The sequence below is a fragment of the Phocoena sinus genome, chromosome 11, assembly GCF_008692025.1.
Source record: "Phocoena sinus isolate mPhoSin1 chromosome 11, mPhoSin1.pri, whole genome shotgun sequence".
Classification (NCBI taxonomy): domain Eukaryota; kingdom Metazoa; phylum Chordata; class Mammalia; order Artiodactyla; family Phocoenidae; genus Phocoena; species Phocoena sinus.
This window is the reverse complement of record NC_045773.1, coordinates 38,806,547-39,035,496: the sequence shown is the minus strand read 5'-3', so window position 1 is coordinate 39,035,496 and position 228,950 is coordinate 38,806,547. Positions and strand designations below refer to the sequence as shown.

General features: G+C 46.0%; 8 protein-coding genes, 1 non-coding gene and 2 pseudogenes across 31 annotated transcripts; 4 read left to right on the top strand and 7 right to left on the bottom strand.

Moving 5' to 3' along the window:
• Nucleotides 1-3,650: 3,650 nt before the first annotated feature.
• C11H3orf62 (chromosome 11 C3orf62 homolog) lies at nucleotides 3,651-7,983 on the bottom strand. Its single transcript, XM_032647747.1, has 3 exons — nucleotides 6,363-7,983; nucleotides 5,431-5,522; nucleotides 3,651-4,204 (listed from the first exon to the last, which is right to left on the bottom strand). The coding sequence occupies exons 1-3, from the start codon at nucleotides 7,049-7,051 to the stop codon at nucleotides 3,939-3,941; spliced, it is 1,047 nt and encodes a 348-aa protein (XP_032503638.1). The 5' UTR covers nucleotides 7,052-7,983; the 3' UTR covers nucleotides 3,651-3,938.
• Nucleotides 3,704-58,929, bottom strand: USP4 (ubiquitin specific peptidase 4). 10 transcript variants are annotated; one of them, XM_032647734.1, is made up of 24 exons: nucleotides 58,723-58,929; nucleotides 56,771-56,898; nucleotides 52,818-52,948; nucleotides 51,280-51,406; nucleotides 50,508-50,653; nucleotides 50,318-50,379; nucleotides 32,664-32,804; nucleotides 31,717-31,834; nucleotides 29,692-29,865; nucleotides 27,627-27,785; nucleotides 26,533-26,757; nucleotides 25,682-25,765; nucleotides 24,169-24,263; nucleotides 21,588-21,779; nucleotides 20,866-20,954; nucleotides 15,060-15,287; nucleotides 13,327-13,397; nucleotides 12,957-13,075; nucleotides 12,480-12,629; nucleotides 11,362-11,465; nucleotides 8,774-8,862; nucleotides 6,363-8,378; nucleotides 5,431-5,522; nucleotides 3,704-4,204 (listed from the first exon to the last, which is right to left on the bottom strand). In XM_032647734.1, exons 1-22 carry the CDS (start codon nucleotides 58,821-58,823, stop codon nucleotides 8,220-8,222), a joined length of 2,892 nt encoding a protein of 963 aa, XP_032503625.1. In that variant the 5' UTR covers nucleotides 58,824-58,929; the 3' UTR covers nucleotides 3,704-4,204; nucleotides 5,431-5,522; nucleotides 6,363-8,219. The 10 variants fall into 10 exon arrangements, with proteins under 10 accessions (XP_032503625.1, XP_032503626.1, XP_032503629.1 ...); XM_032647735.1 differs by lacking the exon at nucleotides 32,664-32,804 and having other exon boundaries at nucleotides 58,723-58,878; XM_032647738.1 differs by lacking the exons at nucleotides 3,704-4,204; nucleotides 5,431-5,522; nucleotides 6,363-8,378; ... (1 more) ...; nucleotides 11,362-11,465; nucleotides 12,480-12,629 and adding an exon at nucleotides 12,644-12,795 and having other exon boundaries at nucleotides 58,723-58,881.
• Nucleotides 58,930-65,523: 6,594 nt separating this feature from the next.
• TRNAG-UCC lies at nucleotides 65,524-65,596 on the bottom strand. Its single transcript has one exon. It is a non-coding gene; the product is annotated as a tRNA-Gly (tRNA).
• A 3,250-nt stretch (nucleotides 65,597-68,846) lies between these two features.
• Nucleotides 68,847-70,120, bottom strand: GPX1 (glutathione peroxidase 1). Its single transcript, XM_032650228.1, has 2 exons — nucleotides 69,687-70,120; nucleotides 68,847-69,410 (listed from the first exon to the last, which is right to left on the bottom strand). The coding sequence occupies exons 1-2, from the start codon at nucleotides 69,945-69,947 to the stop codon at nucleotides 69,051-69,053; spliced, it is 621 nt and encodes a 206-aa protein (XP_032506119.1). The 5' UTR covers nucleotides 69,948-70,120; the 3' UTR covers nucleotides 68,847-69,050.
• Nucleotides 70,121-71,135: 1,015 nt separating this feature from the next.
• Nucleotides 71,136-123,689, bottom strand: RHOA (ras homolog family member A). 6 transcript variants are annotated; one of them, XM_032650231.1, is made up of 7 exons: nucleotides 123,402-123,685; nucleotides 119,485-119,563; nucleotides 84,699-84,783; nucleotides 82,446-82,603; nucleotides 78,386-78,506; nucleotides 74,142-74,272; nucleotides 71,136-72,391 (listed from the first exon to the last, which is right to left on the bottom strand). In XM_032650231.1, the coding sequence occupies exons 4-7, from the start codon at nucleotides 82,599-82,601 to the stop codon at nucleotides 72,218-72,220; spliced, it is 582 nt and encodes a 193-aa protein (XP_032506122.1). In that variant the 5' UTR covers nucleotides 82,602-82,603; nucleotides 84,699-84,783; nucleotides 119,485-119,563; nucleotides 123,402-123,685; the 3' UTR covers nucleotides 71,136-72,217. The 6 variants fall into 6 exon arrangements, with proteins under 6 accessions (XP_032506122.1, XP_032506124.1, XP_032506123.1 ...); XM_032650233.1 differs by lacking the exon at nucleotides 84,699-84,783 and adding an exon at nucleotides 121,186-121,213 and having other exon boundaries at nucleotides 123,402-123,669; XM_032650232.1 differs by lacking the exon at nucleotides 84,699-84,783 and adding an exon at nucleotides 114,865-114,910 and having other exon boundaries at nucleotides 123,402-123,560.
• On the top strand, nucleotides 84,025-84,653 carry LOC116762805 (annotated as a pseudogene).
• A 101-nt stretch (nucleotides 123,690-123,790) lies between the features above and the next one.
• Nucleotides 123,791-127,392, top strand: TCTA (T cell leukemia translocation altered). Of its 5 annotated transcripts, none has more exons than XM_032650239.1 (4): nucleotides 123,791-124,225; nucleotides 124,530-124,632; nucleotides 126,073-126,152; nucleotides 127,186-127,392. In XM_032650239.1, the coding sequence occupies exons 1-3, from the start codon at nucleotides 124,003-124,005 to the stop codon at nucleotides 126,113-126,115; spliced, it is 369 nt and encodes a 122-aa protein (XP_032506130.1). In that variant the 5' UTR covers nucleotides 123,791-124,002; the 3' UTR covers nucleotides 126,116-126,152; nucleotides 127,186-127,392. The 5 variants fall into 5 exon arrangements, with proteins under 5 accessions (XP_032506130.1, XP_032506129.1, XP_032506128.1 ...); XM_032650238.1 differs by having other exon boundaries at nucleotides 126,586-127,392; XM_032650241.1 differs by having other exon boundaries at nucleotides 123,795-124,225; nucleotides 124,578-124,632.
• A 293-nt stretch (nucleotides 127,393-127,685) lies between these two features.
• On the bottom strand, nucleotides 127,686-139,843 carry AMT (aminomethyltransferase). Of its 2 annotated transcripts, XM_032649611.1 has the most exons (10): nucleotides 139,833-139,843; nucleotides 132,660-134,528; nucleotides 132,390-132,557; nucleotides 131,789-131,869; nucleotides 130,478-130,609; nucleotides 129,993-130,071; nucleotides 129,558-129,703; nucleotides 129,293-129,473; nucleotides 128,744-128,899; nucleotides 127,696-128,641 (listed from the first exon to the last, which is right to left on the bottom strand). In XM_032649611.1, exons 2-10 carry the CDS (start codon nucleotides 132,954-132,956, stop codon nucleotides 128,463-128,465), a joined length of 1,419 nt encoding a protein of 472 aa, XP_032505502.1. In that variant the 5' UTR covers nucleotides 132,957-134,528; nucleotides 139,833-139,843; the 3' UTR covers nucleotides 127,696-128,462. The 2 variants fall into 2 exon arrangements, with proteins under 2 accessions (XP_032505503.1, XP_032505502.1); XM_032649612.1 differs by lacking the exon at nucleotides 139,833-139,843 and having other exon boundaries at nucleotides 127,686-128,641; nucleotides 132,660-133,106.
• Nucleotides 133,256-137,638, bottom strand: NICN1 (nicolin 1). The gene is made up of 6 exons (XM_032649613.1): nucleotides 137,462-137,638; nucleotides 135,962-136,138; nucleotides 135,599-135,712; nucleotides 135,079-135,150; nucleotides 134,659-134,763; nucleotides 133,256-134,584 (listed from the first exon to the last, which is right to left on the bottom strand). Exons 1-6 carry the CDS (start codon nucleotides 137,591-137,593, stop codon nucleotides 134,543-134,545), a joined length of 642 nt encoding a protein of 213 aa, XP_032505504.1. The 5' UTR covers nucleotides 137,594-137,638; the 3' UTR covers nucleotides 133,256-134,542.
• A 5,392-nt stretch (nucleotides 139,844-145,235) lies between the features above and the next one.
• On the top strand, nucleotides 145,236-146,126 carry LOC116762785 (annotated as a pseudogene).
• A 16,618-nt stretch (nucleotides 146,127-162,744) lies between these two features.
• DAG1 (dystroglycan 1) lies at nucleotides 162,745-226,682 on the top strand. 4 transcript variants are annotated; one of them, XM_032648589.1, is made up of 3 exons: nucleotides 162,745-162,916; nucleotides 207,676-208,072; nucleotides 221,843-226,682. In XM_032648589.1, exons 2-3 carry the CDS (start codon nucleotides 207,788-207,790, stop codon nucleotides 224,243-224,245), a joined length of 2,688 nt encoding a protein of 895 aa, XP_032504480.1. In that variant the 5' UTR covers nucleotides 162,745-162,916; nucleotides 207,676-207,787; the 3' UTR covers nucleotides 224,246-226,682. The 4 variants fall into 4 exon arrangements, with proteins under 4 accessions (XP_032504480.1, XP_032504479.1, XP_032504481.1 ...); XM_032648588.1 differs by having other exon boundaries at nucleotides 162,755-163,229; XM_032648590.1 differs by lacking the exon at nucleotides 162,745-162,916 and adding an exon at nucleotides 162,926-163,086.
• Nucleotides 226,683-228,950: the final 2,268 nt, after the last annotated feature.

Sequence of the window (228,950 nt, the reverse complement as noted above, 5' to 3'; positions counted from 1 at the left end):
AGATGCCTCCCCCATTCCCCTGGTGAGGGGAGCAGTAGGTAGGGGGAGGGAACCCTGAGACTCAGAGATGAGAAGGTAGGCTTGCATGCCTGATTGTGCTGGCTGGAGCTACACAGAAGCAGGTGCTTACTGACCACAAGTGCCCCCAGAGCTTACCTGGCAAGAATTCAGACTCCAGTCTAGACCTGTGTTGCTAGACAGGAATGTGAGGAACATTGCAATCCAGATGGGGCTGAGGATAGGGTCACTGTTTCCAGCCCTTGGCCACCCTTGAATTGTCTTTTTTTTTTTTGCCACACTGCGTGGCATGTGGGACCTTAGATCCCTGACCAGGGATCAAACCCGCGCCCCCTGCAGTAGAAGCTCGGAGTCCCAACCACTGGACCACTGGGGAAATCCCTTGAATTGTCCTCTTGAAAGAACTGTTGCTGTACTCTCAGGCCTCAGCTGTGGCCTCTGCTCCTTGCTGGAACTTCACTCGGCATTCACTCATCTCTCCTTTTTCCTGTCCCTTCTTCCCCCCACTTTCCCTCCAGACCCCCAGCCTCTCCTAGCTTCTACAGACCAGCTCCTACATTAAGTATTGTTACAAGTCTACCAGTATGCAGACAGAGCTGGTTTCTAGTGACTTTGGCATTGACCCGGCAGCATGTAGCCAGGGGACATGGAAACCCCTCCTTATAGAACTGGATGGGCCCAGCTTCTCACATGCCTTGTGCTGTAGCTTGAACTGGCAGTTGGTGACTAGCAGGTTCCAAAGCTCCTATTTATTCTTGAAGCTGCCTTGTTTCTATTTTGATTCTGCTAATCCAAATTGCGGTTTGGTGTTTCCACGGAAACAATTCAGGGATTGTTTGGCTTTCCAAGATGAACTGTGGGGGAGAGAACCGAATGACGTAAAACATTTTTAGTTTCTCAAACATCAATGTCTCCCCAATAAATCTTTGGTCCCAAGTTTATTAAAATAAATGTTCTAGGCAAAAAATGTTCCAGGCTCCTTTTATTCCTCCAGCTAAATCCCTAGAGACTAACTCCTCAAACCCCTGCTCTGTGCAGAGGAGCACACATCTGCCCGCCACCCTGAAGCAGATGACAAAGGCAGGAAAGTGTCCTTTGGGCACCTTGGGGAGCCAGGGATGCAGAGACAAGAGTGGGTGTCACCAGGGAAATGACCACATGGCCACCCCAGCTACTCTGGGACTGGCATGCCAGAGGCTCAGGGCTCACCTGCTTTACTAAATAGCTGTGTTTCTACAGTGAGGAAAAGCTCCTCATTTAAGGATTCCAGGATGAATTAGCCCTTTTGGTAAATCTGAATTTTCACATAAAGGCTTTGCTAAAACAGAGGTATATTTGTCTATCCAGCCAGGGAAAACCTGACCCCTCCCTCCTACCCCACCTCTATCCCAGGCTCCGCCCTCATTCCCAAGGGCCACAGTCTCTGCTGCAGGCAGAAGAAAAATCTTCTCATTTCAGTCTTGCAGGGTTAGGGCTAGATCCCCATTCCCAGCACTGAGTGCTGAGAAACAGCTCTGTGAGACCCAGAGTTTCTGGCCCTGAGGGTCCAGCACCCGCAGGGAAGGGCGACCCCCTTGTCAGGGTCCTGCTGAGCGCCCACTGGCAGGCCCTGGACCTGCACCAGTTCCTGGAAACTGTGAAGGTCACCTCTGGGCAGGTTTCTGGTGAGGGATGCCCATGGCTGGTTGAAGATGAGGGTTTTAAAAAACAACTCTAATTTCTTTTTTCTACAGAAGTGACACATGTCAGCTGCAGATAAATTTTAAAATACAGACAAGAAAAAGACCTAAACCCTCCTTGTTCCTCCATAACAGTTTTCTGCATGTGTGTTCATACACACATTTCACAAACTTGGGATCAACTGCATTTTTAAAACAAATAAATACATCTTAAATTTTGCAATAAATTCAGATTTACAGGAAAGTTGCAAAGACAATAAGTTCAAATATATCCTTCACCCAGCTTCTCTTAATGTTAACATCTTGCATAACTGTGGCATACTTGTCAAAACTAAGAAACTAATAACCATATTAACTAAACTTGAGCCTGTATTTAGATTTGATCCGTTTTTCCATTAATGTCCTCTCTCTGTTCCAGGACACAATCCAGGACACCGCACTGCATTTAGTCATTGTGTCTCCTCGGTGTCCGCTGCTCTGTGACAGATTTTGAGTCTTTCCTTGTTTTTAATGACCTTGACAGTCTTGAGTACTGGCCAGGTATCCTGTAGAATATCCCCCAAACTGGGTTCATCTGATGTTTGTCTCACAATTAGATTGGGGCTGGGAGGTTTTGGTAGGAATACCATGGAAATGAAGCACCCTTCTCATCGTATCCTGTCAGGGGTGGGTGACATGCACAGGACAGACAGCACGGGTGGTGCTCATCTTCATCACTTGGTTAAGTGGTGTCTGCCAGGCTTCTCCATGTAATCTACTATCTTTCCCTTTCCCAGCTCTATTCCTTGGAAGCGAGTCACTAAGTTCAGCTCATCCTCAAGGGGTGGTGACAGGCAGGGGTTGGGGGAGATGAGGATTAAGCCCCACATCCTCTGTGGGAGAGTATCTACATCAAGGCATATTATTTGGAACTCACTGTTGGGAGACCTGGTTTTTTGAATATCAAGTAGCCTGACAACTCTCCCTCCAGATGGCCAGAAGCTGTGAGCATTTCTTCTTATTTGCTCCTGTCTCTCCTATTCAGGGAATAGAAAGTGAACCCCAATTCCATAATCTGTGATGTTTATTATCTGCTGCAGGGAGTGAGTGTACGGTGGCTTGGAAGGAGCCTCTGGTTAGCCCGTCCTGCCCTCTACCCCCCAGCGGAGGCCTGTCCCATGAAGTGGCCGGAGGCTAGTTCTCAGGGGCAGGCAAGTGCCCAGTCTCACACAGCTACGGAGTAGATGCAAGGTCTCTACCTGGGGGCCCAGAGGAATCTCCAGACCTGTAGTAAAGGGGTGATGCCAGCTCTGCAGCCTGCCCTATGCTGGATCACTAGCCTAAAATATGGACTGGTGGGGGGTCCTCGGCCCCTGGGACTTCCTCCCAGCTCCTTGGTTTGAGTTTTGGGTCTTATAACAGCTTTGTACCAGACTCCTTACCCCCATACTCCCCTATGCCTAGGAGGCGGGCACTTCCTAGACTCAGCTTCTGGGAGGCATGATACCTTGCCCAACAGCTTATTAGGTTTCCTGAAAGAACATCATGGTTTTGAGAGATCTGTCCAAATAATTTCTGATGATGTCCTTTCTCTCAAGCTGTGGTGGAGGGTTGGCTCCAGCCCAGGAAACCTAATAAGGGATGCTACCAGCCCCTCTGACACAAGTAGGAGGCCTTTGCAGAGGGCTTTGAGCTGGGCAGGGGCAAGGATGGAGGGATTGAGGGTCTGGACACGAAGAGGGCATGAGGCCCGTGCAGGGGACAGGCAGCCTTGTGTGCAAAGTGCGCAAATATGGCAGAGGGTCTGGGGCCAAGGTCCATCTTGACGCCAGTTCCTCCATACAGGCTGAGCTGGCCTGGGATGGGCTGGTCCCAGGGGTACAGAAAGTCCATGCTGGTTGTGGCCCCCGTACTTTATCAGGGGTCCATGGAAAAGAACATGAAGACACACAGCAGAGGCCCAAGACCTGCACCTGCCTTGGGTTCTGGGTATATTGAACATCAATCAATAAACCAGTCAAGATGTTAAAAAAAAAGGTGAAAAAAAAAAAGAAACACTTCAGAGCAACAGAATTAAACAAACAAACAAACTGGGCTCTCAGCTCAAGAAGGGACACAACTGGAAGTTAAAAAGATTGGGGTAATTCAGATTCTGCCAAGCCTCTGAAGAATGTGGCCCCTGATGACAACTGTGACTGCCCTGCACAGACGCCCTAACATCAGACTCCTGCTGTAAAGAATCAAAGCTGAAGTCAACTGTCCTTACTCAATTCGGTATTTAAAAGAGGTCAGCAAATTGTAGTCCTCTTCCAAGTCCAGAACAGTCTCCACGATATTGTGATCATAGAAAGCCTGCTTGAGGCCGCCAGGGTCTGCATCCGAGGCTTCCTGAGGGCTCTCGTCCACCAGCAGGGCCCAGGCTTCCGCCTTGAAGGGCGAATCTTCACAGCAACCACACACACGGTTCAACTCATTTTCAAATTCTAGTTTTCCAGCCAATTCTTCAATAGTTTGGATGCCTGTATGGTCTTAAAAATAAAAACATTCAGCATTACAATTCCAGTGAGAGATTTCTTAAGACATTTCAGGCACAAGTTAAAAACCACAAATGGGCGGCCATTTCCGAGGACTCTACAAAGCCGGTGTTCCTGTCCCCGGGGCTGGCAGGCTGCCACATTCTAACATGGGCTTGATGCCCCCCTTCCTAGCTCAGGTATTTATTGAGCCCCAACCATCTCCTTGGTTTCCAAGGAGGGTTTAAGTGGGAGGATACAGAGATGCATGTGTTTGTTCCAGCCCTCAAGAAACTACTACCTGACCTGTGGGCACAAGACACAGTGTGAGAAAAATGGGATCTTTTGGGTAATCAAAATGCTGCCTGCTGGGACTTCCCTGGCGGTCCAGAGGTTAAGACTCTGAGCTTCCAGTGCAGGGAGCACGGGTTCGATCCGTGATCGCGGAACTAAGATCCCACATGCTGTGCGGCGTGGCCAAAAAATGAGAAAAAAAAAAGCTAAAACTAAAATAGCTTTTAAAAAAACATAGTCCAGGGCTTCCCTGGTGGCGCAGTGGTTGAGAGTCCGCCTGCCGGTGCAGGGGACGCGGGTTCGTGCCCCGGTCTGGGAGGATCCCACGTGCCGCGGAGCGGCTGGGCCCGCGAGCCATGGCCGCTGGGCCTGCGCGTCCGGAGCCTGTCCTCCGCTACGGGAGGGGCCACGACAGTGAGAGGCCCGCGTAACCCATAAAAAAAAAAAAAAAAAAAAAAAAAAACATAGTCCACACACAGAATATACAGATGTGTGTGTAGAAAAAGTATCTATGACAGGGTATACAGCACTGTGTTAACAGTGGCTGCCTTTGTGGTGGATGGTGGAATTATAGGGGAGTTTTTGGCTTCTAACTTTTCTTCTAATCTTGTATTAATGCCCCCCCAGCTGGACTACTCTCCTCTACCCCTACCCCCATCTCTGCCTATGTCCTGTTTCCTTCACATCTAAGCTCATCCACCAACAGGGGCTGCTGTCCCTGGCCTCCAAGGATTCACTCTAACTGTACATTTATGAAATGACTTGACGGATGTGTAACTCCCCCAGGTTATCAGCTCCATGAAGGCTCTCTGCTGTGAGCAAAACAAATCTAACAAGCCAGTGGAAAAGAAATAAGAATTTTTTTTTATAAGATGCTTGCTGACTCAGGGGCCTGTGTGAAGAACCTATCCTTCCAGAGAGAGGATGGACCAGCCCTCTGTACTCACCGATCATGTCAAGCAAATCCTTTGTGACCTCTTGGCTAGAACTGCTGAGTGGCATGTTTGGCTTAACCTTCAAATCTTTCTCCATATCTTTCCTGCAGCCCCCAGGTGAAAAGAAAAAGGTGAGGGATTAGATCCTCTTTCAAGAAAATACTGGAGGGGAATGCAGTGTTAGATAATCTTAAAGACAAACACTTGTACTTTAAATTGTCATTTATGCTGTGATTAGAGGATGACTGGGAACCACTTAATCAGTGAAGTTGACTAAAAGCATCATAATGCCCATTAATGTTTGTGAATATGAGCACAAATATTTGTAGAACTGAAATGATTAAACGGCTTCTTCAGTCTCTGACTACAGAGCAACCAAGATGGTAGAACCTTGAAGTTTCAGCGCATATGGTCCTCCTTGCTTCAAATCAAGGTGCCTAGGATGAGGCAGTTTGCAGCTACCTGGGAGAAGAAAAGGTCTAGGGAAGACCTTATCCCAGGGAAAGCCTAAAAAGCTCTGGGGTGAGGAAGGGGAGCAGAAGCAAGGGTGAAGTCAGGGCCCAGCCATTGATCCGCCTCTCCCCAGTTTGGGGAAAAAAACACTGGAATTAAGATATGTGTTTCTGCAGTACAAAAAATAAGATGACTTTTAAAACTAGGTTCTTTAACATTTACTACCCCTTTTGGTACTGCAGAGTGGTTTCCATGACTGGTTAGACATCCAAGACCCCTCACCCCCTCAAACCAAACACACACACACACACACACACACACACACACACACACACTTTCTGAAGAACGTTTACAAACTTTCCAAATAAAGTCTTAGAGCTTCAGAGGGGAGGCAAGAGTAGTGTTATGGATTCAATTTAGGATTTTCAACAATTTTTTCAGATATGAGATAACCCTAATTATAGCTATTAAACTATTCAGATTGGAATCACCTTAGACTGTCTTTTCTCCAGTTCTCCCCATCTCCTGCCGCTCTCCAAAACTGTCTTTCAGGTGCCAAAATCGAGGAATGCATCGATATGTTTTCCTTGCTGGTCAGAGGTTTTCTTTTGGGGCATAGAGCACGTGTCTTTGCACTCACGGGTTCGTGGTTTGGTGCAAAGGCAGGGCTCTCATTCCCAGGAACAAACGGGACAGGAGAGAAAGGAGCCGCAGAGGAGCAGGCTGCCAGCGGGTGCCTCCTGCAGAGGAGCCTGTGCATGGGGAATGGGAAAGAAAGCGGCGCAGCGTCCGGCTCCTGCCTCTGCATGCCTGAGCACTCCTGGGAATGACTGAGCCCTTCAAAGGCCCGGTCAATGGCTGCAGTCAGCTCCTTTCTGCATCTTCTCAGTTTTTCAGACATCTCCCCTAAAAGCGACCATGTCTTTATTATACAATACACTGGAAATGCACACAGCAACGTGAAAATAATGTTACAGATGAGGTTGTAAACCACCCCCAAATGGAGTATTTGCCACAATTTCCTTAAGTTTGACCCACACCATGGGTCGGAGAGCGGGGAAACCCCCACTCCCGGCGCTTTTTCCTCCGTGGGGTCAGGTGCGGCCCGCGGTTCTCCGGGAGGGAGGAATCGGCAATGGAGCCGGAACCACCCCCCCTCCCCCGGCTCCGGGCCCCTCATCCCAGCCCGCAGCCCCTTCGGTCGCAGGCTCCAGCCCGGCCCCACCCAGCGGCCAGCTCCCGAGCGGAGACCTCACTGCCGGGTCCTCACCGAGCAGACGGCGCTCCCGCACCACCGCCCCTACCAACGGTCGTCGCGCACGTCCTCATCGATCGCGTGTGCCCGCGACTGACAGACCCAACCCCCACGGCTCAGGTTAAAGGTCAGACAAGAAAAGCCCAGATGACCTTGTTCTTTGAACCAACGCAAGGGGGAGCAAGGGCCCCACGCACGGAGGGGACAGTGGTCTCAGGCCTCCCCGCGACAAAGACAACGGCCCTGGGAGTGCGGCCGGGCAGGCATGCGGAGGCCAGACGGCCGAAAGAAAATCGTCTGGAGGGGCGGGGATCTCACTTCTAACCGAAGTCAGCAGCGAGAACGGGAGCCCTTCCCAAGCCCAGGAAGGTTCCCATTCTCGAGCCAACAAGGAGAGAAACGACTGGACGCGACCCCAGTACCCAGCGGTTTAGTGTACCAACTTCCAAGTGATATCTAATAAAAGTGCCAGAGGGGTATCAATTCATCAAGGATGCTGGGGGACATAACAGAACTGCTAGGTTCCACAGGAGACAGAGGGGCAGGAAACCCCAACACCAAGCATCTTCATTTCATTAGGGAGAAGAAAGCTGGATATTCCAAGATGACACAAAGGGAAACAGAAATGGGCTTTGGTGGCTAATTTTTAGGGTATTATAAACCCATCTCAGTGCACAGCAAGGGAGAAGGGGATGACATCATTTAGTCGAGGCTTCATTTACTGTGGGCAGACTACTGGGGGGAACAGTAATCATTCACCAGCCTGTGGCAGGTCTTCATGGCCACACCAAACTCAATGACAGTGTGTTCCTCTCCGTTCTCTGGAATCCATCAGACATACTCCATTATGTGCCCCACCCCCGACCCCTACTTTGCAGCTCCACGAGGTTTTACAGAAATTTCTCACCACCTGTATAAAAAGAAAAATAATTCAGCCTCCTAACATAACCCTTATAACCCTTTTTTTTTTTTTCCCCTCATAAAAGAATTTCCTCATCCGGTTTTTAGACGGAACACTAGCAAGTCTTCAGTGTCGAAGGTGTTCTCCTGAGGGACTGCACCGGTGCTGTGGTGCAGGGTCACTGAGGCAGCATCAGTTGGTGTCCATGCTGCAAGTCTCATCATCCCCCATGCCCTGATGTAAGCTGCCTGGTCTCGTCCCTCCATCAAAGGATCCAGGAAAACTGAGTGAAGTCGTCTTATACAACTCATCATCTCGCCGCTGGTAAAACAGCACATAAGCTGCTTTCGTCTAAAACACAAGAGGGGCAACATCCATTCACTGGTTGGAAAAATCACCCATTCCCCCACAGCTTTTCTCTCTGTTCAAAACACACCACTCTCAGGGATCCGCCGTCTTGCCCTGTGCAGCCACACACTGAAGTGACTGTGAAAACCCTTCTACCTGAGGCTGGCTCATGCTGACCCTCCCCAGGGAGTGGGGAAAGGCCTTGTGACAGACCCCGAGGAGAGCTGAGCATCTCATTTAGGAAAGGTCCCATAAGGAATGGCAGCCAACTCTTTCTCTACCACACCTTGCTTCCACTGTCCCAGCAGGATGACTAAATAACCAACTAGCCCGGAAGACTTTTCCCAGCTCTAATCCCTAAAGGTAAGAGTGGGAACCAGGTATTAGGGCCTACTCACCACTATTTGATCCTCGGAGGCCAGGGACACACTGCTATCATCAAAGTAATACCATTTCCCGTTCAGTTTGTTCTTCGCATACGCAGTGTCTGCCAAAGCAAGAGAATACTCTAGCCGGTCACCAAGAGAGCTAATGTGGCTAGCTCATTACAGTGGCACTCAACAGCAACACAATTCCAAAACATGAAACAAACAGAGTCTGAAATTAAAAGTAATTTATGGGTTGTGTCCTAACAACCAAAAGATAACTCATCCTTTAAAAAAAACTCTGTTCCTAGGAGGGTGGGAGGGAGGGAGGCGCAAGAGGGAAGAGATATGGGGATATATGTATATGTATAGCTGATTCACTTTGTTATAAAGCAGAAACTAACACACCATTGTAAAGCAATTATACACCAATAAAGATGTTAAAAAAAAAATCTGTTCCTTCTCAAAAAAGCACTAAAAGGGTAAAAATGGAGCTGCTGGGGACCAAGGCTTTAAACTGTAATTTTGGAAAACTAATCCAAAAAATAGAGGAATCCAGTGTCAATCTTCAGGGTGGCTATGAGCAATAACCCAGAGTCAGGGGATACTTAAAAGGAGCTGATACTTTAAGATTTAAACAAAACAACAGTTCTCAAAAACATGCCAAGTCACACTCCCCCACTTCATCCAGGCAGATGGTTGGCTACTACTGCCTCTCACTGCCTCTGGAGCCTGTGGGATAATCCCAGAGAGGGACACATTGGGTGTTTGGGTTTGCAAAGCTGGGATGTGAACAAGAAAACTTAAATATATCTGCCTTCGAAACTGTGAGTCAAGAATCTGCGGCTGGATAACAATTCCCCACACCGGGCAAGCATTTCCCACAGCCAACACTTCCAGTTTTGATTTTACACTATTTCGAAGCAGGATGTGTTTACAACAGGAATCCCAGCAGCAATACCCAATTCCTGCTCCACCCAGACTCTCAGAAACAACAGAATCTGATGGAGATTTGGTTTCCAGTCTCAACCTGCTGTGTGGCTTTGGCAAGCTGGTTTTTTTTAAGCTGTTTAACCATTACTCACTGCAGTGCCTACTGCACCAAGTGGTGGTGGACGACATGGGACAAAGTGACAGAGAAGGTGCTAAGGGCGTGTCCCCGCTGTCCATGCTTGGCATAACAATAGCAATGGTGGCTCTCAATCGTGGCGTTCCAACTGTGGACCCAATGTGGACCTGCACATAACCAGCCTAACCTGGATGATGAAACTGAAGCCTAACCTGGATGAGGAAACTGAAGCATAAAGAGGCTAAATAACCTGCCCTAGCAGTGTTTAGATGCTAAAATGGAAGTTAAAAATGAATACATGTGTCCAGTATGCATGAATATAGATAGTGAAATTACTTTGGGGAGAAAAAAGTTAGAGAAGAGTAAGTGCTGCAGAATATGATATGATCAGAGATTGCTAATAGCCACTCCAGTAGAGCCCCAATTTTCAAACAGGCACATTTTTATTTCCCATCCTCTCCTACAGCTAGATGGTAGCCCTGTGACCAAGTGATAGCCAATGAGATGTATGTAGAGGAGTTGAGGGGGACTTCTGGGAGATCTGCTTAAAAGGGAAGGTCATGCCCTTTTTTCCTCTTCTTCTAATGGCCTGGAATGTAGACCTGAGGGCTGGAGACTGAGCAGCCATCTAAAGGCAAGAGGTGATATGGTAAGAATGGAGAGGCAGGAGAACAGACTGTTGGGCCAACAGAAAAAGCTTATCAGTATAGAAGAGAAGACTGGGGTTTAGGGCAGTTCCATAATCCACTGTGAGTGTAAATGGAACTGACACCTCCCATGGTGTCATCTCTTGGGGTCCTGACACTGGGTGTAGTGGCAGTTATCATGGTGCAGATGCAATAGAAGAGAGAAGAGGAAACCCAGCTCCTCACTTCAACATCAATAAAACCTTTCCATAAACAAGTAACAAAATAAACTAGTAAAAGTATGAAAGTGAAGATAAACCTACACATTATAGAAATTTTGGAAAATAAAGTAGAACAAAGAAAAAATTAACATTTTGGTCTCTCTCCTCCTAGGCTTTCCCCACCTCCTATCATAGTTTCTCTGTCTTTTGTTTCAATGTAGTTGTGATACTACTTTCTGTAATGATGCAATTTTGTGTAGCCGTTTTCCCTTAACATACCATGGGTATTTCCCCATGTTATTATTAATTTTATTTTGCAATGACTGTGTACTCGTCCATGAAATCGATGGACAGAAGTGCCAACGGTTGATCACCAATGCTATTATTAATTTTCCACTATTATAAATAATACTAATTTTTCACTATTATAAGTAGGTGAATATCTTTGCACATGAAGCTTTTCCCCAAAGTCAAGTAATTTCCTTAGGTTTCCCAGAGGTGGATTATTGGATTAAAGAATATGAACCACCATCCTACCAGAAAAATTGAGGGGCAGCAATATGGAAAAAGCCCGCAACCTGAGGCCCGTGGAGCTGTGTAAGTTAAGTGCTTAGGGCAATGCCTGGCACACAGGGATAGGCTGGTGAAAGATGACTGGCCATGGGCATTTCAACATCTCAGAAGGAAGCAGATTCCAGTACTTACAGTGGCCAACCCCCATGGCTCCATAATGATTGGACACGGCAATGAGGTCGTACACATAAGGCCTTGCTGACAGGTCACAGACAAACTCAGACATGTTCAGAGCTCTGAGCAAAGAAAACAAAAATAACCCTTTAATACATTAAACTCAGAGAAAGAATTCGGAGCAACCCAGCAACCCCTTTCATGCAACAGGCTATAACACAGGGAGGCCCTCAGAAACTAAGTGCAGAAGGAACGAATGAACAGTCCAGACAGAAGGAGCCCTGGGGTCTTGTTCTGACCACTGACATGTTCAGACTGGAAAAGAGAAGCCTCAGCCGAGACCAAATGTCAAAGACGGCTCTGGGCAGACACGAGGGCTGCAGCAACTTTGTAAAAATGGCTGTTACTATCAGAATTACTAATTAGTGCCATAAAAATTTAAGCTAAATACCAAAATAGGCCCCCAAAAGCTTTTTTCCCTAATGTTTTATTTTGAAAATTTCAAACATACAGAAAAAAAGAATTTTACAACAAACATGTATACACCCACCACCTAGGTCCTCCCGTTGACATGTCTATACTTCATGTAACTATCTACCCATCCCCCATCCCCCAAAAAGCATTTTTAAATCTGCATATTGTGGGGGGACTCCTACCTTGTTGACTGACTTGCCTGTGTCACTTATACTCTGTACCCTGGGGCCTAAGAGGACACTAGTAGACAGCCAGTCTCAGTCCCTGCCCCAGGGACAGGACTGTGGTGGATCTGCACCCCCAAAAATCCAACTCTCCCCAGCAGATTACTCTCTGGTTCCTTGTGCCCCTGCATTAACGAGGTACAGCATGTCCTTGTGCTGCTCTACTGAGCCTGGGCTCCCTGGGACCAATGACAGATGGGAAGACCAGTTCAGTTAGGCTGCGTAAGGGACTCGAGAGAGGAAGTGCTTCTACTAGAGAGTCCTTTCCCTACAGACACGGAGGGGAAGTGAGCCAAAGTCTAACTTCTCAGAGCCTAGCAACACACACACCTTAACGCAGAAAAGTCTTTGGCAGCAAAACACTCTGCCAATCAGTGTCCAGATTGTCTGCCTGTTTTTTAATTTTCCCAAAAATAACAGTGCAGCCCAGGGACGCACCTGACTGGGAATTCCACAACTGTATCAAGTTTGTCCCTCCAGTATCTATTGTAGGAGAAGCGTTTGAGGTGGACCACCAGAATCTTCGGCAAGGACCACAGGTCAAACTTCTTTGTGGCCTGTTGATGCTTCTTACAGTTGGGACAGTACCTGAAAAGAGAAACCTCCACTTAGTGGGGAGGCAGGGGGCCAGTGCCGCCTGGGCTTTCAAGCATGGAGGCAATCCCATAACATCCTTTCTTGTACTCAGCATGACTGCTTCTGGGCAGGGAGGTCTCTAAGCCACCTTCTAAAAGAGGGTGATGGCTGTCCTAGTCTGGAAAACACAATTCACACAGAAAAACCTGTGTTGTAGGGTCAGCCATGTAAAAAAGTGACACATCCAAATACAAAGGGTTTTTGTGTACATAGATGGCCCCAGCAGATCTCAGTCCCAGGGTACCTGGGTGCCCCTGCCCAGAGGTGGGAGCTGCATACCAGGGGTCATGCTCCCCAAGGGTCTCCATGGTAGTGAAGAGCTCGATGCAGTCTCTCAGGGCCACTGCTGTCTTCTTTTTCTTCTGAGGCTGCAACATGCTGACGTGCTTCTCATAGGTCTGTGAGGAACAAAATGCTGAGGTCTGCTGAGGAAACAAAATCTTACCAGGCTCAGCCACAACCTCACGAGCTCTCACGCCTGGAATATAACGTACTTTCTGGAGCCTCTGAACATGTAATGACAAAATCTTTAAGTGCTTTTCATTCTCGGTCTAAAACATACCTTGCTACTGTTGGGGAACTGGTGAGAGAGACCCACCCGAAGCAGAAACCAGCACATACCCCTGACCAAGAATGCCGAGTGACCTACCTCAGATTCCTGCTCATCGTAATAACGGCTCCGGGTCTCACTATCCCAATCGATGGCTAGTGTGGATCGAGCTGTGGAGGAGGACCAAAGTGTCACTCACTACTGAATGGCCAGCAACAGTAGAGGCTCCTCAGGTGACAAGAGTGAGAAGGACCACACTCAGGCTACGCCATCAACACCTGCTCACCCATCAACAGCCATTGCCAAGAGTGATGCTCTGCCTTGAGCCAGCCAACTCTGAATCCCTGGGCCCCCAAATCCTTTGGCAAAGATTTCCTCAACGCTACACACTTTAAAGGCACTAACTACATAGAATTCTGAAAGGGCACAGGTCAAGATGGAGCAACAGTGGCCAGATTTCTCCTCTTGCCTTAAACCACAAGAAAACCTGACAAAATAGAGGAAACAACTGTTTTCAGACACTGAATATTAGGCAGAGCAAGAGTGAGATCCCTGAGAGAAGGCAAAAAATAAGGTGATGCCTACATGGCCCCAGCTTATCGCCTGGAGGCATTTTCTGGGCCATAGCATGGGGGGGCAGGGGAGGAGAACAAAAGACTGAGTTGAGGAGTCAAAGACCAGGGTTCAAGAATGGGGCTAGGGACTTCCCCTGGTGTCACAGTGGTTAAGAATCTGCCTGCCAATGCAGGGGACACGGGTTTGAGCCCTGGTCCGGGAAGATCCCACATGCTGTGGAGCTACTAAGCCTGTGTGCCATAACTACTGAGCCTGCACTCTAGGGCCTGTGAGCCACAACTACTGAGCCCTTGTGCCACAACTACTGGAGCCCGTGCTCTGCAACAAGAGAAGCCACTGCAATGAGAAGCCCACGCACCACAACGAAGAGTAGCCCCTGTTTGCTGCAACTAGAGAAAGCCCGCACACAGCAACGAAGACCCAAAGCAGCCAAAAATAAATAAATTCAAATAAATAAATCAAAAAAAAAAAAGGGAGCTAGAATTTGCAAGGCATTACACTAAAGACAAGAAGCCGCACGGAGGGAATGGAGCTGCAAAAAGGCAAGAGAGATCCAAAACCATCTCAATAAAGCTGTTTAAAAAACTCTTTTCAGGTAATTATTTAAAAAGGGAAGCAAGCTAGCAAACTAGAGGACATCTAGCAAATCTCTTCTCCAATGAAGGAAGCAAAAAGACACAAGAGATGCTTTTGCAGCTCCCCTCCCGACCCAGGGTAGGCATCTTCACTGTCCACATGTTGCTTTTCACGCACAACACACATCCCGTGTGGATGCCCCTTCCCATCTGTACAGCAGTCGCCATGACAGGCTCCAGGTAACAGCCTGTGAAATCCATGACCATTCTCTAGATGGGTCACATTTCATGAGTATTCTCATGGAACAAAAGAAATATGCATTTATTCTCATAAGTTTGGGGAAATGCTGCCACCTAGGAGGGCCACAAGAAGTGTTATCAACCAGAACAAAAGTCCTGAAGGATGGTGGGAGTGGAGGGAGAGCTCATTTCCTTCTGAAGTCATCAAGGAAGGAAGAGAAAAGCCTGACAAGAAGGCCAAGGGAAAGTGCGGAGGGGTGTCATGTCTCTGAAACAGTCTTTAGGGAGCTTTAAGCCAAGGATCACACAAGTGTCTGTTCCTGGAGCCACACTATGAGATGATGAAAGCTCAGTGCAGTCAGTGAGTGCTAAGTGCAAGGATTTTCCAATAGATCCTAAGTCCCCAAAAGCCCAGTTTGAAAGGTCAAAGAAAGTGCTTACAGTTGAGTTTAAGCAGTTTCCCATCAGCTGCAAGGGAATTTAGGTCGGCTGTGCCATAGGAGTTCACAAGGCAGAAGGTAAAAAGCCTTTTTGGGCAGGGCCGGCCTTTGAACTTCTTTTGGGTGGTCTCGCCATGGTCACTTCCCAGCTCATCCTCCCCACTGTCCTCTGTTTCTGAAAGCTGCTCTCTGCCTTCTTCCTGATGCTCCATTTCTTCTTCGTCTTCTCCTAGCATACAAATGAAAAATAACATGTATGTAATTTGCCACCATTTCAATGCTGCAATTTTTATTTCATACCTAACTGTGGTGCTTCCTTCCAGATTCAGTCCTGTGTGTGTCAAACTACATCCACCCCTTTGCATCTACAAGGCACTTAAATTCACATGTGACATCCCCACAACCTGGTAAGCAGGCAAGTGGGCACAGCTATTCCACGATGAGGACAGAGAGGCCCAGAGAGGTTCAAGGAGTCACCAGAAGGTAAAAGTGAGTCAGCAGTTCTGCCAGCCCTAAATTTGGGGCCCTCACCACTTGGTACTTTACTGGGCTTCATCCCACATAGTCTGACTCTTTCAACTTGATCATTAGGCACACAGAGAGAAAAGGACCAAAATTAAACCCATACTCAATACTCAAGAAGATCAGCTGGTAAGAAACAATTTAAAAGTAAAACTTTAAATATGATAATGAACACATATACTAAGTAAAGGTCTTCAGTTCCTCCACAAGAAACATGATGACTGTCCCTTCAACAAGTATTTACTGCATGTCTCTCAGGTGCAGGCACCATGATGGGCACCAAGGAACACAGCACACAGGATCCTCCCCTCCTTTTTTCTCTTTATTCATTTGAGATTGCTGAGTTTCAAGAGTTTGAAGAGGGGGGAGTTCCCTGGCAGTCCAGTGGTTAGGACTCAGCGCTTTCACTGCCATGGACCTGGCTTCAATCCCTGGCTGGGGAACTAAGATCCTGCAAGCCGCGCAATCAGGGGAAAAATAAAAAGTTTTAAGAGGCATTCTAGGGACTTCCCTGGTGGCACAGTGGTTAAGAATCCGCCTGCCAATGCAGGGGACACGGGTTTGATCCCTGGTCCGGGAAAATCCCACATGCCACGGAGCAACTAAGCCTGTGCACCACAACTACTGAGCCTGTGTGCCACAACTACTGAAGCCCGTGTGCCTAGAGCCCATGCTCCGCAACAAGAGAAGCCAGTGCAATGAGAAGCCTGTGCACTGCAACAAAGAGTAGCCCCCGCTCGCCGCAACTAGATAAAGCCTGCATGCAGCAGCAAAGACCCAATGCAGCCAAAAATAAATAAATAAAATAAATAAATTTATATTAAAAAAAGAAATTTAAAGAGGCATTCTAGAGACATATGGTGATGAGTAAATTTCCCAGGTGTTTCCAGAGAACTGGTTGGTATATGTGGCTGCAATAAAAAAATCCATGATCATGCTCATCATAATTTTTGTTGTTGGGCAGTCAAAGGGGAAAGTTAAGGTATCAAATAAGTAATTTCAACAAAGATGGGGACAACTCCAAAAGGTGATGTAAAAGTAACAGGGGAAGGGAATTCCCTGGCAGTCCAGTGGTCAGGACTTTGTGCTTCTACTGCCGGCGGCCCAGGTTCAATATCTGGTCAGGGAACTAAGATCCCACAAGGTGCACGGCGCAGCCAAAAAAAAAAAAAAAAAAAAGTAACGGGGGAAGATTCAAAATATGAAGTTTATATATTTGGGGAAATAGCAATAGAAATGGAAACTGAGGAAAGGAAGATGTATATTCTACATAAGAATCGTCTTTCAGGGACTTCCCTGGTGGCACAGTGGTTAAGAATACACCTGCCAATGCAAGGGACACAGGTTTGAGCCCTGGTCCGGGAAGATCCCACATGTCACGGAGCAACTAAGCTTGTGCGCCACAACTACTAAGCCTGCGCTCTAGAGCCTGTGCTCCGCAACAAGAGAAACCCACTGCAATGAAAAGCATGCACACTGCAACGAAGAGTAGCACCCGCTCTCTGCAACTAGAGAAAGCCCATGTGCAGCAACGAAGACCCAAAGCAGCCAAAAAATAAGTTTTAAAAAAAAAATCCTCTTTCAAAGACTGCGTCTCAGGAGTTGTCACGAGGAAGGACAAGTTGGGCCCAGGACAATGCAGCACAGTTTCCTGTCAGGCCACAGGAACATCACAGCCATGGATGACAGTGTGACATGAGTCCCCATGAGCAGGACTCTGAAACAGCCAGTGTGCATAAGACTGCCAGCCTCAGCTCTCACAGAGGTTCCTTTCTCAATTAGCTCACTTCACTCCTGAAGCAGTGGCACTGCCCCTTTTACGCCCAGGTAAGCCTGCTCTGCTCTCAGACTGACAAGTGAAACACTGCCCTGCCCAAGACACTCAGAGAATCAGCAGGAGACAGCCACCACAGGCCTAACAAGGAGCCATGGCAGTAAAGAGGTTAGAATTATTTCAACATTAAACAAGATTTGAAGTCTGCGCACCAAGGCTCACTTATGGAATTCAAAAGAAGGCAGTGAGAACAAGAGACTGAACAAGAGACTGACAGATGGAATGTCTAAGAAACTAGGCTAATTGTAACAATAGCAAATACTGACATGATGCTGTTATTAACTGAGCATCTATTATGTGCCAGATACTCTAACCACACTATCTCATTAAACAGTAACCTCAACTCTGTGAAGCCGTTATCATCATCCCATTTTGCAGATAGGTAAACCAAGGTTAAGAGAGATGAAGTGACTTTTTGAGGTCTGCCCCACACCTCAAGCTGGGAATCACAGTGCCTCAAGTTCCAGAGCACTAAGAACCCACAGGTCACCCAAGGTCTGCTCAGAGACTACCACTACAGCTCCAACATGTCTGCTTGTGGGACCTGTGCACAAAATACACTCCTGTTCATCCCTCGTGGGAGGAGAACATGATATTCTGGGCAAGAACAGGAGTACAACTATAATACTCAACCTAAAATACCAACAATTTGGAATATCCCTTCAGGACAGAGCCTTCTGGTCATTATTTATTTATTTATTTATTTTTTTGAGGTACGTGGGCCTCTCAGTGTTGTGGCCTCTCCCGTTGCGGAGCACAGGCTCAGCGGCCATGGCTCATGGGCCTAGCCGCTCGCGGAATGTGGGATCTTCCCGGACCAGGGCACGAACCCGTGTCCCCTGCATCGGCAGGCAGACTCTCAACCACTGTGCCACCAGGGAAGCCCCTGGTCATTATTTTTAATGTCAATTCTCACTTTCCAGGACCAGGCATGTCTTGCAGAAATCTGGGCATTTGAATTTTCTTTTTTTTTTTTAAACATCTTTATTGGGGTATAATTGCTTTACAATGGTGTGTTAGTTTCTGCTTTATAACAAAGTGAATCAGTTATACATATACATATGTTCCCATATGTCTTCCCTCTTGAGTCTCCCTCCCTCCCACCCTCCCTATCCCACCCCTCCAGGCGGTCACAAAGCACCGAGCTGATCTCCCTGTGCTATGTGGCTGCTTCCCACTAGCTATCTACCTTACTACGTTAGTGTGTATATGTCCACGACTCTCTCTCACCCTGTCAAAGCTCACCCTTCCCCCTCCCCATATCCTCAAGTCCGTTCTTCAGTAGGTCTGCGTCTTTATTACTGTCTTACCCCTAGGTTCTTCATGACATTTTTTTTCCCTTAAATTCCATATATATGTGTTAGCATACGGTATTTGTCTTTTTCTTTCTGACTTACTTCACTCTGAATGACAGACTCTAGGTCTATCCATCTCATTACAAATAGCTCAATTTCATTTCTTTTTAAGGCTGAGTAATATTCCATTGTATATACGTGCCACATCTTCTTTATCCATTCATCCGATGATGGGCGCTTAGGTTGTTTCCATCTCCGGGCTATTGTAAATAGAGCTGCAATGAACATTTTGGTACATGACTCTTGTGAATTTTGGTTTTCTCAGGGTATATGCCCAGTAGTGGGATTGCTGGGTCATATGGTAATTCTATTTGTAGTTTTTTAAGGAACCTCCATACTGTTCTCCATAGTGGTTGAACCAATTCACATTCCCACCAGCAGTGCAAGAGGGTTCCCTTTTCTCCACACCCTCTCCAGCATTTATTGTTTCTAGATTTTTTGATGATGGCCATTCTGACTGGTGTGAGATGATATCTCATTGTAGTTTTGATTTGCATTTCTCTAATGATTAATGATGTTGAGCATTCTTTCATGTGTTTGTTGGCATTCTGTATATCTTCTTTGGAGAAATGTCTATTTAGGTCTTCTGCCCATTTTTGGATTGGGTTGTTTGTTTTTTTGTTATTGAGCTGCATGAGCTGCTTGTAAATTTTGGAGATTAATCCTTTGTCAGTTGCTTCATCTGCAAATATTTTCTCCCATTCTGAGGGTTGTCTTTTGGTTTTGATTATGGTTTCCTTTGCTGTGCAAAAGCTTTGAAGTTTCATTAGGTCCCATTTGCTTATTTTTGTTTTTATTTCCATTACTCTAGGAGGTGGGTCAGAAAGGATCTTGCTGTGATTTATGTCATAGAGTGTTCTGCCTATGTTTTCCTCTAAGAGTTTGATAGTTTCTGGCCTTACATTTAGGTCTTTAATCCATTTTGAGCTTATTTTTGTGTATGGTGTTAGGGAGTGATCTAATCTCATACTTTTACATGTACCTGTCCAGTTTTCCCAGCACCATTCATTGAAGAGGATGTCCTTTCTCCACTGTACATTCCTGCCACCTTTATCAAAGATAAGGTGTCCATATGTGCGTGGGTTTATCTCTGGGCTTTCTATCCTGTTCCATTGATCTATCTTTCTGTTTTTGTGCCAGTACCATACTGTCTTGATTACTGTAGCTTTGTAGTATAGTCTGAAGTCAGGGAGCCTGATTCCTCCAGCTCCTTTTTTCGTTCTCAGGATTGCTTTGGCTATTCGGGGTCTTTTGTGTTTCCATACAAATTGCAAAATTTTTTGTTCTACTTCTGTGAAAAATTGGGCATTTGAATTTTCAACTGGGAATATATATTCAGCTATTCACAAAGCATAAGAACTGGAGGACATTCCTGGTTTTATAGGAATAAAGCCACCTAGTCAGTCACGCAGGCCCCCAAAAGAAGGATGACAGCCACAGTGCACGTTAGACACAGCTCCATAGTCACAGATGGGCTTGTGAGCACTAGGCCACAGAAGGATGGTGAGGGCTCTGGGTTTCTTGCAACAAGTCTATCCTACTGCTTTTCCAACTGTGGCTCCTCACTCCGACATCAGGAGCTGTCCAGAGCCAGCTACCACCTGTGGCTTCCTGGGTAGAAAGAAAGAAAGGCCAAGAGAACCAACCTGTCTCTGCCTTTTGACTGGCTGGGCAGGACATCTGTCCTCCCCAGGGGCGGCTGCTGGACCATGGTGATGGGTAAGGGCCAAGACAAAAGCTCTACAGACACAAGCCAGGTTGTGAAGGCAGCCAAGTGTACTCAGCAATCCCAACAGGTCAGAATCAAATCTTGACTCTGCTACATGACCTTGGGCAAGTCACTCAGTCCTATTATGCTTAGTCTCCCTGAGGTGAAACCCAGCTTCCATGCCTAAGATTACACAAGGTGTCAAAGTTGGACAATGGGCTCTGGCAGAGTGAAGTGGTGCAGACAGGGCTTCCAGGTCTGCTCTCTAGGCAGAGCCCCCAACCCCGCCTCAGAGCCTCCCTCACCCATGTATACAACACCTTTGGAAGAAGAGGGAAGTTGGGAGGGATTTGGTCAGTCACAGCCCCACGGTGTGGCGTACGCTCACCTTCATAGCTACCCCTGGAGCCACTGCAGGCCCCCAGCTCCAAGGGCGAGCTGCCAGACTCATCAGGCAAAGGTTGTTTTATATAGCGGCTTGAAAAGAAGAAAGAAATTGTTTGTTAGTTGTATCCTTTACCAATTTTTCTCCACTACTCAGCGTGAAGTAGTTCCTGATTTATATATTCAGCTATTCACAAAGCAATTTATGTAAATAAAAGGGCCTTAAAATTCATGTGATGGCTTAACACTTCAAGAAATTGAGAGGAACCTATGAGATAAGAAGTTTAACTACCAGGGCACTGAACAGACTCTGAGAAAGTCTGTTTCAAATCTCTGATAAACGATGCGTGGCACCATCATTTAAAAAAATATTTCCCAGTAATGTTAATTATCAGGTTCAGAATGATAGTGTAGTAGTTCAGAAATTACATTCAAATACAAAATGCCATCAAAGCACTATACACTCCCTCAAGCAGGTGACTGACAGGTGTGAAGACATGATTCCAGGAACTAGAAGAGGCTTAGGTGTTCGTTGTCATGGTGCTTCAGATGTGCCAGATGTTCTGTCCCGATAGCACCTGCCCTGGCCCTCCCAGGGGCCGACACAACTACATTTCTAACAGAAGTGAGCACACGGGGTCAACACTGGCACTCTGCAGGGGCAGTCACTCTTACTAGGCCCTATCTTATTTTAGATAACAAGCAAATCACATTCCTACCACCAACCTGATACGCTCACAAACAGCCTGGTACAAAGACTCGAGGGTGAGCTTGTACTTGGGGACAGAAACCAGCAGTGGCTGCCCATATAGCACTGCCCCAGTGGAAGTGCTCGACGGCCTGGATTTCCTTTCCCTGAAGTACACTGGAAGCGTGACACGTTCAGAGCCATCTGTGGAAGTGCTGCAGACCTCGTACCTGTGTCAATCACACAAGAGAGCAACTTCAGCGGCAGGTCTCTGTGAGAGACAGAGATCTGAGCTGCAGCTACATGGTGGCCAGGACTACGGTTACTAGGACAGAGCACACTTCAGTACAAAAGGTGGATAAACCATTTCCAAGACGATGCTAGAGGATGGGTCAGGAATCCCAAAGAGAGTCAACTGTTAACACAAAGTGAACCTACACAACCCAGGACCAGGGGCTAATGTGATCCTCCTTCCCCCAACCATGGCCTCAAACTCTGTGGTCCTTCAACTGGGACTCAACACAGATGACACCTATCATCCAGACCATCACTTCAGACACAAAGGCACACAGGGGGGGCCAAGCCACTAAGTTCACCTTTTGTCACCCATCAAGGAGCTTAACTTTTAGAAAAAGGCATTCTCAATGCCCTGCCCTTTAGTAAAACCAAATACTGTACAGCGACATATACCTAGAATAGAAGCCAAAGACTCTTTATTTCAAATGAGGAAGCAAATTTATAAAACTGTTCGCCATCTTTCTTCAAAAACATTGAAGTAAAAGAATATTAAATTTTTTTTAAAAATCAGAGATAACCAAAGAAACTGCTAAATACAAATCAATGATTTTGAAAAATGTGTCTTACTTAGTGGATACATGGGATTGAGGAGATTTATAGATGTTTTATCCCGGAACAGATGTTACCAAAATTGCTGGCAACCGACTGTAGTCTTTCCCTCTTCCTATAGGGGGAGACACAAACTTACTGATTCAATTTTTGAAAACTATAAACACACACACACACACACACACACACACACACACACACACACACTCTCTCTCTCTCTCTCTCTCTCTCTCCCCACATGCCTGGCAAACAGTCCTGACTATAGTATATGCAGAAAGAGTTCAAAGAAAAACTCACAAAAACGTCCAAGGTATGCTCTAGGGTAAGGACCCTGGTGTCCAGCATAATGGTCAAGAACCAAGCCTTGGAGTGAGGCTCGCCCAGGTTCCAGATCCATCATTGTCACTTTCTGGCTGCTGTAACCAGGTCAAGTGCCTTAATTTCTAAGTCTGTTTATCCAGTGGACAATGGGATCACCCACCTTCCAGTGTAGTGGTGAGGATTAAGTAACTCAGTAGCACAGTATGTCACATGCTCAAAAAGTATTAGATGCTACAATTGTGTTTTCATAAGACAATGATCAATTCATCATAAAACAATTTGCTTTCCAACTGGCTGGCCCTCAAGCCCTCTGAAGAATCCTCCGTTGGTGGTTTGCCAACCTCCCCACAAGGTGATGTCCCAGGTCTTCTCAGCGCAGGTATGTGCAAGCACTAGTTTCCAGAACTGAGGGAGACTGTGTTACGGTCTTAAGGTATAAAGTGGACAGTCCCAGCCCTGTGGCCCAGCATGAGCCTTGGCACCCTCCATTAGTAAAGTAAGGGAACATGGCTGCGAGTGGGGAGGCAGCCTATGCAAGTGTGAACAGAACTAGGATCTTGGGTGTGGTTAAGAATTCTTCCTTTTAGAGTGACCTAGAAGTCATTGGCCACAAAAATGTAAAGGGAAGGAAATGCCTCCTTTGTGTACTGCATTCCTCAGCCAAAACCAAAAACCAAAACAAAATCCTAAAAACTTTTCTCGGCAGAGGCAAGTTTCTGGCTGAGAGGGAATGAGGGAGGGACAACATGGATGTGCTCCACACGCAAGCCTCCCTGAGCAAGCGGCTGCTGGGAGCTCAGGCAAGCTCACACTCCACCCCCCCACCCCACCCCAACCTGGAAGAGGGACACACACACAATCACACAAAGCAGCCTTGAAGCAAGAGGATTTGGGAGGGGCCGAGGAGACGAGCTGCAGTTGGAGTGTACTGTCCCCACAGGGATGAGAAAACCGAGTCTCAGAGCTTGCAGATGTTAGTGCTGGAAAAGGCTGCTTAAATCAACCTTCCCTGTCATCTGGGATGGAACCTGCCTGAGAAGCCACTACCTGTGGCTGGGAGAAAGGACGAGACCCTCCCTGTACTGAGTCCCTTCTCCTGTCTTCCCGTGGCCCCTCACAAAGCTGTGACTCTTCTTGAGAAAAGCATTTCTGATAGCAGGACCATCTGCAGAACCACTGAACAGGTCTTCTTAACAGGCAGCAACTGTTGACAAAAGCCTTGTTCATGCTGAGGAGAGTTATCTGGAATGTCTAGCTCTGAAGTGCCAGTAGGCGCTTAGCACTGATGGCTACCCAAAATTCCCTGAACATCCACCTCTTGCACCCAGGGGTTGGGGCAAATCCACATGAGCACCAACTGCCAGATCTTCTGCTCTGGAGACACTGACAGACACTGGCAAAGTCTCTAGAATGTTTCCTTTGACCCTGCAGCAGAAACCACTGAGTACTCACACGAAAATGTCATCCCGAGGCATGATGTGGTTTAAACCTTCATCCATTTGGAAAATTTTGTGGAACCGGTGATTATACACATCTGTGACCACCATCTAAGAATCAACAATAACAGAAAGATTACAGGATGGATAAGAGTACACCCACCACATGCCGCAACTAAAGATCCCACGTGCCGCAACTAAAAGGATGCTGCGTGCTGCGACGAAGATCCCGCGTGCTGCAACTAAGACCCGGCGCAGCCAAATAAATAAATAAATATTTTTTAAAAAAGAGTACACCTACTTAATAACCCAGGCACAAATGAAAAAATAAGTGCTGCCCGCTGAGAGATCACGATGCAACCAGCCCCAGAGCTCAGGGGCCAAGGGCCAAAGGGGAGCAGCATGGCTGTCGCCACCAGAAAACAGGTTGTATCTGACCCAAGGTTTATGACAGGATTTGCCCTCCAGTGGCAGGAATGGTGGGGAGTGAGTGCTGACCAGAGACCAGCAGTAATCCAGAATCCTCTGGGGTGTTCCCTGGGGCCGGAATTCCCCAAGCCATCCTCAGCCCATAGCAGAAAAGACCAAACCCCAACCACCAAGACCTACCACCTGAAACCAGCAGGGGTGCAAAGGAAGTGGGGAGGAGAAGGGCACTGACCAGGACTGGGACAAGGGAGGGGCTGGGGGCATCCAGGAGGATGGATCCTCGGGCAGCAAGAGGTCTTCACTTTCCCCACCTTCACACAGCGCCAGGCTCGGCAGAAAGGCCAGCGTGAGCAATTGTTTTTATTTTTCTATTTTATTTTTATTTTTAAATAAATTTATTTATTTATTGACTGCGTTGGGGATTCGTTGCTGCGTGTGGGCTTTCTCTAGTTGTGGCGAGCGGGGGCTACTCTTCATTGTGGTGCACGTACTTCTCTTGTTGTGGAGCACCGGCTCTAGGTGCGGGCTTCAGTAGTGGCACGTGGGCTCTGTAGTTGTGGCTCGCCGGCTCTGGAGCGAAGGCTCAGTAGTTGTGGCACACAGGCTTAGTTGCTCCGCGGCATGTGGGATCTTCCTGGACCAGGGATTGAATCCATGTCCCCTGCATTGGCAGGTGGATTCTTAACCACTGTGCCACCAGGGAAGTCCCAGCAATTGTTTTTAAATAAAGATTTCTATCAAGTCACTCCACAGACTTACAGAGTTTGGGACAGGAAAGAACTTCCAGCTTCTCACATTACAGATGAGGTCAGGTAGGAAGGGGAGGCAAAGTGAGAGCAAATCCCCAGTCCTGGCCCTCTGACTATAGCTAGTGTGTCCTCAATGGAGGAAAGACAGTGTTCCCAGGGCTGTAAGGGACAGTCTCAGGCACAGTGTGCAAAATGAACAAGAGCCAGGAGGTCTGAGGCATTCAGATATAATCACACGTGTGCTGGCCGATAAGACCTACCCCACAAAAGTGGCTACGAGGTTGAAACTTAACTCCAAAGGACTATGAACTGCCCCCAATAGGCTGAATGCCACTGAACACCTCGCCTTACGTTTTCCGCAGCAATGCCAGACAGCCTGGAGAGAGCCTCACACAGGTCAGACACAGCCCCCATCAGCGGCACAATCACACGGTACTGCAAAGGAGAGATGGGAGGGGTGACAAGGGTGCTCTGGAAAGGGTGGGAGATGAGTTGGGAGGAGCAGACATCATGGAGGGCAGAGGTGCCCCACCAGAAACAGTGTGTGGTGAGCTCAGGGCCCAGATGAGTGGCCAGCTCAGCAAACAGGCAAGTCTTCTGCATCAACACCTGCCTCTCTATTCAGGTAGCACCACAGAAGCTGGACCATCTCTTTCCCTCCTACACATTGCTTTATTTTTTTCTTAACTTTTCAGAGCCATTCACTACTTCCTTTAAAGAAATGTTATAATTATACAAACTGCCAACCAGTCCTTGTCATAAAGCCAGAAGAAGCATGCAGTGAGCCATCAGCAGGGCTGGACACTAAGACCGGCCTGGCACACCTTTCATTTGGTCTTTTGTTCTGGCAAGGCTCTCCTAGCTGATTTAGGGGTGAACATAACCAAGGGAAGTACTGTTTCTAGTCCCCTAACATTCAGATTCAAGGATCTCTTAGCAGATCAGCCAGGTTCCTTTAGTCAAATGAATGGAACATAGGGGAAAAGGTGACAGAGAAGTCCAGAGAACCTTTACAATATGCCTGAATGACATGGGATTACACAAAGATCTGAGGGAGGACAAGGGCACACACTCAAGGCAAGTGCCAAGGGGTTTCAGAGGCAGCTGATGGAGCTGCTGCTGCAACAGATGGAAGCAGCCCCACTCTGGGTCTGGTAGCCACTCACAACGAGGGGTACCATGAGGGTGCCGATTTCTCTTACCTGGGTAGGTCTGCAGCGAGGGTCAGCGGGAACCAGGAAGATCTCCATAACTCGATCTTTCTTCAAGGGCAGTGGGAGAGTTAGATAGCAAAATGGATCAAAGGTCACAGAAACCTTAGCACATTCTGGGCAAACCAAGGTAGATTTGAAGAGGCCATGGAACGTGTCCACAATCACAGAGTCATTCCTCAACCTATGATTCTCCCAGGCTTCCTTTGCCACAACCTGGAAGAAAGAAAAGGGGATAAGTAAGACATTCTCAACATCCCCCAGTTCTTAGCCTCTGCATCCAGAATGATTCACAGCAAAATCTGAAATAGACTGTGAGGCAGTCTGTGCAGCCAAGAACTTGGTCCAGGCCAGTGAGGGCCAGGACTGCTCTTAGCATACCAAACTCATTCCACATGCCAGCTCCATGCCCAATCCTACACTTAACAAAGTGCTGATGCGGGATCTACGGGACAGAGACGAACTGAGAGCACTGTGGACACATGGACCTGACCGGGGAAGGACTGCCTCCTATAGGGCTTCCAATGATCCAAAGTCCCTTCAGTGAGCTTTTAATTTATGCTATCGTTCAGCTAGCTCATGGTTTTTCCTTTAAGATGTGAATGCTACTTTGAAGTATTCATATTGATCATCCCAATGTGATAGGTAGCTTAAATACTAAATTCCCTCTTCATAGATCTGAAAATCAAGGCGAAAAAATGTAAGTGCCCTAATAACATTAATAAAAATGATTTTAATCATCATGGATGGATTTTAATGGATTTCAATAATCCCAAGGGCCCACACTACAGGCACTTTACAGTTTTCAGGGTGCCCTAGTCTCTGGTTCACCAATGTAATTATACTAAACAAACTGACTCGAACTTGAAGAAGCCCAAGAGGGAGCATCAGGGGTAACTAGAGTTAGCCCCTTTGTAACGTGCAACACATTTCCATATTAGATCTCATGTCCACATCACAAACAACAGTGAGAGGCAACCAGAGCCCTGGCACCAATACTCCAAGACCAGAAGAATGCCCTTGCACCTCCCAATAGGAGGCAGCTTCTTTGGAATACTTTTCTTCAAAAGTCTTCAATATCATACCGCATCTGGCCGCCCATTGGCATCCTTCAGCTCCAGGTACGGTTTTTTCTTCACTCGGTTCAGATCTTCGTGCAATCCGTCTAGAAGAAAGGCTAACAGCTCCTGAGAGTCTTGTTGTTGGTAGCCAGAAAACTGAGGGGCAAAACGTCCCACCTGAGTCTACAACAAAAGCAACCACATCAGAAGGCGTAAGTTATAAAAAACCAGTGAAGTCAGATAGGAAATTGTCATCAAAAATAACTTTGGGCTTCCCTGGTGGCACAGTGGTTAAGAATCCGCCTGCCAATGCAGGAGACAGGGCTTCGAGCCCTGGTCCAGGCAGATCTCACATGCCGCGGAGCAACTAAGCCCGTGCGCCACAACTCCTGAGCCTGTGCTCTAGAGCCCGAGAGCCACAACTACTGAGCACATGTGCCACAACTACTGAAGCCCGTGCGCCTAGAGCCCATGCTCTGCAACAAGAGAAGCCACAGCAATAAGCCCACGCACCACAACGAAGAGTAGCCCCCGCTCGCCACAACTAGAGAAAGCCCGCGTGCAGCAACGAAGACTCAACACAGCCAAAAATAAATAAAATAACTAAATAAATTTATTTTTTAAATAAATAAATAAATAAATTTGCAGTCTGCTGGTACTGTAAGGGAGAACACCCTTGCTCCAGGTAGCCTGATTAACTCCTCAAGGGCCTAAAGGTCAGCAGTTCCTACCAGAGAGAAGAGAGCTAAGATCTGAAATCCAGGACAACTACAGACTTGGAACCCGGGCCACTACCCTAAGAGAGGAGTAAAGAGTGACTCCCTCAGTAGCCACATCTCCTAAGTACAGACACGAATCCCTCTCCAACCACCTTCTTTGGTTCAGAGTCTCCCTAAGAAGTTTACAAATGGTACCTGCATCAGCCAGAGGAATCCTCCTAGCCCTAAATAAGAGCACTGTACATAAGAGCCCTCCTAGCCCTAAGTAGGTGTCTGCCTTGTATTGCTCTACACTACTGATCCTCAGCGTGCAGTGCCCAACTAGTGGCATTAGCATCATCTGAGAGCTTGACAGAAATGCACCTTCTCAGGCCCCACCCTAGACCTTCAGAAACAGAAACTCTGGGAATAGTAATTTGCATATATTTCCCAGGGATTAATGTGACCATGGGAATGAAAAGAATTTGTATTCAATTTCAATAAACAATCTAAGATTTTAATTTTCTCATTGAGCTTAGGTGCTATATTTTTTTTCCTCTGTGAATCAGATGCTTCATGAAGGCTCCTTGAACCAAACAGGATTTCCAGATTTCAACACATGGAGGCAAGGCACTTCCCCCTCAGCAGCGAAAAACATTCAGGGCAATGGAAGGTTGAGGTGCTCCAAGTGCCCAATGCAGTTCACCCATCTTCCCATCTTCCTAGCTGAGGGACCCAAGTGAGAACTGTCCCTCATACCAACATCCGACAATGTCAGCCCAATTCCTAACTTAGGGGACCCAACTCAAACCACAGTTGGTATACGTTCCAGCCTCAGAGAACCTGGGAGCACCCTTCAGATGATACTGGAAATTTGACTGAATTTTTATGGTCTGGCTTAGGGTGTCAACCATTTAAAGAATGCCACTGTAGGGACTTCCCTGATGCTCCAGTGGTTAAGACTTCACCTTCCAGTGTAGGCGGTGTGGGTTCGATCCTGGTCAGGGAGCTAAGATCCCACATGCCTCGCAGCCAAAAAACCAAAACATAAAACAGAAGCAATATTGTAACAAATTCAGTAGACTTTGAACATGGTCCACATCAAAAAAACTTAAAGAAAAAAAAAAAAAAAGAATGCCACTGTAGAATACAGCATTCTGAACAAGCAGCTTACAATACAAATGATTATCTGAAGTATCCTCGGCCCAGAGGTGGGGGCTGAGTCACTTAAGTGTGTGCTAAATGACTGAACAGAAAAGAAGGATCTGATCACGTAGTGCTTTTAGTCTCGGAGCCCATCTTAATCCCAAAATGCAGTAAAGGAATGCTTCATTACAACACGAAACCACTCTCCCCAAAATAGGAAAAAGGAAGTATATACGTCAACCTACTTTGAACATGCGAGGTGCCACATGAGCATCCCTTCCAGACCACATCTGCTTAATGAGCTCTGCATAGGCCTCTGCAATTTCCCCTTTCATTCCCAGAGGGTTGTCCCTGTTGATTTCAGCCTCATACTCATCTTTGAGAAAGTAGTCGGTCAGTGGTGCAGTGTTGCTTAAGCACTGAAAGAGAACACGATCACAGCTTACACCACTTCTGGAGAGCACACAGAGACACAAGATAAACCCAGTTCTAAACGACCAGTGAGGGTCACGCCAACAAAATGAAGTGCTCAGCAGATTCTCTGAAGGGCTCATAACAGTAAGGCACAGCCTCCCAGCGGCTGGTGGCCACATTGTGACTAGCCTCCCAGGGACACTGTTTTGGAGGGAGCTCACACTTACTGCCTAAGAATTGTTTCTGAGACAAGCTCTCTGAGGGCAAAAGCTGTATATCCCAAATGCCTGACACACAGTAATTTTCTATTCAGTGGAAGATAATAATTTTAAGATGATATTTTTTTTCATTGGAAGTGACTGCGACATTACACTATTTCATGAGAAGACAAAATATAAGTAAGCCGAAGGCAAAATGCTTTACTAGAGCCAAAACACTCTGGGTGGGGAAAATCAGGATAATTAGAAAAAACAATAAATAATATTGTACCTGTGTATACTAATTTTAACTCCTTAAATTAAAAAATGAAGGTGCGTATTGGATTCTATCAAATGAGTTTTCCTACATCTACAGAGATGATCACATGGTTTTCTCCTTCATTCTGTTACTGTGTTAAAAGACTGATTAATTTTTCAGGTGTTAAACCAACCTGGTTTTCCTAGCACAAACCACACCTACTTGTTATGTGTTACCACTTTTATTTAGATATCATTGATTTTGATTTGCTAAAATTTTATCTACATTATTTGTGTCTACAGTTATGAGATACGATAGTCTAAAATTTTCTTTAGAAATTCCTTGTCATATTTTGGTATCAGAGTATCCTGCCTTGTAAAATGATCTGGGGTGCTGAAAGAAGATAGGCATGATTGGTATTTCTGCCTTAAATCTTTGAATACATTCACCAATTCACAAGAATTTTCTCTTTAACCACTGGGCAACCAATCAGTCATGCCATATAATAATGCCCCAATAAAAATTCTGGACACCAAAACTCAAGTGAGTTTTCATACCTGGCAATGCTGCATGCCTACTGTTACACATCAATGCCAAGAAAGTAAAGCATCCTGACTCCACTGGAAGAGGGCAACAGAAGCTCTGCACTGAGAACCCTCCTAGACTCTGCGCTACTCCCTTCTTAACCTTGCCTAATTTTAAATCTATATCCTTTCCCTATAACATACCATAACTGTGAGTATAATTACTTTTAAGTGAGTCTACAAGTCTTTCTAGCAAATTAACAAAACCGAGGGTGTAGGGAGCCCCAAATTTGCAGCTGGTGTCAGAAGTGAAGGCAGTACTAAGGACTGTGCCCTCCTAACTTTGTAGTTGGACCCTAACTCCAGCCCATGCCCAAAACAGTACCATCACATAGTATGTGCCCAAAAAATATTTGATGGATGAATAAATGAGGTTTCAAAGGGAGGATTTTAGGATTTTCTCCAAGCAGGGGCATGAGGTGAGATGGCTCACTGGTGAAAAGATGGTCAACTTCAAGCAGGAATAATTTGGCTTAGTACCAGCTGCTGTGAGTTCTCATCCCATTAGAGACCAACCAGGCAAGTATTCCAGTACTTTCTGAGATCATTCCCCAATGGTCAACAAAATTCAACATACTTTTACTGTAAAATCAAACCTAGAACTGATTAAGAAGACATTTTGAGGCCAGGAACACTGACGAGGCCATTCTGTACTACCCAGTGGGACGTACCTTGGCAGGGATTCCTGAAGTACTAACAAAGGGTCGTTAGGGACCCCTAGGAGAAGATCCTCCCAACACCTTAGAGGCCACTCCCACCTGAGCCTCAAGTACTGTGAAGACACAGTGCTATTGAGATGGCAGCTCTGCCCTCTACCTGCAAGGCGGAGTTCATGAAGCAGGTGTTTCCCAGGTTTCCAAGTCCACAGAGCCCAGGTTGTACATGAGTTGATGGGGACTCCTGACAATTATACGAAGCAGAGAAGCCAGATCCACTGGAAAACATAACCCACATCAGCAATAAAAGTGAGTGCTGTTCACATGCCCTCAGGATGCCTTTTGGGGCTCTGCCGGGGCCTCTAGAATTCTCACTTGATAATAACCCCGTGAGACAAGGTCTCTTTACTCCCCTCCCCAGCCCTCCAGCCCCCCCAACCCCCTGTCTTGATTTGACATGACAACGGGTGGTGAGCACATCCTTAAGGGGAGAAATGCTGTTTGAATCCTCTGCTCTCAGGCTTTGGCAAATGTTAATTTTATATCCCTCCAGAAGGCTAACTGCCAGGTGACTTCGGGGAAGAACACTGGTTACCAAGATCAAAGCTTGCACCTGCCGCCACCCACCAGGCCACACTCAGTCTTGACTGTGCCTGAGTGTGCAGGCACTCTCTCTCTCTCTCCTGACCTTCCTCTTCCACCCTGTCTGTGCTATATGGCAGGTGCTCCTGAAACTCTCGGAGAAAGGATCACAGCCATGCGGAGGGGAAACAGGCAGGGTCCTCCCACAGCCAACAATCATCCCCGCGTAGCTATTCTGCCAGACAACCAGCCCATTCCTTCACAGACAAATGCAGTGACCTCCATGACCACCAACTGACAGGCTGTGGGGAAAACACCAGCTCGCAGGAAGAAAAGCAATGTACATCAGAACTAGGAGGCACAATTTACTGTGGGTATGAAATGGAGCAAGAAACCACATGCAGCATGTTCCCATGGGGAGCCCTAATCCCACTATGCTTAGTGTAGCAGCAGAGGAGCTGTCCAGGTACGGCCTGGGAAAGGACTCAGCGGGAAAGGAAGCAAAGTGAAAGGACCTGCTCTTACCCCCTGCTGACACCGGAACTGTGCATCCCAGAGGTGTTAGTGCTATCACCATTTGAAATGGGAGAGGCAGATACTGAGGAATAGGGACTTGCTGATGATGTTTGAGAGGTAGTAAAATTTCTGCTAGGCGCAGTGCTTGATCTGGGAGAGAGAAGCAGAAACAATGCTACTGATATTTTGCAGAAAGCAAGCCCTACTTAATGCCTTAGGTCTCTTCTCAAGAAATAAATGTTCTCTGTATTCAGTTATTTAAAATTAATTGCAAAAAGCCCATTTTCATGCTAATTCAAGACAAATTTTATTTAAGTGAGAGTTAAGAAATTAATTGCTCTTCCTGTCTCATTCATCCACATGGTCATATACTGAATCTTTCAGTAGGATAAAACACAAGGTTGATCTTCAGGGCATCCTAGTTTGATTTACAAATGATAAGCTTCCCTAAATTTTAAGAGTTACCAGTGAAAGACAAAGAAAAATGGTAATAAGAGATGAATTTCCTCCAAAGTACTTGACCCAGATTAAACAGGTGGCTATAAGTATAACAGAATAGGAAAATGGCGATTTAGTTTCACTGTGCTATTTGAGGAAATTCCTTTTGTTTCCTTAAATTTACCAAATGTGAATAACCTCTGTTTCAAACTCATGTTTCAATATTTTTCACAGCATCTTATTTTAGATTTATTCCTACTTTCACACTAATTAATTCAAGGGCTAATTGGCCCAAATCTTAAATTGATATCAAACGGGACTTCCCTGTCGGTGCAGTGGTTAAGACCCCACGCTTCCACTGCAGGGGGCACGGGTTCGATCCCTGGTTGGGGAATTAAGATCCCACATGCCGCATGGTGCGGCTCCCCCCCAAAAAAACCTGATATCAATTTTATCAAATTTTCTACTAAAATTCATACAGGCACATGCAGAAGAAAGTGAGTTGTCTGCATTGTTTCAAATATGTACAACTGTGATTTTCCTTCTAGATTTGGGGTTATTTTTAGAATACAGAAAATAATTAAGATGCATTGTCCCTGCAGAGTGCCCAACCTCATGTGATCTGATGTCAACCAGGGTTCCCCTTGAGAAGACAGTGGGACGTGGCAACAAAGATGAGTGATCCTGTACCCACACTGTAGGCAGATGTCAGGGAACTATCCAGGGGCCTAAATGGGCGTCAGGAACTGAGTTCTGCTTCACATTCTGTGGTCACAGCAAGGGAGGGGGAAAGAGGGCTCCCCAGCCTCTTACCCACCCATAAGGAAACGCACCTTCTCCAATCCTGAAGAGCATCTGCTTCACTGAGCCTCATCTCGGCTGCAAAGGAGTCCAAGAACTCAGGCAGCTCCTTAAGTAAGGCTTGTCAGAGCCAAGGGCACTCTCTTCTGCCACACAGGTGACTTAAGCATACACTTGAGGCCTGTCCACTGTGATGCCGGTATGCCCAGCCTCCTATGCAGGCAGGAAAGTCACTACCCAAGACTGGTCTGATATGGCAGACCCAGTTATCTCAGGTCTGGAGATACTACAAGATAGTGAAATTAAATTTCTGACATACAGAACCTCAAGGCACATGGCTTAACACTCCCCTTATTAGTAGCTGTTCACTGGTAACTTATTTTAGTCCCTGAACTTAAAAGGGCAAAAAGCCATATAAAGCCAATACAAATATCTAAGACCTATCAACTTCTTAAACAGACAACATTCTGGTTGAAATGAAAGAGAACAGGGAATTCCCTGTGGCCCAATGGTTAGCACTCTGCACCTTCACTGCCAAGGGCATGGGTTTGATCCCTGGTCAGCAAACTGGGATCCTGCAGGCCGCATGGAGTGGCCAAAAAAATAAATTAATTTAAAAAAACAAAATAAAAAGAAAAATTTTATTTGACATTCGTTTAAAATGTTCTAGAAAATACTGCCAGTAGTTTAGAGTAAATTCGGTCAAAAAGAAATCCAACATTGATTACATAAGGATATTTTTTATATGCTTGAAAACTTATATAATACAAAGTTCTTGTTTGTTTTTTTACTCTACCTTTGACAGACAAATCAAAAAGCAAGACCTCTGTGCAGAAGTGACTTGTATCTGAGAAACGCTTGGGCATTGGTCACTTGTCACCAGGCAACTTCAGAGCACACCCTAGGGCACTGCAAGCCAGGAAGTAGGCAACGGTAGGAAACGCCTGACGTGAAGCAAGACCTCACTCTCAAATGTGACCGAGTCTCATGCAACAAACTTTCTGAAAACAGAGGCTACATCTCCAAATAAGGATCCCACTGCTCCTAAAAGATACTGTGGTTAAGCCTCTGGTCTCCTGGCACCTTTCTACTGAGATATTTCCTGATCCTAGGCATGTCCGGTCATTATCATCACAACGAAAACATGCCCTGACCTATGGCTGAGGCTCTGTAACATATTCATGCCTGCCCTCTTTGCTCCATTGCTCTCTGCTTGCCTCTCAGATGTTCTCCAGGCCAAATGCCACTCTGAGGATGAGTCTACTCTTTAACCCCACCCTCTGACCTCAGGTATTCAGAGGCCAGCATCTGGCATTATCATTAAGACAACAATCAACTCTTAGCCAGAATCCTCACTGCTTTCACAACATCCTAAGCTGTGATCTCCCCCTCCACCAACAGTGTTAACCCTCATATGCATGCAACTCAAATCTCTATTTCAGAAACACTGGCTTCTTCCAGCTCTGGGCAAGCAGCCTTTAAAGGGGACTGTGGTACAGAGTTAACTGGGCCTTATAGACATCAGGCAAGTAAAGTTAGAGAGAATTAAAGAGTTTTAGAGAGGGGCTTTCCTGGTGGCTCAGTGGTTGAGAATCCGCCTGCCAATGCAGGGGACGAGGGTTCGAGCCCTGGTCCAGGAAGATCTCACGTGCCATGGAGCAACTAAGCCCGTGCGCCACAAATACTGAGCCTGAGCTCTAGAGCTCCCGTGCCACAACTACTGAAGCCCACACGCCTAGAGCCCGTGCTCCACAACAAGGAAAGCCACCGCAATGCGAAGCTGGTGCACCACAACAAACAGTAGCCCCTGCACCGCAACAAAGAGTAGCCCCCACTCACCACAACTAGAGAAAGCCCGTGTGCAACAACGAAGACCCAACGAAGCCAAAATTAAATAAATAAAGTTATAAAATAAAATAAAATAAAGAGTTCGAGAAACAGAAAAAATGGGGCCAGATCGATACAAAACCTTGGAAGCACTAACACAGAGGTTGGAGCAATCCACAGGAAGGAAAAAAACATCTGAAAATGCTCAGAGTTTACCAGGTGGCTCTCACTAGTGAATAAAGGAGCTGAATGAAAACAATTTCATTATGCTGTTCTCCTGTCAGGATATATGTAAAATTGATTCTACAAGTGGATTAAAAAAAAAGGATTAAGCCAATCATTGTCTTTCCCTGGATGACATACTCACTTGATGTACTTTCCCATTCCCTCAATTTTATCCTGTGTCGTCTCTGACAGACAACGTACTACTGAACAGGTCTGGTTTAAAAAAAAAAAAAGTCTGATTTGAGAGCTTGTCTTTTTTTTTTTTTTTGCGGTATACGGGCCTCTCACTGTTGTGGCCTTCTCCCGTTGCGGAGCACAGGCTCCGGACGTGCAGGCTCAGCGTCCATGGCTCACGGGCCCAGCCGCTCCACGGCATGTAGGATCTTCCTGGACCGGGGCACGAACCCATGTCCCCTGCATCAGAAGGCGGACTCTCAACCACTGCGCCACCAGGGAAGCCCAAGAGAGCTTGTCTTTTTAACGAGTTGAACCCATCTACAGTTATTCTAATTACTGTTATAGCTGGACTTAATTCAATCTCCCTTGTTTACTAATAACCATATTTTTCAGTTGTTTTTTCCCTTCCTTCTTGCCTTCCACCTGAGTTTCCCTTTTTTATTTTATTTTATTCATGTATTTTATTTTTAATTTTTTGATTTATTTGCTTTTATTTTTGGCTGTGTTGGGTCTTTGTTGTAGCACAGAAGGAAAACCACCTTCACAGATAGACAAAATGAAAAGCCAGAGGACTCTGTACCAGATGAAGGAACAAGATAAAACCGTAGAAAAACAACTAAATGAAGTGGAGCTAGGCAACTTTCCAGAAAAAGAATTCAGAATAATGATAGTGAAGATGATCCAGAACCTTGGAAAAAGAACGGAGGCAAAGATCGAGAAGATGCAAGAAATGTTTAAGAAAGATCTAAAAGGATTAATGAACAAACCAACAGAGATGAACATTACAATAACTGAAATGAAAAATACACTAGAAGGAATCAACAGCAGAATAACTAAGGCAGAAGAACGGATAAGTGACCTGGAAGACAGAATGGTGGAATTCACTGCCACAGAACAGAATAAAGAAAAAAGAATGAAAAGAAATGAAGACAGCCTAAGAGACCTCTAGGACAACATTAAATGCAACAACATTCGCATTATAGGGGTCCAGGAAGAAGAAGAGAAAGAGAAAGGACCAGAGAAAATATTTGAAGAGATTATAGTCTAAAACTTCCCTAACATGGGAAAGGAAATAGCCACCCAAGTCCAGGAAGTGCAGAGAGTCCCAGGCAGGATAAACCCAAGGAGAAACACGCCAAGACACATAGTAATCAAATTGACAAAAATTAAAGAAAAATTACTGAAAGCAACAAGGGAAAAATGACAAATAACATACAAGGGAACTCCCATAAGGTTAACAGCTGATTCCTCAGCAGAAACTCTACAAGCCAGAAGGGAATGGCATGATATATTTAAAGTGATGAAAGGGAAGAACCTACAACCGATTACTCTACCCGGCAAGGATCTCATTCAGATTCGACGGAGAAATCAAAAGCTTTACAGACAAGCAAAAGCTAAGAGAATTCAGCACCACCAAACCAGCTCTACAACAAATGCTAAAGGAATTTCTCTAAGTGGGAAACACAAGAGAAGAAAAGGACCTACAAAAATAAGCCCATAAAAATTAAGAAAATGGTAAGGGGCTTCCCTGGTGGCACAGTGGTTAAGAATCCGCCTGCCAATGCAGGGGACACGGGTTCGAGCCCTGGTCCAGGAAGATCCCACATGCTGTGGAGCACCTGGGCCTGTGTGCCACAACTACTGAGCCTGTGCTCTAGAACCCGCAAGCCACAACTACTGAGCCCATGAGCCACAACTACAGAGCCTGTGAGCCACAACTACTGAGCCCACAAACCACAACTACTGAGCCCACACACCTAGAGCCCATGCTTTGCAACGAAGAGTAGTCCCTGCTTGCCGCAACTAGAGGAAGCCCGTGCGCCGCAACGAAGACCCAAAGTAGTCAAAAATAAATTAAATAAATAAAATACCATTTTTTTAAAAAAAGAAAGAAAATGGTAATAGGAACATATATATCAATAATTACCTTAAATGTGAATGGATTACATGCTACAACCAAAAGACACAGGCTTGCTGAATGCATACAAAAACAAGACCCATATATATGCTCTCTGCAAGAGACCCACTTCAGACCTAGGGACACATAAAGACTGAAAGCGAGGGGATGGAAAAAGATATTCCATGCAAATGTAAATCAAAAGAGAGCTGGAGCAGCAATACTCATATCAGATAAAATAGACTTTAAAATAAAGAATGTTACAAGAGACAAGGAAGAACACTACATAATGATCAAGGGATCAATCCAAGAAGAAGATATAACAATTATAAATATATATGCACCCAACATAGGAGCACTTCAATACATAAGGCAACTGCTAACAGCTATGAAAGATGAAATCAACAGTAACACAATAATAGTGGGGGACTTTAACACCTCACTTACACCAATGAACAGATCATCCACACATAAAATTAATAAGGAAACACAAGCTTTAAATGACACAATAGACCAGATAGATTTAATTGATATTTATAGGATATTCCATCCAAAAACAGCAGATTACACTTTTTTTTTAATTTCTTTAAGACTTTTCTTTTTTTTTAATAAATAAATTTAGTTATTTAGTTATTTAGTTATTTTTAGCTGTGTTGGGTTCTTCATTGCTCTGCATGGGCTTTCTCTAGTTGCAGTGAGCGGGGGCTTCTCATTGTGGGGGCTCCTCTTGTTGCGGAGTATGGGCTCCAGGTGCGCATGTTCATTAGTTGTGGCACATGGGCTCAGTAGCTCTGGCTCGTAAGCTCTAGAGCACAAGCTCAATAGCTGTGGTACACTGGTTTAGTTGCTCTGCAGCATGTGGGATCTTCCCAGACCAGAGCTCAAACCAGTGTCCTCTGTGTTAGCAGGCAGATTCTTAACCACTGCGCCACCAGGGAAGTCCTACACTTTCTTCTCAAGTGCGCACAGAACATTCTCCAGGATAGATCACATACTGGGTCACAAATCAAGCCTTGGTAAATTTAAGAAAACTAAAATCATATCAAGCATCTTTTCCGACCACACCGCTATGAGCTTAGAAACAAATTACAGGGATAAAAACATAAAAAACACAAAGACATGGAGGCTAAACAATACATTACTAAATAACCAAGAGATCACTGAAGAAATCAAAGAGGAAATTAAAAAATACCTAGAGACAAATGACAATGAAAACACAATGATCCAAAACCTATGGGATGCAGCAAAAGCAGTTCTAAGAGGGAAGTTTATAGCAATACAAGCCTACCTCAAGAAACAAGAAAAATCCCAAATAAACAATCTAAACTTACACCTAAAGGAACTAGAGAAAGAAGAACAAACAAAACCCAAAGTTAGTAAAACGAAAGAAATCATAAAGATCAGAGCAGAAATAAATGAAATAGAAACAAAGAAAACAATAGCAAAGATCAATAAAACTAAAAGCTGGTTCTTTGAGAAGATAAACAAAACTGATAAACCTTTAGCCAGACTCACTAAGAAAAAGAGGGAAAGGACTCAAACCAATAAAATTAGAAATGAAAAAGGAGAAGTTACAACAGACACCGCAGAAATACAAAGCATCCTAAGAGACTACTACAAGCTACTCCATGCCAATAAAATGGACAACCTGAAAGAAATGGACAAATTCTTAGAAAGGTATAACCTTCCAAGACTGAACCAGGAAGAAATAGAAAATATGAACAGACCAATCACAAGTAACGAAATTGAAACTGTGATTAACAATCTTCCAACAAACAAAAGTCCAGGACCAGATGGCTTCACAGGTGAATTCTATCAAACATTTAAAGAAGAGCTAACACCCATCCTTTCCAAACTTCTAAAAAATTGCAGAGGAAGGAACACTCTCAAACCCATTCTATGAGGTCACCATCACCCTGATACCAAAACCAGACAAAGATACTACAAAAAAAGGAAAATTACAGACCAGTATCACTGATGAATATAGATGCAAAAATCCTCAACAAAACATTAGCAAACAGAATCCAACAACACATTAAGAGGATCATAGGGCTTCCATGGTGGCACAGTGGTTGAGAGTCTGCCTGCCATTGCAGGGGACATGGGCTCATGCCCCGGTCCGGGAAGATCCCACATGCCACAGAGGGGCTAGGCCCGTGAGCTGTGGCCGCTGAGCCTGCGCGTCCGGAGCCTGTGCTCCGCAACGGGAGAGGCCACAACAGTGAGAGGCCCGTGTACCGCCAAAAAAAAAAAAAAAAAAAAGATCATACACCATGATCAAGTGGGATTTATCCCAGGGATGCCAGCATTCTTCAGTATACACAAATCAATCAATGTGATACACCATATTAACAAACTGAAGAATAAAAACCATATGATCATCTCAACAGATGCAGAAAAAGATTTTGACAAAATTCAACAACAATTTATGATAAAAACTCTCCAGAAAGTGGGCACAGAGGGAACCTACCTCAACATCATAAAGGCCATATACAACAAACCCACAGCAAACATCACTCTCAATGGTGAAAAAACTGAAAGCATTTCCTCTAAGATCAGGAACAAGACAAGGATGTCCACTCTCACCACTATTATTCAACATAGTTTTGGAAGTCCTAGCCACAGCAATCAGAGAAGAAAAAGAAATAAAAGGAATACAAACTGGAAAAGAAGAAGTAAAACTGTCACTGTTTGCAGATGACATGATACTATACACAGAAAACCCTAAAGATGCCACCAGAAAAATACTAGAGCTAATCAATGAATTTGGTAAAGTTTCAGGATACAAAATTAATGCACAGAAATCTCTTGCATTCCTATACACTAACAACGAAAGATCAGAAGGAGAAATTAAGGAAACAATCCCATTCAACACTGCGACAAAAAGAATAAAATACCTAGAAATAAACCTACCTAAGGAGGTAAAAGACCTGTACTCAGAAAACTAGAAGACACTGATGAAAGAAGTCAAAGATGACACAAACAGATGGAGAGATATACCGTATACTTGGACTGGAAGAATCAATATTATGAAAATGATCATATTACCCAAAGCAATCTACAGATTCAATGTGATCCCTATCAAATTACCAGTGGCATTTTTTACAGAACTAGAACAAAAAATATTAAAATTTGTATGGAGACACAAAAGATCCCAAATAGCCAAAGCAGTCTTGAGGGAAAAAAACGGAGCTGAAGGATCAGACTTCCTGACTTCAGACGATACTACAAAGCTACAGTAATCAAGACAATATGGTACTGGCACAAAAACGGAAATATAGATCAATGGAACAGCATAGAAAGCCCAGAGATAAACCCACGCACCTATGGTCAACTAATCTATGACAAAGGAGGCAAGGATATACAATGGAGACAAGACAGTCTCTCTTCAATAAGTGGTGCTGGGAAAACTGGACAGCTACATGTAAAAGAATGAAACTGAACACTCCCTAACACCATACACAAAAATAAACTCAAAATGGATTAGAGACCTAGATGTAAGACCGGACACTATAAAACTCTTAGAGGAAAACATAGGAAGAACATTCTTTGACATAAATCACAGCAAGATCTTTTTTGATCCATCTCCTAGAGTAATGGAAATAAAAACAAAAATAAACAAATGGGACCTAATGAAACTTAAAAGCTTTTGCAAAGCAAAGGAAACTACAAACAAGACGAAAAGACAACCCTCAGAATGGGAGAAAATATTTGCAAATGAATCAACCGACAAAGGATTAATCTCCAAAATATATAACAGTTCATGCAGCTCAACATTAAAAAAACAAACAAGCCAATCCAAAAATGGGCAGAAGACCTAAATAGACATTTCTCCAAAGAAGACTTATAGATGGCCAAGAAGCTCATGAAAAGCTGCCCAACATCACTAATTATTAAAGAAATGCAAGTCAAAACTACAATGAGGTATCACCTCACACAAGTCAGAATGGGCATCATCAGAAAATCTACAAACAACAAATGCTGGAGAGAGTGTGGAGAAAAGGGAACCCTCTTGCTCTGTTGGTGGGAATGTAAATTGATACAGCCACTATGGAGAACAGTATGGAGGTTCTTTAAAAAACTAAAAATAGAATTACCATATGACCCAGCAATCCCACTACTGGGCAAATACCCAGAGAAAGCCACAATTTAAAAAGACATACCCATGGGCTTCCCTGGTGGCGCAGTGGTTAAGAATCCACCTGCCAATGCAAGGGACACAGGTTCGAGCCCTGGTCCGGGAAGATTCCACATGCCACGGAGCAACTAAGCCCACGCGCCACAGCTACTAAGCCTGCGTTCTAGAGCCCGCAAGCCACAACTACTGAGCCCGAGTGCCACAACTACTGAAGCCCGCGCGCCTAGAGCCTGTGCTGTGCAATGAGAAGCCACCCAATGAGGAGCCCACACACCGCAAGGAAGAGTAGCTCCTGCTCGCCACAACTAGAGAAAAGCCTGCACGCAGAAACAAACACCCAACACAGCCAAAAATAAAAATAAAAATAAATAAGTAAGTAAGACACATGCACCCCAATGTTCACTGCAGCACTATTTACAATACCCAGGTCACGGAAGCAGCCTAAATGCCCATCGACAGACGAATGGATAAAGAAGACGTGGTACATATATACAATGGAATATTACTCAGCCATAAAAAGGAACAAAATTGGGTCATTTATAGAGACGTGCATGGATCTAGAGACTGTCATACAGAGTGAAGTAAGTCAGAAAGAGAAAAACAAGTATCATATATTAATGCATATATGTGGAAACTAGAAAAATGATATAGATGAACTGGTATGCAGGGCAGAAATAGACACACAGATGTAGAGAACAAACGTATGAACACCAAGGGGGGAAAGTGGCGGGGGTGGTGGTGGGGGTGGGATGAATTGGGAGATTGGGACTGACATGTATACACTAATATGTATAAAATAGATAACTAATAAGAACCTGCTACATAAAAAAATTAAATTAAAAAAATTTTTTAAAAAAGGAAAGTTTTTTTTTCCCTTTCACCTCCCCATGGCTATTCTTCTGTTCTTCTTTAGTTTACAAATCCCAAGTTTTAGTTAGAGCCCTTCTAACTGCTAAAAGGCATTTCCCAGCCTCCTTTGAAGCCAGGTGTGGTCATATAATTGGCCAGAGATGTAAAGGCAGATCTTCTATGTGATTTCTGGGAAATTTCTTTAAAAGGAAGGGGCAGGGCTTCCCTGGTGGCGCAGTGGTTGAGAGTCTGCCTGCCGATGCAGGGGACACGGGTTCATGCCCCAGTCTGGGAAGATCCCACATGCCACGGAGCGGCTGGGCCCATGAGCCATGGCCGCTGAGCCTGCGTGTCCGGAGCCTGTGCTCTGCAACGGGAGAGGCCACGGCAGTGAGAGGCCCACGTACCACAAAAAAACAAAAAAAAAAAAAAAAGGAAGGGGCATGTCCTTCTTCCCGATTCCTCCTCAGTTACTTGAATGCAGATATGATTGGTCCATCTCCAGCAGTCATCGTGGACCCTGAGTTGACCACCTTTAAAGTTGAAGCCATGCACAGTAGAGCAACATGACAAAACAGCTGGATTTCTAATAATAGCAGCATTGAACTGCCCACCTCAGAAATTCTTTTTGGAAAGATATAACCATCTACATTGCTCGACATGCTAACTTTCAGGTCTTTCTTCATTGCTACCAGAGCTTGCCTAATCAATACAACATATTATATAAAAGATGTAAATTCTATTTTTGTATTTCTGGTAGTTACTCCACTAACTTACTAGGATCTATAACTGTTTTTATTTTTCCCCATCAATTACTTCAACTTATTAACTACATTTCCCTGCAAAAGTAGTTCAGGACATTCTCATCTCTCTTTACTGCTTCCTGTCTCCTCAACTGTCTTCCATGTTGGGATTACCCAGTATTTACTTCTGGATTGTTACTGATAAAGGCTGCTTTCTTAAACCTTTCTTCTTACTATTACTAAACTTTTTTTAAACTTTTTATTGAAGTATATTATATAGAGAAATATATACATTATGAGAGTACAAAAATCAAGGCATTCCTGGGAATTCCCTGGTGATCCAGTGGTTAGCACTTGGCGATTTCATAGTCATGGCCTGGGTTCAATCCCTGGCTGGGGAACTAAAATCCCAAAAGAGGCATGGCACAGCCAAAAAAAAAATCAAGACATTCTCACCAAGCGAATACCCCTATATAAGCAGTACTCTCAGACCAAAGAACAGGACAGCACCACCCCCCAGGTGTCTTCCTCACGCTCCCTGCAGTCATGATTCTTCTCTAAGCTAATCTCCATCATGACCTTGACACCCATAGATCAGTTTTGTGGGTTCTTAAGCTTTATATCAAGGGACTCAAACAGTATGCCACGTTTTGTGTCTGGCTTCTCATTCACATGGTTTATGAGACTCAATGTTGCTGTGGCTGGAGAGAATTCTATTGCATGCATACACAATTTATCTATCCATTCTATTTTTGGTGGACATTTAGGTTAGCTCCAGTTTGTGACTATGACAAGCTGTGCTGTCATGAACATCTTTGAATGTATCTTTAAGTGAATGTGAGATATATTTCTGTATGCCTAAGAGTGGATTGCTGGGTTGTAGAATATGCACACAATTCGTCATTTAGTACTTGTTGCTAAACCTTCTAAAGTCACTATACCAGTTTATATGCCCCATCAGCAAGGTCCAACACCTCTACAACACTTGACACTATCTGTCTTTTTCATGTAACCATTCTGGGGGATGTGCAGAAGCATTGCATTATGGTTTTAATTTGCCATTTCTGGATGACTGCTGAGGTTGAGCACCTCTCCATATGGTCGCTAGCCACAAGGTAGCCTCTTTTTTTTTAAAAAAAATTTATTTATTTTTGGCTGTGTTCAGTCTTCGTTGCTGCACATGGGCTTTCTCTAGTTGCGGAGAGTGGGGGCTACCATTTGTTGCAGTGTGCAGCCTTCTCATTGCGGTGGCTTCTATTTTTGCAGAACATGGGCTCTAGGTGCACAGGTTTCAGTAGTTATGGCATGAGGGCTCAGTAGTTGTGGCTTGCCACTCTAGAGTGCAGGCTCAGTAGTTGTGGCGCACAGGCTCAGCTGCTCTGCAGCATGTGGGATCTTCCCGGACCAGGGCTCGAACCTGTGTCCCCTGCATTGGCTGGCAGATTCTTAACCACTGTGCCACCAGGGAAGTCCGGTAGCCTCTTCCTTAAAGTGACTGTTATAGGTTTTCTCGCCCTTTTTTCTAGAAGGGGTGTCTGACTTTTTCTTACTGACATTAAGGGGTTTCTTTGAAATTCTGGATATAAACAATCTGTCAGACATACGTACTGCAAATAGCTTTCTCACTCTGTGGCTTGCCTTTTCACTCTTTTAGAACAGTCCTGAATTTAAAAGTCATCCACTCGGGCTTCCCTGGTGGCGCAGTGGTTGAGAATCCACCTGCCTATGCAGGGTACACGGGTCGGAGCCCTCGTCCAGGAAGATCCCACATGCCGCAGAGCAACTAAGCCCGTGAGCCACAACTACTGAGCCTGTGCTCTAGAGCCCACGTGCCACAACTACTACAGCCCTCGCGCCTAGAGCCCTTGCTCCGCAACAAGAGAAGCCACTGCAATGAGAAGCCTGCGCACCACAACGAAGAGTAGTCCCCACTCACCACTAGAGAGAAGCCCGCACACAGCAACGAAGATCCAATGCAACCAAAAATAAAAATAAATAAATTTATTTAAAAAAAACAAAAACCTTAAGAAAAAAAAAGGTTATCCACTCTATCCATGTCCTCCTCTATGGTTTGTGGTGCTGTGTCTTGTGTAAAGAATCTTTGCTTACTCCAAAGTCATAAAGTCCTTGCATTTCTGGTCAACAGAACACTTCACTAGTTGCATACTCTCCCTTGCACCTTCTGGATTTTACTGCCTGCTCCTGGATGTTAACACTACTTCCCCCAAGAGGTTTTCAAAGAGGAGCTCTGTGTAGAAAACTTTCTAAAGTCATCTATGCCAGAGAAAATTATCTTTACATTCAGATAACAGTTTAGTAGGTTTTAAAATTCTAATTTTTGGGCTTCCCTGGTGGCGCAGTGGTTGAGAGTCCACCTGCCGATGCAGGGGACACGGGTTCGTGCCCCGGTCTGGGAAGATCCCACATGCCGCAGAGCGGCTGGGCCCGTGAGCCATGGCCGCTGAGCCTGCACGTCCAGAGCCTGTGCTCCGCAACAGGAGAGGCCACAACAGTGAGAGGCCTGAGTACCACAAAAAAAAAAAAAAAAAAAAAAAATTCTAGTTTTAAAGTTATCTTCCTTTGGGACTTCCTTGATGGTCCATTGAGCAAGACTCCACACTCCCAATGCAGGGGACCCGGGTCTGATCCCTGGCTGGGGAACTAAATCCCGCACACGTGCCGCAACTAAGAGCCGGCGTGCCGCAACTAAGAGCCACGTGCTGCAACTAAAGATCCTATGTGTTTGGGCTTCCCTGGTGGCACACTGGTTAAGAATCCACCTGCCAATGCAGGAGATATGGGTTTGAGCCTTGGTCCGGGAAGATCCCACATGCTGTGGAGCAACTGAGCCCATGCGCCACAACTACTGGACCCAGCGCACCCTAGAGCCCGTCCTCTGCAACTAGAGGCCACTGCAGTGAGAAGCCCGCACACAGCAAAGAAGAGTAGCCTCCAGTCGCCGCAACTAGCATGCAGCAATGAAGACCCAACACGGCCAAAAATAAATAAATAAATTTAAATAAACAAATAAATAATAAAGATCCCATGTGTCACAACTAAGACCTGGCACAGCCTAAATAAATATTTAAAGTTTTCTTACTTTGATACTGAAAAAGTATCTCCTAGGTCCATTGTGGCTCTTGGGAAGTTTGATATTAATCTGCTTCTCACTGTGACTTTCTCTTTCAAACAGATTTGACATTTTCCCTACATCTTTGTTGTTAAATTTCAATCTAATGTGTCTTGGTGTGGGCTTTGTTTTTTCTGTCATGTTTAGCATTCTTTACATTTAAGATGTATCCTCGGACTTCCCCGGTGGCACAGTGGTTGAGAGTCCGCCTGCCGATGCAGGGGACACGGGTTCGTGCCCCAGTCCAGGAAGATCCCACATGCCACGGAGCAGCTAGGCCCGTGAGCCATGGCCGCTGAGCCTGCACGTCCGGAGCCTGTGCTCCGCAACAGGAGAGGCCACAACAGTGAGAGGCCCGCATATTGCAAAAAAAAAAAAAAAAAAAAAAAGATGTATCCTCTTTCACGATTTCTGAGAAACTCTTGGTCATTATTTCTTCTAACATTTTCTTCCCCTGTCCGTCATTTCCTCTCTGCTTCTGAGATTCCTATTATCTGGACACTGGCATTTCTACTCCCATCCTCCACAGCACTTTTCTTCTATTATCTTCCACCTCCTTATCCCCTAGAATTCTTCAACCTGACCTTCCGACTTCTACACTCAAGTCTTGAGCTACATCCATTCTGCTACTCAACCCAGCCCCTGAATTCTCTGTTTCCACGTAGGTATCTCCTTGTTCCTCTTTCATGTATCCATTTGCTCTTTTTCTTTAGGATTTCCATTATGCTTCTTCCGTCCTCCTAAGCAGCTGGGAATATGAATTCTGCTCCAACTAGCACAACATGTCAATTTGTCACTTTCCTTTAATGACTATACTTGTCAGCTTCTCTTTGTGGCTCCCTGTGAGCCATTCACCAGGTGAGATCACCCTGCTCCTCACTCACCATACCCCTCAAATGAGCTCCCCACCTCATGGAAAGGCAAAGATGGAAGCTAGAGTCTCACAAGGATCACAGGCCAACCACCGCAGCATCTCTTGGGCCTTATCCCCTCAGCCCTCCTGTCATCCCTCCAAGCACCAGCCATAACAAACTCCTGCTGGCCTTCAACCAGGCCTGCTCTGCCTCAGGACTTCTCCATCTGCTGTCACCTCTGCCTCACAAAGCTGTTCTCCACACCACACTCACTGCTGATTCCCTCGCCTCCTTCATGACCATGTTCAAATGGTACCTCAGGGGGCCTCCCCATCGGCCTGTTTAAATATGCCCAAAGCCTTAGCACTTGCTTATTTTCTTCCCTGATTTTTTCCCACAGTACTTGTAAATCTTCAGACGTGTATTTTTTAAATTTATCTATTTTCTGCTCATTGAGGATAGAAACTTTGTTTTGTTTATTGCTGTATCCTTGGCATCTAGAACAGTGTCCGGCACTACTGAGGGAGGAGGGAGGCGAATGTGACTTAGGACTTCTGCTCTGAGCTCATTCACCATTGGACACCCTCTACCAGGAGACTCAAACCTTCAGGGCATTTCAATGAGGCACTCCTCTTTTCCAAAAGCTGTTTCCTTTCACTGGAATCTCTTAGGCCTGAGGGTGTGGAAGGGATGGGGAAAAGCATCAGTAGGAAGAGAAAAAGGCACAACTGAAAACAGTCTCCCTTGGCCAGTACACACAGGCTCTTCCACTCCAAGCTGTCAACCCTACCTCACAGACTAGAATCCAAGCACCTTCTCCCAAGGGGGTTGTCGCAGTTTTTATGTTATTTTCTCTTGGTTCTGTGGCATTTCCATTCCAAGAAGGGAGTCAGCAGGCTGGGCTAGTATATTTGTTTCCTATGGCTGCTGTAACAAATTACCACAAACTTAGTGGCTTAAACAACACAAAGTTATTATCTTACGGTTTTGAAGGTCCAAAGTCCAAAATTCTTCTCACTGAGCTAAATCAAGGTGTGGGCTGAGCTGTGTTCCTTGGTGGGGGCTCTAGGGATTTCTAGAGGCTGCCCACCTTCCCTGGCTCATGGCCAGTTGAGTCTTTCTCACGCTTCACCACTCTGACTCAGCTTCTGCCCTCACATCTGACTCTCCTGTCTCCCTCTTTCATTTTTAAGGACCCTCATGATTATACTGGGCCTACCCAGATAATCCAGGATAATCTCCCCATCTCAAGATCCTTAATCACATCAGCAAAGTCCCTTCTGCCATGTAACCTAACATATTTACAGGTTCTGGGGATTAGGACATGGACTCTGGGGAGGGACATGATCATTATTCTGCCTACCATAGCTATTTTGTCATCTTCTCAAGAACTGGTGACCAGAGTTTCTTAAACTGAAGTCCATGGCTAGGCTTCAGGGTGTCTGTAAAACCCTTGAGATTATTGGCAAAATGTTGTGTCTTCCTGCACGTTTCTTGAGAGAGAGCTCAGAGCTTTCATAATTTTCAAAAGAGCTAAGAGCCCATTACTACAAAACAGTCACTGTCCAGGGCCTGACTGAGGGAAGAAAGCAAAGACCAACACTGTCCCCATTAACTACTGGAACACAGATACAATTCCCCCATCTTATACCATAAGAAAAATTCAACACTTCTGTCCCCTTCTCAGAACATGCATTAACTTCACACCACACATGAACATCTCCTGAGACAGAGCTGCCTGGAGCCCCAGTTAAGGAGCAGAGTAATTCCCGCAGCGAATGACGAGGACAACAATGAGAACCAGGCCCCTGGGTAAAGATGGGATCCAACTATTACCTTTAAGTCATGCAAGACCCCATGCCTGAGCCCTCTTCTCTTCCATCAAAGCCTCTAACTGTAGGTGGAGAAAATAAATGCCCTTGACAGAGACAAAGCCACCTCTTGGCAGAGCAGATCCTGGCCCAGATCCTGGCCTCTTCTCTTCTCCTTTCATTCGCAACAAGCAGAGGCTCACTGCCTTGTTCACACACCTGACAGCTTCCCCTGAGATGGCTGCCCAGCATGCTGCTTACCAAAAGCCAGGATTATAGACTCTGGATACATAATTGAAAATGTTTTCATCTGATTTAGAATTTTTTCTTTTTTTTTTTAGATCAAAACATTTACTTTTTTGTGTTACAAAAACAAAAATAAATCCAAGGAGGTAATGAAATAAACATTTTTTAAGTGTCCCATCCTAGGTTCTCTGCTCTAGATTTTAGTAAACAGTTCAAGTTTAGGTTGCTTCAGCACTTCTGGATGCTATGATGTCTCCATCTTATAACCATGTTTCTCTAGTTCAGCTCGTAACTGATTGGAAAAGTCATCCTCTACACTGTCATCATCCCAATTATCCTCCCAGACATGTGCATCTTCATCTTCATCTAAACCAGCCCAGTCACAGCGGCCGCTGCCGTTGCAGCCTCCCAGGCCGGCTCTATCATAGAGACTAGAATTTTATTTTCTTAGTACAAGTAACTGCCTTAGGAAATAGTGTCTCTCTTACATCCATGTGCCCAGCTGCAGGGAGAAAAAGTCCACTTACTTTGACTGCAGGGTCTGCCTTGGCCAAGTGCCATCTTCGTTTTGGGGCTCAATTACTAGCACCTGAGTGAAAGGGGAAACCATATTAGGAATGTGCAAACCATCTCACTGTTGACATGCTCAGAACCAAGATACCTGTCCACACACCCTGGGCAGAGCTGTCTGCTGGGGCATGGTTTGGGCCCTCCTACCTGACCCTGGTACAGCCCAGCATCCTGCACAGTGTTGTCTAGCTTGCTCAACTGCTCGTAGGTGTTGCTCATGTATTTGTTCCACAGCCGTGTCTCACGGTCCACAGGGATGTTGAACAACTTCCGCATTTCCTTCTCAATGGTTGCTGGGGACAGGCAGAAACATCACTCAGGGCTTTCTCCAGAAGCAAGGCCAGCAACAGCCATGGCAAGCTAATGTTCATCCTCCGTCCTTTTCAGATGGTCACTGGATGCTCTGGATCAAAACTTCTGACCGACCTTAGCCCCTTGGTGACTCCTAAGGCAAACATCTTCCATGGCATCCTCTTACACTCATACAACCAAAAATTGTCCCTATGCTTCCCATTCTTTAATGATGTGGGTCCCCATTTTTAGCACAGAAGCAACATGGAAAAGTCAGAAAACTTACCTTTGGAGGTAAGATAGATTTGGTTTCAAATGCTAGCTCTGCCGTTTTCTCACTGAGATTTCTGCATTAAGTGACATTAATCTCTCTGAATCTGCATTTCTTCACCCTTCTTACCGTATGTTAAGTGGGCAGAGACCATGCCCAGTGTTTTATACAATATGATTCCCAGGCTTAGCTGTCCACAAGAATGCCCTGGGGAGCAGGCTCCCAGGTCAGGACTGGTAACCACAACCCGAGATTATTTGGGTAACAAGTCTGAAGAGGGTGCCCCAGCTTCCCTCTCATTAGCCACAATGCCCTGCACTCTCACTGGATACCTGGAACTCCAGCCCAGCTACTCACCGATGGTGTCTGACTTGCTGAAATGGCAACTCAGCACATTGGTGGGGTCACTGTTCTCACAAAGCTTCAATTCAAGCAAATACACCTCCACCTTGCAGTGCTTGACAAACAGGCCATGCTCTACAACCTGTAAACAAGAGGCACGGGTGAAGGAGCAGTGGTTCTACATCAGGGCAGTCTTGGAAGCAACATGTCTCATCAGTGGCAAAAGGCACAATCCACATGATAAGCAGTTTCCTTAAGTGATAGGGGGATCAGAAGTACAGATTTTTAAAGCCACTGGCATCTGTCCTAGTTTAAAAACCTTACTTCCACTGATTAGGACCAACCAAGAGCATCTGGATGGAACCAGAGCTGGCAACAACTGTGCACAACAGGAAAGTCATTGTTCATCTCTTAGTGGGTATCATGATGCTTCCCCTGCAGGGTCTGTGGAATTAAGAGGCCTAGAGAATACAGTTAAAGCCCTTGGCAGCACGCTCGCCACATGGCAGGACTATGGGCAGGTGCAGACATCTGTGGGAGGCTGGCATGCCCCTAACCATTTGATACCTAACCCCTCTTGGAGTCCCAGGTTTCAAGCTGGAGAAAGAAGGTAGTTCTGGCCCTGAAGAGCGACTCTTAGAAGCTTGGCCTCAGGACTGCAGCCTCTTCCTACTCTGCTAAGAAGGGAAACTAAACACCAGGCAGAGTAAGAAATTTACCCAATGCCTACGTATCAGGAGTCATGTGGACTCCTGTGATGTCCCTCTCCAGTGGGATAAGCAAACAACTGTGGGAATCAGGCTGGTGGTATTCTCACCAGTCCTGTCTACCAGAGAGGCTAACAATCTGGGTTTCTCTCCCAGGGCCTGCCTTCCAAGAGACTGTTCTCTTGGATATAAAACACCTGTTTTCCGAGGTACTCAACAGTGTGACCAGAGATTCTTAAGCACAGGGAGAGGGACTTCGCGGGTGGGGCAGTGGTTAAGAATCTGCCTGCCAATGCAAGGGATACAGGTTCGATCCCTGGTCCGGGAAGATCCCACATGCCGCAGAGCAACTAAGCCTGTACACCACAACTAATGAGCCCGCGAGCCACAACTACTGAAGCCCACACGCCTCAGAGCATGTGTTCCACAACCAGAGAAGCCACTACAATGAGAAGCCCGCGCACCTCAACGAAGAGTAGCCTCCGCTCACCGCAACTAGAGAAAAGCCCACACGCAGCAATGAAGACCCAACACAGCCAAAAATAAACAAAAACACCAAACAAACAAAAAAGCACAGGGGGAAAAGCAATATCAGAAAGGTTAAGTTAAACAAGAAGCAGTACATTACTGTATATCCATACGACCCCAAGTGAACTTTCTCTCACAGAACCTTCCAGAATGTGCTCTCACTGCACCGCTGGACATATCCCAAGCCACTGGGCAGCTGTGATGTCTGGAGGCCTCCATTCAACTTCTTACGTATGGCCAGTACCCCAGGAAACCAACACCAGTGTCAGGGAGCACTCACAGACACTGACCAGCAGGTGTAACAATTCATGTACTCACTTTTCTGACAATGGGCTGCTGGCCTTCTACACAGCCATACCAGTTTAGTAACTTATTCCAGGCCTCAGCTGGGACCAATACATAGTCCAATTCGTCAATTAAATGTTCTTTCAAGGTCTGACTCTCAGGATCTGAAAACGGAAAACAGCACATAGCTCACTGCTTTTCTCCCCAGAAATGTTTGTTTTACATGATTCTTATGTACTTTTCAGTAACATGAAAAGCATTTATAGGAACAAGTATAAAATTCCAAAATTCTGTCACTGGAGTCTTTTTTTTTTTTTTTTGTGGTACGCGGGTCTCTCACTGTTGTGGCCTCTCCTGTTGCGGAGCACAGGCTCCGGACGCGCAGGCTCAGTGGCCGTGGCTCACGGGCCCAGCCACTCCACAGCATGTGGGATCCTCCCGGACTGGGGCACAAACCCACGGCCCCTGCATCGGCAGGTGGACTCTCAACCACCGCGCCACCAGGGAAGCCCCAGACCTGGAGTCTTTAGCCATGCTTTCTGAACATTTTATGAGCAACTTGTATTTCTTCCATAGTTGGAGGGAGAAGGAAAAAGAAAAGAGAAAAACTCCAATTTACACTTTCAAAGTGCTTCCAGATTCCACAATTAAAATTGTTTACTATGAATATTTAATGTAATATTCTGCTTAGTGAAACTGCATTAAGGTCAGATATCATCTTCCTTTGAAAGATTTACTAAGAAAGCAAAGAAACAAATCATTGAAGTTAAATTTATTTTACCAAGAGTCATTTAGCATTCTTAGTTTTCAACACTCCAAGTGAAAACTCAGCTGGACATCGGCCATGTGGAGGGAGAACACCTTTAACACGTTAAGCATCCATCTTACACCCCACACGGAGGCAACATGACTGTGAGTCAGAAAAAGACATCCATGGTCTGAAACATACTCTCTCAATGGAGGACCAAGGGACTGGATCAAGGGAAGACTAATCATCTCCCATCAAGGAAGCCTCCCTGCTAAGCCTGTGCCCATCTACACCCACTCCTGCAGTAGTGGAAGCCACTGTTCTCCTCCAGACAAATGAAGCCATGAAGCCAGGGAAGCAAAAAGTACCCAAAATGGTGCAACTCATCTGTAATTCAAGGCAGACAATGTTAAAAACAAAAACAAACAAACAAACAAAAAACAACAAAACAAAACACCAAAAATGGCATGCACAAGGTGACCAGGGCTTCCTATCACCTCTCCCACCAGTTTACACCCTACCCCATGAGGTCTTCTGCCCTTCCTCAGGGTGAGTTTCAGATCTGATCCATCTCTGCCTTTTTCATTTCCAAGGAAAAGGGAAAGGAACTAAACAGGCTTGGAGAACAGGAATACCAAGGTGAGAAGGATGAACGGAAAAACAAAATGTGGTATATACACACAGTGGGATATCATTCAGCCTTTAAAAAAAAGAAATTCTGACATGCCGTTAACATGGATAAACCTTGTGGACTTTATGCTAGATGAAATAAGCCAGTCACAGAAAAACAAACACTGTATGATTCCACTTACATTAGGTACCTAGAATAGTCAGACTCAAGGGACAGAAAGTAGAATGGTGGTTGCCAGGGGCTTGGGGGGAAAGGAGATTGGAAATACTATTTAATGAGTATGGAGTTTCAGTTTTGTGAGATAAAAAAGTTCTGGAGATGGGTTGTGCAACAATGTGAATATACTTTACACTACTGAACACTTAAAAATATGCAGATGGTAAATTTTATGTGTATTTTACCATAATTTAAAAGAAAAAAAAAAGTGGCTCCTTCTCACTGATGAGCCAACCACATTCCACAGCAGCTCTGGCATGATTAATATTGACCGACCACCCCTTTTCTATTTAGCAACAGAAGGATGGCACAGGGCTAGTACTTATCAGTCTACCTGAAACAAGAGCTTCTGAAAAAAACTGACACCTAAACTCCAAGGTTTTCTCTGATTTGCAAATTAAAACTCATAAAGGTTATTCACTTGTCTTACTTGGAGACATACACCTTCATTTCTAACACTAAGCACTATGCAGATCTGGCCACGCAGCAGCCAGAAACCTTTAAAGGTGGGAAAGGAACCGAGAGCTTTTAGCATCATCAACCCCAAGTACATCAATTCTTACAAGGCTTTCTCCTCTGGGGCTCAGTGACAATTTTCTCAAAATGTCATTCTTATGACACTATAGGGCAAACACAGGAACTTAACTGGAATTTTCAATGCAGTTCACTATATTCACTTAAAACTGGATCAGTCCAAGGGCAGCATGCTAAAAATCACACATGAGTTTTACAAAAAGGATTTGGACTCTGCAAATTTCTCCAACAGAGGCAAATAAAGGCAAAAAAGGAGAGCACAGTTTGGTCTAAGCATTGGGACTCCAGATATACAGCAGGGACACAAATGGAAACAAGAGAGGGGTGCTCTGCAGACATTAGCAAGTTGCCCTTCCCCCTCCTTCCTACAAGTTCAAGAGCCCCTTCTAGGTCATTCCCATGACCCTAGGTGGAAGGCAGCCAGACTGGGACTGGCAGGTGCCTGGAGAGCCCAAGAACTAAGAGGGTGGCCCTCACTGGCCAGAAATAGACCATTCCCACACTGTCAATGTTCCAGGGTCTGAACAGAATGTACTTCTCACTTCCCAAGCACACAACAAATGTTTTGAGCCTAAGCCAGGTGACATCAAATTGGAAGACCGCAGAAGGAATGCTTGTCCTTAGCTGAAGGTCAGGCAAAATTACTTCAGAGGGTCCCTCCAGCTCTAGCATTCTCATCACCAATACTATTAAAAGCCTTAAGAATTCTCCTTTTCAAAAAAAAAGAGGGAAAAGGACAAAATGCAAACACAATGCAATGATCCTTTGGGGTAAATTCATGGTATACTGCCACCATCTGACTTACATCAGTAAACAAAGCCTATGACATTACTGTCATTCAGACCTCCCCTAAAACAAGGTACATGCTGAAGCACTGATCATTTTTAAAAACACTCAGGTAGTGTTATGTACTTGAATCAAGCCTCAAAAGCCTCATGCACTGTCTGCCTTCCTGCTGCCCTGATTGTGGGCCCAGGCAACAGATCACCTCTGTCGTGGTTGCAACGGAGTCTAAAGCCAGGCAGAACAAAGCCTAGGAAAGGCCAATTGCCATTTCTGTGCATCTAAAGGTGCAAGCCAAGCTCAGGTGTGTCATACATCACTTTTTCAGTCACTTCTTCCATTGGGAACTGACTGTGATCATAACTCTACTAACCTTCCACCTCCCCTTACACTACTTCTATGACAAGCACGGCCATCACAGGAATGCTTGATGAATGTTGACAGGTCTACAATTTATTTCACTGCAAAGGTAATACAGAAAATTCTGGTTCCCAAATTTCAGATTCCAGATGCCATTTCAAAATGATATCCTAGGGCTTCCCTGGTGGTGCAGTGGTTGAGAGTCCGCCTGCCGATGCAGGGGACATGGGTTCGTGCCCCGGTCCGGGAAGATCCCACATGCCGCAGAGCGGCTGGGCCCGTGAGCCATGGCCGCTGAGCCTGCGGGTCCAGAGCCTGTGCTCCGCAACAGGAGAGGCCATAACAGTGAGAGGCCCGCGTACCGCAAAAAAAAAAAAAAAAGATATCCTATTTCTTTCCATTGAATACACTAATCTAAAATCTGAAATCTCTAGCAGAACTAATTTGAAAAAAAGAGAAAGAGACAGGCAGACAGAAATTTAAAATGCTAGAAGCACACTCTTACCAAGAGCAGTTAATTTAGGGAAAAAAAGCAGCTTAACTTCTCCATGAGGGTCTGCATAGACTTCTGCTATAGACACAAGTCAAGGACACTTGTTTCTATCCCCTCACAGTAGCAAAGTCAGGTTCAAGATATCCATGTTACAGATAAACATGACCTCAGGCCACTACCCAGGTGGACATTTCAGTTAGATTAGCAACAGGATACTGCACCTGAAAAGAGTCCGGAGTTATCTATCGGGCCAGGAAACAGATTATGTTCACCCACACTGTACATATCCCAGCTGTCGAAGCCCACATACTTCTTCCACTGCTTGAACCACCGGCTGTCAATAAGATACCTAGAGAAAGACAAAAATTTACCATACCAGACAAGCTGAGCTTGTAAGTTCCTGCAGCTGCTCCCTCAATTTTTTTATGGTCCTTCCACTTGGGGAGCAAGCAACCCCCACTGAAAAACACACTTTGAAGAGCAGGAGCAGGACCAGGCCCTGCATGGCACAGTGAGCCTGGCCCAAGGCAGACATCCATTAAGTGAAATGATTGTTGAAAGAATCCATAAATGAAAGGAAGGGAATGACTGGCTTCAAAATGCTTGTTTAAATAAATTCTTTCTATGGGGAAAACCTTGTTTGCTAATGACCATGTCATTAATTTCATAATGATCTTTGTAGAGGTCCTTGTCCAGGCAGACAGTTTGGATACATTGCTTTGCTTGATATGAAGAGCAGTAAAACAATTTTCTTTCTAAAAATGAGGTAATAACATCACACACTTCCGTTTTCCTCTGAGGACCAAACAAGGTATCAAAAAATGTGTTTGCGTGTGTACATATATGTGTGTGTATACATACACACACACATACATGTACACATATATACACGTACATACATACATATAATATTGTCTTGGTGTGCTTATCTTGTCAAAAAAGCATTAAGTTGATCTGGTTATATTTTAGAAGTATCACCATGCTGTTTTAAAATTAAGACAGGAGGGGAAAACCTCTGTAGGGGAACAAAGCACAACAATTATATTGGTGAGTCCTTCAAATTTTACAACCAACACACTTCAGAGATCAGGCAGCTTCCCCAAGGCCACAAGGATCCATAAGTATATCCAAATCTCTAAAATGCTCTTTCCCCTCCAAACACTTTTAGTGTGTGATTTTAGTCTATGTGAAACTTCTCTGCTTCTGCTGAGTATTTTTCATGTGCCACCACTACTCAGGATATCATCTAAAAGTACTTCTGCCTGCCCTGCCTCTTTCACAGCCTGGCTAGCTCAAGAACACTGTAAAGACTGAATTCTTCCTAATCTCAATGCTTCTCTTTCCTGCTCAATTCCTCTGTCACTATAAGGGGCATTATGACCACTACCATAGTTTCCTAAAGAGGGTTGATCAATCATATTCAATGCAAAGACAAGCCCCAGTTTTCTGCTCCCACACAATAATACCACCCAGGAATCTCTTCACTAGTGTAAGTCCTGTCCCTTCTACTAGACAATTTATTAGGAAAAACTTCCTGACTCAGACTTGCTCTTCTAAATCCTGGTCTTTTAATCCTCTTTTTAGTTAGCCTCTAGGCTACCTGCCTCTCCCACTCTGAAATGCTGCCGCCACAATTATTTTTGACATCTGCTACCAAAATAACCTGGGGCTCTCAGACATTTGTTCAGCCTCTGACCTTGACGTCTGTTCGGCAGTTTACAAGTATCTACTTCGGATCTACGCCTCAACCAACTGAAGGCAGAGGCGCCAAATATCACTACCCTGGTTTTAATAGTAAGGAATCAGGGTCTGTGAGGTGTGGACGCCTTCGCCCAAAGTCACAAAGCGAGTCCTCAAAGGTAAAGACCTCTCCTCAACCTGAAGGTCCCCGTGAGCGTTCCGCTTCGGTCCATCCCGTAGCCCTAGCTTCCGCCGGATCCGCCCCGTGGGGCTCCGAATGGACCGGGACGACCCTCAGCTCCACCCACGCTTTCCCAGAGGTAATCTAGGGCTCCCTCCCCTAGAGGGAGGGGCGGGGTTCAAGCCACTCTCTCAGGGTCACTAACATCGCCCCCGCCTGGCCCCTGCCCAAGCCGGGAAAGAGGGGCCGGACCTGAGCGTCCGAGCGCCGGCCCCTGGCCCTGTGGGGCGGAAAGGCGGGCCCAGCGCTCACCACTGCGCCCCTCGTTGGAGCGTGGTCCTCATTAAGGCCCCGAGCTCGGATTTCTGGGTCTCCGCATCCGGTCGCTCACAACAGCCCCCGCCTTCCGCCATCTCGTCCGTGTCTCCGGCCCTACCGGCCCGGACATCCGCCTCGCGCACAGCGTGCTGTGGTCCGCGCCCACGCACGCACGCACGCACGCACGCACGCACACGCGCATGTGCGCGCGCCCAAGCCCCTCCCTTCGCCGCGGCCCGCAGCGCCTGCCAGCGTCTGCCTTTCCAACACCCACGACGCGCCGCCCCTCTCCCGCCAGTGCGCGGTGGAGCTGGGAGGGGGGCCGGAAGGGAGGCGGTGCGTAGATGAAGTCGGCGCTTCCTCCGCCTGGCAGGTCTCGCCGCCTGGTGGCCGTCCGGCACCCCTTTCCCTGTCCAACCCGGTGATCTCAACGAGTCAGACCGCAGGCCCCACGACCCTTCCGGCACCCCCTTCCGGCCTGCGGTGTTATCCTGGTCTTAAATAAACGCAGCGCCAGGTGCGAGAAGCCCTGGAACTAGATTTTCTTGTTTTCACTCCGGCCAGTCCACTTTAAGCAGAGACCTTAGGCAAGTCTTTAGCTGCCCAACGTGGGCTCCAGGTCCCTGTACGGGAGACCCTACAGGGATTTTGGAGAGTGCCAGGTGCACCAGCGCTTTGGGACCGGGACTCGACGGTGTGGCCTAGTCATTAGCAATACTGTCCGTCTGGACGCCAGAATCACTTGGCCCAGGCTGAATTCCGCAAGCCCTCCACTGAGCTAGCTGCTTACTTTGTCAGGGAGGCAGGCAGCCACAGAGGGGCGATAGCAACGGGGGTGGGAGGAGAGGACTAGGTGTATTCTCCCCATTAGATGTCCAGGCTGCTGATTTGTTGCTACAGCAAGGTACAGTGTCCTCAACACCGTATGTTTCCCACTCGACCTTGCATACAAAAAACACAGCCCTCCTCCTGGAGGGGGAAGTACACCCAGAGCAAGGAGGAGACCAGGCAGCTGGCTTAGGTGAGTCTACCATTTCCCGTCCTCAGAGAAAAATAAGACCCAGTACCTGCCTTGATATGATCTAATAGAGGAGAGGGGATCTTCCACAAATAGCCCCAGCGCCAAGAAGTGCGTGATAAGCACCGTTACAGGCTATGAACCAAAGACTAGACCCAGAGCTGTGAAAGGGAGACTTTGACTTAAGTATCTTTTGAGTGTGATTTCTTTTTTTTTTTTTTTTTTTTGGTCTACGTTGGGTCTTCATTGCTGTGTGCAGGCATTCTCTAGTTGCGGAGAGCGGGGGCTACTCTTCGTTGAGGTGCACGGGCTTCTCATTGCGGTGGCTTCTCTTGTTGCAGAGCACAGGCTCTAGCCACGTGAGCTTCAGTATTTGTGGCACGTAGGCTCAGTAGTTGTGGCCCACGGACTTAGTTCCTCTGCGGCATGTGGGATCTTCCCGGACCAGGGCTCGAACCCATGTACCCTGCATTGGCAGGCTGATTCTTAACCACTGTGCCACCAGGGAAGTCCCGAGTGTGATCTTGAAGAGAGCATAGAAATGACGGTGCATATTAAAGGAGAGGAGACTAGAGGGGTCAAAGAGAATTTCTGGAGCAAGCAAGGAAGAATTAAAGAGTGAAGATTAGGCCAGTTGAGCTGGGCACAGACTGAAAGGACCTGAGAGCTAAAGCTAGAAGGGAGGCCGGAGGGACCATATGTCCTGCCTTAAATGGCGCACAGATATTGTAGGAGGTTGAAGAGCAGAGAGAAATAGCTGAGGGTGCTTTATGCCTACAGTGGTGCAGCCCAGAGACCTACTAGGAACCTTTGGAAAGGTGCCTATGAGGGAGGAGAGGAGAAACAGATGAGCCATGTTCAGTGTTGGGGGTGGAAGAAAGAGCTGGCCTGGTGAAGCTGTGGTAGGTCATTTGAACAGATTTACTATTTTTATGTTGGGTTTTGGCTAATTGAAATTAATTTGCACTACTAGGACATCTATCACACACCATCTGGTAACAGAGGCCTTTTGGCCGTTGGGTAGATAGCAGGGGAAAGTAATTTGGAATTAAAACTGCCTGAATAACCACATAGCAGTTAATCCCCTGCAGGTAAGAGTTACCATCACGTGATAATTCTACATCTGGGAAGCCAACCCTGACACCCCAAGTGCCCTCCTGTGAAAGTTCTTTGAAATTGTTAAAAATGTTATCAAATGAGAAACACTGCCTTTAGTCCTATTTATAGAAGAAGAAAGTTGGGTTACTGACATGACTTCAGAACCTACATTACAATGTCTGCTTGCTTCTTTTTTTAGCAGTTTCTCCTATACCATATATGGCATGGGTCAGAGTCTTAAGGAAGTAGGACGGGTTGTCAGCACCACTAGAAAGAGGGACAAAACCTAATTATAAAAATGAAAACTTTGGAAAATCTTTTTAAGCCTGGATCTCTTCAGTGCTATTAAATAGCTGTAAAAATAGTACACTAATTATGGGTAGTCCCTAAAAATTTATATTAAAATTATCAAGTGCCAGTAGTTAAAATGCAAGGAATAATGTGAAACTTCATAATCAGATCACCATTATTTCCAGTTTTAAAACTTAGTGAGTTTGATTATATGTTAAAAACTGAGAACTAGAAACAATGAACATCTGCCTGTGTGTTCCTGGTGTTGTGAGAGTGACCCGCGGATTTGGGAGGAAAGGAGTTGAGTGATTCAACTCAGGAGACATCCTGGCCCCAGGACTGTGTCCTCTGTTGGGCCATTTCCCCTAGGGAGAGGTATGGGCCTAGTAGGCCCCTCTCTTGGCCCCGCAACCAAACCCCAGAACTGAACAACTCACCTGTTACCAAGGGAGCTTGGAGCACAACAACAGGAAGGAAAGCAGGAAGAGAGCTGGAGGCGACAGGTCTGGCTGATTGGTTACAGACTACGATCTTGGACTGTGATGATCTATCTAATTGAGGGTTTGTAATGTCTGGGTGTGTGAACTTTAAGTTTTATTTGGTTCCAAATCATAAAGTTCTTGCCTTGGCTGGTACTATGGCTTGCTCTAAACCTACCTGGAGTTGGCCCTCCCCAGTCACCCTTGGTCCACACTTGGCCGGCAATCACAGAGCATGTGTGGCTGTATTCACAAATACTGGGCACCTTTTTTTTCTTTTTTTTTCGGCTGCATTGGGTCTTTGTTGCTGCGTGTGGGCTTTCTCTAGTTGCGGTGAGCGGGGGCTACTCTTCGTTGCGGGGCGTGGGCTTCTCACTGCAGTGGCTTCTCATTGCAGAGCATGGGCACTAGGCGCATGGGCTTCAGTAGTTGCAGCACGTGGGCTCAGTAGTTGTGGCACGCGGACCCTAGAGAGTGCGGGCTTCAGTAGTTGTGGCATGCGGGCTCAGTAGTTTTGGCCCTCAGGCTTAGTTGCTCCGCGGCATGTGGGATCTTCCCAGACCAGGGATCGAACCCGTGTCCCCTGCATTGGCACGGGGATTCTTAACCACTGCACCACCAGGGAAGTCCCTTGGGCACCTTTTGATTAGAGGTGGCATCAGGAGAGAAATACTTTTTTTTCCTTCTTGCCTGTGCTTCCTTACCTTGCCCAGGGGACTGTGAAAAAGTGAAAGGCTCTAGAGGTACATTTTAGAAGAATTAAATGTCTTATCAGTGACACTTTCACCTCTGTTACATAAGCGTTGGGTTACTGGGGAAGGTGACAGAGGCAAAAAACTGAATGAATCCTACAGAAAGGACGTGGGATCATTTTTCCCAAGTTGGATATTCCATTCTGGTTATGCCACTGTCGGTAGCTAGCCCTGATTGGGTGGGGAAGGTGTTGTGTCCTGGGCCCATGTGTGGTCATGTCTCCTCTTCCTGCTCTAATTCTGTTACCATCAATGTCTTAACCTTAAATAAGCATTTAGATATTAATTGTATGTGTCATTTTCCCTTTGCACAGAGCAAATTCTCCATAAGCATTTCTTGGGTGAATGAATGAAAGAATTATCCAGAGAGTAGTCATTTTTTTCATTTGACTGATAATCTGTTATGTCCTCACAGTCCCTACCGTCCAGGGGTTCCCAGCCAGTGAGGTTGGGGAAGATGTTTTCACATGTAATTATAGTGTGTTGTGTGATAAAAGTGCTAGAGGAACATGGAGGGTGATGCTGTAGACACTTTGCTAGGAAGGAAACATAAGCAACTGGTGTAGGAAGCAGAGGTATGCTTAACATTAAAGATAAAAAAAAAAGATGAAAAAAAATTAAAGACAAAAAAAAAGGAAGGGATTTCCCTGGTGGTCCAGTAGTTAAGACTCTGCACTTCCAGTGCAGGGGGTGCGGGTTCGATCCCTAGTCGGGGAACTAAGATCCCACATGCTGCGCAGCGGTGAGGCCCCCAAAAAAAACCAAAACAGTATGCTTAACATCCCCCCTGACCTTTGAGGATGCATGATGAGTCTGCCAAGGAATCCTGAGGGGACCAGGGCTTCTTTAGATTCACACACATGTACACAGGTATAGCCACGTGCTGGGGACAGAGGAGGCTGGGGTAATAGGTGCTTCTTCTGCAGGGAGGCTCAGATTCCCTCCACTCGCCTCCCTGTGGAGTCAGGTAGCCTGCAGGACCGTAGGACCACCCAAGGTGGGCTGCCCCTGCCCCTGGATACTGCCCCAACTCTGGGCATTTGGATTAAGTGAGCCTGTTCTATGGTCTCCTACCTTGGCCTTGCTGGCCACGGCTACACTGAACCTGGGAGGGGTGCTGGGAGTGGGGTTTCTGTCTGCAGGATGAATGATAGAAGGGCTACTGGGCCTCTGCCCAGCACATCACTGTCATGTCCTGTCAGTTTCAATGCTTCTGGATGCAACTAACAGAATACCCACCAGCAAGTGGCCCACCTAGTTAGTGATTTTATTTTTGTTTTTTCACGTGACAAGTCTGGATTTGAGTTCTTGGGTAGGTCAAAGCTGAAGGATGTCAGATCTCAAGTTGGCTTCTCTGTTACCCACAGGGCCAGTGCCCATGAGCCCTCACTCCTTGGGCAAGAACTTCTCTCATCTGAGCTCCTGCTTCCCAATCCAGCAGTGCCTGATGCCCAGTAACTTATTGACCATCTCCAGCTGGGCTTTATTTTAGTGCCAGCCCAGGTGTGTCACACCTCTATGAAAGCATGCTTATCTAGCCTATTTGGTGATTGTAATAACAAAAACCTGCCAAATTCAGAGTACTCTGACAGGGATCCCTGCCCATTCTTTAAAAATCCATGCTGTGGGGCTTCCCTGGTGACACAGTAGTTGAGAGTCCGCCTGCCGATGCAGGGGTACACGGGTTTGTGCCCCGGTCCGGGAAGATCCCACATGCCGCGGAGCGGCTGGGCCCGTGAGCCATGGCCGCTGAGCCTGCGCGTCTGGAGCCTGTGCTCCGCAACGGGAGAGGCCACAACAGTGAGAGGCCCGAGTACAGAAAAAAAATTAAAAAAATAAATCCATGCTGTGGATGGATTTATTTCTGTTGTGGAAAGCTTTAGCAAGTATTTTTTACTCAATATTACCCCAAAGTTAAAACTTATGAGAAAAGGCTGATCAGGCCAGGAATGCCTCACTGAAAATAAGCTTATTTTAAATGTTGTTTGTGGAACTACATCGAGACAGAATGAGGAAGTCATGTGATAAAGAACTAATTGTGCAATAAGTGCCTGACCAAATGAATTTTATCAGATTCTTTTTCAGCTTTGTTGAGGTATAGTTGACAAATAAATTTTAGTGTGTACATTGTGATTTAATATACATATTTTATCAGATTTAATGTTTAAAAAAAAATTTTAAACCAGCATTTCTGGAAGAACTGCTAAAATAGTGGCTTCTGAACCTACTGGGTAACAGCACGACCCATCCTCTTCTCAGAAGACCTGCAGCCTAAATGCTGCTGCCTGCTCCCAGATCAGGCAGTGTCCCAGAGGCACTGCTACCAAAGGCCAGGACCTCAGGCAGGTTCACTGGGATTCCTTCACTTTTACTTGTTAATTTCAGCTGCTGATTCACAGTGGGGTGGAGGGGGTGCAGGTCAGAGCCAGTAGCAGTTGCATGGTTGAGTGAGAAAGAATGTGTGTGTGTTTTGGGGGAAGATGTCCAGTATCTTGGGGAGGAAGATGAAGTGTTAACTGGCTTTAGTCTGAGTGTTCCCAGAAAAAGAGAGAGTTGAAAAGGACAGTTAAAGGAGGCATGCAGATTCAAGTCTGAGGAGGAGTATTCACCAGCCAGTGTCAGCCACAATGGGGATCTCAGAATTTCCTTTCTCTTGCAGCCTAAGGCATAAACTGAAGAAGAAAAAAAAAAAAAAAGTGGGCAAGGAGGGGTGAGTCACCAGGTACCCAGAGGGGAAGAAATTGGAGTCAGTTTGGAAAGCCCTGGATTCCCATCCCAGAGCCTAACCAGAGTGTGGCCCGGGCCACACTGACCCTTTACAGGAAAGGGGAAGAGTTGGAGCAGGAAGTCTCTCCTCATGGGTTCAGCTGTAGGACATTGAATAGGACCCTAAATCCCCAGGCTATCCACATCAGCATCTCTGGAGGGGGGCCGTGGACATAGCTTTTAACAAGCACCCAGGTGATTTTTGGGCACTGTGTATTAGCTCCCAGAATAGGACCTGGTAGATCTCGGGCACTGGCTGGCTGGTTACAGCTCTAGCTCCCCCCAGGACTGCACTTGCTGAGGACCCCTCAGTTCACAAGCACTCATCCCAGCTAACTATTCTTTTTATTTTTTTTATTTTGGCCATGCTGTGAGGCATGCGGGATCTTAGTTCCCTGACCAGGGATTGAACCTGTGCCCTCTGCAGTGGAAGTGCAGAATCCTAACCACTGGACCACCAGGGAAGTCCCCCCAGCTAACAATTCTTTATGAAATGTCCCTTCCCTCAGCTCTTTGACTCCATCCATCACTGTTCCAGCTGTGCCTCTCTGCCATCTGACCCAGAAACACTGTGAATTCATAGGCCTCAAGTTTAGGCCACCTGATCTTCTTCTTGTCACTCTCCCCAGGTGAGACCGTATCCTCTCCAATGGCTACTTACTGACCCCTTGACTAGACCTTTGTCTCCAACCCAAATTCCTTTTCTGAGCCTCTTGTAAGCACCTGCTCCAGATATCTCCATCTGGATGTCTCATGCGCCAAATCTGAATCTAAACACTTTTCTTCTCCCCACACCTGCTCCTCCTTGTATTACCTGATTGCCAGTGATGCCACCTTTCCACCTCAGACCTTCACACACTGAACTCCCTGCCTGTCCACCTTCCACCAGCTTGTTCCTCAGCTAACTGCTCCTTAACCTCTCTTCAGCTTCACTGTCACTCCCTCCAAGAGACAAAAACGTGATCCTCCCCACTGGGCCAGGCCCTCTAATTTATTCTCAAAGTACCCCATACTACTCTCATAGAACTAAATATGCATTTAGTAATTATAGAGTCTTTCTGCTTTCCTGAGGACTGTATCCTGGCACCCAGCAGAGTATATGGCACAGGGCTGAATGATGAGTGTTGCAATAAAGGAGCAAAGGGCTTTTAGAGAAGAGATGTGGGGTTTAAGGAGGTCAAAGATGGCCTAGGTATACCCAGATATACCCAGGTGAACAGGTTGTTAGTTTCCATTCCAGCAGTCAGATTTGGAGTCTACAAATAATCCTCAAAAATCCCTGGGGCTTCCCTGGTTGCACAGTGGTTGAGAGTCCGCCTGCCGATGCAGGGAACATGGGTTCGTGCCCCGGTCCGGGAGGATCCCGCATGCCACGGAACGGCTGGGCCCGTGAGCCATGGCCGCTGAGTCTGCACGTCCGGAGCCTGTGCTCTGCAACGGGAGAGGCCATGGCAGGGAGAGGCCCGCGTACTGCAAAAAAAAAAAAAAGAAAAAGAAAAAAAAAATCCCTGACCCTGTTTTTTTGTTTGTTTTAAATTTTATTATTTTTTTTACTTTTGGCTGTCTTGGGTTTTCATTGTTGCACGCAGGCTTTCTCTAGTTGCGGAGAATGGGGGCTACTCTTCATTGTGGTGCGTGGGCTTCTCATTGCGGTGGCTTCTGTTGCAGAGCACAGGGTCTAGTTGTGCAGGCTTCAGTAGTTGCAGTGTGTGGGCTCAGTAGTTGCAGCATGCGGGCTCAGTAGTTGTGGCACACGGGCCTAGTTGCTCCATGGCATGTGGGATCTTCCCAGACCAAGGATCGAACCTGCGTCCCCTGCCTTGACAGGCGGATTCTTAACCACTGTGCCACCAGGGAAGTCCCCCTGACCCTGTTTTGAGTGGAAAGTTATTCTCTTTATATTAATTGACAAACACTGGCTGATTCATGCTATACACCAGGCCCTATGGACCCTGAGGAGATGACCAGCCCCTTTCCACCTCCCAGACTTTCACCCTTTGGGGAAGCAGACCAGTCACTCACAGATGTAATCAAGACTTTTGGTTCTGAGAGGAGCACAGATAGAGTGGGGTCTCAATGGGGAACAGAGCTCTGTCTTGTTACCTCAGAGGGGACTCAAAAGTGAGGTGGAGAGGCCTTACAGCCAGAGGGAGGTGGGCCTGTTTTGATGATGGAGAGAGAGGGAGCCAGAACAAATATAGCCCTTAATGACCTAAGGGCAGGCAGAGGGGGAGGGCAGCAGCAAAGATGTCTGCTTAGGGTTAGTAGAAAAGTTCTTGAGAGTTGGTTAAGACACAGAAGGGACTTGAGCCACCAATTTGAGCATAAACATTGGGACCCCAAAACCTCTGGACCTTGTTCTGGACTGATAACACATATCTGGGTGCTTGTCTGTCCCAACAGAAGCTTCATTGCATACAAGCCCTGCAGAGTCCCTTGTATTGTGATAGGAAGTGCCTCTAGGTCTGTCTCAAGAGATTACTGACAACAGGAACAAAAGATGGAGAAGTTGGACCTGAGCCATACCTGAGAAGCAGTGCTGGCCTCCAAGATCCACGCCTATCCTAAGCCTGACCATGCAATTGCAACTGCAAGGCATGGTCAGAACAACCAGTTGTATACTCTTCTGAGTACCTGAGAGGCAGCAGCCAGTAAGCGCAGCATCAGAGCAGATAGAAGCACTGGATAGCGCTATGCAAAGAAGATCTAGCAGAGTAATGGGGAAAGAGTTATGTTGCATAAGCTGCCAACTGTGTAAAGTGGGCTTGTATGGCCCTAACACTTGAGGAGGCTGTTACCAAGTAAGGACTTGCTGCCCAACACACATAGAAGCCAATACTATGGCACCCACTTTTGAGCAAAGAGCTTTATTGTGAGGTTGACCGGCAAGGAGACAGGAGGCAAGGCTCTCAAATTTATCTCCCTAATCTGGGGTTTGGTCAAACTTTTTTGAGTTAGGGGAGGATGGATTCATATGTGGAAGCACTGGTGGGGCAGGTTTTGACTGGAGGGCTTTGGAACTTGGCCATTTATGGTAAGGTATGGTAAAGGGAACTTCAGCACTGGGTCTTCCTGGACAATGGATCTTTCACTTCTGAAAGGGTTCCAGCATTCAGGTTCTGGTCACGTCTGGGTTCTTTTGGTTCTGTGGGGGGGGGGAGGGGTGGAGGTGGAAAACCTTGGTTCCAGGCATTATTAGAATTCAAAATTTCTCCTCTGCTGCATGACTTGCGGTTTTGTTCTGCTATCTCTGAAGAACAACTCAGTATCTTGTTATCAACAGAGCAGGGCCAGTTTGGGCTGCTTCTGCAGTTACAAAGCCACGGACTCTAAACGTAAGTGGGAGCCCATGGTGTTATTTTTTGTGAAGGTCATTTTGAGCAGAGCAAATACTCAGAAAGGAGAGGCCTAACTACTGAGGATAGGCAGTCAGCCTTTGAAATTTCTTCCTCTTTTTGAAATAAAGACTTTCTCTTGTAACAGGGCCTCAGGATGGCCCTGCTGCATGTCCTGGCAGAGGGAGAAATGCTGAGACAGGAGCTAGGATTCCCACATAGGAAAGAGTGAATTCTACAGCAGACAAAATTTTGGGATGTTCAGGCTTGGCTAGGTAATGCCAGCCAAGGAGTGGGGGCTTAAGCTCCCAGCCCTATGACAATGAGGTTAGTAGGAAAGGTGTGCCCATCTGACAATGATACAGGACATACACACAGCTCTGCTCACACTCAGCACTTTATTAATGAGAAAGCTGTGGTCTGGGAAAGGGGAGGCTGGGATGGACAGGACCAGTGCCCATCTCGCGGGATTTTCCTGGACATCTGGCGTTCCTCCATGCAGGTTTAGAGGAAACACCTTCATGGATAAAATCCCCAGAGGGCAACGCTGTGACTGCCAAGGAGCAGGGGTAGGAGGGGCACCCTAGGCACAGCTGGGCCCCTGAGACAGCAGAGCTTCGATGTCAGGCTCGATGTCGATGGTCAGAAAGCGGCGGCTGTACCTGCGTACGGGCACACCGTCTGGGCCCACCAGGAACTTCTCGAAGTTCCAGGCAACGTCGTTGCGGCACACCGGAGACCAGGTGATGAACTTGGGGTCTGTCATGAGGGCAGTGGCGTCGTCACTAGGCGTGGGCAGAGCCTCCCGAAGGAAGGTGAAGAGCGGATGTGCCTTCTCGCCATTCACCTCGCACTTCTCGAAGAGCATGAAGTTGGGCTCGAACCCGCCGCCTGGTCGTACGTACTTGAGGCAATTCAGGATCTCCTCGTTCTTGGCATTTTCCTGCGGGAGAGGAGAGCAGCTAGGACCCGGGGCTGCGAGGGGAAGCGAAGCCTTCTAACTGCAAACATTGTTTCTCCATGAGTCACTAGACTCTGGCCTTTCTTGCACAACCCCAGGGTGGACCTCAACCCCAGCCGGGACGAGCGCCGGAGGGAAGTGAGCCGGTGGCCCGCCTCTCCGCCCCCAGGGCGCGCGGGTGCTGGGCCCGGCGGGTCGTCCGCCGGCGTTCCTAACCGCGGTCGCACGCCCACCCCCACTCCGCTCGGCCAGGCGCACCTGATGCCCAAACTGGTTGCACGGGAAGCCGAGCACGACCAGGCCCCGGGGCCCGAGGCGCCGCTGCAGGTCATTCATCTGGGTGTAGTCCCGGACAGTTGTGCCTCAGAGCGACGCCACATTCTCAATGAGCAGCACCTTGCCCCGAAGGGACCCCAAGTTCACGGGCTCCCCGCCGGCCAGCGGACGCGCAGAGAAGGCGTACACCGAGCGCGGGGCCGCTGCAGCCAGGGCGGCCGCCGAGCGCTGAGCGGCACACATGGCGTGGGTGCCCAAAAAGACAGGGCAGAGCCGCGGACTAGACGAACACGGGGGGCCGGGAAGCACCTCCTTTTAACAGGCGGGCGACCGAGGTCATGTGACTCGGGCACTTTTCCGGCCGCTCCTACACCCCTCCCCCGCTCGGTCCCGCCTCATCCGGCCTCTGTCCTACGACTGCGGTCCTGCGAAGCTGGAGGGTGCGGTCGGGCCGGATGCGGACACCGCCCAGACCGTGCCGAGGCGCGGACGCGTTTGGTCCCGCCCAGGGAGCGCAGCGCCGGCACTGTGGCAGTCGCCCGGATTATCCAGCCCAGAGCCCAGGCCGAAGAGGGCTCCGGATTCTTAATGGTTCTTCAGGGATTGGGGCCTGGCACGGGGAGACTCGCCAGCAACATCTTTCGCTGCCTGTGGCCACACAGCCCTCCCAGCCTATGCCATATTCCTACTCCCCGAGAAAGTGCCCTATTGTCAGGCGCAGAGGGAGTTATGACTTATGATGATGGTGCAGTTAGCAGCAGCTGCCAAGGAAAGTCCTCTGTGTTGACACTTCCTGGTTCTAGGAAGGTTAAGTTGGAGGAGGGTGGGCAATGCTGGGGAGAAAGGGGGCGGGCAGCCAGGGCTGGACTCCAAAAGCCAGCAGTTTCTAACCCATTTCCTTGCATTCTGGGGCTGCCCTAGACTGTGTTCTCCTCCTGGCCTCTGGTTTCCCTCCTACTTTTACACCCCCAGTGTGGCACTACCCTTACACAGGTTTTCTGGGGTCACTACTCAGGCCCTGCTCCAGACCCCTGGAGGGGAGCCCAAAAGCATGCAGGGCCCAGGGGACTCAGTCGATTTCAGACCATCCTCAGCTTCATCTGGAGCTCAGGCAAGGAAGTAAAAGACACTGAAAATGGACAGGTAGTAAGAAGAGGAAAATATCACACTAAGATTTGTCCATAAGAACGACTGCTTGGAGTACCCCTCAGTCGGCTGCATTCCCTACCCCACCCTACTCTGAACTTGAATGTGACATAAGATAATCACTTCCACCTCTTTGGGAGAAGCCAGGTTAGTGCCAGCTTTGGGGTGGGGGTGGGCAAGCCGGTACTTTGCCCCCTGAAGGAACCTTCCAAGGTGAGCTAGGCAGAATTCATCCTCCATTCCCAGCCCTGGAGAGAGCCAACACAAACACCAGGATACAGGAAGTTTAGAAAACTGCCTTTATTCTATTAGTAGTTGGAAAAATTAACTGGTACAGAAAAAAAGTTTAGTCAGCTGGAGAGGACAGAGAAACCGTGGGCCACCCAAGAGAACTGGTGGCTCCTCTGGGAGGGAACCTGGATACAGTGAGAAGAAAGAGCACTGTGAACTAGAGCCAGATCCTGCAGTCCAGGTGAGACAGGTTATGCCACCTTCTGAATTATCTAAGTGCCTCAGGCATAAAACCAAATTCCTATTTACTTAGCCCAGCTCTGGGGAAGGGGGTACTGGAATATGTGGGGCCGAAAAGGGGAGACATGGCCATCTTTTATCAGAGAAAGTGACAAAACAGGAATTTAAAAAATGAATTTTCCATCTGACTTTATTTTCAAATACACTTTCTTTTTTTTTAAAAAAACCAATACACTTTCTGTGAGGATGACAAATATCAGTATTAGGAAATCCAATTATACAAAAAATACTACATCTAGTCTGGGGTAGATATATTTATTTTTGGTAACATACATTAAGCGGCACTAATTACACAGTAACTATAAGGTAACTAACATGAAACCACAGAACTGTAACTTTGCCACAGCTGCGTGGACTTGGGCCTTTCTGGCTGAGCACATTTTCAAAAAACTGGATTGCCACCCAGAGCTATGCCAATGAAATCTGTTAAAATGAGTAAAGCTCTGAAGTGGTGACTCACCAGAGTACCTTGCAGCTGAAAGATAGGCAGGACATGTTAGTTATAAAGTAGTTACAGCCTAATTCACAAAAGTTACCAACTGTTTCTCTTTCTAGAAAGAAGCAAGAAGTTAGGAAATTCCTTGAATTAGCGCCTAGTGTCAGGTGGGAGTGCAGAGGAGGGCTGTTAGAGCAGTGTCAGAAGGACCCTGGTGGGTCAGGTGGGTTGGACATCATTAATAATCATGGTTGGCTTCTAAATACTGGTAGCAAGATGACTTCTGATTTGTAATCTTAGGCAAATTATAGATAAATGAAAAAGGCCAGTAATCATACACTAAGATTAATAAACAGCACTTCAAAATTAACCGCATGAGGGCTGTGCTTGCAGCAGGGTTTCACAAGACAAGGCACCCAGATTTTTTCTTCCCACGTCTGGCTTGCAGAGCCGCTCTCGTGGCCATTTCAAAAACCTCCCTCACTCCATCTTTGGTCTTTGCTGAACACTCCATGTACCCAAAAGCACCAATCCTGTTTGCCATATCTCTGCCTTCTTCCGGTTTCACTGGCTCCTAGCAAAGAGAAGAGAGCACTTTTAGTTAACAGCGTTACATACATATAGTAAGTAGGTGTATCCAAATTCATCTCAAAGACTGCTTTTAAAAAGCTGCCGAGGGCTTCCCTGGTGGTTTAGCGGTTAAGAATCCGCCTGCCAATGCAGGGGACACGGGTTCGAGCCCTGGTCTGAGAAGATCCCATGTGCTGCGGAGCAACTAAGCCTGTGAGCCATAACTACTGAGCCTGCGCTCTAGAGCCCGCAAGCCACAGCTACTGAAGCCCGTGTGCCACAACTACTGAAGCCTGCGCACCTAGAGCCCGTGCTCCGCAATAAGAGAAGCCACCACAATGAGAAGCCCACACACCGCCATGAAAGTAGCCCCCGCTTGCCACAACTAGAGAAAGCCCGCGCACAGCAACAAAGACCTAATGCAGCCAAAAATAAATAAAAAAAAAAAAAAAAAAAAAAAAAAAAGCTGCCGAACTCCCAGATTTGAGTTCTGTCTTATGACACTCATATGGGGTGACCCCCACCTCCAATATATAAAAAATCCCTGTCAAACATGCTCTTCCCTGGGAAGTAGAGAGAAAAGGAGAGGCCAGAGAAGCCCTAGAGGGTTGAGGGAATCAGGGGCAAAATTACTCAAGCTGTTGATCCAGGGTAAGCCCTTGGGTCTTCTTGTAGTTAGCTTCACAGAGGACTGAATGCTCAGGGAAGGAAACAGATCCTGACCTTCACATTCAGACAGTGAAACCTCAGGAGAACCCGTGCAAAACACCTCAAGGCACTCCTCCTGCAGTGGGGAAGTCCTATCATTGGGCCACCTGGCTTCTCAGAAGCCAAGATGTCACCTCCACCATCACTTTTTTAAAAATATTTTTATGCTTTTTTTTTTTTTTTTTTGCGGTACGTGGGCCTCTCCTGTTGCGGAGCACAGGCTCCGGAGGCACGGGCCCAGTGGCCACGGCTCACAGGCCCAGCCGCTCCGTGGCATGTGGGATCCTCCCAGACCGGGGCATGAACCCGTGTCCCGTGAATAGGCAGGTGGACTCCCAACCACTGCGCCACCAGGGAAGCCCCACCATCACTTTTACCTTTTTTTTTTTTTTTTTTTTTTTTTTTTAATTTTTTTTGCGGCACGCGGCCTCTCACTGCTGTGGCCTCTCCTGTTGCAGAGCACAGGCTGCGGACGCGCAGGCTCAGCGGCCATGGCTCACGGCACCAGCTGCTCCGCGGCATGTGGGATCCTCCCGGACGGGGGCACGAACCCATGTCCCCTGCATCAGCAGGCGGACTCTCAACCACTGCGCCACCGGGGAAGCCCCCCATCACTTTTATAAAGGCATTAGGGCTCTCTGTTTGGACTCCCTGCCATCAGGATTTCCTGATTCTTCAGTTCCCACCAATTTATCTTTAGCCTCACATATACGAAAGTAATAACTGGAGAGGGAAATCAAGAGCCTGATAAAGTTCTTGCATCTGAAGCACTGACTATTGCTGTGATGGTCCTTTCTCAGGCAGGCAATCTTTGGAGCACAGCACTACCTCACAAGAGAGGTTCCATCTTACAGGACTAGGGAGTTTTAGGGACCCCCTCTATGCAGGCCCGAGTCAGTGAGGGCCGGATGGACAGAGAGAGGCTTCTGGTACTTTCTCTGAAACAGCCTGGTCTTTGGGGGTTTCTGCTGGGTTCCCTGAACCTCGAACCCAGGCCCCGAGTTTAAGAATGCTACAGGAAGACAGAGCCCTGCCCTAGACCATACCTGCTTCATCTTGGCTAGCTCCCGCCTTGTGTGCTCATCATTTCGAAGATCCTTCTTGTTCCCAACCAGGATGATGGGCACGTTGGGACAGAAATGCTTGACTTCTGGAGTCCATTTTTCTGGGATGTTTTCTGAAAGAAGCAAAATGCACATAATTTGGGGATACATATAATTCTATCTTGAAGAATCTCCAAAAACCCTAGTTAAATTGCAAAGAAACTTCTTGAGAAATATGCCGGACATTTAATGGAATTCCACTAGTTTCAAAACCGTGAAAAAGGTAAAATCTAACCCCCCTTCTCTTAAGCACAGAATCACCAGCTTTTCTCAGTCCCACCAAGGAACTCAGCTCCTCTGGAGGTGGCACCAGGTAAAGGCTCTGGAGGAGCAAAGGATGGCTCCACAATGGTGCCACCTGCCCCAAGAAGGAAGGCTCCCCACCAGCCATCCATGTCACTGCTGGCAGATGATTCTGACCACAGCTTACAGAAGGAGTCACCATTCTGGGGCTATAGCTGGCTCAGGGTTCACATGTTTTCTCTACACTTACTCATGGGCCCTCAGCATGACCTACCCTTGGATTACTGGTATTTCAAATGGCTTGAGTGGCTTTTGAAAATGAGTAATAACCAGCTGTAGCTTCTTGCCAATACTGTAGTAATTTAGTGGACAAGTGGCCTGGGTTCAACCTCACACACCCACTACCTTGAACATCTCAGTGTCAGGGATGACACTATAAAATGGGGATAACAGTAATACCTTACATGAGGTTATTTTGAGTCAATGTGTACAGAATACTTAGTATGATGATCATTTAAATGGTACTGATCATAAGACTATATTTTAGGAGTAAACTGTTCACTATCTGACTTCAAGACCAAAAGGCAGGAGTTGGAATATAAAAGATGCTCTGCCTTCTGGCTAGAAGGTACAGAAGCTACATGAACAAGGTCAGGAAAACTCATAATTCTACACTCCACTCTTCAGCACACAAGACAGACATCTGTCTGCTTCCTTCCTCCTTTGCTATAGCGGCTAGAGTCAATCACTAATGTGACAACTTAAAACTCAAAGCCTTATTCTAGAACAAAGGGGTTCCCAGAGAAGTGCAGAGCAATCAAGAGACAAGGGCCAGCATATCGAACGGTGAAGGCAAACAGCCTCAGCACTGAATCTTGCTCTTATCTCTGCACCCTGTGGTCAGTTTTCAGTTCAGGTGCAACAGTGATCACTTTAAAGAGAAGGTGAGATCACATCACTCCTTTGTTCAAACCATCCAAAAGCTCTCATCTCACTCATGATGAAAGGAGAGGTCCACACCATTAACCACATGGCTCTGCAACCCTCGCTCCACTCCCTCTGCTACAGCTACAATGGACTCCTTCCTTCTGCCTGGGAAGCTCTTTTGTTGGCTATCTGTGTTGGCCTCCCTCACCTACTTCAGGTCTCTGCTCAGAGGTTTCCTTTTCAGTGAGGTGGCTGACCATCCTATGGTCATCTTCTTTTTTTTTTTTTTTTTTTTTTTGTGGTACGCGGGCCTCTCACTGCCGTGGCCTCTCCCGTTGCGGAGCACAGGCTCCCGACGTGCAGGCCCAGCGGCCATGGCTCACGGGCCCAGCCGCTCCGTGGCATGTGGGACCCTCCCAGACCGGGGCACGAACCCGCGTCCTCTGCATCGGCAGGCGGACTCCCAACCACTGCGCCACCAGGGAAGCCCCTATGGTCATCTTCTAAAACAGCATACTACCATGGCCTATTCCATACCCACCTCTATGAATGTTATTTGCAACATTTCATCAGATTTACTGTGGTTTTTGCTCTTCTGTCTCCCTTCATCTAGAATATAGGTTCCATAAGTAAGCACTCAATAATTATTTGCTGAATATATAAAATTATTACTCCAATAGTCCCCCCCACCCCCCGGAATTCAGGACATGTAAACTGAAATGAATTGCCTCTGTCTTATCTTCACTTTTCATAAATGATTTTAAAACATAATTTTTTACTTTTTAATTCAGTGATGGCAATCGCCTATGATTGCTCCCACCTCCAAAGTAATCTGATCATATCAGGACACATCACTTTACATGGATTTACACTGGGGTGCTTTAGGGGCCACTGGGAATTCCATAAAGCCAGAGAAAAGGAATCCTTATCTAGGATCAAGGGTCAGCAAATGAAATTTTGCCCAGAGTCTACTTTTATACGTGAAGTTTTACTGGAACAGAGCCAAGCTCTGTTGTGCTACAACAGCAGAGTTGAGTAGTTGTGGCAAAGTTCAGGAGATCCAACAGAGAACACATGGCCAACAAAACCTAAAATATTTACTATTTGGCCTTCTACATAAGTTTGTTGACCCCAGGCCTCAACTAGAATCTAGACTCTAGACCAACTGCCAGTGAGACAGCAGAGGTTCCAAAAAGTAAACTACTGTCACAGGGGTGGCCAGCAACAGGGCTGAAACCTGCACACCAACATTCTGATTGCTGATCAAACTTGTTATCCTACACCTAGACCCAGTGCCATGGTCTAACATCCAACCAGGTAAAAACAAAGTCCAGCATTAAGTTCACATTAGCTTTTCAGTTTCTTGATACAGACGTTTGAGTTCCCAAGACACATTTTACTAGGGCAAACTACCAGTGGACTTCTCTCCTACTCCCTAGCCAAGATAAGAGAACTTTTAAAAGGCCCTTGGCAAAACCAAGCTAATTTAGTCAGCTCAGCAAAGGGGCGCTACCTACCTATCATACTACTGCAGTGACCAGCAGTCTCTCTAGGTATGTTTGTATTTCAGAGAGGGAGATCAATCTCTCTTTGCCTCTTTTCTTTCTACCTCTGCTCTCCTCCCTAGAACCTGCCCTCTGGGGGAGAGGATAGCAAGAAACAAGTCATAGTAAACAGAGGTCAAAAGCTGAAGACTTCCTTCGAGACCAGCAGACACAGTCGTAAAAGAAAAATGTGAGACTGAAGAAGAGTAACTTTTTTGCTCTGAAGGCACTTTTGTTCCTAAAGGATTATACCTTGCATGAGGCGGCAAAGGGCACACAATCCTCCTCATTCCTATAGGCAAAGTCCATGATGTGTGTGTCTGAGGGGAAGGTGTCACATGGCTCCATTTTCTCTCTAAAGCTCAGCCTCTAGGGGCTTCTAACAGTCCCCGCAAAGGAAGGCAGATTAATTTGAAAACCAAAACTAAAACACAACTGTTAAAAATGAACCAAAGTGAAACAATGGCAGAGAGCACCCACTCTGTCTCAGTTCTGGGAGATGTTGCACAGGGGACTCAATCTCAGCTTGGCTCCTTGGACTGCATGACCTTGAGCAAGTGGTTCAAAGTCTCGGAGCACCTCCCCCAGTACTGTCATTAAAGTGAGTACAAGCATGACATAGAAAGGCTCATTCTAACCCTAACTCCCCAGCAACAGCCCAGGCCGCCAGCAGGTCCTCAACAGTCATCTGTGTTAATGATAATCTCCTTGGCCCACATGCTGCCCTGTAAAAACAGAGCACTGCAGCACCAAGCAAGACATTTCGTCATCTTCAGTACAAACCGAAAGCACGTTCTGTTTCAGGCCTTGCTGCCTTGTTTTGCAAAGTGTGAGGTCAGCATCATTCCCTCTTTTTATGAAGGAAAGCAGCTTCTGAAACATGTGGCCAACTAAGCTAGTGGAATGTCAGGTTCAAGTCTCTATTAGCTAAGACACTTTATAAAACGGCTAAAATAGGGCTTAGAAACATTACCAGGAATCACCAAGTCATCAGTCGGTCTAGATTTTGGGAAGCAGCAGGCTCAATATCAAGTACTGATAAAAGGTGTGGACACCCAAAGAATACCTTCCCCAAATCTTAGTCCAAAAAATAGCTTTGAGGAATGCCCTGGTGGTCCAGTGGTTAGGACTCCACGCTTTCACTGCTGAGGGTGCAGGTTCAATGCCCTGGTCGGGGCAAGCTGTGCAGCACAGCCCCCCCACCCCCAACCAAAAAAAGACAAAAAATAGCTTTGTATTCGGAACCCAACTACTCTACAAGGTAGACATGGCAGTCATGGGAGACCTAGGCTGAAAAGGGACTCAGGGCTCAGGCTCTACAGTCCCAAGGCTCTAGGACTCTGGCCAGTGATGATTCTTTCTCTGAAACTCATGTCTGCTTTTCAGTCACTTGATGCCCAGAAAGGACCTGAGAAACCAAAGGTCGGCCAGGCACACAGGCAGTGACAAACATCAGGCTGCAGGGCTACTCACCTAAACTATCAGGGCTGTCAATGGAGAAACACATCAGTATAACATCAGTATCCGGGTAGGAGAGAGGCCTCAAGCGATCATAATCTTCCTGCCCAGCTGTGTCCCACAAAGCCAACTCTACCTATGATAGGAAAAATAAACATAAGAGTGCAGGTTAATCCCACCATTTACTTTCAGAAGAAGTGACACTTAACACAGTACCTTCAAATGATAGACTGTCCAAAATAGTAAAATACAGGAGTGTTCACTTTTATTAGAATCAAGCCTGAAGGTCGGAAGGGGTATTTAAATTGTTTTAGGTTGAAATTTCTCAAAATTGCAAATTTTATAAACAGATGCTAGAATTGAATAAAGTACCTAATTCAAAATGTCAAGTTAAAAATAACTTTGTAGGGACTTCTCTGGTGGCGCAGTGGTTAAGAATCCACCTGCCAATGCAGGGGGACACGGGTTCGATCCCTGGTCTGGGAAGATCTCACATGCCGTGGAGCAGCTGAGCCCATGTGCTGCAACTACTGAGCCTGCGCGCTAGAGCCCGTGAGCCACAACTACTGAAGCCCGTGTGCCTACAGCCCGTGCTCTGCAACGAGAGTAGTCACTGCAACGGGAAGCCCGCTCGACGCAACTAGAGAAAGCCCACGCACAGCAACGAAGACCCAATGCAACCAAATAAATAAAGAAACAAACAAAAAACTTTGTAGCTTATAAGTACTTAATTACAAATAACATTCTACATAGGAAAGAAAGTGAATGAACAAGAGGGGAAATCAACTGTAAACAACATGCTACTAGGTATACAAGGCAAGAGAGGGAAAAACCAGAACAAGTAACTTTTCCTAATACATTCTCACTCAACCATTTCCTTACTTTGTCTCATCATTCTGCTCCACCGTGGAAACGTGGAAACAAGACTGTATTTGAGTTGATGGGTTAGAAAAGACACCATCCTGGGTGTTAGGCAAGGTCTGAGCTGACAAGAAAGGCCTATGGCTCTGCCTTTACTGCTCAAAAAAAATGTATGAATGGCTGAATGAAAGCATCACATAGGTAGGGGGGTAATCCTTTCACACCTGGGAACCTACTCACTTTCCAGTGGTAGGAGGGCAAGCTGATGTCTGGGCTCTGGACATAGCCCTGCTTCCACACTGTCCAGCACTGCAGTCAGCCCTGTCACCACTTCTTACAGTCACAGTGGATTTTTGACACCCTTTGCTCAGGAGCCCTTTGGGGCTCAAGGAGTTCTCCCTCCAGTGCCTAGGATAGCCTTCTATTCCTAACACTTTCAGAGCCCATATTTCAGAGTTTCTCAATATTATTCCTACCTTAAAGTTGATGGCTAATTATCTCTTCCACCTTGAACCTCTGTCCCAGGATATGTCACTCACAACTTCCACACGTCCCATTGCGTCTCTGTCACACACACATACCATCAGCTTGGTATAGGAATCTGTGACATACTGATGCCCAATCCTCACAGCTGGTCTGATCTCAGGATGGTACAGCGCATTCATTCTCTGCCAAATCCCACTCCTCTGGCTCCTCCACACCTCATGGGTATTCAGTCAGACACAACAGCCAACTCTGATTGTCTCCTGATAAATGATTTCAGGGTGTCAGGACTGTCTCATGTCAGAATGGGCCTTTGTATTTTTGGTAGGTCTATTTCTTGGACCATGATCACCTAGAATTTTGGATGGTTCCCTAGGCTCTGTTAGTGCATATTTTTATGAGAATATTTGCAGGAGGTGCCCTCTCCCACTCTGGGGCTACCGACTTGCTCTAAGGTAGGTAGCTAGACTGTGATACCCTCTTCCAGATCAAGTACCTTTCTTTCAGGGTTTCTCTCCCTGGGTGAAGGGCTCCCCTATTTTGCCAGCGTCAGGCACGTTCAAGGTTGGCAGAGCAAGAAACATATTCATAGACCATTCCTCAAGGTTTATAAGTCAAAGTTCCTAAATTTCCTTTTTAAAAAATATTTATTTATTTATTTGGCTGCACCAGGTCTCAAGGTTTGTAAGTCCCTACATTTCTTTTTATTTCTTAAAAAGTTATTTATTCATTTGTTTGTTTATTTGGCTGTGCTGGGTCTTAGTCGTGGCACATGGAATCTTTGTTGCCATGTGCAAGATCTTTGTTGGGGCACGTGGGATCTTTTAGTTGTGGCATGTAGGATCTTTTAGTTGTGGCATGCAGGATCTAGTTCCCTGACTAGGGATCAAAGCTGGGCCCCCTGCACTGGGAGCATGGAGTCTTAACCACTGGACCACCAAGGAAGTCCCAAAGTCCCTAAATTTCTTAAAGGTAAGATCCTGGTCATTCCAAGACACCAAGGCACAGATGATGTTTCAAAGACAAAAGAAGAGTCATTACTATCCCCAAAACATATATACTGCCACAGGTGGAAAAGACTCTCCCAAATGATGGTCACAGACACATAGCAACCAACAGGTGTCATTCTGTGAATGACAAGATAAAACCAGCAATATACATTCAAGTAGGCTTTTGAGAAATGTGCTATGAAAATACCAACCTAATCCTGTTTTCCTCAAGCCACTGGGTCTTTCTGTGTATGCATGCCAATCAATCTAAATTAGATGAGAGGGCTGTTATGTGACAGCAGGCCCAACGATCTCAGCACATTTTCACCCAGCTTGTCACAACTGGGCCCTGTCTCTACACAAAACCAATCTTCCTATCAGGCCCACAGAAACCCTGTATTCAAGCATCATGCAGAGAACTGACTGAAAGTTGAATTGGCAACACAGTACTGATGGGCCACCTGCAAGGTAGGACCCAGACAAAGTTCTGTTACGCTGGAATTCATGTGTTTTTTTCATCCATTCTTGACAAGAAGGGTGCCTTGGGGTTCCTAATGGCATGAGAGCAATCATTGTGGTCCACACGGCAACTGGATAAACTATAAAAGACGGTTCTGAGTATGCTCTTGTTCAGACCAACTTGTCAAGTGCTTTGGTGCTTCCAAATACCTTCAGTCACTTCACAGACCCCCAATGTCAACTGTAAAATAGCTTAAACCACTTTACAAATGAAAGTAGCTCAAAGATTAGGCAGCTTACTCATGGTCATAGAAGTATCAAGATACCCTATGAGGGACTCTAGAATTCTAAGCAGCTGGCCTAATGTGCTTTCCATTACACAGTCCCACAAAATGAGGCTAGGTAATACTGGGACAGAAAGGGATAACAGGTAAAGCAAGAATATGAGAAGGAAGAAAGGAGACAGAATTGTGGAAGCCAATAAATTAGGTGCTAGCAGCATGAGACATGTGACTGAATGCCTTAAGAGGACTGAGTGTGTCGGAAAAGAGCCCCTTGTTCTAGTTTTCTTTTCAGCTAACCCATTTGCAATGAGAATTTCATTCCTCTTCAAAAGATGTATAGGAATCTGGATAAAATATTATTTTGACAACAAAAGGGAGCAGAAGAGGAAAAAAAAAAATCTAATTCCAGAAGAGCTTTGCCCCAGTCTTGCTGGTGGGCTTTCAGGGCAGACAGGAGGAAACACTGTCCTCACCACCAGTGACAGGTAATTGAACCAAATGTAGCAGCCTGTTTATGTTAAAGTAAAAAAACATGAAAAAAATTAAATGTGACAATGTTGTTTGACACTACTGGTGGTATACATCAGTACAATCCTTTAGAAGCATAATCAATAAGGACCCGTTGACCTAGTAATCTCAAACTTCAGCACTTAATGAAATACTGTGACAGAAAAAAAAGTCCATCCATACAAAGAGGTTCATTTTAGTATGAACCATTTGGCAACAAACTAAATTTCAAATATAAATAAAGCTGGAAAGAACACATATTCTAAGGCTTCCCCCTGTGAAATACATATGAATGTGGACAAAGTCTAGATGGTAACAGTTAAAAATGAACAAAATTGAGCTAAAAGGCAGGATGAGAATGGATTTCTCATTCTAACATTTTTGTTATTGTTATATAGTGTACTGAAGAGACAAAAAGGCCTAATTCTCTCCAGGCTCTATGAATAGCCTAACATGCAAAATAGTACCAGTTGTTATGAAAAGTATACTCACCTGCTTTCCGTCCACTTCAATATCTGCCACATAGTTCTCAAACACTGTAGGTACATACACCTCTGGGAACTGGTCCTTGCTAAAGACAATGAGCAAGCAAGTCTTGCCACAGGCTCCATCTCCAACAATCACCAGTTTCTTCCGGATGGCAGCCATTGCTGAAACACAAGACAAAAGCGTTATCTAGAATGCACAAGAAGCTGTAATAGCTTCAGTCTATGGCACACACTTTTCTGACCATGGAGCACAAGCCTCTAGTAGCACACCAAAATATAAAATGCTAGTATACCTTTCCACTTGGCACCAAAAAGTCATACCAAAAATCCATAACTAGGGGGCTTCCCTGGTGGCACAGTGGTTGAGAATCTGCCTGCCAATGCAGGGGACACGGGTTCCAGCCCTGGTCTGGGAGGATCCCACATGCCGCAGAGCAACTAGGCCCATAAGCCACAACTACTGGGCCTGTGCTCCGCGATGAGAGGCCGCGATAGTGAGAGGCCTGCGCACCGCGATGAAGAGTGGCCCCCGCTTGCCCCAACTAGAGAAAGCCCTCACACAGAAACGAAGACCCAACACAGCCAAAAATAAATATTTTTTAAAAAAAAGAATGCAACGTAATTCTTTAAACAAACAAACAAAAAACCCATAATTAACATTATACTTAATGGTGAACACATTGAAAGCTTTCCCCAAGATCAGGAACAAGACAAGAAAGTCCACTCTTGCCACTTCTAAGGAGGTTCTAGCAATTATGCAAAAGGCAACATAAAAGACATCCAGATTGGAAAAGAAGTAAAATTATCTTAATTTGCAGATGACATAATCTTACATATGGGAAATCCTAAGGAATCCACTAAAAAACTATTAGAACTAATAAATTCAGCAAGGTTGCAGGATACAAGGTCAACATACAAAAATCAATTGTATTTCTATTCCCTAGCAATGAACAAACTGAAAATGAAATTAAGAAAACAATTTCACTTACAATAGCATCGAAAAGAACAAGATAGGAATAAATTTAACAAAAGAAGTACAAAACATACTCTTGAAAACTTAAAAAAACAATGTTGAGAGAAACTAAAGATCTAAATAAATGGAAAGACATTCATGTTTATGGACTAAAAGACAATATTGTTAAATGGCAATATCCTCCAAATTAATCTACAGATTCAACACAATCCCTATCAAAATCCCAGCTGGCTTCTTTGCAGAAATTGACAACTGATCAGAAAATGCACATGGAAATCCAATGGACCCAGAATGGCCAAAACAATCATAAAAATGAAGAGCAGGGCTTCCCTGGTGGCGCAGTGGTTGAGAGTCCACCTGCCAATGCAGGGGATGCGGGTTCGTGCCCCGGTCCAGGAGGATCCCACATGCCGCGGAGCGGCTGGAACCGTGAGCCATGGCCGCTGAGCCTGCGCGTCCGGAGCCTGTGCTCCGCAACGGGAGAGGCCACAACAGTGAGAGGCCCGTGTACCAAAAAAATAAAAAAAAAAAAAAAAAAAAAAAAAAATGAAGAGCAAAGTTGCAGGACTTACACTTCCTGATTTCAAAACTTACTATGAAGGTACAGTAATCAAGACAGTGTTGCACTGTCATAAAGACAGACGTATAGGTCTTTGTGCATATGCGGGATGAAACAGGAAGGTGAAGATGGCAGCAGCCAGGGCGGGGGTCCTGGGAGTCCGATGGCTGCAAAGGGCAGCCCGAAACGTGGTGCCAATGGGTGCACGGACATGTATGATTACCTGAAGCTCCCTGACCACTCACAGCAGGAGAGGGACCCATGGTATGACTGGGACCACCAAGACCTGTGGCTGAACTGGGGTGAACCGATGCACTGGGACCTAGACATGTATATCAGGAACCGTGTGGACATGTTCCCCACTCCTGTTTCTTGCAATCTTATGTGTAAGCACCTCTTCAGCTTCGTGGCCTTCATGCTGTTCATGTTTTGGGTAAGGGAGACTTACCCCACTTACCAGCCTGTGGGGCCAAAGCAGTATCCTTACAACAATCTGTATCTGGAACGAGGTGGCAATCCCAACAAAGAACCTGAGCTAGTGTTTCACTATGAGATCTGAGGAGGCTTCGTGGGCTTTGTGCGCCCCCTAACTGACTCCTTTAATCCTAGAGATTTTACCTTAATGAAATCCCTAATAAAACTTAGTGCTGTGGTAAAAAAAAATAATAATAAAAAAAAATAAAGACATGCATAGATCAACAGAGAATCCAGAAATAATCCCTCACCTTAGGGTCAAACCATTTTCAACGAGGATGCCAAGACAATCCAATAGAGGAAAAACAGCCTTTTCAACAAATGGTGCTGAGACAACTGAATAGATATATACAAAAGAAGGAAATTAGAACTCTACCTCACATCATATACAAAATTAACTCAAGATGGATTACAGACCCAAATGTAAGAGCTAAAACCACAAAAGACATTTTTTAATTAACCAGCCAAAAACAAAAAACGTAGTAGGGCTTCCCTGGTGGTGCAGTGGTTAAGAACCTGCCTGCCAGTGCAGGGTACAAGGGTTCAAGCCCTGGTCCGGGAAGATCCCACATAACGCAGAGCAAGTAAGCCTGTGTGCCACAACCACTGAGCCTGCACTCTAGAGCCCGCAAGCCACAACTACTGAGCCGGTGTGCCACAGCTACTGCAGCCCACGCGCCTAGAGCCCACCTGTGCTCTGCAGCAAAGAGAAGCCACCACAATGAGAAGCCCACGCACCGCAACGAACAGTAGTCCCCGCTCACCTCAACCAGAGAAAGCCCGCGTGCAGCAAGACCCAACGCAGAGAAAAAAAAGAAAGAAAAAAAACGCAGTAAAATATACATAAAATCTACCACTTAAACAAATCTTAAGTAATAACTTTGGTGGCATTACTCACATTCAACACTATTGTGCAACCATCACCACCATCCATTTCCAGACCTTTTTTCACCTTCCAAAACCTAAGTTCTATATTCATTAAACAATAACTCCCCATTTCCCCTACCTCCCCTCTGGCAACCACCATTCTACTTTCTGCCTCTATGAATTTTACTACTATAGCTACCTCTTGTAAGTGGAATCATACAGCATTTGTCCTTTTGTGACTGGCTTATTTCACTAAACATAATGTCTTCGAGGTTTCTTCACTTTGTAGCATGTGTCAGAATTTCCTTTAAGACTGAATAATATTCCATTGTATCAATATGTATATACCACATCTTATTTATTCATTCATCTGCTGACACTTGGGTTGCTTCCACCTTTTGGTTATTGTGAATAATATATTTATCACAATATACTGTGGATAGTATATTCACAAATATATCTATCACCAGGAACCAAAGAAAAAAGATAAACTGGACTTCATAAAATTTTTTAAACTTTTGTGGTTAAAGAGATAGCATCAAGAAAATGAGAAGACAACCCACAGAATAGGAGCAATGTTTGCAAATAACATATCTGATAAGGGACTTGTATCTAGAATACATAAAAAACTCTTACAACTGAACAACAAAAAAAGCAGCTTAGGTTGGTAGTCTGGCTCAGAGTCTCTCATTGCAGTCAAGGTTGATTTAGACCCAGAATATATAAAGAACTCCTACAACTCAATAATAGCTAGACAAATAATCCAATTTAAAAATGGGCAAAGGGGACTTTCCTGGTGGCACACTGGTTAAGAATCCGCCTGCCAATGCAGGGTACACGGGTTCAAGCCCTGGTCCAGGAAGATTCCACGTGCCTCAGAGCAACTAAGCCCGCACGTCACAACTACTGAAACCCGCGTGCCTAGAGCCCGTGCTCTGGAACAAGAGAAGCCACTGCAACAAGAAGCCCACGCACCACAACGAAGAGCAGCTTGATGCAACTAGATAAAGCCTGCACGCAGCAACAAAGACCCAACGCAGAAATAAATAAATTAATTAATTTTTAAAAATGGGCAAAGGATCCGACTAGATCTATGACCCAGCAATTCTACTCTAAGAGAAATGGAAACGTGTCCACACAAAAACTTTACATGAATGTTCACAGCAGCATTATTCATCATCATCAAAAAGCAGAAACAAACCAAATGTCTAACAACTGATGAATGGATAAAATGTGATTTATCTACACAATGTAATATTATTCAGCAATAAAGTGTGTGTGTGGGGAATACTAGTACATGCTACAACATGGATGAACGTTAAAAACATTACAATTTGTGAAAGAAGCTAGCTAAAAAGAACCACATACTGTGTAGTTCCATTTATCTGAAATGTCCAGAATGGGCAAATGCAGAGATAGAAAGTAGACTGGTGATTGCCAGGGGAAGGGAGTTGGAGGAATAGGGAATGACTACCAAGGGAATAGAGGGGTTTCTTTATAGGGTGATGAAATTTTTCCAAAATCATTCTCAGATGATTGCACAACTCTATGAATATTCTATATACAAATGAACTGTACACTTTAAATGGGTGAATTGTAAGGTATGTGGATATTTAATAAAGCTGTTAATAAAAAAGAAAAGAAAAGAAAAGCATAAAGACTCCCTCCATTTGGCACAGACTAGTGGTCAACCCCAATTCTCACTATTACCTCTTAGAACAGCACTCCAATTTTTAGTTGTGCACTTTGTTGCCCAGCTAAAAGACTATATTTCTTAGCTTCCCTTATATTAGGTATGGCCATGTACTTCACTTTGTAGTTCTAGCCCCTGAGATGTAATCAGTATTTTGTGGGACTTCCAGGAAGTCTTCCTTAAAGTTGAAGTCTCATGCCCTTCTCACCCTCTTCCTCCTTCCTGCTGCTTAAATCTGGGGTTCAGGCTGTTTAGAAAAAGTCATCCTAGAATATGAAGATGAGTGCCACACCCTAGAGTTGGAGGAATAAAGGGTAGAAGGAGCCTAGGTCCCAGATATCTTGAGAGCCACCATCTCAGCCCAACTGCCTACTTCCACACTTCTTTTATGTGAAGGAAAAATAACTGTCTTGTTTAAGGTAGTATTTTTCAGGTCCCCATTACCTATAGTCAAACTAATTCTCAACAATACATACTCACTGACAAAATCATGTTGTCTGAAGGGAATGTTTCTCAAACTGGAGTGGATGAGACAATCCATTGGGGTACATGAAGGAAACTTTAGAAACTAAATTTTTTTTTTGCGGTACGCGGGCCTCGCACTGTTGTGGCCTCTCCCGTTGCGGAGCACAGGCTCCGGACACGCAGGCTCAGCGGCCATGGCTCACGGGCCCAGCCGCTCCGCGGCACGTGGGATCCTCCCGGACTGGGGCACGAACCCACGTCCCCTGCATCGGCAGGCAGACTCTCAACCACTGTGCCACCAGGGAAGCCCATGAATTTACCTCTTTAAAAGTCCTTCCTCTATATTCAGTCTGACTGCTAACATCTTGAAAGGATTCACAAACCATTTTCTACTTTTTCTCATGCTCTCAAATTCATGCCAAGACTTTATATACTTTACCCATCTCAGGCCTAACTTGGTACTGGTTTATGCCCAAAGTCAAGGAACCAGGACTTTCCAGGATGCAAACAAAATGCATCAGGAACTTCCCTGGTTCAAAAAAAGGCTGCTATCTTTGAATAGCATCCTTCCTAGAAAGCACTCAATTCTCAAGAAATAATTCCTCTAAATCTAATGTGGTTAAGGACACACAAAGTGTGTCCTTAAGGACACACAAAGTGAAAATGCCAGGGAGCGGGCTTCCCTGGTAGTGCAGTGGGTTGAGAGTCTGCCTGCCAATGCAGGGGACACGGGTTCGTGCCTCGGTCTGGGAAGATCCCACATGCCGCGGAGCTTCTAGGCCCGTGAGCCATGGCCGCTAAGCCTGCGCATCCAGAGCCTGTGCTCCGCAATGGGAGAGGCCACAACAGTCAGAGGCCCGCGTACCGCAAAAAAAAAAAAAAAAAACAAAACACCAGGGAGCAACCAAAAAGGCTCTTGAAAATTTTCCCTGGGGAACATTTTGCCCAGGAAAAGTATAAAACCATTCAGCTTCTACTGATGACAAAGACAGAAATCACAAGTGATTATGGGATAAAATGAAAACGAAAGCCTACAATTACAAGGTAATTTCTGGGATGCTAGGAGTCTGGCAATACAACCAGAGTTGTTGATCAGATGTGAAAAGTACAAACATCAGAAAATGAAACTCACTAATTTTTCCTGAAATGACCCAGGAATTTTTTTACTCTAGTATCTTTCCTTTCCACTTTGTTATAATCCAATATATTTTAAAGTACATGGCTTGCCAGCTTGAGAAAGGAAATCACACTGAGCTCTCTGCAGTCTACCTGCCAGATGTATCATTTTCTATTTCTAGAGTCTGAATTGTTTCAGATATAATTCTTAAGAGCTTTGAGTAGAGGTTTATTTTTCCAGTAACAGTCAATTATATCTATTTAAGTCACCTGCAATAGTATGCAAGTGACTGTATATTTCTTTTATAAGTTCTTTATATTTTTCCTCAGTTCAAAACCTTCAGCATAAGTTACTGTGCTACCCTCACTCAAGTCGAAAGGAGCTCTCTCATGGTGCTAAAAGGGCACAGAAAGTACCCACTCGGAGTTTATGTTCTCTGCATCACAAAACCAGCCTTTCCTCAGATCTCAAAAAACAATGTGTTCTGGCTGTGAACCAAATATCAGCAAATTACATTAAGCAGTTACTGTTAACAAAGAAAACAAGACAACCAATATTGCAATATATTTCCCATCCATATGTAAATAGAAATGGGTGTCTAAGAAAAGCAACTGAGAGGCTACATGCAGTGTCCCATGTAATCCCACACTTGGTACTCAGCAGTCACAAGAGCAGAGAGCTCAGCGACTCTCAGGAGCCCACACCACAGCCCTCCAGTGCAGCACCCCTTTAGAGGAGGTATGTGGAATCTCTGCCATCTCTTACAAGGTCTGGCATTATGAAAGGCACTCAGTGAAGAGCAGTTACTACTACTAGGGTCTCTCTCCTGCCCAGGCCTAACCTTAGGTCCTCTAGCATCTTTCAATTCATACACTATTGCCACTTGTGGTATCCCACATCACTTTCATCTCTCCTGTCTACTGGCTCCTTCTTTCAGTCTACAATAAAGTGCAGGGTGCCCTATTCCAAAACAAGAAATCTCCACATCCGTGCTTTCCTCTAGTAACCTTCCTCTCTCTGATCTGTTTCAAAGAAAAGGTACAAATTTCTGCTTGCTTCATACCTACTCACTTGCTTAAATTCTTCCCATCTGCATTCTGCCCAAATTTCTACTGAAACTTTCTCAAAAGTCACTAATGACCTACCTTCACAAAATCCAGTCCTCATTCTCCTTGATATTTTTTTTTACCACCATACCCTCCTATCCTTGGACCTCCTTGACAAAATATGCTGATGTGCTGATCTCTTAAGTCTTCCGTCTCCATAGCTACAGCCTCCACACCTAACGACTCCCTTCAAGATTGTTTTTTTCCCTCACTCTCCTAATACTCTACCTATCTCTGGGGGTTTCAGTTCTTCAAATACTACTTTTATGCACATGATTCTCAAATCTCTATCTCTGACCCAGTCCCTGTTCTCAAACTCCAGACACACCTGACCTCTGTGCTCTGCTTGCATATCAAATTCAACATCTCCAAGACATCATCCCAACTTCTGTCAAGTCTCTTCCCAGTTCCCCCAATCTTGGTGACAAAAACAAAATTACACTCCTAACACACTCAACTCACTGTAGAAACCCTGAGGTTAAAAGACTCTTTTACTTCCTTTGTTCTTCACAGTATGACTATTGTCAAGTTCTGGAGAATTCTACCCCTTCACGGGTCTCACTTCCACCACTAACACTTCCCCTTGCATTCCTACAGTCATCGTTTTCAGTTCAAGTCCTCAGTACTCCCTACCTGGAGAAAAAGCAAAAATCCAACTGGTTTCCTCACTTCCCTTCTATCTTGCCTGTTGCAGCCAAATCCTCCATTCCTATGCCTGGGCTTCAGTCCATCAGTCTTTGCTCAAAGGCCTTTAGAAGGTCAATGCCACAATCAGGTCAAGACACATCAGCTTTAACCTCTACGACCCTCTGAAATTCTAACAGCAAAACCTATTTTATCTTCACAACTTCTATCCATTCCTTATACACCTGGTTCTGTTAACTGGCCTTGTAAAATTCCTCCACCTCAGCTCAAAGCAATGCCTTCTTTGAAAAATGTTTCCCTTTCCCCAGAAAAGAACAACTCACCTGTCCATCTCAACTACCACCTTCTGTTTCAAAGCCTACTTCTGGTCCTACGGCTTCCACTCCCAAAACTGAGATGCTGCTTAAAACTGGGGCTTTGGACTGCTCTTGGTTCTTATACATATCAGTTCAACCACTTTTACCAGGCATCCTACCCTATGTGAGAGATGTGGCAGTTTATTTCTCTGTGCTTGACTCATATCCATTCCTGAGGTTTAAGTTCCTCCAGGACAGGGACTATGCTTCCGGCTTGGCCTATCCCTTGGAACTGTATTCCCAGCTGCATTAATGTGGCAAGGATACACTGAATGGGATCCAGGTACAGAGCAATAAAGTCTAAAGAAGGGGTATGTTTCCCCAAAATACTGATGAAAAACCTGTAGTCTCAGAAAACTGAAATTCCACTCAAACTACCACAGGTCAAGCACTAAAATACTGAAAAAGGCTTAGTGTGTAATACTAACTGGAGCTGGACATGTGCTGTACTCAGTAGAGAATTTCAATAACATTCCTTTGAAAAACAGACTACCAAAGTATATCAACTGAAGCTACTTCTGCCTGACTTACCACGGATGTTTCTGGAGTCTCAACATTGCAGCTTCCCCTCTGGTCTGATATACCATATATAATGTTTGCTATCTGCCTTTCAAAAGTCCCCAATTTTAAGTACATACTTCCTACCATCACTGTATTGCAATTGGATCCTTCACACATCTGAAAACATCCCTGTAAAATGCTGTTAGAAAGCCAGGGAGCATCACAGCAAAGATACATGCTCTTAGTGACTACTCTTCACAGGTGGACAGTGTGCCAAGTATACTGGGCCCAGCCCTGCCCCCTGATTTTCAAGGCCAAGAAAATTCCCAGGATGGGAACAATGGCATTATCAGTGGCTGTTGCAACCTCTCAAAATCAATCACAACAATGACAAATTAAGGTGCCCTGACTTAGATGTGGATGGAGCCTACCTTGCCCCTGTTTCTTTACTTTTGGGGTTTTTTGGCCGCGCCGCACAGCTTGCAGGATCTTAGTTCCCCGACCAGGGATTGAACCCGGGGCTCTGGCAGTGACAGCGCTAAGTCCTAACCACTGGACTGCCAGGGAACTCCCCTGTTGCCTTGCTCTGATGTCAGTTACTACTCTACAGGCAACATGAAAGCCCCACAGTCTTCCTGGTATAGTCTCATTCACAAAGTTAACTGACAACCACACCAAAAAACTCAGAAAGACCTTCTAACTCTGTGTCCAGAATGCTTTAAGCTACAGCAATAGGGTGAACTCAACAAGGCCACATGGGTGGCTGTCTGCGGCTGGCATTCAATGATCTAGTGGTTAAAGCACAAAATACAATAAAGAATTACTAATCGCTATTTAAAGGTTTCTATTAGAAAGCAGGAACTTTTGTTTTATTTGTTCAAAGACTCAAAACTTATCAAAGGTTGGAACTCAGTACAGGACTGGCTCTGCTGCTAAGAAGCAGTGCTGGGAGTGAATGGCAAGAGGTCACCCTTCTGGAAACCACCACCTTCCTTCCATAAGAGGAAATAAGGGCTGTCTGGACACAAACATCCTCCCTGAACAGCACTGAGGACAGAGGGGAGGGAAGAAGGCAAGAACAACTTTTTTATGATGTGCAAATCCTGGTGGACATAGTCACAAGTACTTGGAGCAATGCCCCTTTCAAGGGTGATTCTTCTGCTGGCATTGATGATGAAGCACTTTCCGAGGCATATACCTCACCGGCCCCATCAGAGGCTCGGGTTTTTGGAGGACAACCACTACTGATACACTTCACTGCCACATCTGATAGTGATGCCTACTGCTAATCACAGGCTACTTGTGGCTCTCAACTCTATTTCTGCCTCACCCTATTACCTGACATACAACTTCAAAAAACACACTATGCTAATCATTCTCTGGTTCTCTCGTTAACGATACAAATGGTGTCATAAGTTTCAAAATATGCTATACTACAACAGATCTTAAACTGCGTGGACCTTGATCAGCCACCATGACAACTTACACTGGTATATCACAATGTACCTGTTACACATTTGATAGGAACTGATTTGATCCTGAACTCCTCCAAAGGCAGGTTTAATTATCATTCATTTTACTAATGAGAAAAGAAGCTTAGAGTTACTATATTTTACTGAGTATAAGACCAGTATGTCATTAAAATATATTTTCAAACTGAAAAACTGTTCTAGCATATAAGGTACACAGTTCTAAAACTTCCAATTTTAGAGAGGATGCTGATATGTAACTTGTGCAATTGGGATAGACAACAAAGGATTTACTCATTGCCAAAGAGCCCTACAAATCAACCAAACTCCATTAGCCTAAATTTCTGCCAGTAAACAGATAAAATACGCCAGGTCTACTAAGCAAACATGTCATGGAAGCCCTGTGCCAACTGACACACAATGAAAAGCATGTGATGTCCAATTGGTCAGGGGGAAAGGGGATAGGGGAACATGACACATACGGAAAAACATTATTCTACAGCGTGTTATATATTATACAGTGGATGTATACACACACATATAGAAGCTTTCTTAAAAAATATTTCAATTGAAGTATAATTCATAGGACTTCCCTGGTGGCCCAGTGGTTAAGAATCCACCTGCGAATGCAGGGGACACAGGTTCGAGCCCTGGTCCCGAAGATCCCACATGCTGTGGAGCAACTAAGCCCGTGTGCCACAACTACTGAGCCCATGAGCCACAGCTACTGAAGCCCGCGCACCTAGAGCCTGTGCTCTGCAACAAGAGAAGCTACCACAACGAGAAGCCGATGTACCGCAACGAAGAGTAGCCCCAGCTCGCAGCAACTAGACAAAGCCCATGCACAGCAATGAAGGCCCAACGCAGCCAATTTTTTTTTTTTTTTTTTTGCGGTATGCGGGCCTCTCAGTGTTGTGGCCTCTCCCGTTGCGGAGCACAGGCTCCGGACGCGCAGGCTCAGCGGCCATGGCCCACGGGCCCAGCCGCTCCGTGGCATGTGGGATCTTCCCGGACCGGGGCACAAACCCGTGTCCCCTGCATCGGCAGGCAGACTCTCAACCACCATGCCACCAGGGAAGTCCCCCCAAATTTTTTTAAATAAATAAATTAATTTTAAAAAGAATCTGCCTTCCCATGTAGGGGATGTGGGTTCGAGCCCTGGTTGGGGAACTAAGATCCCACATGCTGCGGGGCAACTAAGCCTGTGTGCTCTAGAGCCCACACACCACAACAGAAGATCCCACATGCCACAACTAAAGACCCGATGCAGCCAAATAAATAAATAAATATTTTTTAAAAAAGAAATATAATTTACATACTATACAATTTATCCATTTAAAGTATACAATTCTGGGGATCTCAGTAAAGCATAATGATTATAGTTAATGATACTGTATCATATACTTGAAAGTTGCTAAGGAAGTAAATCTTAAATGTTCTCATCACAAAAAAAAGAAATGGTAATTTTGTGACGTGATGCTTTGGTGGTAATCACTTTGCAATATAAGTGTATCTAACACTTTGTACATACTTACACAATACTATATGTCAATTATATCTCAATAAAGCTGGGAAAAGAGGTATACAATTCAATGGTTTTTGGCATACTGCATTATTTTTAGAAGTTGTGATAATATATAACAAAATTTGCCATTTTAACTATTTTTGTGTATAACTGTGATATTATGATATATATTTATAATAAGAAATATACATATATTTCTTATTTGGTCTTCATCCCAGCTCCTGGCACACAGCTCCTAAAACCTTAGTAATTTCCTAAGCGACATGTGCAATGGAGAGTTATTGTTATAATATTTGGTCTTTTGGCCTCAAATAGCTCCAGTGTAATCAGGGTGAAGAGTGTCTTGTTATTCATAACAAGCTCTTTTCAACCATACGTGAGTTTAAGTTAATGAGGTGACTTTTGGAAAATCCCCAAGGATGGGGACTGGTTGCCAGGGGAACCAACCATGTGATAAGAGGGTTGGAACTTTCAGTCTACCCCCCACCCCCAAACAGGAAAGAGGGGCTGGAGGTTGAATTAATCGCCATTGGCTGGTGATTTAATCAATCATACCTGCATAATGAAGCCCCTCCCAAACCCAAAAGGGTTCAGAGAGCTTCCAGGTTGGTGTTGTGAGAGTGACACACCCGAAGAGCTCTCTGTGCTCCTTCCCACATACCTTGCCCTATGCATCTGGCTGTTTCTTTTATAAGAAACCGGTAATCTAGAAAGTTAAATATTTTCCTGAGTTCTGTGAGTCACTCTAGCAAATTAATTGAACTCCAGGAGGGGGCTGTGGGAACCTGGGGATTATAAAGCAATAAAAGCAGAGCTCTGGGGCTTCCCTGGTGGCGCAGTGGTTGGGAGTCCGCCTGCCGATGCAGGGGACACGGGTTCGTGCCCCGGTCCGGGAAGATCCCACATGCCGCGGAGCGGCTGGGCCCGTGAGCCATGGTCGCTGAGCCTGCGCGTCCGGAGCCTGTGCTCCGCAACGTGAGAGGCCACAACAGTGAGAGGCCCGCGTACCACAAAAAAAAAAAAAAAAAAAAAAAAAAAAAAGCAGAGCTCTTTGGGTCTTAAATGACAGATTCACAAAATTAAAAGTTGACTTGATTCAGATATAAAATTTGAAACTTTATTTAACCCAAACTCTGCTTGCTTTGGTAACTAAGCCAAATTTCTTTCAAATGAAATTACTCACCTAACAAAATTCTGTTATTGTATCTTTAACCTCAAAACATTAGGGACCCAAGTCTAACTAAGGAGCTTCACCTCCATGTGTCTTACAGAGTGATTTACATTGCTCTAAAGAGGTGAGACCTATACTTGGCCCAGGTTAAGGTCTCTGGAAGAATCTACTTATAAAGAGAAAACATGCAACTTAAACCATCTCCATCTACACAAGCCAAGAGCTGTTGAAGGGTACTGGGAGACTAATTTGGCAACAATCATTTAATATTATTGGTAGCCTTTAAGCAGAAAAAAGGCTTTCTTGAAATTCATTTCAGGACACAATCTATATGAGTTCTCCCAAAATAAAGTAGCATAAGGTCTTACTGCAAAGGACATCTAGCCCAGGATCTAGCATTCCAACTTTTTTTCTAAAAAATTCCTTAGGCAGTCATCAAAGTACCAGCAAGATAATCAGCTTACTCAAGCCACAAGCTAGAATTTTTCAAGCTCCCAAAGAGAGCCCAGATATGGTAGCAGCAGATCTGAAGTGATGCCCAGTACGATCTCTGGCAGATGCATTCTGCTCAAGCCCTCACAGAAAGCCAAAGAACTCTGATCTCAACACAGGCAAAGCAGTTCTGAGATATAGAGAGCTTTAGTTTGTGGCTCACGTTCCTATCTAGTCTCAAAGTTATGTTCTCCCAACCCTGTCTGTCCCAGTATTATTAATGGTGGAGGCTGTCTTCCAAAATGATTATTTCCAGCCACTACGAGCTGATCTGTAAGCTTCTGAGAGCTGCCCCAAATTCTTATACTGTTCTGCTAAAACTTTATTTAACCTAGGTTTACCCAGACAACTTAGGCTATTCCAGAGTTCTTTTGCCTTACCAAATCATCTATGTAAGGACATTTCCTCATGATGACACAAATGGAGTAATGCTGAACCCTGAATATAAACCACTGCCTTATTCTTAATTCTAAAAATTTTATTTTCTAATAATGAAGTGAGACCCCATTTGCAAAAGGGAAAAGGCATTTTCTTAGATGGAATGAAAGCAAACAACAAGCCAGCACCTATTCTGGCTTTCCTAAAAGTGCCCCTTCTTCTCCAAATCAATTCTTCTAATACAAATTTCAATTCCTTGAGTCATGCTCTCAGGTAGGTGTGAGGAAAGCCAAGAGTACAGTAATAATATACAAAGTGTAAATGATAGGCTCAACTCTTTCAGCTACATTTGCATTTTAACAGAGCCTATAAAACCCAAATAAACACTTAGTAGATGATTACTCCATGAGAGATGAACCTTCCTTGATTATTCCTCAATCACTCTCAACTTACACTGCATATGTAAAAAACAAACAAACAAACAAAAAAAAGGTGGGGGAGGTTTTACAAAGAAAAGAGAACAAAGACTAAATCTCAAAAGTCTTAAGATGTCAGAGGGAAGCAATAAAGAAAACCATGATACAAAGCACAAGGAAAGAAGTGTTAAAAGAACTGATTAATACCCCAGGAGTTAATCTTTTGGGGTTAACAACAACAAAAAAATTTTTTTAAAGGTATTTCACGAAGTGAGCACATCCATGTAACTACCACCAAGATCAAGAAACAACACCATCAGCAATCCAGAAGGTCCCATGTCCCCTTCCTCCTAAGTCATTCCTGGACTAGTCTGATTTCTTTCACTGTGGATTGGTTTTGCCTGGGTTTAAATTTCTTTGCTGATCTTGAACTTTGTTTGGGGCTACTTTATTTTAACAATCTTTCAGATTGTTAAATTCATCCAGATTGCTTCAAATAGCACTTGGTTTACTTTCAAAGCTGTGTCGTATTCTGCTCTTGACTGATTATTTGGGCCTTTTAGGAATACTGTTATGACAAATCTCGCACATGTTTGGTATACTTATTTACTAAACAATTTTGTGAGCTTATACCTAAGAGAATGTTTTGCTTTAGTATATACTACTAAACAGCTTTGCAAAGTAGTTATATACTCCCACAAGCAGTAAATGCTTCCCATTCAATGATACTTTTTAAATTTTAGTCAAGTTGGTGGGTGTGTAGTGATATCTCATTATGGCTTTAATTTGCATGTCTCTGATGACTAGTGGTGTTGAACACCTTTTCCTGTGTTTACTGGCCATTTTGGAAAGCTGCTTTTGTGAAAAAGGATTACCTTGAACTAAGAAATTCAATCCTACTGGGGAACTAAGATACCTATGAAACATACTAAGATGTAGATTGAGATTTTTAACAGAAGCCAAAAGAGTAACAGAGTAGGTTAGACTATCAATCACTAAGAAGCAGATAAACAGATTTCAGAGAAATTTTAAGACTCACTGAAAATTATTCTGGGGTACCTGGTAGGTGGTGGGTGCTTCATTTTACTCCTTTAGTGCATACACTGATTAAGAGGTCCTCAAAGTTTAACATGCATCAGAATCACCTGGAGAGAGGGCTTGTTTAAGCCCAGATTAATGCACCCACCCCTAGAAGTTCTGATTCAGTAGTTCTGTGGTAGGGGCTGAGAATCTGCATTTCTATCAAGTTCTCATGGGATGTTAACACCACTAATCTAGGGACCACTTTGAGAACCACTGAAGTGTTCTAGATAGTCACCTCAATAGGACTATTTCATTAATTGAAAACTAAAGACTAAAGGATTAAAAATACAGAGAATTAAGTCAATTATTAGTGCCTTACAATATTTGCTTTTGGTTCAGTGAGTTATTTTTAATTTCCAATCCAATTTAATCTAGGAAGACTCTAGAATGTTGTACACTAAACTCTAGGTGCTAAACAGCTCCAGAAAGCCTTCAGGAAGCTATTCAGACAAATGTGAGCCAACATCATGATTACACAAACATGAGGAAATCACCAGACTGCTGTGTGAAATGGAGAGAACTGAATGTTAATGCATCATTGTAGTGTACCTACCCAAGTGCAGGAAGCAGCCACTCTAACAGTTGAAAAGTGTCTGAAGGACAGACCACTCCCCCACACTGTGCAACCAGGTAAGCAAGACAGGCAAGAGTGCAAATAGGCTGTAGTCACCAGAGGGAATCATTAAGACTTGTAAAAAGAAGTGTGAAAAGAGCTGGCCACCACTTATAAGTCTTACTGTAGCAGAGCTTCCTGAAACTCAGAAAGCTACTACCCTTGCTTGACAGATGATGATCTGAACCCCTCCATGAGAGTAAACAGACTTAAGACACACTAGAACCAAATCGATGACTTCACAGCAACTCAAACATACTCAACAAATCTGGCAGCTCTCTTCCCCTGGTATGTAAATGACATTCTGAAAAGAATGTGTACAAAAAAATCATAAAAGGATAGAAAGCTAGGGAAAACGTGAAATATATTTTTACAACCACAGGACTTTTGATCAAATATATGGAAAACTCACTTAAGGAGAAATAATTCAGAGTCATCACCGTAAGTTACATATTAATTGAATCCATCCTTCCTTCCCTTCCTTCCTTTCTTTCAAAAATATCTATCTGGCTGCGCCAGGGTGGCTGCGGCATGTGGGATCTTTTTAGTTGTGGCATGCGGGATCTAGTTCACTGACGACGGTTTGAACCCGGGGCCCCCTGCATTGGGAGTGCACAGTCTTAACCACTGGACCACCAGGAAAGACCCTTAACTGAATGTTTCACAATGTCACCAAGATTTGCTTGGATAGGCAAAAGAGAAAAGGACACTAAAACCTGCAGGACTGCTTCTTGATGTTTGCAGGGGAGAGAAGGGTGAGAGTAGAGTGTTTAGGGATATGGACTCTGGAACCAATTGTTTATTAGTTCAGGGCCTTGTTCTGCCCCTTACTGGTTAGCTGAGTGACCTTGGACAAGTTAGCCTTTCTGTGCTTCAATTTCTTTATCTGTAAAATGAGAATACTAGGCGATCCCATAGGGCAGTTATGAGAATTAGACATGTTCATATAAAGGAAAAAGTCTATAACGGCATTATTCAAGTATTTGCTATTTCTGGCAATTTCCCTTTTATTTTCTACAAAGTGGTGGGAGACAAGGCTTCTTCACCTTTAAATGCCTAACGTTCTAGGTACAAGTAAAGAGAAAAAGGAAGTTGGGGAGGGGTGGGTGCAAAAAAAGAAAGATGATCTAAATAAATGCAAAGACATCTGTGTTCATGGATCGGAAGATTTAATATTGTAAAGGTGGCAATACTCCTCAAATTGATCTACACATTCAATGCATTCCTTACCAAAATCCTAGCTAGCTTCTTTGCCAGAAATTAAGAAGCTGCTCCTAAAATTCATATGGAAATCCAAGGGACCCAGAATAGCCAAAACAATCTTGGAAAAGAAAAATTAAGTTGGAGGACTTCCTAATTTCAAAACTCACTACAAAGCTAGTAGTAAACCAAAAAGCAATGTGGTACTAGTATAAACACAGACATATAGACAAATGGAATAGGACAGAGAACAGAAATAAACCTTCACATATATGGTCAACTGATTCTTGACAAGGGGCCAAGACCATTCTATGAGGAAAGGACAGTCTTTCCAATAAACAGTACTGGGGAAACTGGATATTCACTTGCAAAAGTTTAGACTCTGACCTTATACAATAAATAAAGTTAACTCAAAATAGATACAAGAGGAAAACTATAAAAACCTTAAAATACTGAGGAAAAATCTTCCTGTCACTGGGTTTAGCAAAGATTTCTTGGATATGACACCACAAGCAAAGTCAATGAAAGAAAATTTAAATTGAACCTTATCAAAATTAAAAAGTTTTGTGTCTCAAAGGGCACCATCAAGAAAGTGAAAAGACAATCCACTTTTGAGGAGAAAAGATTTGCAAATCACCTATCTGATATGGGATTAATATCCAGAATATATAGAGAACTCCTAAAACTCAACAGCAAAAAAAGAAGCAATCCAATTCAAAACTGGGCAACGGAAAATATACAAACAGCCAATAAGCACATGAAAAAGACAGTCAACATCACAAATTATGATGGAAATGCAAATCAAAATCACAAATACCACCTCATACCTATTCAGATGGCTAAGATTTAAAAAAACCCAAAAAAACCCAGAAAACAGCAAGTGTTGACAGGAATGTAAAATGGTACAGCCACTATGGAAAACAGTATAGAGGCTCCTCAAAAAATTAAAAATAGAATTACCATATAACCCAGCATTCCACTTCCGGGCATATACTCCAAAGCAGCAGTCCCCAACCTTTTCGACATGAGGGACCAGTTTTGTGGAAGACAATTTTTCCACGGAGCAGGGGTGGGAGTAGGGTGGGGAATAATTCAGGTGGTAATGCGAGTGATGGGGAGTGACAGATGAAGCTTCAGTCTCTTCTCTTGCCCGCCACTCACCTCCTGCTGTTCCTAACAGGCCGTGGCATGTTCCTAATGGTCCACGGCCCAGGGTTTGGGGACCCCTGCTCCAAAAAATTGAAAGCAGGATCTTTTTTTTTTTTTTTTGCGGTACGCGGGCCTCTCACTGTTGTGGCCTCTCCCGTTGCGGAGCGCAGGCTCAGCAGACATGGCTCACAGGCCCAGTCACTCTGCGGCATGTGGGATCATCCCAGACCGGGGCACGAACCCGTGTCCCCTGCATCGGCAGGCGGACTCTCAACCACTGCGCCACCAGGTAAGCCCTGAAAGCAGGATCTTGAAGAGATATTTGTACATCCATGTTCATAGCAGCATTATTCACAATAGCTAAAACATGAAAGCAACCCAAGTGTCCATCAACCAAGGAGTGGATAAGAAAAATGTGTTATATACATACAAAAAATTATTCAGCTTTAAAAAGGAAGGAAATTCTGCAATGTGTTAAACATGGATGAATCTTGAGGACAGTATGCCAACTGAAATAAGCAAGTCACAAAAAGACAAATACTGTATGATTCTACTTATATTTTAGAGTAGTCAAATCATAAAAATAGAAAGGGGAATGGTGTTTGCCAGGGGCTGGGACGAGGGAACAATGGTGGATTAATGTTCAATGGGTACAGAGTTTCAGATTTACAAGATGAAAATAATTATGGGAATAGATGGTGGTGATGGTTGCACAACAATGTGAATTTTTTTTTTTTTTTTTGGCTGTGCCACGTGTGGCTTGCAAGATCTCAGTTCTCCGACTGGAGATTGAACCTGGGTAGCAACAGTGAAAGCCCGGAACCCTAACCACTAAGCCACCAGGGAAATCCTGATGTGAATGTATTTAATAACCCTGAACTGTACACTTAAAAATGGCTAAGATGGTAAAATTTACATTATGTGTATTTTAACTAAAAAAAAAAAAAAAAGTGATTAGTAGACCCAAGTCTTCACACTGATTTAGAAGAGAGAACAAATCAGTTTTACAAAAGAAAAGGAGGTTTCCCTTCTTTTGCTGGCTGGTGCCTGTATTATGCCTATAGTGGCCACAGGCTGGCTGTCAAAGGCAATCAGCCTGACAGCCCATGTCAGGATTTAGGAAATGATATCTGTTTCACTTTGGAAAAGGCAACATGTAACGAAAAATATAGATCAAAGAAAATTTATGGCCTGTCCTAGGCCCAGGATTCCAAGGAAAATTTACAAATTTTAATGGTGGCATTAGAGAAACTAAATAAAACTCAGGAATAAGTAAAACAAATCATGGTTATTAATATGAAAGAAGAGATAATCAAAGGGAAAAATGGGGAATCAAGTGAAAATTTTACTTAATGAAGAACAGCGAAAGAGTCACCTAACAGTTCTTCAAAGAGCCCAGAGTGACAAGTGCAGCTAGCAAGTTGTTGCAAATACCGTTGTGATCTGGGATTTTAAGAAACATAGCTTAATTACAGTTTATCTGGAAGGCAAGTAGAAAGATGCTTAAACTAAGGTACCTGCAGGATTCATGAGACATTTCAATGACAATATAGCAAACACCTAGTACATGTTTATACACCAACCATTAATAACTACATAACTGCCTACAAAGTTGGCTTTACTAAGCAATTAAGTTAATATAACAAACAACTTCACCTAGAATTAGTTAAGAAGGGTGTAGGATAGAAAAATCAGCTCAAGGATCGAAGTTCAGAAATTTAAGCCTGGATCATGAGGCCACCCCCAAGCAGACACCTAGGTTTTAAGGACTGCACTGCAGAAGCAATGTTTTCCAACAATCTTCTCTGAAATTAAGAGTTGTCTCCAGGTAAACGGTCCAATTCACTCTAGATCTATTCCATTAATATCTGTACCACAATACAATTTTGTAAAAAGTAAAAGCATATTTTGGTCCTATATACACTTTCCTTCTGCCCAAGAAGCCTCCCCACCTCTTCTCTATCTACCAAATATTTACCTTTCAAGATGACGAAGTTACTTCTTTCCTGATCTCCTCTTCCATTTCCTTCCCCACACAACCTCCTTTATAAATATCCTTATACCTATTTATCATTCCTATTTAAACAAGACTCCCTCTACCGACTGAAAGCTAACTTAAGGCAGGGACAGTTCTATTCATCTTTATATCACCAATGCCAAGCATGTAGCGCCAGACACCAGTAGGCTCTCCACATGTGTTTGCTGAATGAATGAACGAAAGCCACTGTGTAATTTACCACTGGCTGCTACATACAGAAGTAAAAATTTGACTTCAATCCACCTTTGAAAGGAAGCACTTGTGAAGCTCTCCTCAACACATTTAAGATGTCACTCACACCTAAATTATGCATAAGCAGGAAGGAACCCAAAGACTTCAACAATAGTTATCAATTGAAATATAAAAATAATGAAAAAATATATTCAGGGATGCAGAGTCATTGCTTGAAGCATGAACATAAGAGATAGCATGTCTGGGTTGTATTTACTCCCAAAGCTGGTACTGTTACAGTTTCAATGCCCAACATGGTAGCCACAAATCACATGTGACTAATTTTTTAATATTTTAATTAATTCAAATTCAAAATTTCACTTCTTTGATCACACTGGCCACATTTCAAATGCTCAACAGCCACATATGACCATTGTATTCGATAAGCAGATACAGAACATGTCCACCATCACAGAAAGTTTACCAGACAGGACCATTCTAAACAATTCTCCCACGGCTATTTGGTAGACACAGGATTCTTATTCAATTTTCTGCATGCTACAAGGATCTGCCAAAGAAGACATATCCATAATTTCACGGTATAGAATTTTCTGGAAAACATTACAGCAAATATCAGGTCATTTAAAGATAAATTCTAGAAGGCACTCTCATCTATTACCCAGTCCCAAGTTATACACTTTTAATGAGTGGACTGTATGGTATGTGAATTACATCTCAATAAAACTGTTACCAGAAAGTTTCTTTTAATTTAAAAAAAGTCTGGAAAGTGTGGCAGAGACTCCTCACTGCCTGCCTCAGATCAATCATTTCCCTTCCTGGTCAAATGGCTGCCAATAATAAAGACTACATCCCCCACCTCTGTGGCAGCTAGGTGGGGTATTAAGGTCTAGCCAATGGACTGAATGTAGAATTGATGCAGGGGAGGGGAAAACTGCTAGAGTAGAGTTCTGAGGAGATTAGAGGGGACTAGCATCTAGCACACAAGTGGAGGGGGCTAACCCTGGATGTGAATTATGGACTCCCAAAGGACCACTCCATGATAATAGACGAGGAAGCAGACCATAACAGCCAAATGTAGGTGAGTAAGCAGATGTAGAGGTGGACTCTTCTAATGGCTTCCATTTTCTCAGTTAATTAAGAAGAGAGATCATCAGTCAACAGGGAAGCTGGGGAAGGGAAACAGAAGGTTTGATCGAAGGAGGTACTGCCATATTGTCCTAAAAATAGAATAAACAGGCTAAGGAATCTTAGTGGGACTGCTGGGCAGTGCTTAACTTAGGAAAGAGCCACCTTTGAGGTTAGGGGTCATGAGTTCCAAGTGAGACCAATCAGCATACTTTTTTCCAGACAATCAGTTACAGGGTAGAATAAGTAAAAAGTTGGATTTAACAAGGGCCGACCTTTTGCCAGATAAGATGAAGTGAGAATAGAGTTAAGAATATATAAAAGGGGGTGATTACAGTGATGAACTATGAACACTGAGGAGGAAAGTGGGAACTGAAGAAGATTGAGGGGTTAGTAAAAGGGTAATAAGATCAATGGATTGTAAGCACCAGTGTGACCGAAGAATTTCAGTGTCTGAGTATTAAAGGGATTAAGTCATAAAAAGAGCACGCTATTAATGTAGGGAGCAACTTCTCTGAAGGGCTATTGACAACGTTAGAATTTAAACTGCATATATTGGGAATTCCCTGGCTGTCCAGTAGTTAGGACTCTGTGCTTCCACTGCAGTGGGCACAGGTTCGATCCCTGGTCAAGGAACTAAGATCCTACATGCCTCGGGGTGCGGCATACATACATACATACATAAATGCGTACATCGTTTGAACCAGCAATTCTATTTACAAGCATTTATCCTATAAATATATTCATATGGATGTAAATATTTCTGTTCAAGAACACTCACTTCAGCAATCGTTTTATTATTATAGTAACAAAAGATTAGAAACAACCTAGGTGTCCCTTTTGAGGACTGGTTAAATATCCATACAATGGCACATTATGCAACCATTAAAAGAAAAAAGATCTGTGTTAATGAATGATCTCCAAGATAGATTAAATTTAAAAAAATAAGGTGCTAGGACTTCCCTGGTGGCCCAGTGGTTAAGAATCCGCCTTCCAATGCAGAGGACGCAGGTTCGATCCCTGGTTGTGGAACTAAGATCTCACATGATGCAGGGCAACTAAGCCTGCATGCCACAACTAGAGAGAAGCCCGTGCACCTCAACGAAAGATCCCGCAGTGCCTCAACTAAGACCAAAAATAAATTAATTAATTAAAAGGAAAAAAAAAAAAAAGGTGCTGAGTATTTACACTCTCATACCATTGTGTAACGGTGGAATGTACAGATATATAGAACAGGGCCCGGGAGAGGTACACAAGTAACAGTCACTGAAGAACAATGAACACTGGTATATACACAGACTCTCTCTCAAAAACTTCACAAGAAACTCAACAACGGTTGCTTAAAAAAAAAACAATGGTTGCTTCTAGGAGCCATATATCCTTTTGCATTGTCTCAATCTATAAGATGTATGTATTATGTTTTTGAAAATGATTAATAAATTTTATTTTATTTACTTATTTTTGGCTGTGTTGGATCTTCGTTGCTGTGCGTGGGCTTTCTCTAGTTGCAGGGGGCGGCAGTGCGTGGGCTTCTCGTTGTGGTGGCTTCTTTTGTTGCGGAGCTCAGGCTCCAGGAGTGGTCTTCAGTAGTTGTGGCACACAGGCTCAGTAGTGGTGGCGCACGAGCTTAGTTGCTCCGCGGCATGTAGGATCTTCCTGGACCAGGGATCGAACCCGTGTCCCCTGCACTGGCAGGTGGATTCTTAACCACTGCACCACCAGGGAAGTCCCTTAATATGACTGACTTGGAAAGGTCTACATAGTATATTAAGCCAAAAAAAAAAAAAGGAAGAAACAAAGTACATATGCAAGACTCCATCCTGGACTCTGATCTCCTGTTTACTGAATCTGACAGATGTGTATTGCCCCCTCTCTCCCACATAACTTCCCTAGGCTAACCAACACTGTCCACCCTCTCTTCCCTATAAGGAGGTAAAACAAGATTATCTGTGTTCAAGCAGTTTAACACTGCGAAGGGCTGATTCGAACCACTCATAACACTCCCCTTCATCTCCTTTTGGGCCAAGAGTTACGCCCTCCCCAGAGACGACTCCCTGGCTACCCCAGCACAAATTCTTCTTTACCCCTGAACTCTTATAGCTGTTTCCCAAATGACTGTGTAAGCTTGCCATCACTTGATACTCTGAACTGGTAGAGAGAAGGCTCTTGAAATCAGGTGCTAGGGTTCAAAGCAGCTGTGAATCTTTGGATAAGTTACTCAACTCCTCTGTGCTTCTACTTCCTCATCTGTACCAATGGGGAAAATAATGGTTCCTACTCTCATTGGATAGTGGTAATTATTGAGTTAACACAAGAAGGAACTCAGAATAAACAATACCTAGCACATAACAGCTAATGTTTTACTGCTGGATACTATCGTCTGTAAGCTCCAGTAAAAAAAACTATACAGCAGTCCCCTGAATCCACAGGTTCTGCATCTACAGATCAAAAATATTCAGGAAAAAAAATTCCAGAAAGTTCCAAAAAGCAAAACTTGAATTTGTCACACGCCTACAACTATTTACATATAATTTACATTGAGTTCACAATTACAGCTTACCCTTGAACAACACAGGTTTGAACTCCACAAGCCCACTTATACTCGGTTCTTCAATAAGTACTATAGGGCTTCCCTGGTGGCGCAGTGGTTGAGAGTCCGCCTGCCGATGCAGGGGACGTGGGTTTGTGCCCCAGTCCGGGAGGATCCCACATGCCGCGGAGCGGCTGGGTCCGTGAGCCATGGCCGCTGAGCCTGCGCGTCTGGAGCCTGTGCTCCGCGGCAGGAGAGGACACGGCAGTGAGAGGCCCGCATACCGCAAGAAAAAAAAAAAAAGTACTATAGGGCTTCCCTGGTGGCACAGTGGTTAAGAATCCTCCTGCCAATCCAGGGGACTTGGGTTCGAGCCCCGGTCCGGGAAGATCCCACATGCCGTGGAGCAACTAAGCCCGAGCACCACAACTACTGAGCCTGTGCTCTAGAGCCCACGAGCCACAACTATTGAGCCCGCAAGCCACAACTACTGTAGCCCGTGCGCCTAGAGCCCGTGCTCCGCAACAAGAGAAGCCCGCACACCGCAATGAAGAGTAGCCCCCGCTCGCCGCAACTAGAGAAAGCCTGCGTGCAGCGATGAAGACCCAACGCAGCAAAATTAAATTAAACAAATTAAAGAAAAAAAGTATCCTCTAATAAATAAACACTATATTATACTATACTATACTATCACACAATCCTGGTTGGCGGAATCCAACTGAATATGGGACTTGAGTATACAGATTTTGGTATCCAGGGCAGGTCCTGAAACTAATCCCCGTGTAAACCAAGGGACAACAGTATTTATGTTGTATTAGGTATTATAAGTAATCTAGAGATGACTTAAAGTATATGGAAGGATGTGCACAAGTTATATGCAAATACTACACCATTTTATATAAGGGATGTAAGCAGCTACAGGTTTTGATATCTGTGAGGATCCTGGAGCCAATCTCCTAAGGGATAACTATCTTCATTTCTATACTCCCTACAATGCCTAGCAAGGTCAAAGATATCACTGAACATAAGTATGTGTTTGCCAATTGAATTAATGATAAGAAACCTAGCTCTCCTAAGTTAATGGATAAAAATGTGTTGGTATAAGAACGAGTTAATTTTCTAACTTTTGAAAGGAAACTTTCAAAAGCTCAAGTTACTAAAAATAGACATTAGCCTTCAAATTTACTTCCTCTTAGTTACTTCCCTTCTTTTCTGAACTGGCCTGAAGTCTCATTCTTCAAGTAGGAAGGTATTTCTTTTCAAACAAGACTTACAACTAACAAACCATTGTATATAAAACTCCCTAGCCCCAACATTCATGTATGAAACAACATCGAAAGGAGAGAAAAAAAAGACTAAATGTCTATCTTGTAACCTTAGATATGGCAAAAAGCCTTGAGGAAAAGACCAGTACTCTGGGAGTATTTTAGAGGGCAGCAGTTTTCAACCATGATGAAGAGATTCATTACAGGGGATCAAAAACAATTTGTTAATAATAGCTAAAGTACTGAAGATTGCAAGCAATTTATTTTTTCCATAAATTAGAACAGATTCAAAGTTACCCGAATACAGTGGTATTTTTTCCTAAAATGAAAATTTCCCCAATCTAGTAAAAATGTTTTAAGGCCAAGAGGTTTTTTTGTTTTCTGTTTTTTGCGGTACGCGGGCCTCTCACTGTTGTGGCCTTTCCCGTTGCAGAGCACAGGCTCCGGACGCTCAGGCTCAGCAGCCATGGCTCACGGGCCTAGCCGCTCCGCAACATGTGGGATCTTCCCGGACCGGGGCACAAACCCATGTCCCCTGCATCGGCAGGTGGACTCTCAACCACTGCGCCACCAGGGAAGCCCAGGCCAAGAGTTTTTAAGGCCTATAAGCATTCCTTTCTTGCATTCTATTAAGTCTTCCCAAGCAGAAGAGAAAAGGCCTGGAAATTGTGCATTACCACTGTTATCTTAATTTGTGAATAATCCTGATTATTCACTGTAGTTGGAGGAAGGTGTAAAATCACATGCACTCTAACCCCTGCACCATCCAGATTCAGGAAGGGGACAGCTGACACAAGCTCTCAGAGTTCCAGGCGATTCTTATCCACCAACCTTCCAACCCAAAACACTACCACCAACCTTACTTGACCAAATGTTACTTTTGGGTTTCAAAATCTGAGTCCCATCCTGAGTGTGTCTCATGAGCATACAACATCTACTATATGGACTACCCCATAAAATCAGAAATATTCATTACATGGATAGGTCCCACATAGACTAGCTAAAGAAAAGATTCTATGAGAAATTAATTTCAGTTTTAGGTAGCAACAGAGTAGAAAGAAGGCAGTTTACAGTAGCAGTAAAGGAGCTATTGATACATTACCTGAAAGTTATCTTACTAGCTTTGTGCCCCTTTACAGTTTCCTTATCTGTCAGGGCTGGCATGAAGATTAAATAAGGTATTACACAAAAAGAGCTTACCTATTCTGAAAATATAGGTCAATGTTCAATAAATGTGTGTCATCATTATTTAGGTCTTATTTTGTACAAATGGCAACTCCTTCCTTCAAATTCCAACTGTCCAGAATTGAAGACCAGTTTATAATATGGCCTGATCTGAAAGGAATGTTTTTCCTAAAATGAAACTTTTACCAGTCCAGCAAATAATTATTTTTCTAAAGTGCATATGCCATCCATACCTCTTTCCACCCTCTTCTTTCTCATTAAAGAAAAAGACTTAGCTTTTCTCTCACTGCCTACAAGTACAGGCCCACAATTCTTCATCCAAAAGCCTTGGGGTCAGATGTTTCTAAATTCAGAATTTTTCAGATTTAGAAAGGTAATATGGTGCAAATGCCAAATATTCTGTAACACACCCAATGGGTTAATAGTTCTTCAGTGAAATAAGTAAATAGTCACACTAAGCAGGATAAAGACTACACAACAACTCATCAGTTCAGGTTTTGCCATCAAATGAGTCTGTGGTTTTTAGAACTTTCTGAATGGCAATTATGAAATCCTTAGTCCAATGTCAATCTGTTTTAAACACACAATCATATTCCTCTTACTACTTTCTAAGCACCTTTTGTAATGCCCTCAAGTCTGATTTTTCCATGACCAATAGCAATGATGTTATCTCAGAGAAATGGTTTGAGCCCCTCCTGACATTAAAACAAAATAGGCTTTAAATTAGGTGAGTTGGGGGTTGGGTGTGTTAATTTTGATAACTTGTTTAGGGACCACACATTTTACAATAATTTTCTTAAGACTCACAGTTATTCTGCCTCTGAACACAATTTTTAGTTTATTTTTGGCAGATAAAGAGCCACCAAAGACTTTTGAGATGGTGCTACCAGGTTATAATGAATGTATTATATATACAGACATTTATTAGCCAAACATTCATTTTAAGCAGGCACAGAAAAGTTCTCAAGCCAAGAAACAGAAGTAGAAATCATTCAACTGAATAACTGTACTGTTTCTGCTAGATCAAGATCTTTACAATATTTTGGAAAGATAATGAATAAATTTCCATGCAGAGAAAATAATCACAGCTTGAAAAATTACTAATTCGGCATACTTGAGATAATTATAATTCTACCTCATAATTCTTCAATGGGACTAGTTACACAAAAGAAACAGTGATGACTACGGCAAGCTTTCTACTGTTTCTCAACCACCCAAGAAATAAAAGCATTTAACACCAGCATAGCTTTGGACGTGACTTAATTTTTACTTTTTTTTACTTTTTTTTTTTTTTTTTTTTTTGCGGTACACGGGCCTCTCACCGCTGTGGCCTCTCCCGCTGCGGAGCGCAGGCTCCGGACGCGCAGGCTCAGCGGCCATGGCTCACGGGCCCAGCCGCTCCGCGGCACGTGGGACCTTCCCGGACCAGGGCACGAACCCACGTCCCCTGCATCGGCAGGCGGACTCTCAACCACTGCGCCACCAGGGAAGCCCCAATTTTTACTTTTTTACTGCATTCATTATTTTAAACACAGTGGACACAACAGATTAGAAGTTGAGTTCATAAGACTTGTTAACATCCATATGCTTCAATTATATAATACAGTTGAAATTTCACATTGTTTATTTCCCTCCCTAAAGAAGTTGTTACAAATCAGTATTGTACATATGACTATTACAAAAATTGTCTAGTCTTTTGGAAACTAAACTTGACAACTTAAAAGGAAAATTTAAGATACATAAAAATCCTGTGAATTTCATTATGAAGGGTGATGATCCTAGTGTACATAATAACTTACCCCCAACCCTAGGTTTTGTCAATGTTAGTTTCTGTGGAAGGGAGTAGTGTCAATGCAAGAGGTGCAAAAAATATTTTGGATGAAATGTAGGTGCAAAATGTCATATTGCAGATAAGGAAATGACTATAAATCCCAAGCCACTAACTTATAAAATTATAAAACCCGAGGCATACAACCACCCTTGGCCAAAACAATAAAATATCCTATAGCTGAGGATATTAAGCCATCTTTCTTCCGTCTTTCCTCTGCCCTGAATGAACGTCACCCACCCTTCCCCCACTTAGATAACACACACTTAAAAGGCTAAGTCACTTTCTCTCAAGGCCTTCCCCGGAACAACTTAAATCAGGTCCCTTAAGTACTCTGAGCATGTAACATTTCTCTCGGGACTTCCCTGGTGGCGAAGTGGTTAAGAATCTACCTGCTAATGCAGGGCACATGGGTTCAATCCCTGGTCCGGGAAGATCCCACATGCCGCGGAGCAACTAAGCCCGTGTGTCACAGCTACTGAGAATGTGCTCTAGATCCCGCGAGCTACAACTACTGAGTCCACATGCCGCAACTACTGAAGCCTGCGCGCCTAGAGTCCGTGCTCCTCAAGAGAAGCCACCGCACTGCAATGAAGAGTAGCCCCCACTCGCCGCAACTAGAGAAAGCCCGCGCACAGCAACGAAGACCCAACGCAGCCAAAAATAAATACATAAAATAAATTTATTTTTTAAAAAATTAGCATTAAAAAAAATTTCTCTCTACTTCACTCGTCACACCCCCTCCAAACTTTCTTCCTGCCAAACTCCAATTAGTGTAAGAGTCACCTCTTATTCACCATTGTTGGACGAGCACAGGCACAAGCATGTAACAGTTAAGTGTTCAAATAACCAATTCCAAAAAATACATTTCCCAGAGCAAAGAAGCTTATATAACCAATTTGCTCCATGCAAATTTTTAAAAGAAAACAAGTTACAAGATTAGCTGTGTACACCAATGGTGAGCTACCTCCTAAGACACAGTTGTAGTAGTTTAAGAATTCACCCTCATAGAATTACAGAAACCCCTCATATAATCAGGAACTTCAATCATCTGTAACAATGAGTGTTAAAACTCAGATCCTATGAACTTACTTGCTCTAATTTTACACAACTCTGCAAGTCTAACTGGCCAGTAGCTCAGTTCACAGTAGTTTAGAAAAATGCATGCTTGGCTGAGAAAGAGGTGTAGCCTATGACATGAAAGTAGAAAACCCTGTAAATCAGGCTCGGAAACGTAAAATGGGGAGGGAGGGAAGTGCCATTCAGGCCAGGCCAGAGTCCTAAAGCAGTGCAACATACTCCAAGGACAGACCTTAAAAATCCTCTAGGAGGGGACTTCCCTGGTGGTCCAGTGGGTAAGACTCCAAGCTCCCAATGCAGGGGGCCCGGGTTCCATCCCTGGTCGGGGAACTAGATCCTGCATGCATGACACAACTAAGAAGTCTGCATGCCGCAACTAAAGATCCCACACGGCGCAACTAGACCCGGCACAACCAAAATAAATATTTAAATAAATATTAAAAAAAAAACATCCTTTAGTTGCAAAGACCTCAATCATTATGCAGGGAAGCTTAAGGCCCAGATACTATAAGAGAAAAAGAAGACATTCACTACAGGAATAAAACAAGTTTTAAAGCTTAAAGATGCAAGTTATCCAGAACACAAAGACACTATTTCAGTGGTTTAGGATCTCAAATTTTCTACAGGAGCCATACTTCCTGTACATAAATACACATGAATGAAAGTTTACAGGATGCCCTACAATGCACCCTCCTGAAGCAAAGCTATCAGGACTATAAAACGGAAAATGAAAGTCAAAATTCAGCCTTTTCTTCAGATAGTCCTAAAAGTAACAACCAAACCAAAAACAGATTTTTGTTCAAACAATAAACTTGGTTGAAAGGAAGTATAGATTTTTCATAAGCACTCCCTTCTCCAGTACCCTCCTCCATTCCACTGCTTTGGTCCTTTGTTAAAATACACATACAAATGAACAGAATATATACTACTTCCTTAAGTCAGAGGAAGAAACTGTGTTTCAGTGCAATGGGCAGAAATCTGTCCTATCAACTCCAGGTTCACCCATACCTAGCACTGTGACTAGCACAATGGAAACACCATTAAACACTTGGGAAAGTAAGTTGAAAACATAAAGCCATTTATTTTGTTTATGGACTACATTGGAAACCTCTGGCAAGGAGGTGCAAACTACCATCTGTCCATTTGCTCATAATGAGCTTGAGCCTGGTACTATCAACATTATTTGGCCATCCTGATCAAGCAGTTGCCAAGGGTCAATGTCAGTTCAAAGGCCCTTGGAGACCAAGAGCAGCAGGCCTAAGGTACATAATAAGGGAAAGCAGAGGAGAACAAGAAAGCCTCCAATATACTGCCAAGTGGGAATCATCCCAGACTGAAATTCTTCTTTGCGGGGTAGGGGGGAAAGAAACACTCCTGAGGGAACATACCTTCTGGCTTCCTAAATAGGAGCATCATATCACTGACCTCAAAATGTAAAAATTTCAGGGTGAAACTTAAATATTGGGTCGACAAAAAAGTTCGTCCGGGTTTTCCCGTAAGATGTTATGGAAAACCCGAATGAACTGTTTGTCCAACCAACAGATGCAAAGAATCAGGATTTGACCTTGTGCAACCTTCTTCTCCACTTACACTGTCCCCAAGACAATGCCTGTCTGGAGAACTAACACATAGAGTAGAATGAACCGAAAGTCCCAAGCTGCCTAATGTCCTGTTGAGATGTTTCAGCAATGACAGTTCACAGACAGGCACTGTATTTTGGAATAAAAATCGCTATTCCTCTCAAGGTTCCACAACTAACAGACTGAAAACTCTTTAGGGTGGGGCCTGAACATCCATTTAAAAACCTTTTTTTTCTTTAAATTGAGGTGAAATTCACAGAGTATAAAGTAACCTTTTTAAAGTGTATAATACAGTGATATTTAGTACATTCACAACGTTGTGCGACCCCCAATTCTAAGTTCCAAAACATGTTCATCACCACCAAAGAAATCCTCACACCCACATTAAGCAGTCAGTCCTCAGTTTCCCATGCCCCCAACACCTGGCAACCACCAATCTGCTTTGTCTCTACAGATTTACCTATTCTAGATACTTCATATAAATGAAATCATACAATATGTGGCCTTTTGTGTCTGGCTTCTTTTACTTAGCATAATGCTTTCAAGGTTCATCCATACAGTAGCATGTATCAGTGCTTCATTTTAAAAAAATAGCTGAATAATATTCCATTGTATGTATATACCATATTTGTTTATCCATTCACCTGTTGATGGACATTTTGATTATTTCCACTTTTTGGGTATTTGAATAGTACTGCTATGAACATTTTCTTCTTTTCTTTTTTTTTTTTTTTTGGCGGTACGTGGGCCTCTCACTGTTGTGGCCTCTCCCACTGCGGAGCACAGGTTCCAGATGCGCAGGCTCAGAGGCCATAGCTCACGGGCCCTGCCGCTCCGCGGCATGTGGGATCTTCCCGGACCGGGGCACGAACTCACGTCCCCTGCATCAGCAGGTGGACTCTCAACCACTGCGCCACCAGGGAAGCCCTGCTATGAACATTTATGTGCAAGCATTTGTTTGAGTATCCGCTTTCAATTCTTTTAGGTATGTACCTAGGAGTCGTAAGGTAATTCTGTATTTAGCTATTTGAGGAACAGCCAAACTATTTTCCACAGTGTATACTTTTAACTATCTTGCCAAATAATCAACAAGACCTATTGTTAAGGGGAAAGAATAGATGTATAACAGTGTGATGTGCATTAGTTTGTATATAAAAAAGGGACACAGTATCTCTAGAAGGATACATATGAAACAGTTACTTGGTTTATACACAGGAAACAGGTACAAGGTTTTCTCTGAAGCAAGAACCTTGGGAGGCAGAGATGGGAGAAAGGCTTGTTTTCATGCTCTACCCCTTTTGCCTTGCAATGAATATACATGCTTTACCAACCCCCTACTCTAAAATACCTTTAAAGCTCCAAAGGAAGCAACACTCTGAGAGACGGACTGCACTCTAGGACAGAAAGAATATACACTTTTTATTATAAACATTACTGTATGATTTTATTTTTACCTAGTGCATTTTCCCCCTTTTATTGTGGTAAAATATATGTAACAAAATTTACTATCCTAACCACTTTTAAGCGTACAGTTCAGTGGTATTAAATACAGTCACACTGTTGTGCAACTATCACCACCATCTATCCCCGTAACTCTTTTCATCTTGTAATCTGAAACTCTATACCCACTGTACATTAACACCCCGCCCCCCAGTATTCTTCTTCCCCCGCCAGACCCTGGCAACCACCATTCCACTTTGTCTCTATGGTTTTGACTACTCTAAGTATCTCGTATAAGTGGAATTATATAGTATTTGCCGTTTTGTGACTCGCTTACATCAGTTAGCGTAATGTCCTCAAGATTCATCATGTTGTAGCACACTGCAGAATTTCCTTCCTTTTTAAGGCTAAGTAACATTCCACTGTACGTATATACCATATTTTGTGTATCCATTCATTGGATGGTAGACACTTGGGTTGCTTCCTTGTTATAGCTAATGGGAATAATGCTGCTATGAACACAGGTGTACAAATATCTCTTCAAGATCCTGCTTTTAATTATTTGGGATATAAACCCAGAACTGAAATTTCTGGATCAGATGGTAATTCTATTTTTAATTTCTTGAGGAGCCTCTATATTGTTTTCCATAGTGGCTGTACCATTTTACATTCCTGAGAACACCTGGTGTTTTCTGTTTTTTTGATACTTGCAGCCATCCTAATGGGCGTGAGGTGGCACCTCACTGTAGTTCTGACTTGTAATTCACAGTCCCAACAAGAATAAAGTACATATATTGTTTTAAATAAAAAACTAGTTAAAAATAGAAAATGGTTTTTTTTCATTTTTATTGGAGTATAGTTGCTTTACAATGTTGTGTTAGTTTCTACTGTACAGCAAAGTGAATCAGCTATACGTATACATATATCCCCTCTTTTTTGGATTTCCTTCCTATTTAGGACACCACAGAGCACTGAGTAGAGTTCCCTGTGCTATACAGTAGGTTCTCATTAGTTATCTATTTTATACATAGTATCAGTAGTGCATATAAGTCAATCCCAATCTCCCAATTCATCCAACGCCCCCCTAAAAATAGAAAATCTTAAAGCCTCCCAAGGAAATGTTCTGTTATCTTGACTGGGTGGCAATTACACAGGTGTATATATTTACCAAAACTTACTAAACTGTTATTTAAATAAGTACATTTTATTTATGCAAATTACACCTCAACAAAGGTGATTGTTAAAAAAGCCTCCTGAAGTAATTCCAACTTTAGGAACTGGATCCCATGTTTAGGAATAGCCAGGTTTGCGAACCACTGTTCCTAAGCAACAGGGATCCAGTAGAGAGGACTGTTTATTTCCCCCCAAATTAATTCTTAGGGTGCTATCCCCCCTCCAAAAAAATTACCTTCCAGATTAGATTAAAGTGTGATTACTACGTACTACAAACTGTAACTTGAATAGTGAAAGTTAAAGAACTGAACCTGCATGTCTCGCACTGGGGCTAAGTGCTTCTCTCTCACTGAACCCTCACAGCACTCTGTTACCCCATTTTACAGAGAAGGAACTGAGTTACAAAGGGGTAACATTACTATCCAGAGTCATAAGCTGTCAAGTATAAGAGCTAGTACTTAACTGTCAGTTCTCTCCAGAGAGCCCATGCTCTTACCTAAGATATTCTATTGCCTTCCTTTTCTGAACTTAAGACCTTCAAAAGATAAAGTCTCCTTTGAATAACTTTAAAAGTTAAACAAAAGACTTCATCCAGAAAAGAACTTTCCCACAAAAAACTCTAAACGCCAGTGTTTCCAACCAAACTGCCAAATCATGTAATAAAATTATCTCGTGACAAAAAACTGTACTGTTACAACATTAAATATCCACCTTAAATGTACTTCCTTCCTTAGGCCTCAAAACCTAAATAACAAATAATAGGGTTACCTAAAGGTACACTGGAAGAGTGGCCAAACATTTGCTCTCTGGGCCCATGGAAGAGGCACCAGAGGACAACTCATCTGCACTATATCAACTGAGACACAACTGCCATGGGAATAAGGTAAAAACAGCAGTGTACATATAACAAAAGTAGAACTTTCAACCATATGCTTAAAATCAAAGCACAAGCAATTTTTTACAGTAATGGAATTGGGTCTCTGTATTTTACAGCAGCTAGGAACTTCAGAAAATAAAAACCTATCTTCTTTTATCCCTCTTCTTGCAAAAAACACATCAGTTTTTATGTGGGAACTGCTTCTGGGGCCTACTATTAAACTGATGAAGTGGTTCAAAACATTTTCCCGTTAAGTTTTAGGGCCTTCTGTCTTAGGGACTATGGTAAGGATGCAAGCTTAGCAAAATTGGAAAACTTAATGTAAAATATAATGTCTAAAGAATAAGCCTGGGGCTTCTCTGGTGGCACAGTGGTTGAGAGTCCGCCTGATGATGCAGGGGACACAGGTTCGTGCCCCGGTCCGGGAAGATCCCACATGCCGCAGAGCGGCTGGGCCCATGAGCCATGGCCGCTGAGCCTGCGCGTCCGGAGCCTGTGCTCCGCAACGGGAGAGGCCACAACAGTGAGAGGGCCGCGTACCAAAAAAAAAAAAAAAAAAAAAAAAAAAGATGGTAAAATCTAAGCCCAACATACTAACTCTTATAGTTAAACAAACAAAAGACAAGAAAAGAAAATGAAAACAAGAAACATGTGTTCCTTCTATTCAGTCAGGTGGCAGTAAAGAAATTCATGTAACTTTAAGCTTCCTATTAAAATCTTCATCACTCTGAAAGCAAACGGTCACTATATAAATACAATGCACTGATATCCTGAAAGAAAAATATACTTGAAGAATCTACCAGAGTTAGAACAAGTATTTCCAACAAGGGAGAAAACTAATATACATTGAGCATTGTGCTCTTCACATATTATTTCATCTAAAATTCCTATGAAATGGAAATCTTCATTTCACAGATGTAGGTGCTGAGGCTCAAAGAAATAAAATAACCTGCTTAAAGACAGACAGACAGATAGATACATAGATAGACAGACAGGCAGGCAGGCAGGCAAGCAGGAGGCAGGCAGGCAGGCGGGCAGGAGGCAGGCAGGCACACCATCTATGGCAGAATTCTTTTGTAATTACAGGGCCATCAGCCTTTCTGGTGAAAGAAATCTGATTTAAGCAAACTTACAGAGCAAAAGCATAACCTTATTTTTGTTTTTAACTCAGTAATGTCAAAAATGAACTGAGAAAACAACTTTGAAATACAGTCTGCCCTCTTTTAAGAGAGGCCATCAATCAAACCACCCTAATGCATCACTCGAATCTGCTGAAAGAATTTCAAGCCTCATGGAACTGCAACAGAGTATCACGCCCAGTGGTGCTAGCCCAGTTGCTGTCCTATGCCCAGCAGTTGCACTGGGCTAATCTCTTGCCGTGGATCATCAGTATTCCCTACTAGAATAAAAATGAGCAGCGCTATTTATGTTTTTGTGATTATTAACCCCTGACGTACTTTCCACTTTCTCGTCAGTGATATTGAGAAAAGCAGATGAAATGATTCAAAATGTTCATGTTTTTAGGAATAAAGACATTGTAAAACAAAGAAAAAACTACCTGAGGGCAGGGACCTTCTTTGTTTTCTTCAAATGTGTCCCAGAACAGCACCTGCATATAGTAACTACTTGTTCAATGACTGAAAAACGACAAGCTAGCTTGGCCATTCCTTTTACCATGCCAACCGTTAAGTTCAAAGCCAACCATAAGTTCAAAGCCAACCAAAACCACTACCATTATATGACTTCCCTGCCAGGTAGCCTATCTCATCAAATGAGAATATTCATACTGTTAACAGCTCACTTCTTTATATACAGAGTTCCCTCAGATCCAAGGAGAACAAGAAGAAGTAGTCAAAATGGTACCAAACCAGGATACTTACATGGTATCAATAAAATTAGGATGATTCTATTTCCTTTATTTGTAATCGGTTTAAAATATCTGAATAGATGGGCTATTACACTTGCTCTTAACATTCCTCTCAATGCTGACTCCTCTGGTGAGAAGGATTGTCCTCCAATCCTCATTCTCTGGTTGAATTATTTTCTACTGATAATTAGGCATACCCAAAGCACAGGCTGTGCACAAACTGTAAGATGACCAAACTACTCTACAGAAAAAACAAAAACTTAAAGAAATTTAAGAACAGAAGAATTAAGACGGGAGTGATCCAGAAGCGAGAGAAGTATGTGTATAATATGGTAAATACATCTCCTTAAAGATTAAGGTTAGGAAATATATCTTCATCTAAGAAGAAAAATATTGCTTAGAATAGAAATAGGAAGTTAGAGGAGTATCTTATAGAGAGAGGTTGGAAAATAAGACCAGAGAGAAAAGTTATGGAGTAAGATAACGATCTCAAGATTGGTGGAGAAGAAAATCATTAATAGTATTGCACCCACATTTCCTTACAACTTACATTAATATATAATAATTATTTCTCTTCCATGGAGGAAGGGGAATGAAAGCTATTTACATACCTTAAAAATGTGCTGCAAGACCCACAGCCTGTGTGGCAGAAGTTCTACAAAGTGCCTTGAACTTCTCAGATGAAAGGTACTATAAACACATTAAAAAAAAAAAATCAGGAATTATGTCTATTCATTTCACAAAGAAAAAAACAAAAGCACAGGATGTAAAATGGGCTTGCCCAAAGTTCTGTTAAGTAATTCAGAATCCAGAAGGGGGAAGGGCACAGAATTTAATTTTTACTGACATAGCATAAAATTTACCACTTTTAAACATTTTGGCCTCCTTCACTTAACAAAATGCACACTATCAACTTTATTTTCTGAGTATTACAAATTAATGTTGCCCTTTTAAAAGCAAAAATCAAAAGCAGATGAATCCTATGCAAATTAATTTCCCAACATTATAAACATTTAACACACAGCATTACAAACACACAGCAAAGTTAAAAGAATTTTACAGTGAACACCTGTATGCCTACCACCCAGCCTACCATGAACATTTGAATGACCTTTTTAATACAGGCATTACAGAGAAATTAAAGACAACGGTCAGAAAATCAACGGATTCAAAAAACAGGTTGAAGTCATTAGGTTAAGGACATGAATAATATTAGGAAATCCTTCTGATACCTTTGTCAGAAATGGTCAGTATTAGTTTACTGTTTAAAGTCAAAATGGACTCAGATCTACCCCCTACTCTTGGTGAATCATTCTAATTGTTTACTATCAGATCGGATCATTATCCTGATTTTTTTTTTAAATCTGATGATTAAAAAAAATCCAAAGAACTTCCCATGTCCTAAAAGGTCCTATATGATGTGGTCCCTGCCCACCTCTCTAATTTCATTTTACCTCCCACTTTTCCCTTCACTCCACTCCAAACTTATTTCATCGGCTTCTTATGTTCTCCTCTTTCCCTTTACTTGAATATTAAATAAGATGCTATCATAAATATGCTTAAGCACATTTACTTTACCCACCCACTTAAAAAAAAAAATCAAGCTCAATCTGGTATCAACTGCAAACTGGCTCCAATTTAACAGAGTATCTCATATTTTGATGATTATTAGCTATAAACATGTATTCATAATCATCTGGAGGAAGCACCAATAAACTCAGACCAACACCCAGAATGAGTAGCTTCAATGTCTATCTGATTTTCAGTCACATGACTACCATAATTATGAGTATACAAGGACTTAATACTTCAGCACCACAGATTAAAAATGAATCACTTGAAATAAACACTTGAAATAGGAATTCTACAGTAATTACTAACTTTAAACTGTACTGAGAATTTTAATTTATTAATCTCACAAGTACTTAACAATGAGCATGTCCCCAAAGAGCAGACTATAGTGAGACACATTAACACAAGTTTAAAATTTGGTTATCTTAATGTGAAGGTACAAGCAAATAGTTCTACAGGCCAGGTGCATAAAGGAATAAACTTAAGTCATAAGGGAAGACAAAATACCTTTAGGGACCTTTTAAAACTACAAATATATGTGATTAAAATCCAGTGATTATGTACCATTTATCATTATCACTAGTAGCCACAATGCAATTAAACCCGAGGTGCTGTCTATAGAAGCCCAGCAAGCCCAAATTTGTGCTCTTACAAGTTGAAATATCAGTCTTTCTTCTGGCAAAGTTAACGTGACTCTCTCAGCTCCAGGACAATTAAGAAGGCCCAAAGTAGCAACCCACCTTCTCCAGTCACAGCGTGGACTCCACCCTATAGACAAGAAACACCTGAAGATCTACCTGTTTTTACTCTAATAACTTACACCCCCACATGACCAGGTTAAACTTTTAAAAGGAGTTAACTGACAAACAAGGAATCAGGACTGAAAATACTCCAGCAAAACCACCACCACGTACATATACACAGGAAACTATATTCTCAATATATACTGTTTCTCTCCATCCCACCTCAAATCAATAGTCAAAAGAGCCCACAGTTGCCCGATAACATCTTATCAGGGCCTAACTATGTTGGATTTGGAGCAGGGGAGTCTAGGCCTGCCTGTGGAAGAAGCTGGGTCCCTCAAGAAGACCAAAACACCTCACGGCAAGAACTAGCCCAAGCAGAGACCCTGTATATTCATTTACCTATTTCAATCAACTGCTGTAGGACCATCCAAATTACAGAAAAGAGAGTAAAAGCTTGAGAACTGAAATTTGCTTGGAAAAATTTTCAGATTCTCCCAATACATGAAAAATCAGCAATACATAAATGAAGAAACAGTTGGAATAAGTTGAAAGTCCTGAATTTTAGCTGACTCTAAGCAAGCTGTTTGGGAGTACATGGAGAAGATCTTACAGTGAAAATAGTTCTGGCTGGCACCTGACTAGACATATGACCTTGGGAAATTTACTTAAGTCTCTGGGACTCAGTTTCTCATCTGCAAATGGGGTTGGACTACAAGTCCTAAAGATTCCTTTCAGGTCTAAAATTCTTGATCAGTGAAAAAGTCAGTGGATTCCTACTCTCTTCTTCCCTCTAGTACAGATATTTATGAGAACAGAGGCTATAAGTCTAGGACTAGACTTTGACTAAAACCAAGTTCCATCTTATATATATTTTTTGTTTGTTTTCTTCATCTTATATATTTTATGTCCCCAAGAGCCACTAGTGCTCTAAAAAAGTAGATAGAATTACTCAAGACAATTTATCAAAAGAGATCCCTCAAGTTATCCTTTACGATTAAGAATTAATCTTCTATTTCAGTCCAAACAATGTCACTTGTGCCAAATGCTCAAAGCAGCATCCCTCCCAATTTAGCCATGTCTAAAGTGACAATCAGGCAATAGTACATAAGCATTACACATCTGGGTGTGTGACACCAAGTGGCGGAAAAATTCTCACCACATACAACATTTAAAAGAATTTTTTAAGTATTTTTCCCTCTTCAGATCTGGCAGGAGTATAATCTTATCACACATCTGCAAGAAACATTTACTTCAATAAACTGTCTTAAACACAAAAAGAATCAAACGAGTTACCAACAGAGGTAAAAATTTAAAATAAGGATCATTAAGAAACACAAGTGAAACCAACTCTGGGAAAAAGAATGCCAACCTTCTATCATAAACTACTAAACATGGTTTTGACCAAATCAATTTGAGTGCAAATAGTACTATTTAGTGAACGTGTAACTGGATCCATCAGGTAACTAAGGACAGATGTCCAGGTGATTCCTAATCAAGGCAGTAATTTAGACTAAGCAAAATTGCAAATTAATACTTTATTTTGATGACACACAGTTTAAATCATGAAAAAATGTTCCTTTCAACTGGAAAATTCCCTTTTTTTAAATACCGAAGAATTCTAACCCTTAAGATTTCAACACTATATTTTACTTACACAATCTCAAAGCATACTGCATTAAAAAAGAAAATACCCAAAACATAACTGGACTTCACGCAGTATAAAACGGTGATTCATGTTTCATGTTTAACGTAAAAGCCAAAATGGAGTTGTAAAGAGTTTCTTTCCCATTTCAACTCCAACAGCCACGCGCGCTTCACAGGGGCCGGCTGCCCAGCAGCTCGTGGGGCCCAGCTTAGAGCCCCCGCCCTGCCCGGCGCGGCCCTAGGAGAGGAAGCGACGGGGACCGAGAGCTGGCGGGCGGCTTGGGCTCCAGCAGGCCTGGCCGGGCGGGGGAAGGGGCGCGGGAGGCCGCGGGGCGCGCTTCCGGGGACTGCGCGGGCGGGGCCGTCGCTTCGGGAAGCGGGGCCTGGGTCCCCGGCCTGGGGTCAGGGTCAGGGGCCAGGGTCCGGGGCCAGGGTCCTGGTGCTGCCGGCCGAGAGCAGCAGGTGGGGCGCGGCCGCGGCGGGGCGGCGGCTGGCTGGCGGTCGGAAGAGTGCCGGGCGGGCGGGCCCGGGGCACCGCGGCGCCAGGAGGGAACCCTCTCGCTCACCTCAGGCGACGACTCCGAGTCCGGCCTCTCCGCGCCGACGACTCCTGTCCGCGACTCGCAAGCTCGAAGACTACGGCGGGTAGCTGAGGAGGCTGCGGCGGACTAACGAGAGAACCGACGGAGAGCAACGGGCGGGGAGCGCGAGAAAGCAAGAGCGGGCGGCGACGGCGGCGGGAGGGCGGGGAGAGACGTGCGCGCCCCCGTGTGCCCAGCGGGCTCGAGCCGGCCCCAGTCGCGGCCCCGCGCACGGGCGCGCACTCCCTGCTCAGCCACGATTGCTTAGGAGCGTGTCCACACCCTAAAAGCAAGACTCTTAACCAATCATTGCAGCCGCGTGGGGCATCATGGGAACTCCTGGGCTATAAAAGACCTGGTTGCTATTTTATACTCCTCGAGTCACTCATCCTTTAAGCAGGGTGGGGCTAGGTGCGCGTGCGCGGTTTTAACACTCCTCCCCAAACTGCCAACTCTTCGCGCAAGCGGGGTAGACGCGCCTTCCGTGGGTTTACGCGTGCGCACTAGAGGGCCTGGCTCCGGAAGACCAGACGCCTGCGCAGTGGGGACTACGGTGACAGTCCCCTGGCTGGGACGCCGGCCAGTCATGGCGGAGCCTTGGTCTGGGCAGTCCTTGCAGGCTCTGCCGGCCACGGTGCTGGGCGCTCTGGGCGCCCTCGGCAGCGAGTTCCTGCTGGAGTGGGAGGCGCAGGACACGCGCGTGACCCTCTTCAAGCTGCTGCTGCTTTGGTTGGTGTTAAGTCTCCTGAGCATCCAGCTGGCGTGGGGGTTCTACGGGAGTACGGTGACCGGGCTGTATCACCGGCCAGGTGAGACGATCCACCAACTTCCGTGGGCCGGCCACCCCCTCCCCCACCGACTGTACCTTTGGGCTCCCCAGAACCCCCCCAGACTACCAGTGGGTCCCCTGAGAACCTCATCACAACTTAACGCTGTACCCTGACCCATGTCAACATACCATTTCACGCCAGAAACCCCACCAGTCCACCCGTCACATATAAATTCCTTTCGACCCCCGTCAGACAATACCACTAGTCCCTTAGGGCCTCCACTACACTCTCCATCAAACAATACCACTGGCCTCTAACCTGACCTGGGCTGATGCCTGCTCAGATACCCACCCCCAGCTTGCTGCAGCTCTGGATGTGTTCCTGCCCCCAGGTCTGGGCGGCCAGAACGGATCCACACCTGATGGCTCCACGCATTTCCCTTCCTGGTGAGTAAATCTACTCCTATGTCTACCCCATGCTTATCAGGCAGAGGCCACTCCTGAGCTGAGGACAGGGGAAGGGAGTTCTCAGGGTAGGAGGCCACCAGCTTTGCAGCAAACCCCAGGGTCTGCACTAGAGCTCAGGCTTCAAGTGACATCGATGTCTGAACAGCCCATCTGTATGCTGTTCAGTAACCTGTGCGGTGGGTGGCATTATTGTCACAACTTCAGAGATGTAGTGGCAACTCCACTGTAAGAGATGTAGAGATTCCACTGCACTGTAAGCCCCTCAGTTGGAAAGGCAGGAGCCTCTGTCCTTAGTGCACTGACTGAACTCATCAGATCAGCCTTCTAATCTGTAAAACATGAACTCACTAATCAGAGCGTTCATTCAGTTGATCTCTGAGCTCCTACCACATGGCAGGGGCCACACTAGGTCCAGAGAACAAGAACAACCCAGGCCCTGCTCACAGGTGGAACCAGAGATTTAAAAGGGGAGGGCAGAACCTAGTGGCAGGGCAGGAATAAAGGCACAGATGTAGAGAACGGACTTGAGGACACGGCGGGGAAGGGGAAGCAGGGACGAAGTGAGAGAGTAGCATTGACATATATACACTACCAAATGTAAAATGGATGGCTAGCGGGAAGCTGCTGCATGGCACAGGGAGATCAGCTCAATGCTTTGTGATGACCTAGAGGGGTGGGACAGGGAGGGTGGGAGGGAGGCTCAAGAGGGAGGGGATATGGGGATATAAGTATATATATAGCTGATTCACTTTGTTGTACAGCAGAAACTAACACAACATTGTAAAGCAATTATACTCCAATAAAGATATTAAAAAAATTTTTTTTAATAAATAAAAGGGGAGGGCAGCAGTGCAGAGGCAAGGGTCATCAGAGCTGGTATCTTCCAAGTCAGACACCTAAGCTGAGGGCAAAGGCTAGGGGTGTACCAAGCAAAGAGAATGGACAGAACAAGGCCTAGAGGCAAGAACAAGGGTGACATATTGGAAGGATAGACAAGGCTGTGACACTGGAGCTCAAACATAAAGGCATGAAGGGACCTGGAATACCCTATCCCAAGTCTCAAGGAGCTATTGGACTCAGCAAAGCCATGGCCTGACCGAATTTGCTTTTATAACTGCCTGCTTCATGGCAAATAGGTAAAGGTGTCCAATAGAGAGGGCAAGAGGCCAATTACGAGGCCTGCCACTGCACAGGTTTCTGTCCTTGGCAACTGGCGAAGGATGGGAGCACCATTCACAAAGTGGAGAAGCAGGAGGAAGAATAAGTCTGCAGGGGAAAGTGGTGGACCCAGTGAGGGCTGTGGAAGCTCAGCAGAGAGGTCTAGGTTATAGTGTGGCCTTACTGAGCCCAGCTCAGCCCCCACAAGGGGACTGTTATGCTGTCCGCGGAATAACCCCTCTTCTCTTCTATCACTTTCAGGGAAACAGCAGCAAATGAACCTCTTAAAACCCACAGAGAATAAGGGAAGGCAGCAGAGGGGTCTCCAGGAACATCACCAGGTCTGCTGGCTCCCATACTGGGTTCTGCTGCTGCCCAGACCCCAGGGACGACTGCAGCAGGGGTAGAGGTTGGGGGCAGGGAGTATGCCAGTGCTTGCAGGGTTGGGCCTCCACTGCCCTTGGTCTTGCCTCCAGCAGCCCCAGGCATTGGGCCAGTAAAGAGTTTGCCTGTACCCTGATCTGGGTGGCTTAAGGAGAGAAGGCATGCTTCTCCTTTCAGGGGTCAGCTCAGAAGCCTCTGGGTTGGGGAGGGCAACAGTCCATTTTCTGTCTTGGCTTTTTCCTGTTCCTCTTCCCATCCCCCTGGGATGTGACCCTGTAGAGATTTGTCCCTGGGAGGAAGCCTGAGGTTGACCAGCTCTGAGATTTGTAAGGCAGGTCTGTTTTCCCCTAAGCCTGGGGTTTCCTTTATTTGGTTTTGCTTTGTTGGCAGGGACCCAGGGAATCCTGGCCTGGACACAGCCTTATATTTTATGGTTACTTAGCTGGCCATTCAAGTATAAGACAGTGGACACCAAACACCCACCTCCTTTGGCTCATCCTGAGCTCTCCAGGTGTGAGTCAGGCTATATAAGTTGTCTTTTCATTGTACTCATATTCCTGTTAACCCCTCCCAGAAGGAAGCTGGGTACCTAAAAGTGGCTGAGTCCCAGGGGTGACCTCCCATCTCCACTGCTTAAGTGCCTGTGGGGTTGTGGATCTGTACCCTGCCCCTCAAAGGGACATACTGAGCTGTTTAGTGCAAAGCGGCCCCATCGTGCCCTGCAGCCTCACCACTTCCCCATCTTGACCTGGAACCAGAGGAGCTTCGTTCTAAGAGCCCACAGGCTAGGCAGGCCTGCCACTTCCACAGTGAGCCAAGGGAACTTATTAAGGTATAAGTGGCAAACACCAGTTCCTGAAAGCAGTGTGGCCCTAGACCTGCCTGCTTCCCTGATGGACATACTTCTGCCTGCTTCTGCTGGGCCAGCAGCTACCTCAGTGTCCCACTGCTTCCTTCCTCGCTGTTAAATGTCACATTTCCATCTGGCAGCCTTTGCCTAGGCTGTCTTTGCAGAGTGCACTGGAGTAGGACTATGCTGAGCTCATGCACGAGTACTCCGGAGTATCTTCTGGCTGGTGGGATAATGGTTCTGCAGCCCCAGGCCTACCCACTGACAACAAACACCACACTCAGAATTGGTCCCATATTTCACCCCAGGCTCAACTGAGGATGTGGCTTATTAAACATGGAAGTGCATCAGCTGTGTGGTTATTGACAGGACAGTGTGCACGCACAGGGGAAACTGGAGAGGGAACACCCTGGGGGCTATTGCCCCTGAGCACCCAGAATACAACTTGCAGAGGTGTAGAGGTGATGCCATCTCCCTGGAGGAGCAGTGGTGGTGCCCAGTAGGGGCACTCTCCCCTTTAGTTTTTATAGACCTGCCCCTCTCAAGGGGAACCCACTCTGAGTCTGGGCCAGGAAGGCAGGCATTGGACTGGCATCCTAGGAACCCTGTGGACAGAGAACAATGAAGCTAGGACTCTAGCAAGCAAGAAGGAAGGAAGCTCATTTAATGTTTTATTTTCTTTAGGAGTCAGTGAAGTCCAGTAATAAGTCCCAGGGACGAAGGTCAGCCCAGGATAAGGCAAGTCTGGGAGGAGGCCCAGCCTGCCCTACAACAGCCCTGGGGCTCAGAACAGGTGGTGAGCCTGGCATGGCTGGCTGCTGGGCAGCAGGCTGGGCCAACTGGAGAATGTGGAAGAATGAGTCCATGCCCCCCTCAGCCATCCCCAAGTTTACACATGGGCACCACAGCCCTACTAGGCCAACCCTCTGTGAGTCAGGAATCATCCCTGCCCAGGAAGAGGCAACAGTTTGAATTCATGGAAAGTGAACCAGAGGAGGTAGCCGGCACTGCCCAAGGTAGTGACCCTTTGCAGTGTGAGAAACCGTGGTGAGGTAGGTTGGGCAGGCTTTCTCCTCCCCCTAAAGGTGAGCCTTTGCTCCACAGGCAGCACCTGGCAGAGTGGAAGGGCGAGGTGCCAGAACTGATGCTTCTCCAGCAGGCAAGAGTGGGGTCAATGGGACTGTGGGCTGGTCCATCACTCAGAAATGGGGTCTTGAAGTTGCAAGTGGCACAGGATGAAGTGGGAATAGGTGGTGTGACCCCGTTACCCAGACAACCAGTACCAGCCTCCACCTAGCCACCCCAAGTGTGTTCTGCCTCAGCTTCCTGACAAACCCCTTGTACAAACCCCTAGCCCCTTGTACAGTGCCCTCCAGGGTAAGGCTCCTGGAGGAGAGGGCCCTGCTCCAAGTCATCCTCACTTAAGGATATAATAGTTTGTGGGCACAAAGGGCATCTTGCTGACCATGGCCATCTGCTGCTTTCGCCGCACCTCTACCAGCAGCAGGGTACCTGGCTGACTGTACTCATAGGGCACATAACCCATCGCCACATTCTTCTTTAGGCAGGGTGAGGGGCAGCCACTGGTCACAGCACCTGTCCAGGCAGACGCCATGTGTCAACACCACCCTGCCAGCCCAGGGTCCCCACCCTCCTAGGGAAGAGACAAGGGCTCTCCAACTTCCCTGGTCAACCTACCAAGCACGGTACCCTCCATACTCAGGATGGGGTTGTGCGCCCGCACAGGAGCCCCCTCACACATTAACCCCACACGCCTCCGCTGCACCTTGCCCTTCAGCTGGGGAACAATGACTGAGGCTCCTGGGAAGTCCATGGCAGCTCGGCGGCGCTTCCCTGGAACATGACACATCAGATTTAAGCCAGAGTCCGTAGGACCCCTGACCACAGGAGGTCCTAGTGACAAGGAACCCAAGTGACATCTATCCAGCATCAAGGCCCCTTCGCTCAGGCTGCCCCTAGACCCCATTCCTCCCCTGCAGTGCAGTCAGCCATCCACCTACTGACCCCTGGCCTTGGAGGCCATGCTCCCCACCTCAGCTTGCTGAGGGTCCTCAATATCTACTGGGCAAAGCCACTGTGGTACCTTCAGGAAATGAAGGCTCAGGGAGACTGTGCCACTTGCTCCAGGCTATACAACCTTGGAAACTGGCAGTCCTGGGTTGGCTGGTCTCATCAAGGGTCACTCCAGCCTTCAGGATCCCCTCCCTGAGTGCTAGCCCAGCTTACCCAATGTCCAACTGAGGCTGCCTTCCACAGGTGTGGTGTGTTCATCAATGTCGTTCCCATACAGGCAGAGGCCTGCCTCCAGGCGCAGGCTGTCCCGGGCCGCCAGACCTGCCAGCTTCACCTCTGGGTTTTCCAACAGAGCTGTTGCCAGGCGGACTGCCTCCGCGGCCAGCACCGAGATCTGCAAGGGACACCAGGGAGCAGATGGGCTGCTGGCCCCAGAGTCCTATGCCCTGCACTACCCTGTGCCCACTTCTTGACAAACCTCCACACCATCCTCTCCTGTGTAGCCACAGCGGGTCACACGGCAGCCAGACACGCCAAACACCTCCATCACAGCACTGGTCATGAAGGGCAGTTTCCTCAGATCATCTGCCACGCCAGCCTGTAGCACCTGGGCCGCAGTGGGGCCTGGGCCCAGGGAGCCAATAACCAAGTGTCCAGGTCCTGGTGCCCCAGAAAGCTGGATCACAGCCCTTAGGGACCAGAACAAGCCCTGAGCAAGCCCCACTCTGCAGGTGGGAGAAGATGCTCTTGCCCACAGCCCATGGAGCCTTGTGGCAGGTAGAAGGAGGGCATGATACCAAACTTAGAATTATGGTGCACCATCCTCACCTTCCCCTGGCACGGCCTCTCTGCCAAGCAGTAGAGGAAACCTGGAAGACAAAGTTCAGCTCCAAACCCAGCCTGGCCCACTTACCTTGCAGGGCTAGCAAGGCATTATCCATCACCTCCAGGCCCACATCGTTGCCCATGTTCTGAAGCTCCCTAACCTTGTCCTGAAAGGAAAGAAATACCACATTTGCTCTGGGACCCCTTACTGAGCACCTGGTGCTGCAGAGCTCGGCAGAGTAGGCTAGTTCCCGTCTTAACAAGGTCATATAACTACTAAGTGGTAGGGATGACTCAAGCCCAGGTCTGCCAGCTCTAACACCAGGCTCGTCCAGCCTTCCATCCTCACCAGAGGATCCTCACTTAGGGGCAAGGATCAGCTTCACCTCCCCACCTCCCCCACTTCCCCACCACTGAAACTTAGCATGCTCCAGGGAGGGCCTGCTCTGGCCCACTGTTCTTTCAAAGAGCCATTGTCTGAGCTCCTTATCCATTCCAGGTCTGTCCTGGAAAACAAGGATGCTGCTCTGTGAACAAGGAGGACAGGGTACCTGGGACACAGAGGGGCTATACCTGCATGAGGGTCAGGTCCTTTTCCCAGCATCCAGCATTGGACACCACATACAGGTGTCCCTCAGAGGTGTTGGTCACAATCAAGTCATCTAAGATGCCGCCAGCCTCATTGGTAAACAGCGACAGTGTTCCCTAGCATCAAAGTGGAGCATCATTGCCTCCAGGTCCAGGAGGCCAAGATCAAGTGTGAGTCAAACACGCCCCTGGGCCCACTCAGCCACCACAAACTCATGAACCCTTGTGAATAGAGCTGAGGGGTGGCAGTGCAAGAAGCAAGGCTGGGTCAGCCCAGGCCCCTGCACAAGCCCAGGGTTTTTGATCCTCATACACTGAGAAAGGTTTCACCTCTTCCCCACCTTGGGGGACACCTCCCTGATCTGGTGGGGCCTCTGCACCCCTCCCCATTTAGTACAGAGAGCCCCTCTCACACTTAACCCACCATACCTAGGACTTGATGCTTCATCCCACCCAGACCTAGGACAACTCAGTCTGTGCCCCAAACCCCAGGACAGAAGCTTCAAAGTCTATGGGAATTCCCTGGTGGTCCAGTGGTTAGGACTCGGCACTTTCACTGCTGAGGGTGAGGGTTCAATCCCTGGTTGGGGAACTAAGATCCAGCATGGCCAAAAAAAAAAAAAAGCAGCAGCAGCAGCTTCAAAGTCTATCTTGATGATCCCATGTGCTCCACAACAACCCTCTATAACACTGAGGCTGGCTGGCCTCAGCCTCCCCACTGGATGGACAGTATAAAAGCCTGAGGTTAAGAGGTCACATGAATCACCTGGGGATCTTGTTAAAATGCAGGTTCTGATTCAGCAGGTCTGAAGAACTGGCCTGAGAGTGTATCCTAACAAGCTCCTATGTGACGATGAGGCTGCTGGTTTACAGACTACACTTTTCGTTTTTCTTTGGCCGCACAGCTTGTGGGATCTTAGTTCCCCAACAAGGGATTGAACCCAGGCCCTCGGGAGTGAGTGCACAGAGTCCAATCTTAATCACTGGACCGCCAGGGAATTCCCAGGACTTACAATTTAAATTGCAAGGGGTTAAGCAGCATGGAAGGTCACAGAACAGGACGTGAACCTGGGTTTCTGGCCTTCCAGCGTGATGTGGTGGGGATGGGATAGGACCCTCCCTGCAGATGGCTGGGTGTCTGGACATGACTCAGGGACTCTGTCCCCCAAGAACGAAAGCCCTGAGAAACTGTGTCTGATCCATCTCTGTGCCCCCAGGCCCGAAGCAGGGACTCAGACTGGTTTGCTGGCTTATGACTAAGAACACTCATTGAGCAGAAATAAAAGAGAGGCCCACCTGGTTTGGCTTTAGCTCTGCAATATCTCCAACCACTAGACTTTCCATCAGCTTCACCCGGTCATGGCCAAATATCTTGGTCTGGGAAAGAGATCAAAAAGCCTCTGGAAAGCCACGGGGCTAGGAGGCATCCTCCCTGCCACCCACAGCACATTCCAATCCAGCCAAAGTGCCTGACTAGTCTTTTGGTTCTGCAAGTGGCAGAAGCCCTACTTTCTGACTCCCCCACACCCGCCAATACAGAAGAGATGCACTCAGGGAGGTTAGGGAACTTGAAAGGGCCCAGCACCTTCCTGAAATACCCCCTTTTCCAAACCAATACCTAGGACAGTGGATGACAATGAGTGGCAGCCCTGGAAAACCCAGGACGTTGAGGCACTCCACTAAGTGGGAGCAGGCTAGAGAGATAAGACAGGAGATGATCAAGAGAACCTCTGAGTCAGTTTACTGGGGGCCATAGTACATTACACCCTTGAGACCTCCAACTCTTCTGAGAGGGCTGCCCTTGGAATCCAGCTCCCAGCAAAGAAAGCTGAGGGTTGCACCATTGTGGACGGAGAGGAAGCCCTGGCCTGGCAATCAGCGCACTCCCCTGGCTCACCTGCAGCATGTGGGATACGTCAAAGAGCGAGCAGTGCCGGCGTGTATGCAGGTGTGAGTCAACGTGGCTGTCCCGGTACTGCACAGGCAGATTCCAGCCTGCGAATGCCACCATCTTCCCGCCATGGGCCAGGTGGAAGTCATAGAGTGGTGTCCTGCGGAGCACGTCCTGCGGGCGGCCGGGCTCAGTGCCACCAAGGCCCCAGACCCCAGCCCTCTTCCTCCCCCACCCTCCAAGACTGGCACCACAACCCAGCACCCTCTATCCCACCTGTGCACTACTGAGAGAACGGCGCAGGGCCGAGGGGAGCGCCTGGAGACACGAGCCCAAATGGGACATCATGCTCCCAGCCCGCTGCATTGTTGCCGGCAACGGGTGCAGCCGACGCACAGAGGCCACCACTCTGACAGGCACGCTGGGAGATGTAGTCCAAGCCCTGCTTAGATAGGTCTCTCCCCCGCCCAGGGGATCAGAAGAGGGAGTGGGCAGCCCCAAGGGCAGACGCAGCTTTAGAGCACACAGTGCGTTGACTCCCAGCTGCAGGGAAATAGCCCCGGGCGCTTCCATCTGATCAGGGCAGATTGGGCGGTTGGAGCCAGTTAAGCCACTCAGAAAGAGAGCTGGGGGCTAGACCTCCCCCTGCTGACTGCCCTGCCTCCAAAGGGCCAAAGTTCTGCAAAGGGCTGAAAGGCCTGAATCACCAGTTTAGGACAATAGGAGTGTAAGGTCGCACGGGGGGAGGGTAAGGGGTGGAGAGGGCACAGGAGGGTGGAGTCAGCCGGGCAGGCAGAGTGCCACAGTAACCTGGCCTCATGTGAGGGTCTCCAGCTCTCTCGCTGGGCAAACATAGGCAGCGAAAACAGTGATGCATTCCACAAGTATTTATTGATCTTGCTGCACACTAGGCCCTGTGCTGGGGACAGAGCTGTGCAGGAAGCAGGGTCCCTGCCATCCCAGGGACCTCCCCCCTCACTCACATACACACTGAGAGCTGCTACTCCCTGAGCACAAGACTGATCATTACCCTCTTAGCAAAAGCTGAATGGGGCTTAGTAAATGACCCTGCAGGCAGATACCACCTACAAGAACTCTGATAGGTGACATCAGAAGGTGGCCACCAAAAAGTGGCTGCCCTTCCCCTAGAAAGCTGTTGAGCCACACAAACATCCAATTTTCCAGGTCCAACACACGTTGCAGTACTGCCTCATAACAGCCCCCAGAAGAAAGCCAGGAAAAAACAGAGAGGAGCAGGATTTTCTCATAAGGAGCAACAGCCTGTCTTATTCAGCTGCTGGCCTGGGGTTGTAGAAAACCTCAGCCTCTTAAAAGACACCAATGAGAACCCTCACCTGGCCCCCACCACCACCACCAAGGTTGATCTCTCATCACACTGAGCATGGCTCTTAGATGGGGGCAACTGGAAGAGGGACAAGGATGCGCTTTGGGCTCTGTCAGATGGCAGACAGGTCCCAGGACTCATTTTCAGGCCCCAGCCTTGCCCAGGGCACCCGCCCAGACCCGATGGATGGGGGCAGACCCATTTGAACACACATCCAGGAGCCAACTCGGGGACCAAGGGACTCAGGCTGCCCAAATTCCCAGCTTTGTGTAGCTCCCTAGGCAAGCAGCAGAAAAGTTTAGATAGGAATTTTCTTTTTGTGGGCATAATACAAAGGGAAAGAAGACCATAAGGGGGCGCAGAAGGAAAAACGCAGCTCCTGTTTCTCCTTCAAGCTTCCAAACTACGACTGCCAAGTTATAGCAGTCTTCCAAGGCTAGACAGAGCAGGTTCTAGTAGGTTACCCCAGCCTACTACACTCAGGGTGAGGGAGCAGGCAGAAGACAGGAATGTTCATGTTGGCAGGGGAGACAGAGGGCACAGGGGGATTCTTAGTAATAGAACTGGAGTGTTTTTAGGGAGTGCGAAGGAGGAGGTTTGGGTTGCAGTCAGGTGAGGACAGTGTATCCCCTCCAGGAGTTCATGCTAAAGGAACACAGTGAGCCCCCAAGAATCTTGACTCTGTGACGTAGTCCCGACAGAATGCGCATGCAGGCAACACTCGGAATGCACAGGGACAGCACTTCAGCCTCTGATGGCCCAAGCTGGGCCTGGATGGGCACGGAAGGCCAACGTCTTGACTAAGGGCCACAGCTCAAGTGTAGGAGAGCAAGTTCAGGTCATAACAGCCATCCACCTGCAACACAAAAGACCATCAGATCTGACCCATTCAGGCCAACGGGAGCCAAGCAGAGGGAAGCGATCACTCACATCAAAGCGGCCGATCCTTGTGGAGGTATGACTGGCCCGGATCATCTCTGTCAGCGCCCACATCTGCTGTACCTCGGATGATACCCTGCTGGGGTCTGGGAGACCCTGCTCCAGAAGGAGGGGTCAGTGGCCATGGGTCTGTCCCCAGCAGTGCCCTTATAACTCCAGATAGGCCAAGTTGGGCTATGGGGCCCTCCAGCTGACATTCCCAGATGACTTGTGAAACATGAGGATGGGGCCTGATGTGGAGTAGGTGGCCCGGCCCCACACAGAGATGCCTCAAATCCCAGGAGGAAGGTGCACAGAGTGAACCAAGGTCCCTGGGTCCAGCCCCAGATTCTTGCAGAAAGGGGTCCCCTTGGGCCTGTGCTGGACACCAGAGCTGTTCACACATGGTTCTTAGCCAGGGTAAGGGCTTACCTCAAGAAGGGGAGCAGGCTGCTCACAAGGCACTGGGTGCAAGAGCCACTTCGGGAAGGTCATGGAAGGGCTCTGCAAAGCAAAGGCATACTGCCCTGAGGCAGGCAGAGTAGGAGAGACCTGGAACCAGATCCCAAGGTCCTGAAGGCAGAGAGAAGGGCCCCTGAGCCCCAGAAACTGGGAAAATCCCGTTTAGGTCCCAGGGGCAGAAGACTACCTAAGCTCTTCTGCTATGCAGAAGGAAGCCCCACGAAGACAAGGAGCAGAAGTATATCTGGGTACCTGAATGTTCTAGATCTGAAAAAGGCAGGTAGCCCCAAAGGTCAGGGGATATCGGGACGTGGCCTCACCTCTTATCATGAACTTCCAGCATTCCCACCTGGCTAACTTCCATGAAGGACTCCTTCTGAGTCTCCCCATCCTTACCCATCCACTCCCACCTGTACCCCCAGGCCTCCCAGCCATAGCTAGGAGCCTCCTGGAGAAAGGGCCAGCAAACAGCTCTGAGCTAGTCACTTACCTTTGGTCCCTGTTGGTAGATCTGCAGCTCCTCCACCGTGAAAGACAACCACAGTGGTGATGGCTGTCGCAGAATCAGGCGTAGTTCCAGTACTTTGCCCATGTCACACAGCATCTGACACATACACACAAGGACCCACCGAGGCCCCAGCTCACTGCCCAGGAGCCAACCAGCAATGAGCCAAGGCGCTTCCTCCCCAGGCCTTTGAGAAGGAAACAGTAGTTCCTCCAAGGCACTTGCCCAAGAACCACAATTCAGGCCAACCTTGCCCGCCCCTCTTCCCTCATGGTATCCTGGCCCAATCCCCAGGCCTCTTGTGAGCCCTCATCTGGGCTGCCCTGGCCATGCTGAGTCCCAGCTGACCTGGTGCTTGAACAGCGATACATACTCCTGAGCTCCCTCCTCACTGTGTGGGTCAGGCATCAGGCAGTAGTCCCGAAGGCAGGTCACCCACTTGGCTGGAGTGTGTGTTGAGGTGTGCTGGCGAACACGGATGGTCAGAAAGGCTGTGTAGTAATTCTTAAACATGATCTCCTGCAACTAGGGCACACACAACCCATCACAACAAATCACACCTAGGCCCCGGGCCTGATGGGTTCAAAAGCACCATCTCTTCCTCCACTTAGGAATGTACTCTTCTACCAATCTAACAATATCAACAAGAATCCACTGGGGCCCAAAGAGATTTTGCCTTCCTAGAACTCACAGTCTAAATGAGCACGTCATGCAAACAAACCATAACCTCGGATCTTGCTGCATGTCCAAGATGCTGTGAGTGGTCAGAGCCCTAACTCTAGATGAATCAGAAAATGTACAGATGAGTTCATCAAGTGGACCATGAAAGGTAGAAACTGTAAAGTAGCATAAACAAAGGAACACCAAGGGGTGACAGGACCTGGCATACCCCTGGAACAGAGAGTGGTTCAGCCTAGCTAAAGCAGTTCTCATCACTGGATACTCATCAGAATTACTCAAGGAGGGAATTCCCTGGTGGTCCAGTGGTTAGGACTCGGTGCTTTCACTGCCAGGACCCAGGGTTCGATCCCTGGTCGGGGAACTAAGATCCCACCGTGGTGAGGCCAAAAAAACCAAAAACAACAGCAACAACAAAAAAATACAACAAAACAGAATTACTCAAGGAAATTTTTTTTTTTTTTTAATATAAGTGTACAGGCTCCACCTCAGACCTACTGAATCAGATTTCCAGGGTTGGGCCCTGTAATGAAGTCTCCCAGCTTAGAGTAAGCAACAGCTTGGGGGAGAACCACACACTACAGGACAAAATGTCTGGGGCCGAGAGGCAAGTAGGGCAAAGACACAGAGTGGCTCTGAATGCCAGGCCATTAGAAAGTGGACTTTGTCCTCTGTGTTGAGGTCTTGCAGTGTCCAGTCACCCTGCCAGCAGATGTGGAAGGGCAACTGGAGACTGGAAACTGGAGCCACTGGGAAGACCCGGATGAGGGATGATTTGAACCAGACCTCCAGCAGGGACTGTAGGAATGGGCAGGAGGCAGGTTTGGGGGTAACTCATTGTCTAATGATACCCAGTCAGTGGCCAGGAACAAAACGACCTCTCACCTCTATTAGGTTCAAAACTGTATTTCCAGCACCTAGCCTACTATCTCGGCACTTCCGTGTCAGCGCCATTCTGGGCATTGGGGAGAGACGTTGAAGAGAACAGAAGAGGAAGCTGCATTCTAGTAACTGTGTGTTAACTGAAGGAAGAAATAAATGTTTAACTGATTCGTTTGGGCGAGGTACTACTGCAGAGGCTTTCAGTAAACGATTAAATGGCTGGGACACGTCCGAGTTCCCAGATAAGCCCCGCCCAGCAGCCCCGGTCGCGCCCACTTGCTTGCTCACCTCGAAGGGCGCGACGCTGGGGAAGGTGACATCGATGACCAGCACGCCAGGCCGGCCTTGGGAGGTCCGCACGTCGCCCACCTGCAGGGCCACGGTACCTTTCACATGACAAGGGACCGACACGCGGGACATGGTGGCAGCTGCCGCGACCAAGTAAGACCAATGGTCTTTCCCGGCGTCCCCAGCCGGGCCCCAAGAACTACAACTCCCGAGAGGGCTCGCGCTCGGCCATCCCAGCCAATCACCGATGCTCGGGGCGGGCCCGGATTCGGAAGCGCCTGCGGAAGTGCTCCTTCAGCCAATCACCGAGCGTGCCTTAGAGAGCCACCAGGGACCACGCCCAGAAACGGCCTAGCCGTTCTGGATCCAGTTAGTGCTGAGCCTTATAGGTTCCCTGAAGTCTCAGTCGGTTACTTCCTCTGTGCAGGGCGGGCGTCAGTTAAAGCGCATAAAGCCATGAGCATGAATGAGCATAGTGTCTGGACGACACTGGTTGCAAAAATAGATATTAACCCTTTTTTTACGTACGCGAAGGATTTGAAGAGATAACTCACAAGAAAAGATAAATAGCCAATATGCCCATGAAAAGATGCTTAACATTATTATTCATCAAGGAAATACAAATTAGAACCCCACACACCCACTAAACAGACTAAAATTAAAAACTGACAAAACTGTGGAACGCTCATGCATTGATAATTTCCTGCCACTTTGAAAAGCAGTTTGGCCATTCTTTAAGAACTAAATTTATACTTAAAACATGATCCAGCCATTGCACTCCTAAGTATTTACCCAAGAGAAATGAAAGCATATGTCCATCCAAGGACTTTATTCGTAATAGCCAAAATTTGGAAATAATCTAGGTGTCCAACAGATGAACAAATGAACAGATTAGCTAGTTGTGGTGTATCCACACAATGAAATACTACTCAACAGTAAAGGAATGAATCCACAGGCTATCAATAGATGAATGGGTAAACAAAGTGTAATTACACAAAATGAAATTATTCAGCCTTAAAAAGGAATGAAATTCTGGCACATGCTTCAACAAGGATAAACATTGAAAATAGTACACTTAGTGAAAAAAGCCAGACATAGAAGAACAAATATTATATGATTCCACTAATGTGAGGTACCTAGAAGAGGCAAATTCATTGAGACAGAAAAGTTGAATAGAGGTTGCCAGGGGCTGGGGAGGGGGAAGTAGAGAGTTATTGTTTAACAAGTACAGAGTTTCAGTTCAGGATGGATGAAAAAAAAATCTGGAAATAGTGGTGATGATTACAAAGCACTATGAATGTACTTAAGGCCAATGAATGATATATACACTTAAAATGAGTAAATGGTAAATTTTATGTCATGTATGTTTTACCACAATAAAAAACAAACAAACAAATGAACAACTGACATATACAATACCAACACTGGATTTCAAATGCACTATGTTAAGCAAAAGAAGTCAGACCCAAGTGAGTTCATATGGTATGGTTCCACTTACATGAAATTCTAGAAAAGTCAAAACTAATATAGAGTAATATAGAGTAATATAAATCAGAACAGTTTTCCCTGGAGCCAAGGGTGACTGTGAAGAAGTACAGGGGAATATTTTGGGGTGACAGAAAGGTTCTATGATGTGATAGGCTGGTAGTTATATTTGTCTAGACATTTGTCAAAATTCATTAAACAATGCTTAAGATATGTGCATTTTATTGTATCTAAATTATACCTCAATTGGGAATTCCCTGGCAGTCCAGTGGTTAGGACTCTGTGCTTTCATTGCTGAGGGCATGGGTTCAATCCCTGGTCAGGGAATTAGGATCTCACAGGCCGCACAGAGTGGGCAAAATAAATAAGTAAATAAAAATTGGTAAAAAAAAATATATATATATATATATATATACACACACAGACACCTCAATAAAGAAATTAAAAAACAATAAAACAAAATAAATTATTCCTCAATAAACATGATTTTTAAAGAAAAAAATTAAACATCATATTTATTATCATCATCATCCTTCCAGATACTTGTGGAAACAATGCCTCAGAAATTGTCAGTTAAGCCTGTTTTATGGATAACAAAGCTGAGGCCAGATGTGGGCCAGTGATTTCCCAAGCCAAGAAAGCAATATGAAGTAGAGCTGGAAACAGAGTCTCTTTTGGACTCCTACCTCATAGGTCAGAACCCTCCAGGCAACAGTCATCTTTGGTGACCTGTGCCTTCTCCATGTGAGGGGCTCCAGAGACACAGGCCCAGTGTAGCTCATAGGATTCTCATAATGGGACATCAAACAGACGCAAAACCAGGATTCCAAGCCAGCCCAAGGAACAGCCTGGAGGAGCTAAGCCTTCCCAGCCCAGACCTGGAGACCTCCAGTGACAGAAAACTTTCCCTGTCTCATCATAATTTGTAACCTGTGGCTTCTGGACTGGTCATTGTTATCTCCATTTTGTTTTTTAATAAATTTATTTATTTTTGGCTGCATTGGGTCTTCATTACTGCGTGCGGGCTTTTCTCTAGTTGCGGCAAGCGGGGGCTACTCTTCGTTGCAGTGCATGGGCTTCTCATTGCGGTGGCTTCTCTTGTTGCGGAGCACAGGCTCTGGGCGCGCAGGCTTCAGTAGTTGTGGCATGTGGGCTCAGTAGTTGTGGCTCATGGGTTCTAGAGCGCAGGCTCAGTAGTTGTGGCACACAGGCTTAGTTGCTCCGCGGCATGTGGGATCGTCCTGGACCAGGGCTCGAACCTGTGTCTCCTGCACTGGCAGACAGATTCTTTTTTTTTTTCTGACATCTTTATTGGAGTATAATTGCTTTACAACGTTGTGTTAGTTTCTGATGTATAGCAAAGTGGATCAGCTATACATATACATATATCTCCATATCCCCTCCCTTTTGCATCTCCCTCCCACCCTCCCTATCCCACCCCTCTAGGTGGTCACAAAGCACCGAGCTGATTTCCCTGTGCTATGTGGCTGCTTCCCATTAGCTATCTATTTTACATTTGGTAGTGTATATATGTCAATGCCACTATCTCACTTCGTCCCAGTTTACTTCCCTCTCACCGTGTTCTCAAGGGCAGGAGGATTCTTAACCACTGTACCACCAGGAAGCCCGCTATCTCCATTTTGACTCAGACTAATGATTCATTGCCTGGGTCCCTCCAGATTCCTGAGGGTTTCCCTTTTAGGGAGCCATCCACCCCCCCCATACTGGAGCAGAGGTTTCCCTAAATCCCAGAGGACTATAGCCCTCCTGAGAATCACGTGGATACGGACAGGTTTTGGTCTTCAGGCCTCAGCTCTGAGAGCAGACACAGACCCATGTGGCTCCTCATTGCAGATGAGTCTCAATATTGAAACAGGAGGGAAGGGTGCAGGGCACAACCTTTGAAAGAATGACATAGCCCGAGGACATGACATAATCTGATTAGAACCAAATGGGTCCAAGATGGCAGACAAGTCAACTTCCACTAGACCTTGAGCCTCAGTATACAACTCATTGTAACACATCAGTAAGCTAACTGACACACCCACAGAGCCATGACAGTTCCAAGGCCGACCATAAGTATCAAAAAGTGGGTGGTGGGGCTTCCCTGGTGGCGCAGTGGTTAAGAATCCGCCTGCCAATGCAGGGTACCTGGGTTCGAGCCCTGGTCCGGGAAGATCCCACATGCTGCAGAGCAACTAAGCCTGAGCACCACAACTACTGAGCCTGCACTCTAGAGCCCGTGAGCTACAACTACTGAAGCCTGCGTGCCACAGCTACTGAAGCTCGTGTGCCTAGAGCCCGTGCTCCTCAACAAGAGAAGTCACCACAATGGGAAACCCGTGCACCGCAACTAAAAGTAGCCCACGCTCCTCGCAACTAGAGAAAGCCCATGCGCAGCAACGAAGACCCAATGCAGCCATAAATAAATAAATAGATAGATAGATTAAATTAAAAAAATTTTTTTTAAAAAGTGGGTGGTGGCCCAGTTGCTGGAAATCCCCACCCTTTCTCAAAATAGCTGGAATACTCCTCCCACTCATTAGCCTATGAAATTACCCACCCCTGTAAAAATTGATAACCCATACCCTGGTGCTCCTCTCACCTTCTGAGATGGCCCACTGTCTGTCTGTGGAGTGTGCTTCTCTCTAAATAAATCCACTTCTTACCTATCACTTTGTCTCTCACTGGATTCTTTCTGCAATGAGACATCAAGAGCCTGAGCTTCATTAAATCCTGAAACCAGGTGTGTGATCTCAGTTGGAAGACTGTGAGTTTTGGCCGGCTGCATGGGTTCAAGTCCCAGTCAGGGTTTTGGCTGAGTTTGAGTCCCAGCACTTGGGTTCCGAGTCCCAATCTGAGGTGCACGGTTTCAATATCTCTCTGGTGGACAGCCACCTCCACTCCATATACATATGCGGAGAGAGAGAGATCAATTGAGAGATTGAGATTATAAACTTATAAATTGTTTGCTCATGTGATTATAGAGGCTGAGAACTCCCAAGATCTGCCATTGGCAAACTTGAAACCCAGGAGAGCCAATGTGTAGTTCTAGTTCAAGTCTGAAGGCATAAAAACCAAGACAGCTGATGGTATAAATTCCAGTCCAAAATCTGGCAGTCTCAGAGACCCTAAAAGACTTGGTGTTTTGGTTGTACCCCAAAGGCTGGAAAAAGAACAATATTCCAGCTCAAGCAATCAGACAGGAGGGGTTTCCTTTTACTCAGCTTTTTTGTTCTATTCAGAACTTCAACTGATTGGATAAGGCTTACCCATATTAGGGAGGGTAATCTGCTTTACTCAGTCTATTCAAATATTAACCTCAAAACCTAAAAGAAAGAAAAAGAAAAAATAAACAAATGTTAATCTGACACAGAAACACCCTCAGACACACACTCAGAATAATGTTTGGCTAAATGTCTAGATACTCCATGGTCATTTCAAGTTGACACATAAAATTAACCATCACACAGTGTGTTGTTAAATTTCCACATATTTGTGATTTTTGTTTTCAGTTTTCCTTATCTTATTCATGTGTAGTTTCATTCCATTGTGACCAGAAAGGAAAAGATACTCAGTGTGATCTCAATCTTTTTAAATTTATTGAGACTTGCTTGTGGCCTAACATATGGCCTACTCTGGAGAATGTTCCATGTTCACTTGAGAAGAATGTGTATTCTGCTATTGTTGGGTGGAATGTTCTGTATATCTCTGTTAGGTTTAGTTGGTTTACAGTGTTGCTCAAGTCCTCCATTTCCTTACTGCTCTTGTCTGGTTGTTCTATCCATCATTGAACATGGAGTATTGAAGTCTCCAACTATTATTGTAGAACTGTGTATTTCTTCTGTCCATTCTGTCAATTTTTGCTTCATATATTTTGGGGCTCTGTTGTAAGATGTATGTATGTTCATAACTGTTATATCTTTTTGCTATATTGTACCTTTTTATTTATATTATACCTTTTATCAATATTTTCCTTCTCTGTCTCTTGTAAACTGTTTTGATTTAGGTCTAATTTGTCTTACAATAGTATAGCCACCTAACTCTCTTTTGGTTACTATTTTAATGGAATATATTTTTCCACCCCTTACTTTCAACCTCTTTGTGCCCTTATACCTAACGTGAGTCTCTAATAGATATACGTAGATAGACCTTTTTTAAAAAAAATCCAGTTTGGGGAATTCCCTGGCAGTCCAGTGGTTAAGACTCCACACTTTCACTGCTGAGGGCCCAGGTTCAATCCCTGGCCAGGGAACTAAGATTCCACAAGCCACACAGCTCAACCAATAAATAAATATTAAAAAAATATATATATATATATATACATATATATGCCATCTGAATGACCAAAATATATATTTCTCATATATATTTGGTCTTCATCTACAGTTTCTGGTTCACAGCTCTTAAAACCCTTGGAATTTTCTGAGAGAGAAGAGCAATGGTTTAATATCTGGTCTCTTGTCCTGTCCTCAATTCCTGAAAACTCTTCAGGGAAAGTGACTTTTGGATCCCACCCAAGGATGGGGGCTGATTCCCAGTAGAACTTTTAGTCCCACTCCCCAGATATCCATGGAGGGGAGAGGGGCTGGAGATTAAATCAATCACCAAAGGCCAATGATTTAATCAATCATGCCCATGTAATGAAGCCTTCATAAAACCCCAAAAGGACAGGGTTCAGAGAGCTTCTGCATTGGCGAACATGTGGAGATATGGGGAGAGTGATGTACCTGGAAAGGGCATGGAAGCTCCACACCCCTTCCCCATGCCTTGCTCTTTGAATCTCTTCTTCTGGCTGTTGATTAGTATCCTTTAATAATTGGTTTATAATAAACCAGTAATCTAGTAAGTAAAATGTTTCTGAGTTCTGTGAACTGTTCTAGCAAATTAATCGAAATTGAAGAGCAGGTCTTGGGAACCTCTGATATATAGCCAGTGGGTCAGAAGTACAGGTGACAACCTGGAGTTGAGATTAGCATTGTTAGTTGGAGGGGGTCATGGTAAACTCAATTTGTGGCCAATTGGTTAGAAGCACAGGTAACAACTTCACCTGTGTCTGAAGTGGAAGGCAGTCTTGTGGGACTGAGTCCTTGACCCATGGAATCTGATTCTATCTCTGGATAGATCGTATCAGAATTGAGTTAAATTCTCAGACACCCTGTGGGGAAGCCTCCACACACATGTTGGAATTGGGTTCAGGGAACGCTTATTTATTCCATTTCTGCCTTTAAAAAAAAATTTAGTTGATCTTTTGTAGTGATCACTTTCCTTTTTTGTATATTTTTAAACTATTTTCTTAGTGGCTTACTTAGGGATTACAATTGATATCTTAAATTTATGATAAGCTAGTTTGAATAAACCAACTTAGTTTCAAGAGTTTACAAGCACTCTGCTCCTATACTTCTCTGTTCCTCCCCCTTTATACTGTTATTGTTACAAATTATATCTTTATACATTTTATGACTACTAACATGGATTTATAATTGTTTTATGCATTTGCCTTTTAAATCATGTAGAAAAAAGAGAAATTACAAACCAAGCCAAAAGTATCATGATCTTGGCTTTTATATTTACCTATGAAGTTACTTTTGCTAGTATTCTTTACTTTAAATTATGGCCTCCAGGCTTCCCTGGTGGCGCAGTGGTTGAGAGTCTGCCTGCCGATGCAAGAGACACGGGTTCGTGCCCCAGTCCGGGAACATCCCACATGCCGCGGAGCAGCTAGGCCCATGAGCCATGGCCGCTGAGCCTGTGCGTCCAGAGCCTGTGCTCTGCAGCAGGAGAGGCCACAACAGTGAGAGACCCGTGTACCACAAAAAAATTATGGCCTCAAGTTACTATCTAGTGTCCTTTCATTTTAGCCTGAAAGATTCCCTTTAGCATTCCTCATAGGACAGGTCTACTAGTATATCATTGTTTATTTTAAATAAGCAAATAGGGACATCCCTGGTGGTACAGGGGTTAACACTCCCAGCTTCCACTGCAGGGGGTCCAGGTTCAATCCCTGGTCGGGGAGCTAAGATCCCACATGCCTGGCAGCGAGGCCAAAAAAAAAAAAAAAGCAAATAGTTTAAATTTTCCTCAGTTTTACTTTCCAACACAGAAACATCTACAGATATAACTCACATAAAATCTCTCTTGAGTCCTCAGTTATGAGTGTACGGCCTGCCACCCGGAGCCAGTGAGGCTGTGAAGGGGATGCGTCTTGCTGCCCCTGCCCCGCTTGGCCGGGTGTTGGGCACTGGGCGGCATCGCCTGTCTCAGGGTTCCCAGGATAAAGGTAGCAGTAATGCTGACACCGGCAAGCAAACTGAAGCGGAATGATGGTCTCAAAGGGTCCGGGGCTTGAGCCACAGCCTCTGACTCCACTCAGTTGGTTTCTGTGAGAGCAGGCTGCTTGTTAAAGAGGTTGCAGAACTTGTCACTAATTTACCTCGTACATATAAAGTGTATTTTCCTGATCCAAACAAGCTTCACTGTTTCAGCTAACTATCACTCCAGATGAGGGTTACTACCAGGGTGGAAAACTTCAGTTTGAAACTGAAGTTCGGGGACTTCCCTGGTGGTCCAGTGGTTAAGACTCCATGCTCCCAATGCAGGGGGTCCAGTTTCGATCCCTGGGTGGGGAACTAGATCCCACGTGTATGCCACAACTAAGAGCCCACATGCCGGAACCAAAGGATTCTGCATGAAGCAGCCAAGACCCGGTGTGGCATCAATAAATAAATGAATGAATGAATGAAACTGAAGTTCCCAATGTGTACAACATGGTGCCTCCCAAAGTGAAATGCTTGACCAGGATCTGGCACTCCAACACCACAGAGACAGGCAAAATACATCGAAGTTTACTGAGAGACCATTCGACTGATGGCACCTGCTGGGCTCCCACAAGGACACTGAAGGATTTTTTTTTTTTTTTTTTTGCCTCACCACAGGCACTCAGGATCTTAATTTCCAACCAGGGATGGAACCTGTGCCCCCTGCAGTGGAAGCTTGGAGTCTTAACCACTGGACCACCAGGGAAGTCCCACTGAAAAACAGTGTTTAGCTGTTAAACTCTTTGTTTACTGATCTTTTGAATTTCGATGATCAACTGAATATTGAAGCTACAGAACATTTGCAGGACAAGGAAGACTTCAGCAATAAAGTTGAAGACTACATTAAGCATTATGCCAGATGACAGGAGGAGAAGACTGCAGGGCTGTGGACTGTGCATTAGAAGTTTGTCTCCAACTGAAACCAACAGGGAGCCTCCTCCCCAGACCTCATGCTCCCCTCAGTCACGCTGGGTCGTCAGAGTCCTGTGACCATGTTGTCCTGAGAAAGAACCTCTTCACAACCACCCACTGTAGATGGAGAGTTCCACATAAACACAACAAGGAAATGTGTTTGGGGTTCTAAAGCATTGTCTGCTTAACTTAACATGTTTACTTTTTTGGAACTTTACTGTATAGGCTGTTGATAAGATTCTCGAGAAGTTGTAATGAACTCAACATAAAGGCTAGAGCTTGCTTCTCCCCCTTTTTCCAAAGTCAGTTACCTGCACTGGTGATGCTAATGATATGTTCATTGTAGTTCACAGACTGGCAATCAGAAACCTGCTACAAACTGTGACTGGATGCAAATTCTCTTAGCTCCCTCCATGAATGTTGGCCCTGCCTAGACATCGTGAAGCTTCCCAGAATGCATGGTCATTCACTGTAGATCTCTTACTGAAATGCATATTTTATTTAATGTAAGTATATTTTGGAAAAGATTTGTAATTTGTATGATTTAATGCTTTAATTATTTTTTTCTATTCTCTTTTTTCTATTCTATTTTTCTATTCTCTATTTTCTATTTTCTATTCTCTATTTTCTATTCTATTTTTTTCTATTTTTTCTATTCTCAGTTTGTATTTTCATTGTATAGAGCAGACAGGAAGATGTTGGGGCAAGCAACCATTGAAGAGAAATTTTTTTTTTTTTGCAGTACACGGGCCTCTCACTGTTGTGGCCTCTCCCGTTGCGGAGCATAGGCTCTGGACGTGCAGGCTCAGCGGCCGTGGCTCATGGGCCCAGCCGCTCCGCCACTAGGGAAGCCCTGAAGAAAAATTTTTAAAAAATATGAAAGACAAAAAAAAAAAAGTGTACGTGGTTTTGAGACTAAAAACTTTGAGATCCACTGTTCTAGAGTTTATTTCTGGGAGTCAAATTATCAGATCATGGCTATGAGAGAATGCATATTCTTACATTTAATCAATAACATAAAACTTTGGGACTTCCCTGGTGGTCCAGTGGTTAAGACTCCACACTCTGAATGTAGGGGGCCTGGGTTCGATTTCTGGTCAGGGAACTAGCTCCCACATGCATGCTGCAACTAAGAGTCCTCATGCTGCAACTAAAGACCTCCCGTGCCGCAACTAAGAAGTCTACATGCTGCAATGAAGACCCTGCGTGCCGTAGTGAAGGCCTGACTCAGCCAAATGAATGAATAACTAAATAAATAATCCCACATGGCGCATGGTGTGGCCAAAAAAAAAAAAAAAAATCAAACTTCTTCCCAAAATGGTTATATAGCAATAAGCAAAAATCTTTTAAAACTGTATCTCTGGGGCTTCCCTGGTGGCGCAGTGGTTGAGAGTCCGCCTGCCGATGCAGGGGACACGGGTTCGTGCCCCGGTCCGGGAAGATCCCACATGCCGTGGAGCGGCTGGTCCCGTGAGCCATGGCCGCTGAGCCTGTGCGTCCATAGCCTGTGCTCCTCAACGGGAGAGGCCACAACAGTGAGAGGCCCGCGTACCGCAAGAAAAAAAAAAAAACAAAACTGCATCTCTGGCCCTCCTTTTATAACTCTTCTCTTACACTCCTCTCTTCCCTGCTCTGGCCACATTGGCCTCCACACTGTCCCAGGCTCACAGGTTTATTTCCACCTGTTTGCTCACTGTCTTATTTCTGTCACTTCTCAGTCCTGATATCTCCTCACCTGACATCATATTGCACATTTGTTTATATGTCTGGTAGCCCTCCAGAACAGCACTGTCCAACAGAAATATAATGCAAGCCACAAATGTGGGCACCATATGTAATTTTAAAATTCTTGGTAATGTTAAAAAAAGTCAAAAACAGGTTAAATTATTTTAATAAGATATTTTATTTAACCCAAAATACTCTAAATATGATCATTTCAATATAAAATCAATATTTAAAATGTTAGATAGTTAACATTATTTTTTTACTAGATCTTTGACATCAGGCATGTATTTTACACTTACAACACTTCTCAATTCAGACCACACATTTCAAGAGCTCAATAGTAGCGTGTGGCTACGGGCTACCATATTTGACAGCACTGCTCTAAAATGTAAGCCCTGTACAAGCAGAGCTTGGTTTGTCTTGCTCCTGGCTAAATCCCCAGCACCTAGAACAGTGCCCGGCATATATTTTATATTCAATTAGTGTTTGTTGAATTCGTGAATGAATAGAATGGCTTTGCACTCCTTGGCACCCTTCCGTAGGACAGGTCCCAGCCCTCTGAGAACACATCATCTGGCTGGCAACCATCAGTCATAGTAAGGACAGCAGCGCCACCTGCTGGGGAATGGGGAGTCACGCACCCATGAGAATCAGGCACCAGGACTCAAGGCTGGTGGAGGGGGCAAAGACAGGAGGTGGGCTCTGGATGCCTGGAACGTTATTCCTTACCTGAGTCTTGGACCCTCTTTTTTCCAAAAATCTTTCCCAGACCTTATCTCCTAGTATTACCAAGGTAACTATCATGTTAAGAATTCCATCAATAATAAGACTTACCTGGTGGCACAGTGGTTAAGAATCCACCTGCTAATGCAGGGAACAATGGGTTCAATCCCTGATCCGGGAAGATCCCACATGCCACAGAGCAACTAAGACCGTATGCCACAACTACTGGACCGTGGCAGGCTCCCTTTTGCATGGTCTACACTGGAACTCTGGAAATGGCTGCCTGAAAGTCTCCTACAGGCCAGCCCTCTGCCCAGTCCTTTTCTTTTTTTTAAATTAATTAATTAATTAATTAATTTATTTTTGGCTGCATTGGGTCTTCGTTGCTGTGTGTGGGCTTTCTCTAGTTGCGGCGAGCGGGGGCTACTCTTGGTTGCAGTGTGCGGGCTTCTCAGTGCGGTGGCTTCTCTTGCTGTGGAGCACAGGCCCTAGAGTGCACGGGCTCAGTAGTTGTGGCACCTGGGCTTAGTTGTTCCGCAGCCTGTGGGATCTCCCTGGACCAGGGCTTGAACCCAGTGTCCCCTGCATTGGCAGGTGGATTCTTAACCACTGAGCCATCAGGGAAGCCCTGCCCTGTCCTTCTTAACTTCTGTTGGGTTTAGACCTTTTGAGAACCTGATGAAAGTCAACCTCCTCCAAGACTACACTTGGACATTCGCACACACACACACACACACACACACACACACACACACAAGTTGCTCATTTGTAATGTTTGGGGATCCAGAAAGAGTCAGTATGTATAAAATTGTACTAAATGGGGACTTCCCTGGTAGCCCAGTGAGTGAGACTCTTCGCTCCCAGTGCAGTGGGCCACAGTTTGATCCCTGGTGGGGGAACTAGATCCTGCATGCATGCCGCAACTGAGAAGTCTGCATGCAGCAACTAAGAGCCTGCATGCCGCAACGAAGACCTGGCACAGCGAAAATAAATAAATAAATATTTTTAAAAAGTTGTACTAAATGAATGGCACCTTTGTCTAATGGCAGAGTGGGTCTACAATAACAATCAAGTTTCTGATCCAGGTGCAGAAAGCTCCTAGCAACGTTGAATGAACAGAGCAGAATATTAATAGTAACAATAATAATAACCACTAACACTTATTTAGCATTTACTATATGCCAGACACTGTTCTCTTTATGCTTGTGTTCTTTCCTTATTCCACTCCCCTTCAAGGTAGAAATCACAATTATTCTAATATTACAGGTAAGAAAATGAGTGGAAAGTTTGAGTGACTTGCCCAAGGCCATATAGCTGATGAGCAGCCATACTGGGGTTCAATTCTGGCAGGACACCATGTTGTATATAGAATCTGGTCTGAACTCCATGATTTTTTAAATTTAATAAATATTAACTGAGCACTTTTTTTCACATGGGCATACAGCAGCGAACAAAAGTCTCTGCTCTCATTTTTTTTTTTTTTCCTGCTCTCATTTTTTAAAAAAATATTTATTTTGGGACTTCCCTGGTGGCACAGTGGTTAAGAACCCGCCTGCCAATGCAGGGGACACGGGTTTGAGCCCTGGTCCCGGAGGATCCCACATGCCGTGGAGCAACTAAGCCCGTGTGCCACAACTACTGAGACTGCGCTCTGAGAAGCCCACGCACCGCAACGAAGAGTAGCACCCGCTCTCCGCAACTAGAGAAAGCCCACACGCAGCAATGAAGACCCAACACAGCCAATAAATAAATCAATAATTAAAAAAATATATATTTATTTGGCTGTGCCAGGTCTTCGCTGTGGCACGTGGGACCTAGTTCCCTGACCAGGGTTAGAACCCAGGCCCCCTGCATTGGGAGCACAGAGTCTTAACCACTGGACCACCAGGGAAGTCCCTCTCATAGAGGATTCATTCTAGTGGAGGAGATAAGACAAATAAATCAGTTTACATATGTCTCCTAGTGATACGCACTCTGAACGAAACAGCAAGTAATACATCCAAAATACTCTTGCCAGGATTCAGCCAGGCCCTTTGTTAAAAGCCTCCTGGGGAGTTCCCGATGGTCTAGTGGTTAGGATTCGACACTTTCACTGCCATGGCTGGGGTTCAATCCCTGGTCAGGGAACTGAGATCCCACAAGCCATGCAGCGAGGCCAAAAAATAAAAATAAAAAAGCCTCCTGGATCCTAGGGCAGACAGCAACAGTTCTTTCCTCATCTCCTATCCTGGGTTCAAAGTTGCTGGTTGGCAGCAGGAGGTGGCAAGAAAGTGACTAACAAGTCCAGGCTCTGCCTAGAGATGACCATACTAGGCAGCTTACCAAAAGCCCTAAATGAGTAGAAGAGGGATTCAGTTTCAAGGTGAACCATTTGGGAGGGCTGTGCTGGGTAGGCAGTGAAGGTTGGGAGGGCATGAGATTCAGGCAGGACCCAGAAGTATGGGCATGATTTGGACTTGAGCTATGCTTACTTAGCTCAAGCCCTGGTATATAATAGGTGCTTAGTAAATGTGGTGAATGACTGATAGAGTTGATAAATGAAAAAAACAAAACAAAAACAAAACACACACCCTTGTATTGATGGGTGTGTTTGTGAATGAGAGCTCAGAACTTCAAAAGCTCCCAGAGGTCCGCAAGTTGGCACCCAGACCCATCTGGATGAGCAGAAGGCAGGGGAGCAGAAGATACTGCTGGAGTGTGCGTAGAACAGCCCAGCCCTGGTGAGTGCAGGTCTAGCTTCTCAGCTGGGTCTGAAGCCACCCTTTCTTTTATACTGTCTCCAATAAGATGATTTGAAGTAGCTCCCAGGAGGTGGCAGGGCAGATGGACCCCTTGAGGCTCCCTCAAGGCTCGAGAGGGCTCGAGAGGGCAGTGCAAGTCAAGATGACCAGGAGCTGGCCCAAGGTTCAGCCTGTTGGGGCAGAACCAGACTAGAATTTCTCTGACCTTAAGCGCACTGCAGGGGCTTCTAGCCTGGAATCCCTGCAAGCACTGCAGGATGTTTAGGGACTCTTTTAAATTATAGGCAAGACTGTGTGTGTAGGGAGTGTTTGTCTGGGAAAGTGTCAATAGCTTTTTCAAATGATGGAGGTAAGGAACGCTGGGGACCCTGCCACAGGGAATGAAATCCATGGTACCCCCTTCCTAGAGTTGATCTCCAGACAGGCTCTATGCTGTCTTCCCAAACATTGGCTGGCAGCCCCACCATCTCCCTTGGGGCCTGCCATGGAGTACTCGGCCACTTCCATTCCAGAACGTGTGTGCCCGACCAGGGGGTGGCAGGAAATAAGACTTTCTCCGGTCCTTGGGGGCTACTGGGTACAGCTGGGAGCTTGGAGCAGCTTCCTGCAGCTGCTGGGGACAGGGAGCCAAGGAATGCTTGCCTGTGTTTCCCTGGCTTTCCTGGGACCTGCTGTCCTGCAGCTGAAGTCACTGGGCCTCACCAGGACCCACTCCGGGCCTCACTGTTGGTACATTTTATCCCATTATGAAAGGAATCTGGAACAAGTTGACTCTAGAGTTGGGCAATGCAGGACTAGCAGGAGGCTGCCTGGCTGGCTTATCTTGTCAGTTCCCCTACCTCCTTCCCTGAGCTCCCCATGCTTGGCCCCAACTCCAGAACATTCTGCTCAGAGTCAGGCAAGTTCCAGCAAAGTCTAGGATGCCTGGTCAGGGCCTGCTCAGGCAGTCACCTCTTCCCTGTTCTTGTCCATCTGTCCAGGCCTGGACAGGCTCTGCTACTGTTGAACCCCTCCTGGGAATTCCCCAAGCCAGCAGGAAACTAAGCTGCGCCCCTCCCATAAGACCCAGCTTCGGTGACCCCTACTCCATATACTTCCTCAGACCAGGCCAGGCTGCCTGACCCCGCTCCATATACCGCCTTGTTTCCTGTGTGCAGCTTTCCCTGAGGAGCTGGAACGCACGCTTCTCTGTTGTCCTGGCTGTGACTTCTAGTTCTCTGCCTTTGGCCTTCTTGCATGTCAGGGCACAGTGTAGGTGCTCAGTAAAGGGCTTTGTTATTTTACTTATTTATTTTTTTGGCCACGCTGCGTGGCATGTGAGATCTTAGTTCCCCAACCAGGGATGGAACCTGCTCCCCCTGCAGTGGAAGCACAGAGTCTTAACCACTGGACCACCAGGGAAGTCCAAGGGCTTTGCGATTTGATTTGCATACTTCCCTGTCCTCTACCCACTTCCCTACCCTTTTACAATTAAGGACTGAAGTGGGCTTAGATTAAATGCCAGAACTTCTAGAAGACCCTATAATCAGGCTACCCTGAGAACACCTGTGTTCAACCACTCCCCCCCCCCCACCGTCCCGCCTCCGTCTTCCCCACCCCCCAACCCAGGTCTTTTTGTACTTTGAATGGAGCTGGCTGACCTGGAGCCCTCTGCCTTTTCCTCACTGAGGTTGCCCTGAAGCTTCTTCTCTCCCTCACTGATCCCTGACTACTCATACAACTCAACAGTGTCAAGACCCCCACCCAGGTGAGGCCATGTGAACAAAGGGAGGAGACAGAGACCTGCCCTGTTTCTCCCAAGTCTGGAAGCCCCTCTCATGAATTCAAGGCCTCTGTGTCCTGGGCTCCAGAGGTGGATAGGTCCTGGTAGTTGAAGATTTTGGGTTTTTTTTTTCCTGGTTGCGTTGGGTCTTCGTTGCTGCGTGCAGGTTTCTCATCGCGGTGGCTTCTCTTATTGCAGAGCACAGGCTCTAGGCACGCGAGCTTCAGTAGTTGCAGCACATGGGCTCAGTAGTTGTGTTGCACAGGCTTAGTTGCTCTGCGGCATATGGGATCCTCCTGCACCAGGGCTCGAACCCGTGTCCCCTGCATTGGCAGGCTGATTCTTAACCACTGTGCCACCAGGGAAGTCCCGGTAGCTGAAGTTTTGATGCAGCTGTATCCATCTGTTCCTTCACTCAGCAAGCATCAGTGGAGTTCCTTACTCTGGGCCAGGGACAGTGAAGGCTAGGAAGATGAATAAAGATTCGCAGCTTGGCTATTTACTGGCTGTGTGACCTCTGGTGACTTTACCCTTGAGCCTCAGTTTCCTCATTTGTAACATGGGGCCAATAATAACAACCGTTGCAGAGGGTTGTTGGGAGGCAAAGTGAAATTTTGTGTGTCCAGGGTGCAGGACAGAGCTCAGTGACGGCAGCTGTTATTATCAAGGGAAATCTTTGTTCTCCAGGAGCTTGAGGTCTCCTAGAAACAATAGGGAGTCTGAGATGCTGAGATGGCTTTTGGGTGTTGTTCTTGAGTGGAATAGGCAGGACTTGGGTAGGCGGAAGAAGAGGGGCCCACACAGGTGGCATTCTGCAGGGAGTTGGGGGGAGGGGATAAGACTGGTGAGTCTTGACCAGTCTGGGGCAGGCCCCTATTGCCCAGGGTGTTATAGGGTGGGGCTCAAATTTATTCTGCAGGAGGCTGGAAGTCTCTGAAGATATGTTGGTTTGTAAGGTTTGGCCTCCAAAATGCCAATTGGACTCTCTGGGAAGTCTCTCCAGAAGGCTACAGGTCTCCAGCACAGACTTAAGGCTCCAAGACGCCTCATTTTCAATCAAATGTTTGTTCACTCATTCCAGTTTTACTGGGTACCTTCTAAGTGCCAGGCCCTGTCTCAGGTGCTAGAGGTTCCCAGGATGGAGGAAATAGCCAGACATAGATCCTCTAGTCTGTCCTAGGGATAAACTTTAAGTGAGACATAATAATATGGTGGGGTAAACAAGGGTCCACAGCAGAGACACCCTGCCCAGGCCAGAAACTAAGACAGGGGATGAGCAGGAATGAGGTCAGCCAAGTGGCCAAAGAATGCTGTGAGCAGAAGTGTCACACATGGGAAGGCTTGAAAGGCTTGAGGGGAGCTGGCAGATGCCTGGCATGTTTGTAGGAACTTAAAGAGGTTCCCTGTGGCTGGGGTCATGTGCAAAGAGAAACCGGAGTGAAGATGTGACGGTAGGTGTTGAGAGAAGTGGAGGGTGGGGGCCAAGCTGGACAGGTCAGGGTGAATGAGAGGTCCTCACACACCTGCCCCCCTCCCAGCAGCAGTGGGAAGTCGTGGGCAGAGCACTGAGCAGGGCGGGATCACAGGTAGATTTCAGTTTGGATGTTAACTTTGGCTGGTGCCTCACAAAGACTGGGTCAGCAGAGGACAGGGCCCCGTGGCCCCCACTCCCTGCAGGCCACAGTGGTGTTATGGGAGAAGGTTCTCAGAAGACAAGGCCCCAAAAGACTAGGGGGATGTGCAGGGTAGGGGCTGGCACCTCCCCCTCAGACTGACAGGAGGCAAGGGGACCTGGGCTCTGGAGGAGCCTGGGAGCAGCAGCAGCTGTTGCTCCTCATGAGGGTTCAGGCAGTCCACAGCTGTGGTGGGTCTCCAGGATTTGAGGTCAAAGACCTTTGAAAGGCAGGGCTGTGGTGGGCCAGCAGGGCATCGGCCAGGGAAGGGGAAGTCGTGGCAGTTCAGTGGGATGCAGTGTCCTACTCTGATCCAGCTGTCTGGGAACAGCTGCTGGCCCGGAAGAGGGAGGGAACCCAGGCAGCAGCAGGTGAGGAAGCTCCCTGTCTGCTGGGCTGTGGGAACAGAGGTTGAGAGCCAGTGGGGGGTGGGAGGGCATTGGGGGAGAGGCAGCATCTGCTGCCAATGGACCAGCCTGGCTCCAGTGTATTTTTTTTTTTTTTTTTGGCTGTGCCCCGCAGCTTGTGGGATCTTAGTTCCCCCACCAGGGCTTGAACTTGCACCCTTGGCAGTGAGAGCACAGGGTCCTAACCACTGGACAACCAGGGAAATCCCAGGCTCCAGTGCTTTCAGAGGCAACTGGAATTCCTCTGGGAAGGAAAGGCTGGGGTGAGGATGGGGGTGGGGAGACTAGGGAGGGAGCCAAGTACTTTTCTCTGTGTTCCAGTGGTTTCCCCCAAAGACCATTCTCCAGGGCTGCACTGCCTCCTCAGGACCCCTCTAGAGCCCTCCTCCACCCTAGTGGGGTTGTTGTTCTTTTTTTCCCTCTCACCGACTCTTCAGCTCTCCTTATCTGCACCTGTGTCCTGGCCCTTCTAGGAAGGAAAGTAGACAACCCGGAGCCTTTTGGAAAGCTCTGGCCCGTTGGGTCATAGAGGGAAAGGGGTTTGCCCGAGGTCCCAGTCAGTCAGAGGAAGGCACAGGGGCCCCTGCCTGTGTGCAGCTAGCCCTTGGGGCCTCAACCCTAGGTACCCACTATAAGAGCAACTAGGCCTGGTACACCCCCAGGAACTGCCTCCTGAGAACTGGGAATTGATGGGACTTACTTAGTCCCAGTGGTTGTAGGTGCAGTAAAGAGGCCTGTGGGCTCCCACTTCTCTGCCCACCTCAACACCAGGGCCTCAGCACCATCACCATTGACCCAATTGCTGAGGGTCCCAGGCAGCAGGGAGAGTACAAGGAAGTTTCAGGCAGAGGGAGGGCATGGGGTCAGCTGAGGCCAGTCTTCCTTCTTGGGGGCCGCAGCATGAGACGAGCAGCTGCTCAGCCCTGCTTTGAGGCCCGGACTATCCCCTTCAGGAGCAGCCTTCCCTCCACCCTGATGTCCCCACCTTTGTATTGTTCCAGCTGCCACATCCCCACATGTGCTTGGGGGCACAGAGATGGGATGGGAATGAAGAGATGAAACGTTTCTTTTTACCTTTGCTGTAAAAATTCTCCAGGGATCACGAATGGGTCTTTGTATGGCTCTTAGGACATGTTAGTGCCTCTGCAAAGAGCCATGACCATGCTTGTTGCCAGTCGTGCCCACACCCAGAGGTCCAGAGCCCTGGCTTCAAGTTGGGGTCTCTCTTACCTCAAGAGCCCAGTACCCAGTCTGTCCTGTTCCAGGCCTTCTTTTTTTTTTTTTTTAATACTTATTTATTTGGCTGTGCTTTGTCTTAGTTGTGGTGTGCAGGATCTTTTTAGTTGCGTCATGTGGGATCTAGTTCCCTGACCAGGGACCAAACCTGGGCCCCCTGCATTGGGAGTGCAGAGTCTTAACCACTGGACCACCAGGGAAGTCCCCCGTTCCAGGCCTTCCTGGTCCCTGGGGTCCCTTGTCAAGTTCAGCCGACTGAACCCATCTGATGAATATAGACCCTCTCCTGCCAGGACCTCAGTCCATTCCATTCGGCTAAGTGGCAGCTGCAGGAAGGGAGCTTTGAAGGTTACCGGTCCTGATCGGTGAGCAGAAGGGAGATGGATGGGACAGCTGGCTGAGGCCTCATGTACCTGCCACGTGACACCCCGTGTGTCCTGAGGGCCTCCTGCAAGCCTGTGTCTGGCAGCAGCCCCAGGGGAGTTGGGTGGGGGGATCGCCCAGAACCTATCTTGGGGCAGGACATTCCCACCCCGCAACACACACACTCCTCTGCTCTCTCCCTGCCTTCACCTTGGCCCAGACCAAGTGCTTCCTTTCCTCAGGAGGCTGGTGCTAGACCCTCTCTGGTGGGCTCTGCATGGTCTGTCCTAAAGCCCTTACCTACAGTGCATACCAGGAGCTGTCCAAGCCATTCCTCTCCCCACAGGCATGTTCCCTCCCCCCTGGTCCTTCTTCCTCTGGGCCTGAAAGGAGGGGTGCTGGCTCTCTGGCCTCTCTGTATTTCCGTGGAAGATGGAGGCAGGGAAAGTGAGAAATTTTCTCTCTAAATGCTTGTTCTGACTTGACTTCCATGGTGCCTGCTGTCCCTCCCCCTGGGGATCCCCATCTGTGCCCCTTCCCCTGCCTGCTCTCCCACCCCTTTCCCCACCTCCAAGGGGAAGGAGGAGCTCCAGGGCTGAGGCCAAGCTGCTGCATTCCTTCCAGGAGGCCTGAGGGCCCTGTCCCACTCCCCTCCTCTTCCCCCTCCTCCTCCCCTCCTCTTCTCCCTCCTCCCCCTTCTCCTCTCCCTCCTCCTCCTCCCCTCCTCCTTCTCCTCCCCGCCTCCTCCCCTCCCCTCCTCCTCCCCCTCCTCCCCCTCCTCCTGCACTCCTCCTCTTCCCTCTCCTCCCCCTCCTCCTCCCCTCCTCCTCCCCCTCCTCCTCCCCCTCCTCCTCCCCTCCTCCTCCCCTCCTCCTCCCCCTCCTCCTCCCCCTCCTCCTCCTCCTTCTCCTCCTCGCTCCTACCCTTCAGCTTCCCTGCCCCTTGCTTCTGGGATCCTATACTTCTGGCAGACCCAAGCCTGATTAAATCCAGCTCCAGTGCCTGCCCTCCCACCAGTTACTCTTTCTCCCTTGTTTAGTGTTCCATTCACTGCTCAGGCCATGGTGACCTCCCGGTTTCCTCAGACCCGTCTGGCCACTTTCTCCTCTGACTTCACTGTTTGTTCCCTAGAAAACCCCAGGACTTCCTGCTTTACCTCCTGCAGGCTCTGCCTTCAAAGAGAGGACTTCCCTGATACCACACAGCAGATCCTGGCCCCTCCTGGCCCTCTCATCCCCTGATTATTACATTTTTATTTACCTATTTATTTACTGTACAGCTTTTTGCACTAGAATTTGGGCTCCACAAGAGCAGCTTGTTCCTTTTATCCCTTGCTGTGTTTCCAGCATACAATAGACTCAGTAAATATCTCTGGATTAATAATACACTGACATGTTTCACACTGGTCCTGATTCAGTCATATAAAGTGATATTCTGTCACTCTCAGTGAGCAGGCAAATCCGAAGCCCACGTATGACGTCACTTGATGTTGAGGGATAGGCTCAGAGAAGGCAAGTAGCTTATTTCAGGTCACACAGTGAACTTAGCTCTGGGTCGCAGCAGGGGCTTATTCCTCATATGGACAAACCTGGAGGTTTGGCTGATCTGCTAACATTCACTCTTTATCCTTTATTAGCTCCCCTCAAGATGCCTGGATGGATCCCTTTTACTCCTCCCCCAAATGCTGGGGATTTCCCAGACCGCAGGTGAGGCTCCTAGGGACACTGCCTGTATCTGTCAGCACTCAGCCTAGAGCAAAGGCTGTCTGTCCACTCAGGTTCAACACTTTCCAGTGTTCTAATGGCATACCCATTAGCCATGAGAGCAGAGTCAGAACCAGTGGTTGTCAGGTAACCTGTTAATGTCTCTTGACTAAGGGGCCACTGAGAGGAGCCGAGGCTGATGAGATGCACACTCCCAGATCTCAGGCCAGCTCTGAGAGGAAGAGGTCTTTCTGCCATGGAGGAGCCCTGGCCAAGCTCTGGGTCAGACATGGACATATGACTGAGCGTGGAGAAGGGACCCTTAATCGGGCTGAACAAGAAGAGTGTCGGTCTGAGAGCCTGGGTTCAATCCTGGTCAGGGAGCTAAAAATCCCATAAGCTGCATGGCGCGGCCAATAAATAAATAAATAAATAAACTAAACTAAACTAAAAAAAAGAAGACTGTGGGTGGCTTCTGCCAAGACTCTGCGTTTAGGGACTAGCTGGTCAGTGACCAAAAAAGTTAACAAAGAGGCCCCTCAGCTTTGCTTGCCTCCACTGGCTCCTCGGCCAGACCAGACCTAATCTGGTGTTTAGTCCATTGCTCAAGGCCACAGGCCCAGTGATTTGAGAATAATCACCCAAAGTTGGCCTTGGGGGACTGTCTTATCCCAGAGCCAAAAGGGAGTGGAATGTGACTGAGGGAGAGGGCAGTGGACATGTATCCACCAAGGGGAGAGGCGACTTTTATTCATTCGACCAACCCTCACCCTTGCTGTGGAGTTCCTGTCCCCACAGGACTGTATGTTCCTGGAGGTCCAGGTGCAGAAGCAGCTGACTGGCTGTCTAGAAAGGAAGGCCCTATGCCAGACATGTATGAAGGGGTCTGGTGGAAGTGCTGCAGTTGAGGTCCCTGCAAGGGAAGGAGCTGATTTCTGGGAAGACTGGTGTTGACCCGCAAACATGCCTACTAGCAGTTTCTCCCGGATGAACTTATCAGCCCTTTCTTTCTGCCAGAGCTGCTGGACAATCTGCCTTCTGTTAAATCCAGACAAAAGGGACCCCTCAATCAAGGCCAGCCCACTGCCTCAGGCAGACCTGCAGGCCTAGCATTTGGACCAGGAGCCTCCACCCTCAGCCAGCACTGACCCCTGCCCCTCTCTCCACTGGGCCCTGGGGAGGATCAGTAGCAGGAGCCTCCTTCCCCCTTGAAGTCTGAGGCTGGGCACTGGCCCTTGGCCCTTGGTTCCTTGGGAATATGCCAGAATGAAAAAGGCCTGGAAGCCTAGGACCAGAAGAAAGTTTGGTCCATGTAGGTGTCTGCTGGATTTCACCTGAGCTAGAACCAAGGCCCTACCTTAAACCACATCAGCACCAAGTAAGCACTGGGACATTTGCTTTGGGCCTTGTACAAGGCTTAGACCCTTGGGGATAACTGCCAACCAAGAAGGGAGGCAGGCTGCATCCCCTGATTCCTTCTTTTCCAAACAGAAATTGAGCCTCTATTATGTGCATGCTGTTAGGTGATCGTTGCAATGTGGGATCAAGCAGGTGCACATATCTGGCCTCAAGGGCTCATACTCTAGTGGGGAAGACAAACCGCAATCTGATAATCTTCCTGAAGCCTCTGGCTGGGGGTCTAATTGGAGGGTGGAGGAAGCACTGGAGGCTATATGGCCAGGAGAGTTGAGGGTTGACTTTCATGCCTAAATAGCCTCATTCTTGGCCTCTTGATCAGTTTTCCCTGAGCCCATACCACGTGGGCCCTTTGGGCAGCTGTTCTTGGGTGTGCCCTGGGCCTCACTCTTGGCTGTGCTCTCCAACTGGCAGTGAACACCAAGCCTGATCTAGGATGGACTAGGCACTGCTGGGGTTCCAGAATAGCTCCCAAGGGTGAGTCACTGGGGACCTTGTGCTGAGCCCTAGGGTGAACTGTGGGAGCCCCGAGAGAGGAAAGGTTTCAATTCTCAAGACTATAGGGAGTAATGGCCTTGACTTTACAGCCCCCACCCAACCTAGGGGCCCATGAAGACTGTCCACCTCTCTCTATGGGCTCCATGGCGGCTGGTTAGGCCCCAAGAGGCTGGCCATCCAGGCCTCTTGCCTTCTAGGGCCTGACGGAACAGGGGTTTGGGGGAACCCCAACTCCAGACAAAAAAGAAGAAGCTAGCAATGAGAGCCAGAGCTCACATCTGTTCTGGCCTTGTGGGGAGAGCTGCCAAGGCTGGAGGGCTGGGGAAGGGGAAGAACATTGGGGCCAGCCTGGGACCACAGCATCTCCAAGTGAGTTCCAAACCTGGAGAGGCAGGGACTGGAAGGATTTGGCTGTAAGGGCTTCAGGCAAACTCTGGTTGTTGCTCCCCTCCTCCTAGGACTAGGAAGGGCCTATCCCACCTTTTGGCACCAGCTGGTTGAGGTAGAGACCTTCCCATGGCCAGAGCTCTGGGGGAGCTTGGGTATGGGGTGATGGGACCCTGGAGGCCAGAGTGAGGCCTGGTGCCTCATCTAGCAAGACCAGTGCCAAAAATGAAGAAGGGGAGTTACTCTAGTATCCATGGATGGTCATTGAGGACTAAAGAGCAGCTAGCAGTTTCTGTGTAGACGGTAGGAGGGATGAGGCCTGTACTCACTGCTGTCTTTGTTTTGGGAAAACATATATATATATATATATATATATATAATTATACAGTCAGACACTAAAATACCCAGCAGAAACTAGGGTTGCAGAGCAGTGTCTGGTGTGCATTTGTGGTGGCAGGGAAACTCTGCAAGCTGAAGGAGTGAATGGAAAGAATGTATTTTGTTTAGAAACCCAAATAATTTTCTACATTTTTAGCCTTTTTTTTTGTTTTAACATCTTTATTGGAGTATAATTGCTTTACAATGGTGTGTTAGTTTCTGCTTTATAACAAAGTGAATCATCTATACATATACATATATCCCCATATCTCCTCCCTCTTGCGTCTCCCTCCCACCCTCCCTATCCCACCCCTCTAGGTGGTCACAAAGCACCGAGCTGATCTCCCTGTGCTGCATTTTTAGCCTATTTGAAGCAGGAGAATTTTAGAACTGGATTTGAAAGGCCATAAAATTTTTAGTTTTAACATCCAAGGTATAATTTGGGGCTTTTTTCCTGGTTTTTACTTCTTTTTCTGGTCTGTGTGAATGAAGTTTGGAGCCTAAGCATTTAAGTATAACGCATCACAAACAAGTATGTGTGTTTGAGAGATGAGGCATTCCTTTTTGCTCTCTTTGAAATTTACTTCTTCTAGTCCTTCCTAAGGAGGGGGAGAAAGCAGGGGAGACCCAGGACTGTCCGGATTCCGGGAGGAACCCCTGGTAGGCAGCAGCCCGTTCTGTGTTCAGAATGTACTCGTTGACAAGAGTGCGGGCCTGGAATTCCAGCCTGGCCACAGGCCCAGGAGGGAATGGACACATCCTGCATAGGGTTTGGGGAACAGAGCCCACCATGAGTCCCATGCCCATACCTGTCCAGTAACTGTCGGGGGTCTTTGAGATAGTGGGCCTAGGTAAGCCCTGGGGAGTGAGAGCATTTTTAGGACCCTCCCCTTGTAGGGAGACAGACCTCAGCAGTAACTCCCTGCCCTTTACTCCCCCAACTCCCTGAAAGAATGCGGGCCTCCAGTGAGTGACCAGCGCCAGCAGGTCAGAGCTATTTCTGGCGGCTGAGGAGGCACCGGATTCCGGGTGTTCAGGGCAGGAGGAGGGGACGAGGGTCAGGCCTGAGGCGCTTCCCGGACACCCCCGCCTGCTGGGGACTAAGCCCCCGGAGAGGGGCAGGCTTCCTGCCCTTCCAGCCCTCGGCCCTCGCCTCAGTTTCCTCATCAGTGTAAGAGTCGGGCAACGGGGCCATCATCCTTCGCAATTTGGAGGACGCTTCCTGATTGTTTTCTTGTCTTAAAATTACCTGATTTGCGTTCGACACACATCAGGAGGGCGGAAGGCAGTCTATGGGTGGCCAGTTGTGGCCGGGCCAGTTATCGGGCCTGACCACCCGGGTAGGTTGGATGCCTCTCAGGGGCCCACATGCCTGAGGTTGGGCGGGGCGCCCCTCCCCCACTCCCCGTCCTGATCTCTCCGGGTAACCCGGACGGGCCGGGGCGTGTCGCGGGTACGGACCTGGCCCGCCGCGGGCGGGATTTCCAGGATGGGGCGTGTCTTTTCAGACGGGGGCGCGGCGGGCCAATAAGCAGAGGGGCGCGGGGGGCGGGGCCTGTGCGCGGGTGCGGCGCGCTGCGGGGCGGCCGACGCAGGCAGAAGCGGGCGTCGCGGGGACTGCCGGTCGGCGCCGCGCGGAGCTGGCAGCGGGATTGGCTGCGGCACTCGCGTGTCAGGAGGTTGCTAGGCTTCGGTCGCGCGCCCCGCCCTCGCGCTCCCTCACCGCCCGGTACGTGCTCGCGCCGAGGCTGCGGTGCGGCGGTAGAGGTCCTCGGGCTCGGCGGCGGCGGCGGCGGCGGCGGCGGCGGCGGGAGCTTCGCGCCGAGTCCCCGGGGAGCGGGGCGGCGTCTCGCGGGCGGGAAGAGCGAGCACCTGCCGCGGCCCGCCCGTCGGCGCTCGGTGAGTGCGCCGCGCGTCCACTGCCGCCGAGCCTGGCAGCCCAGGCCCCCATTTCCGTCGCTGGCCCAGCCTTCCGAGGAACACCTGCTGCTGCTCTCGCTGTTTGGCCCGGGGCGGGGACACGGTCGCGGACGTCCTTGCGGGTGAGGCGGCGACGCGGCCCGGGTAGAACCGCCCCTTGCTCTCGGCTCCTCAGGCGAAGGCTGGGGGCGTCCGGCCCCGGGCTGCGCGCCGCGGCGGTGGGCCAGGCCTCAGCCCGGGCCGCGCTCCAGGGAACGCGCGGCGGTCGCGGGCGTGTGCGGCCTGCGGACTGTCTCCCGGGCTTCCTCAGAGAGTCGCGCGGCCCAGTTTGGCCAGAGCTCGAGGATGGGGCATTGAGCCCCTCAGGAGGCGCCGCAGCCGCTATATCCTGAGCCGCTCAGAGCCTTGGGGTCACCCCTTCACACACATACACACTTGGGCTTCTTTGGTGTTTGGAAAACCATATTCACCCGCGGGTATATCTGGAAAATGTCTCCAGAGAAAATGCTCTCTCGGTTTAGAATCCTTCTGCCGTAAATTCCGAGTTAATTTCATACGAACTCAACTACTAATTTAAAATGCATGTTTTAATTCTGTGACTTGAGAAGCTCTTAGATTTGTAAAGTTACTTCAGAATTAGTTTTAATGGTGATCATGAAGTTTTGCCTTGGTGAGAGTTACAGCCTGGGACAGCACGGTTATAGCCTAGACTTCTAACTTAAGAGCCCGGCCTGCTGTTTCCCTAAATAAGCGAGTAGACGTGATTCCTGGCATGGAAGCTAAACTCTGCAGGGAGGGTGATGTTTATAGGACATAAGTCCAGATAAAGAGTTGGATGTGCTACCAGGTGTTTTGGAGTTTGGTGTAGATGGGATGTTGTAACTTTATCAGGTGGTTCTATGCTCAGTGTTCAGAGACATAATTTTGGGATGTCCTTTTTTAGAAAAAGAATTGAACATTGGAGGCATAGTTTGAATATGGAGAAGTTGAATTGAACTTCATTTGCCTTGGAGCCAAGTAATAAGAGCTCCTGGCCTACATGCTTAAAGGAGGCTGAGGAGCCATTTCTTGGAGGAGTGAGATTTGAGGAGGGAGTTGGATGCATGGTATGAGCCTGTTTAAGGCCTGTGGGATACTGTAAGAAAGTAGGAGTAAGCATTACTATATAGGCAACAAACATCTGGTTGGAACATGAAGGCTTGTGTTGTTACGTGCCTCTGTTGAAAGAGGCAGAGAGCCAGTCTTTACTGCTCTCAAAAATTGATTTAGCAAAATACATTCATTTATTTAACAAATATTTGGCTTCACTGCTTACCAAATTCTGTGGTAGGTCCAGGGGACCCAAGAGACTGGTTCTGCCCTTAAGGAACTCAGGTTTGTGGACAGTGGGGGATGGGGAACCTATGATTGATAGTGTCTGCCCACTAAGTGTGCTCAGATGGTGCTTGGGAGCCTGAGGAGAAAGGGAATTCCTGAGCTGAGGCTTGCAGGGCCAGCAGAAATTAGCTGGGGGACAGCAAGGTCTGGACACAGGGAACCACATGTATATGAGTGCCTAAAGTAGCACGTGTGAGTCCGCCAGCATGACAGGTGGGAGCCCCAGGCCTTTCTTGTTGTGCTTAGTAGTTCAGACTTCATACTCAAGGTGCAGGAGTCTGGGAATGCTTTTCCTCAGTTGAGTGGCATAGTCCAGACCCATGTTTAGAAAGATCTTGTTGGTGGCCACATAGGTCGTGGCAGGGAGGGGATGGGAAAAGGACTTCTGGCTCTGAGGTTGGCTCTTAGAGGAGAGATGAGGGAGAAGGAGCCAGCTCAAAAGACTGGCTGAAAAGTTTGAGCAAAGGGAATACCAGGCTGTGATGGGGGAGGAGACTGCATTCAGGAATGTGTGGGCCAGAATATTTAGCATGACCAAAGCTTTAAACCACGTCTTCTGCAGGTTTGCTAGTGCCTCTTAAACATTGAATATGGTGGGATTTGGAGGGACCCTGGGGCCACTTAAACTGGGATTATTTAGAAAAGGAGAAGCATGGCATTTGTTTGTTAAAAACCTTTAACAACCTTATTTCTCACTTGAACTGGGGGCATTGCATTTCCTCTTGGGCAGGGCTGGTATATTAACCCCTGAGAGTAGATATGTGTTCATCCCTGTTGAGGCAGATGGGAGCATGTTCAGTCCTTTACCTCACAGTTGTTCCACCCTTCCCTGTGCTCTGGGCCAGTGACACGATGGATCTACATCAGCCACAGTCGAGGGCCTTCTGTGTTTCTGCTCTACATGCACCATTGCCTATGCTTCTGAGACTCCTTTATAGTGGCTTAGCAAACTGAGTCATAGATGAAGGAATGTTCCCAAGGTCACACAACTGTCATGTGGCAGAATTAGGATTTGAACCCAGGCTGAACATTTGGCTGTACCCATCTGTTTTTCTGTTATATCAGACTAATAATGGCCTTAGCTGGGTCCTTCTCTGGCAAAGACCAAGCCCAGGTATCTGGTGGTGGGCAGAATGCCAGGACGATATGGGAAGGTGATCAGTGATCCCATGTGGAACTCCAGGAACGTGTTGTGAGGGACCATTTTTCAGAAACCTAGGGTTTGTCAGAGCCTTCTTGAGGCCTGTGCTGGTTGCTCTGGGTACCATGCTGAAGTAAGCCAAGGAACTTGGGTCCTAGGCTGGAGAGGGCAGACTTTAGGGAAGAACTGCATTGGGCTAGACCTTCAAGAACGGTTAGTGGTTTGATTGGTGAAGGAGTGGTGGCAACAAGGTCACAATTTTGTGGAAGAAGAAATGAGCAGAGGAAAGGGGTGGGAGGGAGAAGACTGGGCACTTTTTTTTTTGTATGTTCTGGAAGGTTGGGTTGCAGTCAGAATGCCAGGTGGAGGAGTTTGGTGTTATGTAAGGACAGGAAACCTTGAAGATCTCGGAGCACAGCTGTGATGGGATCAGCTCTGTGTTTTAAGAAGTGAGCCCTCACTGTGAATGTTGCGGCTGGGCTGGACCAGAGGCAGGTTGGTTACTGCTGTGGTCCAGTGGGGGAGACACTGGATCTGAACAAGAACAGTGGTCAGCAGAGGAGTGGAGAGAGATAAAGAAGGTTCAAGATGAGCCAGTTCAGCAGATGTTAGGGACCTGAATGGTTCTGGTACCAGCAGGGGTCTACCACTGAGTGGAAGAGGCAGGGGGTTGACAGTGAAAAGATGAGGATGTAAGGCTGCATCAGCCAAGCACTGGTGAGGACTTGAGAAACTCCAAATAAAGAGGGGCCCCTAGAGAATTCCCCAGTGGTCCAGTGGTTAAGACTGCGCTTTCATTGCGGAGGGCTGTGTTTAATCCCTGGTCGGGGAACTAAGATTCCACAAGTTGAGTGGTGTGGCCAAAAGAAAAAAAAAAAAAAAAAGAGGGGCCCCCTAGACTGCAGGAATGGGAATGGGGGAAGGCTTGAGTCTTTGTGGCAGGCAGGTAAGATGGCAAGGAAGAAGTGAACTTATGAAAGAGAAAGCATGATTTGTTGACCCACTTGGTAGGTAGAGGAATAGTTTGAATTAAAATGTCTATAGTTTTGGATACTCAGAATCATGGTGGGTGTAATGTAGCTTTATTTTTTAATATTTATTTATTTATTTGGCTGTGTTGAGTCTTAGTTGCGGCACGGGGGATCTTTGTTGCAGCATGTGGGATCTTTTCGTTGCGGTGCACGGGCTCTTCATTGCAGTGCTCGGGCTTCTCTCTAGTTGTGGCACATGGGCTCTAGAGCGTGGGCTTAGTTGTCCGCCCTGGGATCGAACCTGCATCCCTTGCATTGGTAGGCGGATTCTTAACCACTGGGCCACCAGGGAAGTCCCCCGTAATGTAGCTTTAGACTGGATTCAGTTAAATGGCCACTGGCTCACAGATTTGACCTGTGCAAGGCAAACTGAAGGTGGCCCGTGATGGTGTGAAGTTAGAGCCCCTATACCTGTACTTGCTTTTTTAAGTTGGGTTTTTTTTTGGTCATAGCCTTCTTGATAAGAGGCACATAACTAGCCTAGTGGAATTGCAAGTGTTGACAGATACATTTTGTGGATGGGCAAGAATAAGAGTGAAGTCTCATGAGTTTTTTTCCTAGCCAGTATAGGAAGTCAGCAATGAGAAGTTTGATTCAATATTCCAGGTTCTGGGGTACATTGTTTAGATTTGAGCCACTACAGAGTATGACTGCTTGGAGGCTGGAGTCTTCCAGAGTATCAAAGGAGAAAGAAATGGTGGTGTGAACGTCGAAGGGGACTCAGATGGGGTGTAGAGTATTGAACCTTAAGGGAACTCAAAATGAGAATACAGGTAGTATGGTCTTCAGTGTGTCCTGTATATTGGTCAAGGATTTTTCCCTCCTTTTCTGGAGTAAGTGTTCTCCCTCCTCCATGTTAAAGAGTGTTTCTGTGCCTTTGCCAGTGTTATTGTGCTGTTGCTTTTTTTTTTTTTTTTTTAGATAAATTTATTTTATTTTTGGCTGCGTTGGGTCTTCGTTGCTGCACACGGGCTTTCTCTAGTTGTGGCGAGCAGGGGCTACTCTTCATTGCGGTGCGCACACTTCTCGTTGCGGTGGCTTATCTTGTTGTGGACTAGACGTGCAGGCTTCAGTAGTTGTAGCACGTGGGCTCAGTAGTTGTGGTTTGCGGGCTCAGTAGTTGTGGCTCATGGGCTGTAGAGCATAGGCTCAGTAGTTGTGGAACACGGGCTTAGTTGCTCCGCGGCATGTGGGGTCTTCCTGAATGAGGGCTTGAACCCGGGTCCCCTGCATTGGCAGGCGGATTCTTAACCACTGCGCCACCAGGGAAGCCCCTGTGCTGTAGCTTCTTAAGCCCCCATCTTTGTCTGCTTTTCCTGTGTTGACACTTCAGTTCTGGAGTAAGGTGATGGTGGTTTTGAATATACAACTGATTGATCTGGTCATTTCCCAGTAGGTCTTTGTGTGCGCATGCCTCTGGGTATTGATTTAAAGCAGTCTTCCTGTGAGTTGCATAACCTGCTTTGCCTTTTGACAGTCCCTGTTCACTCTGATCATTAGTCAGTAATACTGCTCAGATAGCAATTTCTATAAATAGGATTTTAGAGTAGTTTACAAAATTACACCAGCTAGAGTGCTTAGGGTTTCCTATTTTCCTGTTTCTTAGGTTTGATAGCTAAGCATTTTCTTAGCCTTGCTCTGGGTCCAGGGTGGAAGGATGGATGGGATGCTGTGGTACAATATCATGAACAGAGCGTGTCTAAATTGGTGAAACTGTTGTGTGTTCTCTGTTGGAGTGAAGTAAATCTGAATGAAACTTTTGCCGTATGTTGACTTAATTTATATTTTAAAAATAGGATTCTAGTGGGAATAATCAACTGAATATAAAAAATCAGTTTTTAAAAAAAATTTTGGGGCTTCCCTGGTGGTGTAGTGGTTGAGAGTCCTCCTGCCGACGCAGGGGACACGGGTTCGTGCCCCGGTCCGGGAAGATCCCACATGCCCCGGAGAGGCTGGGCCCGTGAGCCATGGCTGCTGAGCCTGCGTGTCTGTAGCCTGTGCTCCACAACGGGAGAGGCCACAACAGTGAGAGGCCCGCGTACCGCAAAAAAAAAAAAAAAAAAAAAAAGAAATTTTGGCGGTGCCAGGTCTTAGTTGCAGCATGCGGACTTCTTAGTTGCGGCATGCGGGCTTCCTAGTTGCAGAATGTGGACTCTTGGTTGCGGCACGCATGTGGGATCTAGTTCCCTGACAAGGGATTGCACCCGGGCCCCCTGCATTGGGAGTACAGAGTCTTACCCACTGGACCACCAGAGAAGGCCCTAAAAAATCACTTTTATGACAATGCCTTTATCCTATACATCATGGGGTACATTTACTAGTGTTGAGGTTTTGCTTCTCAGTTATACCTTCTTGAGTTAATTGATTTTGAAAATACCACTGTCTAAATTTTAGACATTGGAATTAATTTTATATTTTTGAAGCTGTTTATAATTTTTGGTCCTGGATTGACTCTACAGAATACATTTCATTTTCATTTTCTTTATTACCCTTTGACAATAAAGGGTGACTGATTGGTGGTGTGGGCGGGAGACTGAGTGGCATTCCCCACTTCCTTTGGAGGTGGTCATTGTGGTGTATGTAATTCTATTTCGGTTGTGGGCTTTCACCAATATTGGTTCCTTCTTTTCCTGTAGGGCCTCTGTTCTCCAGGAAGATAAGGCTTTTTTTTTTTTTTTTTTTTTTTGTGACTGTGCTGCACAGCATGCAGGATCTTAGGTTCCCCAACCAGGGATCAAACCTGTGTCCCCTGCAGTGGAAGCACAGAGTCTAAACCACTGGACTGCCAGGGAAGTCCCCCCAAGATAAGGCTTTTATAGCACTAGAAGGTGAGGTAAGGTACTCGAAAAGGGAGATTTCTGTGAAAGAAAGATGGTGGATAATCACGTACTTGGCAAAATGATCACGGAATTTTAAGACACTATGGGGGGGAAAAGCTGTATTAAATAATACATATATTTAAAATAAGAAATGTGGAAGAAAAAAGTAGAAAGGAAGGGAAAAATCCCTTGTCCCCCAACTGTATTCTTTCTTTAAAGAGGAAATGCTAACACATGGTTCAAACTCAAAAAGTTCAAAAGGATTGGACAGGGGAAAGAAATCTTTCTTCCACCCACCCCCTAAGTCCCTGCTTCCCCTCCCTAGGAGCAGCCGATATCCCCTGATTCCTGGGTGTCCTCCAGAGATGGCCCTTGGGCAACACTTTTACTGAGTTTAGGTTAGAGTATAAATTTAATTTTTAATCTTGTTTTTGCCCTCCCAGCGTTATAGCATGATCATTGTTCTATAAATATAACGTTTTCGGGTTTTTTTTTTTTTTTTTTTGTGGTACGCGGGCCTCTCACTGCTTTGGCCTCTCCCGTTGCGGAGCACAGGCTCCGGACTCACAGGCTCAGCGGCCATGGCTCACAAACCTAGCCGCTCCACGGCATGTGGGATCTTCCCCGACCGGGGCACAAACCCGTGTCCCCTGCATCGGCAGGTAGACTCTCAACCACTGTGCCACAAGGGAAGCCCAATATAACATTTTTGATGGTTAACCTGTCCCCAGTTCTTACATGGTTGTTAATCTTACTTTGGTTATAATAGATAATGTTGCAGTTAACATCTTTGTGCATAAAGATTTTTTAGAATCTTTTTATTACTGCAATATTAAATATAAAACTTTTGAAAAAAGTGTAGTGTGACTTACAGTTTTGGAGGAGCACATCTATAACATCAAGTAAGGCAGGTTTTTGTTGATTTTCATTTTTAAGCACTGTGTACATTTTCCCCAGTTCCTTTTCTATGACTTGCATGGGTATGCAATTTTTATAGTCACGTAGAGGCCTAGACTCGATATTCTCTGCCATTGGGGGTATGTGTAGCCACAGATTCATTCTTCCTGAGGCAGTCACAGCCCTTGGACACCCTAAGTATAGGGGAGTGTGCCAGTTGAGGGGAGCTTAAGGATGAGTGAAACATTTGCCCAGCTTGGTCTGTTTGGCATTTGCTCTTCATTTCTATGAATGTTAAGTTTAGGGGAGTGTGCCAGTTGAGGGGAGCTTAAGGATGAGTGAAACATTTGCCCAGCTTGGTCTGTTTTGGCATTTGCTCTTCATTTCTATGAATGTTAAGTTTTTATGTATGGAGTATGGGAATCGACAAACAAGAAGCACTGCTTACAAAGTTCTTTCTAATATGTATTGAAACAGATTCGTGGAATTGGAAGATGCTTGTTTTGGCAAATGTTATGGTTGTCTCTGTTTTACCTCTCACTGTACTGGGAACATTTACTCTAGGAATTCCAGGGGTTGATATGGGATTACTTAAGATTCCCAAGGCTGTCTATGACAGAAGTGAACCAGCTCTGCCTTGGTTTTCATAAATGCGTCTTTTAATTAGCTTAGTTGTTCTCCAGGGCTGGGTTGATTCTCTAACCAGTTTTTGCCAAGAAAAATGATAAAGTTAATAATGGAATTGCAAATACTGGTTCCTTTTTATTTGGCTGTTAATCAGCACCCGGTATACCATCCATTTTCTGGGCCCTTATTATACTATGAAATGCTTTTATAAAACATGCATCTCTCGTCACTGTAAATGTCTTTTGTATACTCCTGCTTGGGCTGGTAGATTGTCTTTGCATCGGATCTGCCCTGACCTCAGGGAGCCTTGCTTACTGGATTTTTTTGGCCTTGCCATGCGGCATGTGGGATCTTAGTTCCCTGACCAGGGATCGAACCCCTGCCCCCTGCATTGGAAGCATGGTGTCTTAACCACTGGACTGCCAGAGAAGTCTCTTGCTTACTGGATTTTTTAATGGTGGAGACCAGCCTGATGAGTAGCCCTTGAACAGGGGTGGATTCTGAGTCTTGTGGAAAACGAGGAAGTGTAGCGAACTTTGCTTCATCTGTTATGTTAAGCATACCTGAATAAGCGTCTTATATTTTTAGACTTTTGAGTAATATTGTGAAGATTGAATTGCCTGAGGAGAGAAATTTGGTAAGAGGAGACTAGAAGAGAAGCTCTTTAATAAAGATCTAAAAATAGAATTCACTAAAGTCACAAATAGATAACAGTAGGATTCCTGTCTCCTTTCCTTCTCTGGATTGTGCTACCAGCTGTTGCTTCTGCTTACCTGGAAGAGATCACAATATTTTGTCAGAAGGGTCAATAGTATAGACTTAAAAAAAATATATATATATATATATATATATATATATTTTGTTTATTTGGCTGCATTGGGTCTTCATTGTGGCATGTGGGGGTCTTTTGTTATGGTGAGCAGTTCCCCGACCAGGGATTGAACCAGGTCCCCTACATTAGAAGGCAGATTCTTTTTTCTTCTTTTCTTTTTTTTGCGGTACGCGGGTCTCTCACTGTTGTGGCCTCTCCCCTTGCGGAGCACAGGCTCTGGATGCGCAGGCTCAGCGGCCATGGCTCACGGGCCCAGCTGCTCCGCGGCATGTGGGATCCTCCTGGACCGGGGCACGAACCCGCGTCCCCTGCATTGGCAGGCAGACTCTCAACCACTGCGCCACCAGGGAAGCCCAGAAGGCGGATTCTTAACCACCGGACCACCAGGGAAGTCCCAATAGTATAGACTTAACATACTGTGTTTGCCAGTCTGAACATGTGCTTTTTCCAGTTTTAAAAGTAGTTTAAAAAGTGACTGGATTCCTTGGCACTGGGAAGAAATCTTTAGTAGGAAAAGTTGATTGTTCTGCTTGTAGTACCAGCCCTGGGCTGACGGGGGCTGTGGGGTCCCTTGTCCCCTCAACGCCCTGAGTGGTGGTGGTTTTTTTTTTTTTTTCCTTCTGGTTGGGCACTGCTGCCCAGAGAGAGGACTCCTGTGTAGGTCATCTAATCCGCATGACTTAATCAGTTGGCACCTCAGGACTCCCTTCTGCTTTTTTAGGAGGGGCCCTTTTTGATTTGTGCAGCTGGATAGAAAAATGGCTGCTCAGGCTTTCTTCTTATGCAGGCCTCTGATACCCTGGGCTGCCTGTGCCTTTTCCCTCCATGTGAGGGGGTGAAGGAATGTCCTGGCCTCCCCTCTGCCCTCCTGCCATGAGCTTCCAGGGAGAATGAGGCCCATTGTGGGCTGTGCACAGCCCTCCGCTTAAGTGTCAGGCCTGCCATGGCCTCCTGTTGGTCTGCTCTGGTTACAGGGTGCTGAGGGGCCAGAAGCCCAGCAAGCAGTCATTTCCTCACGTGCTGCCCTGCTGTTCAGGAGTGTTCTGAGGGATGGTGCTTGTGCTTTGTTTGCTCCTGGGGCTGCCCTCTAAGTTTGTCAGTCTTGGTAAACATTCTTGTGGACCCCTTTGCAGGCCTGAGCTCACTCTTGCTGCAGATCTCAGGCCATATTTGGAGAGGCAGGCGTGCTGCTCCCAAGGGTGACTGAGTGCCAAGTGCCTCCTGTGACTCCCAAGGTCACAGGAGGCTGGGCAGTTCCTCCAGGCCACTGGGGAGGCCCAGTGTTCTGAATCCACTGGGAGGCATAGGATTAATCTATTTGTGAATGAAATTGGACTTCAAACTCTTGTTTTTCAAATTTATTTTGGCCTTCAATTATATCTCAATAAAGCCAAGGAAAAACTTATTTTGGCCTTAATCAACTGTAGAACTTGTTGAAGATGTGAAATGCCAGAATATGGCGTAGGGGAAGCCAGAGAGACTCAACTTTTTAAAAAACAGGTTTGTTCCGGATATGGGAGCACTCTCCTGATATCAGACTGCCTTACCCATCAGACAGTTCTTCTCCTGACCCCAGGCAAGTGTGTCCCTGGCAAAAAAATGTATGAGATATTTTTGGTTTTGATGAGTGAACAGATAGAGGTCACTGGCTGTTTGTCTTTCGGGGGTGTTGACTTCAGATAAGGAGCCAGATTTGTGATCAGCTGTTGTTTAGCAGGTTCCATGCAGGGTAGGTGAGTGAGTTGGTGGTGGTGGTAGCGGGGATGGAGGAGGCCTAGTCAGGCCTTTCTGGAATTGGCGAAGGGCTTTTCTACTTGAGGTCTATATTGATTGCATGGAAGCCTGCTGAGAAATTTGCTCCTCTAAAACTCAGGTAGGTTGACTTTGGAATGGTCCTGGAAATTGTTCCTGATCATAGTAAAAAAAATTCCATTCTTTCCATGATGCTTCAATATGTACAATTTCTTTGTCTTTTGTGGAAGTGTCTTGTGAAAGGTGCAGCTGGCACTGGCACTGCCCTGGATGTTTGCCTTCCTCCTACCTTTTTTTCTTTCTTTTATTACAGGAAAAAAAAATTCTAGCCTATTTTAACCTGCTATCTTGATCAGAGTGATACGTTTTCTTCTCTGTTTTAAGATGGGAGTGGCACTTGTTTTTATCAAATAAAGGAATAAAACATATTTGCCATGCTGAGATCACACTGCAAATGCCAGCACTTGTTATAAAATGGTATTGAGTTTTCTAAAGGAGAACTGTTCTTTCAGATAGTGCCTGGTCATGCTATGGTCTTTTGGGTCATGACTTCCCAAGAGGTGAGGTCTACCCACTGAACCCTTGCTTTTTGGCAAGACAGGCAAGATTTTTGGTACAAGTGTGACGAGGTTGGACAATGAAAACACTGACTACCCTCAGCAGTAGAAACTCGAGCCTGAGGAAGGAACCTACCAGAGGTACTGAGTCCCTTGGAACCCTCCCATCCTGATGTGGCCTTAAGTAAGGCCCTTGACCTCTCTGCCTCAGCAAAATTGGGATAGAGTATCCTCCCCATAGGCTGCTGAGGAGGAAATAAAAGCTTCCTAGTAATATGCCCTACACCTCTCCATAATTGCTACTATTATTACACTTATCCTTTTTCTAGTGTAAACTGAGAGTCCGATATTTAATAAAGGCTGGACATATTTCTTAGGTTAAGTGATTGGTTCAGGGGTGTTTTTTTATTGTGGTTTATAATTACATACATAATAGAGCATATTTTATATGTACCAAGTAGAATCTTAAAAAAAAAAAGCCTTAGACGTGAGCCCATTGATACCTCTCAGAAAGCAGCTCTAGCTTGACTGCTTGCTCACCTGTGGAGCTTTTTTTTTTAAATAAAATTTATTTATTTTTGGCTGCGTTGGGTCTTCGTTGCTGCACGGTTTTTCTCTAGTTGCAGTGAGCAGGGGCTACTCTTCGCTGTGGTGCGCGGGCTCCTTCTCATTTTGGTGACTTCTCTTGTTGCAGAGCACCGGCTCTAGGCGCGCACGCAGGCTCAGTAGTTGTGGTGCATGGGCTCAGTTGCTCCGTGGCGTGTGCGATCTTCCCGGACCAGGGCTTGAACCCCTGTCCCCTGCATTGACAGGCAGATTCTTAACCACTGCGCCACCAGGGAAGCTGCCCACCTGTGGAGCTGAGTGCTGTGGTGTCTTATTGGGGTGCATCGTCCTGGAGGCACTGGCCCCATCAAGATGAATAAAGGACAAAAATAGTTTTGAGGACCAAGGATTCTGTTAACTTTACAGTACTGTTTATATTTTTAAGGAGTTTCTTTGGAAATTCTTTGTGTGCCCAGGTTTGTTTTCTTGAACCTCACTAGTGCAGTAGAAGGAGCATGGACTGGCAAGGTTGCTGCATGAGTTGAGTGCCTGGAAGTGTTTTGTTTCCTTTTTTAGTATAATGTTTATTTCTGTTTGAGTTATCAACAGCAGTGCATGTCTGGTGTGAAAAGCCCTTGGTTTTCAAAGAGCTATATCTCTACTTATTTTTTCACCATGTGACGATATGACTTCTTGCCTAGGTAGTTTATAATAGGTAACTTTGACTTTTCAGTCAACAGATGCATTTTAAGAGACTTGGAGCAAGTGAGTGCTCCTGGTTGAACGTTGGGCAGCAGCAGATTCTGTACCTGGAACATGTAATTCAGCTGAGCTGTAGTGTTGGAACTCTTTAGAACAGAAATTTTAAGACTTTTTTGTTTGTTGTATAGGAGGATGAGCTCAGTCTGGAATGTCAGAACCTTACTCTGTAAAGTCAGCATCCTCCCTGGAAACCTGAAGTATTTTGGGTTTCCTTGACTCCTTGAGGGACAAATTGAGCATAGAGCTCCGGGGTGGGAGGAAGATGAGGGTACAGGCACTGGTGCCCAACTTCTGAGCAGAGGATAATTATCCTAAAGACAAAATTAGGGTTTCAGCCTCCAGATGATGAAGACGCCGGGTTTTATGAATCTGTGTTCAGGGGGAGCTGCCTGTGGGTTCCCACTGGAGAAGGCTCCAGGTGATTTCCAGATAGTGAAGGCATTTGGTCTCTGATCTTTGTTTTAGAGGCAGGTGAGGGTAAAGCTATTGGCTGTTATCAGATAAGAAAATGACATGATACCACCAGCGGGGAGCTGAAAATCTTTAAATGCTCACTCTAAATCCTCTGATAGGATAGAGGGGAAGCAGAGCCCACAGGCCTTCTTCCAGCCTGGGAGTAGTCCTGGGGCAGTGCAGGGCAGTGCAGAGGAGGCCACTGTGCCAGAGCTGATTCTCAGTACAAGAGAAGAAACCCTGCTGTGGAAGTAAGTCCATTTCTACTGCAGTCACTGCAGACTCCTTGTCATTGTGGGGGGATTACTGACCTTGGCAGTTTTATTTCAGATTTGGATCTGGGGTGGAGAAAGCAGGATGCCCAGTGGTATACATAGTGATGTCCATGTTCCTTAGCTAGTCTGCTCTTGTAGGTTGTCTGAAGCACGGAAATATTACACCCATCAGAGATTATGGGTGGCTGGATTAAGATTGTTTGTATTTTGTATATATATTTTAAGTAGTGTGTTTTGTGTCAGGTCCTTTACATGCATTAGCTTACCTAATGAATATATGTTTATAATTGGAAAAAGTTAAAGAAAAAAGGAATTTGATCTAGGATGAAATATTGGCTGTTAAGCAGCCTTGCAAGACAGGATAGCCCATGAACTATGGAGGGGACTGTCTTTTGGCACCCAGCAGGCAGGCCCTGTTGTCGCTGTGTTTCAGTTATTTGGTCATTCATTCAGCAGGTGGTTTTTCTTTTCTTTTCTTTTTTTTTTCTGTACGTGGGCCTCTCACTGTTGTGGCCTCTCCCGTTGCGGAGCACAGGCTCCGGACGCACAGGCTCAGCGGCCATGGCTCACAGGCCCAGCCTCTCCGTGGCATGTGGGATCTTCCCGGACCAGGGCACGAACCCGTGTCCCCTGCATCGGCAGGCGGACTCTCAACCACTGCGCCACCAGGGAAGCCCTGGCAGGTGGTTTTTGAGTCACTGTCATGTCCTGGGCACCGTGCTAGGCCCTGGGAATGGATCTGGCAATGGATGAGAGAGGTATGGGCCCTATCGTTGCCCTGACCAGAAAAAAAAGGGAGAAATGATGAAGTTATTTCCCTTCAGTTGATATTTTTCAGAAAAAAATGTGATTTGGAGAGGCTGAGGGTCATGCCCCTGGCATGTGACTGCAGTCAGTGTGCCTCTGATTCATCATAAAGGGGAGTGGGGGGGCCAGGCCCATCTTAGAGAGTGATGTGAGGGATCAGGGAGAGGACCTTAGAGAGCTGGTGGGCAGTAATAGATTATTTTCAAAGCCAAGCTGACATTTGGGTATACAGTGATATGTCTCTGACCTGTTGAGCCATTTCCTAACCCTGATGCCATGGGAACCGGTTGAGAGGGATAAAAGAGTCATGCAGGTAGCTACAATATCAGCTTAATAACCAGCAGAGCTATTGGAGAGTGTGGGACCTGGGTGAGCAGCCAGTGGTGGTTCCTAAGGCCAAACCTCTGAATTAGAGAGAGGTCTCCACCCAGTTGCCTGTGAGGCCACCCTCTCTGTTCCATGCTTCCTGGTGGGGTTCTCTTTCTGCATATGCTGCTTTGCAAAGTCCTCAAGCTCTTCCAGGACTGGTTTTCTGTTTACTTCATCTATTTTATTTATTTATGTATTCATTCATATCTGCATGCATGCATGCCGCATGGCGCAGCATGCAGGATTTTAGTTCCCCGACCAGGGATTGAGCCCATGCCCCTGCAGTGGAAGCGTGGAGTTTTAACCACTAGACTGCTAGGGAAGTCCCAATTTAATCTTGTCTTTTTAAATCTATTTTTTAACTTTTTTTTTTTTTGCGGTATGCGGGCGTCTCACTGTTGTGGCCTCTCCCGTTGCGGAGCAACAGGCTCCGGACGCGCAGGCTCAGTGGCCATGGCTCACGGGCCCAGCCACTCCACGGCATGTGTGATCTTCCCGGACCGGGGCACGAACCCGTGTCCCCTGCATCAGCAGGCGGACTCTCAACCACTGCGCCACCAGGGAAGCCCTATTTTTTAACTTTTAAAAAACTTTACTAGTGTAAAATTAAACAAAAATGGAGAAAACAAGACCACCCTCCTCCCCAAAAAAGTAGAGCTTAGTGAATTATAAGGTCATGAAATAGAACTTTATTGGTTCCACCAGAGGCTTCTCTGTGAGCCCCAACCCTGCCACAGCCCCCTCTCCTCTTCCTTCCCAAGGTGACCCCATCCTGTCTTTTTGTAGCCATTTTCTTTTTTTTTTTAATGGTTTTATCTCCCAAATGTGTATCCTTAGGCACTGCAGTTTAATTTTGTCCATTTTTTTTAAAGTTGTCATATCTTGTAAGTTTCTTTGTCTGCATTTTCTCCCCTCTGTCCCTTTTCCTTGCAATTATCTGCTGAAGAACCTGGGCCCTTAGACCTGTGGAATCTCTCACAGTCCAGATTTAGCAGATTGTGTCCCAGGGTGCAGTTGAGCATGCTCTTCTCTGTATTTCCTGTGAATCAGCAGCTGGATCCAAAGGCTTGATCAGCCTCAGGTTTGGTTCCTTTGGCAAGGCTGAGGTGGTTTGGGTCTTTCCTCCAGAGTGCTCCTTTCCTTTTGTTCCATATTTTGCTTATAGCAGGTACCCAGAGCACCACTTCTGTGGCAGGACAGTGGGGCCTGAGGAGAGGCTAGGCCCAGCTCAGCCTCTAAGTGGCTCTGTGGTCCTTGTCAAACCAGTTTCCCCAGCACAGTGTGACAGGTGTTGGAAGAGGAAAAGCCTGGATGTGTTTTCTGGCCTAATTCACTGAGATGGGTTCACAGTGCTGTCCCCCTCTCAGGCTCTCCCTTCTTACTTCACATTGCTCTTCTCCCCACATTCTCAGCTCCTCTGCCTTTCATTGTCTGTCCCTCATCTTGTCCCCTCTTCAGCTTTCCTCTCTTCCTTTCCTCTTTTATTGATAGGGTATTGTGATGGGGAAAAGGTTGTTTGAGACTTAGGGGAGGAATGCTTATCCTGCGTGATTGCTCACCATCTGGGAGACTGCAGAAGCCTTGGTTTACCCATCTGTAAAATGAAGGTGTAGCTCCTGATGACTTAAATGGTCTCCTCAAACTCTGTCTTATGAGCATTGTGTTTTACAAATTTTCTTTGTGTTTGAAAGCTATTTTAGAGGATTTTCCTGCTTCTCCATGTAGGCCACACAGCTCCAGTGGTAAGGAAATGGAGAAATGGATAGAGCTTAGAGAGCAGCCAGAATCTAGTCTTTCCCCATATCTGCACCATCAGACCAGGTAGGTTGGGTGGATAGTAGAAAGCTTTGTGGGCTGTGGTCATGGCCTCACCTGCTGGTCTCAAGCAGTCTCTGGGTACAGAGACTTGCCTTACAGAATTGGGAGGTATGTCAGCTACCAGTGTTGTCGCCTTGCTGGCTGGTAGCTGAAGATGTGAGCATGTGGAGGTCCAAGAGTGAGTGTTGAGAGTAGGCTCAGGCTCCAGGCCCAGGAACTCATCAGCTAGTTCTGGCTTTCTTGTCTGGAGGCCCCACCCCAGCTTACCCCAGAATTTGTTGGGCAGCGTAAGCCGGTATCTGGTGTGAGGGCAACTATGTGCTCACATCAGAGAGCTGCTGCCTGGTCAACTATTGCCGTGAAGATCTGGAGGAAAAGGGCTCTGCTCATGGCTGGTCTATACCTTTGTATATAGTAAGCTCATTGCCCTTCAGATGGGAGCTGCCCCTGAGAAGAGATGTCCTGTGATGTACCAGGATTTTTCTGGGCTTTCCCCAGTGCTGTGACACTTACCATGTGCCTGTGGAGTTTTTGTTGTGCTATTATTTCACACATTTAAAATTCCATTTATTTTTATACTTAAATAATTTTGAAGCCATGTAAATTCAGATTTTTGCATCCTGTATGTCCATCAAGGTTGCTTAGGCCTAAGGAAGTAGACCAGGTTTTGTTTTCTTGTTTTGAATCCAAGTTTTCTGAGGGTTGTCCTTTAGGGAGGAGAATGTAAGGAATTCCAGAGTTAGTGAGGTGTGGATTGTGCTAGTGGAAGGGCTGGAGAGGCTGCTGGGCACTGCTCATGAGTTGCCTGAAGGAGTGGGTGTCAGCAACGGGCATGGCGGTGAGGAAAGCGCTGAATCTCCTGTGTGAGAGATCTGTATCACTACCTTTAAAAATTGCATTACTTGGAATTTGGTGAGGTCAAGACCACAACCAGAGCTAGTTGCTTAGGTGGTGAAGCAGGAGTTAAAGCTGTGTTTTCTGATGTTGGCTGCTCTGGTATTCTGTGGTGGTTGTGATCAGCTAAGAGTGAAGGTCCTTAGAGGGAGTCCTTGCTTTCACCTCAGGTGTGGGCAGGTGGCAGGCAGGTAGCAGGCCCCGATCAAAATTGTCCCAGGCCAGAGCTGAATTATCTCATTCTTTAGGCTTTGAAAATCTATTCTGTTATAGATGAAATTGTTTCACTGAATCTCCTGATAACTAGTAGTATTTGATTTTTTTGGTCACTATTAAAAACAATTGAAGCAAGATTTACTTGTAGCAAAATGCATAAGTCATAAATGTACAGCTTGACAGTTTTAGATATTGTATATATCACTCAGATAAAGATACAGAACATTTCCAGTAGGTTCTATTGTGCCTTTACCCAATCAGCATCTCTCTAAAGGTAACCACTTTTCTGACCTGTTCTTGAGCTTAGTTTTGCTACTCTTGACCTTTATGTAAGTGGAATGATAGAGAGTATGATATGTACTTTCATGTGCCTGTCTTTTCTTGCTGAATGTTAGGTCTGTGACATCTTTGTGGTTCTGTACAGCAGTTTGTTCTCTTTTGTTGTATAGTATTTCACATATGAATATACCACAATTTACTGCTTTTCCTCTTGGTGGACATTTGAGTTGTTTTTAATTTTTGACTATCATGAATAATACTGATATGAACCATTCTTGTCCATGGCTTCTGAGTATATATCTAAGAGTGAATTGCTGGATATACTTGATGTTTTAGTTACTGGGAATTTTGTCTGTATGTCTCTGTTGTATTTTATTTTTGATGTTCTCGTTGTGGAGAATTTCAGGTACACTCAAAGACAGAATAATACAATGAATCCCATGTACTTATCACCAGCCCCAACATTCATCGCCTACTGGCAAGTCTTGCCCATTCACACTCCCAACTATTGTCCCTACCCCACCCCTCTGTTATTTTGAAGCAAATCTCAGACATCCTGTCATTTCATCCATCAGTAGTTTAGTGTGTATCTATAGAAGGTAATGTAACCACAGCAGCTGCTGAAGGGCTTCATGCTCCTATCTGGTCCTGGTGTTCTTTACTAGGGGTTTGTATCATGGTCCTCATGGTAGGATGTGGTTCCCAGTTCCTGTTACTCCTCATCTTGCTGGAGTTGCCTATGTCCCTGGTTTTTCCAGGAAGTTTTTGAACCAGGAACCAGCATGGTATAGAGTTGGAGGGTCATCTTAGGACTTTGGAATGTCAGTCACTGTTGTGGGTACCACTTTCTGTTGGATTAATCATTCATGTGTACAAGTTAGGCTGATCTGAGTGAAAGATGAGAGTGGACTGGTGAGTACTTTTGTGCTCAGACACACAACTGCCTGTCCCAGGTGGCTGCACTGGCCAGGGACAGATGGTTCTTCCCCCACTGCCCCAAGAGTCTGGAGGGTGTGACCTCCAGGATAGCCAGGCTCCAGCGTTCCTCTCAGACTCTGCCCCTCAGTTGAAAAACAATAGGCCTCAAACTTAGGTTTGGCAATATGATTTAGAAAAGGTTAATGTTTTTCAGAACAGTGAAGCTACAGTATGAAGATTAGACTTGGGAGCTCCAAAATACTCTCTAGCTTCCCTCTCCTGTTCTCCTTGGGCTCAGCACTTGTATTTGTGTTCCCACTGCCCTGAGCCCAGAGTTGTTTAGGGTGGCCCCGGAAGGTACCCTGGTCCACAGGGCTGGTCCACAATAGGAGCAAAGAGCACCACAGATAACTTATTATTTGGAGTAATTAACCCTTAAATTTTCCCTAGCAATTTTCCTCTGAGGCAGTCAAGTTTGACTAGAAAAATACGGTGCCATGTTTTGATTCATTAGTCATCTGGATGCTCACCCTCCCATATTTTCATGCTGGCTAACTATGAAGTACCATTACTCCCAGCTTGAATTTATGATACCTGCTGCCCACTATGCCCATTAATCCAACAGTATGAGAGGGACAAACTGTCTCATGCTCTTTCACCCTGTCCCACACTCCTTTCTCTTCCATCTCATATTATTAATGAAGGAGTTTAACAATAACAGTAACTCAATTTTAGTGAAAGTAAGAGAAAAGTCACTCATATCTTTAGGTTGGAATGTAAATTGAAGTGTATTTTGCCAATATCTACCAATTCTAATATACATAACCTTTGACCCAGCAATTCCACATCTAGGATTTTATCCTCAGATTTCTTACCAGAAGAATGCAAGGCTGAGAGGGAGAGAGCACCCTTCAGAGCAAAATATGTAGGATACTTAGACAGGTATGTGCCACAAGCAGCAGGGGGTAGTGAGGAAGTGGATCCACCCACTGGGGCTGAGGTCTTCCAGTTCTAGTAAACTTTAAAAAGTAACAGTTATGAAGTATGTGATACCATTTGAACTTTGAGTGAAATAAAAAGAGATGTACTAGTTTATGTGTTTAGAGATACATTAAATGTGTCATTTGTGGAGAACTACTGAAGAAACCCAGCCTGCTTACCTGAAGGCCTGGGAGGGAAACCACCTTTTCACTTACGGCTTAGTGTATTATTGAAATTTGTTTTACCTCCATGTGAATTATTTTTATTGCATTAAGTTCAAAGGACCAGACAGCTGATGGCACCATTGTGAGGCTTACTGTGTATCTTCTGAATCATGCCCGGGGATTGTTAATGGGGAATCTGATACTGGGAAACACTGATTTCAGCCTGCCCATATTTTGTGTTTAGCTCTGGGACCTCTGAACTTGGTGATGGTCTGGTTGGGGTTTTTTTCCTCCAGGAGGGAAGGCTCCTGGGAAGGAAAGATGAAACTATTTTTAATCTTGTGCAAACATAGACCAATGTAGTAATTTCAGGCCCCAGTGTGACATTTTCTTCCATTATAATCTGAGTCACTTTTAAAGCAAAGTCCTTTTTTGTACATTTTGTGCTTGTAGTGTTTCTAGAGGGAAAAGCTTTTAAGATACCCCCTCCTTATAAAGGAGGGCTTGGGGTCCTGGTGGGCTGTGTTTTGAATCGTGAAGTCAGGGGCCTTGGTGCCTGGAATCTGGAACACTAGTGGACAAAGTGCGAGGGTGTGAGGTAAGTGGTAGGATTAGGGTTACTTAGGCCATCACCGTTTACAGAACTCATCTGCTGACTTTGCCTCACAGCTGTTGATGAATATTGCTGCTTTGTCAGGGAAGAACTGAGGTTCTGAGACGAGAGGCCGACCATGCCCCACATTCCTTTTTCTTAACACTTATTTTCTTTTCATTTCACACAGTTTATATTTTTGTAACTTAAAATTTTGTTATAACTTCAAACTTGCAGAAAAATTGCAAAAGTAGTACAAGAAACTCCTAAATACGCTTTACTTTGAGTTACCATTTGTTTACATTTTGCCTTGTTTTTGCTTTGTCATTCTGTTTCTTTTCACTCTGTACATTTTTTCCCTGAACCATCTATGAGTGATTGGCAAACATCATGCCCCTTTACTCCTAAATACCTAATTGTGTATTTCCTAAGAATAAGAATATTCTCTTACATAATGACAATACATCTGTCAATATGAGGGAAATTTAATATTGGTTTAATATCTAATCTACATTCCATACTCAGATTCCTCAGTTGTCCTAATAACACCTTTGATAGCCCCATGTGAGTAGGCACAAGTTGCTGGTTTGTCTTGATGATCAGTCGTGGTTGAGGAGGTACCTGACAGTTTTTTCCTCCTTAAAGTTCCTATTTTTCCCTTTGCAATTAATAAGTAATTTATGGTAGGACACTATGTAAATATTCTGTTCCTTATCAAACTTTGACCCTCTACTTTCAGCATGCAGTGATGCTTCTAAGACCATCATTCCTTCTGAATTAGTTGTCATCTTACTCAAAGAAGAGCTTTCTCACCGCCTTCACTTGTTTATTCAGTTTTGTTTATATTAGTTCACATTGATAACTTATTCAATGTGATATAGCCCATTCTTGTCATTATTCATTTTGATGCCCAGATTGTCCCAGTTTTGGCCAGTGGGAGCCCCTTTAGGCTGGCTCCTGTTCTTTTGACATGTCTCCATCATTATTTGAGCACTTCCTGACTTTCTAGTGCAAGAAGATGTTCCAGGTTCCTTTCCCCAGCCTGGCATCAGCCCTTTCCACAAGGAGCCTTGGTTTCTTTTAGTTGAAGTGGCATTTAGTAACCAGGATATGGATGCATGGTACACATTTTTATTTACTAAAGTCTTATAAAATAAATCTAATTTTGTATTCAGTTACTTAATCATGTTGCAGTTGAATAAAGGAGTTTCATGACTTAAATAAAGGAGATCCAGTTCTTGACTTTTGTTATAAGTCGAACAAGTAAACACACGATATAAGCAGACTAAGATGGACTTTAGCAACAAAATAAAAGAAGGTCTTGCCTGGTCAAAAGGAATTTATTTCTGCTTAACTGTTACAGAAATTACCAAAACCACTGAGCTAATTTCTGAAGAAGAAGGATATGCCTGAATATTGATGCCAGGGACCCTTATTCCAGGCTGTGGACTGCCTGAAGTCCAGCTCCGTGAGGCAGTGCCCTTGACTCTGTTGTCAGAGCTTTGGAGTAATGGCAGTGTCTTTCGAGGCGATGAAGCAGAGCTGCCCTGGTGTTTCAGGTGGTCTTTGACATAGTTCTTCCCTAGGTGGGTTCCAGTGTCATGGGAAGACCTGGGTCTGACCTGTGTTCTCCCTGTGCCATCGTTATACTATGTGAGCAAATCAGATATGGCCCCTGCTGTCACTATTCTGAGAATTGAATGAAGAAGGAAAGGTATAGTGGGAGGTTAATTGGATAATGGAGGACTAAGTTGGGTGGGTTTCCCAAGGAAGCAGCATTTAGCGGGCTGGGAACTGAAGGGCGAGAGGGAGTTGGAAAAAACTCTACTTAACAAATGCTCATGAGTAATTTTTTTGTGTGTGCCAGGCAGAGAAGGTGGACCTGATTCATGGGCAGCTGTCATGAGCTGCCTAGAACACAAGAGCCATGTGATGGCAGTTGTGGCTCAGGCAAGTTAATCTGGTGAACCAGGCTTCAAGTCCTGGCTCTGCCCCTTACTTGGTATGGACTTCAGTTTTTGCATGTCGTAAAGGGGACATTAGCTATTCAGCAGGGTTGCTGTGACGTAGGGTCACTTACCATCCTTAAGGTGTTGCAGCATCCAGAACATGATTACTCCTTGTTATGGCACTTTAGTGTAGGGTAAACCATGGTAATTGAAGGGTAGTCTTTGTGGAATGCTTAGTCTGTGCATACATTGGGCTGAGTGGCTGATGCATCACTTTCAGTTCATCCTGACAGTAGCCCTTTGAGGTCAGTGACACATGGTCCCCATTTCATTGATGAGAAAACAAGCTTAGGCAGCACCTGGAGGCCAACTTGAGCTCATGTCACAGAATCAGAGTGGAGCCAGCGACTGCCACAGCCACTACGACTCTGAGAAGGACTGGGGCTTGGAAGGCAGGAGGGAGAACAACTCCAGTAACACTCCTGGGTATTCCATGTGGTGCCAGTGCTGCTGAGTAGCATTGATGTGTTTTGTGAGGGGGCCAGGACATATGGGAGAAACTTTCTAGAGGATCCAGAATTGTGGGTCTGGGGCTCTGATGAGAATTTCAACACAGGAGTCCTTGTCCTGGTGAGGATTGATCAGATATACTGGGTTGAGGGTAAGTTTCTGCGTTTCCAAGCCCTTTTTCTCAGCTGTGCACCAGTTTTTAATTCCTTCAGTATCTGCTGTCCGTGTGGTCTGGGCCCCAAACTATACTGTCTACCTCCTGTCCTGTTTCAGAGCTGTTGTATCTTTAGAGCAGGGTTTACTATTGGTTGAAATCTGCACCCCAGTCAGTGACATCAGAATTTTGGGGGTGGGACTCAGGCATCAGCTCCGTTCCCTGCCCAGGTGATTCTAATGTGCAGCCAGGGTCTAGAGCCACCGCTCCAGAGCTTAGGAGAGCTTGTATCCTTGGTTGAAGTAAGAAACTTAGCCTGCTCACGAAGGCAGAACTGGGTATTCAAAAGGTGCTGATGTCAAAAAGAGTCATGTACCACAATGTTCATTGCAGCTCTATTTACAATAGCCAGGACACGGAAGCAACCTAAGTGTCCATCAACAGATGAATGGCACATATATACCATGGACTATTACTCAGCCATAAAAAGAAACGAAATTGAGTTATTTATGGTGAGGTGGATGGACCTAGAGACTGTCATACAGAGTGAAGTAAGTCAGAAAGAGAAAAATACCATATGCTAACACATATATATGGAATCTAAAAAAAAATGGTTCTGAAGAACCTAGGGGCAGGACAGGAATAAAGACGCAGACCTACTAGAGAATGGACTTGAGGACACGGGGAGGGGGAAGGGTAAGCTGGGACGAAGTGAGAGAGTGGCATGGACATATATACACTACCAAATGTAAAATAGATAGCTAGTGGGAAGCAGCCACATAGCACAGGGAAATCAGCTAGGTGCTTTGTGACTACCTAGAGGGTTGGGGTAGGGAGGGTGGGAGGGAGACGCAAGAGGGAAGAGATATGGGGATATATGTATATGTATAGCTGGTTCACTTTGTTATAAAGCAGAAACTAACACACCATTGTAAAGCAATTATACTCCAATAAAGATGTTAAAAAAACAACAACAACAAAAGGTGCTGATGAACCTGCCCATTAGATCAAAGCTCATCTGAGGAAGATGGTCAACCAGGAAACAAGCTTTAGGTGGCCTTAATGGCCAGTGCATGAGAAAGGGGGTGCCTTCTGTTTCCCTCTTCCTGAGAATTCTCATGCCTGATGCTGTAAATGTCTAGCTGTTTTTGAAGTGGAAAGGAATGGACTTTGGTATAGTGCCATATTGCGGAAAAACTGATTTGTGTTTAACTCTCCAACTAAATGTTTGTTGAGCACCTGTTCCATTGAGGGGCTGGGCCGGATGTGGGAGTAAGCATTCCAAGTTAATTGGAGCATGATCGCGCTGTAGCAACACCTGCGGCTCTGTGGCTCTGTGTGGAGGAGAACGCGCTGTGCGCATAACCCGTTAAATGAGTGGCAGGGATTGGGCATGCTTGGATAGAAGGGAAAGCACTCTTGGAGTGGTAAAGGAAGGTCAGTCTCTCAGGAGAGGAGGAGAGGAGGACTTGGACCCTAGTTCTGAAGATAAGCAGAGAACCTGAGGGTTCAGTAGACATCTCTGCTCTGGGCAGTGATGCAATGTCCTAACTTATGGAGGAGTAGAGCCCTCCTATCCCTTCCTATCCCAGTGGTCTTGGATGAACAGACCGGTCTGGAAAGTAGAGGTCACACTCTGAGGACTCAGCTTTCCCTGATGGTGCTTCACTCTTCTCCACCCTGGCCAGGCCCTGCTGTCTAGTCCCCACTGCATCAGCCTGAGCTCAGGACCTAGGTGAATTAGACCCTATTCCAGCTCTCAGGAGACACCCAGTCTAGTGGGGAAAGTTTTTACTGAGAAACAAGAGAAGCTCCTATTATTATTATTATTGGCTATGCTGCGAGGCATGTGGGATCTTAGTTCCCCGACCAGGGATTGAACCTGGGCCACAGCAGTGAAAGCACCTAATTCCTAACCACTGGACTACCAGGGAATTCCCACATATCATTTTTCTTGAGACTAGTGCTCTAAAAGGAAGCATTTTCATTTTTATGGTGTTCTTCATTTGTGAAGAGATTGAAACACAAATGGAATGGAGTTGGAGTTAAAGAGCAGATGGTGGAAGGTAGGATGATACGTGATATTGAGTAGATGGCCAAAAAATTTTTTTTTAATTTTTATTTATTTATTTTTGGCTGCATTGGGTCTTCGTTGTCGCGCGCGGGCTTTCTCTAGCTGCGGCGAGCGGGGGCTACTGTTTGTTGTGGTGTGCAAGCTTCTCATTGCAGTGGCTTCACTTGTTGTGGAGCACGGGCTCTAGGCACATGGGCTTCAGTAGTTGTGGCTCTTGGGCTGTAGAGCGCAGGCTCAGTAGTTGTGGTGCATGGGCTTAGTTGCTCCATTGCATGTGGGATCTTCCCAGCCCAGCGCTCGAACCCCCATCCCCTGCAATGGCAGGCAGATTTTTAACCACTGCGCCACCAGGGAAGCCCTAGATGGTCATAATTTGTTGAATACAAATCATCAAGGAAATATAATTCCTATTGTATGTTTCTTTGTTAGAGTAAGGTGCTTATGGAAAAAGAAAAGGAATAATTGCAGAAGTATTATTTAATTTGCCATTTGCCTAAATTATCTCTGTTCATGCTGTTGATTATAATTATAGCTGGTGTTATTTCATTCCATATTTGCCTAGAAAACAAGGTTTCTAAGAACATAGATTTATAAAATTATTTTTTAAAAATTCTGTCGGCCAAAAAATTGCTGTTGGTCCATTGCACCCGGTGTTGCTCTGCTCTCTTGAGTGCTGCGACCTCTGATAGTCACTGACCTCTTTCCTGTTCCATCCCCAGAGGACAGCCACACCTGAAGTTCTGTTGGGCAGGACCACTGCTTTCCTATTGAGGTGTAGATGAAGTTAGAATATGTTCATTCTCCTTGAGAATGATTTGGACGTGGGACTTCCCTGGTGGTCCAATGGTTAAGAATCTGCACTCCCAATGCAGGGGGCCTGCGGTTCGATCCCTGGTCAGGGAACTAGTTCCTGCATGGTGCAACTAAGAGCCTGCATGCCTCAACTAAAAGAACCCACGTGCCACAACTAAAGGTCCGGCATGCCGCAATGAAGATCCCGTGTGCCACAACTAAGACCCGGCGCAGCCAAATAAATAAGTAAGTAAATAAATAAATAAAATATTTTTTTAAAAAAGAGAATGTTTTGGACATGATTCCTTTAAAGCCTTTTGTGTCACGGCCCATAATAAGTGCTGTGCGCTAACCATGTACAGGCCTTGGTGCCCAGGTGCTACACTCGTTGCTGTGGGTCATCCAGCAGGATATGAGCTACAAAGAAGTAACCAGTACCAGACAAAGAAGTAACCAGTACCAGACAGGACTGCACACCAGTCCTGTTTGAGGTGCTCACTGAAGCTTAGATTCCTGTTGAGGTTGAGGCCTTGTCACTTCCTTGCTCCGTGGTCAGTGTCAAATTCAAGTACTTAATAGTTAGTCTGTAAAAGCAAAAGATAGCTGAGATCCTTGGATGCATTGCAAGTAATCCAAAAAACATATGCAAGCTTTAAGGTAGTCTTCTTTGAACTAACTGCAGTTGTTTACAGGGTGGACTCTCTCAGAAACTGTGGCTCAAGTTTGCAGCTGCACTAATGCTTGGGGTACGAGAGGTGGAAACTCTGGTGTCGAGAGCCTGCTGGGTGACTTCCTGCTTCGTAGCCTTTCTGCAGGTAGAGAGCTGGAGTAACTTTTTGAGGCGTCTGTAGATTATGAGTTTATAAAGAGAGCTTGACTTGAAAACAAAAAAAACTCCAGCTCTCTAGATAAATGCTACTGGTAATTTACTTATTTTTAGTTCTTTGTCACAGAGAATTCTGGATTTTCTTCTAATCATTTGCTGAATATAGCAGGTAATGATCTAAGGCTGGCAAAGGACTGGAGGGCTGCTCTCTCCTTTGGGATGAGAAGCATCTCCGAGGAGCTCATGGCTCCATTTGCTCCCCCTCCAGTTCTGAGTCAGGTTGATGGGTGAGACATCTACTTGGGTAATAATAGTCAGCAAAATCCCGAAAAGGATCCGACTGCTGTTTTTGTGGCCATTTCCTTAATCCAGTAAGAAATATCTCCAGCCTAGCATGTCTTGCTGCCTTAGGATGAACAGCTTGACAAGAGTGTGGAAGGCACTCTCTCCAGTCCCTGTTGGTTGTTGCCCTGTCTTGTCTCTGCATCTCCCACTCCCCCATACAGAAATCTATGTAGGGACAGAGACCAAATCCTGTTTTATCAGTCAGGCTTTACAGGGCAGCTTGGTCTGAGAAGATAGAATCAGAGCTCCATCTAGTTTACTCACACTTTCTCTTCTGCCTGTGACCATTCTGCCTTCCTGTCCCTTTACTGACCAAGGAAGTTCTGAGGGGTAAGCAGCGGCTATCCCTATGGTTCTGTGAGGGGCCAGCCTGTTAGGAGGACTGTTGCCATGAATTCCTCACAGTGTCATCTTTATCCCTGTGTGAGATAAATGCAGAGGTTCCTGACTCTTGATTAGATCTGTTATTAAGACCACAGAACTTAACAAGATTCATTGGATTGGTATACAATGAGAAGACATAACATAAACTTGTCATTTACAGAAGAGGTCTTTTAAGTAGTTAGCTCCCAGCACAAATGATTTACATAGAGCCTGGGAAGGGCAGGGTGCCTCTGTGCTCTCATTAGAAGCCAGTTGAAGATTCCTGTGAAAAGAAGATAGAGTATCTGAAGAATTAAGCTGTGGGCTGGTGGGAATCTTTGTTCATTTGGGCTATGGGAGTCTATTTGTGCCTGACGGGCCCAGCTTGGAAATTCAGACGATCTTGGCTCTGTTAGGAAGAAGAAAACAACACCTTCGAGCATCAGGAGATGCTGGCCACTACTGAAAAGTACTTGATAGCTGCTACTTTCTCCCCAGTACTTGGGAGTATGTAAATTGTAGCTGTACCCATTTGATAAGACAGACGATCCTCTGCATTTGTCCTTCCCTTATGTGTATTTGCTTTTAATTTTTAATCCTTGGGTTCTAAAAATCAGGAACTAATTTCCAAATAATTACTACTGAGTGGAAACATACTTTTTCCTTTGTGCTAAGGAAGTGATCAAAGCCTGCAGGAAGAGAAGGTAGAACCAGTGGGAGGTGAGGACAAGGGCATCTTCAAGGATTTCTTCAGTTGTGTTATACCTGGGTTTAAATCTGTTGTGGCAGACAGTGACTGGGGATCTCCTGGAGCTTTGAGGAGGGGGAAAGCACTTGGGAGTAATACATTTCCTCCATCTTACTTGGTGTAGAGGTACCTGAACTGGATGTATTGTATTTCTCTGAATCAGTGCTGTGATCCTTGAAGAGCAGCCCCATATCCTCTACTGGGGAAGGCCAGCAATGCAGAAGTTGCTGGGATTGGCCCAGGAGCTTTGCCTTCACCAGTTCACTGGGAGCTGGTACTTTCAGGTGCCACTCTAGGCCTGATTCCGAGGTCACGCATGGCATGACCTTCTGCTCAGCATTGGCCTTGTTCACTGCTTCACTGTCTGGTCATAGAGTGGCTGTGGCTTTGCAGAGCAGGGGTTCCAAGAGTCTGCAAGGCCATCTTTTGGCCCTTTTGCTCCAGCCTTTGGAAACACAGCCCTAAGACCTACCAGAGAAGTTTACGATTATTTAGATTTTGCAGCTGTAGCAAGGCTGAGGTAGGTAGAAGGGCGAATCAGAGCCATATGTGGGAGGGAAGGAATTATGCTAGCAAGAAAGTCTGAGCAAAGGGAGTGGGTGCTAGTTGTGTCTTGTCCTTCTATAAACAAGGTTTGTTGATCTGGCAATTTCTGGCATGGTTGAAATGTTCTTGATGGTTGGGTCTTAAGAATGTGGCCCCAAAAAGAATGTGGCCAAAAGCAGGTCACAGCTTTAAACACTGAAGGCTAGTATTTGCCTAGATAAACACTCAGAACAATGGCACCTTACAGTGAAAGTGCAAGAGCTCCCAGTCATGTGAGCTAGGATACCCCTGTCTGGCTCCTGAGGCCTGTATTGTGAGGTTGCTGGCAGGATCAAGGGCTGCAGTAATGGGGGGCCTGAGTAGGGAGCTGGGAGTGGCTGTGGCCACCCCAGTATTTCATCTCATTCCTCTTTTCTGGAGTCTGATTAGCCAGTTAGGTCAGGAAGGCCAGCAGTCAACAATCTTTTTCTAACCTTAATTCATTCAAGTCAGATTAGCATATTAGTTTTGAGCTGTGGTACTTATTTTTAGTCTTTTGTAGTATAATGGAAAAAATATCAGAAAGCTCAGCTTTTAACTTCAAAGTGTGAAATCAGATGATTTTTTGCTTTGTGCTTGGTGAATCATTGTGGGGATTTAGGGGAAACCCCGTTGCTATTCCCTGATATCTGAGTGCCTGCTTGGTGCTAGGCATCAGTTGGGGAAGAGGGCAGCAGAGCATATGTGGCGTCAGACCCCTGCAGTGGACCTTTTCTCTCTCCTTTCCTCTCTGGGCAACCCTTGGCGTTCAGCCTTGACCCGACAGATAATTGACCATTCTGCCCTCACAGTGTAGTCCCAACTCTACCTTTGTACTGAGATGAAGAAGGGGTTGGATAGCCAGAGGAAGTTTGGGGAGTCAGAACGCAACTTTTATTTTCTAGTAAGCACCTACTTGGAAGACACTTATATAAGTATTTAGTTTATTACCTCTTGTGTTTTAGTAATGTATGTAAATCTTAATTGACTATTTTTGTATGAAATTTGGGAAGACTACATGCATAGCAAATGAAGCTTCACACCTAGTACAGGGTAGGTAGTCGGTAAATATACACTGAAGTGTTAACTATTGTTGGGCTCTCTTGAGATAATTGTAATTTACTTTAATTGGGTTCTTGGATGCCGCAAGGGTATGCAAATGTAGTAACTCATTCCCACTTGTATTCTGCTGAGTCTGGCCACCCACCTCTCACACTTACTCCCCTACTTCCACCCCACCTCCAAGTCCAGCTGCTGCAGCCAGATGGACAGTTAGGCCTGGTCCTTGTCTTTGGGCTCAGTTTATCCTTTTCCAGCCTCAGTTCCCTACCTGGGCATCGATGATTAGAAGACTGGACTTAAGCCTTATAAGTTTTTTCCGAAGTCTAATTGGTGTGACACTTGAGTAATGTGGGTTTTAAAAAAATATTTATAATTGTAGTAAAATATACATAACGTAAAATATGCCTCCTTAACCATTATATTTTTTAAAAATTGTGGTAAACAAAACAACATAAAACATAACCATCTTAACTGTTTTAAGTGTGCAGATGAGTACTGAGTAATGTTTAACAGCAGCATATGGAGTTCAGTGGAGTGTAGAAGGAACTGTTTTTCAGTGAGCTTTATCACATAAGATGTTAAAATTCTACTCAGGCTAAAAACCACGGTCCAGTGGAGAAATGGCCTTTCAGCCCTGGCTTCTGAACCTTGTCTTTCTTCCCTTCCTCTAGGATGTGTTTGCACCTGAGTGAGTTTGTACCCAGGTAGAAAGCCTTTACTTCCTTCCTGCCTTTGTTGAGAAAACCAAACCACCGTCAGCAGAAATCATTGCTCTTCTGGGACCTCTGCTTTTTGTATCTGTGATAACAGAGTTTCCAAGAGTTTTCCAAGTGAGAAAAGCATTCAAATAGCTTTTGTGTTTGATAGACTGTTGAGTAGTGCTTGTTTCTCACAGGTGGTAATTTTTTTCTTCCAAATATTTTTACTTTTAAATATCTTGCTGTGTATGTGGCCCTGGACTCTTGGTGGGTTCCCAAGCTCCCTGATGGTGTCTTCACCAGGCTGCCCCCACACCTCTGATGATACTCCCACAGAACACAGGCCAGAGAGGAACTTGCTTTGTGTCAGGGAAACCTCATCTGCCTCCTGAGCAGTGAACGATTTTAGGGTGACACCTTGCATCTTCACCAGTGACTTGGCTCAACACCTTCCTCATCTGACCCCAAGGTGTGAAAAAGTCCTGTTTTAAACTCAAAGCAGAGCAATCTGCCTGTCTTTTTGGTGTTTGAAGCCCAAGTAAACAATGACTTCACACTATTGTTTTCCATTGTGTTGAGTACATCCTGTTGGCCATCAGATTGAGCAGTTTTAAACCGGTTAACCCTCTAGAATTTTTAGATTAATATTAGACTGACATTTAACATTTACTTTTAACTTCTGAGTGTCTGGACAAAAGCCTTTTTGCTAGATGGAACCTAAAGTGATTGTTTCAGTTAAGATTATTCCTTTTGATCATTTAAAACAAGGTCATGGAATTTTATTAGTTTTGTTTTAAGAAGAAAATCCCATTTTCCTTAAGTGTTTTAATTACATCGTGAATGGTAGCAGTTTGACAGTTTAAATACTATTTTTAGGTAATATAGCTATTAGAGATTTAGGGGTTCCTGTGAGTGGTGGGCTGGGCTGCCTCTGCTTCGTTTTGTATGGTTAATAATGGGTTGAATCCCACAACTTTTCCTTCATTCTTAGAGAATAAAAACTAGTAGGGAGCCATTCTTTCAGAGTTTTTAGTTAAGATACTTTAAAGTTTCAGTCTCTGTAGGTTTTTCTGCACCTGAGGAAGTGTTAAGTTTACTACAAATTGAGTTAGTGTCGTGTATGCATTTGTTCCACGTGTTTTTTGAGTGGAAAGTTTTATTGACTGAGCCTACTCCATGCATGCGGCACTCATTAGCTCTGGGAGGTAGCCAGTGCTGGAACAGAGCTACTTCTCTCCTGGGGCTGGAATTCCAGAGGGAATCTTCTAGTTCCCAGGGATCCAAGTCTGTCTGGACAGGGTAGAGTCACAAGGCGCTCGCAGGCCTCTCCTCTCCCCGCCCCAACCCCAAACGTGCTTCATTTGCATATAGATAGGGATTAGTGACAGGAGGGAGCCGGGAAGGATTCTTTCCTCAGATGTCTGGGGTCCTCACCTACCACTGTATAATGCTTTGGAGTCTCTGGTTGTGTCCCTGCCGATTGATCTGGTAAACTATTTATTTATTTTTTATAAACTTATTTATTTTATTTGTTTATTTTTGGCTGCGTTGGGTCTTCGTTCAAGCGGGGGCTACTCTTTGTTGCAGTGCGAGGGCTTCTCATTGTGGTGGCTTCTTTTGTTGTGGAGCACTGACTGCAGGTGCTTGGACTTCAGTAGTTGTGGCTCGGGGGCTCTGGAACGCAGGCTCAGTAGTTGTGGCTCATGGGCTTAGGTGCTCTGCGGCATGTGGGATCTTCCTGGACCAGGGCTCAAACCCAAGTCCCTTGCATTGGCAGGCGGCTTCTCAACCACTGCGCCACCAGGGAAGCCCTGATCTGGTAAACTTTAAATACACCTGCCTCCAGGGCAGATTTTATGTATTTTGTTTTACAAAGAGCACCACCTTTTGGGCACTGCTGAAAACTTGGCTTTTTATTTCTGCCCATCACTGAAGAGTCCCCAGTATCACAGTTGGAGAAAGGAAGTACGCCCATTTTTCACATTGTATGCCATGGCTTGTTGAGCAAGTGTTCAGAACGCCAGGGGCTTCCCCAAGGCTCTGGGAAGGTCCCTCTTCACAGAGTTGGCTTTTGCTGGGGTCTGGAGCAGTGCCGAGCTCAGACTTAGTGGTGGACATTGCACTGGGGATTGGCACAGAGGAATGAGTTACCCATTCCCACTACCCATTTCTCAGCAGGAGAGCTTCAGCAGTGTCAATCAGCCAAACAGTGGTGAGTTCAGCTGAGACATATTCTTGGCCTACCCTTAGCACTTGCTGGTATTCCAGAGGGTGTAATGTGAGTGTGCATGTGCAGTGTTGAAATGAATGGCTGTGTCAGGAAGACTTTTGACATAGTCTTTTCTCTGGTTCCTCAGCACCTTCTCCTCCCACCATCTTCTGGCCACAGGCTCTGTGTGACCATGGTTGAGTGTTACCTCTCTTTAGGCCTTGGTTCTGAAAACTGAGGAGGAGGATCTCTGTAGTGCCTCCATCTCTGGATGACCAAGTGTGTGAGTATGAGACTATGTGGAAAGCCTTCCAAAGGGACGTCCTAATAGTGGAGTTTGGATGCAGCCTGACAAGTTCCTAGCATAGGGAGACATGACCGTTGTTTATAGGAAGCCAGTATTAGAAAGACACAAGGCTGCTTTTTGCCAGTTTGCAAAAAGATCTTTTCTTCCCAGAACATGGAAAACCAACACATAGCAGCAGTTGGAGTTGTGCCGTGGACAATGCCTGCTTGCTAAATGCAGAGCACTTAGTCATGCCCATGAAACAGATACCCCGTGTCGTCATATGTCCACAGATAGCATACTGAGCTTATGTTCCTGGTAGGACAGGGTGTGTCTCATACTGTTGCTGTTTTCAAATAAGCTGAGAATTTTTAAATGGAGAATCAGATTAGAAAAGCAAAAGATCAACTGGATCTAATAAGTAGAAAAGTAAGTACACAAAAGAGTAAGAGTGTCAGAAGAAGATTAAAAAAAAAAGAAATGGGGCTTCCCTGGTGGCGCAGTGGTTGAGAGTCTGCCTGCTGATGCAGGGTACACGGGTTCGTGCCCTGGTCCGGGAGGATCCCGCGTGCCGCGGAGCGGCTGGGCCTGTGAGCCATGGCCGCTGGGCCTGCGTGTCCGGAGCCTGTGCTCTGCGGCGGGAGAGTCCACAGCAATGAGAGGCCTGTGTACTGCAAAAAAAAAAAAAAAAAAAAATGTCCTGTATCCTCTCCATTCATTTATTATGTGTGTGCTTGGCATACATCAGTGATTGCAACAGGTGCTTTCCTGCCCTTCCTTTCTACAACTTACAGTCTTGTGGAGTGTTGGTTGAGCTGAGCCATTCACTAAATAATAGTCAATATGTATAAGAAAGGAAAAGTTATAGAAAGTACTATGCAACAGTAAAGAAAACAATAAAGTTACAATTTAAGATAGTATAAAACAAAAGACCTAGAATATTTAAAAAATTAAGTGATAAACTATAAAAGGGGTACAAAAGCACAGACAATTAAAAAAATGGGAGATATTAAAAAAAAACAAAACAGAAAAGGGCTTGAAGAAAAAACTTAAATTTGGGGGCAGTTTATAAGGATCTGAGGAGAAGACCTCCACCCAGGATACAGAGAACACCAGGTGTTGAAGAACTGGGTGTTTCCTTCCTTGCCTTTCCTGGTAGAGGACCTCACAAAGGTCACTGGGAGTTAAGTGGAACTGTTGCCTGCAGGACCTCAGCTTCTAAGTCCGTGATCATTTGGTGTCCCGCTTGAGAAGTGTGGCACTTAACACTGCTGGCAAGTCTGGTGGGAAAAAGTGTTTTTCATGTTGCTTTAATTTTCGTTCCTTGATTACTAGTGAGGTTGAGCATCTTTTTTTATGTTTATTGCTTTCAGGTTTTCTTTTCTGTGAATTACTTGTTTGTTATCTCTTCAACCCATTTTTACTGTTTTAGGGCACTTGATATATTTTGATAGGGATCCTTTAGCTAACATATGCACTGAAAAAGCTCTCTCCCAGGCTGTGGTTGGTCCTTTTTATTTTCTTTATGGTATCCTTTATTGTACAGAAATTTAAAATTCTAATTCAAATTTTTTTTTTTAGGTTAAAACATTTTTTTGGAAATAATTGTGGATTCACATGCAGTTGTTAAAAATAATACTGAGAGATCCTGTATGCCCTTTACTCAGTTTCCCCCCATGATAACATCTTAAATAATAGTACAATATCACAACCAGGATATTGACATTGATACTATCAAATTACAGAACATTTTCATCACCACAAGGATCTGTCACGTTGCCCTTTCATAGCCACATCTTCCCCTCATGTCCTAACTTCCTCTTTATTTCCTGGCAACCACTAATCTGTTTTCTGTTTCTATAATTTTGTCACTTCAAGAGTGTTATATAAATGGGGACTTCCCTGGTGTTCCAGTGGTTAAGGATCCGGGCTTCCACTGCAGGGAACACGAGTTCAATCCCTGGTCAGGGAAGTAAGATCCTGCATGCTGCGCAGTGTGGCCAAAAAAAAATTTTTTTAAATAAATTTATTTATTTTTGGCCACGTTGGGTCTTTGTTGCTGTGCGCGGGCTTTCTCTAGTTGAGGCGAGCAGGGGCTACTCTTCGTTGTGGTGCGCGGGCTTCTCATTGCGGTGGCTTCTCTTGTTGCGGAGCGCGGGCTCTAGGCGTGTGGGCTTCAGTAGTTGTGGTGCATGGGCTCAGCAGTTTTGGCTTGCAGGCTCTAGAGTGCCGGCTCAGTAGTTGCGGCACACAGGCTTAGTTGCTCCGCGGCATGTGGGGTCTTCCTGGACCAGGGCTCGAACCCGAGACCCCTGCATTGGCAGGCGGATTCTTAACCACTGTGCCAGCAGGGAAGCCCTGTGGCCAAAATTTTAAAATAATTAATTAATTAATTTAAAAATTAATGTTATATAAATGAAATCATATACTGTGTAACCATTTGGGATTAACATTTTTCACACCACATAATTCCCTTGAGGTTCGTCCAAATTGTTGAGTGTGTCAATTCAAAAGTTCATTCCTTTTTATTGCTCACTAGTATTCCATGGTATGGATGTACCTACCACAGTTTAACCATTCATCTGTTGAAGGGACATCTGGTTTGTACCATTTGTTGAAAATGGTTGTACCATTTGTTGTACCATTTGTTTCTCCCCCATTTAATTGCTTTGTACCTTTGTCAAAAATCAGTTGAGCATTCTTGTTTAGGTCTATTTCTGGATTCTGTATTCTGTGCCATTGATTTATGTGTTTGTCCCTCCACCAATACAGTCTCTTTTTAAAAAATATTTATTTTCCTTATTTTTTTTTTTGGCTGCGTCGGGTCTTAGTTGCAGCACACAGGATCTTTGTTGAGGCATGCAGGATCTTTTTGTTACAGCACGTGGTCTGCTCAGGTTTCTCTAGTTGTGGCACTTGGGCTTCTCTCTAGTTGTGGCATGGGGGCTCCAGGGCACATGGGCTCCAGAGCGTGTGGGATCTGTAGTTTGCGGCATGTGGGCTCTCCCGTTGAGGCGCGAGAGCTCAATAGTTGTGGCACGTGGGCTTAGTTGCCCCACGGCATGTGGGATCTTAGTTCCCAAACCAGGGATTGAACGAATATCCCCCACATTGGAAGGTGGATTCTTTAGCACTGGACCACCAGGGAAATCCCCACCAATACAGTCTTGATTACTTTGCTCTCTAAGTTGATATTAGGTAGAATAATTCCTCTTTATTCTTTTATTTTTTAAAATTTAAAAAAAAATTTATTTTTTAAAATTTATTTATTTGGTTGTGCCAGGTCTTAGTTGTGGCAGGTGGGCTCCTTAGTTGTGGCTTGCCAGCTCCTTAGTTGTGGCATGCAAACTCTTAGTTGCGGCATGCATGTGGGATCTAGTTCCCCGACCAGGGCTTGAACCCAGGCCCCCTGCACTGGGAGCATGGAGTCTTAACCACCGTGCCACCAGGGAAGTCCCTAATTCCTCTTTATTCTTCTTGTTCAAAATTGTTATTGTGTTGAGAAGCTGGAGCTGGTGTATTAAATTTAAGATTATGACCTGCTGATTGCGGGGGCACAAGCCATCCACATGAGGTCAGCAGGTAGCTCCCTCAACATCTGAGCTCCCAGTTTGGGGAAGTGAAGACCATAGGGTCGTTTTGATTGAAGGTGCAGTTCCAATCCACCCACACAAAGGAACTAAAGTTACAAGGTCTATTACTTACAGATCCCAGACATAGGGGGGTGGGCAGTGAGCCAGGGGAAGGGCAGTCATCTGTCTCAGGTCACAAGTGAGCAGGAGATAGAGAGCACCTATTACTTACATGGTGGTCGGGGCAGAGGTCCCTTATTTTTCAGGGGCTCAACTCTAAGTGGATATTTTAAAAGATGCCCCAGGAAAAGCAAAGTGGGAATTTATGGTGGGAATCTTAAGCTCAGATCCTTATTGCAATGTCCAGACTCTGGGAAATGCCTAGGCAGCAAATCAAAATAGTTGTTTTCTCATCACAGCTATTTTATTTTATTTTATTTTTAACATCTTTATTGGAGCATAATTGCTTCACAATGCTGCATTAGCCTCTGCAGCACAATAAAGTGAATCAGCTACATGCATACACACATCCCCATATCCCCTCCCACCTTCCCTATCCCACCCCTCTAGGTGGTCACAAAGTACTGAGCTGATCTCCCTGTGCTATGCAGCTGCTTACCACTAGCTATCTATTTTACATTTGGTAGTCATCACAGCTATTTTAGTTCCTTTGCCTTTCCATATAAATTTTTCTAAATTAATTAGTTAATTATTTTGGTTACATTGGGTCTTCATTGCTGCACGTGGACTTTCTTTAGTTGCGGCAAGTGGGGGCTACTCTTTGTTGTGGTGTGGTGGCTTCTCTTGTTGCAGAGCACGGGCTCTAGGTGCGCGGGCTTCAGTAGTTGTGGCATGCGGGCTCAGTAGTTGTGGCTCATGGGCTTAGCTGCTCCGCGGCATGTGGGGTCTTCCTGGACAGGGATCAAACCTGTGTCCCCTGCACTGGCAGGCAGATTCTTAACCACTGTGCCACCAGGGAAGTCCTAATATAAATTTTAGAATAATCTTTTCTATATATACAAAAATTCTTACTGGGATTTTGATAGGAATTACGTTAAACCTTGAATTAGTTTTCTAGGGCTGCTGTAAAAAATTACTACAACTTTAGTGGCTTAGAATAACACACACAATTATCCTCTCATAGTTCTGGAGATCAGAAGTCTAAAATTAAGGTGTTGGCAAGAGCTGTGCTCCTTTTGTGGACTCTGGAGAAGAATCTATTCCTTGTCTCCTCTAGCTCTGGTGGCTGCCACTATTCTTTGGCATTCCTTGGCTTATGGCCACATCACTCCAATCTGTGCCTCAGGCTTCACATCCCCTTCTCCATCTGTGTGTGTGTATAATCTCTCTCTGCATCTCTCTTATAATGAGAATTGTGATTGGATTTATAATCATCTCCCCAGGTCAAGATTCTTAATTTAATCACACCTGCAAAGACTTTCCTTGTAAAGTACATTTGCACATTTTAGGGATTATGACCTGATATCTTTGGGCGGCCATTATTTAGCCTATTACAAACCTGTATATCAATTTGGGGAGAATTGACATCTTTACTGTGTTGAGCTTTCCAATCCATTAACACAGTATGTCTTTCCATTTGTTTAGATCTTTGATTTCTTTCACCAGTGTTGTATGGTTTTCAGCATACAAATTCTGTACATGTTTTGTTAGATTTACACCTAGATATTTCATTTTTAAAGCAATTTAAATTGTATTATCTTTCAAATTTGGTGTCTGCATGTTCATTTCTAGCATACAGAAATACAGTTGAGGGGCTTCCCTGGTGGCGCAGTGGTTGAGAGTCTGCCTGCCGATGCAGGGGACATGGGTTCGTGTCCCGGTCCGGGAAGATCCCACATGCCGCAGAGCGGCTAGGCCTGTGAGCCATGGCCGCTGAGCCTGCGCGTCTGGAGCCTGTGTTCCGCAACGGGAGAGGCCACAGCAGTGAGAGGCCCGTGTACCGCACGGGCTTAGTTGTTCTGCGGCATGTGGGATCTTCCTGGACCAGGGCTTAAACCCGTGTCCCCTGCATTGGCAGGCGGATTCTTAACCACTGCACCACCAGGGAAGCCCTACAACTGATTTTTGTATGTTTGTTTTATATCCTTTGGCCTTGCCAAACTTATTAGTTCTAGGAGTTTGTTTTGTGGATTCCTTGGGATTTTCTACACAGACAATTATGTTATCTGCAAGTAGGGAGAGTTTTATTTTTTTAACTTTATTTATTTTTGGCTGTGTTGGGTCTTTGTTGCCGTGTGCGGGCTTTTTTAGTTGCGGAGAGCAGGGGCTACTCTTTGTTGCGGTACATGGGCTTCTCATTGCGGTGGCTTCTCTTGTCGCGGAGCATGGGCTCTAGGTGCGTGGGCTTTAGTAGTTGCAGCACAGAGGCTCAATAGTTGTGTCATGAGGGCCCCAGAGCACATGGGCTTCAGTAGTTATGGCATGTGGGCCCAGTAGTTGCGGCTTGCGGGCTCTGGAGCATGGGCTTAGTAGTTGTGACACACGGTTTTATTTTTAAGTCCCTACAGTTTTATTTTTTCCTTTACCATCTACATGCCTTTTGTTTCCTTTTCTTGCCTTATTACACTGGCTAGAACTTCCAGCACTATGTCAAATAAGAGTGGTAGGGGACTTCCCTGGTGGTGCACTGGTTGAGAATCCACCAGCCAATGCAGGGGACACAGGTTAGATCCCTGGTCCAGGAAGATCCCACATGCTGCGGAGCACCTAAGCCTGTGTGTCATAACTACTGAGCCCGCTCTCTAGAGCCCGCAAGCCACAACTGTGCTGCAGTTACTGAGCTTGCATGCTGCAATTACTGAAGCCTATAGCCAGCGCTCCACAGCAAGAGAAGCCACCGCAATGAGAAGCCTGTGCACTGCAACAAAGAGCAGCCCCCCCGCCCCCCACCGCAACTAGAGAAAGCCCATGGACAGCAACAAAGACCCAACGCAGCCAAAAAAAAAAAAAAAACCAAAAACAACCAGTGGTGAGAGCAGACATCCTTGCCTTGTTTCTGATCTTAAGGAGAAAGCATTCAGTCTATCACCATTAGATGCTCTTTATCAAATTGAGAAAGTTGTCCTCTGTTCCTGTGTTTCTGAGAGTGTTTATCGTGACTGGGTGTTGAATTTTGTTAGGTACTTTTTCTGCATTAATTAATATGATCATGTGATTTTTGTTCTTTAGTCTGTTAATATGGTGGATTACATTGATTGATTTTCAAATATTGAACTGGCCTTGCACCCTGAAATAAGTGCTACGTGGTTATGGTATATAGTTCTTTTTATATATTGCTAAATTCTGTTTCTTAATGTTTTGTTAAAATTTTTGTGTCCATCTGCATTTTCTTTTCTGTTTTTTTTTTGGTATTGTCTTTGATGTTGGTGTCAGGGTAATGTTAGCTTCATAAAATGAATAGGCAGGTATTTCTTCCTTCTACTTTCTGGAAAAGACTGTGTAGAATTGGTGTTAATTCTTTAAATATTTGGTAGAATTTATTAGTGAAGCTGTCTGGGCCTAGAGATTTCTTTTTGTGGGAGTTTTTAAATTATAAATTTTTTAAATTACAAATTTTGAGGAATTGGTCTGTTTCATTTGAATTATCAAAATCTGTGAGTTACTTGGTAGTATTTCCTTACTATCCTTTTTGACGTCTGCAGGATCTGTAGTAATATCCCGTCTCAGTCCTGATATTGGTAATTTGTTTATAGAGATTTGTCAATTTTATTAATCTTTTCAAAGAACCAGTTTTTTGTTTTATTGAGTTTTTTCTGTTGTTTTCAATTTTATTGATTTCTGTGCTTTACTATTTCCTTCCTTCTGCTTGCTTTTGGTTTATTTTGCTCTTTTTTTTTGAGATTCTTGATGTGGGAGCATAGATTATTGGTTTGAGACTTTTCCTCCTTTTTCTAGTGGTTTCAGTGCTGTAAATTCACTCCAAAGAGCTGCTTTAGCTGTGTTCCACAAATTTTACTATAACCCCACAAATGTATATTTAGTTCAGTGTAACATTTTATTTCCCTTGAGGCTTCCTCTCTGACACAGGAATTATTTAGAAGTACATTGTATAGTTTTCAAGCCTTTGGAGATTTTCTTACTATGCTTGTGTTACTGATTTCTAATTTGATTCCATTGGGGTTGGAGAACATTTCAGTATTATTTCAGTTCCTTTAAATTTGTTGAGATTTTTTTCATGGCCCTAGATGTGATCTCTCAGGGTATATGTTCTGTGGACATTTGAAAAGAATATATGTTCTGTTGTCAGGTGGAGTGCTCCATAAATGTTGATTAAATCATATTGATTGATAGCATGTTTTAGTTCTTTTGTACCCTTGGTGATTTTCTTTCTAGTTGTTCTATCATTTGTTGAGAGAGTGATGTTGACATTTCCAACTAGAATTGTTGATTTGTTTATTTTTTGTTTCAGTTCTATCAGTTTTTGCTTCTCATGGTTCTGCTACTCTGTTGTTTGGTGCATATACATTTAGGATTAGTATTCTTCTTGATAGATTGACCCTTTTATCATTATATAATGTACCGCTTTTTGATAATTTTCTTTGTTCTTCAGTCTACTTTATCTGATATAAATACGTCTCCTCTTGCTTTCTTTTAATTATTGTTTGCATGATATATCTTTTCCCATCCTTTTCCTTTCTACCTATCTTTTTCATCTTGGAGTTGTCATCTGTTGATTGTCTTTTTTTTGTTCAGTTTGGGATCTTCTTGGTTCTTGGCATGATGAGTGATTTTTCAGCATTTTTTTTTTGCGGGGTGTTGCGGGGGAGCTGTACCGCATGGCTTGCAGGATCTTAATTCCCTGACCCAGGGATTGAACCCGGGCCTATGGCAGTGAAAGCACCAAGTCCTAACCACTGGACTGCCAGGGAATTCCCATGATGAGTGATTTTTGATTGAAACTTGAACAATTTTGTATTTTGTTCTGAAACTCTAGATTCTGTTTTAGCTGGCTTTTGTTTGACACTTGTCTGGCAGAGAAAGGGTAGAGGAGGCACTGCCTGATTACTGGGAAGTTTAGGTAGAAGCCCAGGTTCCCCACTCAGCCTTTGTTGACACCTGAAGGCAGGTGAAGTCCTTATTACTGCTGGTTGAGGGTGGGAGTTCTAGTTCCCTAGGCCTCACGACTGCTGAGCAATGGTTAAAGTTCTGACTCTCCACCAGTCTTCCTCTGACACCATCCCAGCAGGGATGGGGAGAGACTCCTTCTTATTGCTTGGGTGGGAATATAGAAATCCAGGTTCGCCATGTGGTTTCCACTGACACCAAGGGGCTGGAGGTAGAGGGTGGTGCATTGTTACTAGCCAGTGAGGATGAAAGTCCCAGCTCCCTCCCCAGTGGCGATATTAGGGTGCCTTGTTACAGCCTCATGAGGGTGGAAGTCTTGGCTCCCCACTTGGCCTTTGTCAGCATGGGTGGGAGTGGGGCCACAGTTTTTTCTGTGGTGTTTTGCTAGAAAAAAGCTGTTACTGTCTAAATGTTTTATGTCTTGCTAGGTTACCCCCTTCTTGCTTCTTTGGATAAAGAGAGCAGACTTTTGTTAGGACGGTTTTTGTTTCATCTGTTGGCATTACTGGGTTGCCAGCTTCTTCAGCTTCCACTTCTGGTATACATGAGGCAAAAGAAAACCCAGGGAACTCACTGCTGTGTCATTCCTTGAATCCTGGGGTCCCTAGCTGCTCTGCCTTCTTCTCTTGACTGTTTAAGAGTCTCATGTTTATTATATATATATATATATATATATATAATATCTAGGATTTTCCCTTGTATTTAGTGGGAAACTAAGGAGAAGTACATCTGTTTCATCTTCCTAGAAGTGAAAGTCCAATGGTCTTTTTCTTTTATGTTTTGTGTTTTTTGATATCTTTTAAAAATGAAATCCTTCCTTATTCTGACATTCTGCTATATTCTAAACATTTTAAAGTTTTGCTTTTTACATTTATGTATCTAATCCACCTGGGATTTATCTTGTTTTTGATGGAGAAGTAACAGAAGAAACCTAATTGTTTTTTTCTACATAGATAGCCACTTGTCCTGGTGTCTTTGAACAGCTTCTTTGCAAGCAGGTTTTGGGCTCTCCCTCTGGTTCCACAGTCCAGTGTCTACTCTGCCCCATGTGACACTGCCTTAAATACAGTAGCTTTGTGATAAGTCTTGGTTTGGTAGGATAGGACTTCCAGCCCTCAAAATTGTTTTACTTTCTTGGGTTTTGTCTCTGTCTCATGACTTTTAGTTCAAAAACAAAATAAGAACAGGAATAACAAAGTCAATAGCAAAAAAAACCTTTTGGCATTGGCTTGGATTTGCATTGACTTCAGAGTACACTGTCTGTTTCAGTGGCCTTGTTTTCTTCAGCAATTTTATTTACTTTGCATTACCCAGGTCAAAAAATATCACGTGGCTCCTCAACAGCTTGGCTCAGGGCAGGGCTTCATCATTTTCCAGAATGGGAAATTGCTTGTGATGGCTGTGGCCACCTGTGGGCACCCAGAAAGTCCCACAGTGCATCTGTGTGGCTGCCAGCCTTAGAGCAGGGTCATGAGCTGCTTGAAGCTGGTGTGGGGGAGAGGGGACAATGTGCAGGGTTTTAGTCACTGCTGGGGGTTGGGGGGCAAGAGAGTTCAAATAAGTTTTGTTCACTAGCACTGGTTTGCAAATATATGCAATATGTGGGGTGTGAGAAGTGGGTGGTTGCCACACTTCTCTGTGCAAATACTTGGCTTTTCAATTTTTTTCAAAAGTATTTTTTTAAGACTTAATAATTGTAATATTTGGCACATTGTTTTATCTCTATATATGCATGCACATGTTTTTTTTTCCCCTTGGACCATTTCAAAGTGAGTTGCAGAAAAAAAAAACAACAAAAAAAAAACAAAACAAACAAACAAAAAAAAAACAAAGTGAGTTGCAGAGATTTTTGATACTTCATCCCTAAATACTTCAAAATTGAGGACAGTCTGTTATCGAGCCACACCACCATCATTTCACCTAAGAAAATTAACAATAAATATAATCTCCAGCCCACATGCACAATTCCTCAGCTGTCCCTTTGAGAGCTGGTCTTGTGTGTGTGTGTGTGTTTTTTTTTTTTAAGTAAATCCGACACAAATGAACCTATATATGAAACAGAAATAGAATCAGGGACATAGAGAATAGACTGGTTACCAAGGGGGTGGGGGGTAAGAGAGGGTTGGATTAGGAGTTTGGAATTAGCAGATGCAAACTGGTACATACAGAATGGATAAACAAGGCCCTACTGTATAGCACAGGTAACTATATTCAGTATCCTGTGATAAACCATAATGGGAAAGAATATGAAAAAGAATGTACATATATGTATAACTGAGTTACTTTGCTGTACAACAGTAATTAGCACAACATTGTAATTCAACTATACTTCAATAAAAAATAAATTAAAAAAAAGTAAATCCAGGGTCCAGTCAAGATGTACACACTGCATCTGGTTGCGGTCTTTAAATCTAGAATAGTCCCCTTGTATTTAGAGGCATCAGATTTGGAAAGACCAGACCAGTTATCTTGTAGAAGGTCACACATTCTAGATTTGTCTGATTGTGTCTTCATGGCCCTGTGTTTCCTATGAACTGGAAGTTAGTTCTAGAGCAGTACTACCCAACAGAAATATAATGTGATCCACATATGTCATTTAATATTTTCCAGTAGTCACATGAAATAAAAATAAGCAGGTGGAATTAATTTTAATAATATATTTAATATTTTTATTATGTACTATTTATTAATATTTATTTACTTAACTATACTTAATATTTTCATATCAAAATATTCAATATGTAATCAATATTTTTAAAGTATTAATGAGATATTTTACATTCTTTTTTTAAAAATTAATTTATTTATTTAGGCTGTGCCAGGTCTTAGTTGCAGCTTACAGACTTCTTAGTTGTGGCATGCGGACTCTTAGTTATGGCATGCATGCAGGATCTAGTTCCCCGACCAGGGATCGAACCCTGGCCCCCTGCATTGGGAGCACAGAGTCTTACCCACTGGACCACTAGGGAAGTCCCCAACATTCCTTTTTTATACTTAGTTTTCAGAATCCACGGCGTGCTTTATACTTAATGGACCAGCCACATTTCCAGTGTTCAGTAGCCACATGTAGCTGGTGGCTCTGTACTGGACAGTGCAGGCTGAGACTTGATCCAACTCAGAGTAGATATTTTTGGCAGGAACACTTAGGGGGTAGTAACTGCCTGTGCTCAACTTTGAAACCATGGAAGTTGCTGAAGTCTGAGTCTACTCTTCTTCTTTTTCAGGCTTTGGGTGCTCTGGGATGGAGCAGGTGTGGAGAGGCTGAGGACCCAGTTCTGGGACCACGTCACTTGCTTCCTTTCTTAGACTATCTGCTTGAGCAGACTTGAGCCCGGGATGAGGATGTCTGTGGCCCTCTCGCTGCTGCTCCCCCTCTGGGGGAGGACCTTTCTCCTTCTGCTATCTGTGGCTGTGACTCAGTCCCGCTGGCCCAGTGAGCCTTCGGAGGCCGTCAGGGACTGGGAGAACCAGCTCGAGGCGTCCATGCACTCAGTACTCTCAGACCTCCATGAGGCTGTTCCCACGGTGGTTGGCATTCCTGATGGCACTGCTGTCGTCGGACGCTCATTTCGAGTGACCATTCCAACAGATTTAATTGCCTCCAATGGAGAAGTCATCAAGGTGAGACTGGATATAAACTGTAAATGAGGAATAATTCTCATCTTCCATTTTAGTTTTGATTTTAGTGTTAATTTTAGGATTTTTTAGTTTTTTAGTTTAGGTTTAGTTTTTCAGTTTTCCAGGAATTCTGAGCTCAGTTCTTCCAGGACCTGCTAAATGTTCCTTAAGAGAGGGACAGCCGCTGACGTTCACTAGAGGGTCCCCATATATCTCAGAAAAGCATCCTAAACCTTTATTCTTGCTCCCATTTTGAGGGTGTCACCATTAAAAAGCTTTTACATATGTACTCTGGAATATCTTTTGGTCATCAAGTTAGGGATTTGATGGAAGGGCCTGTGTATAGGAAATGGTCTGCTTTCATTAACCATGGGATTAAACCCAAGAAATTTGGAACTTTTAAATGCTTTGAACCTATTTTTAAAAAATAAGGTATAAGTAAATATTGGAGTTTTGCTTTGCTTTGGTGTTCTATGTTTACTAATGTATTTGGTCACTTAAGAACCAAAATTAGTACTTAAATTTCAGCCTTGCCTCATCTCCTTTTGGGGAGGCAACCCAGAAAACAAGGGGATCTGAGATCTTTGTAACTGAAGAGTGTCTTGTCCAACCCAGGGTGGAAATTAGTTGAAACAGGAAGCTTTTGTGTGAAGAAGTACCATCCATTTGTCTGGGGTTGTGGGACCTTGGAATTTCCCCTAGTTCCTGATTGAGTTTGCATGGGAGCCATGTGGGTGGGTGGGGTGTACTGCTCAACCTATGAACATCTCCTACAGCAGATGTCAGCACACTTTTTCTTAAAAAAGCCAGATAGTATTTTTTTGGCTTTGCTGGCCATATGGTTTCTGTTGCAACTCCTCAACTTTGCCAGTGTAGTATGAAAGTAGCCATAGACAATATGCAAGCGAATGGACATGGCTCTGTTCCAATAAAACTTTTTTTAAAAAATAAATTTATTTATTTAATTTATTTTTGACTGCATTGGGCCTTTGTTGCTGCACACGGGCTTTTCTCTATTTGCGGTGAGCAGGGCTACTCGTCGTTGTGGTGTGTGGGCTTATTGCTGTAGCTTCTCTTGTTTAGGCGCATGGGCTTCAGTAGTTGTGGCACATGGGCTCAGTAGTTGTGGCTTATGGGCTCTAGAGCGCAGTAGCACGGGCTCAGTTGTTCCATAGCATGTGGTATCTTCCCGGCCCAGGGCTGGAACCTGTGTCTCCTGCATTGGCAGGCGGATTCTTAACTACTGTGCCACCAGGGAAGCCCCCAATAAAACTTTACTTTTAAAAACTTTACTGAAACTGAAATTTTAATTTCATGTGATTTTCACGTGTCAAGAAATACTATATCTTCTTTTGATTTTTTTTCCCCTCACTCATTTAAAAATCGCAAAAAACATGTTTAGCTCATGGGCTGTACAAAGACAGGTGGCAGCCCGGATCGAACCCGCGTCCCCTGCATTGGAAGACAGATTCTTTACCACTGGACCACTGGGGAAGTCCCATGGCCACAGTTTTCTTTTTAGTAAATTTATTTATTTTATTTTATTTATTTATTTTTGGCTGCATTGGGTCTTCGTTGCTGAGCGCAGGCTTTCTCTAGTTGCGGCGAGCAGGGGCTACTCGTCGTTGTGGTGCGTGGGCTTCTTGTTGCGGAGCACGGGCTCTAGGCGCTCGGGCTTCAGTAGTTGTGGTGCGTGAGCTGTAGAGCACAGGCTCAGTAGTTGTGGTGCACGGGCTTAGTTGCTACAGCATGTGGGATCTTCCTGGACCAGGGCTCGAACCCGTGTGCCCAGCATTGGCAGGCGGATTCTTAACCATTGTGCCACCAGGGAAGTCCTCATGGCCATAGTTTTCTAACCCTTGGCCTACAGCATTCTTTCCCCAGAGGTGTGGCTTGAATATGAATTAAAAATATTCCAAGGTCTATACTTCGTTATGGTAGTTTTTTTTTTTAAACATCTTTATTGGAGTATAATTGCTTTACAATGGTGTGTTAGTTTCTGCTTTACAACAAAATGAATCAGTTACATATACATATGTTCCCATATCTCTTCCCTCTTGCGTCTCCCTCCCTCCCACCCTCCCTATCCCACCCCTCCCAGCGATCACAAAGCACTGAGCTGATCTCCCTGTGCTATGCGGCTGCTTCCCACTAGCTATCTACCTTACGTTTGGTAGTGTATATATGTCCATGCCTCTCTCTCGCTTTGTCACAGCTTACCCTTCCCCTCCCCATATCCTCAAGTCCATTCTCTAGTAGCTCTGTGTCTTTATTCCTGTCTTACCCCTAGGTTCTTCATGACATTTTTTTCCCTTAAATTCCATATATATGTGTTAGCATACGGTATTTGTCTCTCTCTTTCTGGCTTACTTCACTCTGTATGACAGACTCTAGGTCTATCCACCTCATTACAAATAGCTCAATTTTGTTTCCTTTTATGGCTAAGTAATATTCCATTGTATATATGTGCCACATCTTCTTTATCCATTCATCCGATGATGGACACTTAGGTTGTTTCCATCTCCGGGCTATTGTAAATAGAGCTGCAATGAACATTTTGGTACATGACTCTTTTTGAATTATGGTTTTCTCAGGGTATATGCCCAGTAGTGGGATTGCTGTGTCATATGGTAGTTCTATTTGTAGTTTTTTGATGAACCTCCATACTGTTCTCCACAGTGGCTGTATCAATTTACATTCCCACCAACAGTGCAAGAGGGTTCCCTTTTCTCCACACACTCTCCAGCATTTATTGTTTCTAGATTTTGTGTGTGTGTGTGTGTGTGTGTGTGTGTGTGTGTGTGGTATGCGGGCCTCTTACTGCTGTGGCCTCTCCCGTTGCGGAGCACAGGCTCCGGACACGCAGGCTCAACGGCCATGGCTCACGGGCCTAGCCGCTCTGCGGCATGTGGGATCTTCCCGGACCGGGGCACAAACCTGTGTCCCCTGCATCAGCAGGCGGACTCTCAACCACTGCGCCACCAGGGAAGCCCTGTTATGGTAGTTTTTAATATCTGTTTTGCGCTTAGATTTCTACATACACATAGTGTTCTGGCTATTTATTGGTATGTTTAAAGCATAAGAACATAGTGGTTTGAAATGGCCAGTTTGTTTTGCTCACAGTTTTGTGGCCAAGAATTCAGGGATTTAGCGCTCATCTGGGAATCTCATCTCTGCTGCACATGGCACTAGCTAGAGTGGCTCACCTGGGCCTGGAGGATCTACTTCCAAGGTGGCTCATTCATGGCTGGCAAGTTGGTTCTGCCTGTTGGCAGGGAGCTTACCTGGGACTGCTGATCAAGGTCCTTGGTTTCTCTCCATGTAGACCTTTCCACAGATACCTGGATTTCCTCACAGTACAATAGCTGGGTTCCAAGATTGCGTATTCCAAGATACAGGAAGTGGAAGCTGCCAGTCTCTTAAGGCCTGGGCTTGGAAACTTGCACAGTGACACTTCCTTTGTACTCCGTTGGTCAAAGCACACCCAGGCTCCAATGAGGCTTTACCAACTTGCCTCTCTCTGACCCACAAGCCCCAGGTATCTAGATTAGAAATGGTCACTCTTCCATGCCACTTCCATTCCATGCCACTCTTCTCATTGAGAGGTGTGTCTATGCCCCTTTCCCTTGAATCTGGGCAGATCCACTCCTCACCTGACCCTCCTTGTGTTCTCTTCCTTTTCCTTTTTGACCCCCTCTCTTTAGCTTTTGGCTTGTTCTTAGGGTGGCTTTGTGTTCTCAGAGGTGGTCATACTTCCGAAGATCCTGTCTCAGTTCCATGGAGCTCTTTCTAGTTTGTAGAGTCTTTGAGAAAGATTTCCATGTAATCTTCAAAACACCCCAGTAAGCCAGTTTCTAGTTTATTAGATGAAAAATGGCGTTTTTGGAGGTACATTTCTTACCCAGCATCAAATTTCATCTTCTGAATATCCAGACCCTGTAGCGATTACCCTTGTTCCAGTGGCCACTGGAATGTTGTACATGGATTAGTCTTGACCAAAGTTGCCTTGAGTCGATACAGTGAGCTGAGTATTTGCTGTATCTGGCAGAGGGACATTTAACAGGCTTATTCACTGGGGGAGCAAAGAGATTTTACTAGGAAAACAGGATTTTATCTGAGCTTATCTATCTGTGGAAAGCACACCATTTAGTAGATGATTAGCCTGTAGAAAAACAGGTGAAAATGTGTGACTCTTCATCCTGAACCGTCTTGACATCAGGGTTGTGTGGGGTGGGAATCAGATCAGAAAGCCTGACTTCCTTCCTGGAGCTTTGTTTTCCCTGTGTGTAAAACAGGATTGGAAAGTCTTTACACTAAAGGAGTTGTTTTTTTCCCCCCTATTATAATAATGATGTATAAATGTACATTGTAGAAAAAGGGAGAAAGAAAATCTCCTGTGGTTCCTAGCACTAGCATACTCCTCTGTCATTTTCTGCGTTCATCAAGAGGTGTCCGTGTCACATACACACACAGACATTTTAGACAGACCTGAAATCATGCTTAATCTATATTTTAACCTTTTTTTCATTCACTGTAGTTTGAGTTTTTTTCCTTGGTTATTAAGTATTCTTTGGGAATGTAACTTTTAAAGGCTGCCCAATATTCTTGTGTATGTGAGGAATATTTCAGATCTTGGTCCCAAGGAGCCTTGTTGGGGTGACCTCCAAATCATATCCATCACTATTAACTGTCATCCAAACTACCACTCGCTCACCGCTTCCCAGGCGCCCTGCCTCTTTTCTTAACCCCTTAGTCTGTTCTCCATACTGAGTCAAGAGACATCTTTATCTTTGTAAAGCTTACATCTGCTAAAAACAGGCCTCCCCTACCCCCCTGTCCTTAGGATTAAGCCCTGTTTGATCTGGCCTCTGGCCTCTTCTCTCTCCCCTTTCCCTTTGCATACCTTGTCCCAGCCACACCAGCCTCTTTCTGCCCCACAGATATGCCAAGCTCAGGGCCCACCCCAGGCTGCTGGCTCTTTTTTTCTTCTGTCAGCATGGGTACAGCCACCTCTTTCAGGCTTAGTTTCAGCATTGGAGCCCTTTCCCTCCACCCTGATGAAGGCATATTTCTCACAAAACCCTGTGTTATCTTCTTAGCAAATTTTTGTACTTGAAATTCTTTTTAGTCTGCATGTTTGATTCCAGTCCCATAGTAGGCCTTCAAATGTTTTTGGGCTGGCAGAGGGAAGGAGAACCCCCTCAGCACCTGCAAACCTGCTTTGGATTGTCAAAGCCTACCTGCCAGGGACTTCCCTGGTGGTGCAGTGGTTAAGAATCCACCTGCCAATGCAGGGGACATGGGTTCGATCCCTGTCCGGGAAGATCCCACATGCCGTGGAGCAACTAAGCCCATGTGCTGCAACTACTGAGCCTGTGCTCTAGAGCCCACGAGCCACAACTACTGAGCCCTCATGCCACAACTACTGAAGCCTGTGCGCCTAGAGCCTGTGCTCTGCAACGAGAAGCCACCTCAATGAGAAGCCCGTGTGCCGCAACGAAGAGTAGCCCCCACTCCCCACCACTACAGAAAGCCCGCACACAGCAACGAAGACCCAACACAGCCAAAAATAGATAAATAAAATAAACTTATTAAAAAAAGAAAAAAAGCCTACCTGCCTGTTTGTAGGAAGAAATGCCAGCCTATGTCAGGGCAGTAAGAGACTAAGCTTGCCTAAGCCTCATGTGGAGTTCCCAGGTAAGGGTTGGCCTTCCAGTCAATTAGCCAGATTGCCTAATGAGGACTCATAGGCAGAACATGGTCTGTCCTGAGACCTGATGAGATTAGATGGTGTGGTTGTCATACTTGCTGACTGGTCAGGAGATGTGCATGGGGGTTGGTGATAGAATAATTCAGTGTTTGTAACAGACCATGTAACAATCTATAGAAGGGGTAGAAAATTAAGTCTCATGCTAAGTGAGCTGCACTGGCTACCTGCCAAGCCTTGTTGGACCTGTGTGGGCTGATGGTTGTGGTATTTCAGGAGATTGTGGCAACTTTGGGAATCACAGTGACAGAGGAAGTGCTGCTTGGCATCAGCCAGGTATGCCCTTCCCTATATTTTATACACCAGGCTTCAAGGAAGCAGGTCAGGAGGAAGAGGAAGGGGACATGCCTGCCTGGAGGATTAACCCTGAGGTCCTGGATCCTTTGCTCTGCCCCACATCTGAGACTCTTTCATGTCCAAACAGCCCTTGTCCAGTCTCATCCCAGCCAGCACCTATTACTTCCCCGCTGTTCTCTAGGTCTACCTCAAGAATCAATTTGCTATTACTGACCCCATTTTAACTCCCAAATGGACTCCATTGATCTGATGTAAGAAGGGTCTATGGGCTACCTCCAGACCTTTGTGGCCAGCATGACCTTCCTGAAAGACCTGTGCCTTGGGTCTCTCTTCTTTTCTCCTGTGGCCTCAGGACACCCTAAAGGAGATGGTCCTGGTGTGTGCTCCCTTGGACCAGACTAGATGCCTGTATGCAAAGCTCATCCCAGGTCTCGACTGTTCTTTGCTCTCACAGCAGTCTTAGGTCTTAGAGCACCCTCTCTCTTCATCAGGGTCTGTAGGTATAGGTCCCACAGAAGCCAGCTTTGCCTTTGCTGGACAGATCCTAAGCTGTCCCAAGTTGGCCATAGTATAAGTTACCCCCCTGACTTCCCTCAGGATTGGTGCTGGCTCCCTAAGGGTGCCTCTCCTCTGACTTGAGTTGAGTGTAGGACTGGCTGAGGAAGGTGATTATATGGCTGGAGATGTTCTAACTCCTCCTCTCTGGGTTGGTCAGGAGAGAAGTCTTTGCATCTCATGAAATGATTGGGCTGCCCCTCTAGAGCCCCCTCAGATGTCTCATTTTGGTAGTGCCCATGAGGATGGCTTTTCATCCCTGCTTCCCTTTAGCCTCCTTGTCTGGAGACAATGTGGAATTTCTCTCAGCCCAAGATGTTGGCAGACTGGGAGCAGCCCTTCCTGGGACTGTGCTCTCATCTGCTGGCATAGGCCCCCAATTGTTCCTATGAGAACAATGGGTACTCTTTTTGGCCAGGAAGGGGAGCTCATGAAAGGAGTATTTCTTTGGATGCTTGCGAGCTTTGTGGCAACCCCGCCTGCGTGAGATGAACTGCAGTTTCTTCCTGCCTCAAGTGGGTGTTCCCTGGCTCTGAATTGATCCCTTGTGAACAGAGCACACTGGGAAATGTGGGTTGGCGAAGGAAGGCATCCTTGGGTTGTCAGAATGACACTTGCCCAGACATATCAGCTCAAATACTTATTATTGAATATATAGGCTTCTATGTTTTAGAAAAAAAATTACTGACAAAGACTGAAAACATGACGAAGTAAAAATAGTTGATGTCAGGGCTTGGGACTGAGGGACTGATTCTGAGAATTTTATTAGTGGCTATAACCATGCTAAGCTGTCCCTTACTTTGGGGGGAAAATGATTAATTTTTGTTTTCAGATGAGAACAGGTAACATCAGATAAAATGCTTCATAATTGAGACCAGAGGGGCACTGATTGAGCTGGACAAGTTGTGTTCAACAACATGTGATCCTGTGGCCTTGGCCTTTGTGGCAACAGCCATATTCTGGCTTGAGGTTTGAATGTCAAGCAGCAGAACCAATTATTGTCTCTCATGGGTGTGGCTCTGCTCTACTTGGTAAAGCAAAGTATGTCTACCCTGGTTCTACCCTGGTTCCTCACCTTCTGTGGGGGCAGTCTTGGCCTTTGACCTCAAACCAGAGGCTCTTCGTGTTGACATGTGCCATCTCCCCACAGCCCAGCCATGTGACTGCCCATGTGCATCATTTGTGGAAGGTGAGCTTGGACACAGATTAGTCTCATTGTCATAGTCCATGGCACAGACACAGGATCACCCTGAATCTGAGTCAGCACCATGGGGGCCTCTGAAACATGACTGGAAGCTGACTCCATCAGAGGGACTATTTCCTGCCCCCCTGAGCAAAGGAGCCCACCACACAGTTGGCCTGCCCCAAGGAGGCCTTGATCACCTCATGTGTGAGTGCCTCCAGGGTGTTGCCTATGGTATCCAGCCATAGATGGCTGTGGGTTGGCTCAGCTCCACAGCTTGGCTGACGGGTGAGGGGCTGAAGGGTCCAGGAGCCAGTGACCAGGTCTGAGGGAAGGCAGGGACTTTGCCAGGGCAGGCTGCTAAGAGGCCTAAGCAGTGGGGTGTCACAGGGCAGCAGTTTGTGCCACTGTGAAATGGACCAGTGAGAAGACCCTCTGACACATCTGTTGGGGATTCAGGGAAGGGCCCAGCCTAAACCCCTGGGGCTGTCCTGTCTTGAGGTGTTGGTTGGAAGGTGCCACCACTGAGGCTCAAAGGACCCTCCAAAAGGTTTGTAGTGTGGGGGAATTCTCACCAAATGCAGTTTCTCTTTTTCTTTTTTTTTTTTTTTTTTTTTTTTTTTTTTTGCGGTACGCGGGCCTCTCACCGCTGTGGCCTCTCCCACCGCGGAGCACAGGCTCCGGACGCACAGGCTCAGCGGCCATGGCTCATGGGCCCAGCCGCTCCACGGCACGTGGGATCCCGCCGGACCGGGGCATGAACCCATGTCCCCTGCATCGGCAGGCGGACTCCCAACCACTGCACCACCAGGGAAGCCCCAAATGCAGTTTCTTGATTATACTTTATTCCTAAGATCCCTCTTTGCTGGCCAGCATCAGCTCACCCAAGTGACAAGGATATGAAAGTGCTCATCCATCTTTCTGGAACTTTTGCTTGCCATTTCTAAGTCCCATAACTCCTGCATGGGTAAGATACCACCTTGTGGGTTCTGAATGATAAAGCTTAGGTTTTCTTGGTTTTAGAAACCAGTGGTCATATAGTTAATTAAGCCCTAGTGAGAGTCCAGCTCCTCAGTTTTGATGGGCAGAAATCTGCTCTTTGATGAGGGACTAAGTAATATAAGCTCCTCTGCTGATTTGTTCTTTCTCCAGGTATATTATGCTGATTTGGGGTGAGAGACTCTACTTGCGTTGCATGGTGTTTAGCACAGGTGCTGTATCTTTATCAGACCAAGTGTTTGACAGTCTACTGTGCCAGAGAAGGCTCCAGCGGAGAAGTTGAAGAGAATGTCTGAGAACTGAATAGCCAGTTACTAGTCATCTGCTAGTATAGACTGAGGAGTGACCAGAACCTTCACGTTTGGCAGTTCCCCAGTCATTGGTCATGGTGATTATTTGTGGGCATTGCTGGGCAGGTAGTCTTCAGAACTCCTTATGTGTCTGCCCAGGTTTTGTGGTTTTGATTCTTAATGTTTTTGGATGTACTTTATGGATCAAGATTTCTAAAATTGGGTGTGTGGCTGTTCAAGATCTTATTTTCCTCAGTGCTGGGCTTGCCTTCTATCTCAGAAGCATGTTCTCTCTGAGGGTTGCTGAAACTGGAAAGATTTCTGGCTCTTTGTGAGTGGCCTGTGATCTAGAGCCCATGATCTTAAATCAGGCTTCCTCCTGCAGTTTCTGCCTCCTGCAGGTGTTCCCATTGCCTGAAGTCTCCTTTCCAAGATGGCTGCTTTATAAGGTCAGCAAGGGAGTATTGGTATTTAATGATGGAGGGTGACTTGAAAACCTGGGGGTGACTTGAAACCCTGGGGGAGTTCCATGGCCGGGGACAGCCTGTCACCCCAAATACATGTGCTGGTGTTATGAGCACTTCACACAGAGCTCTGATTCCTGCTTCTTGCCTGCCATTCCTAGCCTGGCAGCCCTTAGAGGGTCAGTTGTGGGTGGTTACAGTACAGCTAGGACAGAAATTTCTATATGAGTAAACTAAGGATTCCAAGGATAGTCGGAATCTCATGTGCAAATATGCCAGGATCAAGCACATCTCTTTTAGACTTAGAGGATGTGAGTACTGGCTTTGGGCTGTCACCTGCAGCAAGTTCTCCCTGCCTTCTCTGCCCCTCAACGTTTTCATCCACTCTTAGCAAACAGGTCTTAACAGGTAAGCAAGTCCCTGAGGGTCCCCAGCCTTGGCTGTGTTCCCCTCTGGGGTCCTGGCTTCCTCTTCCTGTGGCCTCTCCAATTCCCTTTGATGCTTTGAGTTTCTGCTTTGGGATATGAACAGGGAGACAAAGCCTCAGTGTGTGCTGGGTCCAAGGCCATTTGGGAAAGAGGATGAGGGAGTGGAGCCTGGACACGCCCTGGATCCATTCCTGCAGCAGCCTCACAATGTGTACTGTGTCCTCTCTCAGCCCATAGGGGCGGGTGAGGAACCAGCACTGACAGAGTCCAGCGTGTGCCTGGCCCTGTGATCATACAAGGCTGGCATCTTTTTCCCCTTCTTACATGTGAGAAAACAGGCTGAGTTTAGATGAAGCCTCAGACTGCCTGGAGATGAGGCTTCCCTTCGGGTACGGTGTTTTTGTAGAGATGAGTCCTGGTTTGTCATGGGAGCTGTGTCTCTGAGAAGGAACTTTCATATCCACTTCACCCTTAGTCCCTGAGAGGAAAAGTGGTCTAGATCCTGGAAGTTTTGCAAGCTGGGGAGGATGTCCAGAGTTCCCATGGACTGAGGGGCTCCTGCTTTGTCACAGTAGAGCAGGTGTTGCATCCCAGAGCGTTCCCTCAACTGAGTGCCCTTGAGAGGGAGGGGGGCTGCTAGTGGAATCCTTTGGGGACTGTGGACACTGCCAGACCTTCAGGCATGTTCAAACTTCCCAGTTCAGGGGCTTTCCCTAAATGGCCTTGAAAATGCAGAGATGTCAGCTTCCCTGTGACTTGGGTAGGTTCCTTGTGGAACTCAGATTTGTTTTGCTTCCTGTGGCCTTTCTATTAAAATGAATCATTGCCAACCAAAGTGCTGCCTGGATCTGATGTTTGCAGTACCAAGATGTTCAGAGATATATGGATTTTAGAATGTTCAGGTTAGAATCTCTCCTTGTCTGAGGAGTACCCAAGACACCGGGTACTGTTTGCTTCCGGGTGTAGATCCAGGTTGAACACCTATCCTGTGGCCAGGGCTCTAGTACCTTGAGGAGCCAGAATTTGCAGAAGGGAGGGCAGGAGCAGGGTGGAGTGGCTTGGCTCTGTTTTTCTGACATGGCTTATCCCAAATGTTGTCTCTAAAGCTGTGGGTAGACCATAGTGAAAGAATTTGTTTCAGTAACCAAAATGAAGGTACACAGTTCTGCTCTTCCATCGCCCAGTTTGAGATTGAGCATTATAACTTACTTTGGTGAAACCTGGGGTTTTCTTTAATGTTTGTTATTTATATTACACGTTATTAACATGTTAAAATGTTACTTGGCATCGTTCAAATAAGTGTATATTTTCTAAGTCTGGCTGTGTGGGAGCCTTGACCAACCTGGGTTTATGCCTTAGGGCATGTCTGACAACAGAACTGTGGCTGTTGGGGGTCAGCAGAATGGGAAGCTGAGCCAGCCAGGGGAGCTTGAGGAGACAAGGGCCCTTCTCTATTCTCTCTGTTATAAAGTGCCCTTACGTAATTGAGACAGACTTGAAAAAGCACTGGCGCTGTTTACTCATCTGTGCTGATGGAACACACGGCGCTGGGCACAGGCCTAACTGCCTGGCCACTGAGGCATATCCCATGGGCCTGGCCAGCCACTTGGCACCCATCTGGAGCCTCTCCTGGTCTCTCTTGGCCCTGTTCAGTCTTCTCTACAAGTGGCTTCTCCTTGGCTGACTTCATCCAGAGCTCCATTCTTGGCCCTCCCTTTCTCCTTTCTCTGCCTGATCTCTTGCAGATGTGCTCTCATTCCAGTAGTAGTCATTGGGATGGAGTGGGCTTAGGAGAAATACCCTTGGGTGGCCAGAAACCTGGGTCCGCACCCTGGCTCACCTACTCTCTTCCTCTCAGGAAGTTCTTACCCCACCCCTGTAAAAGATCTCATGGTTCCCTTGACTACTCCATTTGGCCTTAACATCTTTGCTTCACATTTTTTGTAAAACTAGATCATTCAACCTTTGCTTTATATGTTTGTATGTGGATGTGGCAGTTTTTGTATTTAACATAATTGAACTGAAAAAATTTAAAGCATAGGTTTTTCAGTCAAAGCAGTTGTGATAAGTATTTTTGTAGCTAAAAAAGATTGTAAAGGAAGAATATATTTAGTGTTTTTCATGGATTTGAAGACACCCATGTTTACAGTTATTTTACCATTTCTGATGTTGGTTCTGTTTGCAGTGGATGGTGAGTGATGGGATGGGAGATTCTTAGTGGTTCATTAATTAGATGATTATGCACCCTAGAGTTGATGGAATGTGGTCACAAAAGGAACTGTGAACTCAGTGGTTCAGAGAGCAGTCAATAAAGGACAACTCCTAATAATGTCATATGTCTTCTCATGGCTTTTTGCTGGAGGTAAGAAATCTCTTTATAGGCAGGGTAAATATCTGGTCTCTGATAAGGTTGATGGAATGGCATGCGCATGGACACCCGGGTCCTAGCTGGGAAGAGCAGTTATGAGTTCAGGGTCTCTTCCCCAATCACTCAGGCACCCGGCTCTTGGAAGGAGGAAGCCTGACGAACCAGAGCCCCTGGGGAACCCAGAAGCTATAGCTGTGGACTTCCTGCCACAGGGAGGGAAGCATTTTAGTTTCCCTCTCCTGACAAGCAGTGACCATGAAGGGCAATCCCTGGGCCGAGGCTGGCAGTAAGACATGCCATCTGTTGGCCATTGTGTTTCTGGACTTGACGGACAGGGCAGTGGAGCTGACTGAGAGTGCCTTTAGGCAGACCAGAGAGTGGGTCCCACCTTTCTTGCATTGGGGGCAGGAGTAGGTGTTTCCCGAAGGTGAGAGAAGTCATAGATGGGGCCTGGGCAAGAGGCGAGTCTTGTTTCCCTCTTGTCAGCTGATGGTGGAAGTTTTTATGGTGGCATTCCATTGGGGGCTTTACGTATTACCAGTCATGTTGCTGTGGAGAAGGACTTCCATCCTGAAATAAGTCTGGGAGGTGCTGTTGGGTGGAAAAGGGGATGAGCTCCTGAGGCCTGCTCTGTGCTTCGGCTTTCCAAGGACAGAGGTGAGCTCTGTCCATTTCCCAAACTTAGTTGACTACAGAATTCTGACTGGAGGTCCTTGGAATGCCTTTCATAAACACTCTTCTTAGGATAATTGTTTACATTCCCCTACCCTGGACATTGAAGTTTTTCTTGAGATTTGAAAAGCACTGTTAAGACATTAGATACAGCTAACCAAATGTGCCCTACTACACTTGAATGTAACATGGTGGTTGTAAAATGAGGCATTTGCGGGTATTGAGTTGTCCCTGCACCCAGACCTGTGTGCATTTCCACTTCTGGGCAGGAGAGGCACTCTAGGCCAGGCATATACCTTGAGCAAAGTTGTGGTGTCTGTGGAGGGTAGGGTAGAAGTCTGAGGCAAGGTTGGAAAGTAGTGCTGAGGGGTGAGACACCCGGGCTTGATTCTGCAGGCAGAGTGGACGAGTAGGTGGCAGGGCACTTCATTGGTATAAAAACCTGCAACATTCTTGAGCTCCATGGCATCACTTCTCTGGGATGAGACATGTGTTTTGAGTGCCAGAACTGCTGTCTCCCCACCGTGTGGCCTTGGGCGAACCATTTACCTTCCATGCTAGCCCATCTGGCAGCCCCAGTCTTTCGTGATAGGTAAATGAGCTCCAGGAGAGAGGTGTTGGTTCCTCCACCAGGAATTCTGAATTGTACCTCAGGCCTGTCACACAGGCTAGGCCAGTGGTTAACTGTTGTGATCATGTTCGGGTTATGCAGTGATGGTGGCAATTAACTCATGCTGACATCTCTTCTAGGTATCAGCAGCAGGGAAGGAGACCTTACCGTCCTGGCTGCAGTGGGACCCACAGAGCCACACCCTGGAGGGTCTCCCCCTTGACACTGATAAGGGCGTGCATTACATTTCAGTGAGCACTGCACGGCTGGGGGCCAATGGAAGCCACGTCCCGCAGACTTCCAGTGTGTTCTCTGTTGAGGTCTACCCTGAAGACCACAGTGAGCCACAGTCTGTGCGGGCGGCGTCACCAGACCCTGGTGAGGTGGTATCATCTGTCTGTGCTGCCGATGAGCCTGTGACTGTCCTGACGGTAATTCTGGATGCTGACCTCACCAAGATGACCCCAAAGCAAAGGATTGACCTTCTGCACAGGATGCGGAGCTTCTCAGAAGTGGAGCTTCACAACATGAAGTTGGTGCCAGTGGTGAATAACAGACTGTTTGACATGTCGGCTTTCATGGCTGGCCCAGGAAATGCAAAAAAGGTGGTAGAGAATGGGGCCCTGCTCTCCTGGAAGCTGGGCTGCTCCCTGAACCAGAACAGTGTGCCTGACATTCGTGGTGTGGAGGTCCCTGCCAGGGAAGGTGCTATGTCTGCCCAGCTTGGCTACCCTGTGGTGGGTTGGCACATCGCCAACAAGAAACCCCCTCTCCCCAAACGTATCCGGAGGCAGATCCATGCCACACCCACACCTGTCACTGCCATTGGGCCCCCAACCACAGCCATCCAGGAGCCACCATCCAGAATTGTGCCCACCCCCACATCTCCAGCCATTGCTCCTCCAACCGAGACCATGACTCCTCCAGTCAGGGATCCTGTTCCTGGGAAGCCCACAGTCACCATTCGGACTCGAGGTGCCATTATTCAGACCCCAACCCTTGGCCCCATCCAGCCCACTCGGGTGTCAGAAGCTGGCACCACAGTTCCTGGCCAGATCCGCCCAACAATGACCATTCCTGGCTATGTGGAGCCCACGGCAGTTGCTACCCCTCCCACAATTACCACCAAGAAGCCACGAGTATCCACGCCAAAACCAGCTACACCTTCTACTGATTCCTCAACCACCACAACTAGAAGGCCAACCAAGAAGCCACGGACACCCCGACCAGTGCCCCGGGTCACCACCAAAGCTCCCATCACCAGATTGGAAACCGCCTCCCCGCCTACTCGCATCCACACCACCACCAGTGGGATGCCCCGCGGAGGAGAACCCAACCAGCGCCCAGAGCTCAAGAACCATATTGACAGGGTGGATGCCTGGGTTGGCACCTATTTTGAGGTGAAGATCCCGTCAGACACCTTCTATGACAACGAGGACACCACCACTGATAAGCTGAAGCTGACCCTGAAGCTTCGGGAGCAGCAGTTGGTAGGCGAGAAGTCTTGGGTGCAGTTCAACAGCAATAGCCAGCTCATGTATGGCCTGCCTGACAGCAGCCACGTGGGCAAGCACGAATATTTCATGCACGCCACAGACAAAGGGGGCCTATCAGCTGTGGATGCCTTCGAGATCCATGTCCACAGGCGCCCTCAAGGGGATAGGGCTCCTGCTAGGTTCAAGGCCAAGTTTGTGGGTGACCCAGCAGCTGTGGTGAATGACATTCACAAGAAGATTGCCCTGGTGAAGAAGCTGGCCTTCGCCTTTGGGGACCGCAACTGCAGCACCATCACTCTGCAGAATATCACCCGGGGCTCCATTGTGGTGGAATGGACCAACAATACACTGCCCCTGGAGCCCTGCCCCAAGGAGCAGATCACGGGGCTGAGCCGGAGGATCGCTGAGGATGATGGCAGACCTCGAGCTGCCTTCACCAACGCCTTGGAGCCCGACTTCAAGGCCATGAGCATTTCTGTGACAGGCTCTGGCAGCTGTCGGCATCTACAGTTTGTCCCAGTGGCGCCACCCAGGAGGGTGCCCTCAGAGGCACCACCTACGGAGGTGCCAGATCGGGACCCTGAGAAGAGCAGCGAGGATGATGTCTACCTGCACACGGTCATTCCGGCAGTGGTGGTTGCAGCCATCCTGCTTATCGCTGGCATCATTGCCATGATCTGCTATCGCAAGAAGAGGAAGGGCAAACTCACCCTCGAGGACCAGGCCACCTTCATCAAGAAGGGGGTGCCTATCATCTTTGCAGACGAACTGGACGACTCCAAGCCCCCACCCTCCTCCAGCATGCCGCTTATCCTGCAGGAGGAAAAAGCCCCCCTCCCCCCTCCTGAGTACCCCAACCAGAATGTGCCCGAGACCACTCCTCTGAACCAGGACACTGTGGGAGAGTACACACCCCTGCGGGATGAGGATCCCAATGCGCCTCCCTACCAGCCCCCGCCGCCCTTCACAGCCCCCATGGAGGGCAAGGGCTCCCGTCCCAAGAACATGACCCCATACCGGTCGCCCCCTCCCTATGTCCCCCCTTAACCCGCAAGCGCCTGGGTGGAGGCAGGGGTAGGGCAGGGCCCTGGAGACAACACGGTGTTATCTGTGGAGACAGGTGGCCTGCAGACCATCGCCCACTGGGAGCCGACACCTGACCTAGCACACGCTGACACACACGGGGCCTGAACAAGCCCGCCCACTTGGTCCTCCTAAACCCCAAAGCAGCTGGAGAGACTTTGGGGACATTTTTACTTTTAATTTTTGCCTAACAGCTTTTTGTTTGTTCATAGAAAATTCTTCGCTGCGTTTTTGAAGGCTGGCTCTGAAAGCACCGTTTGGAGTAGAGGTAGATGGAGGGAGCGAGGAACCGTGAATGAACTCGCAGGCAGTGCTGGGCGGCCTCCCGGCTCTCTGCGTTTTGCCTTTAACACTAACTGTACTGTTTTTTCTATTCACGTGTGTCTAGCTGCAGGATGTAACATGGAAAACAGTAGCTAAAGATTAAATTCAAAGGACTTTCAGAAGTTAAGGTTAAGTTTTTACATTTAATCTGCTGTTTACCTAAACTTGTATGTGTAATTTTGGGGTGGGTATGGGAAATTGCTTTGCTAAAAATAAGCTCCCAGGGTGTTTCAAACTTAGAGAAGACCAAGGGACAGTATTTTTTATCAAAGGAATCCTATTTTTTCACACTACGTAAACTTCGTTGCTCTGATACCCCAGAGAGCCTGACTGGGGGCCTCCTGGCCCTGGCTCAGGGGCCAGGGCCCTGGTGCTGGGTTTGCTGTCCCACTGTTGCCAGGGGCTGGAAGCTGGAGGGGCCTCTTAGGCCATGGACATCCACACCCCCACCCCATGCACGCTAGCGGCCCACAACCAAGGGGTCTTCATTTCCATAGAAAAGGGACTCCAAGAGGCAGTGGTGGCCGTGGCCCCTAACCTAGGTGCTCCAGGTGGGCCAGCTGCTCGTGGGGATGCCTGGGGAGGTCGAGAGACTCGACCACATCAGCCTGTTTTCTTTTACCCTTTTTCCGTGTGTTTTTTTTTTCCCCTCCTAAAAGGAATATCATGGATTTTTGAAACACTCAGTGGGGGACATTTTGGTGAAGATGCAATATTTTTATGTATGTCATGTGATGCTCTTTCCTCACTTGACCTTGGCCACTTTGTCCCAACAGTCCACAGCCCAACCTTGACCCACCCCACCCCTTTTCTCTGGCGCTCCAGTCCCAGGCCTTGGGCTTGAACAGCTGGGAAAGGTCTGGTGGCTGGGGAGGAGTGCCAGCAATAGTTCATAGTAAAGATAGGGGGGCTCTCAAAGCTAATTTTTTACTAAAGTTTTTATACAGCCTCAAATTGTTTTATTAAAAAAACGATTAAAAATGGTGATGCTTACAGCAGTTTGTACAAGCTCTTAATGTTGATTCCATGGGACTGACGGCTTTGCTCATTTTGATTTTTTCCCCCCCTTCTTTTCCTAATGGTTTAAAATTCTGGAATTACACTGGGGCTTCTTTTGCCTTTTTTAGCAGAACATCCGTCCATCCATCTGCATCTCTGTCCCGTGACTCAGGGGCACCCACTCAGCTTTGATTCTCCTCCTTTGGAAGAAACCATTTTGAGCATGACTTCTTGATGTCTGAGAATTATTTTGGGTACCTTTTAGGGAGGAATGCCTTTTGCAATAATGTATCCCTTCCGTGATCGAGGGCGGGTGGGTGGGTGGGTGGACCCAGGCTCCCTTTGCACACCAAGCAGCCACTTCTAAGCCATACTGACCATTTTGCAGAGGATTCATGTGTGCTGCCTCAGGAGGGGAGGGACGGTCAGAGTGGAGGGGTCTCCACCCTGCCCTTCTCTGAAGGGTATTCCCGCTTGCGCCTTCTCCCCCAGGGCCTAGCCTCTCTCTCCTGCCTGGTCTCCTGGTGGGGTGAGCAGTGCCACTGTGGGGGAAGCCTGTAGATGAGGGCTCAGTGGACCTGTGATGACTGGGCCTTGTGCCTCCAAGCCCTGATCCAAGCCGGAGTTTCCCCAGTGCCCCAGAGTCAGGAGCGCAAGCTGAGTCTGACCTGGTGAGATTATTTTTGATGACCTTGCCAAAAGATAAACAATTTCCAGTGTTCCAGGTGAGGGCTTTGAAAGGCCTTCCAAATAGCTCCGTTGCCCCTAGCAACCCCACCATCGGGCATTGCCACGCAGAGACGTGGCTGGCCCAGAATGGCCTGTTACCATAGCAACAGGAGGCGATGGGGCAGTGAACAGAATAACAACAGCAACAATGCCCTTGCAGGCCGCCGCCTCCCCTGAGTGCCCGGCTGGCAGTGGTCTTTGGACTCTGTGAGACAGAGAGCCAATCTCACATTCAAGTGTTCACCAACCACTGACGTGTTTTTATTTCCTTCTATATGATTTTAAGATGTGTTTTCTGCATTCTGTATAGAAACATATCGAACTAAATAAAAGTGTCTTTATTACAATACCATTGCCTCCAAGCATCTTTTTCCCTAGCCCCTACACAACATGAGTGTAGGGTGGAACTAGAGTCCATGTGACAGAGGGAAGAGGGGACCCAGCTAGGCCCACTCAGAGGTGGCCTTTGAGCAGCTGACCAAATTGCCTTCACATCCTTACCATTTCTGTTCCTCTGGGAGGGGTGGTTGTGTGCACCAGAAGCTCTGCCAACCAGTGAGCCCTCCTTAGCACCTCTTCTGCCTGAGCCAGCTGAGATAAATCTCCCTGAGCCTCAATCTCCTCATCTGTAGTGCGGGGTGGGGAGAGGAATGGGCAGAAAACCCAGTGAGACTGGGCGGGAGGGGAGGATGGTGGGAGAGGTCTTGCTACAAGCTGTCTGCCCCAGAGTGGGTCAGCTTCTGCAGGTCCCAGACAGGGGTCCCTCAGGCTGGGCCCCCTGCCTACTACCTTGTGGGGTTGAGGCTGGCCAGTCTCCCAGGTAGTCTCAGGCAGGTTTGGCCTTGGCCTTGGCCTCGGGGTGGGGAGAAGGGGAGAATGGTTTCTGGCCAGGATGTTCTGCCTTCATTGGGCCTATAGTTTCTGGGGGCCTGCCCCTAAGTGCCCTGCCTGGGATGGACAGGCCAGCTGGGTAGCCTTAGCATGACTTAGTGCCCAGGAAGGGGCAGGTTGTCCTGGGACACTGCCAGGGCGTGGGAGGCAGGGCATGCAGCAGCTGTGTCTTCAGAGGCAGGATCAGGGCCATTGGTCACAGAACAACTGGTGCCTCTTTGGGGCTCACTCCCACCACCACAGGGTCCTCACCATCTCCACCTACAGCACCCAGGCTGCTGCTCTGCTCACAGCTTTCAAGACCCAGAGCTGAGACTGGTCCTGTATTGCAGATAGAACTGAGTCCCAGGGTGGGGAGTTGGGGGTGAATTACTTGTAGGATACCACACTGATAAATACCAGGAAAAGCTGTCCCCAGTGCAGAGTTCAGGGACACATACCTCACCCCAAGACCTAGCAGCAGAAGCCCAGGAAATGACCCTGCCTTTGCTCTCTTGGCCTCAGGAAGTTCTGCTTAATGTCTAACCTGAAGCCACTGATGGAGGTGACCCTAGAGTCTCAGCTGGGGTGGGGCTAAGTTGGTCTGTTTGTGTCCCTGTGAAGGCTCCTTGGGTCCAGGAGGTGCCCCTGGGTGGTTTCCGGGCGGTAGCAGGGGCAGCTCTCAACCTTGGTAGTGGTTCAGGGGCGCCCCATGTCAGCCCGGCGGAGAGCCAATTGCCAGGGACTCTGGGCCAAAGAGGGGGGACAGTGTCCATGGGCTCCCAGGAGGTGGCGCCACAGGCTGGAGTAAGCCTGACAGCAATGGGCAAGTCAGGGTGTGGGCGGGGTTAAGTAACAGCGGAGGCTGGCTGTAGGAGGGTGGAACCCGGCCTAGAGCAGAGCTGAGACGGCCTGGCACTGGACCAACCCTGGAGGGGGGCGGGGCCGAGCGGGGCTGTAGGCAGGGCTAAGGCGGTAGGGCCTGCTGCCGAGAGCCGCTCCGAGTTAGGCCGCGGACTGGCGCTTTAACTGGGCGGGTCTTTTCTCGCTCAGACACCGAGGCAGAGACCCTGAGGGCATTAGGGTGCGAGTTGCTGGGGTTTGGAGCCTGCCTTTCGCCGCGGCCGTTCTCCTTCAGAAAGGGAAGCTAGCAGAGAATAAATGGAAGGGGCGAGTCTGGGGCCCAGGCTTCCAGATGCCTTCTGTTACTGGGGCCCTGCTGGCAAACCTTGAATTCGGATGTACTTAGGCAGGAAGGAATAAGGACCTTTCCTTTGCACTTAGCTTTTGTAAACCTCCAGGATTCCTGCGGTGGAGGCCAGCATGGGGCCTGCACACAGTAGGGCTCAGTGCTTGTTAGATGCTCCCTGAGTCTCCTCTTCCTCCAGCCTGAGAGCTCCTGAGAACACGGCCTAAAGTGCTGCGGATCTGGGAGGGTCCTGGATGGAAGCCAGGTGGCTCCAGTTGCTGTGCCCCTAGGAGAAGACACTTGGCAGTAGAAACAGACAGGGATGGGGTAGCAGATGACACTTTCTCTGAGTCGACCCTGGAGTGGGGCCACCCTGAAGCCCCAGGGAACACCCTGCCCAAAGCTCTCTCCACAGCCCTGGGCACTCACTAGGACAGCAGGGAACATCCATTTGGCAGCTGGCTAGAGCTCCCAAAGGCAGGGCTGAGTGTATTCTTGCCTTGTGTCCTCATGGTGTTGCAGCCTCAGGCTGTAGCGGGCAAAGCCCAGGTTTGGGAC

Bases quoted from the DNA above. Each gene is read 5' to 3' on its own strand.
- C11H3orf62 (XM_032647747.1), bottom strand. From the start codon at position 7,051: ATGAGGGGCCCGGAGCCGGGGGAGGGGGGGTGGTTCCGGCTCCATTGC. The intron at 5,523-6,362 runs GTGATTCCAATC...TGGGGGCTGCAG, and splicing joins TGGAGAAAAGACAGTCTAAG to GAAAGATATGGAGAAAGATT. The intron at 4,205-5,430 runs GTGAGTACAGAG...TTTATTTTTAAG, and splicing joins GGATTTGCTTGACATGATCG to ACCATACAGGCATCCAAACT.
- USP4 (XM_032647734.1), bottom strand. From the start codon at position 58,823: ATGGCGGAAGGCGGGGGCTGTTGTGAGCGACCGGATGCGGAGACCCAG. The intron at 52,949-56,770 runs GTGCAGTATCCT...TTCCGTTTTCAG, and splicing joins TAACTCCGGACTCTTTTCAG to ATCCTGAGAGTCAGACCTTG. The intron at 27,786-29,691 runs GTAGGTTGACGT...CTTTTGTTGTAG, and splicing joins TGGCACCTCGCATGTTCAAA to ACTCAGGTGGGACGTTTTGC.
- RHOA (XM_032650234.1), bottom strand. From the start codon at position 82,601: ATGGCTGCCATCCGGAAGAAACTGGTGATTGTTGGAGATGGAGCCTGT. The intron at 74,273-78,385 runs GTGAGTAGCCCT...TGCTTCTTTCAG, and splicing joins TGACAGCCCTGATAGTTTAG to AAAACATCCCAGAAAAATGG. The intron at 72,392-74,141 runs GTATGGTCTAGG...TCTCTTTGCTAG, and splicing joins AGCTAGCCAAGATGAAGCAG to GAGCCAGTGAAACCGGAAGA.
- TCTA (XM_032650239.1), top strand. From the start codon at position 124,003: ATGGCGGAGCCTTGGTCTGGGCAGTCCTTGCAGGCTCTGCCGGCCACG. The intron at 124,226-124,529 runs GTGAGACGATCC...ATGCCTGCTCAG, and splicing joins CGGGCTGTATCACCGGCCAG to ATACCCACCCCCAGCTTGCT. The intron at 124,633-126,072 runs GTGAGTAAATCT...TATCACTTTCAG, and splicing joins TCCACGCATTTCCCTTCCTG to GGAAACAGCAGCAAATGAAC.
- AMT (XM_032649611.1), bottom strand. From the start codon at position 132,956: ATGGAAGCGCCCGGGGCTATTTCCCTGCAGCTGGGAGTCAACGCACTG. The intron at 130,072-130,477 runs GTATAGCCCCTC...CTTTCCTTTCAG, and splicing joins AGGACCTGACCCTCATGCAG to GACAAGGTTAGGGAGCTTCA. The intron at 129,704-129,992 runs GTAAGTGGGCCA...CCCTGGGCCCAG, and splicing joins TGCCTTGCTAGCCCTGCAAG to GCCCCACTGCGGCCCAGGTG.
- NICN1 (XM_032649613.1), bottom strand. From the start codon at position 137,593: ATGTCCCGCGTGTCGGTCCCTTGTCATGTGAAAGGTACCGTGGCCCTG. The intron at 135,713-135,961 runs GTCAGCTGGGAC...TGTATGTGTCAG, and splicing joins TATCGCTGTTCAAGCACCAG to ATGCTGTGTGACATGGGCAA. The intron at 134,764-135,078 runs GTAAGCCCTTAC...CTTCTGGAGCAG, and splicing joins AGCCTGCTCCCCTTCTTGAG to GGTCTCCCAGACCCCAGCAG.
- DAG1 (XM_032648589.1), top strand. From the start codon at position 207,788: ATGAGGATGTCTGTGGCCCTCTCGCTGCTGCTCCCCCTCTGGGGGAGG. The intron at 208,073-221,842 runs GTGAGACTGGAT...CATCTCTTCTAG, and splicing joins CCAATGGAGAAGTCATCAAG to GTATCAGCAGCAGGGAAGGA.